Source organism: Puma concolor, chromosome B1 (genome assembly GCF_028749965.1).
Source record: "Puma concolor isolate L17-30 chromosome B1, mPumCon1.1.hap2, whole genome shotgun sequence".
NCBI classification, from domain to species: Eukaryota; Metazoa; Chordata; class Mammalia; order Carnivora; family Felidae; genus Puma; species Puma concolor.
Window position 1 is genome coordinate 122,761,312 of NC_141670.1, and position 288,358 is coordinate 123,049,669.

The following is a 288,358-nucleotide window of genomic DNA, read 5'->3' on the forward strand; positions in this document are numbered from 1 at the left end:
CTCTCATTTTTCATCATCAACTACATCCCTTGACACTGAAATCTCAGTAACATTTTTCAAATGTTAAGATGCCCAGGAATTCTGTCAACTGAGGGTTCTGACTCAGGAGGTCTGGAGTGGGATCTGAGAGTCTGTACTTCTAACAAGCTCCCGGGTGACATTGAGGCTGCTAGTCCAGGAACTGCCCTTGGAGTTACAAAGTTCTAGCGCACACTGGTGTGGCTTTCTTCTCCGACTCTCACTGCCCTGTGCTGTCTCAGGCACAAATCTTCCCCAGTTTCTGGCACCTTGAATACAAACTATGACACCACCCATCAGACCACTTCCTATGCCAGGCCAGCCCCGGGTCCAACATAGGGGCATTATTTCACCACTATCTGCATGGAAAGTATCTCATTCATCTGGGAAATAAGCTTTTCCACTTCTGTTAATTTTCCAAATAACTGAAATTTACTCTAATCTATATTTAATATTATTTTTGTGCACCTAACCCTTTGTAAGTCTCGTTACACTTCCCTGAAGTCTTAAACAGAGAATACTAAAAATGATGGAATCTTTCATTATTAACTCAGGGATATTATTAGTCTGTAATGCAATGATACCCTCTGGAACCATTGAGATCTGCTTATCCCTACCTAAGGAGGTCCTAAACTGCAATTCTTTCTGCGCTCTTATGTGCTTTTGGAAATAGTTCTTGTTTTCCTAATTCCCTGACAGACTCTCAGCTGTTAGTTCTTATTATCAGACTTCAGCTTGCCTGGCTCAAGCAGGCATCATTCCTTCTTCTAATTGCTGTTTTTATTCAATTATAAAAATTTAAAATGAATAACCAGGCAACGGTATTATACATTTGTTTAAAATAAAAGTAAGAAGACTCTGAATGTGAACATAAACTTCCTCCTGTAGGAAAATGCAGCTTTAGTGTCTGACTTTCAGCAATTTGATAACTTAGAAGCTAATTGTGGGGCAGGGGGTTATTATAGGCTATGTTCTATAACAATGTTTGTTCGTGTTTGGTTTATACACAGCATACAATAGAATAGTAAGCTGGGGTGCTTATTAAACATTAAGATTCCAGGTCACAGCCTTAGAGGCGCTAACACGTTAGATCTTGAGTTGGATTCATGAGTGCACATTTAGCAAATGCCTCAGGGGCTTCCTGTGCCCAGCAAATTTGAAATACCAGCTGTTTCTGAGGAAGTGCCATTAATCAGATGAAGATCATGGTAGTTTCTTTTAATTCTCATTACAATGTCTGTTTATCTCCTGTCTTCTCCATTCCAGTTAGGTCTCACTCTGCACACTGCACTAGAAGACTGGTTCGTCACCATTAGGAAGCTTCTTATCACTTAATGACTCAATCTTTCCCATTTCTTCGGAGTGGAAAATTAGATGGGAATGTGCTAGCTTACATATCAGAACTCCAAGCCTGGTATGTGACCCTTCAAACTGAAACACTTACAGGAGAGATCATCTGAGCTGCAAATTCACAAATCTGCCAACAAATACAAGTTTTTCCTAGATGAAGAAAAACAGATGGACAACCTAAGGTTTGAACTTCAGCACCTTGCAGACATGACTTTTTTTTCTTTATTCAACAATTTTATCTATTAGTAACTTCCATCTGAATTTTAACAAGCGCCTTAAAAGTGGTTCATCTTTAATTCCCATTAAAGATTTAATGGGATTTAATGGGATTTAAGATTTTGTCTAAGATGGAAAAAAAGAGAGAAAAGACGTCTCTGAGACAAATTCTGGTGGAGGAAAGTCTCCCTCCCTACTAGTTCCTATTCCTATACCTAGCAACTTACTGGTATAGAAGAAAATCACATACCTGTGTTCACCACCCTCACCTCAGTGTCTTGTATTGTGTAGATATCTTAGTACATTTCACTAAGTGCCTGACTCTCCCACTGTCTACAACAATTCATTAAACAAATATTTATTAAGCATCTATGAGCTGAGGAAGATGCCAGCTGTTAGGGAGACAGTAGTGAAAAGGCAGACAAAAAGCTCTGCTCTTGAGGACTTTTACATTTTAGTGAGAAAGACAGACAATATACAAGACAAAAACAATATTGAAGTGTATAATGTGATAAGTAATTGTAAGTATTAAGAAGAAAAATAGCAAAGAAGGGATGGAGATATGAAGTGTTAGCAGGACAGTTGAGATCTTAGCATAATCAGGAAGGATTCTATGAGAGGCATGTTTTGAACAAACCCTAAAAGATACTAGCCACGTGGATGTCTGGACAAAGAGAATCCCAAGTAGAAGGAGTAGGTACAAAGGTCATGATCACTGGGATCATGATACGTTTTCATGGAAGGCTGGAACTGAGTGAACAAGGGAGGGAGAAGAGGAAGATCTCAGAGAGGAGACACATGGGGATAGAGTTGAATGATGTTGTGCCTTACATGTATTAATAAGAATTATTTGACTCTTTCCCTGAACCAGATGCAAAGTCATAGGTAGGTCTGAGCCGAGTGGTATGATCTTACTTGAGTTTAAATGTTTATTTATTTATTTTGAGAGGACAGGAAGGGCAGAGAGAGGGGGGAGAGAGAATCCCAAGAAGGCTCCATGCTCAGTGTGGGGCTCAACCTCATGAACCATGAGATCATGACCTGAGCTGAAATCAAGAGTCAGCTGCTTACTTAATCGACCAAGCCACCCTTAACTTGAGTTTAACAGGATCACTCTGTGGCTGTGTTGAAACTAGACTGGGGAGAAATGAGGGTATGAGTGAGTTGGAGGTTATTGCAATTACCTAGGCTACAAATGAAATTATGTCTAATTTTTCATACTCTTGTGAAATCCCCAGCATACCCTTTTCCACTCACTCTTAGCTGTGGCACAGTCCACTGGGAAATTTGGAGCAATCTAAAGGGAACTCCCTCACCTTTCCACCACAAACATCTTCATATCTGCACTGCATGAAAGCTCTTCCTTTCTTCTAATCACAATGGAGGAAATAATCTTCTTCCAGTGAAAGGTAAGTAGTAAAATGCACTGAGTGAGAAGATTAGCTCTGGAAATAGATGCTTGATATACAATTCTGTCTCCTCCACTTACACTCTGTGTGACTTGGGAAAATTCTTCCTTCCTCTGAACTATGAGGACAATGGTGAGAATTACTTCAACAGATGTGGTAAGGAATAATAATAATAATAATAATAATAATAATAATAATAAATAATATATCTCATCATTGAGAAGATAGCCTGACAAAGGTACAAAGGTACAACAAAACTTAGTTTCACCCTCCATGCATGCTATGGGGCTCATTCTGCCTCCTTACTTGAAGACTACACCCCGGTGATGATTCTCCCTTTCTCCTACATCTTCAATATTTTCTTCCTGACAAGATCCTTCTCTCCAGTAATAAATGTGCTCAGGTCTTCCCCATCTAAAACACAAACAACACAAAACAAAACAAAGAAAAAAAAACCCTAGGTCCTTTACCTTTATTAGCTCAGGTTTACTATAAACCAGAGAGATTGATACAAATATTAAAGTGCTGATGCCATATTTTAGAGGAAAAGAAAAAATGAGACAAGTTATCACATAAAGCAACATAAAATGAGATGCAAATAGCTATGCCTTCAGTATAAGCTCTAAAGTGTGTAGCAGGTTGTTCATCAGGTATGACTATGACTGCTTGACATTCGCAGTATCTCTAGACAGGAGACAAGAAGAAAATGTGCTCCTGGTAGTCCTGAGGAGAAAGAAAGGTCAGGGAATTGATTTGCCTAATTCCCTTCTAGGTCTTATTTTCAACTGAGCAAGATTGGCCCTCAAGGAGTTAACTTCTCTGCTTTTTTGAGTCTTGTGGTCTGGCACTCTTGGATACCAGAGTTCACCCTGGGATCAGTGCGGTTACAATTCATCCAAGTTCAGAAGAGATAAGAGAAGCCAGAAAATCCAGTGGTGCTAGGTCAGCCCAGACTCCTAGGACAAGTGACTGGTCAAACCCAGATGAGGAACCTGTGTTGGTGAAACAGAGTTGGTTGGCCTCCACCGACTCCAAGGATCTGAAAGGCAGGCGGTGCCAAAGGAACATGACTCGTATAGTACTTATGACTGATACAGCCTTATAACTTTGCAAATTTATCCCTGCCTCTTCAACTCTTTATGAACTTTTGAAACAGTTGTCTATACACTGTCTCTTCTTTATATCCTGTTTACTATGAAATGTAGTTCACACTAACCCTAACCTTAACATTCAACTGGCTCCCGGTCTAGCCATCAGTGACCTCCGTAGTCCTAAATCCAAATAACGTTTATCAATTCTCAACTTACTTGACTTTTCAGAGTCATTTGGTGACTCTGTATTTGTGTTCTTGTCAGATTTTTTCTTGTGGTTGATTTCTAGTTTCATAGCATTGGGGTCAGAAAAGATGTATGGTATGATTTCAATCTTTATGAATCTGTTGAGACTTGTTTTGTGGCCTAATATACATGGTGTGTTAAAGTTCCCTACTATTATTGTATTACTATCAATTACTTCCTTTATGTTTGTTGTTATTTAGCTGGTTTTGTTTTTATTTTTGTTTTTGTTTTGAATTTGAGTGCTCCCATGTTGGTTGCATAATATTTGCAATTGTTCTGTCCTCTTGTTGGCTTGCCCCCTTTATTATGTCCCCCTTATTTTTATGCATGGTCCTTCTTTGTATCTTGTTGCTGTCTTTGTTTTAAAGTCTATTTCGTTCCACACAAGCTAGTTCCTGAGCTTTCTTTTCACTTTTATTTGCATGATAAATGCTTTTCTATCCTGTCCCTATCAATCTACATGTATCTTTAGGTTTGAAATGAATCTCATAAGCAGCATATAAATGGGTATTGCTTCTTAATCTATTCTATCACCTTATCTCTTGATTGGAGCATTTAGCCCATTAACATTCAGAGTAATTATTAATAGGTATGTACTTACTACCATTTTGTTACTTGCTTTGTGATTGTTTTTGTAGTTCTTCTCTGTTCCTTTCTTCTCTTGCTCTCTTCTCTCATGATTTGCTGGCTTTCTTTAGTGATATGCTTAGATTCTTTTCTTCTTATTTTTTGCATATCTATTACCAGTTTCTGATTTTGTGGTTGTCATTAGGTTTATATATAATGTCTTACACACATAGCAGTCTATATTAAGTTGATGGTCACTTAAGTTTTAACCCATTCTAAAAGTACTACATTTTAGGTATGTAGTGTCATGCTTTACATCCCATTAGTTTGTGAATTCCTTGACTTATTTTCATAGATACGCTTAGTTTTATTGCTTTTGTGCTACTTACTTTTCTTACTCCTGCTTATGGTATTTTCTTTCCACTCAGAGTCCCCTTTAACACTTCTTGTGTGTCTGGTCCAGTGGTCATAAATTCCTTTAACTTTTGTTTGTCTGGGAAATTCTTTATTTCTCCTTCTTCTGAATGATAACCTTGTTGGGTAGTTTTCTTGATTGTAGGTTTGTTTGCTTGTTTGTTTTCTCTGTCATCCCTTTGAATATATCATGCCACTCCCTTTTGGCCTGCAAAGTTTCTGCTGAAAAATCAGATGATAGACCATGGGATTTCCCTTGTATATCACTGTTTGTTTGTTTGTTTGTTTGTTTCTTTCTTTCTCTTGATGTGTTTAAAATTCTTTCTTTATCACTACTTTTTCCAGTTTAGTTGTAATCTGTCTTGGCATGGAACTCCTTGAGTTAAGTTTGTTGGGGGAATCTCTGTGTCTCCTGGATCTGTATATCTATTTTCTTCCCCAGATTAGGGGAGTTTTCAGCTATCATTTCTTCAAATAAATTCATGCCCCCTTTCCTCTCTCTTCTCTGTCTGGGGACCCTATAATGCAAATGTTACTATGTTTGATGGTGTTGCTGAGTTCCCTTAATCTATTTTCTTTTTCTTTTTTTCTTATTCTTTTTCTCTTGCCTGTTCAGCTTGATTGTTTGCCATTACTCTGTCCTTCCTGGTAATTTATCTGTTCTCCTGCTTCCTCTAGTCTACCATTCATTCCCTCTAGATTATTTTTCATTTCAGTTCTTGAGTTCCTCATCCATGATTGGTTCTTTTTTATGTTTTCTATCTCTTTATTGAGTGTCTCACTGGTATCCTCCACTCTTTTCTCCAGTCCAGTGAGTATCTTTATTACCAATGGTTTAAATTCTCTATCAGGCACATTATTAATCTCCATTTCATTATGTTCTCTTGCTGTGATTTTGCCCTGTTCATTTCATTTGGGACATATTCCTCTGTCGTTTCACTTTGTCGTGTCTGTTTCTACGTGTGGGAAATCACCTACATCTCCTGCTCTTGAAAGCAGTGGCCTTATGAAGAAGATGTCCTATAGTGCCCTTCAGTGCAAAGTCCTCTGTTTACCAGAACCTGGTGCTTCAGGGGTGTCTCCTATGTATATTGTGTGTACCCCAATGTTGCATTCATCTTCAGTCCCGTCATCTGCAATGGTTCTCTTTGCCTGCTGTGGGCAGAGTTTGGTCCCTGTGTGGTTAGTGGGCCAGTCTCGAACTTCCTTGGGCTTAAGTTGAATCAGACCAGCATTTGCTAGAGCTGCAGTAGCACCAAACTGCAGGGTACTTTCCCTGTGATATCTTCTGAGAAGCTTACCTTGATAGGCCTGCAGTCAGACCAGATATCTGCCCCCAGCCCACTGCCGTGGCTGCAGTTGAACTGGTGTGTGTAGTAATCTTTTCCTCTCCCCAGGGCAGGAGTCACTTTGGAGTGGTGCTGGCAACCTGTGGGGGCCACTTTGCACACTGCCACATTTGTGGTGTCACTTTAGATGGACCCCTGCTGAGGATGTGCTCGAGGGACAGGTCTGCAAATCACAGGGGTGAAGCATTCATCCCACCGCTGTGGGAGGGTACCTGCTGCGGCCTGGGAAAACTCCTGCCAAGGCCAGGCTGGAGAAGACTTGTCCACAGAAGAGCATGAGGGCAGTGGCACTGTTAGCAAGCTAGGTGGAGAGTAGTTGTGCTGCACTTGTTCCCGTTGCACTGGTTCCTACAGGTGTCCCTGGATCTGGGCTGAGGAACAAGGGAAGGAAATAGCACTCACTAGCTCCTTTGCTCCTATAGAAGTCTCCTAAAGATTCCTGCCCCTCCAGCACACATTCTGAGATTAATAAATCTCCTTCCCATAGACCCCAGGCATTTTTCAAACTGTTGTTTCTATGCTGTATCCCAGCGGTGCTGTTTGTTGTGCTATCTCTTTAAAGGCATGGACTCCATTTCTTCTCACTCTCCAGCTCTCCCAGATCCATGCCTGCTGATTTTTAAAGTTCCAAGCCCCACTGATTGTAAGAACTTGCAAAATTGGTCCTTCTGGTGTTCAAAGCCAAACGTTCTGGGGATTCATCTTCCCAGTGTGGTCCTTCATGCCGGGGGTGCCTGGTGTGGGATCTGTTCCTCTCCTATTTCTGTACCTGAAGTGTCTCTCCCTCCCATGGACAGCCCTGAGGGTCTGTTTAGCTTCCAACTGTATCTCTATCCTTCCTACCCTCTTGATGAAGCCTCTTCTCTACATTTAGCTATGGAAAGTTTGTTCTGCCAGTTTTCTAGTGATTTTCTGGGTTATTTATACTGATGTGGGTGTCACCTGGGTGTATCATATAATGAGGTGAGTCTAGCAGCCTCCTACTCTCTGTCATTTTCCCTGGAAGTCTAGAATTAAGTTCTTTTATTGTATATCTTCATTACATAATTTACATTTCTCTTATACATTTCTCATCACAACCATACTTAAATTATTATTTTAATAATTAAATATTTATAAATGTTCCTATATTTTTAATTAAATAAGTATTTAATTAAATAAGCATAAAATTCATATGTTGAAGCCCTAAGCTCCAATGTGATGGTATTTAGAAATGGGGCTTTCAGAAGATAATGGGGTTTAGATGAGGTGATGAAGTAGGGCTCTCATGGTGAAATTAGTGCCCTTAGAAGAAGAGACATCAGAGAAATCACTCTTTCTGTCCCACCATGTGAAGACACAATGAGAAGGAAGTCCCCTGAATGCCAAGAAGAGTGTACTTCCTGGGAACCAAATCAACCAACACTTTGATCTCAGACTTCTAGCCTCTAGAACTATGAGAAATAAATATCTGTTATTTTTGCCACCAGTCCGTGGTATTTCGTTATGATAGGTTGAGAAACTAATACAATAAGTAGTCAAATATTAATAATTAAATACTTTTAAAGTGATGAGGATTTGCCTTCACACCATGGATACCGTTAGGGTAAGTACGACTATATCTTCTTCATTATTTTATACCTGGTCCCTACACCAGTGGTGGGCTCGTAATAGATACTTAAGAGATATTTGCTGAACAAATGATAACTTAATCTTCATAAGCTGTTGCATTTTTTTTTTTACCGCAGTTTCTCTGAGAATTTCAAAATTGTCCACAAGTCTGACCCTCATCTAGATTTTAAGCCCCTGGTTAATTTTGTGATGCTGAACCTTAATATATTGCTGTTATAGTCCTGCCATCTCTTGTTGGAGCTCTGGACAAGGTACAAGAGTGTGACCAGAAAAGCACTGGACCAAGAGCAAGGAGGATGGTTCAAATCCTGACACTGAGCTACTTAGCTTCTGAGACTTGGTATGAGTGTTAGACTAAATAAAGACTTCTCAAGTTTCCTTTAGCATAAACTCACATGACTGAATGATTTTCTTTTATTTCAAAGATTGTGTACAAAAAAATCCAGTTATTAGTTTTGTAGATTTAGTTATATGATCTATTCATCTGGTCAAGGGGTATCTCCCTTGCAGGTTTCCCAGAGAGAATAGAACCTTTTTTCTGCATGGTTTTGAGGTGTATTCCTAGTTGGCATCCAGGACATAATCAAGGACAGAAATATAAGAGGAGTTTAAAGATTGCTCTCAGAAACACAGGGCAGATAAACATCACTTAAAGACATAAAGGATTGAGAAGTGTGAACTTTCCAAGTACATTTGGAGTCAATAGAGGGGAAGTGTCATTTGGCCTTTTGTGGAAACAGGAAAACAAACTTATTGTATATTCTCTCACTGAGGCTTAGTGATCTATGCAAATTATAATGTTGAATGTAGAGAATGTCTCTGTTCTGTTGTCTGAAATATGAAAAGTCTAGACAACATGTGTGTGTGTGTGTGTGTGTGTGTGTGTGTGTGTGTGTGTTAGGGGATGTGGGGAGAGATAGAAGAGAGAGAAAGAGGCAAAATGAGAAAATGAGAGAATGAGAAACTGAAAGACAGAGACTTGGTATAGTTCCATGTTTCCCTGTACAGTTTTAGAGACATTTTTTTTTTTGAGAACCACATTATTTTAGCTGAATTTTAGGGATTTTCATATCTTCCATTTAGCTTTCCCTGGAAGGACAAGGAAAAGATTTTATGGGGCCTGAAGCTTATAAAATGTGATGGTTATTTTTGAGGAAAAGATATAAGGTCTGGTGGTAATTATTCATTTGGAATAAGAGAAAAAAAAAAGCACATTAAATTATATATTTTAAAAGCAAACAAATCTTACGAATGTCACAAAACAACCCAATTCTATAATACTTATTTTCTACATGTTTGGTTTTGTAATATCTGATCACTTTTTCATATGACAAAACTTTGTAAGACCATTTTTTACAGGGAGAAGAGAAAGATAATCAGTCTTTCTCTAGCTGGGTTGAACAAAATTTGTTTCAGATTACTTATAGTTGAGGTACCTAAACATGTGACTGTACATATATGTATACTTGTTTTTTGTAATACTAATCTGATATTTATCAGACAACTTGATAAATTCTATTTCTCACGATTCCTATCAAAAAAATTACTTTGCATTTACATTTGAATGTATGGAATCTATTAAATGTTTTCCTTATAGAAGAAAAAAAATGGAACCAGATGCTGAACATATGACTTGATAAATCTGATGATTAGGAGAATTATCCACAAACTGGCATCCAATTCTATACATTTCAAACATTGTTTTGCTTCCACATCCACAAAGTTTTAGTACCAAAAGCCATAAACACATTCAAATTATAATCACACAACAGGTCTTAGCCACTTACACACAACACAAGCCCAATCCATGCAGTGACCAGTAAAGACATTCCTAAAAGACAGTACAGTGCACTGAAACAGATAGTCATAACTTCATGGTGCAGAGAAATGCCTGTCAATCATAACAATTATATACCACCAAATCATTAAATTCCCACTCAAACTCTTCTTACTTATATCCCCATGATATCCATTGCAATGCTACCCAGCAGGGGAGGAAGGAAGACAATGGAAAGAGAGACAATAGTCTAAACTGATTTCAGTTAAAATATCTTTCTTTCACAAATTTTACAGCAAACACATAGAACTATATGAAAGCATTCCTAGGTCCTACCCAGATGACCTTGAAATTAGCATATGCAAGTGAAACACTCTGAAATGTAAACTTCATTAGCTTTGTGGTAAATCTACTCCTGCCCCCAGATCTTTGTCTGATGGAAGTCTCATCCATCAATCTATGTTTTGTTTTTTTTTTTTGTTTTTTTGTTGGTTTTTTTTTTTGCAGAATGAAGACTGGGGGTGAGGGGTGGGGGAGAGAAAGTCTGGCCTCCTGCAGGGTAGAGGCTCTGCATGGCTTCTTAAGGGGCCATTAGCCCTGAGTCTCCTATTTTGTCTTCTAAATCTTTTATCTCCTGGAACATCGAGGGGAAAATGAATTGATGTTTGCTGTGGCATATGCTTCTATTTTTCATTATTTTCATCAGGAAGAAAATCAACAAAAGGGAGAAGCTCTACTATTTCTTTTTGGAGGTTAAATAAGTTTTCTGTGCACAAAAACGATAGCTACCATAAGAAGTGCATGTCTAAAATTAGAAAACACAAAGTTTCAGTAGGTTATGAGTTCTTCTCAAATCTCTAATGATATCTTCCTAATGTTAGTGATTCTGCTCCATATATGGCTCTTGCCTCCCAAAAGTCTCATATCATTGTAATAATCAAGTAAATAACTTCATTCTCTAAAACAACTACTCATCTCAGCCTCAGCTCTACCTATAAATAAACTTCCCAAAACACATGTTTTACTATACTGCAAATCTGAGCTAAGCAAAATGTCTGAGTCTGTAGTTTATGGGGCTTTGTTTTCTATCTCATAAAATCACCAAGTAAATGGAAGCATTCCCTTTTGTTTCACTCCTCAACAACATGCCTACATTTACTAACAAGCTAAAGGCCTAGGTATTGGTGGATTCCCTTATTTGGGAGCTGATTAAGATGTCTGATATGGAAACACTTAGTAAACCCTGGGGAAAACAAATAAACAAAAATGAACACACACACAAAAATACAGACGTGCTTCTAAAACTTTAGCATGCATAAGAATTACCTACATGATACTCTCAGTAATATAATATTTAGGGTCTTAACTTTAGAGATTTTGACACTCTGGTCCAGACAAAATCTATGCTCTTTATTTTTTAGTAAGCACTCCTGGCGATTTTTATGCTTATAGTCCACTGCCACACTTAGAGAAGCCTTGTGCTACAGAATTTCCAAGCTCAGGTTGACAAACCAAGACTCTTGATGGCTAGTACTTGGGTCAACATCAAATTGGGTTAAAGCCAATAGCCAATTCTAATGTATAAGCATTTAGTATTTTCTCTTTCTTGTCTTTCCACATCTAAAACTTCTTTTTCATTTTTGTTTGCTTCTGTTATACTTTTGGTCTTACAATCCATTTAAACATTTTAAAATTCTGAATTAAGATATTTTTCAGAAATTAACATTTGGAATTGGGATAAGCAATTGGTGTGGATAAATCTTTCTATTTTCAATGATGGTGAGATATCCTTCTATATCTTTTCTTGACTTCTCAATAAAATATAAATGTCTTCCAAAAATTACACTCAAGAGACAACAAGCCATCTGGACATCTATGAGACAAAGTAGCCACTACGATCAATTGTGCCTAGCCTACTGTGGAATTTGGCATAAATTAGTTTTAAAAATTAGATTAGTTTTGGAATTCAGAGCTTCTCCATGCAAGACCAGTATCAGTTATGGAATTTCTAGGATTTTTTTCATTCTTAAAGTTCAGAAGAAAGCTATAACGAAAAATTTCTGAATGAAACACTTGATTGTAATGCAAGAAATGGTTACCCATTACATAAGGCCATGGGCATTGTGAGAATGCTATGTTTATTATTTATACTTCTCCACATCATTCAATGAGCTTCCAGCAAAAGTATTTTAGATGTTAAATAAGAGTATACAATAAAAACCATATTTCTTTAGAAATGAATTATTTTAAAAATCAGAGTTTTAATGGAATGGTACTTAAAGAAATAAGATAACTACCATCAGAGTTTATAAAAATAAGAAACCAGTTTTAAAGAAAAATGTGAATTTTTCATTTAATTTCATTAAATTAAATTTCAATTAAATTCAAGGCTTAGGGAGCCATCCTTGAAGCTTAAAATAGTTAAGGAAAATGAAAAAAAAAAAAAAAAAGCAATACGTTCTATACAATACAATGGATAATGAAACTCAGGAATTCTTGAGGTGCCCTGGGTGGCTCAGTCAATTGAGCATTGACTTCAGCTAAGGTCATGATCTTGCTGTTTGCGGGTTTGAGCCCTGTGTTGGGCTCACTGCTGTTGGCGTGGAGTCCATTTTGGATCCGTTGGTCCCCTCTGTTTCTACCCTTCCCTGGTTCATGCTTATTCTCTCAAAAATAAATTTTAAAAGAAGAAAGATAAATAAATTTAGAAATTATTTTTTGTGACAGAAGAAGAAATAACCGTAAAAATAGAGGTATCACCCAGGAACACTCAGGCAGGGTTTTCATAGAAGCATGACTTGGTTGGATCACAGTGGATCAGCATCTGGTTTTTAGTTTCATAGACCCAGAAACTGAGCATTTTCAGATCTGGAGCATTGAATTAAACTAGTCATATCCAACAGACTCTGGTTGTATAGAAACATAAAGGCTAATTAATTAATGTAAATAGAACATAATTATTGCTAAGTATCTGTGAAACTTGCTTTATTGGTCAGCATGTTTTGTTTTTTTCTAAAGGAGAATTATACTTGGCCTACAAACTTATAATCAGAAGATTGTTAGGACAGCATGAAATAAAAGGTGGTATAATTAAACACATTAGACAGAATGACATTCTAATGGAATTACACCTTGGTCACCATGCCTTAAATTTGAGTGTTCACAAAAACACCTCAGTCAAATAGAAAGAAAAAAAATCTAAAGCCACTTAGAATATAACCAATCCTTCAAAATTTGGAGATATTATATTCTTGCACTGTATAAATCGGGATGCAAATGTAATGAGATTCAAAAGCGACTTCATGAATGATTATTCAAGGCAGTTTGGAATGTTAGGGATTTTAGGGTGCAAAATCACAAAAATTAATTATGTCTTCCCATAGGCTGAACTCATTGCCACCTGAAAAGATCAAGCCAGGTTTAATTAGCTGTGAGTTTGACAATATAAATGGAATTTATATTTTAATTTAAAGCAGTAAACATTCTGTAAAAGTGAGCTTCTGAAATATTGTCACTGCTTTTTAAGACTTCATTACACGGATGTTGAGAAAGCTTGATAGGAGTCAATTAGAACCACTTATACAATCTTAAAGTGAGACTTTGGAATGAATGCTGAGAGTGAAGACCAAGAAATTCAGCTGCTTCCTTTTAAATAGTAGTAAACACACATTAAAAAAATTTTTCTAATAATGATCTAAATAAGTAATTATTAACAGGGTAACCATCAGAATCACCAGTATATATATTTTTTTCTCATATGCATGCCTGGCCCCTACCCTGGGTTTCCAAAATAAAAATTTTATGTTTAAGTCTTAAACATATATATTTTTGAAAAGCTCCATGAATTATATTTGATATTAAAATTCATGGATAAACATGGGCAAAACTGCCAGTGGTATAGGGTCAAGCCACTCCAGGGTATCAGAATCTAAAACCTCTTAAGACAGGAAATTTGAATTCTATGGTTGGAAATGTGCTCAAATGCAGCACTCAGCTGCTTGTGAAAGCCATTACTATGTCATTTCCTCTGACCAAAGTCTGGATTTGGAAGGATGGGTTGAATTGGGTCCCAGCTTTGTTGTTAATCCAAGATATTTTTATGTTTAGTTGTACAGGATGAGAAAATATTAAGTCAATGCTAGTTTAATGAAGTTGAAAACATTTTTAAACAATTCTATTTGGTGATGAAATGGAAATGATTTATTTTGAGGAGTTTGGTGCAAAGACCATTTGCATTTTGCTAAAATTGTTTGCATTCTGGCAAGACAAGGCATTTAATAATGGCCATATTCTTAATTATTAACACCCTGTTCCTAAAACTATTTGTATTACTTTACATATTCTTACTTTTCAGAAAATTGAAAATAAAGTATCTTACTTTTATGTAGAAACTAATGAGTATTAGAATAGTTTTATTCAAATCATCTTCAATTTTTGAAACAAAACTATCAGCTTGATAGTTTCAGAAATAAGAAGTGTCATTGTCATTTTATAGATGAGTAAACTAAGATTCAAAGAAAAGTTATTTCTATTCTAGTGCCACATAAAAGAACTGGAATGGAAAGTTCATCAACTATTTCAGATAATTTACATGTATGAAATGATGTATTACTTCAACAGCCCCAAGGGAAATTTTTTTTTCTCCATTTAGGATTAGAGTGACTTACTAAGTTGCTCTTAGTCACATAGAGAAAATGGCTAAGCTGAGGCTATTTGCACCCAAAGCCAATGTCCTCATGATACACCAACTTCTCTCAGTAAAATGAGGAAAGCTACATAATCTCTAAGAAACTATCTAGATCTCCTTTCTCCCCACCCACCCCCCTGACTACTCAACAAGCCTTCAGTTAAATCAGTAAAACTTTCATTGCATTTTATTGCTTAAGGAAAAATGGAGCAGGCAAATGTGGGGGAAGAAACTAGGATTCAATAGACAATCTTTCTAAAAGGTTAAGATCAGAGCTAATGGATCAACATAGTTGACATAAAACTTTAATTATTTTATGTCAGGCACTCTACTAACTATGGGGATAGATGACCAAGACAAATGCTCTGCCATTGAGAAATTTACTATCTAGTGTGGGAGGCATACAATGTCTGAAAAGTAAGAAAAAGCAAGATTTTCAAAAGAATGTAATAAATAGGATCCTCTACTGGTCAGGACAGGCTTTGGTAATGAAATAAACTTGAAGCAATCTCAGTAGCTTAATACAATAAATGTTTATGTGTTGCTGATACAAATTCAGAGCAGATCAATGGTTTAGAGGCGGAGACCTCTACTCCATACAGTCACTCTGGGACCCAGACTGTACTCTCAGGAATAGATGGTCTCAAAGGTTGCCATGGAAGGGGAATAGAAAGCATATGCCTTGTCCTGAGAGTGACATGTGTTATTCTGCTTATAGCCTCTAGCCAGAACCAACCACATAAACCTACCTAATGCAGGAAGTTGGGCATTCAGTAAGCAGTAAAAGTCTTGGCTACAGATCTCAGCCAGTTTTGACAAGAGTCAGGATTGAGAATGTAGAACATCACCATCTGGGAAATGTCTCCACAGGTTAGCAGAATATTGATCTCAGATACAGCATCCAGGGGAAAAAACAAACTAAAACAAACTCTACATCTAGGTAGTCTCTTCTGAAGAGCATATACTAGGTCAAAAACCAGAATCCTGAAAGGAAATGACCAAAGAAGATTGGGAATTAAATATAAAGAATGAGCCACAGGTTCTTAAATCCCTGACGTATAGTCCAGAAGCCATTAGTAAGGTAACCCTTTAACTGAGAAGTGGTTTATTAAGAGGAATGAGCCAGTACAGACACTCCATTTCTAACTTTAAGTTTATAGGTTTCTATGAATACCCAAAAGCTGTGCCTACAGTTGGCTTTCTTTATTTGGAAAAAGAGGGGGGAAAAAAACTCACAGTTTTTAGAGAATTAACTAACCTCCATTTGTCTGGAAGTTTGGAAAGGAGAAGTAAATAAATCACTTCATCATGCCTTTAAATTGATTCAGATCTGCTCCTGTGAAAGATCCCTTTGACTATTACTAAATAGCCACAGACATGAACAATGCAAAAAAGGATTTGGAAAATTAAGAACAAGAATTAGAATGGGTGAGAAAAAAAGGAGTAAAATTTAAATAGGTAAATTAGTAAAGCTAGATGGCTCAGATGTAAAGTGAAAAGTGAAGACACTTAGATGCCATTCACTCACATGTCACATTTTCATGAACATATCTGTGAAAAATACCTGGCATATACTACGCACTCAATAATTTTTAATAGGTGTCTTTTGACATAAGAAAAGAATATTTCTCTCAGATACTATTTCTAGCACACCAAAAATGAGACATCTGAGCAGAAATCTTGGATATGGGCTGTATGGCAACAGCTGAGCTAAATGGAAAGTCAAGTAAACTATTAAAGAACTTTCTACCTGTCTATTTTTTATTCATCTACATGTTCCAGAACTTTACAGAAGTCATCATACCTATGCTGTGTTAGATATTATCAAATGAATTATATCACATTTTATTCCCAAAAAGCTCTTGGAAAAATCTTATCTCCTTATTAATGTGATTTACATAATTAATGGAAAAAATACTCTTCAACTCAGTTTTGTACACGGAAAAGTCAATTTATGATAATGATTTCCAGAGCTTCTTAAGGCAGATAAAGATGAAGAAATGGTAATTAAGGTTTTTAACAGGACGAGTGGTCCAATAGAAGAATGGGCTGCCTCACAGAGTAATGAGTTCTGATCATTTCAACTTTTGACATGCAGGCTCATTCATCATTTGTCAAGGGGATTTCTGACAATGATATGTTAGGTAAGAATTTGCACTGAAGTAACTTTTTATATATCTCATCTCTGAGCTACCATGCTTTTATGATTCCATCATATTTGTGTCCTTATGTATCAAGAGCTTTAAGAGATTGATCCCTATCAAGTTAGGGAGTTGGTTTGAGAGGAGAGGAGTGTCTTTCTATGTTGAGGAATACAATTGTGACAAATCATTAGGAATGTGAAAGATAAACTGGAAACTTCAAGAATTAGCTTGCCATGTTTTCTATCACTTGAGCAATATGAAATAGCACTGGTTTTGATCCACTAGAAGTTGATTAAAAGAAATTTAGTAATTAAGGAAGATAGTTCACTGGCATAAGTTTGACCAAATGGTGAGGCCCACCCACTCTTCATGTTCATTGTCCATTTTGGCTCTGTAGGAGGGAGACTTTATATCTCCAGTATCATGGACCCTAAATATCTGTTTGTCCTCAGTTCTGATCCCAACACCTTCAGAAGATTCCCTGATCCCCACTTCAGATAGACAAGTAATAAAAATAAGCTTTTAGCATCTATCTCCCTTGAAGGAAGTACTTGACATTTAAAATACCTTCAAGTGGAGCATGGACTAAATTCCTGAAAATACCAGTTAGAAATGTATTTAATCTATTCTCAACAATATTTTGGGATTTGCATCATCAGAATATTTCTTAGGAAATTGGTTAATCACTCTAGAATGAGAAGGTTTATGTAAAATCCTAAAACTTGAAAATATATCACTGAATGAAGGCAATTTCTTTTAGCCTAAAGATTCTAGAAGTTTAAGGTTAGTGTAATTGTTTGGTTGTTTGTTTTAGAAAACTTTCTGAACTTTCACCTAATTCTCTAAACAACATTCATAGTTGCCATAGTGATTATCCCCATTTTTTCATGGTAGCATGAAAAAGCATATAAAGGCCAAGGGACTCAGTCAAGTCACATATAACTAAGAAAAGGAGTCAGAATTTGAACCCAGAACTCATATTCTTTGCCAGTTCATGAGAACACTTTTTGACATTCCTTCCATTTTTACGTAACTTTATTCACTGACAAGCTGGCAGAGGAAGAAAGCAAGTATAAAAAGGAAGTTTAATTTAGATGCTTAATAACGGTGCCAGTTGAATAAATTTTCTCAGCACCATATGAGTTAACATAAACTCATCAGTGTTGAAGTCTTCATTATACAATTTCTTCAGTGTCAAAGATGTCAATGACAAGCCTTGATATGTCCTTGTAAAGAATTCTGGGATGGTTCTTGCATAACCTCACAAGAGCTTATCTTTCAGATTAGACAAGAAATACAGAAAACAAATTGCATAAAAATACAAACAAAAACAACTTTTCACCTCTCAAGGTAGGACGGTTTAGTTCCTTTCAAGTATTAAGTTTCATTAAAGTGCTCTTAAATCACATACTTCCTAAAAATTCAAACATTAGAATACAAAACGTTTATATAAATATTCCCTCTAAATTAAATTTAATTAAAAATTTAAATTAAAAATTAAATTAAATTAAATTAAACAAAGTACCAGGTAGAACAAAGGCTTTATTTGTTTATTTGTTTAAAGATAGAAATAATATATGTTTACTCTGGAAAATCTTTTAGAAACACAAGCAAATATAAGATAAAAACCCTATGTGATTCACTATTAAGAAATAAGCACTGCTAACACTTTCTGTTTCTCTCTGTCTCTCTCTCTGTCTCTCTCTCTCTCTCTCTATATATATATACATACACACGTACGTACATGCAACAAAATATTGTGAAAATACATCCATCTCTAAAAAAATTTCTCTAATACTATTTTGTGGAAGAATATGGTATCTTACTCCCAAATAATGAATGTTATTGACAAATATTTGTATAACATGAACCTTAATGAGCATCTTCATTTTTAGAATAAATTCTTTTTTTTTCAATATATGAAATTTATTGTCAAATTGGTTTCCATACAACACCCAGTGCTCATCCCAAAAGATGCCCTCCTCAATACCCATCACCCACCCTCCCCTCCCTCCCACCCCCCATCAACCCTCAGTTTGTTCTCAGTTTTTAACAGTCTCTTATGCTTTGGCTCTCTCCCACTCTAACCTCTTTTGTTTTTTTCCTTCCCCTCCTCCATGGGTTTCTGTTAAGTTTCTCAAGATCCACATAAGAGTGAAAACATATGGTATCTGTCTTTCTCTGTATGGCTTATTTCACTTAGCATCACACTCTCCAGTTCCATCCACGTTGCTACAAAGGGCCATATTTCATTCTTTCTCATTGCCACATAGTACTCCATTGTGTATATAAACCACAATTTCTTTATCCATTCATCAGTTGATGGATATTTAGGCTCTTTCCATAATTTGGCTATTGTTGAGAGTGCTGCTATAAACATTGGGGTACAAGTGCCCCTATGCATCAGTACTCTTGTATCCCTTGGGTAAATTCCTAGCAGTGCTATTGCTGGGTCATAGGGTAGGTCTATTTTTAATTTTCTGAGGAAACTCTACACTGTTTTCCAGAGTGGCTGCACCAATTTGCATAGAATAAATTCTTAAGCATGTAATTTCAAAGAGTATGTTTTTATAAGAGTTTTGATGTATATTGCTGAGTCACACTCCAGAAAGCTTATACCCCTAAAAAAGATAGTAACTTCCTTTGAGCATTCATCAAAACTGGGTATTGACGGAAAATATACCCAATTTTATTTGAAAGGCAAAAATTGTTATCTCAACTGTTTAATATCCATTTCTTTGATTTCTAGTGACCTGAATATGTTTTTCCATTTCATTGGCTTTCTATTTCTTCTTTTGTGATGGTCTTTTGTCTATTTTTCAGTTGTAGAGTCATTGGTTTATTGTTGGCTAGGAAGAGGTCTTTACATATTAAGGATATCAGATCTTTTTTCTGTATTATTTTTTTACAAGGTTTTATTTGTTTTTTCATCTTAGGGTGTGTTGAGCCAAAAATATTTTATTTTTATTAAAAAATCTGTGTTAAGAAAACAGATCAAGTCTTCCTTTCATGTGCTCTGCTTTTTGTGTTGTGCATAAAATGTTCTCTCCAACCCAGCTACATGCAAATAATTGCCTATGAGTTTTCTGATTTTGTTTTTCACATTTAATTGTTTAGCATATAAAAATTTATTTTAGTATTCAAAGTAAAATAGGAACCTAACTTTAATTTCTTAAATGATTAACAACTTATCACAAACCACTTATTAAATAATATATCCTACTAATCATATGTACTATATGTTAAATTTGCTTATATCTAGTCTCTTTTAGACATACACATATCTGCAAATATATGTAAATATATAAATATACCTATTTGTATATAAACTTCTTATTTTATGTGATTGTTCTTCCCGTCTCTTCTGGCAATCACCCCCATTTGAATGAATTATTTTACTTTAAAAATACCTTCTGATATGTTAAGACAAAACTGACCCATTATATTACTCTTTATTTTTCCTTTTGCCTAAGCCATTTAAAAATGCATTTTCCTTTTTTTTTTTTTTTTTTTTTTTTTTAGTTTTTATTCAAATTCCAGTTAGTTAACATACAGTGTAATATTATTTTCAGGTGTACAATTTAGTGATTCGACACTTACTTAAAACACTTCATGCTCATTACAAGTATACTCTTTAATCCCCATCACTTTAACCCATCCTCCACCCCCCACCTCCTCTCTGGTAACTATTAGTTTGTTCTCTATAGTTAAGAGTCTGTTTCTTGGTTTGCTTCTCTCTTTTATCCCCCTATGATTATTTGTTTTGCTTATTAGATTCACTCATACATGAGTGAAATCATATGGTATTTGTCTTTGTCTGACTTATCACAGTGAACATAATATTCTCTAGCTCTATCCATATCATTGCAAAATGGCAAGATTTCATTCTTTTGATGACTGAATAATATTCCATTGTATATATACCACATCTTTTTTTAATACTTATTTATTTATTTTGAGGTTGAGAGAGACAAAGAAAGAGAGTATGTGTAGGGAATAAGCTTCGGAAACCCCTGGCTTGCACTGATGGTTTAACAAGGCATAAAGAATGAGAAAGCCATAGGATGTTCACACCCAAGTCTGGGTAAACAAGATTAGGTAAATAGGTATAGAGAGGGCGGGGCAAAGGCCCCCAGTATAGAACAAAGGTATATTAGATAAACAAGATTAGGAAATGCCCCCCAATTTAGTACTATGGCAGAAAGCTGCTTTCAAGGGAAGGAAGGATCCAAATAGGTAAACAGGTAAATAGGGCTACAGACCGCCTTGGGGTGAAGTCACCCAGAGACGAGCTAATTAGCAAAAGAAAGGTGCTTTGTTGACCCTGAGATAGCATGCTCTGTCTTTCTTATCCCCTAGACCAGTTTAGGTAGAGGTGGTGCCTCAGGTCTTCTGTAAACAACTTGCTGCCCAGCCCCAGGATTTTGTTTTGTATTTACCCAAACCCCTAGTCCTGCATATCTTCAAAACCCCCTTTACCTCACGCCCATGAGTTAATGATCACAGTTTCATTGTCATTTTGTGAAAGTCCATCACAATGTTTGTAAGCCTTCTGATCCCAATAAAAACAGAGCAAGGACCCTTAATGGGGGCTCTTGTCTTCTCCCGGACATTAGCCATCTCTTGCATTTTTAATCCTGTGTCCCACTTTCTTGCTGGACAAGAAAGAACTCCAGATCCAGAGTCTATGACAAGAGTGCAAATGGGGGAGGGACAGAGAGAGAGGAAGAGAGCAAATCCCAAGCAGTCTCCATGCTGTCAGCACAGAGTCCTGAGCAGGGCTTGATCTCACAAACCATGAGATCGTGACATGAACTGAAATCAAGAGTCAGATGCTTAACTGACTGAGCCACCTAGGAACCCCATAAACCACATCTTCTTTATCCATTCATCAGTTGATGAACATTGGGCTCTTTCTATAATTCAGCTAGGTAGATAACGCTACTATAAAAATCAGGGTGCATGTATCTCCTCAAATCAGTAGCTTTGTATCCTTTGGGTAAATACCTTATAGTGCAATTGCTGGATGGTAGGGTAGTTCTAGTTTTAACTTTTTGAGGAAGCTCCATACTGTTAAAAATGCATTTTCTTAGTTTATGTTTTAGTTTTAGTTTTTTTTTTTTTTTTTCATCTACAAGGCTTTCCTTCTAAATTGACATAATATTCTTTTATCAAATAGTCTTAAAATAGGTATCTAGTCTTTTTCATGAAAATGCCTAGCAATTAGGGCTGAGAAATCAAAAAGCTCTTGAATCCCGGTAGCAATGACTATGGTCAACTGTGTGCTGAAAACTCCACAGTCAGAGCAGAGCAAGGAGCAGGAAGTGAGGCAATGTAAGTGCTCGCCTGTGAATTCATGGCCACACCTCAATTTATTTCTGGTAAGTGCATGTGACAACTATTCACATACATTACTATCTTTATACTGTCCAGGATATGCCAAATAAAGAAACAAGTCCAAAGGCGGTCTGTTTTAGAAAATTAATTAGAAGAGAGGGTAAAACTTGGTCTTGCTTATGCACAAAATATAAACTTGGAGGCTCTTCTGAGACTTGGTATAATTTAGGAAGAAACAAGCTAGAGTTTGGGATATTTTGATCAGTTGACTTGTTCTAACCACTTTTGTAATGAGTCCTCCTCAGCAAGGTGCAGCAGTGAATTGTGTGTCTTTCTTATAACCATGTAAAAGTATAATTTTGCAGTAGTTTTCGTTGTGAAACAGATGGCTCTATACTGATTACTAACACTCTTTTTTCCATGAGGCTTCATACCTAAAGGTTTTTACAAGGATCATTGGATGAGATTAGCTGTGCAGACCGTGGTTAAGGAAAAGTGTAGAATTCCTGGGCACACATTGTAGCCAGGGCTGTGGCTATGCTATCACAACATCTTAATCAAATGCTACTAACATCAGAGAGAGCCCTAATATACAGAGAGTCTTTCCTAGTTGGCATTCTGGTCTGAAGAGTCCGTCTCTCCCGACCTCACTGACTTGCTGGGAGACCATTCTACCCCAGTGCCATTTCGATCATATTTCTTGGAGAAGAGTGCCCATGGGGGGTGTACAAGGTTTCCCTGGCTATCTGAAAATAAGGCATTCCTATGAAAACTTTCCTAAGTGGAAATGGTGTGAAGAAGCAATTATCATTAATTTATATGGAGAATTTTTGAGCACTCTCAACCCCCCCCTCCAAAAACAAAAATAATCTTTCTTAGGCTTTTCTCATAGCTTAAGACACATCTTGCTAATGGATGCACAAGTTAAATGGAGATAAATCGCAGATGCTCACAGGGTAGAGTTTAACACTGCGGTGGCTTGACGCTGAGACACTGAGTGTCATTCCAGGGAAAGAGCTTCGCGGGGCCACTCTTGTTGCTGAAGGTTGCGTGCTGACTCTAGAAGAGCTCACTGCAACACGAACACTGAACCCTACTTGCCAAAAGCAGGGTTTGCCTGTATAACTAATTTTTCCTTATTCTGCATCAAATTCCACCAATAAAAAACAGGAATGAGCAGAAGAGTCACATATCATTGTTTAATTCTATTAGAAATGTCCTAAGAAACCTCCCCAGACATCCCTAAGAAGTCTTTTTGCTTACTCAAGAGCAGAGCATGACCTATTTATTAAAGGTTTACACTTATTTCCAGAAGATGGTCTTTGCTAATCTGGCTTTCAAGTTGGAAGGAAAGAAGAAAAGTTGATTCCTTATGGATTTTGCTCTAAACTTTAACCCTCAGGCGGTTAAAGCCTCTTTATCCAAAGTGAATCTCTGTTTAATAAGGCCCCTTTTATAACCGCTCCAAAACACGCTTTCAAAACAAAAGTTAGAATGCTGTATGGTCCATTCTCAAGAAAGATCTGTTTCTGTTCAGCACCCGCCCTGACCTTTTTGTTGAAGAAGAACAAAATAATGTAGTAACAAAAACACAAGTGGCTGCCAAAGGAAGAGAAAAAAAAGTTCCTGTAAGGGACTGAAACAATAAATCTCCTCTCTGCTGAACTCCCAAAGGGAGTGTGTGTATTTCCTCCCGTTCTTTATCAGAGCCCCCGAAATAAGTAGGAATGGGCAGTGGCTGTTCACATTCAGCACACCTTTTCCATTTGCTAATAAGGCCCTGCCAGGCTGGGAGGGAGTTGTCTCCGCCTGACTCTGAAGAGAAGAGCCACGGAGCCGATCCGCGGGCACCATGAAATCCCTTCAAGTGACCATCCTTTGTCTTCTGTTCAGTCTTTATAGCAGTAAAGAGGACACAGGTACCATTTTCTCTTATTCCTCTGACAGTGTGGATCAGAAATTACTAGCAGGGGACTCAGTCTCAGTTTACCCTCAGGGACCTTGCCCTGAAACGTGGCTGCAGCAATTCATTTGCTGTGTCCAGTGTGTGGATGTTGACTGGGAATGCATTGAGAAGGCTCCACGGAGAGAATGTTTGTTTTCACTGAAAGGAAATGTTTGCTGGTGCGGTGGCCTTGCAGCGTATTTGATGGGATCGTAAAGGTCCGGGGAATACACAATAGCATTTTTTGAGAATAAAAACCTGGGAATAAAATACTGGGTAAAAATGTACTATTTCTCACCACTGTGCTCCTTTCAGGTGTTAAGTCTAGAAATAACGATTGTCAAGTATGGGTGAAAGGCTGTAGTCAGAAACATTGCGTTGCAGATGCTGGCCTATATGCGTGGCCACTATCTTTTGGCTCTGATAAATTGAGAGGTTGGATAAAGCCGCCTAGGAAAATGAATAGCAGTATCTTGAGGTGGTAGGGGAAGTAAAGAGGAGAGTCATTTTGATAAAAGTGAGCAACATTTATTTGCTCCAGAAACCAGGACAAATCCACACATATATACACACAACATTTGGCTCATCATCTCAAAAATCTTACCCATTGAAGGCAGTTTCAGAGACTCAACCAAAGGCTATATGTGAAACAATATAAGTCTTGACTATATTAATGACCAGTTGCAAGAGATTATTAACATTTATCTTCTAACTCTTTCTGAGGGATTCACTGTACGCAATTAAATTTAATCAATATTTATTAGGATCTTACCATGTAGTCATCAGTGCAAGAAATACATGAATGATTAAGCCATTGTCCTTACCAACAGTGGTAAATGTAGTGTGGGGAAAAATAAATATGTAATTCTAATACACGACAGATTTAATAAGCATGAAAACCAAAGTACAAGCTCTCATAAAAGAGCACAGTTGGGAAATATTGATTCTGAGGGGCCCTGGAAAAATATCAGTTCTAATTTTATTTTTTCATGTGCTCTTTTCAAAAGTTTGTTGCCTACAAAAATTCTAGTATAGAGTAATAATGTAGGAAAAATGACATATACTGCTTCAATAATATTTATCATTAATTTCTCAAAATACATACATAAATTTAGGACTCATTCCCAAACACTTCAAAATCACCTATGATGGCTTCCCATGCATCTTGGCATTTCCAGAGTCAAGTTGCAGCAGGTATCAAGGCCAGAAAACCTAACTTAGAAGAGTTACCAAGAATCTGAGTTTTTAAAATAAAGAGTATTTATGAGAGGCCACAGAAATCAGTATATGAGCTTTTAAGTAACTCTTCAGTATGCATGGGAAAGATTGGTAGGAATCCCAATGCCATGAAAAACACTGCTTACGAACACGGGTCAGGTCAATATAAATTTGAAAGTCTGGGTGAAGCTGCCCCCTACCCCGGGTCTGTAAGTACACTAATTTCCCTGCATTGTTAAACTCTGAATGGATTACATGTCTTTCTGAAAGCAAAATGGAATGGTATCAGTTCAAGAATTCAGTAGTGTCAAATCAAGAATCAGCCTGCAAAACCTGGCCGTAAGAAAGATGGAAAGGTACAGGATAACCCAGAGATGACCTGGCAGATTTTCTGTTTATGATCATTTGGGGAAAATACCAACTTCTTTTAACTCACCAGTAGTGAACACAACCTGTTAATGGTGTCTTCTTTCTAATGAACTATTAACCCAAGTAAGGTACTTTCTTATTTAAGCAGATATAATGATTACATAATGACTATCTCCTTCAACTTCTGCCAACAAGCCTATTTGTTAAGGAAAGTGTCTGTAAAATCTACTCCATTTTTCTTAAAAAAGGAAACTTTAGCTCATGAGCATAAACTGCCCATCCAAGTGGTGCCCAGAAGGAACTGGAAGAGGTTTTCCACCAGGTTGTATGATTTTGTTGCACCTGGCTCTGCCTGTTCTGTTTCCATCCCCAGATATGCCGCAGGAAATGAAGCATTTCCTAAGCTGATTTATTAAGTTCTTTCCCTAACCCCCTGTACCGGAAACACATTGATTTCAAAGCTTTGTACATTCCCCAAACTTAGAATGCTTAACATATTTCATCAGCAGAATTGATTATTAGGGGTGAGGAGGGAGGCATTTCATCTGCCTTAAATTCACAAGTTGTCAAGAAGATCCATGCTTTTTTGCATAGTAATTTATTCCTAAATAATGATCTTTTAGAGAAATTGACTACTTTTCTTTTTCCTTCTGACATTTTTGTCAGTCCCAGATTTAAATAAATACAATATAGTCTTTTGTGCTCATTGTGAAAATCAAGTGAATCTTTCTACACAGCAGTGAGTGACTTTCTATTACTTGGTTGGTGGTATAACATTTTACATTCTCCAATTTGGAAAGCTGTTCTGTTGAAATATGTACGTGAAGTTCCTGAAAAGGAACTGTCATTCTTTCCCAAGGTTTTCTAAATTGTATTTAAAACAGAACAGACCCCTCCTGTGGCTTTTAAACCCCTTTGGCTTTTAAGCCTAGATCTGTGAGCCTTTTCCTGTCAAGACTGAAAGAAATGAAATGAAGAGGGCCTGGAAACAAGTTACTCTTCAAGCGCCATTTGCTTTTTGGAGTTTACATTAATTTAGGAAAGATGAAAATGTTTCAAGCATTTGCAAATGGGAACAAACATCATTTTATTGGTATCTGAAGAAGAATTTAATTGCTTGGAGAGATTCATTTGATACTGATCGACTATTCAGTTTCATGGAAAAAATGGATTGAACACACTGTAAGACAGGCATTATACTAAATGCTATAGATTTATAGAGAATACTTAAGACTCAGCCAGGCCCTTGAAATGGGGAAGAGAAGAGGAGGTAAGGAATAAGGAGTTTGACTATATTGTAAGTCTTAAGTGGTGAATAAAGAATGATAGGGAGCTTAGCTTGGGGTGTAAGGGCATCAGAAAAGACTTCATATAAAAGTGGAAATTATGATGAACTTTGAAATTTGAAAAACAGGAGGTTCCAGACCGATGGAATTTCTTGAGTAGGAACATGAAAACATCAGTATATTCTAGTGTAGAAATGTAAGGAAATCACACATTGGATGTAGGTTAAGTTTTAGAAAATAAGATTGGAAATAGAGTCTCAAGATATGTGGCTACCAGGATGAAAAATATTGGCTAGTTATCAGTCAATAGTTAATACTGAATAGTTAATTCATTTAGAGCCTCTAAATGTGTTTCAGTGTGGAAATTATATGATTGGGGCTATACGTTGGGAAGATGAATCTTTCGGCAGGATATAAATTAGACTACTGCAGTCAGGAGAGATGAAAGCTAAAGAAAATAGTGCAAATGTTATTGCCAGTGTAAAAATCTGTCAATAAAGTAAAAAAAAAAAAAAAAGATTTGGGGAAGAGCCTAAAGGGAGTAGAAAGTTTGTGATCTGACATATTCTTGACTGGCAATGAGGGAGAAAGTGAATGAGATGTACAGAGAGGATTATCTGAAGACCAGAAGTAGGAACATGGTTTGGGAGCAGAGGGAGGGAAAGATAGGTGGAGAGCATTTAAGGAGAAAAATGAAGTATTTGATTTTGGTCATGGTGAGTTTGAAATCCTAATAAGATATTTAAACAGAGACATTGAGGGTAAATTAAAATCCGCAGGGAATTGTAATGCCCCTGAAGTTGAAGGTGGTGGTGAGTGTTCTTTACTCTTGAATCCCAGGAGTTCTTAGTCCTGTCCACTTTAAGATTCATAACAGAGAAAAGCAATTTATTTCTCACCTGGATGCTCATGTTTCTAGCTCTCTCATGGAACTTGTGTTTTAATTCTATCATAATTGTTTGTAGGCATATCTGATCTCCTCTTCCAGACGATAAACACCTTGAAAGTAGGGGCCATATTTAATTACCATATTTATTTTGTTTGTCCAGTAACAGTTCTAAACATATAGTAAGGACATAGTTAGCCAGATGACATGTAAATGAATGATACAGTTGCCTTCTTTTTTTGTTTTGTTTTGTTTTGTTTTCATTTTTTATTTCTTCCAATGACAAGCACTCACCAGTTTACTGCCTTGTTTGTATGAAAGATTATGGACATGTATGACTCATAGTGTATAACATGGATACAAATGGATTGCTTTGATCCTGGCAACGAAAGTGGGCACCAAATATAAGGAAAAGGGAAAAGGGCTTCTTATCAAAGGGAAGCCAGTTCCCAAAGTCTGGCCAAGAGAGAAGATGACAGCTATAGATGGACCACCTAGCACTGGGTGACAGTAATTTACAACAAATATGGAAAAAGAAACAGCCTTGACTATAATCTTTGGGAGGAAGAGCATCTAAAAAGAATTAGCTCTACTTTTCCTTTTTGGGAATAAAATACTTTATGTAATATCTTCTTATAGATAGAAATATTCAAGAAGAAACCTTATTCTCAAGCAACTTCTTAAAAATACAAAATGGATTTTTTTTAAAAAAAACAAAGTTCATAAAAAGTGAAGTTTAAGAAAGTTAATTCATGTGTTATTTTAGATAGCATAAGAGTTGCTTTAGAGCAGATCATTTTACTGATTACTTCTGTTTAGCTTAATCACTGTCAGCAAATCTTACCTAAAATGGGTGATCTATTGTAAGGAGAATGAACCAATAGGCAAACAGATCCAACGGGGAAGTATTCAGTCCCCACACCATTTGTTTCACATTCTTTTTTTTTTTTTTCCACTACTCATTTTGTTTGAAGTTTCTACCTAAAAGTAGAAGTGATCAGTCTAGAATTTCTGTTTTCAAGAGATTCATAACAGTAGTCACCAGTAAATTCTCTGGCAATTTTATCTTGCTAATTGTAATTATTCAGATAATTGAGGGAAAAAAATGATGCCCCTTTGGGATTTTCAGAAAGCTTGTATTTTACTGGATCATTGCCCGTCCTTTCCTTTTCATTGATGAAGTTCCATTTCATGCTTCAGGTAAACATTTTAACTTATGAATAATTCTAATTCAAGTAACTTCTATGTTTTGGGTTTTTTTTTTTTTTTTTTTTTTTAGTCATCACTTTCCAACTTCCTCTTCATTTTTGAGAACAATTTGAGATGCACATTTCTAAACAGTGAATGTCAAAGCAGGAATGTACTCTAAGGGACATTCAATTCCTGTTAGTAAGTGCCTCTTTTCCCGTTACTGAATTCCTGTGGGTCATTATAGGATAGGATAATAATTCCTGTTGGGTGTTAGAAGAAACTCTTTTAGTTAGCAGACAAGATCCCTTTTGTACTGTTGCAGACACAACATCAGCATCGACATGAAAACCATTAGTGATGGCAGTTACATCTAGAAAGGCCACTGTATGGTTCCCAAATTTGGAACAACCATAGGAAAAATTGTTTTAAACAAGGAAAAGAAAAGAAAAAAACAGTTTTCTAAACTTGAATACAAGCTTTATGTCTTGTAGAAATATCAGCAGAGATAATCATAACTAGTGTCTAAATAGAAGCAGCTACTGTACAAGCATTAGACCCCTGTTGTGTCTTTCCCTCTATCTTCTCCGGCTGTGTTTACTCCAGCCATCACTATGGCAACCTGCCAGGCACATGTGTAGCCTGACAGCGCCTTGCTTCACGTGAATGTATATCTTTTGCTTTCTTGTCTGTGTCACTCTGATACTGAGACAGTGTCCCTGGCAGAACTGCACACGGCACTGTTGGGCATCTGAGCTGTAAGAGCAGGAGCAGTAGCCCCTCTATGAGACAACGCCTGCGGAAAGGGGAAATGGAGCCAGTGAATAAATGCTTTCCTCTTCTGTTCCTGCTCTGTTTCACTGCTTTAGTCTTCTATTCCTTTCCCTGACTTCACTTTCCTTTACAAACTGTCTGCACACAGAGAGTTTGCACACTCTGCTTCGTCTTGGGCTCTGTTTTCCAGTGAAATCCAGGATTAATTATTTCTCTTGATGGGCTCATTTTAGTGTGAATGATAAGAATATATCGAGATGTAGACTTGTTACAGTTTCTCTGATACTCCAATCATTATTCACCACCTTTCTTCCTTTTCACTTAAAAAAAAAAAAAAGCAAGAAAAAGCTTTATCGATCTTTTGTTGAATATGTTAAATGATATTCTAAGCAGGTCCTTTTCTAAGGCAATCATTTGCCTGTTTGTATAGATTCAGGAATGAATTATATTGTAAGGTTGGTAGCCAAAAATGTTGAAGTCATTGATTTTATTCTTGGTGCACTGCTCATCTAAAATATGAACTGCTTTTTAAATCTGTCTGTTCAATCATATTCTGTCTTAAACACAAATTAGTTGTGTCAAAACCCTGACATAGTTGGATCTGGTCCAATTGAACCCATATGAGTGTCATCACAACATCTACTGACATCTACCATTTATTAAGCCAGACATTTTACACAGATTACTTGCATCATAACATTTTAAGGCCAACTTTATTATTCCCATTTTACTGATTAGGAAACGAGGCTTGAGGGACTATAAAGTTATACTAGAGCAATGTGGTTTAAAATCAAACAAGAGGAAGTTCTTCAAAATCTTCCTTGTAGCTTGTTGCCTTCCAGCGTGGTGAAATTGCAATACGCTGAATTTTTCTAACGGAAAAGAGAAAGCATACAGACTTTACCACTTGGGTAATTCAGAAGCCACTGCTGCCTCTCATAGCATCTTCCACACCTTAAAAACCACAAACTAAGTGCCATGAATGAGTTTCCACTTAGTGATAATGATCTTCTTGCTGTGCTGGATTCAATTACTAAGGGGATGCATTGAAAAGAGGTGTAGGCATTTGCCTACCTACCGATTGTTAAGTTAGTTGGGAAAAAACAACGTGGTTGTCTGCAATATAAATGTCAGTGCAGCTAATATGAGACTTGGAGAAGGAAAGAAGCTAAGGAAATAACTAACAGTGAATTAATCACTTAGTGTCACATTTATAATTCTTTTGGAGCCAGACTGTCTGGGTTCAAATTCCAGCTCTGCCACTTACTATCTGTGTGAACTTGGGCAAGTTATGTAACCTTCAGCTTTCCCAGCTGTGCAGTGGGACCAGCGCAGTCCCTACCTCACGGGAGTATTAGGGGGATCACGTGAGGGCATGCACACAAAGAAAACACCCGCAATAGTGCCCTGCATGTGAGAACTCTGTAAGGTTTGCCGAGTTTAGGGACTTAGAGTTCTCTAGTTTATTATATCCCATTCCTTAGACAAACTGCCTTATTTCCAAATCGATTCTAATGCAAACTCAGCAAATATTTAAATAATTATGATGTTAATTCTCAAAAAGTGAAAAACCAGCGCGTGAAAATTTTCACTGAAGAATTGATGTGAGATGCTAGAAAGATGATTGCCATGTTTTTAATCACCATACATGTAGGCACAATTTGATATGTGCAGATCATATTCTCTAGAATGTCTTTCAGATTTGTAAGTTATTTAACTCACTGTGTAAACTAACCACTCAAACTAATAAGTAAAAATATGTTTGTGTTTTTTTGTTTGTTTTAATTTTTTTGATGTTTATTTATTTCTGAGAGAGACAGACAGAGCGTGAGTGGGGGATGGGGAGAGAGAGAGAGGGAGGCACAGAATCTGAAGCAGGCTCCGGGCTCTGAGCTGTCAGCACAGACCCCTACACGGGAGTGGAACCCTCAAACCGTGAGATCATGACCTGAGGCGAAGACGGATGCTTCACCGACTGAGCTACCCAGGTGCCCCAAAATGTGTTTGTTTTTAATGAAAATGCTAACTTTTTAGCCTAAGAATTGTCAACCTCCTTACATATTCTCACCTTCCTTAAGGTATTGAGCACTGCTTAATCTGAGAGGTGGATATGTGAGGGGAAGACACCTTGATTTTAACGTGAGCACCAAGTTTGGGTCTAGCTTCTTAGTATGCTGAAATTAACCAAGACATTAAATACTTCTTAGCCTCAGTTTCTTCATCTGAATATGAGAAAAATGATATTTGCTGACACAGTATTAGTGTTACATGAAAATCAGAAAACCTATTTGAAGTGCTCTGGAACTCATAGCTTACTATTTAAATATTGGTTATTAATGTGCAAACTAACATTTAACTCACAGTATCAAGGAATAAGCAGGAAGGCATTTCATACATTTGGGAATTTGTCCTTACTGACTGGCACTCCACGATTGCTCTTTGAGCTACAATACTTTTATATGTTGGGGTGCTGGGTGCCTCAGTCGGTTAAGTTTTGAACTCTTGATGTCGGCTCAGGTTATGATCTCACTGTTCGTGGGTTAGAGCCCAGCCATCAGGCTCTGCGCTGACAGCACAGAGCCTGCTTGGGACTCTCTGTCTCCCATTCTCTTTGCCCTGCCCCTGCTCATACACAGGTGCATACTTTCTCTCAAAATAAAGAAAGAAAGAAATACCTTTATATATTTTTCTACGGCTGCTACACATTCAAGTAGCCATGTGTTGAACTACTGTTTGAGTTCTAAAAACCACACACATGAAACGCAGAACCATTTGTATCAGGCATTGAATTTCTTTTTAGCTCAAATGGGGAAAGAAATTATGTTTTGTGGTATGAACTGTGAAATCGTCCTCCGAGAGCATTTGGCAAGCGTGAGGACATAAACGGCGAGCTCTGGGACGCTGTCTTTAGGGAAGAGAGGTCACTCCTGCATTCGTCAGCTCGTGGCCATGGTGACAACTCTCTCCAACAATGAAACATCTCTCAAGTATCTCTCCCTGTGGACCCAGTTTTTGAAAACGAGATCCTCCATTTTAAATACACAAAATTAACAGCAATTGCGTTATTGGGATTAAGATAATGAAATGATGTGAATCCTAAAGCTTTTCTTTTTCTTTTTTTTCTTTTCTTTTTTTTTTTTTTTTTTATGAATCCATAAGCTTTTTGCTATTTTTCTTTTTATCTTTTTCTGACAGCCTCATTTGTTGGGAACCACTTTTATATTAACCAAAGTTGACAACTCCCTAGATTTGCAAAGTAGAAGAAAGAAAAATGACAATCCTGCCAGCCATTTAAAATCCTTTTATTATGGTCCATTGTAACCTAACTGAATGTAAATCTCTTGAGAACGAAGAGAATATCGAATTGATCTTTTTTTCCCCCAGGACCTATCTCTGGACACATAGGTGGTGATCACTAGCTCGTGCTTCAATTTGGAAAACTGTATTTCTTCAAAAGTCAGCAGAGTTGAAAAAAGTCAGAGTTGAAAATATACAAAACATGCCTGGATTTGTTTTCAGTGACTTGAGGACAATATTTATTTTTATCCTTGGCCTGCGTAGTGGAGAAGTTGTGAGTGTCATTTTGGTCAGCTGAACTGATTTGGTTTGCTTTATGAAATTGACCTGCAGTCCTATTGCTGTATAAATAGCAGAAAATGCCCACCTCTGCTTTATATTAACTGTTCCAATCACATAGGAGTGGTAGGATTATCAGAACGCAAGTGTTGAATCATTCCTGTGTCTTGCTCAGAAGAAAAAAAAAAAAAAGGTATCCTACAATTCATTGGGTAATTCTGAAACACTTAGATCTCACTAGTCCTCATTCCTGCTAAAATGTAAAATTGGGGAGTTCAGCTGTAGAGATACATTGGTTACAGACTTTACCTCTCCAACTCTGAGGCCTTCATTACGTGTGTTGAGTTAATAACTTTATTCTAGTCTTTTCCAGAAGCAAAGGCATTAAATAATTGAGTTATTCCCAGGTTTTAACATTTTCGTTGATCAGTAAATAATAAAATTCCCCTCGGGCAGTTGATAGGCAATTAACCGGTTTTTACTTTGTCAAATTAAGACACAAACTACCTACAATGTACATACCATTTACCAGTAGGTTACATAAAATAAAGTCTGCTTTAGCTGTATGTATATATCCAGCATAAGAACAACTTTTTTTGCACTAAGTTCCGACTAATGTCACAAGCTGGCACTGTGCGAAGGTGAAGTGTACTGGTTGGTCTTGAAGCCAAGAGGCCCTCAGTGTTAGTTACCAGGGGCCACAAGCCTGCTGTGGCTGGGCCAAGCAAATGTTTTAGCCTCTCGAGTCTTTAATTTCCCAATCAACAATGAGTACAGTCCTACGAAATCATATTCAAGTTTTCTTCCAGATCTATCATTGTGTGATCTGTAACAAGCAATTTCTGTGTATTTTGCCTCAAGTTATCGTGCTTCACTTTCATCCTGTTATTTCTAGATGTGTTCATTTTGGATCAAGATGTTCAATTCTATTTCCTCATGTTGTTTCCTTTGGGAATTTTCAGACAGGGCTGTAGGAAAGTATCTGCTTCACAGGTAAAGGGTCATTTCTCTGCCATGAGGGACATTTCTCTGCCATGAGAGACATTTCTCAGAGGACGCACCCACGAAAGACAGTTTTTTCCCATTTGCCCTGTGGTATTATTTGTATATAATTTGGACACATGTGATGGTGGGAGGGATAGAAGAACAGAGAGAAAAAGAGAGAGAGAAACATAAATTCCCTGACATCCAGAAAAAGATTGAGAGTAAAGATGAGGTTAAAAGAGTCAGAGAAGGTGCTGGAGGCTGGGAGAAAGAGAGAAAGCCTCTCTGAGAGGGTTGGGATGGGGGAAATATGAAGAATAAGAAGGGGAGGAAGAAAGATATGTAACAAAAGCTCTGATAATTTGGGAGGAGCACTCCCCAATGGCCTTCCAGCCACTCTTCTGGACCTGATATGCAATAGGGTTCTTTCTTCTTATCATTATATCTACTGCTAGTCCTTCATTCTTCCATCCATTTCATTTGCAACATGCTACACATTTTACAAAGCACTTTATGGATCAATTATCTCATTTAATTCTTGCCGTTGCCTGGGTGATTGTGCAGGCTGGCGTTACTGGGTTCACTGTCAGAGGAGAAAAGCCCAAGGACACACACACTGTAATTCAGATCAGTAGGTTTTAACATTTATTACTCATAAGAATCACTTAAGTTATCTGTGAAAAATGGATTTTCCTAGGGCTCATCCCCAGTGCTTCCAGTAAAATCCAGACAACTCTGCTTCAGCAATTACTATGGATAATTTGTATACACTGGCACATGGACTTACGTTCTGAGAAATCCTGGACTAGATTTCAATTTCCTGAGCAATCATCTGAACTCTTTTTATTGCCCTTCAGACCCACAAGATTCCCAGAGGTGTTAACCTTTAAAAAAAAGGTGCTAGGGTCGAGTGCTTTCAGAGGGAGACTTAGTATGAATTCAGAGCGATTTTTAGTTTTTTTGTTTTTTGGGATTTGTTTTTCATTGTGTGTGTGTGTGTGTGTGTGTGTGTGTGTGTGTGTGTTTTGTGTTTTTGTGTTTTTTTTTCTTGTACTAGTTTAGTATAATAGAAATTAGATTTGGCCAAGGCAAACTAGATTTGAACCACTGAAATCTCCATAGGTGCATAGGTTTAAATTCCAGGTTTTTTATCCATCCATTGTAAGGAGATTCCCTACTCATTATGAGTTCCTATTGATTGCTTTCCATTCTACTATTAATCTCCTTCCTGTTTTCATCAACACTGCAAGACCCTGGGTCTCTGTCCTGTCGCTGCTCAAGAGGAACCCCCTTGAATAATAGTTTGGTTAGAGACACAGCTAACGGCCTTCTCGTCAAAGTTTCAGGTGGTGTCCGAATGTGTTCAATAATCCAAACACAAATGTTTCTGGTTCCTGGAGAGGTGCTGGAGCCAGAGGAGTCTGAGAAGGTATGGCGAGTTCAAGGGCCAATGTTAACAGATACCTTGTAAGCTTAAAACAAGATTGAGAAGCTGTGATGTTATGAATCTACAATAGCCATGCAGGGAAACTGGTAGTATTAGAAAATGACAAGGTGAAATTTGTCAACTGGCTTATTACCTGCCATGACTTAACACACTGGGATATGTGACAGGAGGAATTCAATACGCTCTCTTCCTGGGCTCACAAACTGGCATCCACTGACATAACCTGCACATGTGTATCGTTTGGCCCCAAAGTGTTCTATGACCACAGGAAAATATTTAAAAATAAGAAAATTTCACAAAACAGCAACAAAGAAGGACATTGATGATCTTATTTTCAGGTTTTCTGGCAACTCTGGGCCTCATATTCCTCATGGCAGCATTCATTTAAATCTAAGTAATGGGGTGCCTGGGTGGCTCAGCTGGATAAGTGCCTGACGTCAGCTCAGGTCATGATCTCGCGGTTTGTGGATTCGCGCCCTGCATTGGGCTGTCTGCTGTCAGCACAGAACCTGCTTTGGATCTTCTGTCCCTCTCTCTCTCTCTCTGCCCCTCCCCTTCTGCATGATCTCTCTCTCAAAAATAAATAGCCATTTAAAAGAAAACCCTCGAGGGGCGCCTGGGTGGCGCAGTCGGTTAAGCGTCCGACTTCAACCAGGTCACGATCTCGCGGTCCGTGAGTTCGAGCCCCGCATCGGGCTCTGGGCTGATGGCTCCGAGCCTGGAGCCTGTTTCCGATTCTGTGTCTCCCTCTCTCTCTCTGCCCCTCCCCCGTTCATGCTCTGTCTCTCTCTGTCCCAAAAATAAATAAAAAACGTTGAAAAATTATTATTTAAAAGAAAACCCTCAGTAATACATGCCCCTTTGAATTATGGAATGTTCTCTCTCTTACAAACATATGGGTACTTGTACCCTTCCTGGGTCTCTCATTCACTTCTCTGTCCAACCTCTGTGGGTATTGGGGTTAATTCCTTCACCTATTTCATAGAATTTGTAGGATTTCAAATAAGCATTAAGTGGATAATTTGCAAACTTATTCCATGTTTGTGATGGTTCAGTGGATTTGGAAAGAACAGGGTTCTGGGGCAATTTCCTGTAATTGACTAGGCTTGCTAACTCCATCTCAGAATTTTAAAGACATAATCCAGTCACCATTTTTTTCATTTTTCATAAATAAGAATGTTTTTATTGAAGTATAGTTATACATAATTAACTTAGTGCTGATGAATACTCTCTTTTTTTCATAGACTTAAGAAAGCATAAAACTTAGAAAATGATTTAAAGAATTTAGAAGCTACAAATCATAAAATGTGATTAAAATTCTACACTATTTTTGTTTCCCACCGTCTCTTAACAATTTATTTGGTGAACATAAACTTCCACCCGTGAAGAAAATATTGAAAGCCCATGGCTTTTCCGCTCACTCTTAAAAAGTGAACAATTTTATGGACAACTAAATTTGCAGAGTGCATCAATTCAAAATTAGAATATACAATCCAAAACAATGATTGAAAATTTTCTCCTATAGAACATGTCCATGTGGGATGGAATTCTATGAAGTGGTTTCTTTATAGTCTCTCTGGAATTCTACAAAGCGGTTTCTTTATAGTCTCTCTGTTTTTCTGGTTCCCTGTCCTCCCTCCAGCCCCTTTCTGACCGCTCCATGTTGGGAACAGAGTGAGCAAGGAGTAAGAAAGGTGAATGAAAGGTATTACTTGACCTAGCACCGTAAGTTGTGCCTGGAGCCTCATAGATAGTTAAAGACAACTGCTGAATGGTGCATTTTCAAAGGTGTGCTTTTGGGCCTCTTGCCCCTTGCAGCTCTTTGGTTCATAAGAATGGATCCTTATTCGGGGAGTTCTCTTCTTAGTCCTGAACAAAGAACTGGTAATCCTGTGTTAACCCAGAGCTTCACGATGCTAACGTGCCCAACTCTCTACATATACCTGAGGAACAGGACTCAAAGTAGCTCTAAATTCACTCTCTCACTCTCTCCCTGCGTTTGGTCCACAAGAAACAATCATATATCTCTTTCTCTAATAAGCTCTGCTGGGGCAGTCATTCTCAATGTAGTAATAACTCTCCTGGTCCTACACTACAGCAGCTAGGCAGCAGTCTTTCATTGTACTGATTTTCCAAGTATGAGTCACTGGCCACTATGACTTTCAACTGTAAGAACCACATATTAGGGCAGGTTTGCATTGCAGACCAGACAAGCCTTGCTCCTTGGGGGTAAAGTAAGTGAGAATGGGATTCAAAAGAAGTGTTTTGCAAAGACAACCTCCTGTCAAATAATATCTATGTGCCTCTCTCCACACTTTTATTCCTTTCATGTTACAGAGTGGATAAAGGGACTCCAGTGTCAACAGGCTTTAGGTATTTTATTTGAAAATCTGATTATGATTGTCTCACAACTTTGTGATTTCACATGCATTAATACCTGAATAAAACTTTGATGTTCACACATTGGGCCAGATATCGTGTGCCAATCTTTCCTTTGAAGCAATTAAAGCCTTGAATGTGTATTTTCTCAAAGTTTGATCTAATTATGCTATAAATCAATATTATAATTAGAACAATAAAATTATCTGTATGTTTAGAAGTTAAGGCATTCCCTTATAAGTGACCTACAGATCATAGAAAAAACGATGATAGAAATTAGAGAAAATGTGTTGAATATGAAGAGGAAATAAAATATTTTATAACAAAATGTGTAAGATGGAGCTAAACCACTGATTAGAGGAAACTCTGTAGTCTTAATTGTACACATAGGAAAGGAAAAAATAAAAGAGCAAAATAAACCCAAATAAAGTAGATGGGAGAAATAAGAAAAGTAAGAGCCAAAATTAATGAAATAGAAAAGAAATATATAATGCAAAGAATTTCCGTATATAATAAGATTGCTAAATTTCTGCCAAAATTAATCAAGAAAAAGGAGAGAAGAAACAAACAAAAATGAAAAAGCAAACATCACTCTAGATGCCACTAAAAATGTAAGTCTATATTATAAAAAGCTTTATAATTCAATAATTTTGGAAATTCATATAAAATGAATACATTCCTAAAAAATATGGCCCCTCAAAACTAACTCAAGAAAAAATACAAAATTGTAGTAGATCTTTACTCATTAAAGAATTGAATCAGCAATTAATAACCTTCCCACAAAGAAAAATCTCACAACAATTAGTGTCACCAAAATGTTATATTAAACATTCAAATAACAAATAAATTTCGTTTTGCATAAGCTCTTCCAGGGACTAAAGATAGAAGTTTTACTCCCCAACTTATTTTATGAGGCTAGCAGATGGCTAAAATCAAAACTTGACAAGAATATTATGAGAGGAATACTGTTGGTCAATCTCATTATGAAAAATAGATTTGAAAATCCAGCAAAACATAAAAAGTTACTTAAATTTGCCCAAGTTGGGGTTATATTAGCAATGTGAAGTTGGTTTAAAACTAGGAAACCAATCAGCATACCTGACTGACTCTGACAATAGAGCACACAGCTCTTGATCTGGGGACTGTGAGTTCCAGCCCCATGTTGGGCTTAGAAATTGCCCTAAAAAAAAATAATAAATAAATAAATAAATAAATAAATAAAATAATAATAAAAATAAAAAAACTAAGAAATCAACTTAATTCACTAGATTGACAAATAAGGAGTACAACATATCGTTAGAACAGATGCCAAAAAAAAAACTGTTTTAACAATTCAATATTATTGAATTAATAAAAAAATGGAAACAAGATATTTTAATCTGATAGAATAACTTGAAAAACTGTGACAATCATTGTGTAGAGTGGGGAAATATTAGCTTTCCCTCTGAGAATGAGAACAAAACAATCTTGTCCAGTAATGTTATTTTTATAAAACATTGTACCAAATATGCTACCTAGTACTATAAGACAAGAAAAATAAATATTACCATAAATGGAAAGGAAAAAGTAAAAATTTATTACTTGGACAGGATACGATATGATTGTATAAGTAGAAAATCTATAAGAATTTATTGATAAATTATTAGAATTGAAGAATTAACTGAGGTTTCTGGATATAGAATTTATATAAATTAATTGCATTTCTATCTATGCAACAGCCATTTGAACATTTAACAAAATACAGTTTACAAAAACATCAAAGAAAAAAAGAAACAACACCAAGTACCTATAAATAATTCTAATAAAAGAGATGTACAATTCTTAAGAGAATACTAAAACTTATTGAGTGAAATTAAAGAAAACCTTAAAAATTAGAAAAATATACCATGTTCATTGATTGGGCAACCCCGTATTTAAATTATGTTAATTTTCTCCAAATAGATCTGTAGACTCAAGATTAACTCCAATTAAAACCCTAATAAATTTTATTGTGGAATATAGGAATCTGATTTTAAACTTATATGGTAGTACATTAAAGTCAAGAAAATCTTAGTAATTCTTAAGAAAAACAAAAAAGGAGAACTTGTTTTACCAGTTATCAAGTGCCATAATAAAGATATAATAATTAAAACTGTCAAATTGGAGCACGGGTGGTGTATCAAGCCATAGTGGCATTAATGCTATAAGGATCAGTGGATAGAATAAGGAGCCCTTAACCAGACCTACAGATATGTGGATCTTAGATAGAAAACAAAGATGGTAAAACAGAGCAGTGGGAAAGGATTGGCTTTTTTCATAAATGCTGCTGGGACAATCCGGTAGCCACTGGGGAAAAATTAAAATCGATTCCCACGTAACACTATATACAAAAACCAATTCCAGACGAATTATATACTGATGCAAATGTGGAATTTAAAACTTTAAGAAGAAAATTCAGGAGAATATCTCTGAAACTTTATTTTGGGAAAATACACAAAAAACACTAACCATAAATTAAAAGGCATATATTCTGTTGCATTAGAATTATTCAGTTTCAAAAGAAATAACAGCGAAAACGAAAAGACAGCCACAAAATGGAACAAGGTATTTGACATGGATATAACTAACCACAACAACAACAACAACAACAACAACAACAACAACAACAAACTCATCTAGAATATATAGAAATAATTACAAATCAGTAAGGAAAATTAAAACAACTCAATCCCAAAACAAAACAAAACAAAATAATTGGCAGTCTTAAATAGGTACTTCACTTTTTCCAAAAAAAAGAAAAGCAAAAGAAATACAAGCATGCTCATAGTTGCACATTTTTTTATAATAGACAAAAATTAGTGACAGCTCAAATGTCTATGAATTACCAAATTAATAAGTAAATTATTGTTTATTCATTCAATGAACTGTATGAACCAACAATAATAAACATACTATAGCTATAATCAATAAAAAAAATCTTAAAATACGAAATTGAACAAAACACAAAACATACCTACAATATATTGCAATTTACATGAAGATAAGAAATGGTCAAATTCAAATTCTATCATATTCAGATGTATACATAGACAGTAAACCCAAAAAGAAAGGCTAGAAATTAAGTCAGATTTGCTACAAGATTTGCTCTAGAGCAGTGGGAGAGGGATATAATTCATAGAATATTCCCAAGAAGCTTCTGCACTGCTGGGAATATTCTCTCTCTTAATCTGGGTCATAATTACACTAGGTTCTGGTTAATGTCTATTCATGATATGTATATTTGTATTTTGGCACTTTTCTGTCTGTATTACCCTTTTATAATGATTACAAAATATACAGAGCCTGAACTTAAGAAACTTAAAATTAAAGATAGGATCTACTACAAGGGAAATAAGCTGTCTTATGGGGTAGATGAAAAGATTCCTCAAGTCTTAAGAGTGATTACTATGTAACAGAGGCTGAATCAATTTAATCAGAAAATATCAAGAAATAACAAGAAATTTGGTATATGAATCTCTATTGTCATTATTCATGCACTATTTGTGGATTCTCCATTTCTCCCTCCACCCCTGCATCCCTAGGACAAATCTCCTAGGAATAGGGAAGACCATATAGTTTTAAGCTTTAATTTAGATGTTACCAATTTTCTCTCAATCTCATTCTGTTTTTCTCTCGGATTTTAGGTTGTCATTCACTCTTATTTATTTAGAGTCAGAAGCTTTCCGTGTAAGACTTGCTTCTGGTTTGTTCCCTTGTATTGAGCTAGCTTTCTGTAGGATGTCACTACCTGGAATTACTTTAGCAGTCAGAGGCATTCATCCTTTTTAATTTGATATGCACTAGTCGATTCGTGCACTCTTGTTCCACGGGACTAAATGCTCGCGTGAGGACTCATGGCCAGCAATGCACCTCCGGATCTTTGGTCTTCACCAGATCCTCTTTGAGGCTGGAACCTGTCTTGTGAAGTCCAAATCGAAGCTGGGTCGCTATGCTTCTTGGTGTTCAAGACAGGTTGTATGAATTGGAACAAGGTTTAATCTTCCTGAGGACTTTAATTTCATTTAGATTTGACTTTCTCCAATTTGCATCTAAGTCATGGAAAGAGAAATACTATTTAAAAACATTTGTAGCCATTCTAAGAATTGATAAAACATTTGTTAAAAGTAGTTATGAGCAAAGCCACATGCTTTGTTTACCACTGAATCATTTCAATATGGAAGCACATCTGACTTTATGATTTAATAACAATAATGCCATATTTATGCATTAATTAGGAGTTTGCAAAGTACTTTTATATACATTATCTCTACAAAATCCTCAAAGGCAGGCAAACTGGTATATGTTAACTACTTTCAATTTATGAATAAAATTTTAAATATTTAAGGGAAATTAACCAAATATATAAATGGGATTAAATGTTAAAGGATCTCTAAAAGAATTGTTAAATTTGCCTATTAATAAATAGAATAATAGCATTTATAAATTGAGCTTAAAAGCTTAAGAGAGAAAAAGATTTTTAATTCTGTGAATTAAAAAGAAAGTTAAATATATACTTCCAAAACTGAATTAACTTCTATAAGACATTTTCTGCACACAAAAGACATACTTGGGGGCATCAAAAAAAAGCTTACATTTAGAAACTTGAAAATATACTTACAGAACTAATATATTAAATATTAGTATCATGAGTGCATAAGTAAATTCTTCGTATTGGTAAGGGAAATAAATCGTTAACTGTATGCCATCACTTATTTTTGCCCTGGTACATAGTAGGCATTCAGTTATTGTCCGTTAAATTAATGAAAAGTACTCATTAAGTGTTTAATTGTGTGGTTTAAGAACAGTATATATAGGGGCCCCTGGGTGGCTCAATCGTTTGAGTGTCCAACATTTGATTTCCACTCAGGTCATGATCCCAGGGTCATGGGACCCAGCCTCAAAGTGGGCTCTGTGTTAAGGTTGGAGCCTCCTCATGACTCTCTCTCTCAATCTCCCTTTGCCTGTCTACCCTGCTGTGCTTTCGCTCTCTAAATTATTTTTAAAATTATATATACAAATTCTAAGGAGAGGAAAGTTATTGTAGACAGAACTAATAAACAAGGCTTTAGGCAGATGGTACAACTTTAGCTGAACTTTAAAGAAAAAAAATTATCCATGTTCTCTGATATTTTTATTTAATTTTTTAAAAAGGAGAAAAAAACATGAGCAAAACTATGACGTTGGAAGTAAAAAATGTCAAGTTTAAGAGATAGCAAAGAAACCAGCTTATCTGTTGGGAAACAATGGGAAAGTTGAATGAACAGGTTCAGCCTATAAATAAAACTTCGAATTTTTTTTTTCCTAAAAGACAGCAATTTATTTTTTTAATCTACTATTCTCTGTGTTTGAAAGTAATCCAACAAATTGTAAGTATTGTGGTAGCCAATATCCAAGATGGCCTCCAATAATCCCTGCTTCTTGGTATTCAAGCATGTAGGTAGAACATTCTTACACTTAATTAAGACTGACTTGTGTGACTCATAGAATACAGTGAAAGAGATATTATGTGATTTCTAAGGCGTAGGCAGTAAAAGACATTATGGCTTCTACCTCAGTCTCTCGGATTGCTTTTTCTGGGGGGAGCCAGCCACCGCGTTGTAAGAACAATCGGGCAACCTTGTGGACAGACCCAGTGGAGTAAAACTGACAGCCAGCACCAACTTACCAGCAATGTGAGTGAATCACCTCATAAATGGATCTTCCAGACCCATCACACACTTGGAGATTGGTGCCCCACCTGCAATCTCTACAGACTGCCATCTTGTAAGAGACCCAAAGCCAGAATTGGTCAAAGCTGCTCTCAAGCTATTTCCCCACAAAAATTGTGGGAGATAGTAAGCAATTGCTTTAAGACATGAGTTTAGAGACAATTTGTTGCACAGCAGTGTATGGCTGATATAAGTGCTATTATCCAGACGTGTAATACTTTCAAATTTTTGATACAATTTTTTAAAATGTTTATTTATTATTGAGAGACAGAGAGACACAGAGCGTGAGCAGGGGAGGGGTAGAGAGAGGGGGAGACATAGAATCTGAAGTAGGCGGCTCCAGGCTCTGAGCTGTCAGCACAGAACCCGATGAGGGGCTCGAATTCACAAACTGCAAGATCGTGACCTGAGCCGAAGTCGGTCACTTACCAACTGAGCCACCCAGGCGCCCCAAGTTTTTGATACAATTTTTGATTGATATTCAGATCAGAAAGAACACCTTGCATCAAGGGAATTGTCCTGGGTTTCAAGGTAAATTATTTTCTTTCTAGCGATATCCACAGTAAGTGTTTAATTAATACTGGATGAATTTATTTAATTGATCTCTTATTTACTTGTTCCATAAGCCAAAAACATCTTTAGGATTATATGTCTTGCCTATTAAATTCTTAAAGTTCGGAGCTTTAATTTGACATTGAAGAATTGGTGCAGATAGAACTAAAATAATGCTTCATCACCTTTTTTTGTAATACTGTCATAATAATAATAGCAATAAATTTTATAAGCAGCATAGATTAACATAATTTTTAAATTACACAGTGTAATTAATGGAAGTTATAATGTTATTTTCATTGCAAATATATTTTACTAATAAATTTGGGTTAGTTATTATTTGCATTTCTTGATGTGCTTACATGAGAATTACTGTTAGCGAACTATATTTGCCCATTTATATCTCTGAATATCGGTAAAATAATCAGTAATATTTTTCATCTAGTAAAACACCAGAAATGTTAAGGTGAAATTCATTTTGCTTCCATTCGTATATTGGGAAATTAAGATATAGACACAAATGATATTACAGTTTCAGACATTGTTTTCTCAGATTAAACAGTAGATCATTCCAACTCCTTTTTCTTCTACTGGAATCCAATTTCCATCTCTATTCACATCAATTTCTCTTCTTCGACAAATTTTTCTCCTACTTGTCTAAAATGCAAAGATCAAAATTGAATTCATGTCACAATAAGAATCTAACCATTACTGAACAAAAGAGCAATGGTTACTTCATAGTTATATAACATGATCTCATCACTACAGTTCCATTTGCAAGTATGAATTTAAGATAAAGTATTATATTCATTGTTCTTTTTCTTTGGTTTTACATCTTTTCCTGATGTACTTATTTTTATACTATTCTACTAAATTTGTATACTCTTTGCTTTTACTCTTTGGTTGTTCACTTTATTCCAACTGAACTTTATCTTGTAAATAAACAATAATTTATCTAAATATTTTTATCTTGTTAACATCCTTATTCTTACCAAAGTGTTAAAAAAAAAAAAAACAGTTCAATTTACTATCCTTTAAAAACTTGACTTGGATGTTTTTTTAAGTGTAAAGCTCAGATTCATTTGAAGTACTGTGCTAAATGTTTTCATAAATTGATTCTACTGTTGACTGCTTTATAGTTTGTCTACTTCGTTGATGATAATGTCAGATGAGACAAAAATTAAAAGCTTTACTCAGGCCAAACTTGATTGTTACAGGCCTATATGTGGACCAATGGTATTTAAGACATTAAAGATTATTCATCACCCACTCAGCCTTTACTTTGTACCTATATTATCAGTCCCTAAAACAATGCTGAGCTTTAAGCCCATTTGACTTTGGTTCTTAAAAGAGGATGATAACATGGGTGCCTGAGTGGCCCAGTCAGATAAGCATCTGACTTCAGCTCAGGTCATGATCTTGTGATTCGAGAGCTTGAGCCCCATGTGGCGCTCTGTGTGACAGCTCAGAGCCTGGAGCCTGCTTCAGATTTTGTGCCTCCTCTCTCTGCCCCTCCCCTGCTCATGCTCTCTCTGTCTCTCAAAAATAAACATTAAAAAAAAGAAGAAGAAGATGATGATGATAAAAATGTACGCGAGTATGAGAAGAAAATGGAAGGAAAGAAAATAGTCAGATCTGACTTTCTGCTATATGGAAAAGCTATAATTAGGTGCATTACAAGGTACTTTATGACTAATTGGGTGGCCTTAAGAAGCTAGAGCAATATTCCTAGGGCATGTAATGAGTCCAACTGGTGGTACTTGAGATAATTTGGGGGATGAATGTCATGGAATTCAACAACCTTGACTCAAATCTCTATTATGCTTTTGGTTATCTCAGCATATTTTTGGTGTCCTTATGTCTTTGTTATGGCCTAACACTCACTAATTTCACTTTTCAACATGGAGCACACAGGATCAAGCATGGAACGACCATAGTTAATAGTATCTATATGGAACATTACTTTTTTCATGTTTTTATTTTCATGGTTACTTTAATGACCAGAGAGATCTTACTCTTCATTTGTGGTACTAATATAATATTTCTTTTTAAAAACTGGATTAAATTTTTAAAAGTGGGGGTGCCTGAGTAGCTCAGTCGGTTAACCATCCAACTCGATTTCAGCTCAAGTCATGATCTCAAGGTTTCTTGGACTCAAGCCCCACATTGGGCTCTGCTCTGACAGCACGGAGTCTGCTTGGGATTCTCTCTCCCTCTCTCTCTCTCTGCCCCTCCCTGCTCATGACTTGACTTTTAGGAAAAAGAGTAAGGACCTAAGAGCAGGCAGAGTAAAGGATATAGAGACTCAACAAAAGTGGTACAGGAGTGGATACAATTTTGGACACACTTTCCTGGAGATTAAACCTCAGGAGGCTGCTCTAGTCAACTTTGGCATTTACTTTGCCAGCTCATTTTTCCTTGCTAGTAGGCTGTTAAAATGAACAAGAGTTCTGAGGACACTTTGATAGTTGGTAAGTAACTCTTCTGAACTTAGCAAATACGTTCTACCTCAACCTTTGTCCAGGGAGAATATGAAGAATCATGCTTCTAAATGTTACAGAAGTCTCACTAGAGATAAGAAAGATGCCAAGAACACAGAAAGTGCCCTACAAATTATTCCCAGATTTTAAAGCGACCCTCTATCAGAAAAAAATATCATAAGTCCAAATTGATCCAGTCTTCAATGCTACGGAGGTCACAAAAGAGCAGAGATATGCTTACAAATAGTAATGAAGTGTAAGGAATAAGGATTTACCATTACACAGGGAAAGTTTATTTCAATATGAGGCTTCAACAGTGAGTCATATGTTCAATATAAATTCAACCTGTTTTTACTTTCTGTTTTTAGCCAGTGGCAATTCTATTTAAAATGATAGAAGAACTGCAATATTTTGAAAAGTCTGGCTATTCAGGAAAATTTACTGATGTTTATCTTTTAATTAACATTTAATAAGGGCCTGTTCTCAAGTACTATACTAGTAGTTGAAGATACACAGATAAATGCTAAAGCTACTTACTAGAATTGCTTGAAAATCCATTATTCTGGTACATTTTGCCTAAGGATTTTAAACTAATAGCAATGTTTATACAGAGCATCATACTTCTTCAATATCTATTTCAATAGAAGACACTAATTATATAATGGTAACAATGTGATATTACATCTATTTTGTTTTCTCTTGTTAACATCTCTGTTACTTTGTCAGGAAAGTAGATTTAATTGTTCTGGCATGAATTTGTCACCGAAACCAGAAAAAAAAATCAGTTTGCAGATTAATGTCAACTGTGATGTAATGGTGGCCTTCACACTTAGGAAATACTTTATTGCTCAACAATGGTGATATCTCTGATTTAAGTAATTACTGATGCTGCATTGAAATTCTTGTTCTGTAGAGTCTATTTGTTCTGATAATCTCTCCCTCCATATTTGCGAAGCAAACAGTTTATAACCCACTCTGTCTGGAACAATTTTCTACAGAACAAATTTATGGTTTATCCTCTGCTCAGTAAACGCATTGTCATCATTGTGACTTAGCAAATCTGATTCTTAGACTAGTAAGCAGCATTCAATAAAATAAAAAAATCATTATATATACCTCAGATGTCACACGGGTGTCTCCAGCCTTTAATATAAAACCATGTTCAGATTCAACTTACTCTCCGTTCTGGGTAAAAGCCCAATTCCCCCAGGGGTGCCTGGGTGGCTCAGTGGGTTGAGCGTTGGTCATGATCTCACAGTTTGTGGGATCTCACAGTTTATTGGGCTCTGTGCTAACAGCTGAGAGCCTGGAGCCTGCTTTGGATTCTGTGTCTCCCTCTCTCTCTGCCCTTTCCCCCCGCCTCAAATAAATAAACATTGGGGCGCCTGGGTGGCGCAGTCGGTTAAGCGTCCGACTTCAGCCAGGTCACGATCTCGCGGTCCGTGAGTTCGAGCCCCATGTCGGGCTCTGGGCTGATGGCTCAGAGCCTGGAGCCTGTTTCCGATTCTGTGTCTCCCTCTCTCTCTGCCCCTCCCCCGTTCATGCTCTGTCTCTCTCTGTCCCAAAAATAAATAAAACGTTGGAAAAAAAATTAAAAATAAATAAACATTAAAAAATATATAAAAAATTTTGGGGCACCTGGGTGGCTCAGTTGGTTAAGCGTCCGACTTTGGCTCAGGTCATGATCTCACCGTTGGTGGGTTCGAGCTCCACATGGGGCTCTGTGCTGACAGCTCAGAGCCTGGAGCCTCCTTCTTATCCTGTATCTCCCTCTCTCTCTCTGCCCCTCCCCCATTCACACCCTGTCTCTCTCTCTCTCAAAAAAATAAACATTAAAAATTTATAAATATTTTATATATAAAATATATATATGTACACATGTATTTATATATATAAAATATATATATGTACACACACATATATGTAAATTTTTTAAAGCCCAATGCTGGATGTTTCTGCAAATCCTTTGTCGTAGAGGGAGGATTAAGTCCTCATTCTCACCTTTCTTTCCTCCTTCCTGTATCCATCAGATCATGTACTCCTTTTGGTTTCTTGTGACATTTTCTTTAACTTCACTTTGGCCACAACCAACGCACAGCTCCCTTTTCCTTCATGCAATTCCCTTGAAAGATCCACTTAACTAAAATCTTGGTGGGTATTTGTACACTTTGTGTGTAGCAGCCGATGTTACTGAAAAGGGAGGTTTCACATAAGAGCGATGCAACGAGTGCTTTATTATTTATTTATTTATGTATTTATGTGTTTATTTATTTATTTAATTTTGAGACAGAGAGAGCATGAGTGGGGTAGAGGGGCAGAAGGAGAGACACAGAGAGGGAGAGAATCTTAAGCAAGCTCCACATTCAGCTCAGCATGAAGCCTGATGCTGGGCTGGATTTCATGACCATGAGATTATAACCTGAGCCAAAGTCATGAATCCAACACTTAATTGACTGAGCCACCCAGGTACCTAAAGAGTGAGTTTTAGATGTCCTTGGTCTGAAAAGTCCTTTGGATGCTTTACCTTCTTTCTCGGCCTTTTCTTTCTCCTCTTTCCCCACATCTTTCTCTCGTTCTTATGGGTAAAACATTGAGTCCATTTTTTTTTTGTTTGTTTTTGGACAAAGCAATTCAGCTCTCTCTAGACCTTTCTCTTACATCTCATATAGCTCTGAACATCCTTTTTATTTTCCAAAATTATTTCTCATGAGGCTATAACTGACAATGTGTTTTTAGATAAGAACAAATTTGCCATCCTACTTTTTGTCTTGACATTTGGGAAGGGTTCTTGGAGTGGTTCATTCTTCTGGTTAAAATTGGACAATATCATGCAGTGGGGCACTACTTTTAAATAATGAAGCAAATTTGAGTTGATTGAGAGGTGAAAGTATATAATTTACTTCTTGTTCTCCTTTACTTTATATATGGATTTTTTTTCTCCTGCTGCGAGCAGAGCAGACACTTCCCAACCAGGCTTTGAGAGCATATTCTGGAAACGTGTCTGTTGCCTACTATTAAATACAAAAATCTGTTGCAATGTTCAGTGTAGGCTCCTTCTTTTTCCAAAGGCTGCATCTGGCCCACAACATGCAGAGTTATTTTTAAATGTGTTAGATTTAATTAACGCACCACAAATGACTCCTTTGATGATGTCCTAATGGAATGTTCGAAATCTTTTTAATTTGGAAAATATACCCTATAAAAGCTAGAGTCTGAAATCGGAAAGTAGACACTATGCCTACTTTCCTGTTCTTGTGTAAACACATAATGGGTCACTACTGGATGTGTGGTTCAGGCAGTTTGTCCATCTCAAAAGTGGAGGACCTCTGGGGAAAGAGAATCAGAGGAAGAAAAGACATGCTATTGTTCTAACACCCAGAACTGGCATATACTAGAAACAAAGGGGCTCTAAATTGGGGCCTCTGTCAGTCTTTGCTTGTTTGTTTCTAATTAAAAAGTATGAGTCACAGGTGTTTGAAGAGTGGCCCTAATTTTGCGTTGCAATGGATCAGACAAGGTTTCAAATTCTGGTGGTTTTGTGATGCTATACGATGCCTTCAGCCAAACTAACTAAATTATACTGTTATTGATGTACTTAGATCCACAAGTCAGTGGTCCTCAAACTTTTTTGAAGAGAAATACCTCATTTACGTAGAAAGATTGCGAACTCCCCTTCCAGTGGGATAATATCTGCACCCGCTAATTGAGGAAACAGAATGCTACTAAATATTAAGCAATTCTTTAAAAGTGGTAGTAATCACAATAGAACCTCTATCTCTTTTAAAATATTAGCATATATGCGTGGATCATTTTTTTCACAATAGAACCTACATCTATTTTAAAATATTAGCGTATATGCGTGGATCATTTTTTTTTTCAATACACACACAATATTTAGTGTGAATACAGATTTTTTAAATTTGTATTTTATTTTAATTCCAGTGTAGTTAACATACAATGTTATGTTAGTTTCAGGTGTACAATATAGTGATTCGATACCTCCGTATGTCACCTGGTGCTCACGTGTGAATACAGACCGTGACCCTCGGTAGAAACTCCCCAGGTTCCATTGGTGCAGTGTCTACAGCACATTGGCAACCATGGGCCTAAGGACTACAACTGGAAAAACTCCTTTCTTCTACTATATGCACCCAACTCCCAAGTTTTCTTTTCTCTGTCCTTTTCTATCCTTTTTTTCAATCTTTCTGTTCTGCTACCCTAATCTGTTCCTTGAAATAAATGATATAAGGAAATTAGAAAAAGAGAATAATGAAAAAATAATTTAAGAAATCCAGCAAAGTGGTTGTCAACGTTAAGGCATAACTGGGAGAATTAGGTTATGATCTCAGGAGGAGTTTAAGTTCTTTCAGAAAGACTTTCCTAGCTCGAACCTACTGACTGTATTAGACATGGCCCCGTAAGTAGTTACGCCAGTATTTAGAGGCGGTATAAGTCAGAAACATAAATTGATCTGACCTAATGATAGAACTGACAAAGGTAATGAGTGATTTTGCTATCAAAGTGAGACCAAACAATAAGGTATTTACCTTAACACCGTTGCTTTACCCCAAAACAAGAAAAGAAACAGTCCTTTTTACAACATTGTCCTAAATCTAAGACAAGTAACAAATAAAGGGAAGAAGACACTTAAAAAGTCGTACCTTCAAACACCCTTCATAAATTTTCTGAGTCATTTGATATTACAATAGAAGTTGACTTTCTTACTTTTTTAATTTTTTGGTAAAATTGTTTCACTTGAATGTTCTACTCATGGACAAGAGAAGATAAAACTTTGAGCTAAGAGATTTTGTTTTAATTTGATTTATTTAATAATCTCTGATAGATGAGTGATTGGTCAGCCACAAACTGATGAAGTACTACCGATGATCACTGTTTTTTTTTTACTTTTAATATTTTACCTACCTTAATTAGCTACATTTATTTTTATAACAATTAGCAATAATATAAGAGGAAAATACCGTACATTAAAGTCATTAAACTACTCAAGTATTGGCATAACAATACTGCAATCACAAAGATGATCTTGTAGTTCTAAAACTCTAGCCAATGTGGAGGGAAAAAACACAGAAGAGGGATTAGAACATTTGGGTTTAAACAAGCTCTAAGACCTTCTAACTCTGCATCCTGACAAGTCACAGTCAGTTACCAGGACCTCCATTTCTTCATCTGTATAATGTAGATAACATTTGTGTCTGTTCAGCTGTTTCACAAAATTGTTGTTAAAATCAATAAATGTAATAGAAAGTAATTATTGTTAGATGAGTTTGTGTCCTTGGAATATCTATCCTTTAAAGTCTTTTTGTCCCTTCAAATAACTCTTTTCAGGGCAAGAAAAGATTATCTTTGACTTTTCAGAAAGTAGAAATAACTCTTTCATTCTTTTATTTGATGCCTTTACAACTAACAGTATAGTCTCTCAGCTGATAATAAATTAAAAAACATTTTAAAATAGCTAGAGAGTGTTTCTTTACATTTAGAAAAGACAAAAATAAAAGTAGATGAAATGATAAACAAGATATCTCAAATTTAGCCAAATATTATTTTCTAGCTCCAAATGCAATACTGTAGACTATTTTTGGAAATGCATTTGTCACTAATTAAATATAGACATGAGCACACACCCCCACACACATTGCTGAGAAGGAATTGACTACTTTATTTGATCTGGGCTCTAATCTTTCATGTAGTAATGAATTCACCTATAAAAAATATTTCATCTTCTTACACTCGCTCTTCTACGTTGAAAAGAAAATTCTGAAACCAAGTATTCCCAACGTCTGTTTCAAAGTTTGTCTTTCACATTTTTCTTGAGTTCTGAGTAGACCAACACCCTAAAGGGAAATACATTTAATCCAGGTAACATTATCAAACTGCAAATGAATGCAGTCATTTTTGCCCCTTGAAATACGGAATTCCCTTCTGGGCTCAAATTTCTCCAAGGCAGCACTAATAACCCCATAAATCCATTGTATATAACTGCTGAAGTGCAAGCCTTCATTTGGTATGTGGAAGTGCAACTTGTACTTTATTATTTGCCATCATGGATGTTTCCATTGCAATTTAATCCTAGCGGTAATAACAATTTTATTGTTGACGAGAAGTTGTTCAATGGACGCTTTTTATAGAGAGAAAACTGAGGCCCGGAGAGGAAGAGTGGCTCATACCACGTTGCACAGTTAGCCGGTGGCACAATTGCCAAGTCTGGGTCTTGCTTCCATCTCTCATCATGTCATTTCATGTGTATAAGTCGTGACTCTAAACAAATGTAACCTGCTGGTAGAAAGTGTCTAGTGAGCCTGTCCCGGTTTCTGAAGAAACACTCAGGAGAGCCTATAGTTAAGACCCAAGGTCTCAAGTGGCTACATCCTAAGCTCAGAGGAAAGCTGGAGGTGCCATTAGAGAGAGAATAGGACTCCACTGTCTTCTAGTATCACTGCCCCTACGTGAAGCCCCGAGAAGGGACAGAGCAGTGCTGTTCCTCGCAGGACTGAGAGGGCACCCAAGTTGGTCTCCTTCCTGAAGTCATGAGATGGGTCCAAGAGTCTTGCTTTTGAAACTTGCTGGTGCCTATAAGAATGTGTGAAGCCTAAGCCCCTTGTTTCCTTGGAAGATGTTTTTTCTGGGCTGCCAAAACCACAGTTCCTCTCCGGCCTCAGAGTACGGCCTGGGGGGGAGGGACCGTGGGATGATTGTCTAAGAGCCGGAGAGTATGGCCAGATTGTTCCTTTTTCCTCCAACTCCCACCCCTATAAATATTAAATCCAACCTTTGCCTTTTCATGCCTCAGGAAATCGAAACTCTTAAAATCTCGAACAGAATACAAAAAGTCCCCTGATAATAGGGTTCACAATCTCAAATATCTCATTATTATGGAATCTGATTTTGTTGTTAAGTCACGGTTATTTTTGTGGAAGGAAATAACTGTGCCGCCCCATCATTTCCAACCTGACATCTGGGTGAGTGGAGGAAATTTGCCTGTACGCTTCCATCCACTTGTCGGCCAAAACCCCTTGAATTCTCAGGTCCATTTCGCCGACATCGCTGTTTTCTGTTGAAGAAACTCACCAAGGCAATGCTGCCTTCCTGTTCTCCCCAGAGGGGCCAGGTGGCTGAGACACCTGTCCACGCTCGGAGCCGGCCAGGCTTGGCGCTCCCTCCCCACCTCACAGATGGCTGGTAACCTGAGGAGATTTCCTCTTTCGGGCACAGCTTTCTGCCACTTATCTGATTTTTTTTTTTTTTTTTTTTTGTCTCCTCTCTGTGAGAGATGAGGTTTTTTTTTTTTCTTCTTACTTACCTTCCCAATTCATTCCGCCTAGGAAATTGAAGCATTTTCAAAACTTGTGTGCTTGCTACGGTATTTTGTTAGTCTTAATTGAAAATGCAGTGGAAATTTAAAACCCTTTTTTCAAGAGTTGCTACTAGCTCTGATGTTTTCGTTGAAAGTGGGATTTTCCTACTTTCCTCTCCCAAAAGATTCTGCTTATAAGTGTCTAATATTATCCCCTCCCAGACCTTCTGTTATATGGCCTCTCTTTTACTTGGCTCCCTTCACTTTCTTCTTCTGATTGTGTATACTTGCTTTCTTTTCTCCCATGAAATAATTTTTTTCTTTCTTTAATGTCTCAGCTAATTCTTTTTGTTTTTTCAAAATTTTTTTAACGTTTATTTATTTTTGAGACAGAGAGAGACAGAGCATGAATGGGGGAGGGTCAGAGAGAGAGAGGGAGACACAGAATCTGAAACAGGCTCCAGGCTCTGAGCGGTCAGCACAGAGCCCGACGCGGGGCTTGAACTCATGAACCACGAGATCATGGCCTCAGCCGAAATCGGACGCTTAACCGACTGAGCCACCCAGGCGCCCCAAGCTAATTCTTTTTGAAATCTCTCCCTCCGAGAAAGTGATTCTGATTGTCCCTGACACAAAGAGAAACGTCACCTTACTTTGATTTCACTTAACATTGTACAGAAACAGCTATGCATAGTATTAATTACATAGCACCATTTTATAGAGCATCTTAGCATAATCTGATAGTTGGTTCACATATGTATAGCTTGAGTATTCAAATAAACTCTAAGGTCCCCTTGGAAAAACATGTTTTTCTATTTTTGCTTAGCTCTTCATGAAATAGATGCTTAACAAATGTTTATTGCGGTAAACAATTCATTGGCTAGTGGGCTACTCATACATTTAAAATAGGACATTATAAAATTGGGGGTCAGTGCAAACAGAAGAAATCATCAAAGACACATCATCACTGAATAATTGTTATTTTATTTTAATTGATAAAGATTTAACTGTATTTAATTCAGTTGGCAATGAACCAAAATGAATTTTGCTATGTCAAAAGAGAAGGATTACTGTTAGTGTAAGAATGTGTTGATAAGACACTGATAATGGAAAGGAGTTGGTGTCTTGACTTTTATGAAGGTGCTGGGTTATTTGTGTTTTAGGTTTTTTTTTTTATGTTTATTTATTTATTTTGAGAGAGAGAGAAAGAGAGTGTGAGCAGGAGAGGGCAGAGAGAGAGGGAGAGACAGAAAGAATCCCAACCAGGCTCTGCCCTCCTAGCACAGAGGCTGATGCGGGGCTCGAACTCACAAACTGTGAGATCATGATGTGATCCAAAATCCAGAGACAGAAGCCTAACTGACTGAGCAACCCAGGTGCCCCATTTCATGAATTTTGATATTCCATTTTGATAGGAATAGAGAAAGTGGTATTGTATTTTATTTATGCCTTTGTTTATTTCATTATATTCATGTGTAAATATATTTTACTTTCATATATCAACTTACAGTGTATTATATTATATATTTATAGTTTTTCATATACTTCAATATCTATATTTTTTGATGTGTGAGGGAAAATTAAAATTTTCAGCTTAACTTCAAAAATGATTATTTACTAACAAAGAAGATAATAGGGTATCAGTTGAACAAGGTTGGAATATTAGCAATTACTGGCAAGTTACTATGAAAAATGCCCTCCCGCTATTTACAACACCCCAATTCATGCACTGCCATCCCATGTAAATTTAAGAAGTGAATCCATATTAATTATAAGCTGTGATGCATAGGAGATGATAACTGAACACAAGTGAAAACTGAACAAATGACAGTTACTTTATTTCAATATAAAATGTGTGTAAAGTTTTAAAAGCTTGAGGAAGTGGGGATGTACAGGAGGGGGTATTGTATGAAAACAACATGAATTAGTGGGAATAACAAATTATATGCTATTGAAATATAAAACTATCCACTTTACTTTGAATTCCATAGATGAGTTGATCTAGGTTATGAAATTATTACGTAACAATTGTACTTTGAGGATTATTAGACCATTAAGTAATTAGTATTTTGTATACACTGTAACTATATATATATATTTTTTAAATAATCACTCTTTTGTTTCCTTAAAGAGCTTAAAACTTTATTCTGAAATTTTGTTTATGGATAAAACTCGCAAAGTAAATCTTTTCTCCTGTAGTTCAAAGGGAAACTTTGACATTGTCTCCATCAGAAATGTATTCCATTTAGTAGAATGGGGGGAAAAAAGGCTTTCTCTGTTACATAATACAGAGTGCTCAACTGGGAATTAAGGGAACTTTTTTAGTAATTATTGCTATGATCTTTTGAAACTATCTTAAACTCATACATTTCCTAAGCTATGAAATGTAGCGTTTCTGTTACAATAGGATATTTTTAGAAGTTCTTTTGAGGACACAAGTCTTAGAATTCTAAGGTACTGTCATTCAATGTTTGTGTTCATCTAGAGGAAGTAAGATCTACCTTCTCTAGTAGCGGTTTTCCAGTGGACTTTGCTTATAGACTTGGTAGGGGAAAAGATAACTAGAGAGATACCTGCTCATTATGAGGATGGATGACACTCTAACTTTTATGTTCTTTTTTTTTAAGTTTTTATTTATTTCAAAAGCGAGAGAGAGCAAGCAGGGAGGGGCAGAGAGAGAGAGAGAGAGAGAGAGAATCCCAAGCAGGCTCCGTGCTGTCAATGCAGAGCCTGACATGGGGCTCAATCCCATGAATCATGAGATCATGACCTGAGCCGAAATCAAGAGTCAGTAGCTTAACTGACTGAACCACCCAGGTACCCCTAAAATGTTAACTTTTAGAGACTACTTGTGAATACTTAGAAACGTAATAACAAAGTACATCTAAGAAGACTGGAGTAGATGACCAGATCATTTGAAAATAGGAAAAAATACAATACCTGGTTTTCATCTGTAAGCTAAATTTTCCAAGTTCTCATGATTTCTGTAATTAAAATAGTTACTTTTGTAAAAATCCCAATCCTGCTTCATCCTTTAATAGTATGGGAAACTAGTGTCATTGTATCTATTGTACTCTCTCAGTCTAGGGTGGAATCAGGATAAAATGCCATCTGTTTTCCTTATAGCATCCTAAGAACAGCACTATTTGGTTAGACATAAGCAAAGATGCGAAGCACAGGTCTTCTTGTTAAATTTGTCTTTAATTACTTTGGAGATAAAGAAAAATGAAATGCTACCTCATCATGTCTTGTGAAGAGAAAATATTTCAGAATGAGCCATTATCCTCAATAGTTTATTAGGAGACCAGATCGACCTAAGAGAAATTTATAGAAAATGCTGTAAAAGCATAACTGGTGGTTACTTGCATCGTGGTCAATAAAACCTTCAACAGTGGTACTTAGAATAATTCTTTCCCACCATATAATAGAAGAACATTTCTATTTGCGGAATTTTCCAACTGAGTAAATCTCTATTTTTATTTTTCAAACATAAATAGCTTTAGTAGATTGGAAATTTCCTTCGGAGCTCTAAGTCTATTTTATGGATGTTTATGGAGGGACACATTTTGTATGTGTATGTATGTAATGTATATGACAAAATGATATTTTTTAAAGAAAAAAAACAGTGAGGTATTTTGTCTGCTTCCTCATCTTAGATACATAAGGGCAAAACATCTGTGCATCTAAGTCACTTCTACCCCTGTAATATCACACCCTGTGAAAGGCAGAGCAGAAGTATGTGGCTTTGCATGGAACCACCTTCCCATGGCAAGATCTGTGGTGGGTAAGAGTAAAGATTCAAGGGGTTCCGGGTTAAAATTGCAACTGTGTTACTTCCCACTGTGTAGTGTGGGCAAGTTGCTCATCTTTTTTGAACCTCACTGTCTTCATCTGTAAAGTGCTGATCATACAAGTATGGGCACCACAGTATCTTTTTAGGATTAAAGGAAACAATCCACAGAAAGTGCTCACATGGCACCTGGCACATAGAGACACTCAATACTTTCACAGGCTGTTTGTCAGTCTTTGCCAAAGGAGGGCATTCTCTTTGATGGACAGTCTGAAGAACTAATAACAAAGACATGAATGAGTGCTACTGGATTAAGAGTTTACTCAGGGAACTCAGTAGCCAAATGGGTTGAAGTATGGTAAGGAGGAAAAGCCTCCCAGTACCTCCCAATCTTACCACACAGTGGTTAAAATTTTGCCTGCTTTTAGTTTGCCTCAAGTCATTTTATGGATATGAACTCACTAATCTCACATGATGACTTCAAAAGGTCATGGACATTGGTAAACATAAAAATGGGACTTGCAGATCAGTTCGGTTAGCGCTGTCTCATTCTCTGCCCCACCCACTTCCCCACTGTTTTTCCTACAGTGGAATTTCTATTTGGTCACTTTCCATGGCTCCTTACTTAATAAAGATTCAAGTCCCTGGCTTGGTGTTCAAGGTCCTTTATGATCTAGCTGCCAGCATTGTACCAGACAAGGCCAACTATGCTCTTTCAGAGCATACAGCAATCCAACCAGATACAACTGTTTGTAAGGTGCTCAATCACCTCTGACTTCCCTTCCAGACGTTTGTCCATACCCCTTCTTCTAGTTATGTGGATGTGTTACTTACTCTTCAAGCCCTAGCTCCTATGATAGCTCATTCATAACGGAGTCCTTGCTCATGTCAACATGGTGGTCATCCTTTATCTTATAAACTCTTGCCCAATTTCTTGTCCGGTAGCTTTCAAATTTTTAGCTGGAATCACAGCAGGAAACATATTGTGCACTGACAAATGTTTTATTCAAACACACACACACACACACACACACACACACACACGTGCACAAACTTCATGAAACAATACTTACTCTCATTATCTGCAATATCACTCTAATGTTTTTTCCTCTTTTATTTGGCAAAAGCTCTGACTGTAATCTACTAACTAGATTTTAATTACTCTTTAATTATTTCATAACTACAGTTTGAAAAACACTGGTCTACACAACCCATACAGAATATCCTTGATTATTTATTGTGTGTAGGCATTATGTTCCTTAACAGACTGAGAGCTACTCATGGGTGATACCATGTGGTACAACATAGAGTCTTTTATTAGATCTTATCATGCTTTCCATATTAGTTATGCAGTAACTGTTTATAGAAGCAAAAAATAAAGGGAAGAAGGAAAGGGGGAACGGAGGGAGGGAGGAAAGAAATAGGAAAAAGTCTCCAGGGATGTTGATTATACTCAGAAATTGAGATTGCTACTATTTAGCAAGTTGACAGGTAGGGATCATTTAAGTTATTTACAGGTGAATTTTCCAGTCAAAGTGGAATGTGCTTCTTTGAATAACTTTCTTCAACTTCAGTTTCAACTTAGAAATGAGTGTTATATCAAAGATTCTGGGATGAAAAGAAAGATAGAACAAAATGACTGACAGAGAAGAGATAACCTCACGCATGCTATGTTCCTTCTCCCTACTGGGGGAAGGGGTTGAGACCGAGGGTGTGAAGTGCACCCAGAGGTGAAAAAAGCTTTTGACTTGACTTCTGTAAAGCCTGTGAAAAGGCAGTTCTGTCATTCCTGAATGTGCTGAACAAATCTGTATGTATTGAATACATCAAGCAATTTCTGTGTACTGCCTATAAACAAAGTCAGTGCCAAGTGCTAACACTTCCAAGCACCTCAAGTCTATAAAATGAAACAGGAAGCGTATTCTATCTCATGACACCTGAAATATTGCTCACAACTGTGCAAGATTATTGGTTTTTCCCAAATTCAAAGAGGAAAATCTTGGATGAAATTTAAATTTGAGAAGTCAATGTATTTACTGCAATGACATACCCAATTTGACTGGCATTGAAACTTGTCTTTGTCACTCGAAGTCCATACTCTTAACTAACATGCTATACTATATATACTCTATACAGATGAAGTAACAGCACAGAAACAATGCCTTCCATGGACGTGAATACTTTGTCCAAGACCTTTATACATTTTTGTTTGCTATTTTCTGATCTTTAACACGACAGTGACTGTATAGAGACAAGACCAACAAATTCAAGATTAAAAGGATTCTATAAATGCTAACAAATTCAATAATATTGTGTAAAACAAATATTTCCATAAATCACTGAGAATTAAGTTCTATATACTTCACTTCGAATAAATATTTCAATGAAAATTTAAAACTTACTATTAAATATTGACTTCTACTGCCAAAAAGGAATTATTAAAACTAAATATGTAATATACCTAATAATTATCATCTTCATCTTTGTGCCTTTGCTTGTTCCAATTTAGAGAACTAAATCATTTAATAAATAAAAATAAATAATAAAATGTATGGTCTTTCTTTAAAAATTTTTTAAAAATTAAAAATGAAATATATTTTATTCCTTTGGAATGTTTTAGAAAAAGAGAGTGGAGGGAATGCTTTATATCAAGAAGAGATGTATGAATACGGACATTTTACTACTTAATAATTCCAGTGTTCTATGAAAATATTTAGTAAAACATCCACTGCCCAGAGAAAATCCATTTAATTAGTTCATCTCACAACGTTAGTGAAGTGGGCTTAAAAATATTGTCTGATTTAGTGGTATCTGGGTGGCTCAGTCGGTTAAACAGCCGACTTTGGCTTAGGTCACAATCTCACAGTTCATGGGTTCAAGCCCCACATCGGGCTCTGTGCTGACAGCTCAGATCCCGGAGCCTTCTTCAGATTCTGTGTCTCCCTTTCTCTCTGCCCCTCCCCTGCTCATGCTCTGTCTCTCTCTCTCTCAAAAATAAATAAAAGTTAAAAAAATTTTTTAAATAAAAAAAATTGTCAAATTTCAATGTATACAGTTATTCCTCCTAAGTGTTTCAGGAATCATTTTGTTTCAGAGCTATAGACTGCTCCTGCCGGCTCTCTTGAAAATTCACATCGTTGGTGAGAGGCAGGCGGAGTTAGTGAATGAATATTGAACTGAAGGCTGAATTCATTACAATTAGAAAATTAATTTCAAATCCATACCCTGCTTACTGGGTTAGCAGCCGTATACATACAGTTTACTTTGCTTAAATATACTAGTGTTATTTGGCAAAATAAATTGTAAATTTCAATGCAGCTGCTTTAACATAAGCTATTTTTTTCAGGTGTTAACAACACAATCACTGGTGTATCACCATCAACTCGTGCAACAGAAATATCTGTATCAACATCAAGCATAACACCAAATCCTGTTTTGGAATCAACATCGGGAGCGTCTCCTAAAGGTAGGATTAGCAATTAGTGAAATTTATTCTAACTGTAACAAATAAAATTAGTAGCATCTACATAATCTGGTCACAGAAAAATAATTTGATGTGCTGTATCTATTATTATGAAGGTCTGTGCTGCTTCACTCTTTTGAAACTTACGTGTTATTTTGGGTTGCATACAAAGCCCTGAGATGGCAGTGGGCTTCTTTGATGATATTCTTTTGGATCATTTCCTGTTTGAAAATAATCCTATTGTGAATGTTGCATACACAAAGTTTATTTTTAGAAAATAAAAAAATTACCATTTCCTTCGTCATAAAAATATGTTTCTAAACATTCCAGTTGTCCACTTAAGCAGCACAGTTAACAAGGTAAAACTGTATTAATAACAGATTGATCTGTTAGTTGCATAGGGCTGATGATAGATTTAATTTGTAAGGTTCGATAGCAATGCTATCACTATTTTTTTTTTAGTTTATTTATTTATTTTGGGAGTGAGGCGCAGGGAGAGAGAGAGAATTCCAGGCTCCACACTTGCAGCACGGAGCCTGACCTGGTACTCAAACCCACGAACTGTGAGATCATGACCTGAGTCGAAATCAAGAGTCTGCTGCTTAACCAACTGAGCCACCCATGCGACCCATGTCATCATTATTGTTAATGGACTGAATGACACCTGGGCAGCAGGTGTCATTTATCATTTATCATTTATCATTTATCATTTATCATTTATGGGCAGAAATTCCAGTTAGAATGCTAAGGTCAGAGGAAGATCTGAATCACACACCCTAATGAGGAGATGAATGAATTTCTTTCTCACCTCTTTTTCTCACCTCTCTACTTACTCTTCATTTTTCATTCCAACACCAAATTCAAGTACATGTAGAGGACACGAGGGCTAGTTCACTGGACTTAAAACGGATGGTGATCCTCAAAGAAAAAGAGTATGATGAATATAGTCCACTATTTCTGAAATGTGCAATTCTAAGATGAAACCAAACCAATTCTTCTACAACGTCTCTACCAAACCAGGAGAAAGCATTGCACAAAGAGGAAAAGCACAGTGGATTTTATCCCCAGAATGTGGTACAACCTTTATTGCCAACCAAGGGAAACTCCAAATGACACAGTCAAAAAAACTAGGGTTCATGAAGCCTGCAGCCAACTCCTGCACAATAGATTTTTTATTTTATTTTTAAAAATTATTTCAGTCCTATGTTCTCGAGGCTTAAGCAGAGGCATTCTAGAACTTTGACAAAGTGTAAGTATTTGCTGCTTCTCTCTGTCTTTTTCTGTCACTCTTTCTGTGAGTTGTCAGCTGAGTTCTTGACATAAAATTGCACCAATGCGGTAAAAGCGTGTTATTTTTGTTATCAATAACATCCCCCAAAAAGTACCAATAAAGAGAAGGTAGGTGCTGACATTGCATGCGGACTCAAAAGGTTGAAGTTTTACAATTTTTACATGAACTCCTTGGAACTCACACCTTCCCAGTGAGAGGATTCCTAGCCCATTCCTCAGTGACCTGTGGTGGTTAACAATGTCCAAATAACACAACGACTATGTTAAAAGGCCATGAAAGGTCAGAGGTGAAGGGTTCAGTGAAGGAATTCAGGCAGAATTGTCATTTGTGACCCCAGAAATGCATCTTTCCTTTCAGGCTGGGAAGGGAAACTCTATACCTACTCATATACTTAGGAGACTATCCTAATAACTTCATCACTGGAGGATCCTGTAGGGGACCCTGAAGCCCCTTGTCTGAAACAATCACTTGGTAAAGCACTTGAAATCAGATACACACACACATACACACACATACATATCTTTCTCTATTTCTCTTCTTTGGACACTTTGATTGCTGTATATTACTCAGTTAACAAAAACTAAACTTTAATCTGTGTTCTTCAAAAGTTCTCCCACATGACCTTTAAATTATTCACATTCAATTGTACAAATTGTAATAGGCCAGTGAAGCTTTTCTTTTTATTACTTTTTATTATAAAAATGTTTAGATGTACCACAAATGAAGAATACTATAATTAATACCCATTTACCCATCTACCAGAATCAATAATTATCAAGATTTTATCATATTTGCTTCATTTTTTTCTTTCTCCTCCCTCCCTCCCTTGTTCCCTTCTATCTTCCTTTCTTTCCTTCCTTTTCCTTTTTTTCTTTCTTCCTGTTTATTTGTTTTTTGCTATTATCTAGTGTTTTTAAGGAAATTCAGACTTTTTGCCATTTTCTTCACACACTAAATGTCCATCTCAAAAAATATGGATGTTTTATTGTGAAACTACAATATCACTACCAAATCCACCAGATTAATAATGCTAATGCCTCAGTTGAATCTAATGTCTCTTTAGAGGGGTTATAAGGGTTAAAATCTAGTAAGCGTGGATATGGCAGTGGGAGAGAGATTAAGGGAAGGAATGAAGTCCATCGTGGAGTCTCTCCAGAAATCAGCTGAGAAGGTGCTGGCGCAGAAGAGAAAAAGAAAGAAAGGCAGGCTAGGATGTCTATAATCTACTCTCTAATTTGGTATAAGAAGCAGAAAGTCCAGCATGGTAGTAGGGACCAGTGGAGACATCGGTCAGAGGATGGTCCATTGTGCTTATAGGAAAATGAGGGAACATGGACAAGGAAGACAGATAAAGGAGCTCCTGTTTGTCTGGCTTATTTGATCACCACTTTTGTATTAAAAACATGGGTGGGTTGGGCTGTGTGCCAATATACATATTTGGATGGAGATATATATATATATACACACATATATATGTATACACACACACACACACACACACACACACACACACAGACTGGATATTGCCCATGCTGTTAAAGGTAATGTAATTAATACAAAGATAATGTAAAAGTTGCTTCAAATTCTCATATTCTAAGTAGTGTATCAGTATACGTGGCTTCCTGACTTCAGGCTTGGGAGGAGTTTAAATCTGGGGGAGTTTTATACATTGTTTCATCCTCCACAACAACCATAATAATATTGGAAAAGTGTATCTATGATAAAATGATTCTAGTCTACTTTCCTCATGGGCACCATGGGCATTTTAGACACGATAAAAGTATTTACCAAAAAAAAAAAAAAAAAAAAAGCAACATAGAGAAGCTTCTTTTTTTTTTTTTTCCTTTTAAGGCCTCCCAAGTCAGATTTTCTTGCTTAAAGGTCAAAAGGTACCTGATTTAATAGTGCTTATATCTATCTAAAGCACGTAAATTTTCTTTCCCTTGACCATGGCAGAAATTTTACCATTAGAGAAGTGGAATATGTGCTAGTGAGATAGGCACTCTTGCAACGACATGGCCACAGTGGCAGAGGTGACTAATGGAGCTTTGCTTGGAGGAGGGCTTGCTTTCAGAGGCTTCCTGAGTTAGAAGGATGGGACATGATCTCTTCCTAGATATGTACCAAGTGCACTGCCCATTTTGCTCGAAGGCCAAGTGGCCAGAGTTAGAATCAACATTTGGCAGACATTGAATGCCATCATCATAAAATCAACTTCTAAGGTACAAAAATAAACCTGAAATTTTATTCTTAAAACATAACTTATTCAGCTTGATTTTTTTTTTAATTTTTTTTAACGTTTATTTATTTTTGAGACAGAGAGAGACAGAGCATGAACGGGAGAGGGTCAGAGAGAGGGAGACACAGAGTCTGAAACAGGCTCCGGGCTCTGAGCTGTCAGCACAGAGCCCGACGCGGGGCTCGAACTCACGGACCATGAGATCATGACCTGAGCCGAAGTCGGCCGCTTAACCGACCGAGCCACCCAGGCGCCCCTCAGCTTGATTTTTAAAGCACTTAAGAGTCAAACATTCTTTAATTAGCTGAATTAATTTGTCAGCACTAATATTTCACATTTCTGATACTCAATAGATGTTCAGTTCCAACTGAGGTCAGTAGAGGGGCCAGGTAATTTTGGCCATCTCTTCCGTATAGCGTGCCAGTTATGGTGACGTTTATGATGGACGTCCTCTCTGGAACCTGACTACCGTAAAACTGGAAAGAACAGACTGTATGAAAGACAGTCTTCTAAGCTTTCTTATAATATTGGGGGCAAAAAAAGGTTTGGGTACCACGTTTTTCTCCATATCTTCCTTCTGTTCTCCATTGTCTTTACATTCCTTATTGAGTTTGAAGTGGAAATGACTTACCTGGGATATCTTTGTACAAATTTTTTTGTTGTTTCCTTGTCATGGAATTTTGTGGTGGCCAAACTGACATTTGCTTTTAGTTTATACTCACGAGATATAAAATGCTTATAAATTAGACATTTTCTTTAAACCCTGATGATTTTTACAATAATAAGGATGCATTTATACTTCAGAATTTCAACATATTTAACACATAAGAAGAATTTTATTGTAAGTTATATGTAGATTGCTTATCCATATTTGAAAGTGAATATTCATACATTAACAATAAAGCTAAAATAAATTGTGCTCTGTTTTGCTATAGATAGAGTTATATTGATTAGTTACAATGATCATGGGCATGATCACAAGATCACTGTTCACACACAAGCTCAGGAACACCAGAAATGGATAGCCATTTACCTCTTGCTTTTCCAAAGACCAAGGCTGAAACTGAAGCCAAACAGATTTGGGCTGAATGTGTGGGCCAAAGCTCAAATTTGTTACACATCTTCCCTCTATCAAACATGAAGTCAGGATAGGTATTAAAAAAGGGGGGGGGCAAGGTCCTCAGAAACCCAAGAATTATGCACAGTTGATACTTTTTCTGTTTATATTCATGATTATTGTTATATGTGTCCTAATTATTTCCTGTAATCTTCCCCATTCTTGAATTTCCAAGCGATATATGAGACATATACCAGTGAAACACAGGAAACAAGGTGACTGTAAAAATTCAAGTCAGCCTCTTATTAGTACCAAGATTCCAAGACTGGTAGTGATGAAGTGAAAACCAAGGCGCCACACCTGGCTGGAAGGGACACTTCATTTGTATCATTACATCTTTACTTTAAGATGGCATTGTGTGAGTGGGCAATGCAAAATCCCAAACCTAGCTTTTAGGAATAACGTTTCCTTTGTTGGTTTCTTCTTTTAAAATATAACCACATATTGGGTGTAGAAGACTTTGAGAAACTCTTAAGTGCTTCACCAATCTCCATGTTATAATTCACAGAATCCACCTGTTACAGCCACTTTCCATTTCTATAATAACCAAGGTCCTCTAATAAGTGGTGAGGACAGAGGGGCAGAAGACAAATCCTTCACCCCCTGCTTGGAGGCGTGTGTCCACAGTGTTCCTCCAAAGGTCTTAACTTCCTTGTCATTCCTTAGTATTTTCCGATATACAGCTCCAGCCAACTTAACCTTGACAACTCTCTTCTGGATGGGTTTTAAAGTGTTAAACTGTCCAGAGCCAAATTTTTCCTCCCCTCCCCCACCAAAACAGTGCGCATTCTGGGATTTTATATATGCCACATAGTAAAAATGGAACATTATGTCCTAATCACAAAAGGGTATCCTAATGTGTTTTAAGAAGGGAATGTTGACAATTACAGGTGTCAAACTGTTAAGTCGTATTCACTACTTAAAGAGGATCTTCGTCTTTTTGTTGGTCCCCATGTCCTGTATGAGTAGCACCTTATCTGAAACATTTACTACTTGCCTACCATATGCCAGGAATTAACCTTGATACTACTCAGATTAAAGAGATGACTAAGAGTTAACTACTGCCTTCAAGAATCTAGAAATGGGTCTTGCACCCATTTGACTGGGAACTCAATGAATGTTTCATAAATGGACAAATTAATTACAATAGTTTGCAAACTCCTTTATGATTTATGTAATTTGGGAAGTTCCAATGTCATAACTAAATCAGCAAAATGAAATGTAATTCTGGGTGGGATGTGAAAGTTCTATTGACTAGGTTATTTTTCTCTTTAGGAAAAACAAAATAATTTTAAAATATTTGTTTTTAATATATATATTTAAAGATACCCAAGTAACTATCTGCAGTGAAAATTTGCTTTAGGGGCCTATCACAGAAAAAATGTGTGTGTGTGTGTGTGTGTGTGTGTGTGTGTGTGTGTGTGTGTGCTTTCACTGGGTCATCCCAAGTTTTCAGTACTTATATTCCTTATTTCAGACAAAAGGAGATAGAAAGTAGAAAATTAAAGTTAGGCAAAGGCTGACCCAGTACCTCTGCAGAGGGATTGTAGTTCACCTCCAGATTTGACTGACTTTTATTTGTTCCTTGGCAGGTGAGATGAAATTGTGATTAATAATAATGTCATCTATCTTATCAAACTAGGAACAGCAAATAAGGAATCCTTAAATTCATCTTTGCTGCCCACACTTTCTTCATTAACTTCAACAATTAAAGATGAAGGTAAGTAGTCATCATTTTCAATCACTTTTCTTCCATTAGTATAATTCATATACCATAATAGTCACTCTTTTGAAGTGTACAATTCAATGGTTTTTAGGATACTCACAAGATTCTGCAACCATCACCAGTATCAAATTCTGGAACATTTTTTATCACCCCATAAAGAAACCCTATATCTCTTACCAATCACTTCCCACTTCCCCCTACTCCCACCCTCCCCAGCAACCACTAAACTACTGTCTGTCTCTTTGCATATTTTAGAAATTTCATATAAATGGAGTCGTATTGTATACGATCTTCCGTGTCTGACTTTCTTCCGTGTCTGACTTTCACTTAGCATAATGTTCGTAGGTTCATCCATGCTATAGCATTTATCTGTAGTTCATTCTTTTTTGTGAGTGAATAATATTTTATGGTATGGATATACCACATTTTATTTATTAGTTAATGGACATTTCAGTTGCTTCTACTTTTTGGCTATTATAAATAATGCTGCTATGAATATTCTTATACAAGTTTTTATGACCATATCTTTTCATTTCTCTTGGGGGTATGTATCTTAAAGTGAAATTACCAAGTCACATGGTAACTCTACGTTTTAACTTTTTGAGGAACTGATTTCCCGAGGAGCTCTACAATATGACAGTACCACCAGAAATGTATGAAGGCACCAATTCTCCACTTTCTAATCAATACTCGTTGTCGGTCTTTCTCATCATAGCTATTCTAGTGCATGTCATTGTGGTTTTGATTTACATTTCACTAATGACTAGTGACCTTTTTATCTACTTGCCAACCATTTGTATATCTTCTTTGGGAAAATGTCTATTTAGTTCTTCCTTATTTTTTAAAAATTGGGTTATTTTTTATTGTTGAGTTGTAAGCATTTTTTAATATATTTTAAAGACCAGAGCCTTATTGGGTAGATAGTTTACACATATTTTCTCCTACTCTGCAGGTTGTCTTTTCATTTTCTTGATGTAACTTTTGAAGCACTATAATCTTTAATTTTAAGGAAGGAAAATTTACCTATATTTTTTTCTGTCATGTAGGGAAGGTAAATCTGTACCTCTACCCATTTTAGGTTTTCAGCTGGGACTCTTTAACAAGAAGACAGATTAACAAGATAAAAAACAAGATAAAAAATAAATGTGGACAGCACACATCACATGAGAGGCCTCAAACAAAGAGTAACTCAAAGCAGTTGCTTAGAATTTTGGCTTATATAGCATCTTTAACAAAGAACAACAAGTTCGCAGCTAAATGATTGTACCAAAGAAAGTAGTTTAGGCTTCCAAGGGTGGAAAACTAAGGGAGGGTAAATATATAGAAGGAAATTGATGGACTTTTTTTGAGACTTTTTTTTTGAGAGAGAGAGAGAGAGAGAGAGAGAGAGAGAGAGAGGGAAAGAGAGAGAGAAAGTGTACACCATGCAAGCATGCTCAATTTGCAGGGGTCGGGGTGGAGAAGGAAAGGGAAAGAGCAAGCACCATGCCTAGAACAGCCAGCAACACAGGGCTCTATCTCTCCACCCTGAGATCATGACCTGAGCCAAAATCAAGAGTGACACTTAAGCAACTGAGCCACCCAGACACCCCAGTAAGGTTTATTTGCAGATTCCCTTAGTGCCTTTTCTGGGCTGATAAAAGTCTGTCTCCAGTAAAAGGAAAATATGTATCCTGCCCTTAGCAGAAAAGCTTTTTCTGCATTGGCTGCCTCTTAATTGGCTGCAGTTTAAAATAATTTTTATGCCAAAGAGGCATATTTCAAGGTGACATATTCTGGTTTCCTTCCACCAGTGAGGTCAAATCTAAGAAACCATTGCTCAACTCAAGGTCACAAAGATTTATACCAATCGTCTCTTCTAAGAATTTTGTAATGTTAGCTTTTCCATTTAAGTCTTTAATTTTGTATATGGTGTGAGGTAGGTGTCCAGCTTCATTCTTTTGCACACAATTAACCAGTTGTCCTAACACCTTTTGTTGAAAGGACTATTCTTTCCCTATTTGAATTGTCTTGGCACTCTCAATGAAAATCAGTTGGCCATAAATGTATGAGGTTTCTTTCTGGACTCAAATCTGTATCTGTTTCTATGCCAGAATCATACACTTTTGATTCCCATTTGCATTAAGTTTTGAAATCAGAAAATGTGAGTCCTCCAACTTTTTCCTTCTTTTTCAGCGTTATTTTCACTATTCTGATTCACTCGAGTTTTCATATGAAACTTAGGATTAACTAGTCAATTTCTGCAAAATGTCAGCTGGGATTGTGATGGGGTGGCATCAAATCTTCAGATCAAGTTGCGAAGTATTGCCATTTTAACAATCTTAAATCTTATAATCTACAAATATAGGACAACTTTCTGTTTATTTTAGGCTGTCTTTAATTTTTTTATGATGTTTGTAGTTTTCAACATAGAAGCCTTGCATTTCTTTTGTCAAATTTATTCTTAATATTTTATTCATTTTCATGCTATTGTAAATGGAATCATTTGCTTAATTTTGTTTTTGGATTGTTCATTACTACTGTATAGAAATACAATGTATTTTCATATACTGATATTGTATCTTGCCATCTTGCTTAATCCATTTTTTGGTCCTAAATTGTGCATGTGTGTATTCCTTTGGATTTTCTATACACAAGATTTTACAAATATAGTTTTACTTCTCCTTTTTCAATCTAGATGCTTTTTATTTTTTAATTTTTAGATGCTTTTTATTTTATTTTCTTATCAATTTGCCCTGGCTAGAACCTCCAATACAACACTGAATAGAAGTAGTGAGAGGAAACGTTCTCGTTTTGCTCCTAATTATAGGGAATGCTTTCACCATTAAGTATGATGTTATAGTGCATTTTTCATATATGCCCCTTATCAGGATGAGGAAGCCCACTTCTAGTACGAGTTTGTTGAATGTTTTTATCGTGCAAAGGTGTTTGATTTTGCCATATGCCTTTTCTTGGCATATTGAGATTATTGTGTGATTTTTATCTCTTATTTTCTTAAGATGCCATATGACATTGATTTCTACATGTTGAACCAACCTTGCATTTCTTAGATAAATTCCAGTTCACCATGGCATAAAATCCTTTCTATATATTGCTGGATTTTATTTTTATCATTTTGTTAAGAATTTCTGTGTCTAGGGGGTGTCTGGGTAGCTCTGTGGGTTAAGCACCTGACTCTTGATTTCAGCTCAGATCATGATCTCACTGTGTATGGGTTTGAGCACTGTCAGTGTGGAGCGTGGTTGGGATCCTCTCTCTCTCTCTCTCTCTCTCTCTCTCTGCCCCTCCCTAGCTCACACTCTCACTCTCTCTCAAAAATAAATAAATAAACTAAAAAAAAAAAAGAATTTTTGGGTCTATATTCATAAGAAAGAAAAGTTTGTGATGTCTCTGCATAATTTTGCATCAAGTTAACACTAGCCTCATAAGATGAATTAAGAAGTGCTCCTTCCTCTACTAACTTTTGGAAGAGTTTATGAGGAATTGATGGTAATTATTGTTTAAACATGTGGTAGAATTGACCAGTGAAGCCATCTAGTCCTGGGTTTTTCTTTGTGAAAGTTTTTTGATTACTAACTCAGTCTCTTTTTTCATTACAGGTTTATTCAGATTTTCTTTTCTTAACTCAGTTTTTGTCATAGTTGGTTATTTCCTGGGAAATCAGATTTTTCCCATTTCACTTAGTTTATATAATTTGTTAGCATACAATTGCTTATTGCATTGCCTTATAACTCTTCTTATTTCTGTAAGGATAAGAGCAATATGTTCACTTTCATTCATGATTTAGTAATTTGAGTCCTCTCTCTTTTCTCTTTGTCAGTCTAAGGCTTTGTCAACTCTGTCAGTCTTCCCAAAGAACCAACTTCTTATTTTATTAATTTCTCTATTTCTTTCCTATTATCTATTTTATTTCTCTTCTCTCTAATCCTTATTATTTCTTTCCTTTTATTGGCTTTGGGGTTAGTTCAATCCTCTTTTACCAAATTTTTAAGTTGGTAGAATGGAATATTAATATGAGATCTTTCTTCCTTTATAAAATAGATGTTTACATCCATAAGATTCCCTCAGTGCTACTTTCACTACATCCCATAAATTTTGGTAGGTTGCATCTCCATGTTTGTTTATCTCAAAGTATTTTCTAATATCCTTTGTTATTTATTCCTTGGCCCATTGGTTATTTAGTTTATTCTTAAGTTTCTACATGTTTATAAATTTCTTCCTATTACATTTAAAAGAAATTTTTCCTCTTCGGTTTTGTTTTGTTTTGTTTTGTTTTGTTTTGTTTTGTTTTGGAGAGAGAGAGAGAAAGAGGGAGAGAGAGTATGCATGAGTGGTGGAGGGGCAGAGGATAAAAAAGAGAGAATCTTAAGCAGGCTCCACACACAGTAAGGAGCCTGGCCCAGGGCTCAATTTCATGACCTTGAGATCATGACCTGAGTCAAAATCAAGAGTCAGACGCTTAACCAACTGAGCCACTTGGGCTCCCCAAATTCTTTTTTTTTTCTTTAAAAAGTAAATTTTTTAGTAATCTCTACACCCAACATGGGGATCGAATTCATGACCCTGAAACCAAGAGTTGCATGCTCTACCGACTGAGCCAGGCAGGTGTCCCCCTCTTCAGTGTGTATAATACCTATCAGAAATTACTTCCCTTAAGCATTCAATTTTAAAATTTAATTTAATGTAATTTTAAAAATGAAGCATATGTAAACTATCCTAAAGTATATTATAGATATCCTTGTCTCTATTAGGCAGAGGATAACAAGCATAACTTGAAAATGCTTTGCAATTTGTTTTCAAAGTACCATTTTTATAGTTGGTAGTGCATTTGGCTCTTGTTTTTAAGAAATGTATTATCATTTTTTAGTTTATTTTTAAATTATTATTTAATTTTTATTATTTGAAGATGGAAAACTTGGGTTTCCGAGATATTAAATGACTTAACAAAAGAAGCACAAAATTATAGTAACAATTTGCAATTTGAAACCTGATACTTTAGTTTCAAGTTTTTCTTTCCATTTAATTCAAAATTCATAATCAATTATTTCTTAATGAATTGGTATTATTATTTTAATCTCAGTTATGATACTTGGCTTTTAAACAGTAAGTGCCTCAGGTATTAGTAAGGTTTATGTGGTTTTTTTGTTTTGTTTTGTTTTGTTTTTTTCTCTCTGCACATAGTCACCAAATTCTATAACTTTAACTTTTCTCTTAAGGTTTTGGTAAATGTTCTTGTTCTTTCCCTGCTTTCAGACTATCCTTTTGATGATATTGCCAGCCTGCTATGGATGTTTATTTCCTTTAAGTGGCAAACACACATATACACATGCACACACACCTATATAAACACACACAGCAAAATTGTTAGAATTGTGTTAAAAAAAAAAAAAAAAGGAAATACATCCAGGTGAAAGGCCATGTTCTTGCATAGAGTGTAGGTTCATGACCACCTGAATTTCACAATAACGGTGGATCTTGTTATTCCTGCCTACTCTGAAATTCCTCATCTTGCTTTTAGTGTGGCTAGGCAAGGTTACCATTTTACGACCCTCATTATTAAGTAAGACAATTGTTAATTAAGGCTTTTTTTTTCATTGGCAGAGATATTTCCATGTAAAATTTTATGAGGAAGCCCAACATGCCAATATACTGAATAGTAGTTGAACTGCTTGTTTGAAGCAATGTGGTGGTGGTATATGTGGGCAGGAGGGATTTCTACCCATTTTTCTCTCTTACTGCTAATGGGAGTCTGTGAGGCTTCCGCACTGAGCCCTTAGGGCTTCAGCAGTACGGTCAAAAAAATTACTGCAACAAGGCATTATTATGTTATTTAAATGCCATTCACAGTAAAATTAAAAAAAAATCTATATGCATTCTAAAACCAGAAAGCAAACAAAGCAACTCTTTTTCTCCCACCATTTGACACGGAGTCATGCCATTGGTAATTGTTGTGGGCTATAGTTTTCAAAAGGGCAGCTCAAATATCCCGAAAGCTTTTAAGAGTCCCATAAACACTGTTGCCAATTATTCACTTATGTGTAAAATCAATAGATCTGAGAAATGAAGGAGACGCCTCTACCAATATTTGGTCTGGCTCCAGGCAACACTATTAAAATAGACTTTTTTTAAGTGGAAAGTCAATATCTACTTATTAATGAAGTCTCTAAGGAAGAGCAGGGGCTCAAAAAGAATCCCAAATGACTGGATCCCTCCGAGGTCACGAAACCACTGCAAACCACGTGATTTCTGGGGTATATAAGCAAAGAGCCACTGTCAATACACGTAAAACTTTGTACCTGGCCTGGGATCAGCCCCAAATTCCCATATGAACTTCACTTGATAACTGAGTTAGAAAATGAATAGATCTGAAGACGTCTAAACATTCTCTTAGCCAAGGCCTGAGTGTCAGAGAGCTCTCGGTAGTACACTCTGGTCCACTTTCCCTGGGGTTGTACCCAGGTCCCGGTTGGTCTAGCAAGAGGGAAAGTATTGGTAAACGCGCACTTTCAAGGGGCCCTTCACACATACCCTTACCCACAGAACAGGAAACACAAAATTCACATAAAAATAAAATTCTCTCCTCGTCTTGTCTCCCATTGAAAGCTCTAGTCCTACTTTGCCTACACATTCCTCTACCATCACCATTTTGTTCTCTTCAGAATCTTTGGAATTCCCTTGTAGCCTGGTTCCATCCTGAAGCACTGAAGGAGATACAGTCCTGCGTTCTCTTTGAATTGCTCAGGTGTTTGGCCTACACCCCTTCACGTTTTTTTTCTCATGACATCTAAATTTATTTACATTCTGAGGTATTCCTTTTCATTCCAAAGAAAGTATCAGAAGATCTGAGCAAACTCTTAAGAAACCTTTTCTTCAGTCTTTGACACTGCTTTGATGCATCTCCATAGGACTATTGGTATAAATATTTAGGCCTTTCACAGTCTTTACATGAATGGCTCTTTCATATTACCCCTAGAAGTCACGTAAATTAATCAAGACATTACTTTGATTAAGTTTATCCAAGACTACCCATGTTGCCATGGTTACAGAATTTCTATGGAGTGCTAGTCCATAGCACATCCCTGGAAATGGAGATCCTTGGGCAATTGCTTTAGAAAAGACTACCCTCCTAGGGTTTTGCAATGCACAGTAACATTTCTTTTAATCTTAGTAATCCTATCAAAAAGACATCCATTTGGCTTTTTTACAATCTAGGCAGCTCCAGTTAATTTGACTACAAATGTTTTTTCTTAAACATAAAACCAAATTAACATACCACGGTACTAATATATTTAGCATATGTTTTAATAAATGCTAACTTTGTCAAAAAGCCCCTTATCTTATATTCTATTTCTGAAGACAAAGCGACCACACAAGAAGCTTTTGCTATGTGCATTAGAAAAAACAATACTGTAATTCAAATAGATAATTCCAAAGGAATAACGCTGCTTAATCCCATGCCTTGCACAATTTAACTCCATAAACTCTCTCTTTCAAGTCGGTCTGTTGTAAACACACCCTAAATTCCTAATATAATTAATACTCGTATTTGTTGCCTTCTTCCCAAAAGTTAATCTCACAAAATATACAAAACGAATCTCACATTAATATTTCAAGGTAATTATAAAATAACCCCAATCCTTCACATTGATTCTGCTCATTTCTAGCCAATGGTTTTCACTTAATGGTATGGTTGCAGTGAAGGTGTCTTCCCTACTCTTACACTATGGTATTGATGCAACTTTCTCAAGCTTCTAGTGTGTCAGACTCTTCTTATTCCAAGTCAAATACAGTTGTAAAATTCTTATAGTTTGTCTTTCATTCATCCTACCTATACCAAAGTTTTAAGACTTAAAAGGGCATGAATTTCAAAACAAGTCCTAAGAGTAAAGTCAATACTATTTTGATATCACAATTTAAATTAGTATTACTCAAAGGGAATGCAAACTGGTGCAGCCACTCTGGAAAACAGTATGGAGGTTCCTCAGAAAACTAAGAATAGAACTACCCTATGACCCAGCAATTGCACTACTAGGCATTTATCCACAGGACACAGGTGTGCTGTTTCAAAGGGACACATGCACCCCCAAGTTTATAGCAGCACTATCAACAATAACCAAAGTATGGAAAGAGCCCAAATGTCCATCGATGGATGAATGGATAAAGAAGATGTGGTGTGTGTATATATATATATATATATATATATATATATACACACACACACACACACACAATGGAGTATTACTTGGCAATCAAAAAGAATGAAATCTTGCCATTTGCAACTACGTGGATGGAACTGGAGGGTATTATGCTAAGTGAAATTAGTCAGTCAGAGAAAGACCAAAATCATATGACTTCACTCATATGAGGACTTTAAGAGACAAAACAGATGAACATAAGGGAAGGGAAACAAAAATAATATAAAAATAGGGAGGAGGACAAAACAGAAGAGACTCATAAATATGGAGAACAAACTGAGGGTTACTGGAGGGGTTGTGGGAGGGGGGATGGGGTAAATGGGTAAGGGGCACTAAGGAATCTACTCCTGAAATCATTGTTGCACTATATGCTAACTAATTTGGATGTAAATTTTAAAAAATAAAAAATAAAATTAAAAAAATTAGTATTACTCAAGCTAAATAAGGTTTGTCAAACCGAATACATATAATATCACCTAGGTTTACAGTACAATTTGCACCTGTAGATCAAAGATACATAGTGTTATCTGGGGGAAATGACCAGACAGAAAAACTAGAGGACAGCAAGCCATATGGGTTAAAAGAACAGCCTTAAGATTAGTTTCATTTTTCTGAGATGGCAATCACTTTCTGGCAGGAGTCCAGAATCTACTATGTGAGAACTCCAAGTGCAATTGGGAAAATTTTCCGAACAAGATGTTAATACACGACTGTGATTCTCATATCTTTTTTTTTTTAATTTATTTTTAATTTTTTTTATTTCTTTTAAAGATTTATTTTTTTAATTTATTTTTTTCAGTATATGAAGTTTATTGTCAAATTGGTTTCCATACAACACCCAGTGCTCATCCCAAAAGGTGCCCTCCTCAATACCCATCACCCACCCTCCCCTCCCTCCCACCCCCCATCAACCCTCAGTTTGTTCTCAGTTTTTAAGAGTCTCATATCTTAATAAATGTAGGTCACCCATTTTCTTCTCTCTTGAGACTAGAATTTGAAACATCTCAGTATACTAGGAAAATTTCAAAATTTATGGCTGTGGCATTTGCAGCATTTGTCTCTGCATCTTTCCTTCTATTTGTTTTAGGTCCACCATGTATGTTTAAAAACATTGGTTACCTTTAAAGCATTCAAGATTCCTTCCATGGCCTACATGACACTGTGTAATTGACAACCTGTCCTGTGTTAAGTATGGGCTCTCATTCTACCCTCATTTGTGATGTATATTCCACATCAATAATAGGCAATTCTCAAAGCAATCTCTTTGGCATTGTATCCCCAGATATTCCATTATTCTCCTTTTTTCTTTGTATTTTGCTAATCGGCCAGCCTCCCATATCTTTCTTAAATATATATTCTCTTTACCATGTCCAAGACTTTTGAGTCTGTCTTATGCTAGGGAATTCTTTAGGCCATCAGGATAGCTGTTTCATGGTTTTCTATTTTTAACTCGGAAGAAGAATTCTTCACCAAATATTTCTAAAGAGGAAATCCTGTTCCAATGCTTTTCAAGAATATGTTCTTGGAGTTCCAGCGAGGAGCAAAATCTTCACCCCACATATTCCTTCTTCATTCTCGAGTGTGGAGTTCCTGTATTCAGGGTGATCTTTTGTACTTCCATGCTATCACAAACATCAATTTCTGCTACAAGCTATCTCTTTACTTTCTCAAATATTTATCTGTCAGTTTAATACTTTAAGATTCCTCTGAAGTTTTGCCCATTTCAAATCTTTCTTTACCATATGCAGTGTTAATGCTATGGCCTATATTTGAATTTATATTTATATTTTGCTGGCATACCAATTCCTGAAGCCTTTTTGTGTGAAAACATATTTGCCCAATGTCTATGAGGGCTTCTTGCAAACTATCAATTTCTCCAGCATGAATCTCTCCACTGCATTAAAAATTTGCATTACACTATAGATGCTTGCTGCCACAGAATGGAAGCTGATTGGCAATTGAAAACAGCAATTCAGCCTACGTTGTGAAAGAAATCTATTAAACTGATTTCTCCCACCTCCAGCTACCATCATATCTAGTTAACTCTAAGCACGCACTAATCATCATGTCTGTCGTTTCTTCACTAACCCAGTGTTCTCCACATTAGACTTTGAAAAGACTGAGGGGCATTCATCATTTTGTTTTTATAATATTTGTGTAAATATAAATTTTTTCAAGTAGTCCTATTCCAGTGTTATTTTTGTAAGTTCAGATTACCCTTCCTTTGTTGTTAATTCTCCTTCCCCTTCTGCCAAAAAAATGTAAAGTGTATTCTCTGTACTTCCTGTTATCCCTTTCCTGCTGTCTATTCCACCCACCTAAAAATTCTTTCCCAGACAGCATGGGAACTACCATCTTCAACTACTACCCCTTTCTTACCGCCCCCTTTCTAGGGTAGCTGAGTGATTAACTTTTGCATCAGAAAGGCTTGGATTCAGATCCTGCCTCTCTTCTGTTACAAGTTACATGAAAATGGGGAAGTTAACTTTTCTGAATCTCATATGTTAAAGAGTGATGATAATTATTAATTAATAGGATTACTGTTCTGTGCAGATGAGATAACCTATAGCAGACATAGAGAAGAGTCTAATATTCCTCCATTTTCTTGATGTAATTAACTGATCACCAAAAGGTACTCACCAAAATGTTGAATTTCTAAATCTTGATCAGAAGACTTTCAGTAACTAAAGTTCAAGTTGTAACTGGATTTTAATATCAATGCTAATGCGACTATTTATTGGTTATACCCCTGATGGCTGCTTATCCTTTTACATCATTAGGAAACACAACCAGGGATGTCAAGAAGAATGAGTTCACCACTGCAAATGCAACAGTGACAAATCCTCCACTTTCCAACGCTGCTTCAACATCACAGAGTTCCCAACACAAGAGTAAGTGTAAAAATTCATGCTGAAATGTTAAATTTGTATGTTGGATAGCATTAAATTCAGAACATTTTCCAGCCCACAGCTACCGAAGAACCATGCCCCCACCTGTCTTATCTGGTCTCTACCAAATTGGACAACCATTTGGCAACTTGGCTTTGTACCGTGATACTTTATCCCTCCATAACCACAAATGCGTGGGTGCCAGGAAAGATCACTTTAAAGCCAAACAGTAATCTATGATATCCCCTGACACAAAGCACAAAAAGTGACCTTGGCAACAAATTAGAAAACTTTGATGAAATGGGAAAATTCTTAGAAAGAAACAAATTGCTAAAAATGACTCAATAAATAGGTAGTCTGAGAAGATATAAAAACAATTAAAGATATTGCATTAGAAATTTTAAATGGTCCCATGAAGAAAACTTCAAGCAGGATGGCTTCAATTCTGAATTCTATATTCAAAAGAAATGATACCATTCTTCCCAAATCCTTTCAGGAAGAGGAGGAAAGAACACTACAGAAGTAATTGTTTGAGGCCAGCTTTATCCTCGTACCAAAGCTAGAAAAGAATGAAAAGAAAACAAAATCAAGTAAAGAAAACCAATATCCTTCATGAACATCGATGCAACTATCCTTAATAAAATATTAACAAACCAACTTTAGCAACATACAGAAAGGGATAGAAAACATAAATAAGTGATTTTCATCCAGGAATGTATGACTGGCTTATTACATGAAAATCAAGTAGAGCAACGCACTATATTGGTGGAGTCAGTAGATGCAGAAAAAGCATTTGACGAAATTTAGTACCCACTTTTAATTAGAAAATTCAGTAAACTAGAAATAAAGTGTAATTTCCCCCTACTGAAAAGGGTATCTATGAAAACATCATCCTTAATAGTGAAATATTTCATGGTTTCCTCTTAAGATCTTGAACACAGCAAAGAGTCCATTCTTTTCAAAATTATAACCAAGGGTCCTAGATAGGACAATAAGGTGATGACAGGTAGGTAGGTAGGTAGGTAGGTAGGTAGGTAGAATAGACAGATAGATAGATCCATTCATACAGATTTGAAAGGAAGAAATAAAACAGATTTTCATAGCATACTATATCATAATTTATGTAGAAAACCAAAAAACTCAGAAACTACTAAAGCTAATAGAGTATTTCCTATCACAAGATATAAGAGATACAAAAATAAACCATATTTCTGCATGTTAACAATGACAATTCAAAAATAAAATGAAGGGAATAGTGACATTAACAAAAGCACCAGAAAGAATAAAATATTTAGGAATATATTTAATAGTAGAAGTGTAAGATTTGCACAATGAACTATTGTTCTGCGAGATATTAAATATCTAAGTAAATGGAAAGATATTACATATTCATGGATGGAAAGACTCAATATTTTAAGTTGGCATTCCCCCCCATTGATAAATATTTGACTAATTTATTCAATTCAATTTCTATCAGAATCACAGAATCACAGCAAATCATTAGAAATTGATAAGATGATCCTAAATAATATTTGGAAATGAAAAATACCTAGAATAGCTAAAACTATTTGGTCAAGGAAGAGCAAAGTTGGAGGACTTACATAAGCTAACTTCGAACCTTACTCTAAAGCTATAGTAATCAAGACAGGTGTTTTTGAGACATTATTAATAGTAACAATATTCATAATAGTCACACTGGAAACAATCCAAATGCCCACTAACTGGTGTGATGGAATATTCCATTGGTTTTTCCATTTGAAATGGGTTTGGATTATTCTAAAACAGGATATCCATACAATGGGCTACTATTCAGCAATTTAAAGGAACAAATTACTGATGCATGTGGTAATACCATGAACCTCAAAACCATTATGCTCAGTGAAAAAAGCCTTTTAAAAAACACCACATATTGTATAATTCTATTTATATGAAACATCCAGAATAGACATTCTTATAGGGTCAGAAACCACATAAGTAGTTGCCTAAAGCTGGAGGTGGAACTGGGGATTGACTGCAGAAAGTCCCAAGGGAGTTTTTTATGTTGAAAATAGTCTAAATCTGGATTACAGTCTTGGTTGTACAGCTCTATAAATTTACTGAAAATTATTGACTTGTACACTTAAAATAAGTGAATTTGGTTGTGAATTTCTTTATAAAACTTTATCTAAAAATAAAAGGAGGGGCACCTGAGTAGCTCAGTTGGTTAAGTGCCTGACTCTTGATATCTGCTCAGGTCATGATCTCATGGTTCATGAGTTCAAGCTTTACGTCAAGGCTCTGCTTAGACAGTGAGAAGTCTGCTTGGGATTCTCTCTCTCTCTCCCTCTCTCTCTGCCCCTCTCCTGCTTTCTCTCTCTCTCTCTCTCTGTCTCTCAAAATAAACATTAAAAAATAAAATAAAATAATAAAATAAAATAAAAACAAAACAAAAGGAAAGAAAATGTTGAGCTAGTCTAATCAAATTTACTTTCTGTGTAACCTTAACTAGAAAACTCAAACAAATGAAAAAGTGATTAGCTGTGAAAACTGAAGCAGAAAGGTTTCAACAGAGTGAGTCTGAGACAACCATGACGACTCCTGTGCATACCTATGGCATAAGCAAACAGATGGTATGAATAATAAAAATTAATAGGGAAGAATGGAGAGAAGGGATGTGGGAGATGAACAGACCCCATGAGCAAGATTAAGTTGTTCGTGAGAGACAGAGAGAGTGGCAAGACCTAGAGCTCCCTTGAGCTTAGACAACTTTCTAGCTCCAGCCACATATATCGTCACTACAAGCACTTCCCAAATCCTGGCCTCCATGGTGTGAAGTAATTTGTATTTTTATTCAAAATATCCTGACTGGAAAAGCTAGTAATCTGCCATAACAGCCTTATCACACACCATCCATTATAAACAATAAAGGCATTCTTGGCATATCCATAGTCCTTAATAAGAAACAGCTATAGATGACTTACAGTCTCCAAGTCTCTTCTTGGGAGATCTCTATGGTAGAAGGAGATGGCAAGTGGGATGTGTAAGGCCCAGTACATCAGGAACAGGGGCGCCTGGGTGGCTCAGTGGGTTAAGCATCCGACTTCGGCTCAGGTCATGATCTCACCGTTCGTGGGTTCAAGCCCCGCGTTGGACTCTGTGCTGACAGCTCAGAGCCTGGAGCCTGCTTCGGATTTTGTGTCTCCCTCTCTCTCTCTCTGCCCCTCCCCTGCTCACACTCTGTCTCTCTCAAAAATAAACATTAAAAAAAAAAATAGGAACACATCAGGAACATCCATTTTCCCATTATATTGAATTTTCTTTAGCATAACATAAAGAAGGTTATATAGAAGGAGCCTAATTTCATACCATAACTGTGAACTAATGGTTTTATTTAATGAGACAATTTCCACATAGAGGAATTTGAAGAGAGGGGCCATTGCTCCTTCATATGTAGAACATTTCCTTGTGGTAGTGTTTTGGCTTCTGTTAAATAGAATCTATTTTGCAGGCAATATATGTCTGTAAGGTACCTTTAGCAGACCAAAACCCCATCCATTTCATAATATGATTGTCCTGAATATAAACAAGAATAAAAGTAAATATGCATCTGCAAAATGTATAGCAATTGAAGACTAAGCTCAAATAATCTGAATTCTGCACTAATACTCATTCAGTCGCTGATTAGGAAAATGTCATTCAGGGACCATGGTTTATTAAAATTAGCACTTATACAGAAGTGTGTGGTCAGCCCCATGAGTCCATTAAGACTCCTAATTTTACTTTGATTTATGCAGTAAAATGCCCTATGCATCTCTGTTCTGGGGACTATTGTATTTATTTAGCTTCTAAACACAGTTTGAAGTGGCTTTCTTCCAAGTAGTTTAAAAAAAATACACCCACAAAGCTATTTCTTGAAAAATAAGGCACCCTGGAAAGCAAGATAATTAAATAAAGGTATTTACTGCTACTCTTTGCATTTGCCATTTGATTAACCAGTTCCATACTAAATCCTTTAGATATTTTTTTTTATAAAACTCATTTTTGGGGTAGTCATTTCTCCTCAGGCCTCTCTTGTTTCTCAAGGTGCTTCCTGCTTAGTACGGAATCCATTTGCTATAATGAGTTTGCACACATTTCCATTTGCGCCTGATGAAACCAGGAGCTAGCCCAGATTCCCAGTTAGCAGAGCAATGTTCCCTTTCCATCTCAACCCATCACACACATAAATATTCAAAATTAGCAAACCCAAGAGCCAGAGACAGGAGGAGAACCAAACAATCTACTGGTAAGAGAAGGTTGAACAGCTGAAGCTTTATCTTCCTCTTAAACATAGGGTAATGGATCCTTGGATGGTAACTATCAGGTAAAAGCACTGTGGGTACCTCATCTGAAGTGTAGATTTGATTTCAAGTAAAGAAGAATTAGTGAAATTTATTGCTTTACTCCCTAGAAAGGATGTAGATCAAAAAGAAGCAAGTCCTCAAACCGTTTATCTCTAATCATTTCCCATTCTCTTAAAGTTCTGTGTATTTCTCCTGTGCTACTCTTTTATTCAACCTGGAGAAGACATGTTCCTGGAATTCCAGAATTTTTAAGATAGAAAGTATCACTAATTTAGTGTTCTGAATTTACAGTTAAATAAATGAGAGCCTGTTGAATTAATTAATACGTTAGTTTATTCACTACAAGTCTATTAAAAGGCTTCTGTGCCTGGCATGCCTCTTAGCTTCTAGGGATGGCCTCCAGAAGGCCTTTGCATTCCTTGGCTTGTAGATGCACCCCTTTAATCTCTGCCTCTGTCTTCACATGGTCTTTTTCTCTGTGTATTCACATGCCTTCTCTTCCCTCTGTGTCTCCTCTTTCTGTCTGTGCATTTTCTTCTTTTTTATTTTCTGAGTGTTTAATGTTTTTATTATTTATTTTTGGGAGAGAGAGCAAGACAGAGTGTAAGCAGGAAAAGGAACAGAGAGAGAAGGAGACACAGAATCTGAAGCAGGGTCCAGGCTCTGAGCTCTCAGCACAGAGCCTGACGTGGACTCGAACTCATGAACCGCGAGATTGTGACCTGAGCCGAAGTCGGACCCTTAGTCGACTGAGCCACCCAGGCACCCCTGTGCATTCTCTTATACAGATGCCTGAAGTTATGAAGTTCCTTAACTTAATTACAACTGCAAAGACCTGTTCCAATAAGGTCCTATTCCCAGGTACTGGGTGCACATTCAGTTGGTTTCTGAGGAGAGAAGAGTAAAGGAAGAGGAAGATGGAGAGGAGACAGCAAAATAGGTGCTTTTCTTGCTGGTCATTTAATCACGTAGGTATCTGTAACCAGATTTAAAAGCAAGCACGGTATACACTGCAAGAGATTGGCAAGGAAGGGAAAACTATTACTCTTTCTCTTGCTGGTGAATTCTCACTTGGCTGAGGAAAGAATGTGGATAAGATTATACGTAGAAGGCAGATCGAGATGGACAATATGCCAATACTTAACTCAACGAAGGCAAGGACTTGGTCCAAATACCTACAAGGGTTTTGCCAAGCCAGATTTTCTGCTACCACAGCATATACAATATTACAGACTTAAAATCTGGCTTCTGTCAAGTAGAAATGAATAACATTTATAAGTCATCAGTAGGTTATTAAGGAAGAGTAATAACATTTACAAATAGTAACTAGTTTATCAAATATGTATCTTTCTTCTATAATTTATTCCAGCTTAGTATGGAGTTTATGTCTGCACAAAAACCAGAGATAATTGTACAATAACCAAATAGACATTTTAGATATACTGGTAGCTAACCATGAGAACGACCTACGCTTAAGCCCAGGCACCACACCCGTCTTAAAATAAAAATTAAGCTCTTTAATCATGCCAAGAGGAAGTTAGCTTATTGGTTATGAAGCATGATTCTGAAGTGAGATTGCTCAGGCTCAAATAATAGCACAATCATTTATTTGTACTATGGCCTTTGATAAGCCACTTAACTTCTCTGTGCCTCAGTTTCCTCATCTGTAAAAGAGCTAGAAGATCATAACCTTGTAGGATTCTTGTGAAGATTAAAAGAGATAAAATACACAAAGCTTAAAACAATTTCTGGCAAGTAAACATAATAAATGTTAGCTATTATTTTATTAATAATAATCCTTATAAAGGCCAGGCAAAGTTGGTATTTATCACACCAGTTTCAAATATGGAAATAGGTTCAGAAAGACTAAATGACTTGGCCATGGTTAAATTAAAAGAATTAAATTCAAACACTGTTTTTCTTGCCTCAAAACTCATAAACTCTTCACTATACCCTATTTGTTCTCATAATGACTATTTTATATGAAGTATATAAAGGTAGTAGAAAACAAGTAAGTTTATTTATTTATTTTGAGAGAGAGACCACATGCTAGTGGGAGAGGGGCATGGAGAGAGGGCGAGAGAGAATCCCAAGCAGGCTCTGTGCTGTCGGTGCAGAGCCTGACACGGGGCTCAATCTCATGAACTGTGAGATCATGACCTGAGCTGAAATCAAGAGTTGGACGCTTCACCGACTGAGCCACCCAGGCACCCCACAATTTGCTTTTAATTGTGTGAATCATATGCTTGACAAGTAAGTGTTCACCAATGACAACACAAATCGGCTGATTGGCTGGCCCAGAATATAAGCCTGTGATTCTAAGAAAGGTGGTTCTCCGGCTGTCACCCATCAGGCCAGATTTATTCTTGACCGGCTTTTTCATCCTGAGCTCCTCATTTGCATGTTCCTATTTCTTCTTCCTCTCTTCTTTCCTCCAATTGCTTATCCCGATTCTACACATCCATCAAGGGCCTCTACAAGATTTTAGCTCAGTATTTCCCACAATTTAATGAGTGTTACGAGATATGTAAACCATTTGCACTATTATTTATTAGCTTCCTTTAAACTGATGCACTTTTTGTTCTTAAATTTGCTTGAAAAGAAAACCATTGTAAATGAAAAATGTGTTTCATGAGGCATCAACAGTAGCTATAAAATCACTATAAAAACAATGTAAAGGGGCACCTGGGTGGCTCACTGGGTTAAGCATCTGACTTTGGCTCAGGTAATGATCTCACGGTTCATGAGTTCATGTCCCACGTCAGGCTCTGTGCTGACAGCTCAGAGCCTGGAGCCTGCTTCAGATTCTGTGTCCCTCTCCTGCTCTGCCCCTCCCCTCTGGCACTCTGTCTCTCTCTCTCTTAAAAATAAGTATTAAAACAAATTAAAAAACAAAACAAAATATAATTAAGTTGTAGCTAGGTTTTGTTGCTTGCCAAAGGCTCTTTGTTTAAGGCTTGGTCATTCTTTTTTTTTTTTTTTTTTTTTTTTTTTTTATTTATTTATTTATTTTTTTTTAATTTTTTTTTCAACGTTTTTATTTATTTTTGGGACAGAGAGAGACAGAGCATGAACGGGGGAGGGGCAGAGAGAGAGGGAGACACAGAATCGGAAACAGGCTCCAGGCTCCGAGCCACCAGCCCAGAGCCCGACGCGGGGCTCGAACTCACGGACCGCGAGATCGTGACCTGGCTGAAGTCGGACGCTTAACCGACTGCGCCACCCAGGCGCCCCTTGGCTTGGTCATTCTTGTTTAAAAAAATAAATCAAGATAAGCACATGTTAGGTATTAATCACACACATTTACATTAAATTGTAATTTTGAAAGTTCCTCATTGAAATAACCAAGTAAACTGAAAGAAAGCTGAAAAGCTAATAACATTCTCATTGAATGTTTCAATCTTATTTAATGTCACTTTCCAGTACTGCCTTATGGAATCTCATAAACGCTATGCATCTCATCCTTTGGAAACTATTAATTTATCAGATCGTCCAGGCTCATTATTTCCTTAAGGAACTGCACCATTTACCTATGCCACTTATCTGGGAACTTAATCATAACATCTCTTACATGATATTTAATTAGTTTGTATTATTTCACATGCGCAGATACAAGAGGAATTCTTAGGACAACAAAGTCTGAGTCATACACAAGTCATGGTTTAGCCAAACCAGAAATAAAAGTTAACACTTGACCAACATGGGGGTTGGGAGGGCTGACCTTCTGGGCAGTAGAAAACCCACGTATAACTTTGACTCCCCAAAAACTTAATTACTAATAGCCTACCGCTGACCTTACAAATAACATAAGTAGTCAATTAACACATGTATGTAATATGTATCATATACTGTATTCTTATAATAAAGTAACCTAAAGAAGAGAAGATGTTATTAAGAAAGTCATAAGGAAGGGCTCCTGGATGGCTCAGTCCGTTAAGCGTCTAACTTTGGCTCAGGTCATGATTTCGCAGTTCGTGAGTTTGAACCCCGCATTGGGCTGTGCTGACAGCTCAGAGCCTGGAGTCTGCTTTGGAGTCTGTGTCTCCCTCTTGCTCTCTGCCCCTCCCCTGTTCTAGTTCTGTCTCTCTCTCTCTCTCTCTCAAAAATAAATAAATTTTAAAAAATCATTAGGAAAAGAAAATACATTTATAGTCCTACACTGTACCAAAAAAAAAAAAAAAATCCGTGTATAAGTAGACCCACATATTTCAAACCTGTGTTGATCTGGGGTCAACTCTAATGTCACATTTAATGACTCAGCCAACACTGTGCATAAGAAAATGATAAGGAAAACATGAATTGGGCATAGCAAATTATTTTTAAGCATATCAGTAAAGAATTATATATGGAATATATATGGGAATGTATCTTTTCTCCTTTCCTGTTAGTGACATTTTCTATGCATAACTATATACAGTTATATATGCATATATAGTTAGGAGCACAATATTCTTTATAAGACGATATTTAGCAAAGTTGTTTGTTGTTTTGCTGTTTAAGCTTTCTGTTTTAAAAGCTAACTGAGTATAGTTTTCGATTAATGTGGATTTAAGTTTGAAAATTTAGAAGTTCTCTTGCATTTCATAATACTTCCATCTCATAGAATAAAACTCAACAAACAGATTTTAAGTTGCCAACCACTTTGACTAAGATTTTGGTCTTTACTAAATAGTTAAATTTGAGAGTAGCTTAATAGCATGCACTACACTCATTTACTATCTGACTTTACTCACTTCACTATAGATCAGTCTAGATTTTTCTAAAAAACATGTATTATGAAACTTACAAGTAAAACTCAGGAACAATTGTAAATGTCTTCACATTTCATGAATTCCCACTTTATCCGTGTTCTATAACATTCATCTTTAATAAACTTTTATGCCCACAGAACTGAATCCAAATTTGAAGTGCTGTATGAAAACACTTCATTACTTTCAAAATAATCTCTCTTTGATTTCATACAAAAAAGGTATCTATTTTAGTTTTGATTAAATATTTAAGATCTGCAGAATTTGTTCCTCAAAAAAACAGCATATGCATTCATATATAAAAGTCTGAAAAAAAAAAAAGAAAGTCTGGACCTCTTCGTACACTCAATATAAGGGTTTTGCACTGACATACGTTATTATTTTGATTCAGCTAAGCCTTAAGACATAGTTCATTTTTTTATAAATGACACGTCCTTCTAAAATTATTATGCATTTCTGAAGGCTAATAAAAAAACTAAATACAGAACAATCAGGTTTTGTCTGATACAAGTTTAAATTTTTTTCATTCTTAATGAAGTCTATCAGCAAGAAAGGTTATGACCTGATATTCATAGCAATAGGAACAAAGGGTTTTAATTGTCTTTGCATCCTAATCCTCTAGCAGCTGATAAATATTTTAACTGCATCTTCCAAATACAGCATTATGCCATGTTCAAAAGTATTTTAACTAGTTATCAAAAGCAAAAATTAATTACATAAATTTTCCATTCAGGGTGGGTTAGTGGACAGAAAAACTGTCTACTTTAGTAGAAGAGGATAGACATTAGAATGAACACACCTAATTTATAAGCGTTGTCCCTACCTTGAGAAAGGAGTTTCACTTTTCTCAGCTAATATTTGTAGATCTGCAGAATGGTAATTGTCTGTCCCTTGCAGACATCAGCAAATAATATGTGGAACTAATCATAAGAGTATGCTTAATGGTAGCTATAGTTATCCAACTAGCAATTTTATTTTATTTTATTTTTCTGTATATGAAGTTTATTGTCAAATTGGTTTCCATACAACACCCAGTGCTCATCCCAAAAGGTGCCCTCCTCAATACCCATCACCCACCCACCCCTCCCTCCCGCCCCCCATCAGCCCTCAGTTTGTTCTCAGTTTTTAACAGTCTCTTATGCTTTGGCTCTCTCCCACTCTAACCTCTTTCTTTTTTTTTTTCCTTCCCCTCCCCCATGGGCTTCTGTTAAGTTTCTCTGGATCCACATAAGAGTGAAACCATATGGTATCTGTCTTTCTCTGTATGGCTTATTTCACTTAGCATCACACTCTCTAGTTCCATCCACGTTGCTACAAAGGGCCATATTTCATTCTTTCTCATTGCCACGTAGCACTCCATTGTGTATAAAAACCACAATTTCTTGATCCATTCATCAGTTGATGGACATGTAGGCTCTTTCCATAATTTGGCTATTGTTGAGAGTGCTGTCCAACTGGCAATTTTAAATAACACATTCTTTTCCCTGAAAAATCGAATTCAGGTAAGTAGAGTTTGTCTTATTTATTACTATTGTTATTTCCTATTCTCACTCACTCATTCCACATTTTTACTAGAGACCTGGTGATAGGTACTGAAATTGTGGCTCTGAATAAAACATGCCATCTTTGTCCTCCTGGAGTCATATTCAACTGACAGCAAGCACATTTTAAAAATGTCACTGTGGTAATAAAAGGACTGTTGAGCAAACGAAGCCGAGTGGCGGAGTTTGAAGAGAAATAAGGAGTCTGCTTTAGGTGAGGTGGTTGGAGAAGGCTTCTCTAAGTGGTGACATCTGAGCAGAGTCACGACAGATAGAAGGAAGCCAGAGCGTAGCCTGAGAGAACACCAAGGCACAGGGAAGAGTCAGCAGAGAAACCCAAGGTAGGAAGAGCTCCATGATGTTATCTACCAATCAGGGTGAAACAGGGGGTCATGTCCTGTAAAGACTTACCATCCATAGTGAAAGGCATAGGAAGCCATTAGAGTAGTGAAGCTTAAATTTAAATAGATTTTTCTAGGTGGCTATTGCAGGTACTAGGGAGAGAGATCAGTGCTAGATGAACAGTAGCCAATTAACTAATGAATATATTTGGAATATGTTTTGAAGCCAAAGCCCATAGGGGTGAGAAAAAGAGGAGAATCACGGAAGGCTACTACTTTTTGGCATGTGCAGCTGGGGGACAATGTTACCATGCACTGAACCAAGAAAGTGGGGGAAGAGGAAGATATAAGGATACCAGTCAAGAGTTCTATTTTAAGCATGTTAAATTCGAGATGCTGATAGGCGGTCAAGTGAACACACAAAGGGGTCAAATGGATATTTTAAACTATCGCTATTGGGCTTCTGGTTATTTTAAAATCATTTTCTCTGTTTTTCTCTATTTTTCACATGACAGATTTTGTTCATGGTACATACACTCAAAGTTGTTGAAGTGATCTTTGATTGTAATTTTTTCAAGTAATTTTATTGTAGAAAGCTCATCTGAACTATGTTTATGTTAAAGGAATTCCCTGAGTTTGAGAGGTATCTGTCCAAACCTTCCTGAGTCTCTCTCAGGTCAGGAAATGCATCATCTCTTAGTGGGAATATGACACATGGCCATGTCACTCATTAAGCCCTGCCCAAAGGATTTGTAGTTGTCTGCATTTTCTTGGCTTATTGAGGATATGGAGTTGTACCAGATGCTCTAAAACAGGATTCAGCAAACTGTGGCCCACAGACGGGGTCTAGCACCCCACCTGTTTTTGTAAGTAAAGTTTCATTGGAACACAGCCATACCTACTCTTTAGGTGTTATGCATGACTGCATTCACACTACAACGGCAAGTTGAATAGTTGCTACAGAGACTTATGACCCACAAAGCCTAAAATATTTACTATTTGGCCTCTTAAGAAAAAAAAAATGGCTGACTTTCGCTCTAAAGTCTTTCTAACCAGGAACACCTTGTGATTTTATGATTCAAAGAAAAGTGCATCAGAAATGAAGTAGGATCTATAACCATTTACGACCTGTAAAAATTGGGACAGTCAACATTTCCTTGTAGTGATTTTCTTTTCTTTTCTTTTCTCTAAAGCTGAGAATCAGAGTTCAATCAAAACAACAGAAACACCAGGTAAGTTCATTTTCTCCTCTCTGAGAACATTCATGAGAAAGATCCCCAAAATGAGATAAAAGGAGATCAGTCAGTGTGAGGGCAGAGGAAATAGTACAAGAGAAAACATGACATGACAACTAACATGTTTAAGAGAACTTGTATTAAAAAAATAAATAATAAATAAAATGCAGATCAGAGTATAGGATGTGCCTGAGTGCCCTGTGGCCAGAGTGAGTGGTATCAGTCCTGGTAAATGCATGAAGCCTGTGGAAGAGTCCTCTGCCCAGAATCCGCTCTTCCCCATCTGTTTCTGTGGTTGGCATGCCCTCTCCCAGAAAGATAGTATGTCTCTGTCTTCTCTGTGCTTCCCAACACAGCCTGATCCTGGCAGTCAGAGACTTGATGTTACAAACCACAGTGAAGCCTAAAATATTATCACTCCAAGAAGTGCTCCTGTTTTGTTATCCTAAGTTTTAAAATGAGTAAATCTAGGACGATGGCGCAACAGAAACCGAAAAAGATTGTTGGGAAGAGGCAGATGGTACCATTGAACCCTTCTGTTGTGTTGAAATCGTAATTATTTGGGAGACTTTATCTTCCTACATCCCACCTCGTACTTTTATAAATGATAAAGCTCTTAGGTTCTCAATCGTGCTCACCTATGGTACGTATAAAAATGAGGAATATGTGAAATACACTTAGAAGATCATGTCACTTTTTTACGAAGCCAGAAAACTAAAGCTGTGAAAATTATGAGCGACTCCATTTTCAGAGCAAATGTACTAAATAATCATCATAGTCTACCTCCTGCATCATGTGTTCAAGGAACTCAAACCTGAAAGGATTATGCTGTTAACATTTGATTATTTATCTTCTACACAATATATCTCATGAATTCAGAAGTTATTTTTATATTAATTCTCTTTATTTTCCTGTGTCACTGTATTTTTTTAAATACTTACTTCCATTTGCATAGTCTAAAATGCACTAGAAAATGCACCGGGAAAAACAAAGCAAAACAAAACATAAAAACAGTGCATCCATTGGCTGATGGTTTGCACTGTTCTGGAGAAGTCCTTCCCTTCTGCTTCATGGACTAGTTAACCAGGAGAAGTTACAGATGGAAGACAATTGAGAAGCTGCCAAAATCATCAGTTCCCTTTAAGGAGGCACTGAAGAATCCTCTGAGAGATTAATTTACAAAATGCTAGCTTTAACTATAGTTGATTTTTAACTGTAATAGAAAGCCCATTTACACCATTTATAGTTTGAGCTATAGAAACTAGTTCTAAAACAGATAATAAACACATCATTGATTTGATCAGTGTACTAAAAAGAAATGAGACTGACTTTATAAACTATAAGAAAAGTCAGTCTTTAACTTCAAAGATATATGTTACAGGTAAAGACTAAGTCCAGACTCACTGAAAAAAAAAGTCTAATGACAAGGTATTAATTATATATCTGTTGGCAACTATAATCATTTGTTTGTTCAATCATTTGTTATCAAAAGTGTTCAAATATCAAATTGTGAAACAGTTTGATCAAAAATATGGTCAAGAATAGGCATCTTACTTGAAATACTTAGTATTTCTTTTTTAGGTAAAAGTTGAGGTAGAATTCTAGCCCACAGAATTATTAGTACTGCCTCCTTTTTATAAATATGAGCTAATATGCATCATATATGGTTCTCACATTTGGCATTTCCTTTCATATTATGCATCCATCTTTCATTTTCTTAGAAAAACTATGTTTTTACCACTGATTTCAAAAAATATTATTAAGGGTATATAAATTGATGATTATTTCATATAAAGACTTTTTGAGAATTCAAAGTAAGTAAGGGAAACTATACATAGAGCATCAATTCTAAGAAATTGTATGTAGATATAATGGCTAACATAATAAAAAATATAATTATAGTTACAGGGAAATTACTGATCAAGTTTGGAAGACATGAACATTCATTCAATTTAATAGAGAAAAGGCAATATGAGGTTGATGGTTGTGCTTAATGATGATAAGCATGAAGAATTCATGCTCCATGTCTGAAGAATTCATGCTCCATGTCTAAAGTGGGAAGGTCAAACGTCAACTACCCACTGTAATATATATGGTAAGACCACAAATTTCGCATAATACTCTACTAAATACACAGAACCATATATTCAACCAACCACCACTAAGCTGGACATTTAATAAATAGTCATTCTGTTCTATTACATGTAACACTAGCTAATAGTTGTGAGTGATACATGGAGCCTGCCATTAAGGGTTACCAACAAAAACTAATCAGCATGGTAAATAACTGTAATAATTTTAGTAGCCATATAGGTCTACAATGATGTGTCATAGACAAACTTCAAACTTCTTAACTGTATGTTAAGATTGGGGAGGGAGAAATTTTTCCCCCTTTAGCTGTGGTTGTGTTATATATCAGATTTAGGAAAGCAGTTTAAGAAAGATGAGGAAAATGTTTGTGTAAGAAATGACCGCCTAGCTTCCAGATTATTCTGCGTACTCATTTTTCTAGCTCTGAGTTCAGAGCTAGCGAGGAAATGCAAAGAAAAAGTGATGCAGGGCTATCTATTCCATAGATACGTAGGAATGATGTAGCCATCACAACAATTTTAATCAATGATGGAATTCACTTTTCTTTAGCCTTATCACTTTTCCACAGACAAGCATAACTAATAACGTGTCCTTGAAAATGAAACTCTTGATTTCTTTGATAAGAGACCTTAGATTTGAAGAAAAATGGACCAATATGCCTCAGTGTATGGGGAAATAAATAAGCCAGTTGCCTTCAACTTTCTGGAAAATACAACTATATTACTCAGGGTTCTCTAGAGAAACTATATATATCTATGTGTAAAGATTTATTATATGGAATTGGTTCATACATTTTGAAAGCTGAGAAGTCCCAAGATCTGCAGTCGGCAAGCTGGAAACCTAGAGACCCAAGAGAGAGCAATGTGTACATTCAGTCCAAGGCCTGAGAACCAAGAGAGCCAATGGTTAAATTCCAGACTATAAGTCAGCGGTCTCAAGACCCAAAAAGAGCCAATATTTTAGTTTGAGTCCAAATGCAGGGAAAGACCAAGGTTCCAGCTCAAGACAGTGATGCAGGAATAATTTGTTCTTTACTCCTTCTTTTTTTTTTTTAATGCTTTTATTTATTTTTTGTGAGAGAGAGAGAGAGCATGCAAGCAGGGGAGGGGAAGAGAGAGGGGGGACAGAGGACTCAAAGCAGGCTCCAAGTTGACAGGCTGACCGCAGCAAGCCCAGTGTAGGGCTCAAACTCATGAACCACGAGATGATGACCTGAGCTAAAGTAGGACGCTCAACCGACTGAGCCACCCAGGCGCCCCACTCCTTATTTCTTACTGAGACTCAGCCAATTTATTCTATTCAGGCCTTCAACTGATTGGATGGAGAGCCATCGACATTGGAGAGCAGTCTGCTTTATTCAGTCTGCTAATCCACATGTTAATATCCTCAAAAATAATCACAAACACTTCCAGACTAGTGCTTGTCCAAATATCTGGGGACTCAGTGGCCAAGTCAACTTGACAAATAAAATTAATTGTTGCAGCAACATTCCCATAGTAGACAGTACAACTTGTGAAAGATCTCATTGTACCCATCTTCTTTACTTTCTTTTACTGTGTTTCACAACTTCAACTGTGTTGTAGATGTTAATTTTGATGGAAAATTAGAAGCCAGAACAGACATGACAAATCCCACCCAATGTGACCACTGGCCTTTGAAAAGGAGGATACTCCCTCCTGGCATATTCATTGCGCTCAACACCCTATGTAATGTTTGAGAATTGGTTGCTGATCTCTAGGAATTCATATAATGTAAGCATCGATCATTCTATACAGAAAATTAGTTATCTGAGTACTCCAACTCTGAATGACAGAATCTTGGCACTATTGTTCAGTTAGAATCCACTTGAGCTAGAAAAAATACATATAGCAAACCTAAAGGTCTATTGTTGTTGTTTTTTTTAACCTGGAAATTGTATAATGTTTAAAAGATTGGTTGAGAATAAAAGAACTCACTAATGGGGTATGTCAATATTTATGTGGTAGGGTCTGCCATAAAGTTTCACTTAAGAAATTGTATATATCTGGGTATAGCTAGGTGGTTTCTCCTCTAGTTTGGAAATCTGCTGAGTCTCCAAAAAGGGCTTGTGACTCTCTAGTCTACACAGAAGGTCAATAAGAACTCAGTCTCGACTGATTAGCTACCCAGCGTTTGCTTTAAAAACCAATACATTTCGGGGCGCCTGGGTGGCGCAGTCGGTTAAGCGTCCGACTTCAGCCAGGTCACGATCTCGCGGTTCGTGAGTTCGAGCCCCGCATCGGGCTCTGGGCTGATGGCTCGGAGCCTGGAGCCTGTTTCTGATTCTGTGTCTCCCTCTCTCTCTGCCCCTCCCCCGTTCATGCTCTGTCTCTCTCTGTCCCAAAAATAAATAAACGTTGAAAAAAAAAAATTTAAAAAAAAAAAAAATAAAAAAAAAAAAAAAACCAATACATTTCAATGTTACTACTAATGGTGTGTGCCTTATAAAATCTACAATGTGCTTTATTTAATATATTAGGAATAATTCTCTCTCCTTGTACGTATCTGCATAGTCTGGTTTGGCCCGTTGAAGGAAGGAGGTGTTTAGTTCATTTTGATGAGAAGAAGCTTGTCTTGATTGGAGTCTAAATTTAAATAAACTATATTTTATGTAACAAAAATAGGAGACACGGACTTATAACTCATTCCTGCTGAAATACTCTAGCAGGCAGCATAGACAGCACAGACTCTAGAGCCTGCATTCAAATCCCGACTCTGCCACCTACTTGCTCTGTCATCTTGGGCAAATCACTTCATGTCTCTGGGCTTCAGTTTCCACTTTGTAAAATGAAAATATTTACAACACAATGATTGAATGAGTTAACATCTGTAAAACACTTAGAATAATTCCCACAACACATAGTGTCCCGAAAGGATTGGAAAATAAAAATCCTATTTAATATTTTAATGCCTATATTTTGAAAAGCTTACCCTCACATTCTCAGAAAGCATAGCACTGACATAGTTACATATTGTAAAGCTTCTCTGTGTTTTCAAGTCATATTATCCACCTTGTAAATTTAAGGTAAGATGATGTGTCTGTGCTGGGGGAAGGGTAAGAACATTCTAAACCTTTCAGAATGCGGAGAAAAGATGTCACTGGCCTCATCGATAATGGTTCCATTAACAAGTAAGATGAACTAAACTCACTTAAAATCCGTTGGTTACATGGTATAATGAGAAGGGAGAAAGAAGTTGTGAGTCCTACTTGGTTTATTATGTCTTAGTTCTACTTACTGTCAGATGTGTTACCTTGTGTCTTAGAGCCACAGAATCTCTCATGTAGGAAGCACGAGATTAAAAATGTTTCAGAATAAGGTGCCTCATTCATTCTTTGTATATTATATAACTTTCTGGAAATTAATAACCATTCATATTCAAATCACAAAAAAATTCAGCCTCTTTCTTCAACATGTAATTCCAAAAACTTACCCGAGGTAAATAAATCTTTCACAGTTATTACTGGGTTAAAAGATTCTGTAACCTCAGGTTAGTCACACCAATGGCCCAAAGCAAAGTGAAAGAGATTTGAGATAAAACTTTTTCTGCATTGCTTTAAGAGTACGCGCCAAGGTCAGGGCGTTTGGGTGGCTTAGTCTGTTGAGCATCATCGGACTTCGGCTCAGGTCATGATCTCATGGTTCGTGAGTTCCAACCCTGCATAGGGCTTGCTGCTGTCAGTGCAGAGCCCATTTTGGGTCCTCTGTCCCCTTCTCTCTCTATCCCAGCCCTGCTCATGCTCTCTCTCTCAAAAAAAAAAAAAAAAAAAAAAAAAAAAAAAGAAAAGAAAAGAAACAAAGAAACATTAAAAAAAAAAAAAAAAAAACAGTGTGCCAAGGTTAGAAAGGTAAAGTCTGATGAGAGCAGAAAACTTCCCCTTTGATATTTTTTGCCCATTCAGTAAACAGAGGGTGCCATTATAGGCAAAAATATGTTCTAGCTATGACAAAATCTGGATTAAAAGGAACTTTGACAAGAAACCAAAATCTTAAAGCTAGAAGAGATTTCAGGGGTCATATCAGCATATTCCCCTCCCAAAACACAATGGTACCAGCCATACACGCAGCATTTATTGCCTGACCACTTATATGCCACTTACTTAAAGAATAAACCTTTTTTTTCCCCTCTGATAATGAAAGCCTAGAGTAGACTGTGCTTCCTTTTCCTGAGTTGCAGGATGCTCAGGGTCAATTCTTCTAGGAGCACCAGAAACTGTGTTATGTTTGTTATTAACTCTTAAAAGGAGCCTGTTTGTTTCACCCATTTGCGTTGGTTCTGATTTCTTATTTCTATCGTATTCACCTCGTGGTATATATCATTGCTTAAGCTCCTCAGATCGTTTTTGTTAAGAGTTAGCTCATAAGTAAAACTCAATAAGAAATAACAGGGTCTCTCTTATTTTGATCCCGGACATATTGTTCTGTCTTATGCTTTATTTCTTGTTTCACATCTATCAAGTTTGGGCTGTGCTTCTCACCTCTTCTATTAGAATGTAAGCTCCTTAAAGGCAATAAATACCTCTTGTACTCCATAGTATTTCCTTCAATATCTCCTATTAGACCCAGAGTAGCTGTCTACTTTTTTCTTATTGTAGAACAGATGAACATACTAATGACACAATTATTTTAAATAGGTACCAGTCCAAATATTAAGATTCAAAAGGTACGCTCATTAATTCATTTTATCTTTAACAGTAGTCATTTCTACAAAAAAAAATTGTTTATCCATAGAGCAAAGGCTTATGGACTGTACTTCCAGACACTGTTCTAACATTTGGGAGACACCAGTGAGCAAAATATTATCCTTGACCTCAAGGATCTCACTTAGAAGATGGTAAGTGTTATAAGAAAGAGAAAATGCACAGCACTGTAGGAAGGAGGGATCGTGAGTGCCGGAGAGGTGAAGAAAGGTGGGGACCATTTCACAGTACTGAAAAATGTGGTCAAGGTGAGCTTTCCTGAAAAGACTTAAGTATATACAAGGAAGTAAGAAAACCAATATGTAGAGGAAGAGGATCCTGGCAGATCTAGAACTTGAGGAGAGGCCCAGTGTGTTTGGGAACTTCTAGAGTTAGTGAGGTATGGGGGCAGGGGACTTGCCAGGCAGATTGCCTAGGATTTGGAGGATTATTGCAAGGGCTTTGGCTTTTTCCATAAGAGAAATGGGGAAACATTAGGGGTTCTGAGCAAAGTAGTGACATGGTCTGACTCATATTTTATAAATATAAATCTGAGAGCTAAGAAAAGACTGTCAGATGAAGCAAAAATACTTTGGTAGTTTTCCAGGAGAGAGATGGTGTTGGCTTGGACCAGCATAGTCACAGGGTAGGTGGCATGAAGTCTCCAAATTCTGCATATATTTTGGAGGTGAAACCAATAGATATATTCCTGGTGATCCTGCATGTAGGATAGGTTATAAAAGATGAGGCAAAAATAGCTGTGAGATCTTTGGCCTGAACCACTGGAAGGAATGATTGCCAGATGGGAAGGCTAAAGATAAAATAGAAGTTCAAGTTTGGACACGTGGAATTTAAGATGTTTATTATTTGCTGAATAAGCAGGTGGCTTTATGAATCTGGAGTTTAAGAATGAGGTCTGGAAATATAAATCAGGGGATCATTAGCATTGATATTGTATTTAAGCCTTGAAATTGAATGAGATCATCAAAGAAATTAGCATAGTTAGAGAGGAGAACTGCGGACTAAGCCCTGGGACCCTCCAAGATCGAGTCAGATAAAGGAGGAACCAGCCAAAGAGACCAAGAAGATTAGCCCATAAGCTGTGCTCTACCGGAGGTCACATGAGGCAAAGGTGTTCAGGAGGAATGACTCATTGTGTCAAATGCTCAAAAGTTATTTTTTAAAATGAGACATGAATCCACCAAATTGCAATTTAAACACATGTCCCAGTTATTTATAAATAATGGGAAACAATCATTCAATTCAATTAAGTTTAACCCCTTAGGTACTTCTTTAAGTGTAAAAAAGAAAGTGTTTAGAAAGAAGTAAAAAGAACTGTTTAGAAAATGTTTAGAAAGTTTAGAAAGCGTTTAGAAACATGCGCCTGCGTGGCTCAGTCGGTTAAGCGTGTGACTCTTGGTTTCGGCTTAGGTCATGATCTTACAGCTTAATGGTTTCAAGACATGCATCAGGCTCTGTGCTGGTGGTGTGGAGCCTTCTTGGGATTCTCTCTCCCTGCCCCTCCCCCACTTGCACTGTCTCTGTCTCTCCCAAAATAAATAAATACACTTAAAAAGAAATTTTTAAAAAAAGCGTCTGGAAAGTTTAGAAAGTGTTTAGAAAGTGTTCAGAAAGAAGCAAAAAGAAGTGTTTAGAAAGAAGTGTAGGCAACATACAAGAAATAAAAAAAGAATATATAGCTGTATTTTCTTTCTCATATAGAATGTTTTATCCTCTATTGCCACTCACACTTTTCTCCCATTAATACCAATGTATCACATATACCCTCCTCTAAAAAGGCCATCAGGGACTCCTGCAGCCCCAGTCTCTCCTCAGAGGAGTTTACGGCTCCCAGAAACAGGCCTGTTAGGCTCAGCCTAGGAGAGGCACGGCATCAGCAAGAACACAGCAATGAATTTCAGAAAGCAGGTGGGGAACCTTGGTCAATTACACTTCCTGTAGTTAGAGTTTTCTAAGGCTCATTCTCACTGCCACCACAGGTACGCTGAGATATCAATAAGGCCTTCTGTCTTTAAAATGCCCAATGATTCATCAGGTAATTGCTTTACAGCAAGGGCCAAATAATATGCCACTGTCTGATGCCAGTGGGGTAAATTTGGATGCACCTTGTTACAACAGACTTGGTTCTGAGGGTCTCTACCTCAAACAGCCTGTTCCAAGCATTGGCCTTGCAAACTATATTTAAATTATGACAGAACATATCTGAAATTAAATAATCGTTACAATCACCAAAAGTGAGGGTCAAACAGTAAATCTATGTCATCTAAGAGCACTATATACTTCAGTTATTCCGGTTCCTGGCTAGAGAAAAGAAGCATCTAGAAACATGGAGGTACCCATAAAGTCTATTGCATATATTTTTACACTAAGAATTTTTTGAGAAAGTTAGACAAATTGACTTTGGGTGAAAGGTACAACTCTTTAGAGGCCTAATCACAATATAATAAAAAATATATTATTATAAAATAATATAATATAATAATATAGCATAATAATATAGCATATATCATATTATATTATGATATTATAATAATAGTATATATAATATAAATATATTAGTATCAAGTACTCTTCTAAGCAATTTAAATATAATTTTACTCATTTAACTTTTATAACACTATGATATAGAACTATTATAATCACCATTTGTACATGTGGAAACTCAAGCACAAAGAGGTTAAATGACCTGGGGCACCTGTGTGGTCAGTAGAGCATCTAATTCTTGATTTCAGCTCAGATCATGATCCTGGGGTCATGGAATCAAGCCCCCACCTCGGGCTCTGTGCTGAAAGCATGGAGCCTGCTTGAGATTCTCTCCCCCTCTCTCTCTCTGCCCCTCCCCAGCTTGCACTCTCACCCTCACTCTCAAAATAAATAAATTTAAAAAGGATGAGGGGGCAGCTGGGTATCTCAGTTGGTTAAGTGTCAACTTCAGCCAAGGTCATGATCTCATGGTTCATGGGTTCGAGCCCCACATCTGGCTCTGCCTGACAGTGTGGAGTCTGCTTCAGATCCTGTCTCCCTCTCTCTCTGACTCTCCCCTGACCATGCTCTCTCTCTCTTTCAAAAATAAATAAACATTAAAAAAAAAAAAGAGGTTAAGTGACTTGCCCAACATTCTCCAGGAAACCAGTTCTATAGTCAGATTTGAACCCATGTACTCTGGCTTCAGAATCATGCTCTTAAATACTCCACTATATTTCTCTTGTACATCTTCTGCCAATGCTGCTTTAATAGTAATATAGGATGATAGAGTCTCAACAAAATCCACAGAGATTATCAGCTCTGAACACACCATGGATCCTTATATCTTAGTCACAGAAAGAATTCCATTAGGCCCACAATTTATGAATTAAGCCAAGAATAACAATTTCATCAATATGAGCATTCTAATAGGCTATCTCAAACCTGTAAGTTAATTTCCATAAGTGGGTCATGACCAATATTGTAAATATTAAATAAAAGACAAGAGAAAACAAAACACCAGAAGGCACTGCACATTATTAGAGGTAAAGTGTGTGTGTATGTGTGTGTGTGTAATTGCGTGTGTGTAGATGTACTGGTTTCAGAAATGATTTATTAACTGAACATTTCAGTTAAAAGAAAAACAAAAAATTTAAACTCTTTGTCCAAAGAGCCAATAAATTCTTCTTTCAAGAAGGGTTAACTCTTCTTGAAGGGTTAACCTATGGATCATCAGCACTAAGAATTTGCACTGGACTATCAACATGTTTGAAGTAGGAAAGTTTGGAGTTTTATATAAACCACATAGGTTATATTTAGAATTATAGCCATTTAGCTTATCTGTGAGAAGGTAGTAAGATAGGGGCACCTGGATGTCTTTATTGGTTAAGCATCCGACTCTTGATTTTGGCTCAGGTCATGATCTCCGGGTTCATGAGACTGAGCCCCACGTTGGGCTCTGTGCTGACAGTGCAAAGCCTGCTTGGGATTCTCTCTCTCTCTCTCTCCCTCTCCCTCTGCTCTCACTCACTCTCAAAATAAACATTTTTTTTTAAAAAGAGAGAAGGTAGTAAGATAAGATTTGGAGTCTTGAAAATTAAGCCTTGGGAAATCCCAGGTGAATTAATGCCATTGGTAATTTAATCAGCCATCTTGCTCTCTACCAACACAATCAAAAGAGCAATTCTCACTAAAACACTTGACGCTGGAAAAAACAACTAAAAGTACCAAGGTTTCAGCTAGTTCCCAGTCTTTCATTTAGTACTTCTTTTTCTGCCTGTTTAGTGCACTAGTCTGACATTTTTCTTTGTTCTTATGGGCATATATCTAGCTTCCTCCCACAGATCCCTTGCATGGCAAGAACGGTACAGACTCGAAACATCATTCTTCCCCCACAGATGTCAAAAATGCATGAGCATGCAATGCGCGATGGACTGTGGGTGGCAAAGAAAGAAGGATCCAAGGCAGTCATAGGCGATATCAATTTCTTTGGTGCAATTATACATGGCACCCATACTCCTAAGGGGGCCAAAATTGTAAGAGATGCCTCTTGGTGCAGCCAAGCAGTCAGCTACGTATCACTGCACACCCACTGTAGTTAGAGCTCCAGGTGGAGGATGGTGGGGGTTATGGCCTTCACACTGCCAGAACTTAAAATTTAGCAGCGAGACAAGCCAAGCAGGTGTGATAAAAAGAAATCCTTTTGAACTGCATTCTTTGAAAAATAATTCTTGGGGCGCCTGGGTGGCGCAGTCGGTTAAGCGTCCGACTTCAGCCAGGTCACGATCTCGCGGTCCGTGAGTTCGAGCCCCGCGTCGGGCTCTGGGCTGATGGCTCGGAGCCTGGAGCCTGTTTCCGATTCTGTGTCTCCCTCTCTCTCTGCCCCTCCCCCGTTCATGCTCTGTCTCTCTCTGTCCCAAAAATAAATAAACGTTGAAAAAACAATTTAAAAAAAAAAAAAAAAAAAAAAAAAAAAAAAAGAAAAATAATTCTTTTCCAAAATCATTCGAAACGCAAACTGTGCTTTATCCCAAATTCACGAGGATAGATGCTTTAAGTTTACGAAGCACTTAGGTATTTATATTTCTTTGCAACTTATTGAGATCAGTGGGTTTTGAATAATGCAACTTTATTTATAATTTTTTGTTTCAGTCCTTCTGATTGAAGGTTGCAGATGTTGACTTAAGTAAACACATTAATGAGAATAATAATAAGTTAAAATTAATATTTCCTTTGGAAGAAAAGAGCATGGACAGTGGCAGAAATGCAACCAAGCAGCAGTTCTTCTAAAGAAGGCACATAAATATAAACAACTACTGAGCTTCAAAGGTGCAAATGAAGGAATTTTCCTTGATATTTTCCCCAGCCAATCCTTCTAATCAAAGCCTCAACTGCAATCTTTTCTTCAACCACCAAGAAACACGATAAAATCTGAAGTCCTATGCATTTATGTCTATTTTAAGTACAGTGGGGAAAAAAAAAACAAACCACCATCCGCCAAAGTTGTAATATCTGAAATGTGAGTACTGTTTTTGAATAGATTCACATCCCACAAGAATTTCATGAAGCAGGTGATAAAGGCAGCAGCTTAGGAAAAGAGACTTGCTCAAGTTTTCTTGGCCAATTCTCGAAGACGTGATGCTGACGCCCAGGTTTTGTGATTCCAAATTTAATCGTCTTTACAGGAAGAATAGATGAACTTATGATTAAGTGTACGGTTGTATGTATCTTATTATTCAACAATAAACCATTTTCACGGGTCTTCAGAAATGCAAACTGTTTACAGCCACAAAGAAATTCAGTAAGAAGAACCAATACCCTCGTCTGACTGCATTTGTGATTTCCCTACAGTTAACACTCTACATCCAGAGACATCACCTTCTAATGCCAGTACATTACCCTCAATATCAATAACAATTCCAGGAAACATCTCCCAGTTTCAAGGTATGACTTCTGTGTAATATGAGTGGAAGCTTGGTTACTTGATCTCTTCTCACCAAGAAAACCCTACAGTCTTTTTAAAAAAGCTTTATTGAGGTATAATCGAAATACAAAACAAAACTGCAGGGACACAAGCAAACTTTGCAAGTGATAGATTTATCTATTACCTTGCTTGTGATGATAGTTTCACAGGTATATACCTTTGTCCAAACTCATCAAGTTGTATACATTAACTCCCTACCAAACTTGATGTACAAAACAGAGCCCTTTCAGAATGAGATAGTTTTTTTTTTGGGGGGGGGGGTTGTTGTTGTTGTTGTTTTCCGCTTGAAGCATCATACTTATAGATCACAGAGGCTTGCTTAAATGGGAGGAGAGGGTGGGTGGGGAAGGACTGGGAAAATGGCATACGTTAACCAAAGGTGATTTATTTTTTTTTTCTTTCTTAAAATAATAGATACTGAGGATGCAAAAAATGCAAGCTCTTCTTCAGCCAGCCCCTCTTATTCCAGTGAGTAACGGACATATCTTCATTCACGGCGATAAATACGCAGAACGTTTGAATGTGACTGATAAAGGAGAGGATTCAATTATAGACAGCCTTTATCAACTTTACTGAACCTGCAATCCCATTATAATTCTATCTAACTGCTGCTCGCTTAAGAATTTCCTACTATTGAGTCTGGTTTTGTTTTTTTTTTTTTTTTAATTTTTTAATGTGTTTATTTTTGAAAGAGTGAGACAGCATGAGTTGGGGAAGGGCAGAGAGAGAGGGAGACGCAGAGTCTGAAGCAGGCTCCAGGCTCCGAGCTGTCAGCACAGAGCCTGAAGCAGGGCTCCAACCCACAAACCGTGAGATCATGACCTGAGCTGAAGTCGGATGCTCAACTGACTGAGCCACCGAGGTGCCCCTTGAGTCTGGTTTTAATGAGCACACCCTTGGGATTTTTTCTTACTTTAGTGCTCAGCAATTACCACCTAGGGTCAAGGTGAATTGATGAGACTAGTCTCAGATAAGCAAAAGTGCACAGGCAGAGGGGTCTATAAAAATGAATTGTTTATCTTCAGAGAACTCTACCTTAATGTTAAAAATGGCCTTTAAAGAAATGCCCCATTTTAGCAAAAACATATATATGTCATATAACACGTGTATTCTAGGACTGAATAGAAAAAAATCCATTAATTTCTCTAGAAATTAAGGATAAAGTGAATGTATATGAAACTGGATTAGAAAAGATTGTCTAATTTTAGGTAAAGCCATTCTATTCAATAAGTCAGCATTACATTTACTGACGTGCTAATTCGTGGCATCTTCATTTTGGGAGGCACCAATGATCTCACTCAAGGTCTAATATGAAACAAGCATTTAACCATAAAATTGGAAGTGTAAGCCATCCTACAAAAGAATTGGATAAATATAAGGAGTACATATGCAAGCAGCTAAGAATAACTAATTAAATAAGAACTATAACCTCTACATCTCTGGTTGTATCCTCATGACAGCTGTCTTGGGAAATGACTGTCAGAACATAAGGCAGGTGCTAAAAACAAAGCAAAACAGCAAGACTCTCCTCTTAAAAACTCACCCTAACTTACTGTCACAACACCTCTCCCTTAAATGCATGACCACATCCACATACATCTCTCTTGGACCATGTGTTCACTTTTAGAAATCGATTCTGCTTTCCACTTATATCCACTTATGCTATTTTATGCTCTTTCTAGTTTTAAGATATCATTATGGAAAGATATTTGTGATATTTTAGGATGCCAACATTATGACTAGAGCAGTTCCAGTATGGGAGATATAGATGATGATGATAGACAGATAGAGAGATAATAGATGATAGATTAGTAACCTTATTATACAGTAGTAAAGAATATAATGTGTGAATGTGGGTCACACTATAGTCTAGAGGACATCTCCAGTCTTCCATTTGCTTCACTTCTCCAGTGTCTAAGGTGAGGAACCAGCTCCCTTAGGTTTACAATTTTATTTCAAAAGGCTGCAAGACTGACATCAAGTGGATATGTCAGAAATGACAACTAGAGCAAAACCTTTGAATCAGATAAATCTTCTTTGCCTAAAATATAATATGTCTAATAGAGTGATGTTCGAAGAAGGAAGGATGCATGCATGCTTTTGCTCAGTAAACTACTTACTGTTAAATTCAACAGCCACGCTAATTGACAATGTCTTCAATACGTTTTAGGTATTATTCTGCCAGTGGTCATTGCTTTGATTGTGGTGACCCTTTCAGCATTTATTCTTGTGGGTTTGTATCGAATGTGCTGGAAGACCGACCCAGGTAGGTGACAGGGTTTTGTCTCATTTTGTTTCCTGAAAAATGAATATATATTCAGTCTAAACTTGAATTTAAACTCTTGAGGGGAGAGGAGGATTGCTGAAAGAAAATGCCATGTTGCTTGATCACAGAAATAGAAGAGAAGGGACAGAGAAACCCATTTGAACGCTAACGAATGTAAGGAGTGAGGATTTACTAGTGGCAGAGATAATCAAATATGAACAGATTATTTTTAATGAAATAACCCCAGTTTTGTGAGTGGTCAGGGGATTATGGTAGTAAAGAAGGCATAAAATGACATCCCTTATCTGTAGTGAAGATTTTTGTCCACTTCCATGTGACAAAAAATAAAGGTAAGTATTGCTAAGGATTTAGTTGAGGGGCCCACAATCTCTAGAGGAGCGTTCTGTGACTTATTCATGCCTGGGGGAGACATCTTCCTTTCGATGAAGGTGTGTTCCATGACTGTGTGTTCTGCTAATTGACTCATCTCCTCAAGACCGAACACGATGGCAATTTTTCGCCAGACTTAAGTGTGACGGTTCTTTATTATCCTCCTTCATCTCTCCAATAACATTTAAGGTCCTTCCACTTTTCTTTAAAATGGCACTGCTATTCTTAACTGTAGAGAACAAACTGAGGATTGCCGGAAGGGAGGTGAGTGGGTGAGTAGGAGGAGGAATGGCATAGATGGGTGACAGGCATTAAGGAGGGCACTTGTTGTGATGAGCACTGGATGTTGTATGCAAGTGATGAATCACTAAACTCTACTCCTGAAGTGAAAATAAATAAATAAATAGCACTGCTCTCTTTTATGTCGTCACTCTTTGTTTTTCTTTTTTTTTTTCTTTTTGCTACTTCATCTTCTTTTCCTTCCTCTTAAATACTTCTGGTTTCCATAATTGCATTATATTTTTATTTTTTAATAATTTTTTTTATTTTAAAAGAGACTGAGATTTACAGAAAAGTCACAAAGATAGTTAAAGAGTTCCCCTACACCGCGCACCCCATTTCCCTTATTATTAATATCTGACAGTAGTATTCTATATTTGCCACAATTAATGAACCAATCAATGCATTGTTATTAACTAAATCCTTACTTCATTCAGATTTCCTAGTCTTTTTTCAGTCTGTCTCCTGTCCCAGACACTTGAGCTCTCTCGAACCCCTTTCAGTTCCCATGGCTCAGCAACCCCCTTTCTGTTGCCTTAAGCATAAACCTATCTTTCCATCCCAGACCTGAGCCCTGGTTGTCTAGTGGAGGGCCCTCATCCATGCTATTCCCTCTCCTAGAACACCTTGCTCACCACTTACCTTTTATGACATACCTGATCTGCAGTTTATCCATAAAGACCTAGCTCAGACAGCCATTGAGTGTATCTTTCTATAACATGCCATCTCTTTAAGAGGAGTAGAGTGTTTTGTTACTTCTACTTGCACAGAATTTTGTAATATTATTCATCACATTATCGTACAGTTACTTCTCTATGTGCCTGCGTCCACTGCAGGGTGGGTCTTTGTTGGGGCTGCCATAACAAAAATACCACAGTAGGGTGGTTTAAACAACAAACATTTCTCACAGTTCTAGAAGCTGAGAAGTCCGATCCAGGCATCCTCAGATTTGATGTCTGATGAGGGCACTCTCCCCGCTTTGTAGAAAGCCACCCTTTTACCGTGTCTTCACAAGGCAGAGGGGACAGGAGAGCTCTCTGGGATCTCTTTTATAAGGGCACAAATCCCCTTCATGAGGACTCCACCTTCCTGACCTAATGACCTTCCAAAGGTTCCACCTCCCAATACTATCCCATTGGGCATTAAGATTTAACAGATGAGTTTTAGGACACAGACATTCAGTCCGTGACATCGGGCAAGCCCTCCAAGTCACAAACCACATATCGTTCACATTGCACTGTGTATAATACATAGCAGAGCCTTGCTTGCTGCTTGTTGACTTAAATTTTTAATTTTCAGTAAAATGGAACCTTCCCTTACCTCACTTCAATTCTAAATATTTTACTAACACATTCGGGGTGCCTGGGTGGCGCAGTCGGTTAAGCGTCCGACTTCAGCCAGGTCACGATCTCGCGGTCCATGAGTTCGAGCCCCGCGTCAGGCTCTGGGCTGATGGCTCAGAGCCTGGAGCCTGTTTCCGATTCTGTGTCTCCCTCTCTGTCTGCCCCTCCCCCGTTCATGCTCTGTCTCTCTCTGTCCCAAAAAAAAATAAACGTTGAAAAAAAAAATTTAAATATTTTACTAACACAATGCTACCTAAGTCTCATATACTCTTAAAAAAGTAAACATCAATTATTTTTATAAGATATGCAAGCCACACTATTCTGGGTTTACCCCCTTGAACAATGTGCTCCCAGGACACTAGTGGATGCTGCTCCTGAGCCCAATCCCTGACCATGTACCTCACAGAGAGTTCGGGGCCCAAGCATGACAGCACGAGGCAAAGTTACGAAAAACAGTAGTGTTCATAATAGCTCTTATTGGAAAATAAGAAAAAAAACAAAGAAATGCCTTTCCCTTTGGGAGTTAATGAATAAACTTCTTAATAATGTCTGAAATATGTTTCCTTAGTTTCCAGAGGGGAAATAGCAATTTTATAAATCAGTTTAATTTCTCTAAGTTTCTAAAACACCAATACTATTTTATATGGGAAATCGACTATCCAAGTTGAAGCCTGTGGGTGTTGAGTAGGATAGGTAAAAAATTAATGTGCTAAATCCATTTGTAAAAATACCCGGTACTGAAAGACTGCTTTGCATAAGAAGATTTGCAACTAAGTTATTTGAAAAGTTGACATTTTCTATTAAAGAAATGAATTGGATGAATTGGATCATTCAGGGGAAAAAAATGTATAAAATACCTATAGCTATGGAGAGTTATTCTTTTTTTTTTTAACATTTATTTATTTTTGAGAGAGAGAGAGAGAGAGAGAGAGAGAGAGAGAGAGAGAGCATGAGCGGGGGAGGGGCAGAGAGAGAGAAGGAGACACAGAATCTGAAGCAGGCTGCAGGCTCTGAGCAAGCTGTCAGCACAGAGCCTGATGCGGGGCTTGAAGCCACAAACTGTGAGATCATGACCTGAGCCAAAGTCGGATGCTCAACCGACTGAGCCACCCAGGGGCCCCTGGAGAGTTATTTTGAAAGCATATAATACTTTATAACCAAGTTCGGTAATTGTACAATCAGCAAAATCTATGTGGTTATTGTTAACTTTGCTTTCCGAACAGACTTTTACAGCATTGTTATTAAATTAGCACCATTAAACACCCACAGTTCAACTCTCTTCAAGTGTGTGCCTTAGACTTCAAGTTCAGAAAATTTGTAAACATTCTCTGCTTTCTGGAAGACAACACGAATCAGAGATGTCGGTATAAAATTAAGCTTATCTGGATAATGTTGACAGTAGTCCGAGCTTTAACCTAAGTAAGAACAGCACCTATGCAGAAGGTAGTCTGTTCATTCTGCTAATGAACCTGTATTACAGTATTCTAAGGGAAAAAAAAAAGGCATAGAAAAAAATATCAACTCACTTTGAAGCAGGGCCATAAGCATCATGAGTGATATCATACATAACACTTAAAATAGGAATTTAAAAATGCTGTTAAAATCCTACTGATGTTGGGAACACAGAGTTAGACTGGTGAACAGCATATGGCGCCATGAATTATATCCTAGGGATTAAGAGTCATGATGGTGTATCTTAGCCAAGATGACAGAAATAGAAGTAGCCAAAATATTAGTGGAAATCAAACTCTTTATAAAACAATGATGGTCATTGCCAGGAGACTTAGAGTGAAAAGGCCCATCCCAATGACAAGGGCTACATTAGACGTGAAAGGAATTCCAAGCGACGAAAGCTGAGTAGCAATGAAATAAAACCACAGCACAGTCAGGAACAAAACAAGGGGGCCCTAGGCAATTACATTAAATAGTTTGCCTAATTTGCCACAAGGTTTGACCACCAACATATCCTCCCTAAAGGCCAAGGCTTTGTGCAGAATGAATCATTCTGAATTCTCACTCTACACCCAAAATGTCTTCTACCAGACTGTGGCGCAGCAGCCAGGCAAAGCAAACAAAAGATTAGCTATAGTTAGTAGCCTCAGTGACATTTTGCAGGGCACTTTTGAGAGGCTGAATCAGTGGGCTCCAGATGCAATTAGAGGCAATGTCTACGTCGTCGTTCACCACAAATACAGTGGCTTGTGTCTCCAGAAAGAGCAATGTATAAAGGAGAGCCAAAAATCCAATTCTCTGGTATAAAAAGGTAATTGGATATTTTGAGGAAAATTTTTTTCAGAGATACTAAAATAAACTGAAACATTTTCTGCTGTCTGTGGGATGTGTGACCATGGATAGTAGTTTCACATAGCAATATGAAACTATAAAATTAAAATTAGTCCAGAACTAAATTCAGGGGAGTTGTCCCACTTAGGGCTATTCCATGAATGTGTCAACCATACCTGAGGAATAGTTGTAACCATATATGAGAAAAAGTCCAGTGGGGCAGCAGGGGAGATTTTTTAAAAGTTACAAAATGGCTTTATAAACATCTCTGCACAGAAAGTAGCTGGGGTCTGGGAGTGGGTGCTTTTATTGCGGGGGGTGGGGGTTGTAGCCAGCTTCTCACAGCTGTAATAACAATTCTCTTCTCCTTTAGGCACACCAGAAAATGGAAATGACCAGTAAGTAGCCACATCTTTTTTTTCCAGAAGCTCTGACTCTATCATATCTGTATCTGTATATCTACATGAAACATTAATCTTCTACTCACACTTTTTTTGTCGTTTAGTTTTAAAACAAATTGTGCAAAAATCACTAGAAATAGACTTTGGCTATTTGTCAGAACTCTCTATCCAACAGAGAGATTCCAACAACTAAAAGGGAAGATTTGTTCTTAAACTTGGATAAAGTAGTAAAATGGGAAATCCAAACATGGAATGCAAAGAGAAAAGAATGCATAAAAATAGCCAGAAAGAAAAATCTCATAGAGATTTTTAAGATAGAGTTTTAAGATAGCTTTCCCAGTGAAAATTTCAGTATGTTCATCACAGTTAGGGAATAATCATGCTTATGCTTTGAGACAGCGTTGAGTGGCTTTATCCTAGCGGTCAATGGTTATTGTACTTTGACTTTATTAAAACAAAAAAGCAGTGCTTACCATCCAGGCAACTCTTACAGTCAAGGTTCTCCAAAGAGACAAATCGTTTTAATGTCAAAAACAAATTTTGTAGTTAAGATTTTTGTTGTTGACCTGAATTTGTAGGTTGCCTTTATGGAGCTGTTGACCTGAATTTGTAGGTTGCCTTTATGGAGTTGTGAACTTTAAAAATAACATCCCTAGATCACCTACCTTTCTTTATTAGAAACAAAGTCTCTTGAGATGTCCAAGTAAAGGAATCTGGGTTTAAAACTGTTTCAAATCTGAGAAAGGATTGAGTGGAGACTCTTGGTTAGAATAGACAGTTCAGCTGCTATAGTGCGGTACATAGGGCCTCATGAAAAGGGATATCCCCAGAACTCAACATTAGCCCAAAAGGTTTGGAAACATTCCTATGCCTTCCTTCAGGCACCAGAGACCTTTGTGATATGGACCTTGTGTCAAGTGTTTCACGTGATCTGTTTCTGTCTTATCTGATTATGATTGCTTAACGGTGTGACAGAGATTGATAGGCTTTATTTTAGAGGCAAAAAGTGCTATAAAAGTATACGTCTGTCTGTATGTAAAAAGACACAGGTTTTCCCATAGAAACACACACACACACACACACACACACACACACACATATATATGTGCTTTTGTGTCTTCTTCATTCTGTTTATATCATGTATACTTTCTTTCACAGAGACATACAATGCTAATTACTGCAGTGTTCACTTATGTTTTCTGTTCCAAATAGACCTCAATCCGATAAAGAGAGTGTGAAGCTTCTCACTGTTAAGACAATTTCTCATGAGTCTGGTAAGTATCCAGATTGTCGATTAGCTGAAAATGGTTATTTCAAATTTTTTTTAACATGTATTCATTTTTGAGAGACAGAGAGAGAAGAGCGTGAGTGGGGGACGGACAGAGAGAGGGAGGTACAGAATCCGAAGCAGGCTCCAGGCTCTGAGCTGTCAGCACAGAGCCCGACGCGGGGCTTGAACCCACGAACCGTGAGATCATGACCTGAGCCGGTCAGACGCTTAACCGACTAAGCCACTCAGGTGCCCCTGAAAATGGTTATTTCAAAATTGAACTTGGATTTTGTTCATGTGAAACACAATCAAAAAGCATAATTTATTTGGAAATAATTAGTAACTCCCCCAAAATACAAAATTCTCCTATTGGGGAAAGATGAATCCTAGATATATTATTTTTGGTAAGATTATTGGACTATGGTACTTTTAGAGGTTGCTTTTTATGATATGTATATGTGTTCTAAAGAAGGGGTGGGGACTTGAGGCATTTTCTATTCTGTAGCAGTAGCAGAAGGAACATTAAATGTACCACCCGGTTTTTTATTAATGCTGTTGTTTTATTTTTGCTAAGGGCTATCTATAGTCAGCTAGAACCAGGACTCATCAGTTAAAAATATAAATCCTATTTTGTATCATTTCATATAATTTTAATTGGGTTTCTCAATGAGGAGAAAACAATCTCCTGTTGGTAACATTTAAATTTCTTTTTTCCAATTTCCTAGGTTTTTTAATTAGATTTGAAATGTGTAAATTCTTCAAAATATAGATTGTGATTTATATTAATTATATTTGCATCAAGAGTAATGAAAAATGAAATGTCAGATAGCTTTTAAGAAATGAAGAATTACAGATTTTTTTCTTGTTTTGGGTAGACCCAATATTTAAAACATCAGTATTACAAAACAGCCATATGAATAATAGGGGCACCTGGGTGGCTCAGTTGGTTGAACATCCAACTCTTGATTTGGGCTCAGGTCATGATCCCAGGACCATGGGATCGAGCCCTGCATCAGGCTCCATGCAGAGCTTGGGATTCTTTCTTTCTTCCTCTGCCCCTCATATTCTCTCTCTCTCTCTCTCTCTCTCTCTCTCTCCCTCTAAAATACAAAATAAAAAAAATAAAAGATAATTATTCACTCAACAAAGCAATCCATGTGGATCTAATTTAAATATCAAGTTAAATGAGTACACTTACAATATGCAGTCCCCCCATTTCACCTGTACAAAATAGTTACAGAATACAGATGGTATGTAACATGAGAGCTTTAGAATGACCGGCTCCATTTTACATATGCAGCAAAAAACAATTTTGGCAAACAAAAAGCAGCCAATATTGTCCAATTCAAGAGCAAGATATCAAAGGCTGAATGTGGTCCCAACTTCAGGTAGGAAGTTCTAACTAGAACAAACTACACCAGGCAGACAGAAGACTTGAAAACTGAGGAAGGGTACCCAGAATCTGCAGACATGCCCAGACCCCTCATGTGAGTCATTTGCTCTTATGAGAGACCTTCTTCTTTCTTGCATCTAGGCTACTCTTCGATGTACACATTTCCTTTATTCCCACTGTGTCCTCTTGGAGGTAACCGTCTGAATGGGCAAAGGAATAAAATTCATTCATAGAATAATTGGAAACCACTTACAGTTTTCCCCTGGTTGTTCCCCCGCCTCAACTAAATTGCTATGCCTATTCTACCAGGTCAGGGAAGACCAGCCTACATGTGAACTAGTCTTAAATAAGGATCTTAAATGATGATCACACCATTTGCCAAGAAAAGTTCTCAGAACCTGCCTGTGTCTAGACAAGCATCACAATAATTTCATGCACTATCCTTAATCCCTTGGGGATTTAACAAAACACTCTGCAGCCTTGGGGCTCTCCGAGCTGTGGGTTAGCAGGCTAACGAGCATTTGGAAGAAGCCTCCATGTAGAGACCCTGTGGCTATCCTTGTGAGGAGAGGGCTGGGATCAGGACCACCTGCTTTAATGCCCCCCATTTCTATCAGGGAAATGACAACTGACACCAGAATTGAGGCTTGAGGATTGGAAAACTCCAGAGAAGCTTGTGTTTCTTGGTTGCAAATTTAGTACGTGATTCTTCTTTAAGGTCCAAGAAAACTCGACATAAACTGATATCTCCCACTCACATTGTCACAAGGGTAATTAATCAGTGAAATAGACTATGGTGAGGTAGTTAGGAAGACCCTTAATTCTCCAAGATTCCTTTTCATCGTAAGCAAATTTTTAGGTCACAGGTTTAAGGAGGAAGTATTACCATGGAAATAATAAAATCTATTCTCTGGTTCCTTTGTTTCTGCCAACCTTAATTTAAGAATCATACCTCTTTTAATGAAGTAACCTCTCAATGGTCAGCCCATCCTGATTTTCATGGGAAATATTTGGTGATAGGAAAAAACTGAAATTGTGCATTCAGAGTCTGTTTCAATAGCCTAGAATTAATAATCTAAAACACAATGATCTCCAAATGCTGTTTGTACTACCACAATTTCTTTTTTCAACGTTTATTTACTTTGGGGACGGAGAGAGACAGAGCATGAACGGGGGAGGGGCAGAGAGAGAGGGAGACACAGAATCGGAAACAGGCTCCAGGCTCCGAGCCATCAGCCCAGAGCCGACGCAGGGCTCGAACTCACGGACCGCGAGATCGTGACCTGGCTGAAGTCGGACGCTCAACCGACTGCGCCACCCAGGCGCCCCTGTACTACCACAATTTTTATTAAAGTCTGGCCCCTGAAACACTCATCAACAAATCTCTGTTCACTCTCTTTTAAATTCAAATATGTTTTTTAAATAAAACTATGCTCACAATACTCAACAGAAGTTACATTGTTATAACTATTTTTACCCAAATATCTTTTGCCCAACAGTAACACTTTTCCTCAAAGGTAACTAGAATAAAACCTCAAATGGTTAGGTTTGGTACAAATGCACACCTTTGGCCAAATTTTCCACTATCTCCTATATAAAAGTTTTAATAAATCTGAAAAATACAGAAAATAATTTGATAGAGCGAATATCTGACTACCCACCACTCAGAATTGATGACTGTTACGTTTCATGTTATTTGCTCTGTGGCCTAAGAAATATAGTGCTAATGTGCCTAAGTGGTAACAAAATGAAATTTGAGCTTCAATGGCCATAAGAACTCATTGGATTAGTCAGTACTTTAATTTATAAACTCTGGTATTATATCTCAGAATAAACTGTGCCATTTTAGAGGTCAATAAATCATGTTTCCAAGGAAACAGAGCTCTGCAGCAACCCATCTTCAGGGGAAATGCCAGTGAATACTAAAGTGTCTGGGTTTCCAGAAGCCTCCATGAGCCATAGTTATTGTTCTGGTCATTTTCTCCTACTAAGACAGTTCCTTGCTCCAAAGCCTCCTCTGATTAGGCCATGTTGTTTCTCCATCCACACCTCTTGCTTTCTTCAAATATGTGCTCTCTCAAGTAGGTTCTTCTGCTGAAAATGTAACCCATAAATGTTTGCAATTTGATTATTTAAATTAGGAGTTTTCTTCAATGTAAAAGAAAAAGTCTGCTAGAGTACAACAAGAATCTGCTTTCAGAAAGAAATGAGCACCAAATATAGCAGATCAGGCAACCCTTTATGAGAACATACAAGATCCCACTCAGCTTTAGTAAGAAATCTTGCCAAGTTAAACATTACCATGATTGACTGCAAAATATACATATGTGCCATAATGCATTTTAAATATGATTGCTACTTATATCACATCTCAGAAAGTTAATATACATTGCCTTTTTTTAATATTAAAGACTGCAAGGATTATGAAGAAAATTCCTTAAAGAATATATGACTTCCCAGAAGAAAGAAAGCATAGTATCTTTGAATTTCATTTTAAAGTACTACTTGAGGCATGCTTGGGTGGATCAGTCGGTTAAATGTCTGACTCTTGATTTCAGCTCAGGTCACGATCTCACAGTTCATGAGATCGAGCCCCACCTCAGGCTCTGCACTGACAGCACAGAGACTGCTTGTTCTGTTCTCTCTCTCTCTCTCTCAAAATAAATAAATAAAGGTAAAAAAATAAAGCACTACTTGATATTGAACCATGTGGAAGAAGAAAAAGCAGATCTTAACTCATAATTTTCCTCTGCTTAGAAAACTGCTAGGTTTGTATTATCTAAGATGAAGTTCAAACACTTTGGCATGTCTACAAGGCCTTTCGCGATGCACCAGACTTCCTCTTGCTTAGTTTGCGAACCACGTACTAACTCATATTCTCCAGGCACTATTCATCTCCCGTCCCTGTCTTCCTTGCTGAACTCAAGCTCTTTTGAAGGAGGAGATGGTGTCTTGCTCCCTTTTGTCAAGCCTTCTCGCCCCCACCCCCTGCCACTTCCCCATTACGGTAATGACACATTATGAGTATATTGTTAGTATACGAACACTAATTAGTATATTATGGTAATTACTCCTTAAATGTGCAGTCATTTTTTTGCTTATTTATTTTTACAAATGAAAGAAAGAAAGAAAGAATGAATGAATGAATGAAAGTGTGAAGATGAGGAAAAAGATGAACGGATTTAGAAAGGCATACATCGATCCAGCTTCTGTCTTCTCAGCCCTTCAATATCTGCCCATACCCTGCATTTCCATCAAGCCTTCCTTGATTGTCCTAGGTGTACATGGTCTTTTCCTCTTCCAAACTTGTTTTTTTTTTTTCATTTGGCAAATCAATATATATCATTGCCTTGAAATAGCTCTTCATGGCTTACACTTCCATTTTATTTATTTTTTATTAATTTTTGTTAATGTTTATTCATACTTGAGAGAGAGGAAGAGAGAGAGAGAGAGAGACGGTGAGCATGAGTGGGGGAGCAGCAGAGAGATATGGAGACAGGATCCGAAGCAGGCTCCAGGCTATGAGCTGTCAGCACAGACCCGGACACAGGGCTCGAACTCACAAGCTGTGAGCTCATGACCTGAGCCGAAGTCAGACACTTAACTGACGGAGCCACCCAAGAGCCCCTTAAACTTCCATTTTAATATTTGACCACATTTTGCATAATGGAGAATAGAGAAAACTAGAGAATAGAAAAGAATTAAAAAGTTCTCATGAAACGCAACACAATACAATCATTAATGGCTTGGTGTATCTCTTTCCAGCTGTTTCTTTTGTAGGTGCGTGTTTCATTTGCTTTTACCAAAGACATTATTATAACCTATTGGATTCATATTGTAACTGAATCTGTCTCGTATTTTCTATTCCCAGTTAGACAGAACTTGGAGGGAGATATTAAAAATTGGAATGATTTTCGGGGCACCTAGGTGGCTCAGTCAGGTGAGGGTCCGACTTTGCCTCAGGTCATGATCTCACGATTCGTGGGTTCGAGCCCCGCGTCGGGCTCTGTGCTGACAGCTCAGAGCCTGGAGCCTGCTTCGGATTCTGTGACTCCTTCTCTCTCTGCCCCTCCCCCACTCACACTTTCTCACTCTCTCTCTCTCTCTCTCTCTCTCTGTTGCTCAAAAATAAATGTAAAAAACAAATTAAAAGAAAGAATTGGAATGATTTTCATAAGCTTCGCCTGACATGACTGACAAACAGTAGGGGTTCAATACTTTTTTTTATTTTGTTCACTTCTCATTCCTGTACTTCATAGTCGCGGATTCCAGGAGGTGCTGTGCTTTTTGCAAAATAACAATAGCGAGCACAGAGTTGTGCTGGAAAGCGGCTAGGAGGGCTGTTGCTCTGTGCCCGGGATTTCTCGGAGCATGGCACCTAAGGGGTTCTTGAAAGGGAGTCCCGGGTTGTTCTCCTCGTTGGTCTCTGGCACCATTTATTACCACCATGATAGTGCCGGTGACAGGTGACATTAACGGAGTTTCCAGAAGACAGGTTTCTAAAAGACAGATAAAAGTTGGAGCAAAACAATGACATTTATTCTCAAAGCTGGAGACTTTGACCCATACCGCTTTTATATAGTGTGACTGATGTTGATACTTGAATCTACCTGAAAGATGCAGGTAGCGTGCAGTGTGTTGATCATGAATGAATTCAGGGGCATGTAAAAACACTTGGGATCCTCTGCTTCCCATTATCCTAGGTCAATATTTATATTTATATTTATATTTGTATTTATATTTATATTTGTATTCATATTTATATTTATATTTATATTGGGTGACGGAATAACACTGTTATTTTGACTAAAGCCCCCTCTACTGCTCTGTATATCACCAAAGGGTTTATGTTGGCTTCCAAATTCCTTTTCACAAAACTCTTACCCAACTCTTTAAACAGAGGACCCTAGAATGTCTTCCTGATAAAATGGCAGTTTAAATATATAATACAGTTTTGCTTAGGCTCAAGGAACAAGCAAAAAACTATAACTCATTCCCGAGAGTGCCTCTCTTATTATCACTTCCCGACTCACAACCCCTGCTCCCAGAGAATTAGTTGAGCATTGCTCCTTTAGGGTGGAAACAGATGATGGCGGAACAAAGCTCGTAAATCTTGGCGAACAATTTCCAGGCGATACCAAGAGGCAGATTGTGGCTCTAATGACATTCTTGCCGGGGAATTGGACTTTCCTTGAAAAATAAAAAACAAGCCAAGAAACCTTATTTTCATCCCTATTCACTCTCTGAGCTTAGAAATCAAAACATATCTTTTGTTTGTAGGTGAGCACTCTGCACAAGGAAAAACCAAGAACTGACAGCTTGACGAATCCTCTCCACACCTGGGCAATAAATATGTAAGTTTTTTTTTAATTTCATTCAGTGAGATGCTCATTAATATCTGCTTTGTTAGAGTGCTGTAGCTTAGATTATCTCGAAAGACTTTTACAAGCTGAAAAGTTAATGGTTTGTGTCAGGGAGACCATCATTATCTATTTGTCTAAAAACAAACTCTAAGAAGATTTGCCAGAGAACTGCATATATTGGGGGCTATAGAAGATTCTTCCAGTTGCCTTGCCTGCTACAATTCACTCTGCCTATTGGCAATGTTTTCACGTAAATGCACTTTGCCTTTACCTCGGCCAGAATATGCACACTAACAGTGGCAGTTAGACAGGGTTCTATTGTTAACAGAGACTCAAAGGACCCAGAATGGCAATGCTTACAAATTTTCAGTTTATTGCAAGAATAAGATGTGATACAGCAGCTGCGCTAAGGTAAGGAGATGCATCCCAGCCAAAGACTGGCAGAGGGCAAGGGGTTCAGAGGAGGGAGGTAGGAGGTCCATTTGTCCTCCCTCTGTAAAGACTGCACCGGGACATCCCTTCCCTGTGGGTGCAGGAACCATGGATGTGCATGCAAAGCACCTCAAGCAAGGTGATCCAAAAAGGTAGTCTCAGCTGGGGTTTCTGGTATGCAGCGGGTCACGAAGGCATAGTGTTGCTAAATAACTAGCTGAGACACAGAGCCCACCAGTGTCTCTATGAGAACAGATGCAAATGAGCAATCTCATTGCAGCAATTGTGAATCAATAAATAATTGAAACCTCTCAAAACTATGGTTACGAGCAACACTGTTACTCTGTATGTTCTGTGCTTTGACCGGGAGTCCGTGCAATGCACATACATTTCCTCTTTCAGTAAAACAGCTCAGGCCAGTTTCTTGCCTGCTAGAATCAACCCTCTTGGTTTAGCATGAGATTGTCTTTTGCTTTCCTAGAATTGAGTAAGAAGATTTTCTTCCTATTTTAGTTTAGTTTTCACAAGATGCATTGATTAAGTGCCCTCACAATTAGCGTTTGATGCTTTTTAGAACCTGCAGAAGAATTTACCCTTTGTCAACTAACAGTAAAAAAGCAAAAGAACAAATACACATATGCCCAGAATTGACCTGACCACGATGGTAGGCACTCTGGGTGGTGTCCAGAGGAAGGGATGTTATTTTCGTGTCCACTACCTATGTCTACTACCCAGCTAGTAATACAGCGCCGTCACGGACACTCAGAGAGCACTTGTAGAATAAATGATGCTTGCCACGTTTCTCCAGCCAGTAGCAGGAGATGGAGACAGAGGACTGCCATCCAGATGTGAACACCAGTGTCAGATTCTATCCCTTTCTAGCCAGCAAGGGTGGATTAGAAAGAGAAGAATCTGAGATTCTGCCTATCCTTTCGCGATGGACATTTTTAGATGCAAAGTTGGAGAAGCTGAGAAATTTAAGAAGTTTGTGGAGGCAGGTGGTCCAAACCTACCTAGTACATGGAAAACTTGCTCTCATGCCTGCTAGGGTTCCTTTGCAACCTTGTGGCTAGTCAAAAGATGCTTTCTAAATTATCAAAATGCTCAACTCTTAGTGACCAACTGTCCAATTTGGCAGAAGACAAAGTCTTCTTTTCAGTTGGAAAGAAAAGGTATACAGAGGTGAGGGATAGTGGTGACCCAAACAAGCTCAACAAAATAAACTTTTGTCCAGTTCCGATTCCTTTCCATTTTTTATACTTTAAAAAATATTCCTAGCCTTTAATTTCATGTCTTTAAGTTCTCAGAAATAAGTAGCTTTTGTCTCTCGTCTCTGTAATTTTGGAATTACATAACCATGTTCTGACGAGTAAAGATCAGAACAGGAAGAAACAAGTTTGACACATCAATTCGACTATTTGTCTAACTTTTTTTCAGTCTATTTCTCTTGGCAATCATTGTACTTTGAACGCAGTAACCAGTGAGCAATGACTTTCTAGATTATCAATTAGACATCAGATATCAACTCAAGAGAGTCAGAATAAATAGGAATGTAGTCATCAGAACCAGAAGCTTTGGGAAAAGAAGTGGGGAATTTTGGAACTGTGGGGAGTAGCAAAGTTCACAATGTTAAAATCTTTCGTCTCAAAATCAAATTCTGGGTAAACTTAATGTTTGCCGCTCCGTATATCAGTCCTCTGTTTTGTGCAGAGCATTATATTTAATGTGATTTGGCAGGGCAGAGAAGAATTCCAAAATACTTATAACTTATGATTCTTGCCCTCTCCAAACTTTGCCTAGTGGTAACATTAAATCACATACAAGAAATAAGATACTAATTAGAGAAAAAAAATTAAAAGCTGTGTGAGCATGATTGACACTGATTCATCAATTCAAAGAGATTTTAAAATCTCGGAGATTTTATACCAACAAGAGGAAAATTGGTAAGGGCTTCAGTAAAATATTATCCTTTCACTGCAGATGGATTGCTCCATTTAGGGATCATAACTTTTTAAGAATAAGAAAAGGATCACATCAGCTGAAACTTTCCCTATATAAATCACTTTGGTCCCATCTATTACCTGGTACCACCTTCAAAATAGCTATTAATGTGGAAATAATTTCTGTTAAGTTTTGAAGGCCACCAGAATCAAAGATTAGAAACATATTAATGGTATGCAATTCTAGATATATGTGGGCTCATTTATAATGTAAATGTGCTCTGTTATCTTCTTCTGAGATTAATTCTCTTACGACAGGGAGTGGTAAGGATGACATGGCTAGAGGAATGGGTTTGCTGTCGCAGAGAACTTCTGCTAAGCCCAAAATTTCTATGCAAAAACGTGGAACAGGCAAAGTACATTCTTTTTTTATTGATGCCAACAAATGGTCTGAGCAAATTGGTCAATAATGAGCATGGAGGTGGGGACATTAGCTAATAATGTCTTTATGGGGAAATATGTGTAAAAAGAACGATGCAAAAAGAGAGAGTAAAAGAATTTATGTATGTTTTATTAAGTAACTGATTAAAATTTTTTAAAACACAAAACAGTATAAGGAAAGTCAATGGAAAAGATAGGAATTCTACCACATCATGACTTAAAACTTCCAAGCACAAAAAAAATATATCATAAAGAAAATTATGAAACAAAAAACAAATTGGGAAAATGTTTGTCAAAAACATGAGACCAAATAATTAACTTCTTAAATATACCAAAGGCATTATACAGATTAGGAAATAGAAAAATGAGCAAAGGCTAGGAACAGGCAATTCATAGAGGAAGGAATAGAAATGATAATATAAAATTACAGAAGAGTTACTATAAAATCTTAAAAAATGTGAATTAAGACCAAAAAAATTATAACCTTCAATTTAATTAAACCTTTTTTTTCTAATTTTTAAAAATCATACTGGTGAAGCAAATAATATCATATGCTGCATTTGAAAATCTAAATTCGAGGGGTGCCTGGGTGGCGCAGTCGGTTAAGTGTCCGACTTCAGCCAGGTCACGATCTCGCGGTCCGTGAGTTCGAGCCCCGCGTCAGGCTCTGGGCTGATGGCTCAGAGCCTGGAGCCTGTTTCCGATTCTGTGTCTCCCTCTCTCTCTGCCCCTCCCCCGTTCATGCTCTGTCTCTCTCTGTCCCAAAAATAAATAAACGTTGGAAAAAAAAAATTAATGAAAATCTAAATTCGATTAATCTTTCTGAAGAAGAGTTTGGTAATATTTTTATTAAAGGACTTAAAAGATTCACATTGGTCACCCAGTAACTTCACTTTTAGGAAATTTTCATAAGGATATGATTTGAAATGTGACTAAAGATTAATATATAAAGAATAGTAGCAAACATTTAGAAACAGTTTAAACGTCTAATGGTATGGAAATTTCAAGTAAATTATGCTTCCTGCAATCAATGACATTATATAACTTAAGAAAAGTAATTCTCAAGATGATTTTTTAATTACATGCAAACACATCCAAGATATAGGTTAAGTGGGGGAGGGAACAAATTTAAAACTGAACAGAAAGCATTTGATTGTTCCACCACCAATTCTGTGCTAGAGGAAGAAGGCAGGCAGCTCCTGCTACATGCATGCTCCCTCACCAGCAGGCTCCCCCTCCATTCTGTTCCAAGCCTCCTGACAGTTTAAGAACTGGTGGGAGTTTCAGATCAAGAACCAAAAGTCTGGAAAGACCAGTGACTTTAGGAGAGTCTCATCCCACAGACCCTCAGCATTATGGAATGTTACTTATTTTCATTTTTCTCCCAGATACAATTCATCCTTTCTGTCATTTCTCAATGGTACCGTGAACATCTAAAAGCACCTTTGTGAACTTCCAGAAGAGCTTAGCATGTTTTTCAATTATTTTTCTTGCATTTTAAGATGAAATAGCTGGGACTAAAAAGAAAAGATCATGAAAGAGATTTATTTTCTGATCCTAGGTATGGCCCTGAACAAACTCCTTAATAATGCTTTGCACTGGGCTCCACATCTATAAAACCAGGATAGAAAGATCTTTTCTTTTAAGCCTATTTTGCTTCTTTGTTTATAAAGTATTGTCAGCGTTGGTAAAGAATCTATCATGATACTTTATTACAAAAGTGATCATTCTATTCTTTATAAGTATCATAAATTTATAAAATTTTAGGGTTGTGAGACATGAAGGACCTTAAAGTCTTGCATTATCATTATTGAAGACAACACACTAAATTTAGAGAGATTATAATGTTGGAAAGGAAGCAAATACTGATATTGGTGTAGACATTCAAATTGAAACTGCCAACTAATGGAAAAAATCATAACGAAGCAAAACCCATTTCTCGAGAAAGATTTTCAATGTGGAATATACTCTGACCAAAACTCCAGTTTGTTTTCATATTGCTTGCTGATTCTTGAAAAAAAATATGGTATTAATCGTGAGCATTATCTTACTCACGTGAATCCAGGTGTTTACCTAGATGGTCTGTGCTGCAAACTTTTGACTTTACCTGGGGACTCACCTACAGAGGAGTATGGGTCAGTTAAACAAAAAATGACAGAGACCCTGCTCTTGGCCAAGTTCAAGGACAAGTGTAAAAAGGCTCATGACATGTCGCTGTCCTCAAGGGTCTTATAGAAGTGAAGAGCAATACATGTAAGGAAGATAATTGGACTTTAATATGGTAAATAATAAGACAGTGGTGTGTAAAGTTAAACATGGTACCTTGAAATTTAATGGCCAATCGCTTAGAAAAGATGGTATCTGAGCTGAGACTTACAGGATAAGAAACTGCGTGAATATAAAAGAAATTATAAATAATTGGTTAGCGTTGTGCTGTGCTGTGCACATCTGTTGCTAGGTCAGTGAACCGCTGACACTGTTCCGTGGTGAGATTAAGTGTAGAAACTGAGAATGAGCCCTTAAAAGTCGTCATAGCAATCTGATATTGCTGCAACATTCTGTTTTGAAATATCAGTTTGAAATATCAGTTTTGAAATATCAGTTTTGAAATATCAGTTTGCAGCCGGTTAGAAATTTTTGGAAACCAATCTGGTCTTTCACCCTAGATAGCTTGAGAAGCACTGGTCCAGAAGACATAGTTCAATGCCACAAAGGCTGGGAAATGAGGCCGAAGTAGTAGAGGGCCCCAGATCATGGGAGGTCTTGTTTCCCATGGTAAGTCATCAAGGACTTCAGAAAGTGAAAATGAAATACTTTTTCTAAGGAGAATAAAATCAGATTCTTTCCTCCTTCATTACTGCCATCAAGACATTTTCTCATTTGGGGAGACCTCCCCCTCCTGCAAACTTGGATGGAAAATACCCAGGAAATGAGTTCCAAATTTGAGAGGGGAGTCTGTTCTGCAGTCATGCCTAGAATCATTGTGCTCTTTCCAGAGCTATGCTACACTCTACCGTATACTGGACCATCTACCGGTTGCAGATGCTCTAGAGGACATCAGAAATACTCTGCTCTACAATCCTTCCCATAGCCTAAGGCATGGATCCAGTGGCCACTCCCTGCTCTGCAAAGCACTCCCCACTATGGCCACCAGTGTCTAACTTGCCCCCATGCGAGGCAGCAGTGTAACTAACTAACCCTACCAAAGCCCCTGCTTCCACCAACCATGCCATGAACGAGCAGGGTGCAGGTCTCTAACCTCTGGCACCACTGCGCACCCCACCCAGACTCTCGGGAACCACCAGTACTGCCATCAGCAGCACAACAACGTCTAAGCCCTGCCGGCTCAGACCACACCCCCCTTTTCCCACTTAGGCACAGAAGCCCCCATCTCCTGCTCCTTTGGGGGCCAACACGGAAAGTTGTTTCTGCATTGCAAAGAAGAAATCCCAAAGTGATCAAATAAAGCCCTGGCTCTCCTGCTCTCCTTCTTGTGAAGGAGAATTGGAGAGTTGTCTGTTCACATTTCACCCTGATAAGCACACAGCAAGCAGCAAAGCATGAAAGTGGCCAATAAACGTCTACTCACGCTGTCACCCCAAGGAACAGACCGCCAACTGCCTCCCATTAATGATTGGGTAGAGTTAAGGACTTTCATCAGAAGAGGAATATGATGATATTTGTGCTTGAGACACATCACTGAGTGTTCAATAAAGATTAATTCAAGAGGAGTAAGAGTAAGGAGTAGGACTGGAAGCAGAGGAGTTAGAAAATTATTGCAATATTCCCTAGGAAAGGCACAAGGGCTTCGCCAGTTCTCCAGGTACAGTAGGGATGGAGCTGAAGAGGCAGAACGGGGTAGAGAAAAGTCTGGAAGGTGAACTTTTCCAGAGGTGGTGATTGATTGAATGTGGGCAGTGGGGAATGAGGAAGATTACAAGTCTAGGTGTGCCCACTTTTCCAGCGTGAGTACCTGGGTAGGTCATGGAGGTTAGAGCAGAGATTTGAATTGTACAGTGAGAGGGAACAGGTTTGGCTGGCAGTACAGTAGCCCCCCTTTACCCATGGGGGACATGTTCCAAGACCCAGGTGGATGCCTGAAACCACGGATAGGACTAAACCCTGTACATGCTGTGTTCCTTTCCTGTGCATACATACCTATGATAAAGTTTAATTTATAAATAAGTCACAGTAAGGGATTAACAACATTAACGAATAACAAAATGAAACAATTATAAAAATAAACTGTGATAAAAGTTAGGTAAATGTGGTCTCTCTCTCTCTCTCTCTCTCTCTCTCTCTCAAAATATCTTGTTGTACTATACGCTCCCTTCCTATGATGATGTGAGATGATAACATGCCTACTTGATGAGATGGAGTGAGGTGAACGACATAGGTGTGGTGATATAGCCTCGGGCTGCTATTGACCTTCTGATCAATAGGTCAGAAGGAGGACCCTCTCCTTCTGGACCGAGGCCAACTGCAAGTAGCTGAAACCAGGAGATGGGAAACCACGGCTGGGGTGGGGGTCAGGCTACTGTAGAGTGTTGTCCCTTGAGACACCTTGACTTTGAAGTGCTTGTGAGACAGTCAAGTGATTCCATCGGGTGGAAAAAAGCAAGTCACTCATATTTCTTAACAAGAAATGGTCCCTCCGGCATCTTCTTCACTTTCTTGCAGTCTGAACGTTTTTCCCCCCACAGGCTTCATCTTCAGCTTCTGTGCTCCAGGGGTAGCAAGGGAGAAAGCTTCGTGGACTCTTTCCTGATGTCCAGTCCTGCTCTCCAGTCTGCCAGTCACCTGTCCCAATAAAGTGATGTCCAGATGGCATGCAATAATTTCATTGAATCCGAAGAAGCCCGGGCCTCCCCCGTCATTTGTGACATGAAAAGCACATTGCTACATTTTATAAGAACATGCTTGGGAGTTTTAGGAAGGACCTTTGTGAGCAGCTAACCCGACAGCCAGGTAGGTGGGTTCCTTGATGACATGACCTTCCCTTGAGTTGAAAGTTTCCAGAGCCGGCAGTTCCTATCCGTGGAGACTTTCCTATTTTCTTGGTGTTCTCATATTACCTAATGTTTGTATTTATTGTTTTGTACTATGTTAATGCAGGGACAATTTGCAAGTGTATTATTAAATGTTAGGTAGAAATCATGCCATGCCACTTTGTACATAAAGGTATTTTATTCATATTTTCATGTGTTACTTTTAATAAATAATTACTATATTCAACACACTAAAATATCATAATGTGACTGTGAAAATGGCAATGGTATTGTCTTCCCATAATTTTGAATATTTGGGTGCTGATTATTTGAACATGAGAACTCACTAATGAAAGACATCTGCAATAAGTGAGAAAGGAACAAAGGATTCACATATCAGACTCCGTTAAAGGGAAATCAATTTAACATCTCTTTGGTTTTTCTATTTGTAATTCACACTATGTGACGAGGATGTAAGGGCATTTATGACACTCTGTACTGCATTCATTAAGATGATAACAGGAGTGAGACTTTTTATAATCCATTTGGTTTATAGAGTCTGTGCATTTTTAAATTTTTTTTTTTAGAAATGTAATGATTTGTTCTAGCAATCATTGTCAAACGTCCAGTGTGTAGAAACCAATACTTCATAAATACGTAACTATGATATGACTTTTCAGTATATCACTTTCCTAAAAAAAAAAAAAAAAAAACCCTACGATTATAGCTGCCCTCCATCAGGAGCCAGTTCTTCTGTTGAAAGCTGACTGATCAACCTTGACCACTTCTTGGACACAAGGGATCGAAATGTCATATTGGTTGAAGTTCTATGGAAAGCCTTGGAACTAATGCTCTGCCAGTGGCAGGAAGCTCTTTAGCTTTTATGATTACCTAAGCTGCTTTCCATGATAAATTACCTTAGTGTTGTGAGGGCAGTGTAATAGAGACAGAATTTTGTATTTAAAACTGCTTTTTAAAAATTCATTTTTTACAGTGTATTTCAACACTTCCAGCTTTAAGAATTACATAAATAATCATCTTGGTTTTAGCTTCCTGATGTCTGGATTATGTCTAATCAAGGACACCAAGCAAACATATTATTGAATGATGCCTCTTTGTGTTTCTTTGAGAAGAGACATGGAGAATAAGGGGGAGGAGGGCAGGGAAAAAGCAAGCACGAAGGTAGAGAAAAAGCCAAGGATCTCTGACATGCATCTCCCTTGAGGGATGCCTTGCCTATGGTCAACTCTAACCTACGAGCCTTTAAATGGGAACAGCAGTGAGTAGAGCAGTGTCTCCCGAAAGAAAATATCCCAACACCCATAGAACGCTCTACTGAGTCCCTCAACAGAAACCTTGTTACACAAAATGTACCACAAAGAAACAAACTTTTCTGCGATTTAAATGACTACAAGTGATATATTATTCTGGTTTCTAGAAAAACCATTTTCTTGACTTTTCATAAGTATTGTTGAAAGAGAGTTTACAAGGTGCAGAAAAGGGAAAGCTTTTTAATGGTCATAAAAGAACGAAATTCATTCTAGTTCAAGAATTTCATATAAAGAATATGCTTTATACTAACAAATATAGCATTAAATCTTCAAAACAGCCAAAGTGAAAAGAGGATTGAAGACTTTGCAGAGATAATAGTGGCATTTTACAGCATCAATCTCTTTCGTAGGTAATGTCTACATTTTTATAAATCAACTTAAGGTTCTGTTAAAGTAGGGTGTTTTGTTTTCAAGCCACAATTGCCATTAATCAGATGTTTCTTAATTATCTGATTTAGATGATCTACTTTTTATGCCTGACTTATTGTAAGCTTTTTATTCTGATATGTAGTTCAAATGTCACTGCAGCAAAGGAAAGGCTGTATTTATATCAAAGCTAAACCTTTCTATGTATTTGTTCTGCATGGCAATATGAATATAATTTAAGTCTATCAATAGTCAGAACCTAAACAAGCTCTAATTAACTGGCACTGTTGTCATCTGAGAATAAGCAGATGTTGTTGGACGACATAGGGCCGGTGATCAGCCAGCAGGGAAAGACTTCTAAATTCCCCCTTGCTGAGCTGAAATATTCCATTACACATCTGACAAATCTATGCCTTATTACTTGTCTACCTGCCATCGTGAGGATCAACTTAGGACATGGACAAACCTTCAACAATGAACATGCTGCTTTCCCTGATTTTCTCTGTTGAGCCCTACTTGTGATTATGCAAGATTTTATGGGGTTCCAAAAAGAAAAGTAGATAATGTCCTTTAAAAGTTATGTGTTGGGTGACCCTAGTCTCAATGCTACGAAACTGCTAATAATGACCCATTTTAAAGATATCCATCACTTGTGGTTAATTAAACAATAGTTACCTTGAACTAAGAATTTATGATGGATGATCCATGGATCTTTCCTTAAAAATTTCTCCACAAATACAAACCAGATTTCTCGTGTTTCATTAAATGAGTATACTTTGTCCTTGCTTCAAAGGGATTTGTCTTACAGGTGGCCCTGGATATATTTTCTTGTTCTGGATACTTTTTAAAAGCAAAACAGTTCTGACAAAGAAAATGGAAAAACATCCATCATGTCCATCGATGTTACATTCCTGAACTTGAAGTCAGAATTCTACTGAAGTGATCATGGACTAACATCATTAGTTAGCTAACACTATATCCAAGACTCCCTGTGTGTCCGGCATTATACTAAACACTTCACATTCATCATCTCAGTTAATCATCACAATAATAGTAAGAAATAACTTCTAACTTTTTATTATGTTTTGCTTATTATTGTTATTGTCATAAGCACAAACAAAAACATATCCATTTTAAAGATATGGAAGCTAAGACAGAAAGTTAAATAACTTACCTAAGGTTGTACAACTAGATAAGAGCAAAAATTTGGATTCCAACCTAAATCCCAAATCCCTGTTCCTCATCACTATACTACTTAATCTTTCTAATCTCAGTTTATTTGTCTATAAAAAGGGGTGAAAACAGGGGCGCCTGGGTGGCGCAGTCGGTTAAGCGTCCGACTTCAGCCAGGTCACGATCTCGTGGTCCGGGAGTTCGAGCCCCGCGTCGGGCTCTGGGCTGGTGGCTCGGAGCCTGGAGCCTGTTTCCGATTCTGTGTCTCCCTCTCTCTCTGCCCCTCCCCCGTTCGTGCTCTGTCTCTCTCTGTCCCAAAAATAAATAAAAACGTTGAAAAAAAAATTAAAAAAAAAAAAAGGGGTGAAAACATTATATCCCTTGCCATAGTGAAAACCAGGGACCAGATTTATCATCCCCTTATAAACAATTGAAAAAACTAAACATCTGTTTCAGACGATGGACAAAAGGCAGAACTGGACCATGATCCATAAGAATAGAGAAACAAAATTGTGAGTCCTATGAAGTCCTGACTTTGACACATTTCAGACCAGTGGCATAGAGGGGACCCCTAAGTAGAACCTGAGAGTCATACTGAGTTGAGGACACATAGATTGAAGCAAGGGGACTAAGGTAGCCAAAATTTGTGGAGGAGAGTACCAGACAGGAAGGAGCTACATAAAGGCCTCCAAAAATCTGCATTTGGTGACACTGTGTCTGTTGATAATGGGATATTAAACTGTGTATACACTTAGGGTGAAATTCCATGAAACCAGGCAAAAAAAAAAAAAAGGGGGGGGGGAGCTGTGTGCTGAAAATTCCTAGACATCATAAAAGGTAGAAAGACATACAAGGTCTGACCAATGATATTGGGAAATCCTCATTGATCACCTTGATTAATGAGCCCATGAGAGTCACACTTTAGTATAGTTGTGCTAAAACACCTATAGAGTAAAGGTGGCTTTAGATAAACCCTAGCCCAGCCTAAAAGCAATCCCAAAAGAATGAAAAAAACACAACACATTTAAAGGTCTCCCAGGACAAAGTCTGACAATCTTTTATTAAAGAGAACAAAATAGGACAAAATAACAAATCAACGTAAAGTTCCAAATATTCATCATCCGATATAAAATGATACAGATGTCCCCAAAGAAGTATGCTGTGAACCTTAACCATGAGAAAAATTAGTTAATAAAAGTGATTTTTAACAAGGGTGCTATATTAATTCAATGGAAAAAGGACAGACTTCTCAACGAATGGCTCTGGAACAATAGTTTTCTCGTGTGCATAAAAAAACAAAGTCAACACTTACCTCATACCACACACAAAACAACTTGAAATGTGTCACAACCTAAACATTACATCCAGATATATAACATTTGCTTTCTATAGAGTCAGTAAAGATTCCCTAAACAGGACATAAAAGGCCAAAACTAAAAACAACATGATAAGTTGAATTTTATCGAAACTAAAAATTCTGCATTTTGAATGAGCATTAATAAACTGAAAATGCAAACTAAAGAATAGAAGAAAACATGGGAGTTACATATGTCTGACAAATGGCTTATATCTAGAACTCAGTCATCAATAAAATGCAATTTTAAATCTACAATGAGATACTACTACATATCCACAAGAAAGGCTAAAATTATAAAGGCCAATAATACCAAGTGTTGGAGGGGATATGGAGGAACTAGAACTCTCATACACTGCTAGTGGGAATGTAAAATAATACAACCATTTGGAAAGGAAGTTAGCAGATTCTTCTTGAAAAAAGGAAAGTTTTAAAAGTTAAATGCCTACTTCTCATATGACAAAGCATTCCACTTTTATATATTTACCCAAGAGAAATGAAAACACATGTCCTGGCTGAACAAAGACCTATAACTAAAGGCTCTTTTCATAATAGCCAAAAGCTATAAACAATAAACAAATGGTGGTAGAATCATACAATGATTACCACGCAGCAATCAAATGGAACAAACTACTCATACACGTCCCCCAAAATGGATGAATCTCAAAAACACTATGCATTATGCTGTAAAAAGAAGCCAGGGACAATGGTGTGCATACTTTATGACTCCATTTACATGAAACACTAGAAAAGAAATCAAACCAATGGCAGTCTTGAGCCAGGGATGACGGGGAAATGCCAGGAAACAAGCACAAGGCAATTTTTTTTTGAGATGATAGAAATTTCTGTAGTTTGATTGTGGTGTGGGTTAGATGGTGTACAGATTTGCCCAAACTCAAGCTACACATTTAAAATGGGTATAATTTTAAGTATAAAATATGCCTTAATAAAATTGACTTTTAAAAATATTTTGTAAACTTTTTAATATTTTTTCCTTCTTACACTTTTACTTTGAGACATGATAGGAAAATTCTACAAGTACACATGGAAAAATAAGACGTGATCACAGTGAAAATTGGAGACAAACCAGAAACCTTTAACACTTGTCAGCTAATGTGGAAGCTAAAGTTCTGAGAGGGACATGCTGCAAGGCTGACAGGAATGGTAACGGTGTTCCTCTCTTTCTTCCTCACCCTCTCCTTCAACAGAATCCACACCAATCTCCTCATAATTCTTCTCCAGGGCACCTATGTCCTCAGAAGCCTCAAAAAACTCTCCTTCCTCCATGCTTTCAACCACTTACCAGTGAATAAATCATATATACATCAGGTGAAACTTGTGGTCCAGGCGAGCCCAGGACTCAGCAATGGCTGTGGTATTGCTCAGCATGTGCACAGCTCATTGTACTTTGGCCAGGTCTCCACCAGGTACCACAGTGAGAGACCTGTAATCAATACCAACTTTGAAGCCAGTGGGGTACCAGCCCACAAAGGGGATGCTTGGTCTTGTTGGTGGCAATGGCAGCACTGACGTCTTTGGGAACCACATCACCATGGTACAACAGGCAGCAAGCCATGTATTTACCATGATGAGGGTCACATTTCACCATCTGGCTTTCTGGCTCAACTCACATACTAGTGGTCTCTGCTCAGAGGACTGTTCATGGTAGGTTTTCTCAGTAGAGATGACAAGGGCATATATGGCCAGAGGGAAATGGATGTGGAGATAGGATACCAGGCGGGTCTGGAATTCTGTCAGATTGAGGGCTCCATCAAATCTGAGGAAAGCAGGGGCGCCTGGGTGGCGCAGTCGGTTAAGCGTCCGACTTCAGCCAGGTCACGATCTCGCGGTCCGTGAGTTCGAGCCCCGCGTCGGGCTCTGGGCTGATGGCTCGGAGCCTGGAGCCTGTTTCTGATCCTGTGTCTCCCTCTCTCTCTGCCCCTCCCCCGTTCATGCTCTGTCTCTCTCTGTCCCAAAAATAAATAAACGTTGAAAAAAAAAAAAAATTAAAAAAAAAAAAAAAAAAAATCTGAGGAAAGCAGTGATGGAAGACACAATCCGGCTAATGAAGCAATTAAGATTAGAGTAGTTTGGGCACTCAATATTGATATTTCTCTGACAGATGTCATAGATGGTCTCTTGTCTATCATGAAGGCACAATCAGAGTGCTCCAGGGTGACATGGGTAGTGAATAGGAGTTACAGGGCTCAACTACAGCTGTGGAAACCTGGTGGATTGGGTAAATGGAGAACTCCAGCTTGGACTTCTTGCCATAATCAATCGTTATTCCATCAGCAGGGAGGTGAACGCAGAACCAGTTCCCCCTCCAAAGCCGTGGAAAACCAAGATGTCTTGCACACCTGTGTGCTTGTTGGCCACTTTCTGAATTTAGTCCAAGATAAGGTCAATGATCTCCTTGCCAGTGGTATAATGCCCTTGGGCATAGTTATTGGCAGCATTTTCCTTGCCTGTGATGAGCTGTCCAGGGTGGAATAGCTGGCAGTGGGTACCAGTGTAAACGTCACCAATGACTGTGGGTTCCAGGTCTATAAACACTACCTTGCGCACACACTTGCCAGCACCCACCTCACTGAAGAAGATGTTGAAGGAGTCATCTTCTGTCATTTGGCATCTGGCCATTGGGTTGGATGCCCTATTGCAGGCAATAGAACTCCAGTAGACATTGCTGACCTGGACACCAGCCTGGCCAACATAGATAGTGATGCAGTTGTGCGTTGTAGTTACAGACTAGGAGGCACGGGCAACAACAGGAGCAGACACCGGGTCCCAGTTATCGTCCCTAACAAGCTGAGTTGAGGTAAGTCATGCACTGACTCTATAAAGTTTTTCTAAAAGGAGGAGTTATATCATTACCTTTCTGATATGGACTGAATTGTGGCGCCCTCAAATTTGTATATTGAAGTTCTAACCCCCAGTACCCCCAGAATGTGATTGTGTTTGGGGATAGGGCTTTTAAAGTGATCATTAAAGTGACGAGGACATTACGATGGACCCTACTCCAATGTGACCGGTGTCCTTATAAGAAGAGGCAATTAGGAGACACACACACACAAACATGTACACGCACACATACCGGGAAGACCATGTGAAGACACAGGGAGAAGACAAATGTTTACAAGCCAAGAAGAGAAGTCTCAGAATGAAATCAGCTCTGCTGACACCTTAATTTTGGATTTTTTTGCCTCCAGAATCGTGAGGAAATAAATTTCTCTCATTTGAGCCGCTCAGTCTGTGGTACTTGTTACGGTATCTCTAGTAAACTAATACAGGCCTACAGGGTTATGGAGATAATTAAATTAGATTATGATTCATGGAAACACAAGATATAATAACTTTTTTCCCTTCTTGATTTTCCTAGTAACAACCAGGGTTAGAACTACTCATATTTATATTCAAAATTAATTGGGAAGACTGAGATCCCTTTCCAACACCTGGAAGAATTCCTAAACCCTTCTGTTCTACAACTAGATTAGAACCTTCTCTTTCTAAGCATCATGATTCTAGTATTACCTTTTAATATAAATGAGCTTTTAGTGAGGTTAACATTTATCTGATAAGCTATTAAAATATTTAAATGCTTCAGTATCTTTCATAAATAGCCGCTATCCTAAGTCTACTGCCCCCCCCCCTCAATTCTCTCCCAGAGTAGCTCTTCGGGTCCCTCCCCTGGGACCTAAATCTTTCTAGGATCCAGCACCTGAAGGGATAATGTCTGACAAAAGTGAGGCCATCTGTTCTTATAAGTCAATGCCCCATGCCACACTTACGATTAGTTATTTTGACTAGCACTGGTTTTAGGGATGTGGTTTTTTTTCAATATATGAAATTTATTGTCAAATTGGTTTCCATACAACACCCAGTGCTCATCCCAAAAGGTGCCCAGGGATGTGTTTTGAGAATGGGGCAAAAGGCAATAAGGATGATTAACTTGAGAAAACTTTTTTTTTTTTTTTTAAATACAGATTTGTTCGATATGGGGTACATGTTTATTTTGTCGGCCAAATGTAAGGCTGGGCCATTTCAATTTAAGCACACTTAAACAAGATAACATCTGCAACGTTTTAAGGTACAAAACCTTACTTGTACACTCAAATTTAGGGCCCGGTCTTCATTAACCTCCTCTAGTATCAGGTGTTTGTGATGTCTGTCCACTTCCGTGCTCACAAATATAAACCAAGCCTGTGTGTGTGTGTGTGTGTGTGTGTGTGTGTGTGTGTGTGTGTGAAAGAGAGAGATGGAGATAGAGATGGAGACAGAGAGATGGAGACAGAGACAGAGCGGGCATGTACTCTCATAAAGGTCGAGCTTTTTTGGTGTGCTGGCAATCTATCAGCAGAGCTAGGGCTGTCTTCTTCTGGTGTTGCAATACAGTATAATAATGCTGCATTTAAATGATAAGTGTACGCACCGTGCAGGATTTAGAGCATTTTGCTTGGAACTAAAACTAAAGCAAATGAAAGCATTTAAAATAAAAACTGTCAGCTACGACATCGTTGTTCCCATTGCAATGCCATTGAGTTATTTCAAAGAGCTCAGGCGATTTGATAGAGGAGACGCAGATGAGGTTTTCTCTGGTTTTGCAGCAAAGCTCACTTACTCGCTGAGTGCGGTACCACTGTTGGTCATGGGAGGGCTGCAAGAGGCAGTTGGCCATAAATGCCTCTGTTACCTAAGAATTACTAATCAGTAAAGTATTGGAGGAAACTGTGGCATCCTAGAAAAATATGCTCCCTCTCCCCTCCATCCTATTATTGGGATACGACCCACTCCCCAGAAATGGCATGAATTTTTATTTCGAAAGAAGAGTTCGATAGCTGTGCCTCCCACTCTTGTGAAGTTTCAGAGTGTGAAATGTGGAAGTGAAGTCGAACTGTCTGGATTGAGAAGTGTGGGAAGATTTCAAAGGTTGAAGCTTTAAGACATGTGTGTGGGAACGGAGCAGAAATTGCAATTGGCTATTAATACCAAAGGCTAATAGTTATTACCATTGTTACCATCGATAAAGTTTTATTTCCACCTACTAGCCCGCAGTATTATTTTAGGCACAGGAGTGATGAAAAGACATCATAAGTGATCATTTTGTCCATAAATTTATTGTCTGGCATAACAGAAGACAGATAGCTTAAAGGGGAGGGCTTTTTTTTTTCCTACTGCTTAATACAGGCAGGCGGGATGAAGTGATGAAATAAATGGGCACCAAGTGTTATGTGACACTACTTGTGCTCCAAGTGGCATTCAGTGGGGACTGCGCACAGGGGTGAAATAAACGATGAGCTCTGAGTTAGACAGGAGCGTAAGTCGAGCTTCCATGAGTTAGCCTCTCAATTCTAAAATGGCCATATTAAGATTAGCAAAGTAATGCATGCAAATCATTTAACACAATGCCTAACATATAACCCAGGCATGAAAAACAATAATTTCAAAACGTCAACAACAAAAAAATTAAATGTAGCAGAGAGCTAATACAGACAAGTAATTAGGTACACAAGGTTGCAGCATAAATAGAAGCCATATCCTGGAAGAGTTTTGCCTCTTTTTTTCTATAGGTTTTGAGGAAACTCTAAATGTATTTCAGGCAAGTAGTATGCTATGGGGCCAGAAACAGTTAAGGGAAGATGCAACTGAATGTTTTTTTATTTTGCTTTTTGACTTTTTTTAATGCAAGGAGGAAGGGAAAATGCACAGTTATTTCCAAAGGAATGTATGTGAGTTTGATATTTAGAACAGCAGCCTTCAAGTGAAACAATTTAATGACACAGAATTATATTTTGACTAATGTCTTGGTCTATTTGAGAGGGTACTTTGGGTCAAAATCAAAAAAGATTTCCTTCCTTGCTGAGCCCAATTAATTAATAAGGAATTTTACTAAAGCAATAAAAGGTTCATTCCCTTAATAAACATCACTCTAAGGATTTCCAGAAAAATCCACTCATCTTTCTACTCAACTTAATATTAATTAATAATCAACTATCACCTACACTGGATTCTTAAACTCCACTCACCTGGGTCTCTTTCCTTAATTGTTTCAAAGACCTGAGATTTTTGGTAACTCATCTCACTCTGCCCCAATCTTAAAAGGGTTGGATTTTAGAAAACTAATTAATCCAGGGTCAAGGTCTACAGATCACTGGATCTGTCTTTTGAGGTAATCTTCCTGCTTCTTTTATCCCAAGGACAACAATAATAACCAATTACAGTCTGTACTTGCCTGTCATGGACATTAGGAGGCAGGTTTCCACTACTCTCTAGAAAAGTTTCAGGTAGGCAAAAATTCCCATGAATGTACAAGCTCCGATGACTTAAGTGCATCTTTGCTGTAAAGATCACCTGTTACAAGCACTGCCTGTTGGAATAGAATAGCATACGGCTTTTTCTCTCCAAGCATGGCATTTAGCTCCACAAGGAGGAAGCCTCAGCAGAATTGTCCAAAGACCCTTCCAGGGAAAGCAAACCTCACTCCTGGATCCTGCTGTGAATACACGTTATCTAATCATAATAATGTAAGATGTGTTGCGTTCATAGGTTCTCAATTTTGGAGCTACTCAGACAACATTTAAGGTTGAACCAAAACTTTGAACATACAAAATAACTAACTAATAACTAACTAATTAGAAGAAGTTACAAGACGAGGGAAAGGGGAGAGGTGAGAGATGCCGTAGGGACACTAATGCCTGTATTTTACATAGGGAGAGACCCAGAGACGCTGTCGAAATTAATGAAAAGAAGAACAATAGGTTTCATTATATTATTTAAGGTTAAAAAGAGAAGCAAGGAAAGCATCAAATAATGATATAGGTTATTTAACTTAGGAGATAGTGTTAGTGAGCTAAATTTTTATTCATAGCCCAGGCTTAATTAGCCACTGTCTACAGAAAAAAGATGCAAGTTTATTATTTACAATTGTAGTGATGAGCCCCAGAAGAACTGAAGACAGAAATAGTTGAGGTCATTATCTCTGGCTGGAATCCGGGGCAGAGAATAAGCGTTAATATCAGTTTAGGCTCTGCAAGAGCTCTAGCAAATAAATACTACTTATATTTTTTTCTCCTTCAAAAAACATATTAAAATAAATATACATATATTGGGGTACCTGGGTGGCTCAGTCAGTTAAGCTTCCGACTTCAGCTCAGGTCTTGGTCTCCCAGTTCATGAGTTCAAGCCCCACGTCAGGCTCTGCACTGACAGGTCAGAGCCTGGAGCCTGCTTCGGATTCTGTGTCTCCTTCTCTCTCTGCCCCTCCCCCACTCATTTTCTCTCTCTCTCTCTCTCTCTCTCTCTCTCAAAAATAAATAAAACATTTAAAAAATTTTTAAATAAGTATACATATGATTTTACTGTCCATATATCACAAGATAATAAAATCACACTTTATATATGTAATAACACCTTACAAAAGATTTTAGTGAACACTCTAACCATTATGATTCCATTTGCCACAATAACCTTGTGGATAGGTAGGACTGCTATTATTAATTTTTCCCTTCTTGTAGATATGGAAACACACTGTCGGCTCCCAGCAAGATAATTTATTACTGGAGATCATGTAAGTGGCCAAGTAAGCCTTGGCTTTAATCCAGGTCTTCTGACTTTAGTTCACAGCCATTTCCATCAGAGAAGCTAACATTTTTTGCTTTCCCAAGACATGAAAATTTTAGATGGCCCTACCAACCCTGCCTGGAATTACCAAAAATTATTGTTATGTTACCGAGAAGTCGGTCAGTCACCAAAAACTTAAGAACAAGTTATTTTTTCAACATCTTAACTTCATAAGAAAAAAAAAATTTAAAGAATTTAATAGGTACATATTTGGAGACACATTATCAGAATGTCTTCAGCTAATAGAATTATTAAAGCTCACATATTTACTGATATCTGAGAAAATTACATCACTAGGTCTACAATTATGACAACTTTGTCTAAAGTCTCAGCAATATGTGGGCCACATATGTAACTTAGATTTTCCTGGCAGTCATATCAAAAACGAGAAGGAAACAGACAAAAATTAATTATTTCAACATACACATAAAAAAATAAAAATAGTTTTTAAAAACTACAAAAGAATACATTCCTTTTTCCAAATGAACTTTTTAAATTTATTTACTTATTTTGAGAAACAGAGAGTGAGAGAGTGCGAGCGAGAGTAAAAGAAGGGGAAACAGAGAGAGAGAGAGAGAGAGAGAGAGAGAGAGAGAGAGAGAATCCCAAACAGTCTCTGTGCTGTCAGTACAGAGCCCAAAGCAGGGGCTTAAACTCCCGAACCATGAGATCATGACCCGAGCCAAGATTAAGAGTCGAACACTTAACCTACTGAGCCACCCAGGAGCTCCATCAAATGAAGCCTTTGCAAAGAGGTGTGCATTTTACACTTATAGCCTATCTCAGGGCAGATTCACCACCTTTCAAATGCTCGACAGTCACTGTTAAATGGATACAGACTAGGTCCAAACAGTGTAGGGATCCCAAGCCTGAGATTCAGTAACCCAAATACCCAAAACTGAAAGATAGGAAGATAGTGCAACACTATAAAATATCAATAGTTCAGAACCAGTGCTGAGTGATGAATCAAATGTTTGTCAAACTATCCAACTAATCCTTCAGAATAAAGGGTTGTCTGTGTCATCTTTATGAAGAAAAACTATCTTCAATTATAAACCAGTTGCCCTGCTAGATACTTTCATTCTAGTTTCCTTCTTGCAAAAATGTTTCAACTAGGTTTTTAAATTTAATATCCTACACATAAACTCAGCAGATATTTCTGCTTTGTATCAGTAGTGAGATAATTATTAAGAATATAGTTAAGGAAGAGGTAGGACTATTCTCAACTATCCCAACCATTAGTCATGTTGCAAATCTGGAAAGAGGAACCACCTGTGAATCTGATGAGCTCATGACTCTTGATCTCATGCTATTCATGCTTCCTTGAGGCTATTTTCAAATCAAATGAGCTGATGAAAAGAAAAAAAAAATCAATTGGTAATGATGTGAAAATCAAGCTTAGGTTTTAAAGTTCCCAATCTGCAACATACATTGAAATAGTTACCAGGTGACTGGAAGCATCTGCTAGAGCAATCATTCTTTGCTAAAGTTTTACTCTTATAACGAGGAGGTGAATTAAAGATAGCTACACATATTCGCTGAGCATTATCCATAACAGAACATATACATACTCACAAAGTTTAAAGTTGAAATAATTATATGTGTAAATACAATTTAATTCGAAAATATTGAGGAATCTCTTCCAACAGACCAATTTATTCAATGCTTTGACAAATGTTCACACATAAATTTATTTTAATAGGCCCACCAGGATATAGTTCGGTTAAGGCACCTTTACTATTATGAAATTATTATCACGTGATCTTGCAAATTTTCAAATCAAAATTGCCTCTTCTAAATCAAATGCCACAAAATTCTCTGGTTATGGGGAGCCCTGAGTGGCTCAGTCGGTTAAGCATCTGGCTTCAGCTCAGGTCATGATCTCGTGATTTATGAGTTTGAGCCCTGTATGGGGCTCTCTGCTGTCAGCACAAAGCCCACTTCAGACCTTCTCTCTGCCTCTCTCTCTCTCTCTCTCTCTCTCTCTCTCTCTCTCTCTCAAAAATAATTAAACACTTTAAAATTTTTCTCCGGTTACAACCCATTATCTGGGACAACCTGCAGGAATTCTTATGCAGATATGAACACCCTCCATCCAAATGACAATCCTGGTCACGCTCTTACCCATTCATTCATTCACTCGCTCATTTATGTATTATGTATTTAATTATTTGTATCTGCATTGAATCTGTGACTCTTTCGTCGGGGTATATGCACAATTAGACAACCAAAAACTCATTTCAAATTATATTTTTCATATCTCTTTTCTTCTACTTGTATTTCTCAACACTTGTGGAAGATTTTCTGACCACAATAACATATTCCGAAAACTCTCTTTTCTGTCGTGTCCATTTTATTCATAAAATACACTTACCTTTCTCAAATCTCCTCTAAATTTTCTCTGTGTAATTCTTCCACAAGCCCTGTCTGAAGACTTCTCTTCCCTCTCTCCTTCCTCCTATCTTAATTCCCTATTACAAAATCCCAAAGAACTCTCCTAGTAAAGGCGGAAACCTCCAAAGAAGCTGAGCAAAGAGAAATAAATGAAACGACAAAGCCTCTAACCCATTTTTTTTTTAATGGGAAAGCTAGGGACATTCATAATTCAATTACTTTTTTTTTCCCATTACGCATCGATTCAATAAATATTTAGAAACTAGAAATAAGTGCAAAGAAGCCAAAATGAGATAAAAATCCATGCTGTGAAGTGTTCCACTCTAGTGTTGTGTGTATGTGTATGGGGGGAGAAGGGGAGGTTGCTCTTAAAATAAAATTTTATTAAATTTATTAAATTTGTTAAAAATGTATTTAAATTTTATTAGTATCTGGACACAAGCAATTACTGTGAAGTAAGAAGAGTGGGGAAATTGACAACATTCTGTAACAGAAGATAGGAAAGGTGAGTAAAGGAGATACACCTTCAACGATTCTCAGATGGGTGGCTCCGTTGTATGACAGGTTAAATAGTAGTGTCCGTTGAAGAAACATAGGCGTGAGAGTGAATCTGGTAAATTTAATCTTGAAGAAGCAGAGCCGGCAATATCTATTTATAATATGTATATCCCTCCACATGAAGATGCGGTAGGACTTAGAAACTTGGATCTCAGGGGCGCCGGGGTGGCTCAGTCGGCTAAGCGTCCAACTTCAGCTCAGGTCATGATCTCGCGGTTCGTGGGTTCGAGCCCCACATCTGGCTCCGTGCCAGCTCAGAGCCTGGAGCCTGCTTCAGATTCTGTGTCTCCCTGTCTCCCTGCCCCTCCCCTGCTTGTGCTCTCTCTCTCTCTCTCTCTCAAAAAATAAATAAATAAATAAACATTAAAAAAATGTAAAAAGAAAAAAAAAGTAGCTTGAATCTCAGGGGAGATATCTCAACTGGAAATTTGGATTGAGACATCATCAGTGCACACGTGGTGGTTGAAGAGAGTGAATACACTGTTGCAGGAAGAGTTCACACAGTGAGAATAAAACAGTGAAAAACGCCAACATTTAAAGGATAGGCAGAAAGAAGATCAATATTGAATGGCAACAGGTGACATGTCAAGAGAGGGAAATGTCACAGAGGCACTTGGAGGTGAGCATCACTAGAATGCTCAACTCCAGAGTCAAGCAGAGTCAAGCATGAGAGTTCCATTTCAACCAATAAATGATATTTATTTGATAGCAGTTCTACTTTAGGCTCTCAACAGATAAAAACCAAAAGCCAGTTCTGAGCATTTGTGGATGGCTCATTTAAGCACATGTTGGATAAATAACATAATGGGCATTTTATCTAGGCATTTCCCTAGAAATTCCCTTAATGCCTGCATTAAGAAAGTTAATCCTGCATTGCTACCATTAGGAAGTAATATTCCCGAATCCAGTTCATTTCCTGCAGAAATGCCTTCCTGGATGGATTCTTTATTTTTATTTCCTCAGTCATTATGGATAATAGATACACAAAACTCCATTTTGAGCAATATAAACGTGTTCTCTGCAAAATTCTAATTGAAAACATTGGGAGATGTGTACCCCGTAGCCCTTACATAAAGACCCACACAGTGGATGCCGTTTTGATTTTGTGCCGTTGAAGTTTGTTACTGTTGATGAGCGGTTCTGTATAACAGAACAACATGAAGTCAACATATTTTTCATTTTGCCAGACTTATCAAGAAACTCAGAATTAAATCAGTGCATTAATTCATTAATTTAATGCTTGGTAACAAAAAGATTTACCTCGTTATTTTTGTTTCTTTTTAAATTACATTTAAATGTTTAAAGCAAACTTAAATACGGTACTTCTTAAATAAAAAAGCAGCTCACCCTTCACCCCCCTATTTTCTCCCACACCTCTCCCCCAACGGAATTAGGGCACCTTTCCACAGTGGCCCCTAGTGGTTGTTACATGCATTGCATGCCTTTCTCGAAAAAAGTTCAGACATGAAATCACATTAAGGAAAAATTCTGAGCATTATCATACCCTCGGTCCCCTTCACTATGTTCAGCAGCAAATAACTACTAACTGGGATAATGATGAATCCTTAGCATCCTTGAGAGAACTATCTCAGCACTATAAAAAGTCCCTTTGAGCTGGAAGGTAATTTGCATAACTAAGAGATATGGCAAAATAGTGCAATTTTCTATATCTGCACCGACAAGACAGTTGAACACCTATATAAATAAAATCTCGAGAATGTTCTTGAGTATACTACATTTCTTGATTTAAATATAAAAGTTATTTTAAAATTATCTGTGTGCATGTAGGGGGTGGTGGGGAGAATCACCATTTAAATTGTAGTAGAGGTCATGGCAATGGATGCCACTTCTGAATGAGAGTATGAAGAAATAAAGGTTTAGAAAACCTAGAATATGCCAAAGGGCACATGTAGGGGATGGAATAAATGAAGTCAACATTGGTAGGAGTGGAATCTGATTTTGAATAAAGTGGTAAAGTTTTGGTACAGTCTACGGATGATAAGCCCTGCATTTGGAATAAGAGTGAATGCCCATTCTGTATGATTTTAACACCATAATCCTCAATCTTTGTTGCCTGTACCTACTCTTCTTCTATACCCCTTACTTAATAGTTTTCCGATGTCACATATTTACTATTTAAGGTTATAAATTCCCTCAATACATCACACCTCTGACATCAACTCAGAGCCCTTGAAAATCTGTGGTGATGTTTCCCCAGTGATTTCCTTGGTAGTTCATTTTGTTCTATTCTCTCAGCATTCTTAGTTTATACTTTGTCACTTTTCCCCTTTTGGATTTGAGGCAGTGTTTTAAGCCATGACTCCAAGAGATACCAAAGAAAGGCTGGTTGAGTGAAGAAGCAACATGGCTCAAACTCTAGGTCAAATGTGCAAATGATCACATACACACACATACATTTCCTTCTATAAGTACATAATAATTCTCTCAGCACTTTCTCTTGGAACCAATACAATGCTATATTAAACCCATTTTCTCAAAGGAAGCTTTATCCATTTATGTAATTCTTTTTTTTTTTTTTTCAACGTTTATTTATTTTTGGGACAGAGAGAGACAGAGCATGAACGGGGGAGGGGCAGAGAGAGAGGGAGACACAGAATCGGAAACAGGCTCCAGGCTCCGAGCCATCAGCCCAGAGCCTGACGCGGGGCTCGAACTCACAGACCGTGAGATGGTGACCTGGCTGAAGTCGGACGCTTAACCGACTGCGCCACCCAGGCGCCCCTCCATTTATGTAATTCTTATCCACATGTACTTCTCATAGCCTCACAGTCACATATCTTACCCAGTCACTACCACCCGGACTTATGGTCCACTGCCCTTCTGAATGTAGACCATCCACGCATTCTAGGAAAAATTATTCTCAGCGATTCATAGGTAGCTGCATCTTCAAAAACCTTCCAGTTATCTTTCACCCTCTTTTTTCAATCACGTTTAACCATATGTAACTCCTTGACTGTTCTAAACTCTGGATATTACTACCTTCTCCAGAAACACTCCTCCTCTTAGATCTTCATCCTTCATAACTCTTAGCCTTCGTGATGTTCTCTAAAGACCCCATAACATAACTCAAATGTCACTCCTATACCTCATGACACATTTTACATTACTCTATTATATCTCACAATACATTGTGATCTACTTTTAATCTAAAAACTGATTTTTATATTTAACCTGTGTTCTTCCTATTTATTTAGCCACCCCCAAATCCCCATCTGAAAAGAATTCTATCATGACATAGTGATCACCTAAATAGGCACTCAATAAATACATGTTTGTGGGGGGAAAATATTTATGTTAATATAATTTCTTACATATCAAAATTTCCAAATCAAATTATTAGCTTCTCTTATACAGCCATCTTACTAGGTAGGAAGAAAATAAAATTGGCACTAGAATTTAATGAAGCCAACCTTAATAGTGAAGTTTAGTTTAAAATTTTCTTCTAGCTAATTGTCCTAATAACCCAGTAATATAACAATGGTGACATTCATCCATTTATGAAATGAATTATTTGTTCAGCACCTAGGGTATTCCAGACACTGTGAATATGTCAGAAACAAAATGACAAACCCAACTGCCACCTAGAAGTCAGATAAGGATGAAAAGTCATACAATTACCCAAAAACTAGAATTAAAATGATGTAATGGAACTGGGAAATACAACTATTATCCCACCATAATCTGTTGTTCTGAAAAAGTTAGATAATGGAAAGAAAAAAATCTTTTTTCAATATAATTTATTGTCAAATTAGCTAACATACAGTGTATACACTGTATACACTGTATGGCTTTGGGAGTAGATTCCCATGATTCATTACTTACATACAACACCCAGTGCTCATCCCAACAAGTGCCTTCCTCAATGCCCATCATCCATTTTCCTTGCCCCCCCACCCCCATCAACCCTCAGTTTTTTCTCTATATTTAAGAGTCTCTTATTATTTGCCACCCTCTCTGTTTATAACTATTTTTTTCTTCCCCTTCACCCATGGTCTTCTGTTAAGTTTCTCAACTTCCACATATGAGTGAAAACATATTATATCTGTCTCAAGACAAAAAGCTTCTGCACAGCAAAGGAAACAATCAACAAAACTAAAAGGCAACCAGTGGAATGGAAGAAGATGTTTGCAAATGACATATCAGATAAAGGGGCTAGTATCCAAAATCCATAAAGAACTTACCAAACTCAACACCCCAAAACCAAATAATCCAGTGAAGAAATGGGAAGAAGACATGAACAGACACTTTTCCAAAGAAGACATCCAAATGGCTAACAGACACATGAAAAGATGCTCAACATCACTCATCATCAAGGAAATACAAATCAAAACCACATTGAGATAGCACCTTACACTGGTCAGAGTAGCTAAAATTAACAACTCAGGAAACAACAGGTGTTGGTGAGGATGTGGAGAAGGGGAACCCTTTTGCATTGTTGGTGGGAATGCAAACTTGTGCAGCCACTCTGGAAAACAGTGTGGAGGTTCCTCAAAAAATTAAAAATAGAATTACCCTACAACCCAGCAATAGCACTCCTAGAAATTTATCCAAAGGATACAGGAGTGCTGATTCATAGGGGCACATGTACCCCAATGTTAATAGCAGCACTATCAGCAATAGCCAAATTATGGGAAGAGCCCAAATGTCCATCAACTGATGAATGGATAAAAAAGATGTGGTATAGGAGAGAAGGAAGATGGCGGCGTAGGAGGACGCTGGGCTCACCGCGCGTCCTGCTGATCACTTAGATTCCACCTACACCTGCCTAAATAACCCAGAAAACCGCCAGAGGATTAGCAGAACGGAGTCGCCGGAGCCAAGCGCAGACGAGAGGCCCACGGAAGAGGGTAGGAAGGGCGGCGAGGCGGTGCGCGCTCCACGGACTGGCGGGAGGGAGCCGGGGCGGAGGGGCGGCTCGCCGGCCAAGCAGAGCCCCCGAGTCTGGCTTGCAAAAAGCAGAGGGGCCTGACGGACTGTGTTCCGACAGCAAGCGCGACTTAGCGTCTGGGAGGTCGTAAGTTAACAGCTCTGCTCAGAAAGCGGGAAGGCTGGAGGACAACGGGAAGGAGAGCTGCTGAGCCCCCGGACGACAGAGCTCAGTTTGGTGGGGAACAAAGGCGCTCGCCAGCGCCATCTCCCCCGCCCATCCCCCAGCCAAAATCCCAAAGAGAACCAGTTCCTGCCAGGGAACTTGCTCTGCGCAAACACCCAACTCTGCGCTTCTGCGGAGCCAACCCCCCGGCAGCGGATCTGACTCACTCCTGCTGCCACAGGGCCCCTCCTGAAGTGGATCACCTAAGGAGAAGCAAGCTAAGCCTGCCCCTCCTGCCCCTGTGCACCTTGCCTACCCACCCCAGCTAAGACGCCAGATCCCCAGCATCACAAGCCTGGCAGTGTGCAAGTAGCCCAGACGGGCCACCCCACCCCACAGTGAATCCCGCCCCTAGGAGAGGGGAAGAGAAGGCACGCACCAGTCTGACTGTGGACACAGCGGTGGGCTGGAGGCAGACATCAGGTCTGACTGCGGCTCCGCCCACCAACTCCAGGTATACACCACAGCACAGGGGAAGTGCCCTGCAGGTCCTCACCACGCCAGGGACTATCCAAAATGACCAAGCGGAAGAATTCCCCTCAGAAGAATCTCCAGGAAATAACAACAGCTAATGAGCTGATCAAAAAGGATTTAAATAATATAACAGAAAGTGAATTTAGAATAATAGTCATAAAATTAATCGCTGGGCTTGAAAACAGTATAGCTGACAGCAGAGAATCTCTTGCTACAGAGATCAAGGGACTAAGGAACAGTCACGAGGAGCTGAAAAACGCTTTAAACGAAATGCATAACAAAATGGAAACCACCACGGCTCGGATTGAAGAGGCAGAGGAGAGAATAGGTGAACTAGAAGATAAAGTTATGGAAAAAGAGGAAGCTGAGAAAAAGAGAGATAAAAAAATCCAGGAGTATGAGGGGAAAATTAGAGAACTAAGTGATACACTAAAAAGAAATAATCTACGCATAATTGGTATCCCAGAGGAGGAAGAGAGAGGGAAAGGTGCTGAAGGGGTACTTGAAGAAATAATAGCTGAGAACTTCCCTGAACTGGGGAAGGAAAAAGGCATTGAAATCCAAGAGGCACAGAGAACTCCCTTCAGACGTAACTTGAATCGATCTTCTGCACGACATATCATAGTGAAACTGGCAAAATACAAGGATAAAGAGAAAATTCTGAAAGCAGCAAGGGGTAAACGTGCCCTCACATATAAAGGGAGACCTATAAGACTCGTGACTGATCTCTCTTTTGAAACTTGGCAGGCCAGAAAGAATTGGCACGAGATTTTCAGTGTGCTAGACAGAAAAAATATGCAGCCGAGAATCCTTTATCCAGCAAGTCTGTCATTTAGAATAGAAGGAGAGATAAAGGTCTTCCCAAACAAACAAAAACTGAAGGAATTTGTCACCACTAAACCAGCCCTACAAGAGATCCTAAGGGGGACCCTGTGCGACAAAGTACCAGAGACATCACTACAAGCATAAAACATACAGACATCACAATGACTCTAAACCCATATCTTTCTATAATAACACTGAATGTAAATGGATTAAATGCGCCAACCAAAAGACATAGGGTATCAGAATGGATAAAAAAACAAGACCCATCTATTTGCTGTCTACAAGAGACTCATTTTAGACCTGAGGACACCTTTAGATTGAGAGTGAAGGGATGGAGAACTATTTATCATGCTACTGGAAGCCAAAAGAAAGCTGGAGTAGCCATCCTTATATCAGACAAACTAGACTTTAAATTAAAGGCTGTAACAAGAGATGAAGAAGGACATTATATAATAGTGACAGGGTCTATCCATCAGGAAGAGCTAACAATTATAAATGTCTATGCGCCGAATACCGGAGCGCCCAAATATATAAAACAATTACTCATAAACATAAGCAACCTTATTGAGAAGAATGTGGTAATTGCAGGGGACTTTAACACCCCACTTACAGAAATGGATAGATCATCTAGACACACGGTCAATAAAGAAACAAGGGCCCTGAATGAGACATTGGATCAGATGGACTTGACAGATATATTTAGAACTCTGCATCCCAAAGCAACAGAATATACTTTCTTCTCGAGTGCACATGGAACATTCTCCAAGATAGATCATATACTGGGTCACAAAACAGCCCTTCATAAGTTTACAAGAATTGAAATCATACCATGCATACTTTCAGACCACAATGCTATGAAGCTTGAAATCAACCACAGAAAAACGTCTGGAAAACCTCCAAAAGCATGGAGGTTAAAGAACACCCTACTAACGAATGAGTGGGTCAACCAGGCAATTAGAGAAGAAATTAAAAAATATATGGAAACAAACGAAAATGAAAATACAACAATCCAAACGCTTTGGGACGCAGCGAAGGCAGTCCTGAGAGGTAAATACATTGCAATCCAGGCCTATCTCAAGAAACAAGAAAAATCCCAAATACAAAATCTAACAGCACACCTAAAGGAACTAGAAGCAGAACAGCAAAGGCAGCCTAAACCCAGCAGAAGAAGAGAAATAATAAAGATCAGAGCAGAAATAAACAATATAGAATCTAAAAAAACTGTAGAGCAGATCAACGAAACCAAGAGTTGGTTTTTTGAAAAAATAAACAAAATTGACAAACCTCTAGCCAGGCTTCTCAAAAAGAAAAGGGAGATGACCCAAATAGATAAAATCATGAATGAAAATGGAATTATTACAACCAATCCCTCAGAGATACAATTATCAGGGAATACTATGAAAAATTATATGCCAACAAATTGGACAACCTGGAAGAAATGGACAAATTCCTGAACACCCACACTCTTCCAAAACTCAATCAGGAGGAAATAGAAAGCTTGAACAGACCCATAACCAGCGAAGAAATTGAATCGGTTATCAAAAATCTCCCAACAAATAAGAGTCCAGGACCAGATGGCTTCCCAGGGGAGTTCTACCAGACGTTTAAAGCAGAGATAATACCTATCCTTCTCAAGCTCTTCCAAGAAATAGAAAGGGAAGGAAAACTTCCAGACTCATTCTATGAAGCCAGTATTACTTTGATTCCTAAACCAGACAGAGACCCAGTAAAAAAAGAGAACTACAGGCCAATATCCCTGATGAATATGGATGCAAAAATTCTCAATAAGATACTAGCAAATCGAATTCAACGGCATATAAAAGGAATTATTCACCATGATCAAGTGGGATTCATTCCTGGGATGCAGGGCTGGTTCAACATTCGCAAATCAATCAACGTGATACATCACATTAACAAAAAAAAAGAGAAAAACCATATGATCCTGTCAATCGATGCAGAAAAGGCCTTTGACAAAATCCAGCACCCTTTCTTAATAAAAACCCTTGAGAAAGTCGGGATAGAAGGAACATACTTAAAGATCATAAAAGCCATTTATGAAAAGCCCACAGCTAACATCATCCTCAACGGGGAAAAACTGAGAGCTTTTTCCCTGAGATCAGGAACACGACAGGGATGCCCACTCTCACCGCTGTTGTTTAACATAGTGCTGGAAGTTCTAGCATCAGCAATCAGACAACAAAAGGAAATCAAAGGCGTCAAAATTGGCAAAGATGAAGTCAAGCTTTCGCTCTTTGCAGATGACATGATATTATACATGGAAAATCCGATAGACTCCACCAAAAGTCTGCTAGAACTGATCCATGAATTCAGCAAAGTTGCAGGATACAAAATCAATGTACAGAAATCAGTTGCATTCTTATACACTAACAATGAAGCAACAGAAAGACAAGTAAAGAAACTGATCCCATTCACAATTGCACCAAGAAGCATAAAATACCTAGGAATAAATCTAACCAAAGATGTAAAAGATCTGTATGCTGAAAACTATAGAAAGCTTATGAAGGTAATTGAAGAAGATTTAAAGAAATGGAAAGACATTCCCTGCTCATGGATTGGAAGAATAAATATTGTCAAAATGTCAATACTACCCAAAGCTATCTACACATTCAATGCAATCCCAATCAAAATCGCACCAGCATTCTTCTCGAAACTAGAACAAGCAATCCTAAAATTCGTATGGAACCACAAAAGGCCCCGAATAGCCAAAGTAATTTTGAAGAAGAAGACCAAAGCAGGAGGCATCACAATCCCAGACTTTAGCCTCTACTACAAAGCTGTCATCATCAAGACAGCATGGTATTGGCACCAAAACAGACACATAGACCAATGGAATAGAATAGAAACCCCAGAACTAGACCCACAAACGTATGGCCAACTCATCTTTGACAAAGCAGGAAAGAACATCCAATGGAAAAAAGACAGTCTCTTTAACAAATGGTGCTGGGAGAACTGGACAGCAACATGCAGAAGGTTGAAACTAGACCACTTTCTCACACCATTCACAAAAATAAACTCAAAATGGATAAAGGACCTGAATGTGAGACAGGAAACCATCAAAACCTTAGAGGAGAAAGCAGGAAAAGACCTCTCTGACCTCAGCCGTAGCAATCTCTTCCTCGACACATCCCCAAAGGCAAGGGAATTAAAAGCAAAAGTGAATTACTGGGACCTTATGAAGATCAAAAGCTTCTGCACAGCAAAGGAAACAACCAACAAAACTAAAAGGCAACCAACGGAATGGGAAAAGATATTTGCAAATGACATATCGGACAAAGGGCTAGTATCCAAAATCTATAAAGAGCTCACCAAACTCCACACCCGAAAAGCAAATAACCCAGTGAAGAAATGGGCAGAAAACATGAATAGACACTTCTCTAAAGAAGACATCCAGATGGCCAACAGGCACATGAAAAGATGTTCAGCGTCGCTCCTTATCAGGGAAATACAAATCAAAACCACACTCAGGTATCACCTCACGCCAGTCAGAGTGGCCAAAATGAACAAATCAGGAGACTATAGATGCTGGAGAGGATGTGGAGAAACGGGAACCCTCTTGCACTGTTGGTGGGAATGCAAATTGGTGCAGCCGCTCTGGAAAGCAGTGTGGAGGTTCCTCAGAAAATTAAAAATAGACCTACCCTATGACCCAGCAATAGCACTGCTAGGAATTTATCCAAGGGACACAGGAGTACTGATGCATAGGGGCACTTGTACCCCAATGTTCATAGCAGCACTCTCAACAATAGCCAAATTATGGAAAGAGCCTAAATGTCCATCAACTGATGAATGGATAAAGAAATTGTGATTTATATACACTATGGAATACTACGTGGCAATGAGAAAAAATGAAATATGGCCTTTTGTAGCAATGTGGATGGAACTGGAGAGTGTGATGCTAAGTGAAATAAGCCATACAGAGAAAGACAGATACCATATGGTTTCACTCTTATGTGGATCCTGAGAAACTTGACAGGAACCCATGGGGGAGGGGAAGGAAAAAAAAAGAGGTTAGAGTGGGAGAGAGCCAAAGCATAAGAGACTGTTGAGAACTGAGAGCAAACTGAGGGTTGAGGGGGGTGGGAGGGAGGAGAGGGTGGGTGATGGGTATTGAGGAGGGCACCTTTTGGGATGAGCACTGGGTGTTGTATGGAAACCAATTTGACAATAAATTTCATATATAAAAAAAAAAAAAAAAAGATGTGGTATATATATACAATGGAATACTACTTGGCAACGAAAAAGAATGAAATCTTGCCATTTGCAACAATGTGGATAGAACTGGAGGGTGTTATGCTAAGGAAAATATCTTTTTGTTTTCTATTTGTCTGACTCATAAGGAAGATATGAACCAACCAAAACACTGAGCATGAATCCTGCTGCTGTGTGGATTCTATTCTTTTGAGGCAAGCAAGGTGATATTTTCTTGCTTCTCCTTCCCCCAGGACATCATATATCCATACACAGAATGCAACACTCAGAAAATAACTGGTCAGAGAGTAGGAACGGGTCTTAAGCACATGCATGAAAAGAGCCAGATGAAGTAGAATATTCTGAGTACTACTCTTTTTCATCTAGTGCACTGATTCAATTTCTTACAGAAAGAGGTTGGAGTGGGGGAGTTCAAGAAGGGCTGTCACATGTTGAACTTCAGAAGGGTTGCACTAGGTAAAAGGCTGTCCAACTCCAGGAATGGAAGTGGAGACTACATGCAACAATCTGCTCCCCTCTTGTCATGTACATAAGATGGAACAAACAGAAAAACACTCAAGTGGCTGGTGAGTGAGATCAAAGGCAACCCGTAGACTATTTGTTTATAAACACCAGGTATAGATCTATTTTGTTCAAGGAAGAGGCAACAACAAGCAAGTTGAATACATTTTTGTGGGACAGGAGAACAGAGCATGATAATAAAGACTCAGAAGAAGAGCCTAAGTCTGAAAGTGATCTGCCAAAAGAATCAGGGACAAGCTGGAAAAGAACATAATGTCTATATCACAGAGAAACCCACATGACAGCACAGGTTAAGAGGCCATGGCAGCATGTGGCAGCAAGTGTTTTGAAGATTCCAAGGGAACCAAATACAACAGAAGGATTTAAAATACCTTTTGAGTCAGTCAAGCGCGGGAAAGATAAAAGAGAGAGAACACAAACAAAACAAGAAATGAAGAGTCTATAATAACTACAAAAGATATATTATTTCAACTAGAAAAGAAAACTCTGTACAATTAGGGACTACTCAATTTAAAAATCTTGACAAAATGGGTGACTTTATAGGAAAACACAAGTAGCTCAGATTTAAGACGAAATAAAAACCTGAAACCGCCAAGACTATCATTTTTTTCCTTTGTGTGTACACTCCTCTTGGCTGAGACAGGTGTGGAGTCACTGCCAGGAAAGAAGCCCTCACCCTGCTCCCCAGCCTAGCAGACCAGAATTCTCTAATGGCATTCTACACCAAGCCGTGCTTAACCACCAAGTGTTATAGACTTGCTTTTGGCCCATTTCTTCCTCTAGAGCCTTGGGAAGAAGAGTGTGGTGGTTTGAGGGAGAATTAAGTTTCTCTTGGGATCCTAATAACCCAATCTTGCCATAAGTTATTAAGGACATTCCAGAGCACTCCTCCTCCCTCATCTGTAACTGTCTTTCGGAATCCCCTCCTCTCTTCCCTCATTAAGATGTTGTATTAGTCTGCTAGGGCTACCATACAAGATATCTCAAATAGGGATTCTTTTCTCATAGTTCTGGAAGCTGGAAATCCAAGATCAAGGTGCTGGCAGGGTTGACTTCCTCTGAGCCCTCGCTCCCTGGCTTGCAGATGGCCACCTTCTTGCCTCACCCTGTGTCTCTTTCTGTATATCCCAATATTTTCTTATAAAGATATCAGTCAGCTTGGACTAGGGTCCACCTAAAGCCTCATTTAACCATAATTACTTCTTTAAAGACCCCATCTCCAAATATAGTTACATTCTGAGGTACTAAGGATTAGAGTTTCCACATGTGAGTTTTGAGGGGACATAAAGAGCCTAATGTGTTATAGATGAACATAGCATGAGTTTAGGCTTCCCATGAGTTTGGCCTATGACCTTTCACTAGAGTGTCTACTCAATTTACTCTGCTTTGTATTTGTCTCCATGTGACTACGAAAAAGTTGCTTCTTACCTCTATGGATATCAAATTTCCTCTTTTACAACATAAAGGGATTTGACCAGAGGAAATTTATGGTGTCCTAAAGCCTTAACAGAATCAAGACCCTAAGTCATTGTGTATAAATGCAGTCGGATGTTATAGTGAGAGGGTAAGATGCTGAGGAAAAAACTGTGAAAGCTCACGAGAAAGAGATGGCCAAGTTTCCTCTACAAAAATGAAAGCCCCATCCTTCTTCTCACCCCACCCTAGGGAGGCAGGAAGCAGAAAAAGGAAAAAAAAGAGTGTGCATCATGCAACTCTACTACCTTGACCTCTAAAGCCCTCAGGGAGGCCTGTCTGTAAGCAATCAGATGTGGACTTCTCAGTTTTCACACACATACAGAGCACAAACTGTTATTGTTATTTACCTATCTACCTACATATATACATGTTTAGACCATCTTACGTGCATTTCTATAGTTTGCAGTATTTATTTGGCAAGTGTCATGTTTGTTGTTTTACTTTTCTTCACTTTGAACATCTCTGGAAGCGGGACACATCCTAAAATCACTTTGGCCAAGCTGCAGCCATGGTGGGCATGTGTACATAAATACTTGAAGGATGTTGTGAAATTTGTAAGAAATTCGCAGAGACAATAGTGAGTCACCTTTTTAAGATATGCTGTCACCAATGTTCTTGATGGCAAAGAGGATAATATTTTGTGGGAGGAATAAAAAAGAATACTTAAACTAAGTGTTAAAAAATAAATCTTACAGTGCTATGAGTGTACTTAATGCCACTGAACTGTCCACTTAATAGTTAAAACACTAAATTTTATGTCATGTATTCTGTTCTCCTTTTTTAATATTTATTTATTTTGAGAGAGAGAGAGAGATCATGCGCATGAGCAGGGAAGGGGTTCACATTTATTTATTTGTTTATTTATTTCTTGAGAGAGAGAGAGAGGGATAGAGGGACAGAGGGAGAAAGAGAATCCCAAGCAGGCTCTACACTATCAGCACAAAGCCCAAAGCAGAGCTCGATCTCTTGAACCGTGAGATCATGACCTGAGCTGATATCAAGAGTCAGATGCTTAACTGACCGAGCCACACAGGCTACTCTATACTTTTCCACAATAAAAAATACAATAAAATAGGTCAGGGGCACCTGGGTGGCTCAATCAGTTGAGCATCCAACTCTTGATTTCCGCTCAGGTCATGATACTGGGGCCATGGGATCAAGCCCTGAGTTGCACTCTATGCTGAGAGTAAAGCCTGCTTGGGGTTCTCTCTCTCTCTCTCTCTCTCTCTCTCTCTCTCTCTGCCCCTGTCCCTCACTTGTGCTCTCTCGTGCTCTCTCAAATAAAATAAAATAAAATAATTTTTAACTGTTTAAATAAATAAATCAGAAGACTCAGATTCTGAATATAAAGGAATCTATTTCACTTTTTTCTTTTCATATGTGTATAAATGTAATATGTGATAAAAACCTATATCTAAATTAGACTAAATAATATCCTCTAGTAAATATAGAATAAGAGGGCTCAATGATAAAAAAAAATGTATCATGTCATAGTTCATTGGACTTTTTGTTCTCTCTAGGGGTATATGAAATAGTGATGTGTCTTACAATGAATGCATCTTAAATTCAATTAGATGCTATTTAATGTTTTTCTATGTGTCAGGAGCTATGGTAAGAATTGAGAAGATAGAGTAAAAATGGGTCCTGCCCGTTTGAGTTTACATGATCTTAGTACCTATAGTTACTAAAAACATAGTAAGAAAAATAATTAAATGAGAGATGGTGCTATCAGAGGGGAATATATATGCTCTTGGGGCATGTCTCAGAAGGGTCTAATGTCATCTGGGAAGTCATGGAAACCCTCTTTGAAGAAATGATACTTCAGCTAAGACAGAAGGATGAGATGGGGCACCTGGCTGGCTCAGTTGGTTAAGCATCCGACTTCGGCTCAGGTCATGATCTCATGGTTTGTGGGTTCAAGCCCCACATTGGGCTCTGTACTGACAGCTCAGAGCCTGGAGCCTGCTTCAGATTCTGTGTCTCCCTCTCTCTGTGTCCTTCCCCCACTCACACCCTGTCTCTGTCTCTCTCTCTCTCTCAAAAATAAACATTAAAAAAAATTAAACATTTAAAAAAGACAGAAGGATGAGAGGCAGTTAACCAGGAGTGAGGAAAGAATGACCCCCACTGAAAGGAGTGGTTTGTGCACAGGCCCGAAAGTAAGGGTGAGCAGGGCTAACTGGTAGACCTAATAAAGATCCAGCATAAGTGAAGGAGACAAAAGGGGAGGAGACAGAGAGAAAGCTGGAGAGATGGGCGGGGGGATCATGTCACAAGTTCCTTGTCTTCCCAGGTTGCAAAGGTTGCAGGTTGATACTCACGTGGTGACTTAAGGGGAGCTGAGTGCAGCACTAGCAGCCTTGCTCGCCTTTGCTCGGAGGTTGTGGGAATTTCTGCTGGGTCTCTTTTAGCAAACCACCTGTGTCGTTTCTCAAGTCCCCCTCACACACAAAGGTGTTTTGTGTTGCAGTAACTCTGTCTTAATTTAGCAACTTACAAAGCCTGCTGTCCAGTTGATGCATTAAAATTCCAACACTGAAGGAAGGTCTTGATATGTTTACACATTGGTCTATTTTGAGGCTACTGTCTTTTCAGTCAACCTATTATTCTTACGTTGTCTAATGTCTGAACAAGGTACATCTCTATGAAAAGTATTGCCCTTAAAATATAGTTGAAATTGCCTTTTATTAATCTTTCAATACTATGTGTGTTCTAAGAAATTTTAAATATTACACAATCTTCCATATTAACCATTTACACTGACTATAGCTCAATGTTGGTCTAACTGATGTCCTTACATAGATTTTGCCTCCACATAAGAAGATAATACAACAGTGGTAAAAACAACCATAATAACATGGATGCTTAATTTTATATAACAACTTGACTGAGCCATGGAGCACCTACATATTTGGTTAAATATTGCCATTTCCATTTGGACTGCTATAACAAAAACACCATAAACTGAGGGGCTCATAAACAACAGAAATTTATTTCTTACAGCTCTGGAGGCTGGAAGTCCAAGATCAAGGCACCAGCAGATTCAACGTCTGTTAAAGATCTGCTTCATAAGTTGTGGTTTATATATACAATGGAATACTACTTGGCAATGAGAAAGAATGAAATCTGGCCTTTTGTAGCAATGTGGATGGAACTGGAGAGTGTGATGCTAAGGGAAATAAGCCATACAGAGAAAGACAGATACCATATGTTTTCACTCTTATGTGGATCCTGAGAAATTTAACAGAAGACCAGGGGGGAGGGGAATGGGGGAAAAAAGTTACAGAGAGGGAAGGAGGCAAACCACAAGAGACTCTTAAAAACTGAGAATAAACTGAAGGTTGACGGGGGTGGGAGGGAGGGGAAAGTGGGTGATGGGCATTGAGGAGGGCACCTGTTGGAATGAGCATTGGGTGTTGTATGGAAACCAATTTGACAATAAATTTCATATTTAAAAAATAATAAAATAATAAAAAAATTTTAAAAAAGATCTGCTTCCTATATATGGCCATCTTGTTGCTGTAAACTCACATGGTGGAAAGGGCAAGGGATCTCTCTCTCTGGGGTCTCTTTTCTAAGGGGACTAATTCCATCATTAAGGACTCCACTCTCATGATCTAATCACCTCCCAAAGGCCCCCACTTCCCAAACCATCATGTTGGGTGTTACAAATTTAACTAATGAATTTTGGAGGGACATGAACATTCAACCCATTACAAATATTACTTCTGTGTGTGTCTGTTGAGTGTATTTCTGGATGAAATTCACATTTGAATGGACAGACCGAGTAAAGCAGATCACCCTCCCCAAAATGGGTGGTGCTTATTAAAGCCTGAATAGAATAAAAGGCTGAATAAAAGGCTGAATAGAATAAAAGAAGGAATGTTTTCTTTTTTTTAAGTTTATTTATTCTTTTTTTTTTTTTTGAGAGAGAGAGACAGACAGACAGACAGACAGAAAGAATGTGCAAGTAGGGGAGGAGCAGAATGAGAGAGAGAGAGAATCCCAACCAGGTACTGAGCTGTCAGCACAGAGCCGCACATGGAGCTCGATCCCACCAACTGTAAGATCATGACCTGAGCCGAAATCAAGACTCAGATGCTTAACCAACTAAGCCACCCAGGTGCCCCAGTGATATTTTCTGTTTAAATGTCTTTGAGTGGGGATGTAAACCTTCTGCCTTTGGACTCAGACTCAGATTCTAATTCACACTCTCAGCTCTCTTGGTTTGCCAGCTGACTGCATATGTTGGACTTACTTCTCAGTCTCTATAGTTGCATAATGCAACTCCTTATAGTAAATATATATATGTAATATACATATATGTATATACACACACGTATATCTTATTTGATCTGTTTTCTAGGGAACCCAGACTACTTCAAAAACTACCAGGTGGTGCCATTTGCAAGCATGTGGATAGAACTGGAGGGTATTATGCTAAGCGAAATTAGTCAGAGAAAGACAAATATCATATGACTTCACTCATATGAGGACTTTAAGACACAGAATGGATGAACATAAGGGAAGGGAAGCAAAAATAATATAAAAACAGGGAGGGGGGCAAAAATAAGAGACTCTTAAATTTAGAGAACAAACAGAGGGTTACTGGAGGGACTGTGGGAGGGGGGATGAGCTAAATGGGTAAAGGGCATTAAGGAATCTACTCCTGAAATCATTGTTGCACTATATGCTAACTAATTTGTATGTAAATTTAAAAATAAATAAACAAACAAACAAAACTACCAGGGGGTGCCTGGGTAGCTCAGTTGGTTAAGCGTAAGACTTGGGATCTCACAGTTTAGTTCGAGCCCCACGTTGGGCTCTGTGCTGACAGCCCAGAGCCTGGAGCCTGCTTCGGATTCTGTGTCTCCCTCTCTCTCTGCCCCTGCCCCGTTCATGCTCTGTCTCTCTCTCTTTCCCAAAAATAAATAAACATTAAAAAAAAAAAGTTAAAAAAAAAGAGCTACCAGAATAGAGCCTTTCATAAGTCCCAGGTATTATAGTAAGGTCTTTAAATTAAGTCCAATTAGCTTTGTAAGCAGCAATGACATAAGTATTATTATTATTCCCATTTTGCAGTTACACAGAAAATGAAGCTCAGAAAGACCGGGCGCTCTTCCTAAAGTCAACTAATGTATTCAACCTCCTGAAAGCAATAGGGTATATTTATCTATTTTACAAACACTGATGTAGTATATATGCCAGACATGGTTCTACACATTATCCCAACAGTTCTCATTTAATCCTCCCCGCAACCACGTGGGGCAGACACACAGAAGCTGAGTCATTTATCAGGCAAGGCACAGAATTGAGACTCAAACCTAGATCATCTGGCTCCAGAATTCTGAGCCTAACCACTTGTCTTAGTCATTGGAAGCCGGACTAGCCAACAATGTCCATTCCATGAATTATCAGCCTTATGCCCTTAGTTAAATCATTTCATCAGAATTAAACTCTGAGAATAAATTTTCTAATCTGTAAAACGGCAACTAGAGGGATGCTGTGAGAATTGAATGAGATGATACACATTCATTATTACTGTAGTAGTCATTGAGGTCATACTCAGTCCATCACTTTATAACTATTATTGTAATTGCTAATGATTTATATTTATTACATACTATGTTACCACTAACTTGATGACTAACCCTGGCAACTCCGGACACTTGTTTAAAAGTATCATCCACTGTTGGGGCGCCTGGCTGGCTCGGTTGGTGGAGCATGCCACTCTTGATCTCAGGGTCGTGAGTTCAAGCCCCACATTGGGTGTAGAGATTACTTAAAATAAACAAATGAAACTTCTTTTACAAAGTATTGCACACTGTAATCATTTTAAGAGGCTCTGTGTAAAGGAAGGTTTATCACCCATGGCTTATTTTGCAGGCTTGACTCTGCCTTAGTCCTCGACAAGAACAAAGAAAGAGGGAAGGGCAAAAGATCGTGGTGAGATGCCAAGAAACAGAGGGATGGCTTGGAAATGCATTCTGAGTCACAGATCTCTCTCAGAAGATAGAGCCAAGGTTTATGTTGCCACCACCCCACATCCAAGAACGGAGGTCATTTTCTTACATGCCGTCTTGGAGTTTGGAACAAGTGCCAAAGGCAATCCACACAGGCCCGGTGCCCTTTTCTAAATCCTTCCTTTGAGGATGGTCCAATCTAAGTAGACCATCCAAGCAGGGATAGAAATGAAACAACAGTATGTAAACGTTATTCACAACATATCCATGTTCACCACCAATTAAGCATACTCGGGCGAAATCTTCCCATCTCACCTATAGCTGCAGAGTACTTGGCTGTTTGTTTTTTTTTTTTTTTTTTTTTTAAGTTTATTTATTTTCAGAGAGACAGAGATGGTGCAAGTCAGGGAGGGGCAGATAGAGGGAGAGGGAGAATCCCAGTCCCAAGAGACAGAATCTGTTAAGTGCAGAGCCCAATGCAGGGCTTGAACTCACAAACTGTGAGACCATGACCTAAACTGAAATCAAGAGTTGGAGGCTTAACCTACTGAGCCACCCAGGCGCCCCACTACTTGGCTGTTTGAATGACTGACTTCCTACCTAAGTTTGTTCTCATCCCCTCTAAGTTTTATCAGCTCTGCTTCCGTTTCCCCAACTCCTACATCTCTGGGAAAGCTTTGGGGTATTTTTCTAGCTAAAGCCAGGACCTCAGTTGGCTTCATGCAGCTTTTTTTTTCCTCATCAGCTCTCACTCCAAAATGCCTTAATCCAAAAAAATGTGAGTTGCCATGGTGACTCCTATTGTAGTTGCTAGAAGCTTTTATACGATGTAGTCATCCTCTTGTTATATTTCAGTTTTTTAAATCTCCAGCAACAACAACAACAAAAATAAAGCTTCATTTGCTAGAAGGGGAAGTGGAGTGCTTCGCAATTTGTAAGCAAAATGAAAAAGAGTGGGGAGTGGGAAGCACGGGGCCCTCACGAGATTCCCGAGGAGGGGAGCCTTGAATGCTGACTGCAGAGTGAGGCATTTCTAAAGAAGCAGATGCCAGTGCAGAACACAGAGCCTCCTGTTCTTTTTAGATTAAAAGATCTTCTCAATGTCCAGAGGTCTTAATAAATGACTGAATCGGTCAGCCAAAGGAAATCTCTGATGAGTACTTGAAAGACCAGGGGTCGGCAAACTATGGCCCACAGGCCAAATACGCCCTGCCACCTGTTTGTTTTTTTTTTTTTTTTAAATAAACACAGGAACATAGGCATGTCCGTGCCTTTATGTATCGCCTCCGGTGGCTTTGACACTACAGTAGCAGAATTGAGTAGTTGTGCAGAGGCCCTCTCATCTGTAAGCATAGAGCATTTACTATAATGCCCTTTACAACAAAGTTGGCTGATCCCTGCTCCAGGGCTGGGAAGTGGTAAAAGAATTAAAGGAGAGAGGGGGTGGCCAAGCCCATTTTGGAATTCCATTTGGATATCTGCCTTGGTTTTCCCTAATGCCTTATTTACATTCAGATTTAGAGCTCTAAACCGTGGGAGAAAGTCTACTCCTTATGCTTGCTCAGGCCCTCCGAGGAGCAGATGCCAAGACGGTATTAGACTAGCAAGAGATTAACCCTGTGAGGGGCAGAGGGGGCCAAGCTGGAGGAGGCAGGGGAAGGCTTCCGAGTGGCCCGCAGGCGTGGCTCCTGCAGAAGAAGAGAGAAAGGAAGGAGGGTTGGTAGGAAGAGTCTCACGCTGCAACACAGCTCTCATGGTTTCAGCCAGGCCTACAGAGCCTGCAGGCCAAAGTCATCGACGAGAGGAGTCCTGCCCTTGAAGAAATGGGCTTGCACTAGCACCAGAAGCAGGGGTTCAGGAGGGGGCAACGAGACCTCCATCACTTACGCTTCCCACGGCAGGTGCAGTGGTGCGTTTGCGTGGCCCCCACCCCGCTCCAGACCCCACTACTTCAAATTTAACATACTTCCAACCTGCTCGTGACTGTTGAGAGGCTGATGTGCATGCAGAGTGCTATGCTAAGTACTCTGTTGGGGAGGAAGAAGGCAAAGGATAAAAAAGTCGCTAAGAAGTTCAAAGTGGGGTGAAGATAACTTTGAAATTGCTGACCTAGGGGCAACGATCCCTGACTTTTTTTCCCTGTGACTGTTTGTTAGGCACTCAGAGCACATGGAAACCTGGAACACTCTCTTCCTGACTTTGTTCTGAGCCCTTTGACTAGATGGCCCACAGAAGAAGGGCTCTATGCTATGTCGGTTCTTGAGTTTCTGCATCATGGGCTTCCTCTCTCCTGGTGATCTAGATAGATTGCACACTGATTGAGAACAGATAATCTTTTTTTTTTTATTTTTTTTTTGTCTAAACATTTATTTACTCACTCTTGAGAGACAGAGAGAGACAGAGTGCAAGCGGGGGACGGACAGAGAGAGAGGGAGACACAGAATCAGAAGCAGGCTCCAGGCTCTGAGCTGTCAGCACAGAGCCCCACACAGGCCGAACCCATGAACTGTGAGATCATGACCCGAGCCAAAGTCAGACACTTAACCGACTGAGCCACCCAGGCACCCCGAGAACAGATATTCTACACGTGAAGTGGCACAGATGTTAAACCGCTTTCGAGTTTCCAACTACTGTTTCTGCTTTACAATGGGAACGGGCAGGGGTGAAAAGGGGGTTTCAAAAAGATGAATTCACGTATTATTTCACAAAGTGCAAAGGTATGCATCCTTTATTTCTTTTCCTTCTCTGTCGAACCTCCTTTTCTTAAAATCTGACTGAGGAGTCGCTATGACCACTAACTGAATAAATAATCTAACCCAGTATGACTCCAAGAGCGCTGAAATATTGTTAAATAAATATGCGAATGAGGTGGGGTTGATATCGATCATGTATGTTTTCTCTCCGTTCAAGTAACCTGAAAGGATGACGTGGAATCTCAAGAACCTGTTGGCAATTCCCTTACAAAGCAGATTTCTTGTAGAATGCACTTTCATTTCAGAATTAAGACATCTTTCTCCCATGGAGGAAAATCAGCAAGTCTGCCTTCTCCCATTTTTTCTTTTTCCCATTTTTTTCTCCCATTTTTTTTCTTTATTGTTTTCTTACTGATACCTTAAAGATCAAACCAACAGACCCAGATATTTGTTCACCTGGAACCCGTCACCCTTCTCATGGCCTCATGCCTCACCGCCATTTAACAAAGTGCTGCCACCTTGTCCTTCCCCCCTTCAATCTAATTGGTATTAGAAGGAAAATAGAAAAAAGACTAATAGCTTTCTGCTGCTCTCCAAAAGTTAAAATCTGGTAGCTTTCAGGGTCTCCTCCCATGATTTTCTTTCTTTAGTAACGACTTTCTTAATGATAGCTTGCTGGTAGAAATTCTTGCTAGTTCTACAGAAAGAAAGACACCCAAATGACCAAACTTTCATTTATCACCCATTATACAAAAAAACAGTAAGAACTATATTAATAAGCATCGTAGTTGCAGATATATTTTTAAGGTCAATCATTCACACCTTATGTAAGACCCAGAACTTACTGATGATAGTAATTTTGTAAAAATGCATTCTGAAGTTGAGCCTCCCACGATCTCACCACCCACAGCACCCATTCTAGGAAGAGCAAGGGTGTGGAACTCAAATTTACTGGAGATTAATCAAATGTGAATTATTTCAAAAGATCATAATTAAAATTAAAAAATGACTATAGCTGTCAATATATTAAGAGTTCTATCCTTAATTAGTAGATCTGTTCTTCTTTCTTCAGTCTTACCGATCATAGAACAAAGTACAAATCTGTGTATATGTGCAGGGGGAGTGGGGGGAGAGATGTATTTCTAGATGTTACTATCAATAAGAAAGCTATTGATTAAAGAGAAATCAACAGATATTTCCCCTGTGCTGAATCTTACTTCATTTGAGGTCAGTGGTTTCCCAACATTTTAGTGCCACATGCCCTTTAATTACTTTTCTTCTATATGTCCCATGTTTTGAAATAGTCTGTGAAATGACTAGACGTAATTAAATAGCAGGTCACTTTTTTCCATTCTTATTCATCAAGGAACATGTAAATGTTCATCAGAGCTTCCACATAGCTTGCAATAGTTACCTCATCACCATGACTTGATATAATTTTAGCTTGAAGACAAGAGACCAGGTTTCAGCCAGCAGCTAGAGCAGCTTCATTGTCAGTGGATATAAAGGTTCCATAAGGTTGCTTTAAAAAATAATGAACATCGCCTGCAGGTCTCCATTACTAACTTCACAGATCCTCGAAGGGCTAAGGACACTGTTGAGAAATGTTGCTCTAAGACAGCAGAGCTATTTCTCAACATTTTTCCCACTCCAGCATCCGGGAGATACAACCCACTCTTATAAGTAACTATTGATCCCAGTGGCAGTTTCTAACATGCTGCCTCACGGGCAAGAATGTGCTAGAATTTCTCTTGGGGAGACAATGGGGCCTGTTGAGAGGAGAGAAGGTGAGAGTTGAGAAAGTGTTACAGATGACTTTGATTCAACCTTCATTTCATCTCCTTAGTTAAAAATGACGGCTGGAAGGTACATAATTCCTGAATAGAAAGGGAGTTTATTCAGTTATGAAAATTAAACCCTTTTCTATGAACCTGATATGTAGCTGGATTACTAGGGAAATTCTTATGATCTGAAATATTTTCATCAGTGTCTCTGAATTTTGGAATAGGCAAGTAATACCTTTATTCACTTCTGAAGTCCAATCACTCCGAGAAGAATTCCCCAAGACTGAGTCTGGGGGGGGGGGGTAGAACATCTATCACGTTACGGACACTCAAATATTACCCTACACTCTGAAAAAATGCAGGAAGGGGGCTTTCAGGGACTGTGGCCAAATTTCACCGCAAATTCCTTCTCGTGCTCGTTTCATTCCAGCTCCTGGGTGGCCTTTTGCTTTGGAGGAAGCTACTTTGAATTTCAGATGCTAAGATAAAACAGCAAGCAGATACACACTGAATATGGGAGGCGAGGCTTATTGTCCTCTTCCCTATGATGATGAAGAATGCCTCCCACACTCCCAAACTTAACATTCCAAATGAAACAATAAACCTAAAATCCACTGATCTGTTTTGGAAATGGTAGCCTTAGATGTGCATGAAGTTGATTTTGGTTGAACTTTGATAACCTGCCAGCATCTTCATCATATTTTCCAGGGAGCTTATTATTAGCCATACTCAAGGCGCATGGACACCTTGAATACATTAGAGTAATCCCCAGAGATTTATCTTTCAAAAGATTTTGAGCTAGAGCTTTGGCTAATTTTATTTTCCAGTGGAAGTTCAACATTGCCAAGGATTCAAAATTGGAAGCAGTCCCAAAACCAAGCCTATTTATTTGCAATACATTATCTTCCTCCTTCGAGTACTGCCAAACAGAAGAATTGTGCAATTTTTAAGCTCATAGCTTATGGAGTTAGTTTCAGGTAGTTGATAATTTGTATTTACGGAGATAAGAAAGATGCAGCGCAGAAGAAGCTAAAGACATAAACGAAGGTAGTGTGAACAACTGATTTCCAAACTGAACAAGTAGGTAGGTTGTATCTAAATAACGAAAAGGCTATAGCCTGTATCCAATGGACTTTTTTTTTTTTTACGTTGGAATTCCCTACATAGACAACATAATTATACAGAAATATACTAGTGTAATAGACTCACTAAACAAAATGCATAGAAAATTGTAGCTTCATGACTGTGAGACTCTCACACATGAGGAAACTAAGGCACTGAATGGTGAAATGCATATTGCAGGTCACCCAATGGCAGACCCAGGCCTTTGGGGTTTAATTTCTTTCCATTACAATAACTAATTCCATCTGAAGATCCAAAAATGTGTCTGATTCTTTATCAAAAAGCACAAGGGTGGAATTAGGGGTAGTAATTCTGGGCTGTGGCAGGCACTGAAGAACATAGCAAGTAATGATACAAGAAAGACAAAGCATTGATTGTATATGCTGTGGTTGTGCTGTTATGTGGCACGTCAAACTCCTCTGTGCTATGGAAAACTTCTTGACCTAGAGCTCAGTAAGACCAAATATCAATTATTAGTTGTCAGAAGACTGACTGCATGTGGTGTATTACAAAATAAAAATCACATTGGCTTGTCCGAGTCTGCGGCTCCTCCACTTTGGAAAGACAGAACTGAGAAGAGTTTTCTTCAAAATCAGACATTTTCTGGGCGCCTGGGTGGCTCAGTCAGTAAGCGGCCAACTTCGGCTCAGGTCATGATCTCGCGGTCCGTGAGTTCGAGCCCCGCGTCGGGCTCTGTGCTGACAGCTCAGAGCCTGGAGCCTGTTTCAGATTCTGTGTCTCCCTCTCTCTGTGACCCTCCCCCGTTCATGCTCTGTCTCTGCCTCAAAAATAAATAAACGTTAAAAAAATTTTTTCAAAGTCATTTTCAATGCAATATAAAATTCTCTACATGGTTACATGTTAGAACCATACTAATTTTTTTTTTAATTTTTGTTTATTTTGTTTAAATCCAAGTTAGTTTACACATAGAGTAATAATGGTTTCAGGAGGAGAATTTAGTGATTCATCACTTACATGTAACACCCAGTTCTCAGCCCAACAAGTGCCCTCCTTACTGCCCATCGCCCATCTAGCCCATCCCTGCACCCAAAGCCCTCTAGCAACCTTCAGTTTGTTCTCTGTATTTAAGAGTCTTTTATGGTTTGCCTCCCTCTCTGTTTTTATCTTATTTTTCCTTCCCTTCCCCTATGGTCTGTTGCGTTTCTTAAATTCCACATACGAGTGAAATCATATGATATTTGTCTTTCTCTGACTGACTTATTTTGCTTAGCATAATACAGTCTAGTTCCATCCACATCGTTGCAAATGGCAAGGTGTCATTCTTTTTGATCATCAAGTAATATTCCACTGTGTGTGTGTGTGTGTGTGTGTGTGTGTGTGATATACTAAAATCTTATCAAGTTTGTTTCATTTGACACATGACACCAAAAAACTTTATTCAAATGTCAGTACAATTGTATCTGAGCTGACAATCCTCTAATGAATGATTCCTTATTTCAACCATAGGAAGAATAAACATCTAGCACTCTTAAAAAAAACTAGCACTTACTACATTTTATTGAAGTTGAGTTTTATTAGAATATATTCTCTAAGAGTTCCCTGAAGACCCTAATAATATCTTATTCACAGAATCTAACACTGAACCTCAACAACATCAGATCCCCCATAATATTTAATACAACGATTTTTATTCAATTGAACTGAACATAATCATTTTTTTCCTAAATGCAGAGGATTACATATAGATTAGATGTTTGCATATCAATGCAGGAATTATCAGAAAAACCAATCAAAAGAGATCTGTTGCAATTTTCTGAGGACAGTGATGGCTCATGTGGAAGAGAGTTAACTGACCCCAAAGTTACCAGAGTATACAGAGGTGACATTGCAAAGTGGGTTCCCAGTCACAGATTACACCTCCCAGCCTCCACTACAGGTATGTGGGAACATATGACCAGTCCTCACTGGATTACTACATGGGCAAGAAATGGCTTCCCTGTGTCGAGCTACACCGCAAAATATCACTGTGCCTACCAATTGTTTTGATGAAACTCCATACACAAACATTGTTTTCTCCTGGATACACTGAACTGGTAAGGTTAACAACCTGTCATTCAGGAGTTGCAATACTGCTTTTGAAGTCCTGTATTTATGCAACAGGGTTTGCTACTTTCAGCTGGATCCATTATCAAAGGGACTCTATTGACCTTTCTTGCTGGTGGCAGATCTTTGAAGTGTTTATTCAAATCTTTATAAAAACATCATTATTTTTCTCTCCAGTCCAGTAAAGGTAGATATTCTTTTACTTTCCTCACCCCCTCCCCTTCCGTTCTCCCTCTGCCACCTACTTCTACGTGGATTCTCTGAATACTTAAAGAGGTTTTTTTCCTAGCCAAAAAGCTTAATTTTTTTACTGCGTTTTTATAATAATAAAAAATCAGTGCTTTTTCCATAGCTGATAAATTATTAACAATTGAAGAAATAGGTATTAGCTTGAATTTTCTATAGGATCATGTTGCATTCTCCAGTGCATTTATTTTTTTTTTTTAACGTTTATTTATTTTTGAGACAGAGAGAGACAGAGCATGAACGGGGGAGGGCCACAGAGAGAGGGAGACACAGAACCTGAAACAGGCTCCAGGCTCTGAGCTGTCAGCACAGAGCCCGACGCGGGGCTCGAACTCACAGACCGTGAGATCATGACCTGAGCCGAAGTCGGACGCTTAACCGACCAAGCCACCCAGGCGCCCCTCTCCAGTGCATTTAAAACCTAGGGAACGCCAAGCTGTCGGTGACACCACCTATTGGAAAACATTACTGTGGTGCTGATCCTTTAATGAGACAGTAAATAGGCTGCCTTTGGAACTGGAGTAACTCTTTGATGTTATAAAGATGAACAAATCAAATTTCCTTTGTACATATTCAGCACAAGTTCAGATCTATGCCTTTAATAAAGCACAGCAGCGAGCTGGTTGCATATCTGAGAACTGACAATGTGCAGAATTTTCCCTGTGGGTGCCATTTGCCTGCAAGCCATAAGAATAGAAGGCTACATGTTCCCAACAGAGTAAAAACATTTTCCAAAATCCTGCTGGGTAAGTCAACAGTGAAATGGCCTTCTAATGAGGAAGTGGATAGTTAAAGACTCTGGAATCACTTAGCGATCATTTCTATCTGCAAACATGTGTGGTTGGCTAAGTGCTATCATGCTTCAAGAAATGGTAATATCTTTACTATTTGAACGAAATTTGGCTCCACGTATATTCTTGAATTCTATCTGGCAAAGAGTTCCCACCTAGCCCTTCTAATCAATGAACCATGCCCAGGACCTACAACTGTAGGACTTCCAATGGGATGGAAGGCCCAAAACTTCTCAAGGGAGACTTTAAACTCCTCCGTGGTTTAGGTAAGCATGCTTTTCTAGCTCTTTCTCTCATACGGCCATGCTTCCCCACCACCACTCCACTTTAGCACACCTACACATGCACATGCCTCTCCTCCCCACCCAGTGAGCTGCCTGTTGGTACTTACCACACCTATCTTCTAGACAGCTACTTTAGTTCTCAGCTTGAATATCATTTCTCCCAGAAAGTCTTCTCTCAAAGGTCTAATTCCCTGAGAGAAAGAATGATACAGAGATTACCCCTCCAGGGGATTTTTAGAAAACTCTTGGGATCAATACCTGTGGGAATAAAGAGAAGAAAACAATATTGGACTGAAGAAGTATACCTGGGAAATTTCAACAGAGACCTGAGCAGACTCTAGGGGGGGGTTTGAAGCTGACCTGTAAGTGTTGTCCCAAACTGGGGAGTGTCAGGAATGTATCTATTTATTTTTATTATTCTTTTAACATATTCTTAAGTTAGTTAACATACAGTGTAGTCTTGGCTTCAGGAGTGGAATCCAGTGGTTCATCTCTTACATATAACACCCAGTGCTCATCTGCAAAAGTGCCCTCCTTAATGCCCATCACCCACTTTCCCCACCCTCCCACGCTCTCTTCCCTGTCAACCTTCAGTTTGCTGTCTGTATATTTAAGAGTCTCTTATGGTTTGTCTCCCTCTCTGTTTTTATCTTATTTTTCCTTCCCTTCCCCTATAATCATCTGTTAAGTTTCTCAAATTCCACATATGAGTGAAATCATGTGATATCCGTCTTTCTCTGACTGGCTTATTTCGCTTAGCATAGCACCCTCCAACTCCATCCACACTGTTGCAAATGGCAAGATTTCATTCTTTTTCATCACCAAGTAGCATTGTGTATATATGTGTGTGTGTGTGTGTGTATATATATATATATATATATATATATATATATATACCACCTCTTAATCCATTCATCAGTTGATGGACATTTGGGCTCTTCCCATAACTTGGCTACTGTTGTTAGAGTGGCTATAAACATGGAGGGTCAGGAATTTCTAACCTACCTCAGTCAGGTACTAGGTGCAGAGTGCCCAAAGAAGGAAGCATAACCCTGAGTGAGGCACGCTCACCAGGAAAGGCAGTACAGGAAAGGGGTCTTAAGCTTTAGGCCTTCTGCCAGAGGACTCTCAGCAAATGAGGGGATCAACGATTTCTTCTTGAAGGGTGATCAGGAAATAGGTCATAGCATCTCCAGTCCACCTCTTGCTTCATGATCAATTTCTTTGTAAAATCTGAAAATACTTCCTGACAAAATTCACAGGTTGCAGCGAAATCACTATGTAGAGTGAAGTGCACAGCCTTAAATAAAGGAGCTAGGAGTCCCTCACAAGAAGTTAGAGGAAAATCAGTTCAAAGAAAGAGATGATATTCATACGAAATAGAAAACAAATACATAATACAGAGGGTCACAAAGTCAAAAGTAACTGATAAAACTATTAACATTAACAGGCTGATGAAGAAAGAGAGGGAGGCACAGTTCAGTCCTAAAAATGCATAACATCATTACAGATTCTAGGGACAAAATTTTTTAATTTGTATGAAATAAATTCTTAAAACATTTTAATGTTGAATTAATCAGGTCGGTAATATAAAACTTTCTACCACAAAACTCGAGGTCCAAATTGTTTCGCTGCTGAGTTTTATTGAACATTTAAGGAAGGACAATGCTAATTGTACACGAGCTCCTCCAAAGAACTGTAAAAAATGTTTGACTTCTCAACTGATTCAACTGATGTTAAGAATTAGTATTGCCTGGGTGGCAATTCCCGACAATGTCAGTAAAAGGGAAGAGTAGTAGAGGCCAATCTTACTCGTCAATACAGATAGAAAACTTTCCGGAGTATTAGCAACTCGGAAACAGCAATGTATGAAAAGAATACTATATCATGACAAAATTGGGTTTATAGGCAAATTAAAATTTCGGTTTGACATTTAAAGTTTTTTTTAATGTTTACTTATATTTGAGAGACAGAGAGAGACAGAGCATGGGGTGGGGGGGGGAGGCAGACAGCGAGGGAGACACAGAATCCGAAGGAGGCTCCAGGCTCTAAGCTGTCAGCACAGCTGACACGAACCCAAACCGGGAGATCATGACCTGAGCCGAAGTTGGACGCTTAACTGACTGAGCCACCCAGGCGCTCCTTCACATTTAAAAATCGATCAATTTAAGTTAGTTAAGTCAAGGGGCGCCTGGGTGGCGCAGTCGGTTAAGCGTCCGACTTCAGCCAGGTCACGATCTCGCGGTCCGTGAGTTCGAGCCCCGCGTCAGGCTCTGGGCTGATGGCTCAGAGCCTGGAGCCTGTTTCCGATTCTGTGTCTCCCTCTCTCTCTGCTCCTTCCCCGTTCATGCTCTGTCTCTCTCTGTCCCAAAAATAAATAAACGTTGAAAAAAAAAAATTTTTTGTTAGTTAAGTCAAATTCCCAGCAGACATATACTTAATAACTTCTAAACTAACTAAAGCAAATAAGAGAATTTTAAAAATCTTGATAAATCCAAAAAGACAGAAACTGATGGAGGGAGGGGAAAGCATGGAGAAAGAGAACACAAAATAAGATTGTGCAATTCATTTCAAATATACAAGCAGTCATCACACAGACGAATGCACTAACTTGCCAGGTAAAACAGTTTGTCAGATTAGAAAAAAATCAAGACCTAGAAGTACCAGCACATTATTTAAGTATATGGAAGTAATAACAGTGAGAAGTGAAAAAAAAATTGTCACCTGTGAGGAGCTGTATTAGGGACAAAGTAGTCGTGGACCTAGGAACTTTCTTCCACTTTAAAATATTTAACTAAGGGGTGTCTGGGTGGCTCAGTCGGTTAAGCCTTCGACTTCAGCTCAGGTCATGATCTCACAGTTTGTGGGTTCTAGCCCGACGTTGGGCTCTGTGCTAACAGCTCAGAGATCCTGCTTCGGATCCTGTGTCTCCTCTCCCTCTCTCTGCTCCTCCCTTGCTCACACTCTGTCTCTCTCTCTCTCTCAAAAATAAATAAACATTTAAAAAAGTTAAAAATTTTAACTAAATATTTAGGAATATCTACATGTCACTACTAATATTTATCAATATCTAGGTCTCATCCACTTCCAAATATTCCAACTATTTTCTCATTTTAAAAGTTTACTTAAAAGTTTTTTGCTTATCTGATTTTTAATGAGTTTGAGTTTTGGTTCTTCTGTATTGCCTCATAACTATGGAAACAAATTCCGTGCCAAGGAGTCTTAGAAAAAGTAAAGTCAGATTCTAGCTCCCAACAATTTCTGAAATAAAATTGCTTATAACAGACTGTTGTTTAAAAACCTAAGTTTTCCTTATTTGCTGACAAGGATCATAGCATCTTTGGGTGCTATGAACTCTGGTGATTTCAGAGACTCAAGCAAAAAGAAGTCATAGATCTTATTTCAACTTCGGTGGTAATCACTGATCCTCATATTTATGTGAGTACCTGTAAATCGATTGGTGTATCTAAGTGTACTGTAAGAAACTTTCCAAGAAATAAGATAGAAAATGAGAGTCTGAGTGGAGAGGGATTATGTATAAAATACATAAACTTACCAGTAATTTTTCCTGCATTGTGGGGGATTGGTGTTTATGTGTCAGAGGGGCCAAGTGATTTGAGGAAGAAACTTTTATATTCTCTTTATTTAAAAAAAAAAAAAGCGCAATATTTCTATCAATAGAAAAGACATTATAGATGAAATAAGATAAATTATTTTAAACAATAATAAAGAGCAAACACATAATATTTGCCACATGTCCTATCCTCTGATCTAAGTGATTTTTATACAAATTCATTAAATCTTCACAACCTATGAGGGAGTTGCTAGAATTATCCTCATTTCCGAAACGAGGAAACTGAGAGGACAGGTTAATAATTTTACGAATTCACCCAGGTGGTAAGAAGCCGAGCCAGGTTTGAACACAGGCATATGGCGGCAACATTTGTGCTCCGAACCACTGTGATGTAAAGGTAACCCAGAAACATTATGGAAAGTTGGGAAAGTAGAGAGAAAAGTCACCCATAACCTCTTGATTCTTATGTAACTATTGCATAATGTTACCACCTTTTCACTATTCACGATTCTGTATCATGATTACTACGGTACATAGATCTGTCCTTGGGTTTTATCAGTTAACATATTATAACTATTTTTTCCATGTTTTTGTATAATTATATTTCAAGTTTATGTCTTCATATTATTCAAACCCTGTGGATGGAGTAATTCATTTAACTACTCCATTAGTGGATATTGGCTGCTCCAATATTTTTCTATTGTATATTTATATAACCCTACCCTCAGCATCTTCGTGAACACAGCTTTTACCACATTTCTAATTATTTCCTTGGGAAATATGTCCAGAAGTGGAATTATTGAGTAATCAAAAGTTAGTTTTATAATCTACATTTTTTCTTTAAAACACCTATAATACTTTTAATTTTCCCAAGCTTTCTGTGTTACGAGGTTGTTAGCCCTTAAAAGTAGTCATATGCTAAATCCCTCCCATGCAAGAGCTTTGCTGTCAATGACCTACCAGCTCCACATCGGGCTAACAGATTAGAAGCTCCAATTTGTAACCTTATTAAAAATCACTGATCTTTCTTTTTTAATCCCGCAATAATGTTATCAAGTTTCTTTATTTGGCACGCAGGATTTTATACAGAAGAATACAATTTCTGCCAGCATAACGGAGTCCTTTTGTTTTGCCAAAGGAAGATTGAAACTGGTGATTTTCATCATTGAGGTGATTCTCTGGAGAGGTTTCCTAGCCCCAGCAGGATGAAGCAAAGCCACCATGAAAGTATACCCATTTTAATTGTATTCGTTCTGCCCTAAAGGCTGACAAGTAAAGCTCCGGAGAGCTAAGCATTTGAACCACCTTTGATTTTAATGTACAGAATTACCGAATCAACACAAACTCACACAGTAGCCTTTTTGCTCTAGGCCTGGTAGTTTGTAAAATTACAGAGAAGACAACTTTGGAACTGAAGAAGAACTTAAAAATATTCACCTGTCCAACTCCTTATTTTATAGGTGAAGAACATGAGGCCCAGATAGTTGAACATGTCTTTTTTAGACATACACAGAGAATTTAATGGCAAAGTCAGACTGGAACTGAGCGTCCTCACGCCTATTTCCTCTGTCTCTACTTTTGAGATTTGAGAATTGGTACCCAAGAACTCCAGGAAGACCTAATTCTGGAAAGAGGAAGGACCTTCTGTCGTAGGAATCAGGATCGAGACTATATGATATTACCATTTTCAGTAAAGGAGAAAAGGTAGCTCAATAAACTTGTCGACATGTCGGTCATCACATGGCCAAGATAATACGACCATATTAATTCATTTAGGTCACAGCATTTATGATCGGGATATGGCAGTACACAGTGAGTGATAATTGGTCTTTCTCAAATACGTAAGATAGAGCTAAGGATGAAACCAGTTTTAAGGAGTTATTATATTCCCAAAGGAATGATTCATTAATATAGGCATAGGCTGAATCTAAATTTTTAACCAGTAAAAGGCAAAACAGGCGAAGAGCTGGCAGGAAGTTTGGAGAGGCTCCACCATCACTGTAATGCGGTGCTACTGAGACTAAGTGGTCTGTAAACCAGTAACATCAGCTTCACCTGGGAGCTGGTTAGAAACACGAAATCAGCACCACCACCACCAGCACCCCTGACCTATCTGCAAATAGAGCCCAAGAATCTGTGTTTTAACAAGCTCTCCAGGTGATTCTGATGCACGTTCAAGTTTAAGAAGCGTTGTTCCCATAGCAACATTCTCAACCTTTTTGCACATTGAGATGGTACGGGGAACTTTTAAAAATACTCAAGCCTGAGTCCCATCCCAGATTCATATTTAATTGGTCTGGGGTGTAGCCTGGGTATTATCATGGTTGAAAGACAATACTCCCAATAATTCATTTGAAGCATTTGTGTTGGTTCCCTTTTATAAAATTATTGAAAATAAACCTCAGCCTAGCCAGCTCCCCTAAGGTTTAGAACAGGAAAATCGAGGGTCACCTGGGTGGCTCTGTTGGTTAAGCATCCAACTCTTGGTTTCAGTACAGGTCGTGATCTCACAGTTTGTGGGTTTGAGCCCTCTGTCCAGCTTTGCACTGACAGCACAGAGCCTGCTCGGGATTCTCTCTCTCTCTCTCTCTCTCTCTCTCTCTCTGCCCCTCCCTCTGATGCTCTGCATCTCTCTTTCAAAATAAATAAAAATAAACTTAAGAAAAAAGAACGGGTGAATCCAAAGTGAGTAAATACAATACAACCATTAGAATATAGACATAAATATAGACATGTAGCAGAACTTCCATTTTTATTCATTCTAAATGTCAATGTTTTAATATTTATTTTTGCCTGTGTATATGCTTTCTATAGCATTAATACACAACGCGTGTGTAAAATTTAGAACTCTTACAATAAATACAGAGGATGCATTTCTCTCATTATCAGAGCTCATAATATTGAATGATGGCTTTTAAAATGGCATGTGCATGAAAATCACCTGGGAAGCTTGTTCAACTACAGATTCCTGGGGCTTCCTGCCAGAGATAAATTCAATTAGCCTGAGTTTGTGGCCCAGAATCTACACTACAAGACACAGCCCAGATGATTCTTATGTAAATACTCCGTAGACCACTGTTTAAGAAACACTCATTTAGAACCAGGTCCTGTTTTAGTTACGGCAAAGATAGAGCTGTCTGGGAAGGCAGAACACCCATTCAGGACCTCCAAGGGAGGTAGGCCTTCCAGGGGATAATCACAGTCAAAGGTACAAACCTCAGCTCTGAAGAAGAGCGGCACACTCCCAAGGGATTCGCTTCCCGAGGCTAACGCTGGTTACAAAGACACTGTGTCATCAGGAATATCAATCGATAGCTCTATGAGGAGAAATGTAACTTTTAGTCAGACTGTTGTGGATCGTATTGTTGCCAGTACACCTGCAGAAAGCCAGTGGAATGCAAACTTATAATAATAAATTTGCTTCTTTAGCCTAGAATCAGAGCAAGGAGAAATAGTTTTAACAGAAACTTGTAATCGTTGCTGCCCTCAAAATATGATAGAAGATATACTGCCAAGAGGAGAGGAAGAATCAGACCAAATATAAATATAAATGAAATAAACACACCAAGTTAATGCTTATTTATTTATTTTGAGATAGAGAAGTCGCGCACGCACATAGGAGGAGGTGGAGGGGCAGAGAGAGAGGGAGGGAGAATCCCAAGATATGGCAAGAAAGAAAACTATTAACTAATATCTCTTATTAGTAAAAATTTTAGCAAATCAAATTCAGTGCAGAGCTTGACCCGGGGCTCTATCTCCCAAACCATGAGACCGTGACCTGAGCTGAAATCAAGAGTTGGATGCTTAACCTACTGAGCCACCTAAGCACCCAAACATACCAATTTAAAGATAAAGATTGTCGGGGCGCCTGGGTGGCGCAGTCGGTTAAGCGTCCGACTTCAGCCAGGTCACGATCTCGCGGTCCGTGAGTTCGAGCCCCGCGTCGGGCTCTGGGCTGATGGCTCGGAGCCTGGAGCCTGTTTCCGATTCTGTGTCTCCCTCTCTCTCTGCCCCTCCCCTGTTCATGCTCTGTCTCTCTCTGTCCCAAAAATAAATAAACGTTGAAAAAAAAAAAATTTAAAAAAAAAAAAAAAAAGAGAGACAGACAGACAGAGACAGAGACAGAGAGTATGGCAAAAACTTAAATATCTAGAATTGAAAAGGAGATACCACAACAGAAGTTAGAGAAATTAAAAAGATAATCTGGGAATGTTATAAACAACTATGCACCAATAAATTTGCAACTTAAGTGAAATAAACAAATACCTTGAAAATTACCAACTGCCAAGTCCTACTCAAAAAGAAATAGAAAATAATTTTCTACTTGCAAATCTTCCCACAAAGAAATCTCAGGACTTAGGTGGCTTCACTGGTGAATACTACCAACATTTAAGAAAAAAAAAAAAAAAAATCCCAGTTCTACACAAATTGCTCCAGAAAATAGAGAAGAAAACACTTCACAAAACATTTCATGAGGCCATCATTGTCCTATAGCCAAAATAGACAAAGACGTGGCAAGAAGAAAAACAATAAAAACAAGAAAAACAAGAAAAAACAAGAAGAAAAACAATGAGCCTGGGTGGCTCAGTCGGTTGAGCATCCAACTTCAGCTCAGGTCATGATCTCACGGTTTGTGGGTTCGAGCCCCACGTCAGGCTCTGTGCTGACAGCTCAGAGCCTGGAGCCTGCTTTGGATTCCGTGTCTCCTTCTCTCTCTGCCCCTCCCTCGCTTGTGCTCTGTCTCTCAAAAATAAATAAATGTAAAAATAAAAATTCAAAAATTTATTATAGTTCTATTTCTTAGCAATGAACAACTAGAAATTAAAATTTTTAATGTATCATTTATAATAATATCAAAAATTTGAAATATTAAGGATATAGCCAGTGACATATCTATAAGACCGATACTCTGAGAAATGCTGAGAGAAATTTGAGAACGCTAAAATAAATGGGAGAAATAAACCATGCTCACGAATCAGAAGTTTGTATTTTTAAGATGTCATTTCTCCAAATCCATCTGTAGCTTCCCTGCAGTCTTTGGCTAAATCCCAACAGACTTTAGCTGATATTATCAAACTGATTCTGGAATTTATATGTAAATTCAAAGGGCCAAAAATAGCTAAAACAATAAGATAAAGAAGAATAAGGGTGGAGGACTTACACCATCTGATTACAAAACTTAATATAAACCTATAATTAATCGTGAGAGCTTGGTATTGACACAGAAAAAAATGAACAATTTTAACATAATAGGGAATCAAGATATAAATATACACATGTATACAGTTAACTGATTTTCAAGGTAGAGGTTAGGGTAATTTGGTAGAGAATAATTCTATTTCAACAAATGATGTTGGGACCCTGGATTATTGTATGCAATAAAATGAACCTGTATCTTTCTCTCACACCATATGCATATAACTCAAAATAGATTAGAGATGTAAAGATAGATAAAATTTTAAAACTTCTAAAATAAGATACAGGAGAAAATCTGTGTGACCCTGAAGAAGGAACAGATTTGTTTGGTAAAGTATAAAAAAATATGAAGTATTTTTAAATGATAGCTAATATTAAATGAAATATATTTACTCTTCAAGAAACACCTTCAAGAATATAAAAAGACAGAGTAGGAGAAAACACTTGCAAAACCTGTATCTGATAAAGAGCTTGTACTCTGAATATATGTAAAATACTTAAAAGGTGATACTAGAAGGATAGACAACCCGATTTTTAAAAAATCAAAAATGTAAACAGAAAACTCCATCCAATAAGTACATTATAGGATGCTTAGCCCCATTAGTCATTAGGGAAATGCAAATGAAAACCACAGTTACATATCACTACACACCCAAAATACCTAAAATTCCAAAAACTGACAATATCAAGCATGGGCAAGGATGAGCAGTCACTGACTCTCATATATCACTAGTCAGAAGGAAAAATGGTGTAACTACTTTGGAAAACAGTCCGACAGTTTTATATTAAATTAAATACATATTTACTACATGACCCAGAAATCTCACTCCTGGGTATATACCGAACTCTACCCCTGCCCCCGCCCCCCGCCGACACACACACTAAAAAAAAAAGAAACCCATACATCTATATCAAGACTTGTGATGAATCTTCATACTAGTTTTATTCATAACAGCCAAACACTGGAAACAACCCAAATTCATCAGATGGTGGTGGAAAAGCAAACTGTGCTGTGTGTCTATACAATCGATTACTACTCAGAACTAGAAAGAATTACTTATATAGGCAGCAGCATGGATTAATCTGAAAAGCACTTAGCATGCTAAATAAAAGAAGGGAGACATAAAAGACCCTTTGATTCAATTCGTATAAACTTCTATTAAATGATAAAACTGTAGTGACAAGAAGTATATGATTGGTTGCCAGGGGCTGGGACCAGGGAAGAGAGGGACTAAGAGGCACAGAGGAATTTGTTGAGGTGATGGAAATGTTTTATACCTTGATCTGGTGGTAGTTCCACATTAGCATACATTCATCAAAACTCATCAAATGATACACATAAACTGGGTGAACTTTATCACAGGTAGATTATAGTTCAGTGCGGCTTAAGGGAAAAAAATCTTTAAAAAAAAATAGTAGGCATGAGACCCTGGCCATTTCATGTGTTCCTTCCTTCTGGCCACAGGGATTGTTTTGTGAACCGGGCTAGCTCTCTTTCTCATAGTTATTTAACCAGGCAGATGGAAGTCTGGAGCTGCTTCTGGCCATCTTGCCATCATGATGGGGAGCTAGCCCGAGAAGGAAACCATATTCTGTGCTTTCACATTTAATCCTCATAATCACCCCCTTGTAATCAGACATAGGCATCATGACTCCACTTTGTAAATAACAAAACTGAGGGTTGGAGTGGTTCATTTTCCCAAAGTCCCACGACTAGCAAATGGTAAAGCGGTGGCCTGGATCTATAGGATGCCAAATCCCATGCTCATAACTATTATTCAAGAGAAAAAAGAACCCAACAAAGACCTATAGCTTTAGGTTTTTCCATATGTCACTGAACAACACGACATTGTGGCAGCCAAAGACAATTGCTATATCCTCAGGATATCTAATTTAAGAGAACATTTTGAAAGCACATGACACTCTAAAATCATAGTATCTGTTTACACAAATTGCTAACGTTACTTTTCATATGTACATATTTACTAGGCTTTTAAAAATTATTTAAATTGCATCGATAAGAATAGAAGTTGAGAGAATAATTTCAATAGGAGTCAAGACAAATCAGGAAAACAGATTCTTTTGTTTTAAACAAGACTCTCATATACACAAGCAGGCTCACACACACATAATCATGTGAGATGTCCTATTGGATTCTGACACGAAAAAATTGGAGAAACAAGAGCGTCATTAGGTATGTTCAGGGAGAAAAGGACCACAGTATGTTATATTAAACTGGGACACCTGACTGGGTTAGTTTACTGCTATATTTTGAGCAGCATAATAATTTGAATGTCATTGTTATGCAAAGGAAAATGCTATAAGTTTAGCTGTACTGTGGCCATTATGCAAATGTGATCCTTCTGTGTCTAGCCTGGTCTGGTTTGCAAAATTAGATATGCCCCACCATGTTTCAGAAGCTCACTAAATCATTCTACAATAAACACAAACGCAGAGTAACTGAGAGAGGATAGTTAGAAAAAATCTAATGACTGGGCCTGAGAAAGCAAAGTATCTAATGTGGAACTATATTTTCTTTTAGTGGTGAAATTGAAAATTACAAGCAAAAAATGCCGCTAACTTAACAGATCATAATATATGGATTTATATATGGCTGCATCTGAACTAAAGAAGCCAACCTATTACGTTCCCAAGGCAAAGAACGTTTGTTCTTTCACATTTAGCACATTAGGACTTTCTATTAGAAATTCCTCATTTCAGGGGTACCTGGGTGGCCCAGTCAGTTAAGTGCCTGACTTCAGTTCAGGTCATGATCTCACAGCTCATGAGTTCGAGCCCCTGCATTGGGCACTGTGCTGACAGCTCAGAGCCTGGAGCCTGCTTCAGATTGTGTCTCCCTCTCTCTCTTTCCCCTCCCCTGCTAGCACTCTGTCTCTGTCTCTCTTTCAAAAATGAATACACCCTAAAAAAATTTTTTTAAGAAATTCCTGATCTCAGATGTAAAAGAAGACGCACCTACCAAAGTCACTCGGATATATTCAATTCATTTAGGGAAAAAAAAAAATCACATTTTATGCATAGTCAGGTTGTAAGAGCAGCTGCCATTTGTTGAGCGCTTGGTATGTTGCAGACATTATTCTAAATGCTGTATTAACTCATGTAATCCTCACAACAACCTTTATGGGGTAAATAGTGTGCAAGGGCTCTAATTTCTCCACGTCTTCGCCAACACTTGCTATTTTCTTGGTTTCTTTTTTAATATCAGTCATCTGGATGGTTGTGGAATAAGGTGTGTGTTTTAAGCTCCTGGAAGGTAATAGATTCTGTATTTTGAGTTTGTGACATATACTGTAGAGAACTGTATCTTGCTTTGAAAGTTTGCCACGACCATGTCCTCCACTAAGAAAAGAGGGAATAGGCATAAGACACCATAATTTATACCAGATGGCCCCTCAGGCATGTAATCTCATGCTTTATGACCCTGCTCTTCTGGCCAACAGCTAATTAGGCCAAAGGACAGTACCTGAGCCACAGGCTGACCAGGTGTTTTGATGCAGAGATTTTCATAAAGGGCATCAAACCATATCTCCTCTCTCAGTTTCTCTCCCATAGTCTGTCTCTGTGGTTGCCTCCCTTTAGAGGATAAAACTCACAAACAGGGTCAGGTGGTCCTTAATGGAAGGAGAAGTAGAAGCAGTTGAAACAGAGATGAAGGGTCTGAATTACGGCAGTGATGGAGCATTTGCTGTTGAAATGCCGTTTCAGCATCTGTTGAAACTTGATGAACAATCAGAGCTACCTGTCTTCGCCAATGATGTTCTAGCGATCGTATGCGCTTTCTACAGATGCTCCCCATAAACACTGATCTTTGGTGCCTTAAGCATGCCTCTGTTTTTGGCAACCTGAAAATGTCTAGTGTGGAGGTTTTACATAAAGAAATAGACTTACTGCGGCACCTGGGTGGCTCAGTGGTTAAGCGTCCAGCTTCGGCTCAGGTCATGATGTCATGGCTCATGAGTTTGAGCCCGGCGTCAGGCTCTGTGCTGATGGCTCAGAGCCTGGAGCCTACTTTGGATTCTGTGTCTCCTTCTTTCTCTGCCCCTCCCCCGCTCGTGCTCTGTGTCTCTGTCTCTCAAAATTGAAAAAACGTTAAAAAAATTTTTAAACAAATGCACTTACTAATTAAAACTAGTATTTTTAGTTGTATGCCGTTATAAAATAAGTCATTGATTTTTAAAAGTAACTTTTAAAAAGATAAATTTAATGAGGTACTTCTGCTTTGCACAACTGTGTCCCTGTTTGCTGTTGTTGTTGTTGTTGTTGTTTTTTAAGTTTTTTTTTAAGTTCATTTATTTATTGGGGGGGAGGGGCAGAGAGAGGGAGAGAGAGAATCCCAAGCAAGTTCTGTGTTGTCAGCACAGACCCTGATGCGGGGGGATCAGTCCCATGAACCATGACATCATGACCTGAGCTGAAACCAAGAATCGGACGCTTAACTGATTGAGCCACCCAGGCCCCCCTGTTCGCTGTTGTGTTGATGTACATCTCAAGATACCTCTTTTACATACATAGGAAAATCAGAAAGAAGTTATAAATACAAGATAACTGAGAAGAAAATGAGAACAGGATACTTAGCTCTGAATTAGAATTAGCAGAAAGCCAACAGAAAATTTCCAAAATGAATATATCCACAGACAACAGTTACCATATGTTGTCTCTGATTTTAAAATGTCAAGAAAAGTGTTTACTTATATTGAATTCTAATCCCAACTTTTGAAATATTGTTTCCACAAGTCAAATTTTAAACTGAGGGAGAATCCAAAGGCATCCATAGTAATGAGAAAGATATAATTTGCTGTATTCATTTCTTAAATAACGTGCATACACGTTAAAAAAAGAGACACTTGCCCTTAATTCACACATGCCCCCTGCTCGCACACTTGTTGTAGCACTTCCCGCCACCCCACCCCACCCCCAAGTTAATTCATTCCATTAAAACAAAAGAACAAATATGTCATTTAAGTGTACCTCTCTCATCTGCTAATGTAGAAACAATAACAAGGTCTGCACCCGTAGCTTTGAGTGGTGGCAAAATGAGGGGAGATCCAGAGGTCAAGCTCCGTTGACATTTAAATACACAATGAATATTGAGCTATTGAGATGTACAGGAACAAGCCCATGGTGTAGATCAGAAATTTCAAACTACGTCTCGATTTCTAAATCTCAGCAGAGGTAAGCTATATCTTCTCCAGGGCAGTCTGTGAGCCAGGCTGACACGCAAAGCATATACCACCTTTTGATCCCCGTGGGGGATGAAACCAGACCACAGAAAAACCCCTTGGACAAACCCCTTTCCCGAGTAGGCTAAAAAGTGAAAGATGGTGAACCTTAACATGCTCGATTAGTTTAAACAATTAAAAGTGGGAAGGTGGGTAGGCGTAAATGTTGATATACATGTCAACTAACCAGAGCTATGATGCCATCCTGCTTTGAATGGCTCTCTTCTAATTAAGGGTTTGGTAGTAATATCAGCAACCATTTGTTCGTATAACAACCATTGTGCCAGCCGCTTAGTCCACATTACCTGATTCAATATCTACAGCAATCCTAGCAGGTGGGAGCTGTGTGCTGCGTTTTATGCACGAAGTTCAGAAATTTGGCCAAAAGCACAAAGCTAGTTAAGTGACAGAAAAGGTATCTAAAACCCACCTTGCCAGACACAAAACCCATATTTTTCCATTATATCACACTAATTTTCAGAGTAGGTACTAAGTACATAATGATAAAGAATTTAACCAATATCTATTGAATAAAACATGCCAAAATCTCCAGTCACAAAATGTTATCTGCTCTGTGAAAGATGCAATTTGTATTTTTACACTACTTTGGTTCCTGGCTCGATGTGCGCAAACAAGAATTTAAAAGGCAAATGAATTCTATCTACCACTTCTTAGCATATATTATTCTGTTTTCAGCACAGAGCGGTTTCTTTATCTCTTTGTCTTACTTTCTCTCCAGTAAACTGTGAATTCCCTTGTCTAGACCCCAGGCATTTCTTTCATAAACAGCTATAACACCAATCTACTAACGCCATAGCCAAAGCTGTCTTTCAGGCCTGCCACTCTCACATTGTGCTTGAATAAGAAAACCCAAAGGTTTTCCATGGCTCTACCAATTATGACAATGGGGGCCGTTCCCTTCAGGAGCTCACTCCACCTTACCTGTCTGTTCCCTCTGCTGCTATAATCCAGCTGAATTATGCATTTCATATCACAGAAGGTGCAATACATCCTCTATCCCAGACAAGTTTGTTTCCTTACATCCATTGTCACCCCAAAGATTCATACAAACTGCTCCAAGTTATATTTGCAGCAAGGTTACCAAAAAGAGAGACACGCAAGGTTGGCAAAGGGCTTTTGTGCCTTTCATGAAGTCTTTTGAACAGTTCCATTTCACTGTTCACCCAAGAGAATCCCTCTTCACAATATTATTGAGTTTGGTGATCTGATTGAGGCTGAGAGGCCATTCCAAATGGATTTACCAAAACAGTTTTTCTTCTGAGGCAGACAAGTGACACTATTCTAGCAAGAGGAGTGTTCCAGTTAAAAGAGAAGCTGGCCTTTGGCTTGCCCTATACCCTCTATTATCAACATTCTTCCTTGATTTCAAGTATATACTTCAAAGAGAATCAGCTCCAGTGGAGAGCTGGGAGATGGCCCTCCTCTGATCCAGGCAATGTTCTTTTCTATTCACAGCCACTCCTCTGCCAGACTGAAGAGTTTGTTCATTTATTCTGCATGAGTGCCAACATGACAGCCAGGAAAGCCACCTCAACTACACCCAACAGTTCACCATTGGAATCACATCACAATGTGTGTTAGGATGTTTGCAGTATCTCTCACACTATTTTTCCTAGGATTGTAATCTGTAAAGCCACCATAAGCCAGAACAGCCAGTGTCCATATTTGTCACTTTGTGGAAAGGACTTGCCTAAAAAAGGAAAGCAACACAAACTAAAGCCAAGAGGAGAGAACCCTGCCAACATCATGTGAGCTCTTGGAATCAACCATGCCTGGTGACAGAATTATCCCTTGGACTTTCTAGTGATGCAATAAATCCCTATGCTTTTTCAGCTTAAGCAAGGTTAGTTGGAATATTTTTGTCACTTGAAAATGCATGAGCTCTAAATAATGAACAGAGTGGAGTTAAGAGGGAAGAAGACTGCCCGAGGTGTATTTCCCAGTAGGAAACAGATGGCACTCTCAAATTGGAAATTTTTAGAGGATTTTTTTAAATTAAGGTCCCACTTACAAAGGTGTAGGTAGGGTGGTTCTGAACCAGAAGGGTTGTGCAGTAACTCAGAACTGGTTAGAACAATGCTATCATTACCCATAGGCCTAAAAGGACAAGGGAAAGGACCAGTTATCAGGACATAAAAGAAAAGAGTCATATAGAAAAAAGTTAAATTACCTTGAAATAAAGTGATGTTGAGTCAAATTTAAATTAATTTGCAATGATTTCACAAGAAAAGAGCCATGGGAATAAATGCTCGCTCTCGTTCTGATCACCTACCTGGGATCTCTACTGGCCAGCCTCAGCTGAAAGCCAGAGAAGCCTGGGATGTAGCCCACACAAACCATTCTTCCAGGGTAGAGATCAAAATTTAGAAGGGTGAAAGTTGATCTGTAATTTCACATGGAATATATTCAACAAAACCTACATGTTTTGCCCCTCACCATTCATTTTTTTTCCTTCATCCAGTTGAAAACTACATGTTCTCATCTTGGGAGACCTATGAAATCCCATCAGCTGTTAACGTTATCATGGAGTAATAATGACTCCATCACACATGTCTTTCAAGGTCACCACTGAGTGTGATTGTTGTGTAATGTTTGTCCTTCTTCATCTGGTGCCAGCAAAGCATGGAGATCTATCCATAAATCAGGCCCATGCTTTGCTTCCACAATTAAGTAGTCATTTTGAACTCTCCATGCAGTCATAAGTGTGGATGAGGAAAAGATGACAAAACAAGAGAAGCAAATACAATATGAATCTGCTCCTAAAGATTGATGAATATGCTCAAGACTGGATGTGCGGATACTATTTCAATTTTATTGTTTATGTCCAACTTTAAATTCTGTTGGTCAAATAATACTTTATATATAATGTGAAGTTCAGATTGTATAGTCATTTTATATCCCATGGTCAAATGGTTAGTGTCTATCAGAACCAGCTAGCAAGCCAGGAGTTATTTTTCAAATGGAAAATATTTGTCAGTAAAGAAGGACATGGCCTCATTCCAGAACCCTGTGCTGTGATTTTCGTACTGAATTTGCCAGAGGCTCAAAGAGCCTCTCTCTGCCACAAATACTTCCTTTATTTATAGTGTCCCATATTATTAGGTCCAGATAGCAGAGTAACCTGCATTGCAACTTAGACCTGCCACAGAGCCCTTTCTTCCTAGAGGTCCCACTCAAAAATTGTAACCTTATGATTTGCCAATAAATGAGTGAGAGGACCATCCCCAAATATATGCATTGGCTGCAGAATCCTAACTGGTTTTAGATGCATACCATTTTCTAAGTGGTGAGTGTCGTGTAAGGTGTGGTAGCTTTTCAGAAAAGAGATCACATTATGCCTACCAGACAACACATATTTTAGACCCTGAAACATAACAGATTTTAATCGCTAGAATGCATACATCTTATTAAGATATCTTGAGTGCTTTATACTTCCTACTTACCAGACCCAGCTAACAGTGTCACCATTATGTAGTATAGTAGATAAGTGAGATGTTCAGTAAAATAACAAGATGATGAAGGCCCATCTAGATTATAACATAGAGTAAGAGAGTGGCACAGCCCTTGGGCAAAATACTGAAGGTATACTGTAGTCTCTGCCATGTAAATGCAAACTGCTTCTGATCTCCCTCACTTATTAAAATAGAATCCCAGCACAGCTGCAAATATAATCACTACATGATTAAGTTTGCTTATAGGCTACTATTATTCTCCATAATACATCTGGCTTTTGTATCAGTCAAATAGGCTAATGTTAAGTAATATATGGCAAGCGTAACCATTTTATTTCTCAAAATTTGTATACTGATACTAATCTCTACAATATCTCCAGGAATTGAATATCACTTTTGATCTTATGGAAAGAGGGAGGGAAGGGTTGGAGGCAGTTTCAGGGATTTCTATTCAATCTTTTCTACCATCATATCTCCCCACTTCATAGGTCAAAATGTCAATATGGGTATTTTGCCTCTTCCTGAAAATTAATTCCCCTAAACTTTCTGAATGAGGAAATAATCGTAGTATTTATCCCCAGACCTTCTGCTTCTGAAAACAAAAAGCTATTTGGGGTCTTGACAGATTAGCTTCAGTTCATGGACGATAGCTAATAACTTCCAGAAAATCTGGGCATTTACCTTTGGCTCAATGCACAGTCACCATAATAAATGGCTTCAGATCTCCCAGGGGAGTCTTGGGAAAAGATTTATAGGATTGGTAGTTCCATATTATAATGTCTTTCTACAAAGAGACCTGGACTTCTCCTTCGTTAAGAGACTTGAGGTATTTGAACCAATTTAGATTTGAACAAATTTAGAAATTGTAAAGAAGGCATGAAATCCACTTCAAAATGTGAATTAGGTTTCTTTACTGTGGGCCAAAACTTTTTCCTCTTCTATATGTCAAACAGTCCATTAGTAGGCTGCCATATATTTTATTACTAGGGACTCCCTCATCAATTAAACATTGTCACAGATTCCTCAAATCCAAATTCCATGATTACCATTCAAGTCCTATGGCTTATTATAGCAATAGCATCCACCACTTCTTCTACAATTAATTGCTAGTAATGTCCTCTATAATTCTGCGATTCCTACTAGTCACATTAAGATCAGTGTACCCAATTACATTGCATCATCCCCTTCATTACCTCTGATCCAAGAGGAGCCATCATAGATCTTTCCATACTGTTATCCCTCACACCAATGCATTTCTTTTTTTATTATCATTTTTTTAATGTTTATTTTTGAAAGATAGAGAGACAGAGCATGGGCAGGGGAGGGGCAGAGAGAGAGAGAGAGACACAGAATCTGAAGCAGGCTCCAGGCTCTGAGCTGTCAGCATAGAGCCCAATGCGGGGCTCGAACTCACAAACTATAAGATCATGACCTGAGATGAAGTCAGATGCTCAATCGACTGAGCCACCCAGGCACCCCTGATGCATTTCTTAATGCTTTGGTGAATGATGGGTCCTCTGGGTCCTCCCAAAGGGTAAGACAAGGTAGTGGCTAAGCAGTTTTATTTATAATATATTTATTCCAATATTTCCATCTTCCTAAGCCTTTAGACTCTGTCCTCTGCAATATGCCGAGTGAGTTCTATGTATGAGTATAGAATTCAATTAAGAAACCTAGTAGACTATTAGTGTATTTCCAGGTCCTGGAGATAACATTGACATCTAACTTCCAGGTAAGTAGACCCACATAAATGACTTCGACCTGGTCCACCATATAGTTTTTTCCCTTGCTACAGAACCTTTGGAATTCCACACAATTGCATCTGCTGATACAGATTAGTCAATTCTTCTGTCCTTTTCTATATGCACTTTCTTCCTGGAGGCAGGTCTTGAGCTTCTCAAACTGTGCTATGTTGTAAAAAAAAACAAAACAAAACAAAAACAAAACAAAACAAAACAAAACAAAAAAAAAAAACCTCTCATTTTAGGTCTAGAAGGAATGACAAGGCCTGAGGTTGGGTTGTGAGAAAAATTAACATTAGGTTATGAGGCAACCACCTTAGGTTCAATAACTATAGAGTTTTTATGCAGAGGAGCATTACTTAGAGGAAAGGTATGAGGCAGACACTACCTCCCTAGGCAAGAAAATTTCAGGAGAATTTTGAGGGTCAAAATCCTCAGCCCAGTATGTGTTCAAATGTCCCAATCCCCTGCTTCAGGGTATAGGTCCCTTTCTACCAGTTGCCATAGAAGAGAAACCTGGCAGACTTCAGTATTTAACTCTGCAATCCCTCAACCCTTACAACCGGATCCTGGGCTTGTGCCTTAGCCAAATATATCCTGCAACAGTAGGAGATAAGGAATTCCTTCAAATCTTTCATAGAGGCCATCTGGTTCTCCACGTGTGTTATATAAGTTTATATCTCTTATTTTCCCCCCTAATAAGTAAGCTATCGAGGGAGAGAAGAAACCAGCTCACTCGCAATCTTTATAGTCCCTATTGTTGCCACAGTGATCTCCCACTGCCGTGTCCCCCATCTGCATATCATTTATATCACCATCAGTGATAATCTGGGTAATAGAAATATCTTTTCATTACATGGAGTGCCTATGTCCCACCTTCTCCTGGCAAGATGATTCTCCATGTGCTCTATTAATTTAAGAGAAACTCATTGTCAGAATCCCATTTTGCAGGTCTATTACCCTACAGTACCAATAAATGCTAAATATAATGGTAATTATTGTGTCACTCAGGGTCATTGCAGGATGGCATATTCAAATTAGGACAATTCAAGCCTAATTACAAAAGGACAGTTTGCTAAGATGAGACAGAGAGGGAATCACAACTAACAGTGCATTATTCCAAGTTTTGTTACCATCCATAGTCCAATGATGTCAATGAAGGGAGTAATCAGAATCTAAATGTTGACAGACAAGTGTAAAAGGTCACCTCCAGAGGATCTGGCGAAAGAGCATTACAGGAAAAAGAAACAAAAAGTGCAGAGAACCAAGACTACAGCATGCCTGGCATTATGGAGGAAGAGCAAGCAGGCTAGTATCTTGAACAGAATACAAGAGAGACTGTTAGGAAGTGAGGACAGAGAGGTGAGGGAGGCCGTAGGCACTCCAAAATTTGTAGGTCATTTTAAGGGCTTTGTTTTACTGTCCATATTTTCAGAAAGTCCCAGAAGGTTTGAGCAGAGGGGTGCCACACCCTGATTTACATTTTAGAAGAACCATGGCGGAAACTCTATGCTGTAAACAAACAGGGGGACCAGTTAGAATATTATTATAATAATTAAGATGAAAGGTGACGGTGGCTGGGACCAGTGGCACAAAGTGGCCACACAGAGGGGTCCGATTTCAGGTACATTTTGAAAAGTAAATCTGATAGGAATTGCTGAGAGAGATGAATATGGGCTGTGAGATAGGAAGGAAGAAAGAATTGCGCCAAGTTTTTGGACTGAGTACCTCAAGAATGAAGTTGCCATTCAGAGTTGGAGAAGCCTTTGGAAGTATCAGGTTTAGTGGGGGTTAACAAGAATTCCATTTTGGACATGTTAGGCTCAAGAAGATTTTAGACACCAAGTGGAGGTGTGAATCAGGCAACTGGGTATATAACCTGGAGTTCAGAGGAAAGGTCTCAGCCAGAGATATAAAAATGGGACTGTCAGCACATCGATGGTATTTGAAGCCATGATACCAGACGAGATCACCCAGGGAGTGAAAATCAATAGGGAAGAGCACCATAAATTTGAAATATGAATCAATCCCCGAGCAAATTTTATCCCAATATGATTATTCTGAGGATCTTTAAAATTGTGGAAGGTGGGAGACTACTCTGTTTCTCAACGGAATTATATAAAACCCTTATTTAAGGGTGTTAGGTAGGCATCATGACCAGGTTGATAAAGAAATACACGGATAGGAGAGAAATACTATCTCTTTGGACTTACGTTTCTTTATTCCTTCAGGTTTCACATACTTAAAATATGCCAGAAATACCTCATTGAGTAAAGGTATCATCAAGTCACAGCCAGTGCTTACCTGTAGGTCTTTTGTAGGAAAATCTTTTGTCTGAGTTAAACCCAAAGTAGTTTCTCAATATTTTCTTCAGCAATCCCTTGGAGGCCACAGGAGGAGAGAATTCATCTGTATCCATCACAGACAGTGGCTATGCTCATAATATGTCCCCTCCTAAAATCCCCAAGACCCGAAAGCAGACAGTGCATAAGAATTTAGGTACAACACCCCGAACCAATGCCTTCAATGGTATTGTCCCGAGGGGATCTGAACTGTGAGCCTGTTAATCTAACATTCTGATATGTATATGGAAAAGTCGCTCCTGCACAGATTGTTCCAATACATGTTTTGATAGCCGGTAATCACAATGTTCCATGCCATTCCTGTCCTGGTGCTTGCCCTAGTTTGCATTTAGGAGATAACAAGGCATGGATATTAAACGACTTGTCAAGAGTCAGACAGCAAGCCAGAAATTGGCTGTCCTGATTCTACTCCTGGATTTACCGCCTTGCCTTTTCACTGCAACAGGGGATAACTTCGAAACCACACACAAGCACCACCAAATATCAGTTTTACACACCCTAATAAAACTGGGAGCAGTTTTGAAGCCAGTTTTATTTTGAACCCTTGTTCCCAGTGGCCCTTTAGCCTTACAATTTTGAGTATTACTTTCCCAATGTTGAAAGATAATGGAGAAAGAGCACAGAAATAAGCCCCAGCTGAAACTAAAAAATTTTAAAGTATATCAAGCAATATACAGCTACACAGAGTCATTTACTGGAGGGTTGTCAGGGCATACCGTATGTTATTTTGTGGCCATTTAGAAAGGATATAGAAATAATCATTTTTCTTCGGCCGGTCTAAGGGGTTGTAGCTCCTAAGAGTACAAAGAGCACTCCACTAGGCAGCTGAGGACTTCTGGGGCCCCTTGGGTATCTGCATCACCTGAGCCAAACTCTGCTTCCCCAGGAGTATAACAAGGCTCGAATGCCTGCACTGTCAGCCCTACGAGCACCTGTGAAGATCAGGCCAGAGATTGCATGTTGAAATGTAAGCACAAAAGCAATAACAATACAAATAAAAGCATAGTAGATGACATCGGATGCTTTGTGCGAGTTACTGCTGTAAGGGCATGTCCTTCATTCCTCCCGGCAGCCTCATGTTGCATGCAAGTATTACTTTACTTGCATTGATCTATTTCATACCTAACATGCGAGGGTGCTGGGAATGAATGACTCTTGATGCTGCTCTTACTTGGCCGTCAAAACTGCATCGTGACCACATTTCTCAGTCATCTAGACACTGTTCAGTGATGAGCCAGTTCTAAACGGGCCAGGGAGTGCATCAGCAGCCTCTAACCTACAAGTTGGTTGTGACTGAGGCAGACTCAGAACTGCACACAGGAGTTAAAGCTTATTGGTCACAGTGTGGTGAAGCTAGAAGCAGCTGGTATAGTTAGTTAGAAAATCAGTTTCAAAGCTGTGTTTGTATAGCAATCACACCACATTTGTGCCCAATGAGGAATACGTGTACAATATATGCAACGTACACTTAATGAAAATAATGTACACACAGTGGAGAAGGTATATAGAATGCAAATTAAATGCAGCCAAATTTTCTTGAAAGCTTTTATTCACGCTCTACAAAAAAAAAAAAAAGAGAGAGAGAGAAAAACGGCAGTGGTCCACATCCAAGTCGCTATTTGGGAGGTAAAGGTTGATAGTGATTTTACAGAGATGGAATGCAACTTGACCCACCCTCTTAGCATGACTGTTGGGTTGGACTGTATTCAGGCAGGTGGTGTGCAGGGATAAGCCTCCCCATTTCCTTCTCTTCTCTTAGCTTCTCCTTTTCTAATCTTGTTTCTCTTCTTCCCTCTTTCCTCTCTTTTACCTTTATTTGCCTTTTCTTCTCTTTCTCTTCTCTCCTCTTCAACTAGTTCTCCTTTCTCTTCTCTCACACCGCTAGCCTCTCTTCATACTCCTCATTTCCCCTTCCTTATGTCCCTTCCTCCTCTTCTCTCCCTTGCTCCCCCTCCTCCCACCATTTCCTCACCTCCATCATGTTGTTTGGGCTTCTGTCTCAACTTACTAGACCAACCCCGTTTCCTACTGATCTGGGAGTCTTTCTTCCCACTCTATCTAGATTTTGCCAGAGTCTTCCCTGCTCCAACAGCCTGACTGGCTTCCTAACAGGAGAGCATTGTTTAACTGAGGCCTCAATAAAATCCCGCTGCCCAGGGTCCCTCACATTGCCCCACTCCACACAGCAGATTGAACTCCTAGATCCCAACATTGGCACGAACCATCCCTGACCTCCCCATATCTCTGGGACTTAGAGCACTGGCCAACCCCAAGGCCCCTGAGAGCCCAACCTCTGTGGACAGGTCAACTTCTCCCCCCACTATATCTGACCTGATTCTGCCATTCCCAACCCCTGCCCTCTTGTGGTCTGTCACTGAGGTTCCCACATGTTCTAAATTTAGGCATTCTCAAGTTAAAACACTCACCTTGGAGAAGGTGATAATCCTATTGAGAAGACAGCACAGGTATGTAGAAACCGACAACACAAAGGAAAGATGAGAACAAGTTTGGGATTCTAGAAACCAAAAGGAGTACAAAGGAGAGGGGATTAATATAAGCTTAAAGATACTTCAGAAAGGAGATAGAGCCTGAAATAAAATTTGGATTTGTAGGGTTTGGTTAAACAGAGAAGTTGGTGGAGAGCATGCCAGAAAGATATAATATAAAAGGGGGTATAAAGATCAGAACATGTATGGCCTCTGGAGGGAACAGTTTATCTTATAATTTACGTGTCTCTGACATCAGGATCTGCTGGGTACCCAAAAATGGGCCCATGAAGAGGGGAAGTCATACAGAAATGAGTGGATACAGACCACAGAGACAAGCCAAAGGAAACTCTCTCCTAGCAACCCCAACCCCCCTCTTCAAAGGTCCTGGCATACCATAACATTCATGAGGAAATGGTGAAGCTGGATCTTCTCTAATGTGGCCCCATTCTGCATTGTCTGATTTGAGGGGAGAGTCCACGGTAAAGACTCATAGCCAATGAGCAAGAGTCATGATTCCAGAAAACACTTTCCAGGCTGATAAAGACCCCAGCTAGTGACTAGGAATCCAAGGAGCATTCAGTCATCCAGGGGACATTTACTGAAAGTCTAACAATATCTTAGAGTATTAGTCATACAAAGATAAATGCTTTGGCCCTTATCTTGAGGCATTTCACAGGCTAGTAGGGTGGGAATGGGATGGGACTGAAACAGAATCTTATTAGAAGTATATAGGGGCACCTGGGTGGCTCAGTCGGTTAAGCATCCAACCTCGGCTCAGGTCGATCTCACAGTTCATGAGTTCGAGGCCCACGTTGGGCTCTGTGCTGACAGCTCGGAGCCTGAAGCCTGCTTCCGATTCCGTGGCTCCTCTCTCTCTTCTTCTTTCCTACTTGCTCTCTTTTTCTCTCTCTCTCTCTCAAAAATAAATACACATTAAAACAATTTTTTAAAAAGAAATCTATATGCAAACAGGAAATTACGGTAGGAGTGAAGGGGTAGCTGGACTGCTCTTGGATCCCTTGCTGCTTTGGATTCCTTGCCAGAATTCCTAGCAGCAGCCTAGTGGAAAAATACGATGTTGTACCCAAATAATATATTCAGGTAACCGAAGATGAGAATGATGAGCCTGTTGAAATACCATCAGAAGACGATGAGACATTGCTGCTTTCCATGGTTACAGCCTAGTTTCCAGGGGCATGTGGACCACGCTACAGCAATCCAGCGTCTCAGTGGATGAGAGGTGTCCAGCTGGTAGAAGGAATTCTGCATGCCCCGATCCTGGCTGGGGGAATCTGGTGTATTTTGTCAACTATCCCAAAGATAACAAGAGAAAAATGGATGAGACAGATGCTTTATCAGCAGGGCAAGTGAAAAGAGCTGTCCAGAAAAGGTCTAACTTAATAATGTTGGGCCTCCCATGAAAAACAACTGAACAGGATCTAAAAGAATATTTTAGTGCCTTTGGAGAAGTTCTTATGGTTCAGGTCAAGAAAGACATTAAAACTAGCCATTCAAAGGGGTTTGGCTTTGTTCATTTTCCGGAATATAAAACCTAGGTGAAAATAATGCCACAGAGACACGTGATGGATGGATGAAGGTGTCACTCTAAACTTCCTCATTCTAAGGAAAGCCCACGGAAGGCTTTGAGAAGCAGGAAGGTGTCTGATGGGCGTCGTGAGGGGACGTGACTGCTGAGGAGCTGCGGCAGTTCTTCAGCCAGTACGGGGAGGTGGTCGGTGTCTTCAGTCCCAAACCGTTCAGGGCTTTTGCCTTTGCCACATTGGCAGATGATCAGGTGGCCCAGTCTCTTTGTGGACGGGACTTGATCATTAAAGGACCCGGTGTCCACATAGCCGATGCTGAACTTAAGCACAACAGCAACGGACAGTTAAAAGTGGAAGAGCTGGTGGCAATCCAGGGGGCTTTGGGAATCAGGGTGGATTTGGTAACAGGAGAGGGGGTGGAGCTGGTTTGGGAAACGATGAAGGTAGGAATATGGGTGGAAGGATGAACCCTGGCGCTTCTAGCATTAATCCAGCAGTGACGCTGCAGCGCCAGCAGCACCGTAGAGCTGCTAGGGTATGATGGGCACGTTCGTCCCCAGTTCAGGCCCATCGGGTGAGAACCGAATCCAGGGTAACATGCAGAGGGAGCCAAGTCAGGCCTTTGGTTCTGAAAATAACTCCTCTAAGCAATTCTCATTCAGGTGCAGCAATTGGCTGGGGCTCTGCATTACATGCAAAGCCAGGCAGCGGTTTCAGTGGACGCTTTGGCTCAAGTGTGGATTCTAAATCTTCTGGCTGAGGAATGTAGACAGTGGGGTTGGTATAGGCTGGCGGGAATTCAAATGTTTCCAAACATATGTTAAGCATAATGTAAAATACAGATGTACTAAGACTTCTCAAAATTGGTTTGTTCAGTGTGGAGTATATTCTGGAGTATTTGTTTTTGTTTTTTTTACCTTTTTCTGTAGAAAAAGAGGAAAAGCTAAAGGACTTTTAGAAGTGTTGTTACAAAAGGTAGAAATATTGAATGTTTACAAGTGAATTGCTATTTGCCCGATTGGTAAGAACCAACACGCTGTAATCGATATCAAAAGGTTTCTCCTCTAGGGGCCCCTGGGTGGGTCAGTCAGTTAAGTGTCTGACTCTGGCTCATGATCTCCTGGTTTGTGAGTTCGAGGCCTGTGTCTGACTCTGTGCTGACAGCTCAGAGCCTGGAGCCTGCTTAGGATTCTGTGTCTCCCTCTCCCTCTGCCTGCCTCTCTCTCTCTCTCTCTCTCTCTCTCTCTCTCTCTCTCTCTCTCAAAAAATAAAATATTAAGAAAAAACTTTTTTTAATTTGTTTAAAAAAAAAGGTTTCTCCTATAATATTTTATCCCTGTGCTTGTTAAGTGAATTCTTCGCATGTTCAAAATGGAAACCATTGATTAGAACTACACGATTTTCAAAAATAAATAAATAATAAATAAATAAGAACTACATTATTTTCTCCTTGTTTTAGTTTGAACCCCACCATATAGACTTTTTCCTTAAGAAAATCTTTTCTGGCCATCACGCTGTCACCGTGTTTAGTTCTTTTGTTTTTTTCACACTTGTCTCCCTTCATATGCAAAAGTACGATATGAAGCCTTCATTTAATCTTTGCAGTTCATCGCATTTCAAATGTTTGTGGAGGAAGCACTTCATTGCAAATAGTGCTGTAAATACTCTGCCACGGGAATATCTCTGTCTACTTGCTTTCTGAATCAAGAATCTGTCACTGCCCTGCACAGGCTGTGTCTTTGACAGGAGCCGTCCCATTTTTATCCGCTACTCTTTATTTCACGGAGTCGTATCAATGCTATGAACACAGGGCTGTGCTATGGAACCAGAAGGCTGTAGGAACTTCTGAAACTTTGTGTGGAATTGATGGCGGTGCCAAGGCTTCAAAGGCCAATATGAGCAAGAACAGGAGAGAGCCATGCAGCCCATGCATAACGGATATTTTTCAACTTGGTGAGATGTTATCTCTCAATCCTATGGCTTTGGTGACAGAGTGTGCAGATGGCAATGATAGCAAATAACGTACGAATGTTTTTTGCATTCAAAGGACGTCCGCATCTGTTGGAGACCTTCGGTGAGTTTTGTTCTTAGATACCCCGTGTTGGTTGAATGTCTTAAGTGAAATAATACTGGTATCTCCCCCACCCCTTTGTCAACTGCTGTGAAGGCTGAGCGGTAGGGGGTCTTTTCTGTTACTGATCTGTAAGTGTGGTCACGGAAACTGAAGCTGGCGGGCTGAGAACTTGAACTGAGCTTGTGGTGTGCTTTGCAGGAGTACTTGTTAGTAGAGTTCACCAGGGAGCTTAAGGGTGTCACAAAGAAGGGTTGAAGTCCTAATGTCTGCTACCGACCCATAAGAATGCTGTTGGATGCAGTTCTGTGTTCTGTGCTCGCATGCTTTTTATAAGAATTGTTAATGTTGGGGATGCCTGGGTGGCTCAATCGGTTAAGCGTCTCTCAATTTTGGCTCAGGTCACGGTCTTGTGGTTCGCGAGTTTGAGCTCCACATCAGGCTCTGTGCTGACAGTGCGGAGTCTGCTTAGGATTCTCTCTCTCCCCCTCTCTCTCTGCCCCTACCCTGCTCTTATGCTCTCTCACTCTCTCTCTAAATTAATTAATTAATTACAAAAGAGTTGTTAATGTTGGAAATTCTTACATAAAGCTGATTTAAATAACTAAAAAAACAAGAAATTATCATTCAGTTTACCTTGGAAGAATAAAAGAAGAAAATTTACCTAGGCTATGGACTGAGGAAGTGATTCTAGAAGAATTGACATCTGACTTGGGTCTTCAAAGATGCGGAAGTTTGATTGACTAAGACATTGTAGGCAAAAGCACAATACCAACAAAGTCCTAAAGACAAGAAAAATGTATAAACAAGAGGCTGTATGTTGCTAGGATGCATTTAGAGGCAGAAAATTGAGAAAGATTATCAGGGCAAATCAGAAACAGAAGAAGAAAGAACCAAAGACCAGGGAGACGAGATTGGCTGGAAAGGGATGGGTTCTAAGTTGGCTCGAGTGCAACAGGAAAATACAGGGCAGATTCTCAAGGGGCATGAAAAGACAGATGTTTGTGAACACCTGGGCACTCAAGGGCTCACACCAGGCAGTTAATGCTTAGAGAAATGGAATAATTCCTATTCCAGAAGAACGATGTTCCATATATGCATGCCAAACTTCATACTTATAGATGGAGAGCCAGAGGAGTGCAGGGATCACAGCTTTTCAATACTACCTGCCAATCTGCTGAATTGGGGCCTGCAGAACTAACAATGTATATATTTTATATATTTATTTATATAAAAATAGTCAGTACCCGAAAAATACGATTGGAGGTATAGGTGATGCCCTGATCTTGAAAAATCTTGTTGGCCAGAATAAGAAGCTTTTATTTTTTTTTTTTTCCTACAGACAAATGCCACTGACATCTCAACAAAATCCTGGACAAGGAGCCTCAGACTGAAGCTTCTACTAACAACTCTAGTCCAAGAAATGTAGTTTAGACACGTCTTATTTCCTTAGGCCAAATGCACATAAAGCTGAATTTCTAAGTAAAAATTAAATAGAGGGATAGTATGTTTTATTAGCATTTTCACTATATAATCTCTTTACCTTGCAACCTCTATCACCACTTTCCCCTGCTTGATTTGCAAGCATCCAGCTTAGGTATCATTTTTCAGCAACAGAGCCATAGCATGAAGTAAGGTACCCTGTGCTCAGGTACCTTCTCCACTTCGTAGACACGAAAACTACCTCTTCCATCTTAAAGTTCAGAGTTATTTTAAATTAAAAGGAATAAAAATCCAGAATGCCTTGAATTCCTCAGTAGAAATATGCTACATGGGTGTGAAGTCCACAAATTGTATGTGTCTCCTCTTCTGTAGCCTAACAGCTGGCACAGAAATGGAAAAGGATTGACTTAGATCCAAATTAGGGTTGCTATGGACAGTAGGCTGGTCATCTGAGCGGAGATTTACAAAATTTTTGTTTGAAGGGTAAGAATACAGAACTGTCACCGTTAATGCAGATATAACCATAATAATAAAAAGCAGCCACCATGCACGTTTTGTTGGACTCCTGCACGAATGCTGACTGAAAATCAGGTGATGCTACAAAGCCTCCTAAGACCTGGAACATGGGCAGGAACCGGTTACTAGCTCACAGGATTGTTACAACACATGCAAATATAACATAAGTACTTTTATTATTTTCCTACTTACGTAAATAATTCTGTGTTTAGAAGCTTCATCTTGGCAAGATGAAGCCAGAATGCAATCTACAAGAGAGCAAGAATGCAATCTACAAGAGAGCAAGAATCAAATGCAGGATGTTCACCATAACATCCTACTTTCCGGTTTCAGTGATGTCTGGGTATCCTGTAATATCATCACATCCTCATTCAAGAATGAATAAAAAAGCGGTATCTGGGTGGCTCAGTAGGTTAAGCGACCTACTCTCGATTTCAGCTCAGGTCGTGATCTCACGGTTGGTGGGACCGAGCCCTGCGTGGCTGGTGGGAGTGAGCCCTGTGTTGGACACTACACAGACAGTGTGGAGCCTGCTTAGGATTCTCTCTCTCCTTTTCTCTCTGCCCCTCCCCCACTTGAGGGTGCAGGCATGTTCCCATGCTTTCTTTCTCTCAAATTAAATGAACATTTTTTAAAAAAGGATGAATAAACAAAATCATTGATTTGAAATACATGTAATAAATCCTATTGTTAGACGCTATCCTGCCTGGGCCTTGATAATGCCTGGAACACAACAGGCACCAGAACAGCTCTCATGGTTTGTCTTAAACTCCATGAGACCAGGGATCATCGTTTGCTTGCAACACTTAGCACGGCTCCCTGAATATGATAAATACTCACTACCTCCCCTACCAACTCAGGCAAACTTAGTGGACCTCTGAAAGATTAATGCAGGGTAGTTTGATCGAAATAACAACAAAATAAGATACTGATTTAAATTTTAACCCTGGATCCATGAATCCAGGCATGCATTAAGACTTTCTAGGCCTCATTTTTTCTCATCAGCTCAGGACATAACCTCTAAACTCCCCCTCTTTCCATGGCCTCTTGAAATGCCCCTATTAATCAGAATTTGTTTAGGTCTCTAGGCAGAGAAAGAGAGAGGCAGAAATATGATATATGTGTATATATGTATATTCCATGTACATACATGTGTGTATATATCATACTGTAGACCTTATGTTTCAGAAAAATGGTTAGCATCAGTAGAAATGTATGCCCTTCAACCAAAATCAATTTTCCTCTCCTGACATCTATATACCAGTCCTGGCAAAAGATTTTCATTGGCCTTCCTTCAGTCATGACTCCACTCTTCAGAGGCACCAAGTAGCCTGGGATATAAGAGTAGGTCACATTTTCATCACTGTGGCAGGAAGGGAGCTGGGGGTGCTGGCACCTGGATGCCAAGTGAGTTGATTGAAAATATGTCCAGAACCACATGGGGAGTAAGGCAATTTCCTGAAAGAACAGATGCAGAGCAAACAAAAATAACATATGGCTCCTGCCATTGCTTTATAATCCCCTTTTTATGTTAATGAAGTTTTACTATTTAAAGTTTGTTCACATTCATTTTTTCATGATTACTTGATTCAACTTCATCTTTCAGTTGAATGGGAGCTCTGGCTAAACGTACAAGGTCTCAGGTAGCTAGAAAAGAAGCATTGCCAATCATCTCAGTTACGGCATCTGAAGCAATAGTCGTGCTCTCTAAAACAAGTGTTATAATATAAATGGTAATGTGGAACAGTGGAAAGAACATGGGCATTGAAATCAGGCTTTGCCTCTTATTAGCTGATGACCTTGAGCAACTTACTTAATGTCTCTGACCTTGTTTCCACATCTATAAATTATAGTAATACCCATTTCGTAGGATTTTCTCAGCTTGTGAAGGCATAGGATGTAAGGTACCAGAATTTTCCAAGTCTGGGCCGTATTTCCATCATGGTGGCAAGAAGGGAACTGGTAATATATACATCACACATACACACACACACACGTATGAGAGAGAGAGAAAAAAAATTCGCTCACACATTTATGGAGGCTGAGAAGTCCTATGATCTGCTCTACAAGCTGAAGGTCCAGGAAAGTCAGTGATATAGTTTCAGTTCAAATCCAAAGGCCTGAGAAGAGGAGAACCAATGATGTAAGTTCCAGTCTGAAGATAGAAAATGAATATGCATGCTCAAGCAGTCAGGCAGAGAGTAAATTCTCCCTTCCTCTATCTTTTTGTTCTATTCAGGCCTTCAGTGGCTTGGATGATGCCCACCCATGTTATGAAGACCAATCTGCTTTCTCAGTCTACAGATTCAAATGCTAATCCCAAATGAACAACACAGGAAACAACAGGTGTTGGTAAGGATGTGGAGAAAAAGGAACTCTCTTACACTGTTGGTAGAAATACAAACTGGTATAGCCATAGTATGAAGGTTCCTCAAAAAGCTAAAAATAGAACTACCCTATGACCCAGCAATTACACTACTAGGTATTTGCACAAAAGATACAAAAATACTGATTTAAAGGGGCAGATGCACCCCAATGTTTATAGTGGCATTACAAACAATAGCCAAATTATGGAAAGAGCCCAAATGTCCATTGACTGATGAATGAATAATGAAGAACTGGTATATGTGTGTGTATATATATATACACACACACACACACACACACACACACACACATACACACACACAATGAATATTACTCAGCCCCAAAAAGAATGAAATCTTGCCATTTGCAACAATGTGAATGGAGCTAGAGTGTGTTATGCTAAGTGAAACAAGTCGGTCAGAGAAAGACAAATGATATCACTCATCTGTGTAATTTAAGAAACAAAACAGGTGAACATAGGGGAAGGAAAGAAAAAAAAAGAGAAAGGGTGGCAAACCATAAGAGACTTTCTTAACTACAGTAAACAAATGAAGGGTTGCTGGAAGGGAGGTGAATGGAGGGGAAGGGCTAAATGGGTGACGGGTATTAAGGAGGGCACTTGTGATGAGCACTTGGTGTTGTATGTAAGTGATGAATCACTAAATTCTACCCTTGAAACTGATGTTACACTATATGTTAACTAACTAGAATTTAAATAAAACCTTGGAAAAGAAAACAAAAACAAACACTAATCTCATCCAGAAACACTCTCACAGACATACACAGAAAATAATGGTTACCTAAGTATCTGGGGATTCCATGCCCAGTATTAACACATAAAATTAACCATCACATCCACCCACTAATGGCTTCTCGGTCCATGTTGAAAAGTTCAACTGGAAGGGTTTATAGGAAAAAGTGGGTAGAGCCACCCTTGGCATATGTGACCTCCCAAGCAGTTTTGAAAAGCAACCAAATGGAATTTGTGATGAGGTTAAGACAAAGCCAGGTGGCCATATATGTCTAGAAAATGTAGCCTCAAAATTGAGACATGGCTTGAGAACCAGGAGCATTTCAGAAGCTTCTGGGTAAAGGTAACAGAATAATAGAACCAATGTCATATAAAAAATGTTCATCAAATGTTGGCCTTCTCAGAACATCTCATTTAAAACAGACCTCTTAGTTTGTTTTTCACTTTTTCCCTAGGACCTGGAACAATGTTGGGCCCGTAACGGACCCTCAGTAAATACATGTTGAATGAAAGGAAGAAAGAAAAGCATAGAGGAAGGAGGGAGAGAGAAGGAGAGAAATGTTCATGATTCAAATCAGAAAACCAGTAGAGAAGCAAACTGAGTTATATAATGGAGAATTCAACTGAAGCATTGTTCAGCTAAAAACAAACAAACAAATCTAATAAATCACTAACTCACTTTGCTGACAGTTAATTTTTAAGGCTAGGGATATGATGAAAGGCAGGTTTTAGGTATGAAGGAAACCATTAGCAGGTTGTACCTAGTGAATTCTTACTTCAAGTCCAAAAGAAAAACAAATGTATGGTACCCTGAGGCTAAAGAACTGAAATCTCCCTCATATCTTAATAGAAACTCATCCCCAAACCATTTGCTTGGTGCCTCCTGTGGGCTAGATGGTGTTTGGCTCTAATCTTGGGAAGTAATTATTACTGCCCTCACCCTATAGGAGAAACGTTAAGGTAAAATGACTTATCCAATGGCGCTGAGCTAAGGGGTAGCATGAGGTTAAAGTCCAAAGCTACCTAATTTAAGGCCTAGACATCTTCCTTTATGAAATACAGCAGATATGCTGCCTCTGTGGGATAGAAGAGTGTTCTCTCAAACCTCTAAACATTAAGAGCCTAAAAACTCTATCAGGGCCTTATACACAGTATTGTTGAAAAGTTGCTTTCAAAATAAAGTGCTTTTATTTTAATCCTATTTGCCAATAGACTTTTATTATAACACTGAGCACACATTTCCATAGAAAAGCGAGGCCTAGGGCATAATAAAAACATTCTTACTCAAACAGAACTCTTTAAAAAATCATGTTCCAGATAAAGTTAATGTATAATGATAAAATATTCATGTAAACCGAGTTACCCAACTCAAACAAAGCACAGAAATCGCATTTATGTCTGACAGTGGTTCCGTGGGCTAAAAAAGAAAACAAAGGCCAGAAGCTCACTGCCTTCAAAGTTATTCTTCCATGAAATTCTCTTTCTGATAATGCCACGTATAGCTCTCAGTGGCTGATACAGCTTTGTTTTTTTTTTTTTTCAACGTTTTTTATTTATTTTTGGGACAGAGAGAGACAGAGCATGAACGAGGGGAGGGGCAGAGAGAGAGGGAGACACAGAATCGGAAACAGGCTCCAGGCTCCGAGCCATCAGCCCAGAGCCTGACGCGGGGCTCGAACTCACGGACCGCGAGATCATGACCTGGCTGAAGTCGGACGCTTATCCGACTGCGCCACCCAGGCGCCCATGATACAGCTTTGTTTTAAAGCACCTATAGAAGCTGCTGGTTTCTAGAAATAAATGTGGGGAACTGGGCTGCAGGGGGGAATAAGCCAGAAAAAAATTCAGAGGCTAAATTTCAAAATAAGTTGAAAGAGGACTAATGAGGAAATTGATTTCTAGAAACACACAGCCAAGAGCATCTGAAATGTGAGTCCTAGCAGTCCTCAGGCAGCATGCCAGACTTGCTCTTTATTTTATAAATTCAAAGAATTGTTGCATTTTAATGCCCAGAGGCAAGTGGAATCTTCCACTCCTTATTTCTGATGCAGAATAGAGGCCTGGAAAGGCCTAGCAATTTGTGCAGTGTAACACAGCTAGTTTGGAGAGTCTTTTAAGCCATTCTGTTCGGGTAAGTATCTCTTGATAAGATTTACTTTTTCAAACTAAAACCTGTATCTCAACTAGCCTTTACACAGTAGGCAACATTAACACATTAGCCTAAATTCTTGATGGTTACCTTTTTTTTTTTAATTTTTTTAATGTTTTATTTTATTTTTGAAAGAGAGAGAGACAGAGAGACAGAGCACAAGTGGGGGAGGGGCAGAGAGAGAGGGAGACACAGAATCGGAAGCAGGCTCCAGGCTCCTAGCTGTCAGCACAGAGCCGGATGCGGGGCTCGAACCCACCAACTGTGAGATCACGACCTAAGCCGAAGTCGGGTGCTTAACCAACTGAGCCACTCCGATGCCCCTTAATGGTTACCTTTTTGTCAAACTGTTAAAACAAAATGTCATCTGATAAAAACATTTTTTTTTTTTCGAAAAAATTTGAACTCTTTGGAACAAAGATGTTTGGTAAATCTATAGATAACGTAAAGAATGTAAAGTTAGGCAGTCAAGCTTGTATCAGCAAGATTCAACAGCAGGATTTAGAGTAACCAACAGTATATCGCGATAGGATGGACGAGACAGTGTAGGAGAAGTCAGAACAGCTAGGATACTATTAGCAAAATCCTTCTTTAACAGAAGCATGCCAATTGGCCCAGGATACGCAGGGACCAATGTGGCGTGGAAAACAAGAAAAGATCAAAGTGCCGTGGAAAATAGGAGTGAATGAGGAGTGAGAGATGAATCCATGCAACATAACACATTTCCCTGCTTTGGCAGCTTCGCAGGACCTACAGAAGACGGTCTGTCAATGGTCATGGACGGCGAGGGTTTCAGAAATAAAACACTTAGCAGCTCTGCTACATTTTTTTTTTTTTTAATTTAAAAACCACTCTGACAATCCTCTTGGGGATGTGAGTCTCCAAGAGTTAAGAGAGCACAGAGCTGAGGTTTCTGCTTCATATCTCCTTCCCTTTGCTGTGTTTCCTACACTGACCAGACACGCAGAGCCGAGAGATCATCAAGTAAACCAATATGCTCTGCACTATGTTCCTTAAATTTCGAAAGTTTTTTAGCATACCATTGGCAGCACTTTTTATTATTATTTTAGTTGTTTGCAATTTCATGTTGGACTTTAACATAGGCCATTTTCCATCCGTGTTGCCAGCAATAGAACTTGGTCAGCTGCCACCGTGAACTAGTTCCACACTATCTCTCCCCACTATCTGTAAAGTGACCCAGTTTTGGTGAGAGAAAAGAGCTCCTGATCCTTAAGCATAGCAGCTTGAGGGAAGTTCTTTGCCAGACAAGGGAAGTGTCTGACCCTCCTGGAAGCTCACGATGTGTAGGTCAAGTGCCACGTCCTTAGAGTGAGTAGTAGATTGTTGGACATAGGGAAAGGTCTCCTAGAAGGTCAAATTAAAAGACGGAGATGGGGCGCCTGGGTGGCGCAGTCAGTTAAGCGTCCGACTTCAACCAGGTCACGATCTCGCGGTCCGTGAGTTCGAGCCCCGCATCAGGCTCTGGGCTGATGGCTCAGAGCCTGGAGCCTGTTTCCGATTCTGTGTCTCCCTCTCTCTCTGCCCCTCCCCCGTTCATGCTCTGTCTCTCTCTGTCCCAAAAATAAATAAACGTTGGAAAAAAAAAAAAAAAAAAAGACGGAGAGCAGTGCGTGTACTGATTAGTGCACCAGACTGGGATTCCACACACTGATGTGGCTTCCTGTGCCACTGGAGGGTAATTAGCGAGATGAAGGGACGTGGGACCAACACAATGGGACTGTGCTCAGGACCTGGCAACACCACGTAACTTACCTTGGGAATGTAAGGGAGTGAATCTCAATGAGCTTGTACTGTAGCATCTAAACATGGGAATGAACGTTAACCTTTTCAAGGCTGCTGTTTCATAGGAAGGGGTCCATGAAAATGTCCTTTGTAAACTATAATATTGCGTATGGAGATTAGTTATTAATGCTACCAGGCAAAATCCTTTCCTTTATGAGGATACACACACATAAACGTGCACACACACACTCAAGATGCAGACAGAACAATTTCAGTTAATAATTATTTCAATATGTTTTTATATCCTTGGCTCAAAGAGCTTAAAAGTATTCTCATATGAGTGTGATATATTCTATCAGTCTGATACTGTGTGAAATGAATTTGTCTTTGACAAAGTTAATTGAAGCATCACCTCACTGGGGCTAATGGGGAAGCCCTCATGAATCTCCCACCTTATTCTGCTGACCGGAAACCGAAGGAAAGTGAAGGAGCAATTTTAAGGGTCCAAGTCATCTGCTGGATGCTGCAATATCCTTTCAAAAAGGGAAAACTTACATAAAAGAACAAACATTGCATGATTCCACTTATATGAAGTATGTACGCTAGGGACAGAAAGTGAAATAGTGGTGGCCAGGGGCGAGGCAGGGAAAGTGGGGAGTTATGGCTTAACTAGGTTCAGAGTTTCAGTTCGGGATGATGAAAAGTTCTCGAGATGGACGGTGGTCATGGTTGCACACAATGTGAATGTTCTAATGCCACTGAAATGTACACTTAAAAATGGTTAAGATAGGGGCGCCTGGGTGACTCAGTCGGTTGTGGATCCAACTTAGGCTCAAGCCATGATCTCGCGGTTCGTGTGTTCGAGACCTGCCTGGGGCTCTGTGCTGACAGCTCAGAGCCTGGAGCCTGCTTCAGATTCTGTGTCTCCCTCTCTCTCTCTGCCCCTCCCCCACTCATGTGTGTGCGCGCTCTCTCTCTCTCTTTCTCTCTCTCTCAAAAAATGAATAAACATTTAAAAAAATTAAAAGTGGTTAAGATAGTAAATTCTATGTTGCATACATTTTACCACAATAAATGAAACAGACAAATTTATTTTAAATGTTTGGGCCACTTCATATGGAATAACTGATTTGATTGAGGTCTTTGAGGAATTGTCAAATGCACAGAACTAAAAGATATAGATCATGTTTTATCACATCTCATTAAGAAAAGAAAAACAGTTACTGGTGAAGACTTTTTTATTCCATGGTCACTTCTAGATTGGCATGAAGCCAAAGCAAAGTTTAAAAAGAGAGAAAGAGATTCACGCGAATCGAATAGTCCATATTTTACTAAAACATGGCATTGCTACATCTAAGTATACCCTGTTCCCTGAAAGACAATGGATACAATTTTATCAGCTAGAAGCGAACTCCATAATACTGGAAAATTTACAGAAAAAAAATCATGAGTAGGACTAATAAAACAATATGGTACCCAGAGCATAAAGGACACTTATGTTACACTGCTTGTAGCCAAGATAAATGTATGCACAAGAAACAGCAGGGCTGAACCCATTGTGGAAAATTTTGATATTCGCACTACAGAGGAAAGCAAGGGGAATTTTTAGTTAGATAAAAGGACAATAAATGTAAAGCAAACTTCAAAACCATATGAAGAAAATTATTAACTTTGTATCATCATCACTAGAAATCACTAGATGATAGAGGGGTGTCTGGGTTCCTCAGTCGGTTAAGTGTTCTGCTCTTAATCTCAGCTCAGGTCTTGAGCTCAGGGTCATGAGTTCAAGCCTCACACTTGACTCCACACTAGACATGAAGCCTACTTAAAAAAAAAAAAAAAAAATAGATGATAGGGGCACCTGGGTGGCTCAGTCAGTTAAGCGTCCAACTTCAGCTCAGGTCATGATTTTGCGGGTCTGTGAGTTCGAGCCCCACATCAGGCTCTCTGCTGTCAGCTCAGAGCCCACTTCAGATCCTCTATCTCCCTCTCTCTGACCTCTCTGCTATTGTAGGTGCACTTGCTTGTAGGTGCACCCACACACACACACACACACACACACACTTGCTTATGTAGGTGCACACACACACACACACACACGTGTGCTCTCTCTCTCTCAAAAATAAATAACCATCAAAACTTTTAAAAAGTAAACGATAGAGAAAACAAGACATTCTTTCTATTATTCAAAGAGCTGTGGCATCTGAACTGAGTTAGTACAGTCTATTTCAAAACAGGATATTGGTGAAACCATAGGTATGATGTTCTAACTGGAAGGGGAAAAAAGGACAAAATTAATTCAGATCAAGTCAATTCCTTGAAAAGGAGTCACTCATTATGTTCATAAAAACAAGCCTATTCCCAATCTAAGAGTCATCCCAGTAGATTTTGTGCAATAGTGGAAACTCCAATGCCCTCACTAAATAAATGGAAGGGTCAGATTGTTTCCTTCCGTAAAACAGAGGCATACTTTTGATATAAGCGGTTTATTTATTTCAGTCACTGCCTTGAAGGCTTTTCTTTTTAATAAACAATACCTGCTCCAAATATCTCCATGTTTTTTATCTGCAAAAAGTTGTAAGTTGTTTTACCCGAGTGCCTAAGAACCCTTGCTAAACTCTGAATGTGGCAACAGAGAAGAAAGAAATTGTATCTTTGAGCCCTTGGGGGCCTGAAAGCGCCTCGCCTCGCCTCGGGGCACCAAGAATAACTAAGATACACCTTGCCCACAGGACGTGAGTGCTTCAGGGCCAATCTCCCGGGGAGCAGGTAGATTTCTTCCAATTCTTCACAACATATAAGTCTCTGCCATCCGAATTTTGTTTCCCTTGTTCTCTTTTTCCTTTGCTCTACCAACATGGTAGTTTGGTCCCAGAGGAGCAAGATTTCATTTCTTTCCTAATCTTTGTTCCCCCGCTGTTTACACCTTTTTCTGCTTTGCTATTGAGGTAGCTATGCCAATTCTAGTTCTTTGGTGGTTTTCTTGTTTGTTATTTTACTCTGGGAATTGGATTTATTGATTCAGTGACTATCCAAAAGCCAGACCAAAAAAAAAAAACAAAAAAACAAAAAACAAAAAACAAAAAACAAAAAAGAACATAGTTCTATTGGTTTTCTTTTTTCTTCTAATATAAATAGAGATTACAGTTTCTTCCTTCAAGAATCTAAAATTCAAAAATCAATCTGTCTTATCTACTGTCTTACCAGAATGGCGGTAAGTCCAAAATACTTGCTATGTACTAAATAATTTTTGTCTTCACAATTTTGTTTTTCATTTGGTCAAAATTAGATGCGCGTTGTTAGGTGCTGAGATGCCTACCCTCATGCTCATAGGCAGACACACATGTCCATGTGCAATACTACGCATCCATCTTGGTTTGAGTCCTTAACATGCTCTCCGGAAATTCTAACAAGACTTTCTCATAAATATAACTCCAGTAACTAATGCCTTAGAAAAGACAATGTGTGGATGTAAATACACATCTACAAAGTGTTATGAACTCACTTATGGGGCATTCTCAATCATAAACAACCATATTCTTTGTCGCGTTTGTTGCTGAAATGCACAATAGTAGCAGACACAACACACAAAGCCGAAAGGAATGAGAACATTTGGCTCATGTAAAGCGTAAACAGATTTTTCAAATATATTATTTCTCAAGGAAATAACCTGGAATGTGAGAAATGAATGGAAAGAAGCACAGTTATTAATGCATTTTCTTTTTCAAAATCCTGAAAGCCAGCCATATGTTCCACGTTATGAATATGCAGATGGTCTCAATGCAGTTATTTTTCTCTAATTAAAACCATCAGGGTAAAATAATGCAGTAGTTTAGGAAGCTGAGTCGGCTGGGTCTCTTTCTTCCCTGCTCCAGAAGTGCACCAAAGCCTCTACATGTCTATATAATTTGGGGATCCTTGCTGGTAAATGAAAAAGAGAGGCAAGGAAAGCGGCAGGAAGAATAGCTGCTTTACTCTTGCACACTTTGCGGTAAATCGTGCACTTGGCGAAGAAAATGCATCTCACAAATAGAGATCTCTTAGATACTTTTGTGTAGAGCCCACCTTTGGCATTTCATAAGCAATAACTTCTCTGAATCCAGCACTCTTTCCAGGTCCGCCCTTGATCCAACACAATGTTGTCGAAATCAAGTGTATCAAGTTAACCCGTCAGCTTTGCCTACGTGTCTCCTCGGTGGCAGCTCAAGCTGAGCTGGGCCTGGCTGAATTGCTCAAGGCCAACGTTTGACATTCTATTGTAAGGTACCTTGCACTCCTCTTTGATTGGGATGGACGATGGATGACATGTGTATGAACTATCACTGCGCTTGTTTTTCATCTGCAAACAACTCTAACAAAAGGATTCTGTCCCAGCTTTTTCTCTCTCCCCTATACCATTTTCATAACTGTGGTCCTGCAGCTACTACCATAGTCCTATCTGATTTTTAAAGCCATTGTTAGGAAGGCAGACCTAGGAGTGGAGAAACGAGCCTTATGAAGGTAAGCTTAAGTTTAAATTCATATAGGTACCTTGGCTGACATCATTATTCTGATGAAACCCTTTTCTTTTAACACATACAAATGTTGGGAAACGTGGGGCTCAATCTTCATCAAAGGACTAGTTCCAAAAAAAAAAAAGAAAAGAAAAAATGTGTTGATATATACACAATATCCAGAATAAGAAAATATATAAACAGAAGGTACAATATCCAGAATAAGAAAATATATAAACAGAAGGTAGATGAGTGGTTACTAAGGCCTGGGATGAGGGGTGGTGAAAAGTTTGGGGGAGGGGGGGTGATATCAGAAGGGAAGGGGCTTTTTGAGGTGATGAAAATGTACTCAAATTGTGGGGGTGGTTGTACAACTCTGTGAATATACTATCAACCAATGAATTGTATACATTAAAAACAAAAACAAAAACAGGTGTAGGAAAAAGAATGTGTGGGAGGAGGCCACTCTTATAAAGCACCATCACCGAACCAAAATTTTCATGAACTCTCCAAACCTATCTAGCTGAGCTGCTCATTACAACCTGGGCTGCCAGAGAAGGACGGGAGCCTCAAAACAGCACAGTGAGATGGAATCATGCACACCCACTCACTTGGAGGGTGGCCTTCTCTGTAGGAACTCTGAATCCTGAAATGCAAACGATTTCATTTAAAATGAAATAATAAGGGGCGCCTAGGTGGCTCAGTCGGTTAAGCATCCGACTTCGGCTCAGGTCATGATCTCGCAGTCCGTGAGTTCAAGCCCCACATTGGGCTCTGTGCTGACAGCTCAGAGCCTGGAGCCTGTTTCAAATTCTGTGTCTCCCTCTCTCTCTGACCCTCCCCCATTCATGCTGTCTCTCCCTGTCTCAAAAATAAATAAACGTTAAAAAAAAATTTTTTTTTAATGAAATGAAATAATAATCCTTACCTTAACTGAGTCATGTGAAAAAACAATCACCACCACTGCAAGACCATAATAGATGTAAACTTCATGCTCATCAAATTTCACACAGGCACTGGAACAAACACAGCTCTGAACTTGAGAAAAGGCAAAGGGAGGAGCCTGAAGTCTGACGCTTATTTAAAATGTTTCTTCCAGGAAGCACTCAGAGGGAAGGTCAATATTCTGCACAGTGGAGTATTACCTACCTTTTAACACATGTGCGTCTATCTGAAGACTTCACCAGTCTGAACCAGAATTACGTGTTGCATAATTTATCAGAAAGTTTTCGGGGCAAAGTGGAACTACAAATACTTAAGGTCTATTTGCAAAAGGCATGTTGGCTGAATCTTCCAAAGGTTCACTGAGACGTCAGAAGATCTGCCTAAATAGGTCCAAGCGGACTACTGCAAAAGCAGCTTGGGAGGACAGAGATTTGGGACATTTTGTACATCTCTCCTAGTGTCTTACTGCTCCTGAAAGTTACTAAGCTCTCCCTTCACACTCACCTTTCTGTACTTTGTTTGTGACTCTGGGGCTAAGACTCTGCAGCCCAAGGTGATGCTTTGCCAGTTAAACTCTGCCATTAGGGGGCAAGGGGAAGATGGGAAGGTTGGAACAGAGAGAGGGCATTGGCTCCTCTTGTCTGCTTCCCGAATCTCTTTTGTCCTCTGCCCTTGTTGGACTTTGACTTTATTAGCATCCTTGAGCAATACTTCTTCAGCCCAGCAGTGCCCATCCCTTCCAGTAGTAGAAATCTAAGGCTCTAAAACTCAGGGAAGTAGCCTCATGGTTCCACTTCAGGAATTCTAAAGCCAGTCTTGGCATGCCCTTTCCAAGACTCCAACCCCAGCTGACCAATACCCATTCTTAGTGCCCCAGCCACAGAGGGTCCCTTCTCTGAACTCAAAGATATCAGTATGGAGGTACCGTCACACCTCTGAGGCCACCTTCTCTAAGACTTTCTGTTCAATAATCTCAACCTCTTCCTTTGTTTTTCTACCCCTAAAAGTGGTAGCTGCTTCCTCCAGGGTGGTCCATCTGCATAATTTGCAGAGTCCAGTGAAAATTGAAAATGTGGACTACTTGTTCAAAAATTACTAAGAATTTTAAGATGGCAACAACACAGCATGAAATCATTCATGGGTCCTTCTAAATTTGAGGGTGCGAACACAGGAGTCACACACACATAAAGAGAGCCCTACCGATAAGAGACTACCTCTGGACCAGAATAATGTTCATTTTTGGCATTTTCAGTTCATTAAGTCCAAATTAACAATTGTTCACATTAAATTCTCTGTTAAAATAATTAGTGTAGTTTCAGCCCTGAGACTGGATCCTTGCCAAGACCCTATATTTCTGTGTTTCCTGGTGAAGGAGTGATGAAAGGGTATCTCCAGAGTGACAGTGGGACTTTTTTTCTGCACCATCTCTTAACAGAAAAGAGAACTCAGACTTCAAGTTCCACCCTTCATCTTGGGGTTCTTAGGATCAAAGTCCAGGAATCCATGGTTTAAACCATCCTGACACATTTCATTCATGTCTATATCCTAGCAATATGGCCACCAACATTCTAAACGTTCATGGTCCCTGAAACATAGCAGTACAGGATCCTGAGTTAATACAGACACAAGTAAACTAACTATATGTGTGTTTACTCCCTCAATAATTACTTAGATTTAAAAATCTAATAAGTGGAAACTACTTAGAAAGAAGTTTAGGTTCCTCAAAGCCTTTGGCAAGTTGAAAATCAAATCATGCAGTAGTAAGCATTACCTTCAATAATCATTTCTCAAACTGATAAAACATTGCATCCGTCTCTTTTACCTCATTTAGGGGCAGAGAGAAATTCCTTTGGGCAGCAGAGACTAACAGAAAGGCTATCAACTATTAACTTGAGTTCTGTCAAGGAGGGAAGCTCTTTAGTCAAGCATTCTCAACTGAAGACTCTGCAGAATGGAGCACCCTCAAGTCCCGGTTATTAAAAATAAAACTTACTTTACTCAGTAGTAATAGGAGTGAAAAGCACCAAATACTCATGCCACAGTCACTGTGCGATTGAATGCAGTTATACTACATTATTCCAAAGCTCTGTCAATAAATCCAAGCATCTGATACCACCGTAGAGCTACCAATTATTAAACACTTATTATTATGCGTCATCCTGGGTCAGCATTTCAGCACAGATTTTCTTATTTATCATCATAACAACTCCAAAACTGGTATAATTATGCTCCCATTACTTGGGAACCAAAGATCAGATTAGTTAAGAAACACTCAGGTGGCCATGATTAGTAGTAACTCCAGGTAATACATCACAAAATTTTTCTCAATTTCTTTAATTTATTTATTTTTTTAGTTTACCTGTTTATTTTGAGAGAGTGTGTGTGTGATGGGAGAGGGGCTAAGGGAAAAGGAAAGAAAGACAATCCCAGGCAGGCTCCTCGCTGTCAGCACGGAGTCCCTTGTGAGGCTTGAACCCACGAACCATGAGATCATGACCCGAGCCGAAATCAAGTGTTGGATGTTCAACCGACTGAGCCACCCAGGAGCCCCCTTCTCAATGTCTTTTAGAAACAAAACCAAATTTCCCCAGATATTTTTATATCATTTCAAGTTATTCAAATTATTATCAAGTTATTCTCTGAGAGCGGTGGTTTACCTTTCATGATGAATTAACTTAGTAGATCACTACGATCCAGTCTTCAAGGTGGTATCTTTCCAAGATAAGTCAATAAGCAGAGACCACCTAGTGCATTATGCTCTCAGGTAAGCTTCTAATTCTCCAATAGCCTTCAGGTCACATACACAGAAGACAGCCCTAGAGACCTCCAAGAATGAATTGTAAACCTTTAGAGTCAGGTCTACCTCTAAATGACATCAATGTCAGATAAAATCTAGAAAACTCAGTCCATTATGCAGATGTATATATATTATACGTATATACACGTATACATATACTTATATACGTGTATATAAGTCTGATCTCCTGTTACCCTTGTCTTGCCTACTCAGTTTCTATGAATGAAGAATTCACAATATTGTTTCTGTAATCAATAATATTAAAAATAATGGTAAACGTATGGTTTGGAATTTGCATCTATGAATAAACATGGAAAACACTACTGGAAAGTTTGGTGGGTGCTGAATTATCTGGCTAAAGGAGGCGGTAGGTAGTCCATGCAGAAAGGCATAGAGCAGCTTTACCTCTGCAGATTCCTAAATCCGCAAGTCTCTTTAAAACCCAAAGTGGAAAAACTGTGTGTCCAATCAAGCACGGTGAGCACAATTTGGAGCCTTTCTTTACTAAACATGTACGTTTTAGAAATGTAAAGAGGGTAAGGGAAAAACCTGCAGAGTCTCAAAACTCCGGGAAAGTGCCTATGAAGGTTAGTCTTATTATGCAGAGTGATGGCAAGCAATGGGATCATTAAAACCATCTTGATGCATGCAGGAGGACTTTTCCCCAAAGAGCTGTAAATAATACCAATCAAATGGACGGGGATATTGGGCTGAGTCAGCAAACACTTCTCCCCCATGCCTCACCCATTAATTGCATATATTTGCACTTCTTTAACATCAGCAAATTTCTCAGTCTAGAATGGCTTTTTGAGATACAGAGCTCTGCTCATACTTGAATAATACACTCAAGCTGCCTATGGTAAGGCCCGAACTGTATTACCTGAAAATGTATTTAATGCAGGGACTGCATTTCTAATCACCCCTCCATATATCCTACTTTCCATTTGAGCAAGGCCATTAACACTCTCATAAAACCTTTGGTGTAAGAACTTTCTCATGCCATTAACCACCCCTACTCTACAGAAGTGTGTATACGGTGTTCTTTAAGCTGTATATGCCTGTATTTACTCATGCTCATCTCAACCATATAACTAATCCTCAAAAACATATCAAAGAACACATAGGGGGTAGGGATAGGAATAGGCAGAAGAAAATGAAAAGAGAGTTCTAGAACAGGAACAACTAGTATTTACAAAACTGGTACTTACGTTACTTCACTTAGTCTCTACAGCACCTCTAAGGTGTAAGTACTATCGTTATCCCCATTTTACAGCCAAGGAAATAGAGAGTTACAACTTGCCCTCACTCACACGACTGAGAGGTTTGAATTGTGACTCAAACCCAGGTAGCCTAACTCCAAAGTTCATGCTCTTAACTATAATGTCACAAAGCCTTTTGTTACAAGTAAAAGTGTTTTGAAAGATTATTCTAACAGGCCCCAAAACATAAGTGACTATTTTTCTACTAAAGTCTATAATCAAGCAGGAACCAAAATGACAGGCTTTTCAAACCTGCTCCTGACTATCTTATAGAGACAGACAGATAGATAAATAGATGGAATATATAATGTATATATTTATGTATATAAAATAAATTAGTTCTCAGTACCTTCATAGTTTCTAGAAAAAAGTAAGTCAGAAAAATAGTGTGAGAATTTTTTTAAATAAAATAATGTTTTCTTCCAATCATGCCATTATATATCAACTGAGATGCACTATTGGGAATAAAGAATAAGAGTTAAAAAAGAATAAAAGAATAAAAAGAACAAAAAAAAAAACTGGAAAGAATTTAACAGAACTGCAGAAGCAGGCTGAACAACTCAAGTCCTACATACTCAGAATCAAGGTAACACTTTCTGTGGTGTTCCAATCCTTGAACATTGGAATAGCCGTATATTTACCTGTAAATATAAAATTCCAAAGCTTTATTTTCTGGGTTTTTTTTTAAGTTTATTTATTTATTTTGGGAGAAAGAGAGAGAGTGGGAAGGACAGAGAGAGGGAGAGAAGGAGTCCCAGGCAGGCTCTGAGCTGTCAGCACAGAGCACGTGCAGAGCTCGAGGCGGGGCTCAAACTCACGAACCACGCACGAGATCATGACCTGAGCCAAGATCAAGAGTTGGATGCTTAACCAACTGAGCCACCCAGGCGCCCCACACAGCCTTATTTTTTAACAGCATTCTCATAGCAGGGGTTATCTCTACTGACCATCTTGGACTTTCACTATCACAAGTAATCAAAACTGGGAAGTAAGACTATTTCAATACATTTTATGCAATCCTAATGGAGTAACAGTTTGGGGGCCTTGGGTATGGGCAGGGATTTAACAGAAGCTAAAAATATGAATATGTTTCCAGATCTCTCTTAGCAATTCACAAATGAGAGGGAAAGAGATAGACACACACTAAATAACATGAATAACAGGCAATCTCAGACATGCGCTGGTCTGGAGAAATAGCAGAAGGAAGACAGGAGCAGAAGGGTTTCTGAAATGGGGAAAGTTGAGACGCTTGGATATCAATGGCAAGAGACATGGGAAGAGGGCATCTGGAGAACAGTCCGTACCAGCCAAGATGTGGGGGTCCAGAGAGAGGAAAGAGGTCAGCATAGGACCCTGAGAAGCTGGTGTGTCGGGTGGGTGGATTGTGGAGTTGTCGATAACCTGAAAAGAACTCACCAGCAGACTGGAGGAAGTCATGTCCTTAGCTAAGAAAGCTGAACTTTTCCCAACAATCAGATAGAAAAGGCCAAGTTATAAAAGCATGTGGTTAACTTCTAACTATCCAACTCTGTTTTGAAAGCGAGGAAGATCTAAATAAAAACAGTAGCAGTAACTAACTAGACAGTCCTTTATTCACTGATTCCACAGAATTTTTGAGTGTGAAAATTGATTCCTAATGTGTGATACAATGGATCCAGAGTCAGTAGAAACAAGTTCTAGCTGTAATTACTTAAATTATTTATGAAGTGACCTTGGACAATCACCCTGGGGCTCCTCTGGGCCACAGTTACCTTAGCAATAAAGTCAGGTAGCTAGATTTGCAGAATGATCCTGTCTAATCTCTCCAGTTCTGGGAAAGTGACTCAGGGGAGGTTAAGGAAGTCAAAGCCCTCACCCCACCTGTTTATACATGAAACTTTATACATTGGGCTTCCACATTAACTTTCAGTTGAAGAAAGTGTTCTAAGTTTTAAAAACCATTTGAGACACACATGACTGTATCATTCTTTGATATCTCTTTATTTGATTTAAGTGTGCATTGCTTGTTAATATCTAAACACGACCCTTATATATGTCCACATGCTTTCACGAATGCGTTTGATAAGGTCTGGCATGAGTTCCAGTTTTGTTTCTTTGTCAAATGAGCTTTATGATACCTTTTCTCATATTTGTTCATGGACATATAGGTCGACAAAGAAACACTATAAATACAGGGCATGATTAATGGTACAAAAAACCAGAAACCAAGTAGAACTCTATGGAAGATGAGTTTCTGGCTTAGTCATTGTCCCAGCAGTTCTCAACTCCCTGGAGAATAACCACGGGGTGCCAAATTTGCCAAATCCCCTGTCTTGCTCCATTAATCCTCAGTGTCCCAGGGAGCATGGTTCACAGTGAGTTGCCTAGTCAGTAAAATGGCCAGCATACGGGGAATGAGTCGTAAACATTAACTGACAAGGGTGAATAACTCTGCTTGACTTCCTGAGCAATTTAGTGACTTGGGCAAGGTCTAAAGGGGGAATGGCTGGGTCTGTAATTACAGAGAATATATTGATTCGAGTCCAGGGGTAGAGGTGGAGATATCCTCTCCCAGCAGCTAACACAGCCCACCTGGGTCATTTTTCTTTAGAAGTGCTGATTGCTCCATAGCTTTGCACATCCCTGCTAACCAGTGCAAAATCATCCTAGGCTAGGTCCCACTTGCTTAGGACTCTTTGCTAACTTTCAGACAGGAAATATGGCCAGTTTGTGCTCATGTTTTAAGGTGTTACTTGAAACTTGTATAATATCCAGGAAGGAATTAGCCTGGCTAAGACAGCATCATGTGGGAGGTTCTGCTAACTGGTTCTGCCCATCCTGCAGATACCAGAAACTTAACTGTGATAGCCAGCAGGGCACTGATCAAATCTGGGGGTTCTCTTTATCTCAGACTTAATAACAAATCACAATGGATCAGTTTACAAAGATAAAGCCAAAACCAGGATTAGATATTTATTTTATTCTGCAGTTAACTTAGGCAGTCAACAAATTATAAAGGAAATTCTGATATACAGTGGAAATTCTGGAAATAGAGTGGAAATACAGTGGCAATTCTGATATAAATTTCTAGTTCCTCACCATGACAAGATGGTAAAAATCCTTTGCTAGATAGGGCTGATAATACGGTTTCTGTTCTAACCTGGTGTGAATCCGGCTTCACCTCGTATTGTCACATCCTGCTACCCTCTGCAACATCACCTATTCCTGTGCTCCACCACTCTGCTATGAAATAAGGCTCATTTTTATATTTGTGTTACTAGGCACAGTCTCTGTTATTTGCTCCAAGTTCCGATTTTAACGGCAATATCTTTAGCAGGCTCATTGTTGAGAAGCTTTGTTGACTTCCGATAGACAATCCTTGTTACTACTTTGCCAGGAACAGTGTTAAGTTTGCCTACAGCGCATGCACACACATCGGCAATTTGTATCTCTCAAATGAGCACAGCCTGTTCCTCTGTGTTTTTCTTAATTACCATTAGGGCCACTCTGATGGTGCAAATTATAGCCTACTTGTTTGGATAAGAATTGAAACTTTTGGGGCGCCTGGGTGGCGCAGTCGGTTAAGCGTCCGACTTCAGCCAGGTCACCATCTCGCGGTCCGTGAGTTCGAGCCCCGCGTCGGGCTCTGGGCTGATGGCTCAGAGCCTGGAGCCTGTTTCCGATTCTGTGTCTCCCTCTCTCTCTGCCCCTCCCCCATTCATGCTCTGTCTCTCTCTGTCCCAAAAAATAAATAAACGTTGAAAAAAAAAATTTAAAAAAAAAAAAAGAACTGAAACTTTCAATGTCAAGGCATACTTTTGAAACAGTGGATTCTCCTCTGGAGCAGAAATGTTGAAACCACAAAAGTTCTATTGTGATGTTGTCAAATCTGGTTGTCTAGAGGCTTCTGTTTAACATGGACAACCCCTGAGCGCCTGAGTCTATATACAGTTGCTTCTTGAATTCTCCAGATAGATATCTCTAAAGGAAAGTCCAAATCCGATTTTGAACAAAAATTCTTGAATTCTAGCTCACTTCTCAAAACTAGTTCCTCCCTCGGTCCTTCCCCAACTCAGTAAAATGACACGAGGATTCAAACAGCAACCAAAGTAAAAAAAAAAAAAAAAAAATGTAGGAGTCATCCTACCTTCCTTCCTTTCCTGTTTTTCTCAGCCCAAACCACCAACAGGAGTTCCGGGCTTGACCTCCAACGTATTTTCCATGCTCCCCCCCTTCTCTCCACCTGTGCAGCCACCATTCTCCATTCAACAGCCATCACCTCTAGCCAGCGCTGTGCTGTGGCCTCCTGACTGCTCTCCATACTCCCAAATCCACACCAACTGCAGATTGCCCTTATCAAACACGGCCAAGGCTGGAACCCATATCTCCTGTAAGGTAACTTCCAATTAGGTTGGCTAGTCATATGTCATTATCTTTTCAATTCACAGGGCTGTGTGTCAGAGGTTCGAGAAAAGAAAGTTAGGATAGTAGTAGTCGTAGTAAACATATACTGCTCTCTTACCATGTGCCAGGCACCATTCTAAGCTTTATGCGTGCATTCCCTCACTTAATCTTCACAATAAACCTATAAAGTAGGTATTTTATTATGCCCCTATTATATGATGAGCATCTGTTACGCGGTTGGCTTGGGTTCTGTATCATGCGGGATACAAATAAAAGATACTGTACATTTCCTGACCTCAAAGGGAAGTTTTTCTTTTGTGGAAAGGCATTTAGAAATAAAACAAATAAGAGCATTTAAAAAGCCCGCAGCGACGGGTGTAAACCATAGTTCAGATCACTTGGCTCCCCCACGGAAAACTTTTCCCACTGCACTCCGAATAAGTTCAAACTTGTACCATGGTCTTGCCCCCCTCTTTCCCCTGCACAGCTTTCAACCAAGCTCCAGTCACAAGAAGAAAGCTTTTCCCATTCCCTTCCCATAGAACTTTGTTTTTAATATTCAATTTTATTTTTTTAATGTTTATTTATTTTGACAGAGAGAGAGTTGGGGAGGGGCAGAGAGAGAGAGAGAAAGAGGGAGAATCCCAAGCAGGTTCCGTGCTGTCAGCATAGAGACCAACACAGGGCTCTATCTCACAAAACGTGAGATCATGACCTGAGCCGAAATCAAAAGTCGGATGCTTAACCAAATGAGCCACCCAGGTGCCCCACCATGGAACTTGGGATAGGCAGCACCTTCTCACTCCTCAAGTCTCGCTTCAACTGTCACCTCCTTCCCTGCCATAGTGTGTATAGTAGCCACACTCCTCTAACCTGGTGACACTTTATCACATGGCCCTAGCTATTTGCTACATTGCTTTTATCATTGTCTGATTTATCATATTTATTTATTGGTAATAGCCTGTCATCCACTCGTAGAATAAGAGCTCTGAGGTGATAGAAATGCGTCTGTTTCATGCATCACTCGCTCTCCCAGCACAAGGCGGTAGGAGTTATAGCGAAGATCCATAAATATTTGATGACCGTGGGTGGCTACTGGGAAACTGACTCTGCCACTTACTGTGTCATCTTTGTAAAGTTATTTAGTCTATGTTTGCCTCAGTTTCCTCATCTATAAAATGACAACAACAGTATCTATCTCCTTTGGTTGTGGTGAGGGCTAATTAAAATAAAATGTATAAAGCACTTAGGAAAGCACTAATCAAGTGTTTATTATTATTATTATTATTGGAAAAATGACCCGCATCATGTAAACTCTATTATCAAGGAATCATTACCAGAAAACATATGAAATGTAAAAGGAATCTTGTGAAGATCATGCTTTAGCCAACAATAAAATTCTAAAAGGGGCATTTCTGAATTTACAGAAAGCAGTGGGGAACATGGATGTAATTAGGGTTTTGTGAGTCTCATCAAACTTTTTGTCAGAAGTTACTCCTCTTTCTCAACATAGATCTGAAACTAAACTCTCCAAGGCAAAGCACAGTACTTGCTACCAAAACAAACAAACAAAAAAGATTGGATTCAAGTCTGGAGGATGCACTTACGAACCATGCAAGCTGATCATTTACTCGCTCGGCCTCCATTCTTCCATCTGCCAAATAGTAATAGACAAATATCTAAAAAGGTACAGCATAGGGAAGATAGTCAATGAGAGTGTAATGGTGTCACGTGGTGACAGATGGTAGCTATACTTGTGCTGAGTATAGTATGACGTGTAGAGAAGTTGAATCGCCATGTTTGTACAGCTGAAACTAATTTAACACGGTGTGTCAACACTTAAATAACTTTTTTAAGGAATATCTGATTCGTGAAGCTAGATGAGATTCATAACAACCTATATAAAAACACATTGCTTCTCTAAAGACTAGCAGGGAGTTGAGGTTGGCAGTGATGTCTCTTCATTTCCACTAAATTAATTGAGCCCCTCCTAGGCTAAGTGCTAGGGAAGTATTAGATGCTGAAGACACCCAGGACCACTGAGAATAAACCAGAGCCTTGCCGTCAAGGAGTTCAGAGCAGGGAGGCAAGACGGCCCTAAAAACAAAGTGAGCAATGTGATGACTGCGGCCAGGGAGGCAAGCAGAGGTTTCTGGGGCTGAGAAATTAACTCCATCTGGAGTGGGTGGGAGGCATGCTGGGGAGGACTTCCTGATCTCCTCATCTGCTCTGATCCAAAGACTGATCTTGTGGTCAGGATCATTTCCAGGAGATCAGGAGAGTTCGGAAACTAATCTAGAGTTCTGGCTCTGTTTGAGGAACACCTAAGCTGGCCTTGACACACTCAAACCTCAAAGAAACTAAAACCCCACGTGTTATATTCCAACTTGTAAGCTGACACGAGGGCCGCCTGGGCTTCTCGGAAGTTCTCTAAATTGGAGATCTAGAGCCAGAATAAACCACTTGGCTTTCTTGGAATGTCCATTATCCCTGCAATCACCTATTTGTCTGCAGAAATTCTATGCTTTACACAAGGCCCAGCCCAAATCTCCTCATCCCCAAGAATCCTTCTAGTGCTCTATCTGTGTTGATCTCCCTCAACTCTTTGCCCCGATACATTTTTTTAAGCCCCCAAATCCATCAGACCTTTCTTGTACTAGTTATCTGTGTTGTCACATGTTTCTTACATTTGACAGAAGTTACTATAATAGAAATGTGCTCCTTTTGTGTTGCTTGTATTCTTCTCTGTTCTAATGTTTTGCAGAGTAGATGCTCTGACCCCAATCCCAAACTCATATGCTGAAGACAAGGCCCTAAAAATGGACTGAATGCAGTATTTGAAATGAAATGGGTCTAGTATTTAGGAGAAAGGAAGGCAACAAGCAGAACACAGGTACATGTGTATGTAAATAACTGGGGGGAGGATTTCCGACCAACTATGTCACCATGATCTGCCTAAAACTCTTTCTGCAAAGCACTCACCTGACTAGAGACCCACTCCGCTCAGAAAGAAAAAAAAAAAAAAAGCAAATAGCACTTGGTAAGGTATCAATTATTAGTAGAAGTTTTGAAGTTATTTTCAAAGACAAGCCAGATGCTAAGGATAGCACATGCTACATGGGGAATCAGCAAAGCATTTGCCTTTTTTTAGTTATTAACTGAATAATATTGGAAATAACCTTCCTCAGTCTTGGACCCTCAGAAACCTTACTACATCATAGGGGTAATGAAGATCTTTTTCAGAGGCCTGAGGTGAGAGTACAGATAAGGTTTACATGCAAGTGCCTGGAATACTAGGAACACAAATTTGGGCCTCCGTTGCCCTCTCCTCAACATCTAGCTGGTTTGCCATTCATTCATTCATTGGCTAATAAATATTTAACACCTACTTGCTAGATGCCAAGTGCTGTGGGCACAGCAGTGAATAAGAAAGAATGGTTCCTATCTTCGTGGGGGGCAAGATAAATATTTAGCAAATAATAGTATGATTAAATAATCGCTGCTATGAAAGAGGAACTGTAGGGCACAAGAAGAGTGAATGGTAGGGGGAGCCCACTCTTGCCCTTGGGGACCGGTTAGCAAGGCCTTCAAGAATGGGAAAACATGCGTGTGGAAAGAAACTTTAGAGGATGAATTGGTTGTCCAGCCAAAGAATTACTTAAGATCAATAAAGTGTAAGGGTGGGGCAAGTATGTTTAGAGGCATGAACAGCAGAACAGACAAGGAAAGTCTCCAAGTTATAAGTGGAAGATAAGATATGGTTGACAGGCACTTTTCCCAGGGCAGTCTCCTATGACCTCTGAGATATCAACAGGAAGCTAGAAAGGTCCGATCAGATTTTTGAAATGTTAGTCAACACTATTTTTTCCTAAAAATTTCCTCATTGTCCCTTCTCTGCTTCTTACCTCCCTCACCCTCAACCCCAATTCCTACAAACCCTGCACTTCTTGCCCAAGGGGAAGGATATATCATAACAAAAGAGCAAAGAAGAAGAAATATCTTCCTAGGTATTTTTTCCAAAGACAAAGTCTTTAGATGCAGAAAGAACTGGTGATGTAGAGAAATGTGTGAGAGCAAGACAAGTGAGAAATGTTGGGTCGCCTGACCCAGGGATGGGAGAGTTCTTCACAATGCTTCACCTCTACATCAAATGTAGGAAATGTCCCCTTGGCTGGGGGCAGAGAAAGAGAGTTGGTGGCAAAACAACAAGAATATAAACATTGGAGAGTCTAGCAGGGGCACTTTGCTCTGTCCCTGGAATGTGGCCAAACCCAAAGAGGTATGAAAACTCCAGAAGCAGAAGAACCAATGCTCACCTTGTACTGCCTCAAGGAAGTGGAAAGACCCTGAGGAGGTACTGGCTGAATAGCTGGTCCAGACCCATGGTGAGCCTCTCATGCCCTGTGTCGAGTGTCCTAATGATTCTCGTGTCCCAGACTTCATGATGGAAGTAATAAACAGAGCTGCTGGAGCCAATGGGGTGGAGACAGAAGCGTCAAGATGACAAGTCATTTAGGCACATGGCCAAGTCCTGACAGGACAATGGATATCCCAAAACTTCCATTTCAGAGATGTGAGCAGATGACCTTGAGCAACCACTAGGACTTTAAGACACTAAATAGACTGAGATCAAGTTACTCTGTCTTCATGGAATGGGGTGTCGAGATAAAAATTGGTTGTTATGGAAATGTACAGGGGCATCTAGGTGGCTCAGTCAATGAAGCACCTGACTCAGGATTTCAGCTCAGGTTACGATCTCACCGCTGGTGAGATTGAGCCCCACGTCAAGCTTGCACGGACAGCACAGAGCCTACTGGGAATTCTCTTTCTCCCTCTCTCTCTGCCCCTCCCATGCTCATGCTCACTCGCTGTCTCTCTCTCTCAAAATAAATAAATAAACTTAAAAAAAAAATAAATGTACAAAATTATATGTATGTACACCTCAGTTTGTAAACTGACATCCACAGCTATTATCCCTGGACCACTACCAGTTCTTAGATGCCAGAATTACTCTCCCAACATCTGAGCTACCCTGAACTCCTTTATTCCGATTTAAATACCTACACTTGTGTTAAGCCCCAGATTCCCTGAAAAGATTTCTTTAAAGGAAATCAAATCATTATAAACTTTGCTCTTATTATTGTGAACCTATGTGTCCTGCTGTGAAGTGGCCTCCATTTGACAGGCTGCAAAGAAGATTAAAAAGACGGCAATTATGATCCTCCTCAGATGCAGGGACTGAGTTCAGGCCCCAGTGACTAGAAATCTGTACGTCCTGGTGCCGGCAGGGCTTTTAGCAGTTGGGCCTGGAGTCCCTCTTTGAAGTGAGTCCAAACGGGACTTTGAATCTCAAACACTCGGCACTCCATACTCTTCAACTCCAGGACTGAGAAACACACTTTTGTTTGATGGTGTTTCATCTAAGGTGGTTGTTAGCTTTTAAATAAAAGAGATTACTCAAACTTCAAAGCTAGCTGTTCCTTGGCAGAGGGTAATACAAATTCTTGGGGAAAGAAAGGATGAAAATTCAGTCTTTCTGGTTCCTTTCTGGAGTTCCCTTTTTAGGTCACTTTCACCAATTAGCTCCTAAAGATTCTTACTGAAAGCAATTTATAGATAAAAATCCAAACCAAATGAGCCCCAGCTGTGGGACAAAGGCTTCTGTGGCAAAGCAAGGAACAGATTAGAAGCTGGCTCAACAAAGTACACTAAGTGTGGGAATTTAGCTAAGGAGCCTCAAGGAGATTTGGGCTCCAGGGAATAAGCTCTGAGTCACTCCAGCTCTTTTGAATCTCTATCCTTTTATTTATTTATGCATTTATTTATATATTTATGTATGTACATATTTATTTGTTTATCTATCTATGTATTTAAAATACTGCATGGACCCTATCTTCATCTCTCTGTATGCTACACCGAGTCACCTTGTCCTTGAAGATTGAACACGGGTTTAAGAATTAAGGGTTCTAAGGTCCGTTTCTACCAACCTCCCACCATCTGGAAGAGAACACTTTTATTTTGTCCTCATAAAAAGGAGATAGAGAATGTCACAGGCAGAACTTGGAAGGAAAAATCAAGCAAATAAAACATTAAACTTCATATTAAATGAAAAGTGCTCTCAGAGTATGTCCTAGGTAAGGTTATTCGTTGTTTTGGAAGAAGAGTTTTTTAATAGACCAAATGTTGTACTCTACATGTGTTTAAAAATGACTGGCCCCATGATGACCAGTGCTTTGGTTAGCAAAGTCATGTTTTTTATGTGAGTTTGCCAGTACTTAGTATTCGTAAAAATGATACTGTGCTAGGGTACCTGAGAGTGGACCAGAAGAATTTTTCTAAATAGCAAAGGGACCACAAGGTACTTAGAGTACCTACAGAACACAAGGAGAAGGGAACATTGAAAAACAAAACAAACCCAAAGCTCATACACCATCTATATGAATTTGCTAGGGTTGCCATAACACAACACCACAGACTGACTGCCTTACACAACAGATGTGTATTTCTTACAACTGTGGAGACTGAAGTCCACAATCAAGGTGTCGACAACCTTGGTTTCTCTTGAGGCCTCTCTCTTTGACTTGCAGAAGGTCCTCTTGTCCCTGTGTCGTCACTCAGTCTTTCCTCTTTGAGCACATCTCTGGTGTCTCTTTTTGCATCCTAAAATCCTCTTCCTACTAGGACACCAACCAGGTTGGATTAGGACCCACTCTAATGACCCAATTTTAACTTAATCACCTCTTTAAGGTCCCTGTCTCCAAATATAGTCACATTCTGAGGTACTAGAAGGTTTTGGAGAGGAGACACAATTCAGCTCATAATACTCAAACTAATATTTAATATTGCTGAATATCATGTCTTGAAAGAAAGTCTTGATGCATGTCTTGAAAGATATGCATGTCTTGAAAGAAAGTGGGCCACACAGGTAATAATATTCAAATAATGAATACTTATAATTTTTATTAATTTATTAAATCAAGATATTTTCCTCTATACTGTGGGATATACTTTTGTTCACCTCCCCAAGCCCCTCTCCATGCAAAAAAAAAAAAATTTTTTAAACAAATAAATTGTGATAAAAGTCTGTAGCTCTCAGTCAACAGGCTCTATCTTCCTCTGGGCAACTACCCTTACTATTAGTATTCTTACCCTTATGACCTCATTTGCCTTTATTTCTTTATTTCATTAGGCCTCTCTCCAAATTCAGCCATACTGATGGGTAGAGCTTCAACATATTAATTTGGGGAGAACGAACACATTCAGTCCATTAAAGAAGTCTTCTAAGCAGAAGAAACTTTTTCCCCCACTCAGAGGCCAAAGAAAAAACAGAGAGGTGGACTAAACACATTAAACACAGCACCTTGACAAGGTTGGGAGTTCCTGCACAACTTAGCACAGTGCCTAGTGTATGGGAGAAGCCCTCAGCAAAACGTACTGAACAAAAGGACAAATGAATTATTCTATTACTTTTAGGTTGGGGTCCCAAGTATAAAACAGATGCTTCAAAGATAGTTTTATAGGTAATATCATCCGTCAGGGAAGTTATGTACAAACTGCTTCTCTTTGAAATAGACTACCTGAAAGTTCATAAAAGTCATCTATGATTATATAAGTGTGCTAAATACGTGGCAAAATGCATTGTGTATACTAGATATTAATATAGAATCGACTATGTGAATAGAGAAGGAGGAATAAGGAGAGAAGAGGGGCGCCTAGGTGGCTCACTCAGTTAAATGTCAAAATCTTGATCTCGGCTCAGGTCATGATTTCATCATTAGCGCAATGGAGCCCCGAGTCGCTGACAGCACAGGGTCTGCTTGGGATTCTCTCTCTCCCTCTCTCTTTGCCTCTCCCCCTACCTGCTCTCTTTCTCTCTCTCTCTCAAAATAAATAAAATTAAAATTTTTTAAAAAAGGAGAGGAGGAGCCAAGATGGCAGAACAGCATGGAGGTTTTTGGTGTGTCTCACATCCATGAAAAACAGCCAAACCAACACTAAACCATCCTACACACCTACTACAGTATATTCACTTTTTCAAATTCTGAAATGATTTCTTTTTTTTTCCTTTTTCTCTTTCTCATTTCTTTTCTTTTTCTTGAATATAGAAAAAGAAAAAATTCATTTTTATTTCTAATTTTTATTAAAAATATTTTTCGTTAATTTTTTTCGACTATATTCTCTACTTTTGGGTAAATTTTTTCAAATTCTATTTTACTCCCCTCATCTTATTTTAGTCTACTTTAGTGTATTCATTTTTTCAAATTCTTAAACAATTTCCTTCCCCCCCCCTTTTTCCCTCTAATCTGTCAAACCACTTTCAACACCCAGACCAAAACATGTCTAGGATCTAGCATCATTTATTCAATTTGTGTTTGTGTGTCTGTGTTTAATTTTTTAATTTTAATTTTTTTTAATTTTAATTTTTTTAATTTTAATTTTTTTAATTTTAATTTTTCTACCTCATGAATTCCTCTTCTCCCTTAAAAATGACAAAACGAAGAAATTAACCCCAAAAGAAAGAGCAAGAAGAAATGACAGCCAGGGATTTAACCAACATAGATACAAGCAAGATGTCTGAACCAGAATTTAGAATCACGATAATAAGAACACTAGCTGGAGTCAAAAATAGATTAGAATCCCTTTCTGCAGAGATAAAAGAAGTAAAAAATAGCCAGAATGAAATAAAAAATGTTGTAACGGAACTGCAATCACGGATGAATGCAGTGGCGGCAAGGATGGATGAAGCATAACAGAGAATCAGCGATATAGAGGACACACTTATAGAGAATAATGAAGCAGAAAAAAAGTGGTAGATGAAGGCAAAAGAGCACGATTTAAAAATCAAAGAAATCAGTGACTCATTAAAAAGGAAGAACATCAGAATCATAGGGGTACCAGAAGAGGAAGAGAGAGAAATAGGAGTAGAAGGGTTATGTGAGCAAATCATAGCAGAAAACTTTCCTAACCTGGGGAAAGACACAGACATCAAAATCCAGGAAGTACAGAGGACCCCAATTAGATTCAACAAAATCCTACCATCAACAAGGCATATCATAGTCAAATTCACAAAATACTCAGGCAAGGAGAGAATCATGAAAGCAGCAAGGGGAAAAAAGTCCCTAACCTACAAGGGAAGGCAGATCAGGTTTGCAGCAGACCTATTCAACGGAAACTTGGCAGGCCAGAATGGAGTGGCAGGATATATTCAATGTGCTGAATCAGAAAAATATGCAGCCAACAATTCTTAATACAGCAAAGCTGTCATTCAAAATAGAAGGAGAGATAAAAAGTTTCCCAGACAAACAAAAATTAAAGGAGTTTGTGACCACTAAACCAGCCCTGCAAGAAATTTTAAGGGAGACTCTCTTAGGGGAGAAAAGATGAAAAAAATAAAATAAATTTAAAAAAATATACATATATATACATATATATGTATGTATATACACATACATATGTGTATGTGTATGTATATATGTGTATATACATACATATATATGTATATATATAGAGAGAGAGACAGAGAGAGAGAGAGAGAGAAATAAATAAATAAATAAATACCAAAAGCAACAAAGCTTAGAAAGGACCAGAGAACACCACCAGAAACTCCAACTCTACAAGCATCATAATGGCAATGAATTCATATCTTTCAGTACTCACTCTAAACATCAATGGACTCAATGCTCCAATCAAAAGACATAGGGTAACAGAATGGATAAGAAAACAAGATCCATGTATATGCTGTTTACAAGACACCCAGTTTAGACCTAAAGACACCTTCAGATTGAAAATAAGGAGATGGAGAACCATCTATCATGATAATGGTCAACAAAAGAAAGCTGGAGTAGCCATACTTATATCAGACAATCTAGACTTTAAAATAAAGACTGTATCAAAAGATGCAGAAGGGCATTGTATCCTAATCAAGGAGTCTATCCACCAAGAAGACCTAACAATTGTAAACATTTATGTGCCAAATGTGGCAGCACCCAAATATATAAATCAATTAATCACAAACATAAATAAACTCATCGATAGTAATACCATAATAGTAGGAGACTTCAACACCCCACTCACAGTAATGGACAGATCATCTAATCAAAAAATCAACAAGGAAACAACGACTTTGAATGACACACTGGACCAGATGGACTTAACAGATATATTCAGAACATTTCATCCTAAAGCAGCAGAATATACATTCTTCTCCAGTGCACATGGAACATTCTCCACAATAGACCATATACTGGGACACAAATCAGCCCTAAGTAGGTACAAAAAGATCAAGATCATACCGTGCATATTTTCACACCACAACGCTATGAAACTCAAAATCAACTACAAGAAAAAATTTGGAAAGGTAACAAATACTTGGAGACTGAAGAACATCCTACTAAAGAATGAATGGGTTAACTGAGCAGTTAAAGAGGAAATTAAAAAATATATGGAAGTCAATGAAAATGATAACACCACAACCCAAAACCTCTGGGATGCAGCAAAGGCGGTCATAAGAAGAAAGTATATAGCAATCCAGGCCTTCCTAAAGAAGGAGGAAAGGTCTCAGATACACAACCTAACCTTACACCTTAAGGAGGAGCTGGAAAAAGAATGGCAAATAAAACCTAAAACCGGCAGAAGACAGGAAATAATAAAGATTAGAGCAGAAATTAATGCTACCGAAACCAAGAAAACAGTAGAACAGATCAATGAAACCAGAAGCTGGATCTTTGAAAGAATCAATAAAATTGATAAACCACTAGCCAGTTTGATCAAAAAGAAAAAGGAAAGGACCCAAATAAATAAAATCGAGAATGAAAGAGGAGAGATCACAAACAACACAGCAGAAATAAAAACAATAATAAGAGACTATTATGAGCAATTATGTGCCAATAAAATGGGCAATCTGGAAGAAATGGGCAAATTCCTAGAAACATATACACTACCAAAACTGAAACAGGAAGAAATGGAAAAATTGAACAGACCCATAACCAGTAAGGAAATCGTATTACTAATCAAAAATCTCCCAAAAAACAAGAGTCCAGGGCCAGGTGGCTTTCCAGGGGAATTCTACCAAACATTTAAGGAAGAGTTAACACCTATTCTCTTGAAACTGTTCCGAAAAATAGAAATGGAAGGAAAACTTCCAAACTCTTTCTATGAAGCCAGCATTACCTTGATTCCAAAACCAGACAGAGACCCCACTAAAAAGGAGAACTATAGACCAATTTCCCTGATGAACATGGATGCAAAAATCCTCAACAAGGTATTAGTCAACCGGATCCAACAATACATTAAAAAAATTATTCACCCCACGACCAAGTGGGATTTATACCTGGGATGCAGGGCTGATTCAACACCCGCAAAACAATTAACGTGACTCATCACATCAATAAAGGAAAGGACAAGAACCATATGATCCTCTCAATAGATGCAGAGAAAGCATTTGACAAAATACAGCATCCTTTCTTGATAAAAACCCTCAAAAAAGTAGGGATAGAAGGAGCATACCTCGAGATCATAAAAGCCATATATAAACGACCCAATGCTAATATCATCCTCAATGGCGAAAAACTGACAGCTTTCCCCCAAGGTCACGAATGAGACAGGGATGTCCACTCTCGCCACTGTTATTCAACATAGTATTGGAAGTCTTAGCCTCTGCAATCAGACAACACAAAGAAATGAAAGGCATCCAAGTGTCAAATTTTCACTCTTTGCAGATGACATGATACTGTATATGGAAAACCCAAAAGATTCCACCAAAAAACTGCTAGAACTGATTCATGAATTCAGCAAAGTTGCAGGATATAAAATCAATGCACAGAAATTGGTTGCATTCCTATACACCAACAATGAAGCAACAGAAAGAGAAATCAAGGAATCGATACCATTTACATTTGCACAAAAAAAAAAAACCATAAAATACCTAGGAATAAATCTAACCAAAGAGGTGAAAAATCTATATACTGAAAACTATAGAAAGCTTATGAAAGAAATTGAAGAAGACCAAAAAAAAAAAAAAAAAAAAAAAAAAAAAAAAAAAAAAAAACCGGAAAAAGATTCCATGCTCCTGAAATGAGGAGCATTGTGTGGAAGAACAAATATTGTTAAAATGTCGATACTACCCAAAGCAGTCTACATATTCAATGTAATCCTTATCAAAATAACACCAGCATTCTTCACAGAGCTAGAACAAATAATCCTAAAATTTGTATGGAACCAGAAAAGACCCCGAATAGCCAAAGCAATCTTGAAAAAGAAAACCAAAGCTGGAGGCATCACAATCCTGGACTTTAAGATGTATTAGAAAGTTGTAATCATCAAGACAGTATGGTACTGGCACAAGAACAGACACACAGATCAATGGAACAGTATAGAGAACCCAGAAATGGACCCACAAATGTATGGACAACTAATCTTTGACAAAGCAGGGAAGAATATCCAATGGAATAAAGACAGTCTCTTCAGCAAGTGGTGCCGGGAAAACTGGACAGCGACATGCAGAAGAATGAACTTGGACCACTTTCTTACACCATACACAAAAATAAGCTCAAAATTTATGAAAGACCTAAATGTAAGATGGAAGCCATCAAAATCCTTGAGGAGAAGACAGGCAAAAACCTCTTTGACTTTGGCCGCAGCAACTTCTTGGTCAACACGTCTCCGGAGGCAAGGGAAACAAAAGCAAAAATGAATTATAGGAACCTCATCAAAATAAAAAGCTTCTGCACAGCAAAGGAAATAATCAGCAAAACTAAAAGGCAACCAACAGAATGGGAGAAGATATTTGCAAATGACAAATCAGATAAAGAGTTAGTATCCAAAATCTATCAAGATCTTATCAAAATCAACACCCAAAAAAACAAATAATCCAGTTAAGAAATGGGCAAAAGACATGAATAGACACTTCTCCAAAGAAGACATCCAGATGGCCAACCGACACATGAAAAAATGCTCAACATCACTCATCATCAGGGAAATACAAATCATGAGATACCACCTTACACCTGTCAGAATGGCTAACATTAACAACTCAAGCAACAACAGATGTTGGCGAGGATACGGGGAAAGAGGATCTCTTTTGCATTGTTGGTGGAAATGCAAGCTGGTGCAGCCACTCTGGAAAACAGTATGGAGGTTCTTCAAAATACTAAATATAGAACTACCCTATGACCCAGCAATTGCACTACTAGGCACTTATCCACAGGATACAGGTGTGCTGTTTAAAAGGGACACATGCGGGGCGCCTGGGTGGAGCAGTCGGTTAAGCGTCCGACTTCAGCCAGGTCACGATCTCGCGGTCCGTGAGTTCGAGCCCCGCGTCGGGCTCTGGGCTGATGGCTCGGAGCCTGGAGCCTGTTTCCGATTCTGTGTCTCCCTCTCTCTCTGCCCCTCCCCCGTTCATGCTCTGTCTCTCTCTGTCCCAAAAATAAATAAACATTGAAAAAAAAAATTTAAAAGGGACACATGCACCCCCATGTTTATAGCAGGACTATCAACAATAGCCAAAGTATGGAAAGAGCCCAAATGTCCATCGATGGATGAATGGATAAAGAAGAAGTGGTATATATACATATACAATGGAGTATTACTCGTCAATCAAAAAGAATGAAATCTTGCCATTTGCAACTACGTGGATGGAACTGGAGGGTATTATGCTAAGTGAAATTAGTCAGTGATAGAAAGACAAAAAACCATATGACTTCACTCATATGAGGACTTTACAAGACAAAACAGATGAACACAAGGGAAACAAAAATAATATAAAAACAGGGAGGGAGACAAAACAGAAGAGACTCATAAATATGGAGAACAAACTGAGGCTCACGGGAGGGGTTGGGGGGGGGGGATGGGCCAAATGAGTAAGGGGCACTAAGGAATCTACCCCTGATAATATTGTTGCACTATATGCTAACTAATTTGGATGTAAATTTAAAAAAATAAAAAATAAAACAAGTTATAATTTAAAAAAAAGGAGAGAAGAGAGCCAAGAAAAATAGGAAAAGAAAGATGTCAGTCAAATTTGTATGATAATATTTCATATATACATTTATATAAAATAATATATTGCAATTTTTCATATTTTTAAATGACAAGGACCACCCATCTAGAAGGAATATATTAATGGTTCCTTACAAATATAAGTCACAACATAAATACAGACAAGGCGTCACTGTGATGGAGAAGATTAAACCTTCAAATCACAAATACTAAGCCTGACCTCAAGACACAATTCATAAAAGATGGGTTTGTGAGTTCATATAATGGGCTCATGAAGAGCCAACACAGGCTTATCTAATAAAATTATGCCAAAATGGCCTCACTTTCTCCTTTGGTCAAAATGCTAGACTGGAAAATCAGCAGGCATAGGACATTTGGATTTCAGCAAGCATCTGAAAAATTATTCAGCAATAATTTTGTGGGCAAGACTAAGAAATATCCAGCTTAAACCTATATATCCTGAGTATTAAGCAGATACTGTTTTATGGAAATAAAGGTTCATAATGGTTTGCACAGATTTTGCCATGGACCCTGTCAAGAACATTTTATCAATACCTTGACAATCTTTTTTTTTTTTCAATTGTCATATTTCTAGAAAATGAGAGGTTGTGAGGATATACTAAAGTTCTTAATTGAGATCTTGGCAGGTCAGAATAATGGATCTAAACTGAAAAGATAAATTTCATAGAAAAAAATATAAAAGTCATACACATAGGTTAAAAGGATAGAAGCGAGCAAATTGTGTGTGTGTAGTTTATGTGAAAAATAAATAAATAAACGCAACTTGGGGTTTGGCTGACAGCAGGCTCAATCTGAGCCCTAGGTCACTTAACCCCGGAAGTGAATGATCTCTTTGGCTATGTTGCTGAACGTGTAGGTTCAGACAAAGGGAGACAATAGTCCACTACATTAATGGGATGCTGGTTTGAGTGTATCTGCAATATCGTGTTCAGTTTTGAGCACCATATTTCTTAAAGGGATTCCAACAAACTAAAACGTATGCAAAGGAGAAAATCAAGGCAGTAGAGTCTGGAAGCCACATCATCTGCAGAATTGTGAACAAACTAGGTTTTCAGTGCTTCGTGGTAACTGACATCTGTTAAACCTACCTCCACAACATAAAACAAAACTGCCATCTTGCGTTGGTCTGTGGTCCCTCGTCCTGGATCCATTGCTCCACTTTGGCCCCTCCACTTTCTGATTTTTCTAGCTTCCAACCTCATGATAACCTTCTCCCTGGCAAAGGAAATTATTTATATTCATTCATTTAGCACATTGATCACTACCATATATCAGGCAATTTTTCTAAACATTTTAAGCATCAGTGAACAAAACACAAAAATCTATGCCTCTGTGGGGCTAACGTTCTAGAAAGTGACAGACAATAAACATTAGATATTATAAGTGAGTAAATTATATGGTATGTTGAAAGGTGATGGGGGTACCTGGATGGCTCAGTTGGTTGAGCGTCCAGCTTCAGCTCAGATCATGGACTTGTGGTTCGTGAGTTCGAGCCCCACGTTAGGCTCTGTGCTGACAGCTAGGAGCCTGGAGCCTGCTTCGGATTCTGTGTTTCCCTCTCTCTCTGTTCCTCCCATGCTCGCATTCTCTCTCGCTCTCTCAAAATTAAATGTAGATTTTAAAAAAAAAGAAAGTTGATGAATACTATGGGGGATAAAAAGGAATGAATAGAATAGCATGAAGGGATTCTAGTGCTGGGGAAAAGAAGGAGTGTGTTGCAATTTTAAGTGGTACTATCAGAGCAGGCCTCACTGCGAAGGTAACATTTGAATACTTTGTGAAGGAGTGAAGAAGTTAGCCACATGGCTGTACAGAAGAAAGGTATTTCCGCGCAAAAGTCCTAAGGACTGTGTGTCTAGAAGGGAATAGGAGAGGAAAGGATTGGGGTGCCTGGGTGGCTCAGTAGGTTAAGCGTCCAACTTCAGCTCAGGTCATGATCTCACAGTTCATTAGTTCGAGTCCCCCGTCAGTCTCTGTGCTGACAGCTCAGAGCCTGGAGCCTGCTTCCGATTCGGTGTCTCCCTTTCTCTCTGTCCGTCCTCTGCTCGTGCTCTGTCTCTCTCTCTCAAAAACAAATAAACATTAAAAAAGATTTTTTTTTTTTAAGAGAAGAAAGGATAGCAGGAAATGAGCTCTGAGAGGTAATGGTGCCGGGTATGGATTTCAGCCTTTACATAGGGTGGGAATCCGCTGGAGGATTTTAAGCAGAGGAACGACATGATCTGGATTACCGACACAAATGCCAAAGTCTTTCAAATGTGTGTGGCAGTGTGAGTCATGAGACTGAATTGCAGCATCAAGAGAGTCAGTGCAGACAGTAGAGAAGAGGATCCAGGTCGAATGCTCATAGAGAGGCAGCCAGACATAGGGAGTCACCCAGGGCTCCTGTGTCCAGCCCCTGCTCTTGGTATTTGCTGGATGCCTTCACCATAACCCTTTTCCCACTCCATGACTTCCTCTATTCCCCAACCCAAGACCAATTCTTGAATGATTTCTGGAGGGGTACATCCCTCTACTGACTGAGAGATAGCCCCCTCATTTTTCTCTTCCTCGTCTCCCCACCCTCATTCACCCTGATTCCGTTGGAGCATAATAGCAGCACATCACCCACCACCACTCACAGGGTGGCACGCCATATCATCCCTATCATGCTGCCAGTGTGGACAAGCGGTGACGATCACTAAGAAAATCGCAAGATGAGAGAGACTCCACCCTCTTCAGCAGGGCCTCCCCTGATGCTTCACCTTGTCTGTCTTAATTGAGTCTTGCGGATTATTCAGTTTCTTCAGGTTTCTGCCCTATGAATTATAACAAAAGAGTTTGAATCTAGAAAACTGCTTCAAGCTAAATCATCTGATTACCCCTAATCATTAATTGAAATGCAACAATACTAAAAACGGTCCATGGCTTTATCTCTGCTGAACCCACATCAAAATGGCATTCAGTTATTATTCTGCACACATACAGAGCGGAGACGCAAAGTTGCCGATCAGTAAAGTGGTATAATTAGAAGGAGGTCTAAAGACTTCTCAAAAATCTCTCCTTCACCTTCCTGAACACTATTCTGTTAATGACAGCTGTTTGGCTTAATGCTTCGTGTCTCTGGAAGGCCTGCCTTAACAGGAAAATGTACAACCCTGGGAAAAAGCCATGAAGACAGCCACTCCCTGTAATATATTCCAGTGAGTAGCTGATCAGATTAGTAATCTGTCACTAATGCCAGTGAGCTGCAGTGCACATGACAATGTGCACCACACTTCCAAAGAGATGGAAAGGAAAGGTCATGAAGCAAAAGGCGGGTTGCTGCAGAGAGCACGTGAGGATGCTGGGACCCTGATAAAGGAAGTGAGGTAGAAGCTTGTGAATTCAGGACCCAGAGACATGAGGTTCCATAACTGAATTCCCCAGCTCCAATTTACTGTGCCATCAGAGGAGATGTTTTACCAATGGTGATAACATTGCTTAGGCACAGAAACTAAAAGATTAAACAGGCTTCTCCGGTGTAAATCGTAAGATCTCCAAAGGACTGGCTTTATGTAGTAATATGCTAACTACCCTGAAAGAGGACAGTGTCCTAAACTCTCCAAATCTGGGAAAGGCCTTCATGTCTTTAGTCGCAATAAATACAAACTGGCAGATGGGTTCGGCTGAGAAATGAAAGGAAATTCTTATTCCGGATGAAATCACTCACGTTAGTGTTGCTTTCGAAAGAGTGGTAAGTTCCATTTTCAAGAGGTGAATGGTATTTAATACCCGGGTGTTTAATGTTGTCTCTCCCTAAGACAATCTCATGCACCCCTGTGACTTCTCTCGGGCGCTGTCCTCCGTAACTCCTGCAGCCACCAGCAGGTTGACGGTGGGTCATTAGCATTTCTCTGCCATGATGTCCCCGGATCCTAACATACTGAAGGGTGAAGCCAGAGGAAAAGAAACAGGTGGTGTTCTGACTTATGCTTAGGGAATACGGCGTATCACCGGCCTATTTTATCCATCAAGCTGCCTCGCCAAAACTTCAAAACCAATGTGTGTCTTGCCTGTGAACCTGGGAGGAGGTAGAAACAGCACGGACCAGAAGTTCAGACCTTCTTAAGTGAACATCTGCTAGTTAGGTTTCCCTGAGGTGCAGAAACCGAGAAGCAACATAATTGATCATGACCTAATCAAGAACAGCTTTCCTTCAAAATATAACCAATAAATAAAGAATATAGGAAAATCGCTTCTGACAGGCATAGCACAGAGTTAATAAAGTTTAGCACTATAAATTATAAGTATAAATTAAGAATTTTTTTCAAGTAAGTGCTACTGTGATTATGGTTTTCGTTTTGACAGTAGGGAAAACTTCAAACTTAAACTTTCATTTAGAGTGTTTACAAATTCCTGACCTTGTAAACATGTACTACCTTTTTTTTTTTTTTTAACCAAAGCTTAACTGCTTCAGGATAACAGCAAAGACATTTAAGCACCTATTTGCAGTTAACCAAGAAGTAGGCATTAATTTGCCTCCTTACACTCTTAATTACCTCTGAAATATCCAAACAAAGCTCTTTCCCAGCCGACATGGCAGCATTATCCACTTAAATGCCAAACATTCCTCCCATCAGGTTCGTTCTTTGCCCAAACTCCAACCTCCTTTTCCTTGAGTGTTTCTTTCGGTTCCAGCGGCTATCCCTAGATAATTTGGCCCAAATTGCACTCTTACGCAGATGATGCCCAAATCTGTAAATCACACCAGGATTCCCACTGTCCAGACCTTCATAGCCAATTGCCTCTGAATATTTCCCACTGGATAGCCCATCTTTAGCCCAAGCTCAATAAACTCCCAAAGGAAATCATCATATCTATTCCAAAATATGTTCTTGTGTGACATCATTTTCCAAGATAATCACTCTCAAAATCTTGATATCACCTTTGCATCATCTTCTTCTTGTCCTTACCAAGTGAATTTTCAGGGCCAATAGTTGTTTTATCTTTTCAAGTCACTCTTGCATAAGCGTCCAATTTTTCACTTAAATAGACTCTGCCATGATCACGCTCTTGCTTCTCTCATTGGGACTACTGTTCTCATAGCCTAACTGATTTCTGGCCTCCTGTGTCTGTTTCTTTCTGAATAATCATTCCCTCTGCTCTCTCGGAATTAATTTTCTTTCTCACCCCTACTAAAATTCCCACACATAAAGTTAAAATCCACTCTTTGCCATCTGGAGTGCACGGGCTCCAGTCTTTCCTTCCAGGTTTTCCTCTTACTACAGTCCCATCTCAGCCTCATCTGTTGAAGTTACAACCACATCTGTATTAGCCAGCATGGACTAAGTTCTGCCGCAGAAAAAAAAAAAAAATGCAAAATCTCACTGGCTTTCAAAAGAAGTTTATTTGTTGCTCATGGCACCAATTCTTCAGAGCAGCCTTTATATTTACTCTATATTGTCTTCATCCGAGTACCCAGGTGAAGGAGTCCCTGCCTGGAACTTGAGTCTTGTGACAGAGGGGAAAGAAATCTACAGAATGGCTCTGTAAGCTTCTATGTTTATTTCATTGGTCAACAAGGCAAATGGCCACGCCTGCTACTTAACAGGGTAGAACGTATAATTCTCCCACATGGATGATCCCAATAGGAAACATCAGCAAGTATTTTGAACACATAATATAATCTACCACACTGTCCTCAAAACTGCAGCATAAATCCCACCATGTTTCAGTGGCTCACTTCTTCGAGATCACAGTATCTCGACCTCACCACTACTGACACATTAGGGCAGGTAATTCCTTGTTGCAGGGTTTGTCTGTGTATTGTAGGATGTCGAACAACATCCCTGGCCTGAAGTCACTGGACACCGCACACACTCACCCTCCCTGCCAATTCAAAATGGCCCCAGACCTTGGGAAATGTCCCCTGGAGGGGTGAAATCACTCCAGGTCAACAAGCACTGCTCTAGTCTGTGAGTCCTTAAAGAATGACTAAGACGATGTATTAGTCACAACTGGTGGCACCGACGACTACAAATCGGATGCATTTACTAATTGTTATAAAATAGAATGGAAACAACAGGACAAAAAATTTTCTTTATTAAAAAACCAAGAGCAACATTTCTCTCCCAGATTTCTTTGGGGGGAAAAAGCCCAAAACTGTTGACATAGAAAGACTGGAGTTTTTAAATCCTGGCTTTACCACTCCATAAGACTCTAGGAAAGTTGCTTAACCTCAGTTTCTTCATCTTCAGAATGGGTACAATAGCGTTTCCCTTGCGGTTATGTGGTGGTGAATCAGTTGCGAATTGCTTGGTATACGCAACGGGTTTGAATAAACGGTGCCACCGCCGGAAGCGGCGGTGACGGCGGCGTTACCTCCCCCGTCACACCCATAAAATTGGAGACGCTTAAAAACTATTTGCCCTTTTGCATAGAAATGCCAAATGTTACTCCCAGAAAGAACAGCCTGGTCCCACAAACTACTGCCTACGTCTGTTTCTCCATAAATAAGACTTGTCGTCAAGAAACTTGAGCTCAGCGCTAGTGGATTTGCCATGAAACACACAAGCTTGGATGTGAGCAACAGGTTTTTGCAGCACTTTCCTGGATGTCAGCAGAATCTCACAAATTAGGCAAGAAAAGTCTAAAACATATGCCCTCAGCCACTTGCCAAAAACCAATAAAAGGAACCGATAGTAGAGCCAAAATCAAGGAGGCGGGCAGGAGAGGCATAGGGCTGCAAACCCCAATAAATTCACATGGAAATGCATTTCACTTTAGTAAGAGCCTGACCAAACAAAACCATTTCAAATGATGAAAAGGGCCTTCACAAAGCTACACAGCATACAGTCAGAAACATCAAAATGACAAACTTCGTCTAGGTTTGTTGTTGTTGTTGTTGTTGTTGTTGTTTTTCCTAATCCAGCCATTTGGAACTAGATTTGTTGACAATCAGTGGTTTTGCAGATTGGAAGTGTAACTCGACATGGCAGAACTGGCCTTTTGTAAGACAGCAGCATACTGCCTCATTATCGAGACTTGCAGCGTTTTATATCCAGGTGCAAAATACCTCTTCTGTTTTCAGGGGAAGAAATTCAGGCCATGGCAATCACAGGTTTAAAATACAGGGGGGAAAGAACAAAAGTCTCAGTTTATAAAACAGGCTGTGCGGTCTGTTTTCCAATTAGCATGATTCCCTGTCCAGCAAAACTAAATGCGAAGGGCCTGTGGCTCTGTGTGTTTGATTTTTTTTTTTTTTTCTTTTAACAACTCCGTGAGACTTTCAAGCTGGTAGAAAGATTTAGACCCGAAGGCCCTGGAGACCGAAACGCTGGAATCCCCAACATTCGCAGCCAACAGGACAGCAGCAGCAACAGTGAAGGGTTCCTGTTGCGCTGGGGCTAGGATTTCAATCCAAAGACCGTTGTGATTCAAACTGTTTCTTCAGTGAAGCCGGGGTCAGCCAGCTCAAAAGATTAAGCTTGTTTGAGCCGGCACATCCACGCTCAGAAGCCCGCCGCCTTCCCTGCCCGCCGCCGCAGGGCGCTGCGCCCCAGAGCGCTGCGCCCCAGACCCGTAAGCCGATCTGCACCGCTCAACTGCTCACCGCCTCGTGCTCCCGGGATCCCCGCCTGCCATCTGGCCCCGAGGCTGATCCCTCTTCCCAAGCAGTGTTGTAGTAACCAAGTGACTTTTCGGCAACAACAGGCTTGACTCAAAAACGGATTTTCTTCACTTGCAACACTCCTAACCCTGCTGGCTTAATGAGCCCCAAAGGGCAGCCTCTACATAGCTTACTGAATTCTAATTATCTAATTAAACCGGATAGCAAAAAAAAAAAAAAAAAAAAAAACTTTATTTCTGTAGCTATTATATTATGTAAAACTCAAATTCCACAGGCAAAGCATTCCCACTTTTCAAAATAAAGTTTCAAAATAAATAGTCCAAACTCAGAAATTCCTCCTTGCTTTGGTCAAGGTTCTGGGAGTGTCATATGATATTTTTTTTAAAGACTGGGAGAGAAGGAATACAGAGATCCTCATTCATGCATGCAGTTGGCCAGTAAATATTGATTCAGCACCCACTTTGGGCCAGCCCCTGTTCTGGACACCCAGTAATAAAAAGGTTCTAAGGCCTACTTGAAGTTGTGATTTAAGTATTTGAGACAAACAAATGATAACGACAACAAATATATATGTCTATAGTTTAGACTAAAAAATAGAAACCCATTAGCCTTTATTTTTCGTATCTATGCCCCCTAACCTCACCATTCCATCATGGATAACCAGCCAGACACATCCGCTTCCTTGTGTATTCTTTATCTGATGCACTGTATGACTCGTTCGACTGTGAATAGATTTGCAAAGTAGAACAAAAATTATTTTTCAGGAAGTGGCTTTGACATACAAAGCAAAAGCAGAGACCTATGGATATGGCTGTTTCTTCAGTGGTAATGCACTTGAGTGAAGAAAAACTATTTTAACTGAAGGTAAAAATCATAGGAACCCATTTCATTGCTATTCTGGGAGATTTTTAGGGACAATGGGATGATTTTCAAAAAAGACAAAAAGACTTAAAACACTTTCAAGGGAGGAAAGCTGGTTTATTTGTTTTTCTCCTTTCTTCCATGCACCCTAAAAAAATACAGAACTTTCTTACTTACTCAGTTTTTCCATTACTTCTGTATAGAGATTTAAAAGATGGCTCAAATTACCCTATGTGTTTTTAATTTGCCCTTATTTTCTTTCTTAGTTGCCAAATCTGTGTCACTCATTGTCTTTGGAAAGAAGACTAACAATATTTTAGATGAGAAACTAAGTCAGGATCAGATACTATCTTTTCTTCTTCTCTTCCTTCTTCATTCCTAAGTGATTTCTTCAGGGCATCAGTGGATCTTAATGACATTCCCAAAGCAAAATTTTGGCAAGTCAGCGCTAACCAAAAGTATCACAGAACAGTCTGACACTTCTATACACATTGGCAAACAGCAGATGAAAAAGTGAAATCTGGAAATTTCCCAGATAATCATTTCCCCTGAATAAATTCTATGAATTATTAGAAATGAAGTGTTTGCTTTTCACCTGCATGTGTCTGTGTATAACAGCTGTAGGGCTAGAAGTAAAATTTTGGTGCTCCAACAACTCCTTCAGTTTAGCTTTCTCTAAAAGGGAAGCATTTTTAATCAAGGTTGACTGGGATAATAACATTATAACATTGACTATTTTGATATCTTTCATTGCAGCCGGCTGAAAAAAGAACTGAGATTCTAGGGTGAACATAATAAAGGCCCCTCCTTCGGTCATTCTGCCTTGTATCCTTTTCCCTACATATCATTAGCAATTTTAGAGGAACACATAAACATGCACACTTCTAGAGATAAGCTTCAGTCAAATGTCAAGAGTAGAACATTATCTTCTTATGGTTACTGAATTTACCAAAGTCTCTTTTGAACTGTATGTCAGTCTAAATGGAGCAAATTTTGCTTTAGAATATAAGCAGTCACTATACTTCAGGTTTAACTTTATTGACATCAGAACTTACTCTAATGATGATGAGAATGCAAATTTGGCAGCTCTCCATGAATGACCCTGTATCCAACTTTTGGGGTCAGAGGGGCAGCGAGGATTCAACACAGGCCGGAGGCCGGCCCGGGCTGAAATCCGAGCCCTGAGTCACAGATCTGTAGCTGATTGGAGTCAGTGTAAGTGACATAGGAAGCCAGGTGCAGTCCCAGGGAAAGGGGGCTGATAGAAACAAGAAAAGGAAAGCAGATTGCTAATTAGGGCTAGAATTTAGGGCCAGCAGGGAAATGTGATGAAAATGAGAAACCCAGGCAAAGGCAAGCCAGAGGAGGATTGTAGGTTTCGGAAACCTACCGGAAACGTAGGTTTCAAACTGTTTCCAGGCCCCACCACTGGTGGGAACACAACCACCCAGGTCCTGCAGGCCCAGCTCCTCAATGGTTTGAACCTCAATGGTCCAAAGAGCAGGCGGGGCTCTGTCGGTGGCCACAGATCTTCAGTGCAGCTCTACAACCTTTCATCCAAAACCTTTGAGCTAGATGCATTTTGGAGTTCAGAATTTTCAGACATTAAAAGGCATGCAACAACCTGTGTGAATTTCCAAAGGCATCGTCCTGAGTGAATAATGCCAATCACAGAAGGTTACGTCAGGGTTCCATTTATCTAGCCTTGTTGGAGTGACAAAGTTACAAAGAGAGAGTAGGTTGGTGGTGGTGGCCACAGTGGTTAGGCGGATAGGCAGTGCAGGAGGGGGCTGTGGCTGCAACAGGGTAGCACCCGGAGATCCTTGGGATGGACTCTTTTGCATCTGACTGTGGTGGTGGTCACACAAATCTACATGTAACAAGATTGCAAGGAACTAAATACACACACAGAGGCAAAAACGAGAGTGCGTGTAAAACAGCAAAAACCAAATAAGATCAATGGCTTGTATCAATGTCAGTTTCCTAGTTGTGATACAACACTACAGACATGGCAAATGTTACCATGGGGGATATACGACGTCGTCTATTATTTCTAACAACTGCCTCTGAATTGACAAGTCTCAATAAAATTTTTTAAGGGAAACATTTTAAAAGGCAGTAAGTGCATATTCATTATATTATGTAACCTGACAAGCAGTGTCAAACATATGAATCCTTTTTAGCAAAGTGTGTGATCCTTCACACCGAGTAAAATGCAGATTATAAAATAAATTTTCATCAGCTTGGGTCAGGTTTATAATCAGGTATTACTGCCAAATCAGCCGTGAGAACACTTCGGTCTTTCAGAGCTTTTTGGATGTGGAGTTACAGTTAAAAAACTATAAACCCAAGTCCCACTCTGGCCACATAGAGGAAGGCACGGATGGATACTGCTGACTGATCTGTTTGATGGCTCCTGTTTCTCTTCCTCATTTCATATTCTGCAGAGAAAAATTGGGAGATTGCAATTGTTTAACATAATACTTCCATCACAGAAGGGTTGAGAAAAAGCTATTTGTGTGCATCCTTTTGAGAAGTTGGCCAGCAATGCCCAGCACGGAATATAATGGAGGGAGGCTAGGGACAGAAAGGCAAGATCAGCATGGGACAATAGGACACTTGTTCAGCCTCTCCCAGCGGTTCTCCATAGCACCATTTGTTGTTTGAGAATACATCTTTGGGATATTAGAAATTCCTAAATTCAAAAATAGAATTAACTAGTTGAAGTTATCTACCATTTTGTATTATACACTCCTCTGTTTCTTCTCACTGGAGCAGAAAATAGAAGTTTGACCCTATTTGAAATACTCAACCATAGTGCAGATTCTCCATGGGCATACAGCTTTTCAGAATTAAATGAGGATAGGCATTCAAAATTTGCAAGAGATCTCATTTCAATTAAATTTGAATTCAAACAATACAGTAGGACCCTAATGCATTCACCTTCACCCGAGTCTTCGGGTTTTGCTAGTCTCCACGTTGCAGTCAGTTATTCTACTGCAATATAAAAGTAACTACGGCACTGTTTTTTGGTCCCCTTGGTACATATAGGATAGTATGTGAGCTCTCTCGAGGGAAGGAAGCCCTCAGTGACCTGGCCACAGTTGATCACAGTTGAAAGTCACATATCTCTCTATTTTGCCCATTCCAGGCTGTGCCTCTGCTACATTCATTACTCTTCGTTTTCTGGAATAAGCCATGCTTCCTCACCTTCATGCTTTTACACACCTTCCTCCCTTAGTATGAAACTCCATTCTCCCCGTTCTTTATCTGGGCCAAATCTGAATTTCTTGTAGTTTTCTAGAATTGCCATTTTCTCTGGGTAGTCTCTGAGATCTCTCCTTTCCTCTATTCAAACTCGTCTGGATGGAAAGCCCAGGTGTACCTCTCTATCAAAACATCATTGGGGTGCCTGAGTGGCTCAGTTGGTTAAGCGTCCAGCTCTTGGTTTCGGCTCAGGTCATGATCTCATCGTTTGTGAGATCGAGCCCCGCATCGGGCTCTGTGCTGACAGTGTGGGGCCTGCTTGGGATTCTCTCTCCTCCTCTCTCTCTCTCTCTCTGCCCCTCTGCCGATTGCATGCTCTGTCTCTCTCTCAAAATAAATAAACTTAAAAAAAAAATGTGTCATGCTACATTGTACTGTATATACCCTAATGTGGGGAACTGAGTATTTCTACTTCCCCAGAGCTTAGCACCATGCCTGACAGTGAGTAACCATTCAAAAAACAAACAGACAATAATTTGTGTTTGAAGAATGAATAAACGTATAAGTGAATGTACACATACGCATCCCTAAAAAATATCAAATAAAATATCATATAGCTTGTTAGCTTTAAGACTAGCAAGTTACTTAAGTTTTCTGTAATTTGGTTTCCTCAACTATAGTGCAGGAATAACATGGTTCTTACTTCATCAGTTGGATTACATCTACTAGTGCCTGCAAAACAATTTTAATTTAGCTGAATATGTAGGAAGCACTCAGCAAACATTAGTGCTATAAAGTACAGGCGTATATCCTGGAAAGTCTTAATCATAGTTTCTATTCTGTAAGCTGTGGAGAGCGTGGACTATTCTTAGACAAAGACATGTTAAGTTTATAAATATTAAATTCAATTTTCTTACAAATTATCAAATCTCAAAATAAATTTGTATTTTAATGTGAAACATCATTTTCCCCCTTATTGCACAAAACCTACAGAACCAAAAGTGTTTATTGATCTTTAGGTAAGTAGAATATTCAATTAAACATTGAGAGATTGACTCTGTGATAATTTTATGATTGCTAATTCTTTTTATTTTTTTAATGCTTTATTTATTTATTTTTGAGAGAGAGAAAGAGAGAGAGCATGAGCAGGGGAGGGGCGGAGAGAGAAAAGGAGACAGGGAATCCCAAGTAGGCACCATGCTGTTGGAGCAGAGCCCGACCCGGGGCTCAAACCCACGAACTGTGAGATCATGACCTGAGCCAAAATCAAGAGTTGGACGTTTAACTGGCTAAGCCAGACAGGCACCCTGGTAATGCTTTTTTTTTTTTTAATGTTTTTATTTATTTTTGAGAGAGAGAGAAGCAAAGCACGAGCAGGGGAGGAGCAGAGAGAGAAGAAGACACAGAACCCGAAGCAGGCTCCAGGCTCTGAGTTACCAGCACAGAGCCCAATGCGGGGCTTGAACTCACAAACCGTGAGATCATGACCTGAGCTAAAGTCAGATGCTTAAATGACTGAGCCACTCAGGCACCCCCTCCCCACTAGTTCTTTTTAATATAATATAACTTGCATTTGAAGAAAGGATGTGTTATTATTAATTCACTCAGACATCAACTCTTTATGTACCCAACTACTACCTGTCAGGTAACGGGCTAGACACAGGAAACACTAGCGAGTAGAAGAGTCGCGTTCCTTGCCTTCACGGAACTCACAGTCTTAGAGGAACATGGATGGAAGAGTCCTTCCTGGATGAAGAGACAGTATCACATGAACAAGCATATTATTATAATAAAAGAATCCAGGGGAAACCAGAGCTGAATAACCAACCTATTGCTAGGAATTGCATTCAGCTTCAAAAAATAGAAACCAGACTAGAGTGCTTAACCGTATTAGGGTTTATATAAAATGATGTCCAAAAGTACGCAGTCCAGAGCTTGAAGCGTAGCTCTACTAGGGTCAACAGGGATCCAGACTCCATCTATCTTTCTGCTCTACCTTCGTGTCTTCTAACCTCAAAGTCACAAAATGATTCCTGAAATTCCAGCCATCACACCCACTTTCCTGCAAGAAGGAGAAAAGTGCCAAATGTGCAAAACTCCTTGCCCAATGACCTATAAGTGGCCATTAAGAAAGAATGAGAAGTGGATGTTGGATAAATAGCTAACAGTCTCCACCACAGCTCAAGAATTAAGGGCCAGACTATTCACTGAGGCTCAAGAGACGTCATAGACCCTTCAGTACTAATTATATGGGAGCAAAGTATGTTTCTCAAAAGAGAAAGCAGAAGCAAGCAAGGGAGTGAGAGGGAGGGAAGGAGTGTGGGAGGAAGGAAGGGAGGGAAGATGGAAAGAAGTAAGGAAGGAGGGAAGGAAAGAAGGGAGGGAGGCTAAGAGGGAGGGGAGAGGGTGGAAGGAAAGAAGGAAGGAAAGAATGATGGATATGGGAAGGTTTAAGTCAGGAAAACTGGGGGGTTTTAGTGAGGGAAGAGCTTTTGATTCCAGTCCGATGACAAAACAAAATTCTCTGTTAGACTTGCTTCTGACATCAAGAAGTCCAGATGGTGGCCAAAAGTCATGTAAGTGAGGGATAAGCTTTGAGTAGGGGGAGGAATAAAATAAGCAAGATGCTTATAAAATTGTATCAGCCCTTTGTGCATGGAGAAGGACGAGCCAGGTTGCTGAGTCTCTCTACTCCCACGCCCCTGGCCAGCCTGCTAATTATATAACACACGCTCAATAAGTATGTGTTGAATGAATTAGTCACAGTGCACTTTCCCACCAAGACTGGCCATGCCCTCAGATTCCCTCTCACACATGTCTCCAGGCAGCCACTACCAATGGATTAGAGATGTGGTGGGAGGGGAAACAAATCTTCACATGGAGTGAGCCTATGCTCAGCAACTTGTCTTTTCCTAGAGAGCTTCAATATTCACCTCAGTCCTTCCATATTACCGAGAAAATACTTTTCAGGGGAAAAATATCAACAGGGCTAAGAATAAATAAAGGAAGGAAATGTTTTCCTCTTGGCGCAGAATATAAAGAGGGATGGTGGCAGTTAGTGCCTCAGAACCGAGTATGGTAGAGGAAACACATTCCTCCTGTGAGAAAATCCCAAATGAAATTAAAACTTCAATGAAAACATCTGCCTTCCCCACATGGACTTTCTTATTTGCAGTGTGTGTGTGTGCGTGTGTGTGTGTGTGTGTGTGTGTGTGTTGCATGTTTTAAGCAAGATCAAGATTTCTTTACAATCAGAAAATCCCATTTGCCATTTATTCTAGACAAATGGTCTATTGAAGATAAATCTCAGAGGAAAAAAAAAAGAAGGAGGTCCCCTACAACAATGAGCATCCATTTAGTTAACATTTATTAAGTGCCTACTATATGCACAGTACTTATGCAGGGTTGCCATGATAAACAAAGTTGACATTGTTTTTGCCAAACAGGAAATAAGAAAGATAGCCACTAATCAAACTACCCCATATTTCTGATTATCTAATTACAAACTGAATGAAGTAGTCTGAAGGAAAGGGACACAGTTCTGTGAGATCCTAGAAAAAATTGCAATAATAAAATTTCATTTTATTTTCATTTAAAGATGTATGTATATCAGGGTAGGGAGTTGTGGCAATGAGGGTGTAACACATACAAGGGACCTGAGGCAGGAAGCTATATAGCAGGTCACATAAACTGTAAGGCCTATGTCAAGGACAAGATGGCAAGTGGTTCCAAATGAGGCTGAGAAACAAGCAGAGGGCACCAGCAGGTGCTTGAAGGCCATAAAGGATTTAAATTTTCATCTTAACTGCTGTACGAATCCTTTAGAGGGTCTTAGGAAGTGATACAATCATCCTTGTACTGTAGGGTACCTATATGGCTTGGTTCTAAGAGAGCACTCCAGCATCGGTGTGTTAAATTGGGGTTACTAAACACATTATATAAATAAATGAAGCAAATAAAGGAGTGAAGAGTTTTCTCAGGTAAATTATTCTGGCCACAGCATGAATGATAGGTTTGCTAAGGGCAAAACCAGGCACTATGGGAATGAAAGTGAACGATACACACATAGAGAATGGGATGAATGTAAGGTGCATTTAGGGAGTGAAATATAATGGATGGTGAAGGGAAGGATCTAGGCTGACTCCAGGTTTCCAGTCCGTATAAACAAGTAAAGGGTGCTGCTGTTTGCTGTGACCAGGAACCCAGGAGGAAGACTAGGCGGTAATTGTTCATCTTAAAGTGTTCGAGAAACATACCAACGTATATATCCAGAAAGGAATTGGCATGAATCTGTTGCTTTGGAAGAAATAACAGTTAAAATGGTAAACATGAATGGATCGCATAGGGAGGGTGTTTATCATGAACGACGAGAGAACACTTGACCACCACCTACAGGAGAAGCTTGAGGTAAAAGAAGACCAAAGAAAAATTGTGTCAAGGAAACCATGTGATTAGAGCATTCTCAAAAAAGCATGAAGGGTCATAGGAGCATATAAGGAAAGGGCAGAAGTATCCATTGGGTTTAGCCATTGGGCACCTTGGCCAAAGCAGTTTAAGCATGGTGGTGAGCACCAGAGTGCCGTGGGAAAGGAAGGTACCGATAAAGTGACTGCAGTCTGTCCTTCAAACAAGCCTAACTAGTAAAAAAGTCATGAGAAAGGGTGAAAGCAAAAGAAGGACGTAATGTCAAGACGCAAGAGTTTTCACAATGAGATATGGCCTCACCCCTGTGAGGACGGCTGTTGACAGAAAGAGACAAAATAACAAGGCTGGCAAGGACGTGGAGAAGAGAAAACCTTTGTGCACGGCTTGCAGAGATGGAAATCGGTACAGCCACTGTGGAAAACAGTGTGCAGATTCCCAAAAAAAATGTAAAATAAATCTACAGGATGATCCAGCAATTCCACTTCTGGGCATTGACATCAAGAAAACAAAAACGCTAATGTGAAAAGATACACGCACTCCCATGTTCATTGCTGTATTATTTACAATAGGCAAGATATGGAAACAATCTAAATGTCCATTGATGGATGAACGGATAAAGAAGATGTGATACACACACACACACACACACACACACACACACACACACACACGTGCGCGCATGCGCACTGCAGTATCATTCAGCCATAAAAAAGAATACAATTTTGCCACTTGTGATAACATGGATAAACTCTGAGGGCATTATGCTCAGTAAAATATGTCAGGTAGGAAAAGGCAAATACCAGATGTTCTCACTGATATGTGCGATCCAAAAAACAACAAAAAACATGCCTAGCTGAGCTAATGGTTACTGAGAACAGATTGGTGGTTGCCTGAGGTAAGGGGTGGAGGTTGCATGAAATGGATAAAGGGGGTTAAAAGGTACACATTTTCACCTATAAAAGGAATAAGTCATAGCGATGTAGTGTATAGCATGCTGATTACAGTGAATTTTACTTTACTGAAGATTTGAAAGTAGCTAGGAGATTACATAATTAAAGTTCTCATCACGAGAAAAAAAAACTATAGCTATACGATGACCGATGTTAACTGGATTTATTGTAGTGGACATTTTGTGATATATACAAATTTCAAATCATGTTGTACACCTAATACTCGTATCATGTTATATGTGATTATGCCCCAACAAAAAAAAAGAATGCAGGAGCCTCAAGCATGTTTATAGTCTGCAAGAAAAAGTAAAGAAGAGACAGTATCATCCGATAGCTAGATTGCCAGTGAATCACATGGTATCTGTATCCAGATATCATTTCCAACTCCACCTGAATAGCCGTGCCTTCTTGAACAAATCAGTGATCCTTAATAAGCCTCACTCCCCTCACATATAAAATAGAAATCATAATGGAAGCTATCTTGTATAGCTGTTATGAGGTTTAGATAAGATAAAGAGTGTAATGTCTGCCATGGAGTAAGCACGACACTCGACCAATGATCTCTGTGATCGCCGTTATGCATAAAAGTAAAGGACAGAGTAAAAAAGCATGCGAGTTTTGGCAGCAGTAACGACAAAAGACGTAAAGATAAGACCATGGCAACAGAAAAAAAATAGATATACCTTAGAAGATACGTATGTATTTGTCAATATACCTTGTCCCAAATCACACAATGAGAAACAAATGAAATTGGATAAATAACAATTTGATGACGATTACCAAAGTTAGCAGACAACCTGCAAAATCAGATATTAGTATCATCATTGCCATAGGAATTTGATAACTGTATCACCAGGAACGATGCCAGGCCCGGAGCAAGCACTGTTAACTGCTAACGGCTCCGTTGTTGTTAGTATTAATTCGAATAAGAGAACTAGCGTTTCAAAGTAAACTTTGCTGCTATGTTTAAGGCAGTGTGGTCACATCTGTGCCCGTACCTTCGAATATCGCCTTCATGCTAGATAAAGTCCAAATCCACGTGAGAACCCCAACTTCTCTCTTAATGTATATGCTCACATCGTAACTTCCTGATACCTCACTAACATCTCAAGCCCTAGTAAGTTAAATCAAAATCACATTTTTAATTTTTTTTTCAACGGTTTTTTTATTTATTTTTGGGACAGAGAGAGACAGAGCATGAATGGGGGAGGGGCAGAGAGAGAGGGAGACACAGAATCGGAAACAGGCTCCAGGCTCTGAGCCATCAGCCCAGAGCCTGACGCGGGGCTCGAACTCACGGACTGCGAGATCGTGACCTGGCTGAAGTCGGACGCTTAACCGACTGCGCCACCCAGGCGCCCCAAAATCACATTTTTAAAATTCAATTCTTTTCCTCATAAACACAGGTATCTATCTGGTTAGGGATCATGGAGATATTCATAGTAGTTGGAGAAGGATGGGGAGGAGTGAAAAGTAGGGAAAGAGAAAAAAGATCGAGAGAAGAAAAGGAGGAAAAGGAAGACAAATGTGAAGTAGGGAAAAGAGAAATGATAAATTCCTTGACAATGTCTAAAATCTTCAAATCAAACCAGTGTCCTAACCCAGTAAAATATAACGTCTTTTGCTACTTTTCACTGGGAATAGTCAAACTTTCTCAACTGACTGACCGATCCACTTATTCATCCATTCAGCAAATATTTTTGACAAACGCTTATGAAGATAGTCATGGAGGTATCACCAGAAAGCAAGTCACTACTAGCTTCTCTAAGAAGAAGAGAGAAGTTCACCAAAGTTCAAACTACAGAGTGACATTCCCGGATTTCTTGGTGGTTCACAAGGTAAGTGGAGATACTATTCAGCAACTTACATTATGAGTTTCTTCTTGAAGAACTCTGAACAGACGGGCACCCAACGAATGTTTATTGAAAACAGCAATGACTGCAGTACGGTGGCTCGGTCCTTCCACAAACTCTCCTCTTGTCCACTTCTTTGTATTCACGATGTAGATTGAATGTACATCCTGTCCTTCTGAGAGCACTTTTGAGCTCCGCTAAATAAATTACATCTCTTAGGAAAACAAACTCAGAGTAACACCTTCATTTTCCCTTCCCTCTCCTCAGTCTAACATCAACGGAACCTGTTCGAAGTTTGAGATTATCACAACAGTTTACAGCTTACATTGTTTGATTACTTAATTAATGGCATTTCACACTTTTCCTCAGTTGGGAAAAAATGTAATCCAAAATGTAAGGCAATAACCTTCCTTTAAAATAAACCCTGGAAACCAAACAAAAACAGAGTAAAATCAAGTTATGTTTCATACGCATAGTTTATGTATTGGATTTTGAAAGAATCTGACCACTAACAGTGCAAGGAACTGAACTATCTTACTATGTTAGGTGCAGGGTAGCATAATGTATTAGATTATGTAAGAGTGAAGATTTGGGAATCAGGATCGTCTACTTTCAAATCCCAGCTCTACCTCTCTCTTGCCATGTGACCTTGACAATACGTAACCTTCTTTGCTTTGGCTTTATCATCTTTAAAATGAGAACAAAATTGGGGCGCCTGGGTGGCTCAGTTGGTTGAGCTTCCAACTTCAGCTCAGGTCATGATCTCACGGTTTGTGAGTTCGAGCCCCACATCAGGCTCTGTGCTGACAGCTCAGAGCCTGGAGCCTGCTTCGGATTCTGTCTCCTTCTCTCTCTCTGCCCCTCCCCACTTGTGCTCTGTCTCTCAAAAATAAATAAATGTTAAAAAAAATTTTCAATGGGAACAAAATAGTTATCTTGTAGGAGTATTTAAAGTGGTCTGCGCATCACAAGTTCTCATTAAATATTAGTTATATGGACAGAATTCCTCTTCCCACAAAGCTCACAGCCAGTGAGCTTTCGATCCAGTAGGATTGAAAAGTGTGCCATGTATGGTCCTAAGCAGCACTGTCGGTGAATGTGTGCTGTACTCTGGGAGCCAACAAGAGCAAATGAGTAATTCTACACAGAGCACTCGAAAACAGTTTCAGAGAAGAGGTGATATTTGATTCTTCTACTCAGGCTGTGTCCATTATTCAGATGGAATGACCCAGACACATGATTTCATATGAATAATACTTATTTAATGTTCACACAATGTCTTATAATATTTAGTTACTGTCTGATTGTAAACATATGATCAATTCCATCAAAATGGCTACAACTTCTGGTTTTAAGGACAGAAATCTGATGTGCCTTGGATAGTTTCTCGTCCCTCTAGTGGGTCTTACTCCTCCCCGCCCCCTCTTTCCCTCTTCTCTCTGTTCTTGTGTCCCTTTTTTCCCTCCTACCCTTTTCCTCCTCCACAGGAAACTTACCAGCCTAGAACCTTCAGCATGGCTCTAGGGTTGTATTCAAGATGTTCCTCACAAGACAAGTATGATAAGCTATTGCAGTAGATAGTTGTCATTGCTTGTCTGGCTTCTGTGTTTCTTCCTGGAAAGACAGGAGATAGAATGGGAAGTGAAATATTTTCAATGGGCCAAGTTTTATGAAAGTCTTTCCTACCACCGTGCCAGTCAAATCTGGCCTTTCTCATCACTTGAGAATTCTAGGGGTGGTAGGCTGAAAATATGCCCCCCAAAAGATATCCATGCCTAATCCTCAAATCTGTGGCCCCGAAACATATTACCTTATGTGATACTTAATGTAGTTTTAAGGGGGCGGTGTCCTTGCCGATGACTAAATCAAGGATTTTGAAATGGGGAGATTATCCTGGATTATCTGGGTAGGCCCTAAATGTAATCACATGTATCTTTGTAAAAGGGAGCTAAAGGGAGACTTTACACACACAGAGGAGTGTGACCCCAGCAGAGATTAGTGATAGAGCCAAAGCCAAAGAGAGACAGCAACCACCAGAAGCCACCCTGAGCCTCCACAAGAAGTATGGCCCGACTGAAACCTTCATTTCAGCCCAGTGAAACTGATTTCAATTTGTGGCATTCAGAGTTGTGAGAGAATAAAGTTCTGTTTCAAGCCACCCACCAGGTTTATGCTAATTTGTTAGAGCAGCCACAGGAAACTAATACACTGCGTTTGCAAGTGGCTCTTGCCCTGTCCCATAACATGTTTTTAAACCTCCAGGCTTTCACCTTTGGAGGTTGCCAGTGCTCATAAAAAAATGGGCATTTAGCAAAAATGTTTTTGCTGACTTTTAATCCTGAATTGCTTGCCCTTACCAACTTTATGTGGTGCAGATATTCCTACTTCTAACATTACCATTCCTTCTCCTATTTGCAGCACCCCATTTGTACATCTGTATAATCCCTGTTGGGTGTCATTTGGGTTTCCCCTCGCCTATTTTGACTTTGGCCTTAGTATGTAGTTAGCCCAGCCCCTCATGCCCAACACATGCGGGGTGCATACAACCCTAGGAGCAGGACCAGGCTTCTTTTGGATACTTTTGAATGATCTCCTGTCACCTGCTTTTTCTGATCTGGCTTAAAATCGAAACATGTTTAGATGTCAGTGTCTCTAGATCTTAACTTCCGAATCATTTTCAATTCTTCTGAAAATTTCCTTGGGCTTCAGTATCTCCAAATAGAATCATGGCTTGTGCATTTCCAAATTAAATAAGGCCTATGGCCCGTCAAAAGTTTATATGGCATATTTTCTTAACCTTCTAACTTGAAACAAAGTGAATGAAAAACTGAAGCCTTTGTGCAATCTGTAAAGCACCTATGGTAAGCTATCCAGAATAACAATCAGCGAACCCAGCTGCAAGAATTGTATGGAATTGGGGTGCCTGGGTGGCTCAGTCCGTTAAGCGACCGACTTCGGCTCAGGTCACGATCTCACAGTTCATGGGTTCGAGCCCTGTGTCAGGCTCTGTGCTGACAGCTCAGAGTCTGGAGCCTGCTTCGGATTCTGTGACTCCCCCTCTCTCTCTGCCCCTCCCCCACTCTCTCTCTCTCTCTCTCTCTCTCTCTCTCAAAAATAAATAAACATTAATTTTTTTAATTGTATGGAATTACCTGGTTCTTTAAGGACTAGGTGGGCTCAGAGTAGCCACTTCGTTAACTTGTTGAATGAAGGGATCGACCAATGAGTAACTAAATTTTAACCAAATTATTTACGTCACTGGAGTAAGTTTTTATCATCCATATTGGGTTTTTATTAAAATTTACCGTGAGAAATGACCCTTGTGATTTCTGCAAGGGACCACTTGAGTTCTTCAAAGATCAATATCAAGAATGAAAGGAGACCTTTTAGCTCTCACTAAAATTCTAAAGGCAGGTGTTAAAAGCAGAGAGGAAAAACGCTTTGTGCTAGAAAAGGTGAGACTGCTCTGAAAGGTTCAAACCATCTAATCCCATCCCCCTCTCCCCTTTACCCTACCACACATAAGTACAGTGTAGCTAAGAGGTGCTGTTGGCCTTTAATAGTCTGAGTCCCAGTAACAAATAGACCACACTGAAGAAATAACCACCTGGTTCTGTCTATATTCAGTGAATTGAAGATAACTATTCTGCCGGTTTGGAATTTGCAGAACAACCAGCTGTTTGATTATACTTTTCATTAGCAGACAGGGAATCTAGAGTCGTAGAAACACATCCTGAGGCCACATCCAATGAGGTAATTACCTAAGGCAAGATGGCCGTCCAGAGGTGAAAACAGTAATAAATCAGGCTTAGGATTTGGATAGAATTTCCGAATTAATTTTTTTATTGAAATTGAATAACTCCATACAGATGAGAAAACACCAGAGGGAAAAAAGTGTTCTAGCTATTAAAATTATTTTGGAAAACAAAGGTGAGGAATTAAATAGGCAGGAGGAAAATTCCTTACTTAGTGGACAGTTACTCCACATTTCACTGTAAATCAAGATGGAAAAGCATGGTAGGTTACCCACAGCAATAAATGCTAGCTAATTGCCATTTCCCCCAACAGTAAGGTCCTCTCAGTAAATACCAACTGTCCAAAGTTAAGTTCTTTTATTTTTTTTTTTAACGTTTATTTTTGAGACAGACAGAGAGAGAGAGAGAGAGAGAGAGAGACGGGGAGAGGCAGAGGGAGAGGCGGACAGAAGACCAAAGCAGGTCTGTGCCAATAGCTGAGAGCTCACTGCAGGGCTCAAACTCACGAACCATGAGATCATGACCTGAGCCAAAGCCGGACCCTTAACCAACTGAGCCACCCAGACACCCCAAAAGTTAAGTTCTTTTAAACGAGCATTTGTTTTGCTACCAACGGCACACTAATTATAAAGAACCCAAAGTGTAGTGGCTCAGTACAGCCCTCCATACAGACAGGTCCTTATACGTGTTCGACACTAGAATTATGAAGCTCTAGGCCAGGGTGACAGGCTCGCAGCCTCCAAACGTAAATTCTGTGGTCTTCACGATCCCAGCTTCTAAGAAGAAATAGTCACCTACTTCTTATCTCCCTTGCATTCTAAGTGCAAATTCTGGCCTTCCTTAAAGTGAATTTCCAAAGCTGATAGTGGTATTGGAAGGACGCAAAGCCCGGCAATGGACATGTTGTCAACCGGCTTCTAACACAGCAAGACTTCAGAGCAAAGAAAAAACCCTCCGTCTGGTGTTTTCCTTCACATTCCAAAGCCTGCAGATCTGAGGGTCATATGTGCAAATATTGCCTTTGACTACTTTCCATCAAAGTCCCTGATTTTTCTCTCCAGTCACAGTGGTTCTGTGTCGTTCCCTTAACAGAATTAATATTAACAACATCCAAAATGCCTGAGGACGTCTTCAGTGATCATTTTAATTGGACTCCCTCCTCTTAGAGATGAATTACTAGTTTCCGGTCACCTAGTGAGTTTGTTGGTGGCACAGTCATAACCAGAGCTGGGATGCCCTTGAGTGATTCTGACCATCTCTCCCAGGTCTTTTAAAAAGCATAATTTGTCCTTGCCCATGTGCCAGAAGCATAAGAGCCACTGAGGGAATGAACACTCCATCTCCGGAATCCGTCCAGCCCAGGTCAGCTGGCAGTCTCCCTCAGCCTCTTTAACATGGCATTTCTCCTTCCCTCGCCTCCCCTGTTTCCTAAAAATGCTCTCTTCAGATCTTTTGCATCTCTTCCAGAATGTGATTCCTCAATTTTTCCCTTTCTGGTCCATCACATATAGTGCCTCAGTGTTCTGCAGCCACCCCCCCCACCAGCACCTCAACAGGCTCTGAACCCAAAGAAAGAGCTTCTCCAACACAGGAGCCTTCCCCTGCGACCTCCATCTTGTCTTACTTTCTCTTGGTTTTTTGTGAAAATATTTGCAACTGAACACAGCCAAGTATGAGGCCTTAGTTTTACTATACAGTTTCAACAAAAATATTGGGCACACTTGAGATGTTGATATCAGAAATTTCAAACTACTAGCCACTGTGTTCAATACCCTAGACTTTGCAGATACTTCACCTGTAAAAGAGGAATGTTGTTCGCTTCTTGCTTCTTGCGTTTAAATTAAATGCCAATGAGGTCACGATATAAGTCAGAGAGGGCTTCTAGAAACGAACACCACTGCATCAATGATACCATTGCTGAAGGGAGCGGGGGAAATTACACAAAATCCAATAAAAAATAACACAGAAGGGCTGTCATGTCTCTAAAGAAGAATTCCTCAGGGGAAGAATAACCACACAAACAACCCAGGTTTAATTAAAGTTCGTTCTTTGTCAGCATTGCGTCTGTAAAGTTTTCACTTCAAATACAGCAGAATGACCCAAAATGTCTTTTCTCATTTTCATGTAATTTTCTCTCAGCTATTCTGTCGATAAGCAAACTGGGTCTTCAATCTGTTTACCCTCCCACAGTCTGACCAAGTGAAGGCTAAAAAAAAAAAACCCACAGCATGTTTTTATCACTTCCACCCCTACCATTTTACTGCTTTGTGCAATGAACCTCATACTGGTTCTTGTCTTGATAAATGTCCCTCTCCATCCTACACATCAACCTTTAAAACAATTTAGTCATTCTGTTCTGTAGGTGTCCTAAATTATCCGCACTCTGTTCATTTCTAAGTGATTCCCAAGCACATCTCTGCTCTTCGCCAAACTAACAACTCAAGCTATTTCTTTTACAAATATACACAAATGGTTTTGCCATATGTGACAGGCCACTCTGCCTGGCCCTGGAAGGAACAACCATGTTGATCTAGAGATCTAGAATAGAAAATTATAATGTGTGAGTTAGATAGCCTTTATTTAGTGACTAGAGTAAATATTATTAATAACAGAATAAATGGCTCTAGGAATTTTTTTATCTATAAAGGTTATTATAAATTACAATATGCTTTTAGTTGTACTCAGTTAAAACACCATCTATTATAGAGGATTCCTCAAACAAAGTATTAAAACCACATTAAAAACACAGAACAGTGTGGTAAATGAACAGTTGCCATTTATTTCGCCTCTGCTACGAATAAAAACCAACCAATGTAAATGTCGACTTTTTCCTGGACATTCATCCTGTAAAGCAAGTGTTATTGGCTGCATTTTATAAGATTTAAGTAGATTAAGAGGTGGCCAAAGGCCACAAAGCTGGTAAATGACAGGGTGGAGATGTGAATTATATACTCTCAGATGCTAAACCTCAGACTCTTTTAACCAAGCTCCTTACTTCCTAAAGGTGCCTAGCATCTTTGAATGAAAGAGAAGGAAGTTTGGGCAAAGAAATGGCATTAGAATGTCTACTTCTTCCTAGTAAACAGCATGTAACCCTATGTCAAAACCCTGCAAACTTAAATCTCACACATTTTACAAATCCAAACATGATGTACTCTATGTGTTCGATCCTGCTTTCTTAATTCAAAGATGCGTAAATATTTAGTGGGTATTTCTGCCAAACTCAAATGTAGGTTGTTGCATGGCTTAAAAAAGTCATTCTCCTTCGACTACAGTAACTATAAACGATCGATACGGATCTCAAGCCATTTAGTCTAGTGGAGGAAATTAGTGTATCTCAACTAAAGCCCAAGATGTTTCAATTCTACAGAGCCCGTTTTCTTGACTGTATGTAGGTATTTTGGGCTGAGAAAGATGTACATATTTATCAAGTTTATAGAACAAATGCTTGTTCTATAAAACACGCATGGGGCATTTTGGGGGATGTGCTGGATGAATGGATGGAAGGAAAATCAGGCAATGAAAATGTGAAGCTAACTAGTGTGGAGAGTTGACACTTTATGTATAATACCAATTTCTATGAGGTAGACCGAAGAAAGTCTTGTCTAATAGACAGTTTCTAACCTAATAGACCATGAAGAAGAGCTGAATTGTTTCTCTTGGGAGTTCGGTGCTTTTCGTTGACTTATCTGGCACTCTGAGCAGTTAGACCACTGAATTTAAAAGACTAATTTTGTCTTCGGTCTCAGAGAGATAAGTATGGTGGCATTTTTTTTTTTCTCCTCAAATTCCCACTCTGCATTTAGAAGCATAAATGTTACCATAAATGTTCTTACAATAATGCCTCATCCAGAGAAAACAAAAACACAATTATGCAGCCACTTTCTCTGGATCTTAAAAAACAAAAGGTGGTTTGACACCAAAGGGACACTGAACATCTTTAGTAAGAATTGGAATTTCTCTCATGAAATTACTTACCATTTTCTTAATTGGCTGCATTTACCCTAATACGTCAAGCCCTGTATTTGAATGTTTCCTGTGACTCTTCAGAGGGACACTCTAGTAACGAGACCTATGTGTGTTGCTTTATATTTGGTGAGAGGATTGTTCTTGCTCTAATTATATTGTAAAGGCAACGGCTTCATTAACCAAAGTGGCAGAAATAACAAAAGCATCTAATACTTATTCCACCTGGACATTCCACAAAGCTGAATGACTGTTTTCTATTCAAAAATGCCTCTCTGGTGCATTTATTAAAATGAGCTTTCAACAGAACCATTGACTAAAGAGAGAAGGTAGCTTCAGTGGTGCTAAAGCCTGATTTTCTCTGAGCGCCGAATAGCCTCGTAAGTATTTCAGTACAGAGAGAGCAGGGGAAGAGCATTTTGAAATTAGGAAGTATAGCAGTGTCTATGGATTTAGTAATAGCCACAAATGACTCACATCAGTTCAGACACAGAGAGCACTTACCGTGTGCTAGGCTATTGTCAATGCTATGGTACAAACAAGGGGAAGGAAAAAATCTTGGAAGAGTCCATGAGGCTCCTGGATGCGATAAACATGAATAACACTTTAAGGATACAGTGGTAACAAATAAATAAACTAGGGATGGTTATAGCTTCACCATGGTTATATGGCTTTAATTCCTCATTTGACTGACAAAGAAACTAGAATCCAAATTCATACCTTTAATGAGAAGAACAGGTAAAATCTTCTGTTCATTGTAAGGCAAAGTCAAGCAAGTAGAGATGGACAATCGCTGGTTGCTAGCCTATTCTTGAGGAACCACCCACTAGTCCCCACATAGGCATAAATAGGAGAGGAGAGTTAAATAGCTAGCCATGAATTTGAGTTCTTAGCATCAGAATCCATTTTGCACCCTTTTTCAGCTCCATCATTGGAAAAACTAGCCATAAGGCATGGTTCTTTCTTTTCTTTTTTTCTCTTTCTCTCTCTCTTTCTTTCTCTTTTTTTTACCTTTCTTTCTTTCCTTCCTTCCTTCCTTCCTTCCTTCCTTCCTTCCTTCCTTCCTTCCTTCCTTCTTTCTGATAGAAATATTTGCTAACATTTATTGATTTCTAGATGCTTGCGTGCGTATAGTTCTGAGCACTTCATGGATATTTAATATTTAAGCCTCATAGAAATTCTATAAATACTTTTTCTTTTTTTCAACTTTATTGATGTCTAATTGACAAATAAAAGTGTATGCAACATGATGCATTGTGAAAGGATTCTCTCCATTGAGTTCATCCACATCCATCACCTCCCATATTTACTTTTTTTCTTTTTTCTTTTGTGTGTGTATGTGTGTGTGTGTGTGTGTGTGTGTGAGAGAGAGAGAGAGAGAGAATACTTAGTTCCTACTCTCAACAAATTTCAAGTATACAATATTATCAACTAGAGTCACCAAGTTATAATGGGATCCTCAGATCTTATGCATCTTACAACTGAAAGTTTGTATCTCTTTACCAACCTCTCTCCATTTTCCCCACCCACCCCAATCTCTGGCACTCATCCTTCTATTCTGTTTCTATGAGTTCAACTTTTTAAACTTTTTTGGATTCCACATATAAATGATACCATGCGGTGTTTGTCCTTCTCTGTCTGGCTCATTTCACTCAGCATAATACTCTCCAGTTTCTTCCGTGTTGTTGCAAATGACAAGATTTCCTTCTTTTTAAGGGCTGAGTTATAGTCCATTGTATACATATGCCCTATTTTCTTTATCCATTCATCCATCAACTGATACTTGATGTTTCCATCGCTTCTCGGCCTTTTGGCTAAGATCAAGTGCAGGTTGTTTCCATAACTTCATTATTGTAAATAATGCTGCAATAAACATGGGACTACATATATCTATCAAAATGCTGATTTTATTTCTTTTGGATTCATACTCAGAAGTAAGGTTCCTGTATCATATGTAGTTCTATTTTTAACTGCTTGAGGAAACCCCATATTTTTTTCTGTAATGGTGTACCAGTTTACATTCCCACTAACAGTATACAGGGTTCCCTTTTCTCCACATCCTCACCAGCTTTTGTTATGCCTTGGCTTTTTGATAATAGATATCCTAACAGATGTGAGGTGGCATCTCATTGTGTTTTTGTTTTTTTGTTTTCTGCTGTTGTTTTGGTGCGGTTTTTTTGATGTTTACTTATTTATTTGGAGAGAGAGCGCATGTGAGCAGGGGAGGGGTACAGAGAGAGAGAGAGAGAGAGAAGGAGAAACTCTCAAACAGGCTCCACACTATCAGCGCAGAGCCCAACTCAGGGCTAGAACCCACCAACCATGAGATCATGACCTGAGCTGAAATCAAGACTGACTGAGCCACCTAAACACCCCTCATCATGGTTTTGATTTGCATTTACCTGATAATTAACAATGTCAAACACCTTTCCCTGTACCTCTTGGCTATTTGTATGTCTTCTATGGGAAAATGTTTATGCAGGTCCTTTGCCCTTTTTTAAATTGGGTTATTTGTGAGGGAATTTGCTATTGAGCTGTATGAGATTTCATGTATTTTGGATGTTAATACCATATCAGGTATGTGATTTGCAAATATTTTCTCCCATTTCACAGGTTGGCTTTTCGTTTTGTTAATGCTTTTCTTTGCTGTGCAGAAGCTTTTTAATTTGATTTAGTCCCACTTGTTTTCCAAAAAAATCATTGCCAATACCAATGTCAAGCAGCTTACCTTCTATGTTTTCTTCTAGGACATTTGCCTTTTCAGATCTTATGTTCATGTATTTAATACATTTTAATTAGATTTTTTGTGCATGGTGTAAGACAGGGGACGGTTTCATTCTTTTTCATGTGAATAACCAATTTTTGCAACACTGTTAATTGATGACTATCCTTTCCCTATTGCATAGTCTTGACTCCTTTGCCATAAATTAATTAACCATATACACGGGGGTTTATTTCTGTGCTCTCTATTCTGTTCCACTGACCCGTGTGTCTGTTTTTATGACAACACTACACTGTTTTGATTGCTATTGTTTTGTAATATAGTTTGAAACCAAGAAGTATGATGCCTTCAGCTTTGATCTTTCTTATTATTTTGGCAATTTGGGGTCTTTTGTGGTTGTGTATGAATTTCAGATTGTTTTTGTCTATTTTGGTGAAAAAGCCATTTTGAGTTTTAATAGGGGTTGCACTGAATCTTTAAATGTATGAACATTTTAACAATGTTAATTCTTCCAGTCCATGAACACAGAATATCTTTCCATTTATTTTTGGCTTCTTCAATTTATTTCAACGATGTTTTATAGTTTTCCATGTAGAGATGTTTCACCCTCGTGATTACATTTTTCCTTTTGTATTTTATTCTTTTTGATGGCATAGAAAATGGGATTATTTTCTTAATTTCTTTTTCTACTAATTTGTTATTAGTATACAGAAATGCAACTGATTTTTAGGGTTTTCCTTGTTTGCTGTAGTCCCGTGGGACTTGTGGACACAAACTCCACTGGCTTTCAGAGCTAGGGGACCTAATATGAGGGCCTGTCCCTTAAGCAGCAGCCTTAAAAGTTGGGGCACTAAATGTATAGTCCAAGCCTTTTATACCTCAAGGAGAAGATAGGAGTTGGGGGTTGCCTCCCAACTGTATGGTGTTGTGCTGGGGGTGAGGTTTATGGCATGTCTCAGCCTTTCCTATTTCTTTTTTTTTTTTAATTTTTTTTAACATTTATTTATTTTTGAGACAGAGAGAGACAGAGCATGAACAGGGGAGGGGCAGAGAGAGAGGGAGACACAGAATCCGAAACAGGCTCCAGGCTCTGAGCCGTCAGCACAGAGCCCGACGTGGGGCTCGAACTCATGGACCACGAGATCATGACCTGAGCTGAATTCGGACGCTTAACCGACCAAGCCACCCAGGCACCCCAGCCTTTCCTATTTCAATGTGGGTCTTTCCCCAGTTGTCTGATGTGTAGGAGTGATTCAGCTGGTTTTTGGATTTCTCTCAGAAGAAGTTGCTTCATGTGTAGCTGTATATTTGGTGTGTCAGTGGGAGGAGGAAAATTCAGAAACCTCCTGTGTTGTTATCCTGACACTATGAATATCTAAGGTAGATACTATTATTATCCCCATTTTACAGAGGAGAAAACTAAGGCTCAGAAAAATTATATAAATTGCCTATGGCCACTCATACAGTAAGTAAGCCAGAATTTGAATCCAAGCATTCCAATCCAGAATCCTTCATGATAACCCCTACCCTAGTGGTTCTCAACGTGGGGTGATTTTATCCCCAAAGGATATTTGGCGATGTTGGAAGATAAATTCTCACTGTCACGACTAGAGGAAGAGAACACTACAGTAGAAGTCAGTAGAAGCCAGGGATATTGCTAAACATCGTGTCATGCATAAAACATTCCTTCACAATAAAGAATTATTCAGCCCAAAATGTCAACAGAGTGGAAGTTGAAAAACCAGAGAGATAGAGCACAAACAGGGGAAGGGGCAGAGAGAGAAGGAGACGGAATCCGAAGCAGGCTCCAGGCTCTGAGCTGTCAGCACAGAGCCCGACTCAAGGCTGGAATCCAAAAACCATGAGATCATGACCCGAGCTGAAGTCAGAGGCTTAACCAACTGAGCCACCCAGGCGCCCCAAATCTGCATTTTAATAGGAGTCTCAGGTGACTCCTCTGCACGTTGACGTTTGAGAGGCAGTGAACTATACTTTTAGCTCCACCACGCTAAGTCTTAAGTAAAACAAATCCCGTACATTTGTTTGTTCTCCATGCACAGACACAAAGAAGCAATGTGAGAAAGGTAGTGGTGGGCAGTGGGGAAGAACATGGACAGCTCCAGCAGCGATGTAATATTAGGGACTGGAATTCTCTTCAGCAGATGGTTCTTAATAGATGACTTCCCCATGATGATGAGAGCTTGCAAACAATTGTGCCAGCATACCAAAAAGATGAGTGGTCCAGAAAAAAGAAACGCATAGCTTCTGGACTGTGCTTTTCCTTGGTGTGTGCCAACGTTACAGAACGGATCTACTTAAAAACAAAAACATCCCATTAAAGTCATTAACAGCTAACTTGTTTAAAATTGTTGAAAAAAATAGAAGGAAAAGAGACTGAATTTTTTTTTTTAATTTTTAATTGCTAATTTTGGTGTCACGTAAACTTAGTTTCAAAACCAATCGAACCCTCACTGCCACTTCTGGGCATACAAAAATGCATTGACGTGTCCTACAGCCATCAAAGATCCCATTGGCATTTGATGTTACACAGAGATCTTGTCTGATTAAAGCACTGTAAGCACAGATCCAGGTGCTCTCAGATTCAAATTCCCATTCTGTGATGCATGTTAAACCGTTCACTAGAAACCACAGTCCCTTCATTTATAATAGGGATTTATTTAATATTGACTTTGTATTTCTATATTAGTTTTTATTATCCACACTTTTGCTTTATTTTTTAATTTTTTTAATGTTTATTTATTTTTGAGAGAGAGAGGGAGAGGGAGAGAGAGAGAGAGAGAGAGAGCACAAGTGGGGGAGGGCAGAGAGAGAAGGAGACAGAATCCAAAGCAGGCTCCAGGCTCCGAGCTGTCAGCACAGAGCCCGATACGGGACTGGAACCCACAAACTGCGAGATCATGACCTGAGCCTAAGTCAGACGCTTAACCAACTGAGCCACCCAGATGCCCCTCCACACTTTTGTGCCCCCCAGCTGCCCCCCAAAAGTGTGATCAGCTGATGCAGAAATGCACTCATGCTTTAAGGCTCACAAATAACCCATATCTGGAGACAAAAGATAGAAAACCATCTACGTTTTCTATACACACAATGTAAAATTAACACTTCTGATTTTAAACATCTCTTATAAAAATATCCTTAGCAAAAGAAATATATACACTTTATTTTTCTTATGCTTACACACCCTGTCTATGATAGGCATCAAAAGCAAGAAAAATATATAAACATACACACATGCACACACACACACGCCTACATTTATGGTCAATTATATTGCGGAATATATGCATCAACACCTAAAGTCAAAGAACTTCCTCTTTACCCTGAAAATATGTATCTAAACTTTGGTTTTCAGTGAAACTATTTGTTCCACGATTGTGTGTCCTCCAGGATCCACCTGAGTTTATCCCGCAATCTTCAATCTTAGTCTATCCAACACGTTTGGCCAAAAAATGCCTGTTCCACCTTTCCTCATGCAAGTGATAAGTATCTGCTTCCGTCGTGCACTGCTTGAAGCTTTGCTTCTGGAAGCAGAGCCTTGCAGCTCTCCTTTTATCTAACTCACCCTGGGGATAACCCCCTAGGAAGGGCCTGGATGGCTTGAGTGAGCTATGGAAAACTAAAATCCTATGCTCTGTTAACTGAGTGTAGCTTCAACCTTATTGTTGGAAGTGAGCCTTACCCGACATTTGATATTAATCATCGACACTAGAGAAATAGCTCAGGGAGAAGAATTGTCATCTGTGGCCAACCAAGTCTCACTGGACACAACCCACTGCTCAGTGTTACTTTAACTTGTTGTGCTGAGCTGTCACAGCTGTCAGCCAGCTCACACATCTTTCCAAAGACTTGCTAGGTCTAGTGTTCTCCCTGTCCATAAATGCAACATATGTTAGCAACATTCATTGACAGATTTCAGCAGTCTTTTTCCCCTCGTCGAGCTGTTAGTTTAGTTGTCAAACACAAGAATCTCTCTTTAGTCTTTAAAGAATTCAGAGCCACAATCAGAGCTAGGGGGAAATAGCAAAGGAGACTGACAGCATGCCCATCAAGATTTTCCAGCAGCTGCTGAGCTGTTTACATACACTGCCTGCCCTCCCTCCGTCTTTCCAGCCAGTGGAATACTGAAGAAATGTACCTGGACCTTATGGATACAGACAACTGAAAGACACCGATACAGATGAAGTAGAGGCCAAATGAAAGTTAATTTTAAGTTGTCTAGTTAATTGGGGTTAGTCATTTTTTATCGTTCATACATAGCCTCTTCAGGGACCCCCACGTTATGTCTGGGCTCTGCCCAAGAGGCCAGAAAGGTTGGGTGGTGAGCAGAGGCTCCATAAAGCACAAGGACCATGGAGCCGGAGGCATTCCCAAAAGGCCTTCGTCAAATTACTAAAGACATGTAGGAAAAATGCAAGCAATAGTAAATAAAACTATGCTGATGGGAAGGCATAAAAGAGGAAAGTTGGAGAGGTTAGTATTCTAGAAAATGGTGAGAATGGAGTGAGAAATTTGGGGCAGGGCAAAACGAGGTTGTCAAGCATTTAAAGCCAAGCGTGCTGGACCTGAAGCTGAGTATTCTTCTTAAGTGGTTCCTGAGGCATCTCTTTGAAACAATATCTTCAAACAACTTAGATATATATGGTGTTCGAAACGAATTCCAGCTTTTCAGGACTCCAGCAGGAATATATCCAAGAAGGACAATTTTTATTTTACATAGAAGATTGTAAGCTCCTTGCTAAAGAGGCATTTCTCTATTTATGAGAAAATGAGGTCATGCTTGGGGTCTGGTGAAGCCAAGGTGTGTCATGCATCCAGAGCAGTCCTGAGCTCTGTCAAACTTGACCCTCAGGCTTTGCTCCAGGCTTCCCACTGCAGTTGCATCGATTCTTACTCTTTTCTGAAAACGTCACTGATCTTGAACATGGCCATATGAGATCCCACCTGTGGGATCAAGAACAGGAGAAACATTTAAAACTTTTCTCTCCAACTCAAGCAAGCCAGAAATGCTGACTTCATTAGGAATATCAGCTCACGTCCTGGCATATGGCAGATTTATTCACAAAGTAAAAAACTGGGAGTTTTTAAATATTCTTTTCATTAAAATTTAAGTTTAAAGAAGATGAGTTTAATGAAAAGCAATTGTTTATTTTAGCTATCATTTTATTTTATTTACTTGGCAGGTAAAACCAAGGGATGAAAATCTTGACTCACCATCATTTTAAAGAAAACCGTCCTTGGGCGCCTGGGCGGCTCAGTGGGTTAAGGGGCCGACTTCAGTTCAGGTCGTGATCTCGCAGTCCGTGAGCTCGAGCCCCGCATCGGGCTCTGTGCTGACAGCTCGGAGCCTGGAGCCTATTTCAGATTCTGTGACTCCTTCTCTCTGACCCTCCCCTGTTCATGCTCTGTCTCTCCCTGTCTCAAAAATAAATAAAACGTTAAAAAAAAAAAATTTAAAGAAAACCATCCTTGATCCCCGTAGCTGACAAAAAATTGGACGTGAATTACATTATGCTAGGTCCTTCGAGGAGTATAGTAACTTAATAAATCTTTGTGGGAGCCCTTGCCTCATGTTCTTTGTATAGAATTTTGTACCCTCATCTACTATTAACACCTACCTGAAATAGAAGGAGTCAAGTTGATCTCTGGGTGAATGATTGCGTTGGTCCAAATTCCCTAGGATCCTGTATCTGGCCACTCCCCGAGGCCACATGCCCTGAGCCTGTTCATATCTGGCAGGCTAATCGAGTATGTTTCCTTCACGCAGGGCATTGCTGCAAACCCTCAAGGACAGCATGCCCATTGCGATTTCACCCTTACCTCTAAAATGTATCTATCATGGGAGTACGAAACATAGCATGACTGATGGTGATTAAGAGGCCACATGGCTTGATGGAAAAAGAACAGGACTTGGAATCAGAAGGCAAGTGTTCTTGTTCCAGTTCTAACCCTTATTAGCTACATGACTTCAGGCAAATCTCTTCAAATCCTTGTCCTCAGTTTCTCATTTGTAAATGTGGGGAAGGATCACGTTCCATGCCAGATTGTTTTTAAATAAAATAATATGTGAAAGCACTTTGTAAATAATGAAACAATATGCGCAGGTAAGAAATTAAGTGTAATTAGTGTTCAAAACTTAATATTTTGTGATCACAGAATGTCAACTAATGAGCTTACTCCCATAGAGTTACATGAACTTCTTTTCCAAAAGAGGTCAATTAAACAAAGACCCTGGTTTCCTTGGTCAAAGTGCTTGAGCAGAATGTTTATTCTTGCAGCATGGTTGTAATTGTCTTGAAACTCCAGCATACACTTGAGCCAAGTAATACTGTCAAGACTTTGCATCTACATTGATTTATCCATATTCACATGTTTCTCATGGCCTAGCTAGAAGAATGAATAATGAGAAAAATAAATGTTGCTCCCTTGACAATTTCTGGTTTCAGAAGCCTCTTTCAGCCACATTTCATCGTGAGCAATGAATCTCAGGAAAAGAAACTTCACCTCAACCTTCCCTCGGAAAACAGATGGGGAAAATTGATAGTAAGTCTCAAATATTACCTTGGCTGAAGCTTATGTGGGAAGACTCCCAGGTAAGGAGTCAGAAAACCAATGCTCTGGACCCAGCTATGGTGGAAACGCATGTTACATCAACTTGACATCTAACCTTTATGGAATCTGCTTCTCCATCTACTAAATGGAAGAAAGAGGGGATTGGAATTCAATTGTTCTCAACTTTTTTGCGTGTCATAGTTCTCTTTAAATATGAAAAATCACAGCCACCATACGAGGAACTATTAACATTGTCTCCACCTTATTATTAGGTCACTGAAGCTTAGCCTATGTAAGTAACACAAAATAAAATTTGCATGCCCGTTCAGGGAGTTCAAGGACCCACACAGATGATCCATAGAAGACTTCAGGCGAAGAGTCTCAGAATTAGAGCATATAATATTTCTGTCTGTGCTTCACTTTTCTAAAAGTGTGAGTACATACTCTATTTTGGTCACACACAAAAGCATGGTCTGGTAAGGCCCATTTCCTTCTAATAGTATATGGAAAATGAGCTGCCAGTGGGTATGCAACACTACTACCCAGTGAGATAACAACACACCATCATCTTTTCAAGTAAAGCCAATATCTCTAAGTAAACTTTGTCCTGGTACGACCCAGAGAAGCTATTGTCAGTAGGCCCTGAATTTGCCCTTAGGCCACTCTCTTCCTAAATGCAAACTAGATTGGATAGTATTGTCAGGGACCAGAGATTCTTACCATTTGAGTTCTCTGCTGTAGATAGAGAACACAACTTTTTCAAATACAAATCTAGATCAATCAAACATTAGACTTGAATAAACACATCTTCAGACATCCAACTTCTCCAAAGAGGTTGCCTCCCTGAACCTCTTTTTTTTTTTTTTTTAAGGAGATTGTTAGAGTTTGTGTTCCATCAAAACAAAGAATTAAATCCAAAAGATCATGACAGGAAATGCAATCTAGCTATAACACTAGAGTACATCTCTTTGAATGACAGCAGAGTCCCAGGACTGTAGCTTAGGAGGAAGGAAAGGTGTGTAGAAATGGACTGAAAGTTAGTTTACAGAGCTGTTAGAGGATATAGGAAACCTTAACCGGAAACTTGAAGAAAGATGAGCAAAAGACAAAAAAAAAAAAAAAAAAAAAAAAGAGCCAATAAATTCACAACAAATATTAAAGTTTGCACCAGAAGTACCCTTACCATGAATATTTACAAGGACAAAATAATGAAAACCCCGATAATGGACTTTACCATAATGCTATTTTACAAGTTTTCAGAAAGAACAAACATGTCTGTGTATGAAGGGTATAAGAAAGCAAAATCTTTATCTTCTACAGTCAACAAATAGCATCTAAAACATAAAATCGGATAAAGTAGTAGAGTAGTAGCAGAAACATGCTATTAGAAATTACAGGTCATTGCTGGAAGGAAGAGCTGAAAGAGTTGAAAATGATCACATCTTGGGAGTGGGAAATGAGATGGTGAGAAGATAAAGCAAACCTTGTAATATCACTTGACTCTTAAAGTTGTGTACAATTAATACTTTGATGAAAATAAAAAGTAAACATTGACAGAATAATAAAGGAGACTATGAAATAGACAAGTCATATCCACCCCACTCTGGGAGGAGTTACGCTGCCTCTGCTCCCCCCTTCAGATTCTGAGGACATTCCACCTCTACCAGAGATTATCATTGCATAACCCTTTTCATGACCCCATGGAACATTCCAGACAGCTTTGGAACTAAAAGTGCTTCAGGGTCTCTGATTATTTGTCTTGAGCTATGATTAAGAAGTAGCATGGGAGAAAAAAAAAAAAAAAGGAAAAAGAAGTAACATGGAAGTTTTTGGGGAAACGATACCATCGTTGTGTTTCAAGTAATTGTTTTGAGTAAATACTCTTGAGTAAAGATCAGTTGCGGGAAGCCCAGCTTTTGTCTTCTCAGGTTCAACATGGTCAGTGCTTTCAAAACCCATCATTCATTACACTGCTATGTTGCCTGCTAAGCCGTTTGAGCAACTTCTGAGTTTATGCGCTCTAAACTAAAAGCAAAATGGCATACAAATTAGGAAATACTCAAGGCTTGAATGTATTCTTTTCACCTTTGCCAGTGTGATGGGTTATTTCCACCTCAGAAAGGATAATGAAGAGCAAGCATCCAGAGTGGGTCTCTTAGAGGAAACACAGTTTTTGTCCACTCTGCCCATCTAGCCGCTACAAAATTACGAGACTTGGGCGTGTAATCAATGAAACCAGAATAACAGACTTTCTTTTAGAAGGAATCGTTCAGCTTTCTCCAACCACAGACAACAACCACGGTGGCAAACATCCCCTAAGTTCACTAAGAACACTCAGGAAACTGAAGAAGACAGTGCATATAGTTTACTCTCATTATTACCAGGAAACAACTCTAAGTACAAATCCTATTAAAATGCATGAGTTTTCAGATCAATGTTCTCTAGCCCACAAAGTGTGTTTAGACACATATTTCACCGTTGAAAGGCATTTTTAAAGATACCCCACCACACATCTAATGTACATTTCCAACTGTCTCTCTACCAATTAGGCAACACATCTAGAGACAGGAATCTCATTTTTCCAAAAGGAACCCTATTCTGTACACATCTCAGAGTTAGCAAAATCTTTCTTTGATCTATGTCTCAGTGACAAGAATCCTTTTATTTCCTGTGGAGTCATTAAAAAAAAAAAAATCTAACCTCTCTTCCACATTACAGCCCTTTAAATGCTTGATGACAGCTTCTATTCCCTCCACAAGTTTCCTTTTCTTTCCACTCTTCCCTGACATGCCCCTTAACAGTTTTTCAGTGTTTTCTCATATGTCCTGATTCCTCTCGTTGGGCAGGATGCAGTGAGGGGTAATGCCCCTTTGAGCAAGAGTATCAAAGTCAGAAAAACCAGGGTTTTAATCTTATCTCCAACCTTGATGTATGACTTTCATCAAGCAAAGTCTCTGCGCTTGTCTCCTAATCTATAAAAAATGGCAATAACAATACTTATCTCTTAATGATATAATATGGGTAAAGAATGATGGTGAAGAAAATGCTGGAGGCGCCTGGGTGGCTCAGTCAGTTAAGCGTCCAACTTCAGCTCAGGTCATGGTCTCATGGTTCACGAGTTCGAGCCTCACATCGGGCTCCATGTCGATAGCTTGGAGCCTGGAGTCTGCTTCGGATTCTGTGTGTGTGTGTGTGTGTGTGTCTCTCTGTCTCTCTCTCTCTCAAATAAATAACATTAAAAGAAAGAACATTTTTTTAAAGAAAATGCTACATTGATGCTGTGATAGCCCAGCATGAATGTGTGGTGCTTTGTCTATTCCCTGTAAAGGATGTGCTCAAGTCTCAAGATACTATTCTGAGCACGATGTGACCACCGCTGAGCAGTATCATAATCTTAGACCACTGGGCAGAGCTTTCATGATTGGCATGTCTCTGTCACTCATTTACTGACCCCTCCATCTTACAGAAGATATTAATTTCTACTAAGACAATGGAACCACATCGTCCTCTGCAACTATCCTGCTCTGACACTGGGCAAAAATACAAATAAAGGAAACACTGAAATTTACTTTTAATTCCAAAGGGTCTCTCTTTATAGCCCAAAAGAGAAGATGACAGTCTCCCTGTCATAAAAGTAGAAGGAAAAAGGAATAATGAAAACTGTCAGACTCTCTTTTCTGGTCCATTTCCAGCAATTTAGAACACATTATATGCCAAAACAACCCTGAAAATAAGAATGTGGATTTCCAAGATGGAGGACTTACCGATTACACAGCAATGTGGACAAAAACTGGACTCTACATTCATTTGATGTCAGTATTCAGATGTCAGAAGAAATCCGTTAAAGGAAGAACTCCTGCCAATCTTTGGAAAAATAACCAATTTGAATTGAATTCAGTTTAATTTTTTTAAAAAGTGTCCGTAATAGCAGGTGACCAACAACCAAATGAATGAACGTGTCCACAGGTTATTTTTTGCATTCTTTGGGTGTAACCTCTCAGGGGAGAGAAATTCACAAGGTATCTGAGTTGGTGGAATAAGAAACCACAGTAAAAGACAGCAGGCTAAAAGCATGACTATTTGATTAAGACAGATATTAGCATTACATAAATTATGTGAAATGAATGCATTGTGTTTTTTTAACGTAGAATGGAGACCACTGAATTTTAAATATAATAGTTTTTGTTTGTTTTGAGGGGATGGGGGAGAAAAATTAGAAAACAGAGAGGCAGAAAGAACACGAAAATCTCCCATAATTCTACCACCAGAGATAATCACTATTTAAAAAATTCTAAGTACATAAGGCATTTTTTACAACATTTTCAAAAGGGGTATTTTGAAAAATTGTGTTTCATAAGGCTAGCCTATTTCCAACCATCACTGACAAAGTTCAGAAATAGTAGAACGTTATCTCTGGAATCTGGTAGCCAGAACACTAAACATGCTTTCTTATACCTTTCTATTTAATTTCTCCTAATAACTGCATCATGCCAATCATCCAGAAAAAAAGGAGGAGGGGGGCGGGGGAGAAGAGGAGAAAAAGACATTTTTTTCTAGGTGTTTCCAGACACAACTATGGTAAGTATGCTTTATAGAAATCAGGCAAACCATTTTAGCCCGTGCTTTGTGTTTACACAGAAGCATCATAATGTCAACCCGAGAGTAAAATTCTAATTACTGAGTAGTGTGTGGGTTCTGGAGAAAGAAAAAAGGGATGTGTCCAATGAAACCAGTTTGTTGCAAAGGAAGCTCCCTGGTAAACAAATTTTTTACATGATGAAAGCAAAGATGTACACTCAATGAAAAATACAATTAAAACGTAATAAAAACTAAAGCAATGCCAGAAAAGCTAAACTTTTAGAGTCAAAAGAGGTAAATGTAATAAAAGATACCTTTTAAGTTACACTTAAACCAAGTAGAATTGGAAAGGTAAAATATCCCTGATTGTAGAAGGTGGTGTTAACAGATGTTTAAATAAAGATAGAAGTCTTTCTTTGGCACTCATCTTCCAAGAAAAGAGAGTGTGGTCTTTATATTAGAAAGCATAAATGATCATTCACATTCTCTCCAACTCAAACAGGAGGGATTCTAAGGATGTTTCACTTTTCAGCAGATTGCTGGCGTTTGGGGTAAATACCACCAGACGTGTGATTTCAAATCCAAAAAAAACTTCCTGGAAGTTTTGTAACTAAGAGGCAACTTTTCACAGAATGGTGTATTTGACATCAAAAGATGGAAAACATTATATTAGTGTTAACTTTAAACAGTGCAAAGAGCAATTTTATTTAAGCAGAAAAACAATGTTATTCAGGAAGAGCAGAGGGATTGCAATTTGGGACAAGCAAGCTATGGCAAACCATAGACAGGTCTGAAGAGACAAAGGGCAGGGCAGCTTTTATTAGGTTTCAGGGGGAAATTGGGGAGGGCTGTTCTGAGCAAAAGTTGATTGGAGAACAAGTTTGAGGTTGTGGCATTCCTCATTGGCTGCCAGCTGTGGTTAGTGCTTTGTTGCTGGGGCAGGCAGGGATCTTCCTTCCTTTTCTTAAAAGCAGGAGATAAAACTCGTATGTGATAAATGTTCTCCCTTACCAAAATAATTCCCACCTTCCTTCTTTCTGCCGGTTACGCAGGCTGCAGCGAGTGGTATGTGCCTGAAAGCGCCCCCTTCAGGGCTTCCAACTCCATTTTAAATAGTTTTCCTTTATTTCCAAATTAGAAGTATGAATATGTGTACCCATAATATGACAAATGTAGGCAAAGAATTACATTGCAACCTACAGCTGAAAATAATACCTTATATCAGAAGGCCAATATTAAGGAGTATAACCGTGAGCATTTCAACAGCAGTCATTTTTGTTTAAACAACGATTTTCCATATTGGCCAATGTGCCATGATCACTGCCCTACAGTTTCCTTAGCATTCAATGATGAGCAAGCATTAATTTCTGAACAATACCAGGATAAGTATCAAGATCATTTAATTAATATCAAGGGGAAACGACTCAATGTTTTAACAGAGTAATAACTTACTCTCTAACTCTTACTCTATAATTTACTCTGTTATATTTGTGTATCACAAAATTGCTTTTAAATCGATTATTTCTTACTCGATTCTCAGACCTGTAATTGTAATATGGCATCCACATTCTTTTCTCATCAATCACGTAAAAATCACCAAAAAAACCACAACTTTTAAATAAGTAAATTAAAAATAAGTAATTAAAAATAAGTAGTTAATTAAATAAGTAATTAAATATATGGTATATATCTGTCTCTGTATATATATATATATACACACTGCAGAGTTTTTTGCCATTTTGTTTGTTTTGGTTTGTTTGCTTGTTTATTTATTTATTTGTTTATTTATTTAGCGGAGGATGTTAGGTCACAGGGTTTTTTCAAAGAAATGTGCTTTTACCTTGAAAGGCTAGAAGGCTGCGCAGGAGCCCAACCCAAGTGAAACTTACACTGGCCACAAACATCAGCTGCCTATGACGGCAGGGAAGGAGCATCAGGTCAACAAGATACATCTAGACCCTGAATCTCCCCCACCCCCACAAGGCCACATAAATCACACCCCTGCTCCAAGCACCTTAAGAAACAAAGCAAGGAGAGAGAGAGGCTACTGGACAACTGGACATCCTTATCCCAGGAAGACAAACTATTTTCCAAATGCACTGCTTAAATTACTATATCTGATTAAGCCTTAAACCACAGGGGCCCTTTAGATTTTTATTTGCTAACTAGTAAACAGAGATTTTGGAGGGAGTTCAATCAGTTAGGGATGCAATAAAGAAATGGCGTTTTTGTTGTATGTTCTAATTGTAAGATGTGTAACACTTACAAATCTGCTACTCCTGGTTCTGCCCACTCCCAAAAATTCTGATTCAAGCTGTCAGCAGGTGCCATCCCGACAGTGGATCTTCATACTGAGATTTTCTGGATACATCCTAAGAACTGCTGAAAAAGAGTGAATCCATACCCTGCGAAAGGAACCACAGAGTTCACATAGGTATGAACCTATATAAATGTCCCAAAGATGCAACTTTAGACTGCCACACTTCATTCTCTCCTCCAAAGAAGCAGGGAAAACACTTAGTTCTGGCTCTTGGCCTCGTCACCATTCTGGTCGAGTCTTGCTTCGTCCTCCTGTTGCCTGGGCGTCTCCTCTGCATGTACCAAGTTTTCTTGCTTCATGTCTTAAGTGTTGCTTTCTTTTATCAGGGCCCTTTGTCACTCTCTCTGCTAACATACCTTCCACTGAAATGTATCTTAAACATTCCCTACACATTTTCCCCTGGATTTATGCTTACAATTACATTTTTGACAGTAGTAGTTTTTGCATTTATTACTTGCTGCTTTGGGTGAGTTGCTCAGTTATTTACTATTTCTCATTACTCTTCCTCTCCTAAACTTTTATAGTTACATGAGTGCATTGCCTTTGGTTAGTTAAATTAGAGTTTAGAACTTTACAAAGTTATACTTCATGAGATCATGGGAAAATTTTGCTTGGAGACATTTCACAGTCTAATAATTAAGATTTGTATTCCTCTGTGAATCAAGTGATATCTCTCAAATGCAGTCAAAATTTCATTTAAAACAAGGAGCATTGTCTTTTCTGTTCTTATATAAGCATATTTCTTCAATACCAAGAATTAAATGAAGAAAATAAATATTTCATTTCCACGAGATGGACACTGAAACCAATAAACAATTCATTATAGAGATCAAACTCATCTGTGTTTTCTTGTCTCATGACCTGGATGGGACTTCCTTTAATCAGGGCCCATAACGGCAAGCCTCTGCTGGCTGGACCTAGACGCAGGAGAGAAAGAGACCAGACCTTCCACTCCCCTGCAGTGTCTGCTCCTGCGGGATCCGAGGCGAAAGAAAGAGACACGGGCAGAAAGGATGCAATTTGCCCTCATGAGTGCGTGTTCCCAAAGATACTATTTTCATGTGCTCAAAAAAAAAAAAAAAAAATTGACCTCTTATTTTGTACAAGGTACTGGCCTGTGTACTCTAGAGTTTTCACCTTCCAGGGGTTCCCAGGCTAGTAGGGGAGATAGGATGCGCAGAAATTATCCTAGTAATAAGGAAGAGGAACAGTACCAACAATAATGCCAGAGAAGTTCAGAGGAACAAAGAGGCTCCCAGCGAGGTGTTTGAGAAAGGATTCGCATGGAAGATGGCTTTGAAGTTTAGCCCTGAAGGACGGGTATAATTTCCCAAAGTAGACATGAGGATTGTGACTTTTACAGGTGGAGAGTGATATAAAAATATATACAGAGAAGACACTAAATCTGTTCACAGCACAGAAGTTACCAAAACATCAGAAGTAGGAACAGGAGAGCAGTGGGAAGTGTGGCGACACAGCGAAGGAAGAGAGAGTGCTAGAGAAGAAGAGGAAAGGAAGGAGATTGTTGGTCTTCTGACTCAGCCCTGCTCGGGACTCCCAAGGTGCTGTCACCTTTTGAAAATGTCAGAACCATTTTCAAAAACAGCACAACTACGGAGGATAGGTTTGCTCAGCAAACAACATAGTAGGCTATTTAAGAACATAATCCCCCAGAACAGGAAAAACTGACTGTGTCAGGGAGCACTGCTTTTCTGCTTTTTTAGGTCGAGCTGGCTGATTGAAGAATTTGTGCCTTGGGGCGCCTGGGTGGCTCAGCTGGTTACGCAGCAGACTTCAGTTCAGGTCATGATTTCACAGTTCCTGGGTTCAGGCCCCACGTCGGGCTCTGTGCTGACAGCTCAGAGCCTGGAGCCTGCTTCGGATTCTGTGTGTGTGTGTGTGTGTGTGTGTGTGTGTGTGTGTGTGTCTGCCCCTCCCTTGCTCACTCGGTCTCTCAAAAAAATGAATAAATGTTAAAAAAAAATTAAAAAAAAAAAAGAATCTGTGCTTCATTAGAAGTAAAAATGTAATCAAGATCAGACAAAACTTACATGAAATGTTTGCTTCCGCTGAATTTTCCCCAAAATTCAAACTGGCTGGATAAAAACTAAAACAATGCAAGACCGTTAGCAAAGTCAAATTTTTCTAAGATCTCTGTATATTTCAGCTGTGATTTTGCAGGAAGACTGTAAGCTAGAATAAGAAGTTATTTGCTTATATCCCATCGAAACGAGAGAACAAAGATATTCTGTGACCAATTAGACTTCGGAAAAAATTATTCCAAAAAATTTTGAAATAAGGGTGTGGTTAATTACATTTAGAAATAAGTTTGTGGTTAATGTGAAAGCAAAAGAAAACCTTCTGGGGGGAAAAAAAAAGTATAGATAGTTTTTGTCTATCAAGACTGCCCGCAATACCACAATCTTATTTTATGCCTCTGAAAGGACAACTCCCATGAGACAGTTGTTGGGCTCCTATAGCCCTGCCCCAATAAGACCTCAGTGTCCAAAGACAAAGTGCAGAATCAAAGAGACCAAAGGGGAGAAAGGGGCAGCATAGCATGACTAAACTCTGCAAATTTTCTTGATTGTTCTGTGCTATGTGGCTATATGGTGAGACTGAACCACCCACTTTCCTCAATAAATGTAGTGGATTTGTTTTCATCTTGTTAATGTTTATATATTTTTGAGAGAGAGCGAGAGAGTGCACATGTGCAAGCTGGGGACGGGCAGAAAGAGAGGGGGACAGAGGGTCCAAAATGGGCTCTGCGCTAACAGAGAGAAAGCTCAACTCAGGGCCCAAACTCACAAACCGTGAGATCATGACCTGAGCCAAAGTCGGATGCTTAACCAACTGAGCCACCCAGGCGTCCCAATAAATGTAGTTTAGATGGTTGTTTAGAAAGAAAAAATCACAAGGTCAATGCACATTAAAACGATGACCTACATTTTTCTCTTAATGATTTAGTAAGTGCTTGACTAGAAACAGGGAGGAAAAAGACTTTAAGGAGAAAAGACGAGGTAGAAGCTTCTCAAACTTCAGTAAATTGGCACCGAGAGAAAATGTCCATCTTATCTTGGTCAAATGCAAACTTACTGCACAGGCACTGTAAGTACAGATAAGGAACATGAATGTTTTTAAGTAATGGTACAAAACAACGGCAACAGCAATAACAACATCAACAAAAAAGAAGAAAAGAAACTTTTACATCTCTACCTGCCTTTAGGACAACAGGAAAACAGGAAAACAAACTTATTTCATAGGTGCGGTCATCATTAGGGACACATGCTGGCCTAAACATAGCATAGGATGACATATCTAGAAGAGGAGTAAATCTTCTGTGACTTTAAGTAAGGATAGTACCATAAAATGCAGAGTCTTTTAATAATTACACTGCCCCCCCCCCAAAAAAAATCACAAATTTGGGCCCGGGAGATCTGTTCGTTTAAAAGACAACACACAGCCGATGGAGTCAGCCATCATTTTTTGAGGTGTTTATTGAATACTTACCAGTTCTCAGATATTGTTTGGACCCTTGTTTGAGTAAGACACATTCCTTCTCCCTGAAACTCTCCACCCGAAAGTAAGGGGAGGGATAGGCACAGGTAAGCCGAAAAACTAAAATACATTACAGCAAGTGTTGTTTAAAAAAAAAAAAAACAAAAGTGGAAAAAGTACTGGTAAGGTCTCGATACCAGGAAATCTCATTGTGCTTCTCCCCCGCTCCCCCTCCTCCTTAAATCAAAATCTTTAAAACTCTTCTCTCATCCATCACACCCCAAGGTAGGCTTAAATGTTCTCCTGGATACAGTGAAGAACATCAAACAACACGAGAAGTGTATCTTCTCATTCAAAGAAGGAAGCTACCCATCTGCAGGTGAGCCCAGACTACTTTTTAAACAGAAATTCCAGAACATGATTTCTTTGCTACCATTGTTTCAGCATCTCATAGGGTGAGCAAGCAGGTCCCATTTTTCCAAAGCTTCTTTTCCAAGATGCAGGTCTTCAAAGAGCTTTCGTCCTTTCCTTCACTGGACCATCGGTAGATTACCTAACCTCTCTGAACTTCAGTTTTCTATCTGTAAAATGGCCACGATAATAATCCCTACCCCACATAGTTGCTGCTAGAATTAAGTAAGGTGGCAATGCCGGAAAAAAAAAAAAAAAAAAACAAGTAGAGTGCCTGGAACCTTTAATAAATGCTCAATAACTATTCACTCTGATTAACTCAATTCCTAAAGATTGTACCTATTATAATGTGCCTGACCTCCCAAAAGGCGAAAGGCTTATTTATAGTTATGAATTCCATAATGGACTCCATTGGATTTATGAGCACATTATTTCAATTGGTATTTAGTGTTTTGAACACTACATTGCCAAAATTGGCTTTTAAATGTGCCAAATTTCAAGTAATTGTCTACTGCACCATAGTTAATTGGCCTTTTAAGTTAATACATAATTTCCTCTTTAAATGGTTATTGTAAAGCTTAACAATGAAAAGATAGACCCACAGCTGCAGGACAAAACAGTAATGTTACCGGTAACGCACGACATCCAGGAAGAATAAGAGAGACGAATTCGAAGGGAATGTTTCCCAAAGGGGAAGATTCACTGAAAATGCAGCTTTACCGACCGTGATTTTGGTAAGAGTCAGATAAGCATGAGCACATTCGAACGGGGAGGTTCAGTTTGGTGACGCCTTTCTATCGGATAAGGATCTTCAAATGAAACACTTAAGTATAGATTAGAAATATAAAGAAAATCTAGCCCTTCCAAAATAGTGCCACGAGCTTGCTGATAGACCGCCTCACAGTTTCAACTGAGAAGAGTGTGAGGAAATCTTGTTGTCCCAGGTTCTACAGCCTGAAAACATCTGGCTCTTAACAGCTTTAAGCAATTCCTTTCCAACAATGTGCTGGCGATCACAGAATGTACACTTAACCTACAGCTTCCAAAACACTTTCTTGCCAGTCTCCCATCTCTACTGCTCTGCCCTTACTCTTTCTAATCCCGGGAAGCTTCCCTCACCTCCCCTTTCTGCCACCTTCGTCCGCTAAGACTCAGACAGATGCCATCTTCTCCCTGGAGCGTCCTCAGTGCCTTCAGTTGTGACTTCTTTTTCTTGGTCCCGGGTATTTTTATGACATTGGATTTCTCTCTCGATTACACCTAAGTGCACTAGGAAGAAATTCAAAACATGTCCACCTCTTCTAGGCCTGAGCTTTTTAGGTTTCAGGACTCTGCCATATCTCTGTACATAGCGCACCGCCTTTTATAGATATTCAAAAATCTCTCGGAAGCGAGTGAATAAATGAAGTCTGCGTGGCTTAAAGTTATGATGTGCGTGATTTATGCTTGCCTAGCGAGAGGGAAAGCAGATACCCTGCAGGCCAAATAGCCATCTTTTCGGGAAAACCTCGTTCATTCACTTTCAGTAACACCGCAGAGGCCTCGAAAAATTATTGAACCACAACCCAACTCCTGAGCTTCTAGACGACCCACATTTTTCACTTAAGGCTACTGAACCAATTCACCAACCTGATTGGCAAAACCGTCCTAAAAACCTGCTCCTGGAGGCAGGCTGCCTTAGAAGAAAATTTGCTGGGTGCGCTCAGGATTATTGGATTTATCACTGCATTTGGAGCTCTCTTTACCAAAGGTTAGCATTTAGGAGGAAAACAAGAATGCATGTGACCACTGCCTCCCCGCTTCACCTCGGCACAGGGTCACTTTACCGGGGAGATCTTCCCTCCCTGCACCAGCTAACAGGGCACACCGCCTGCTCCGCCATCACTGCCTTACCTTCCTTTTCTTCTCCTTTTAAACAAAGTGCTTAAAATGTCCCAACATCTTATATCCCTTATTCATCTATGATGTTCATTGTTTCTCGTCTGCTTTCCTTGCTAGTAGGTGAGCTAGAAGTCTTTGTTTCATTCACTCACGTACTGATGTGTATGAACGCTCTATAAAATGCCTTGTACACAATAGGCCCTCAATAAATTTGTTGAAGGAATGAATAAATTCGTGATTTAAGGAGTGCTCTCTCTTTCTCTTTTTTTTTTAAATGTTTATTTTTGACAGAGAGAGACAGAGCATGAGCGGGGGAAGGGCAGAGAGAGAGGGAGACACAGAATCCGAAGCAGGCTCCAGGCTCTGAGCTGTCACCATAGAGCCCGACGCCAGGCTCGAACTCACAGACCGTGAGATCACGACCTGAGCCGAAGTCCAATGCTCAACCAAGCGAGCCACCCAGGCGCCCCTTAGGGAGTGCTCTCTTAACAAGTATTTCTCTGCTAATGAGATAGGAAAGGGCCAAAAGTACACCCGCTGAAGATGTAACATAGGAAGATTAGAGAGAGTTAACATGCCAAGAAAAAAATTATACATACTTATGTTTACACAGAAGAACCTCAGGTCAGGAATGGTGGGGGGAAGACCCGACGCAAAACCTCAGCTTTGCCCACGGTGTCGGGGAGGGCTGGCAGTGCAGTGCATTACCAGAAAAATAACAACCTATGACTCATTGACCATGCACACGTGTGCAAAGCGCTCGCTGCCCGACGTTACTTTTCCATCTAGTACTTTCCAGCTTGGTTTATAGCAGGTTCTCAGTCGCGGCATTGCGCCCATTTTGAGTTTGGTGAACCTCTGTGGTGGTGGGCTGTCCTGTACATCAGGGCACAGTCAGCAGCATTCCTGGCTTTACTCGCAGCACATCAGCACTAACGTCGAGTTGTAGCAACCAGCTATGACTCCGGGAATGGCCCGATGTCACCCACTGCCAAATGAAGGTGAGGCAAAATCTCCCCCTGTTGAAAAGCACTGGTTTAGAGCCTGTCTGGGATGAGTGTGTTGCAGTCCTAACCTCTCTGGCCTCCCTTCCTCTTCTCTCCTCCCTCCATATTTCATGTCTGTATTTGCATTTCTCTGCCCTCCCCCACAATGTCCCAGCTCCATCCTGGAGGCTTTTCTCAAGGTCACAACGGCCGCCATTCCCAGCTTTGCCTGAAAACCTGGTACATGATCTTTCCTGGCCACTGCAAAAGTAAGTTTAGGTCAATCAGATTCTTCATAACAAAAGATCTACCAGAAAAAAAAGAAAGTGAAAGAAAGAAAGAAAGAAAGAAAGAAAGAAAGAAAGAAAGAAGGAAAAGAAGGAAAAGAAGGAAAGAAAGGAGGAAAGAAAGGAACACAAGTTCATCTTGCTAATATAGAGTAATTTGTGAGTACTGTTAGACAAAGTGTGTGTCTTTATACCTGCACCTGCAAGGAGAAGAATGACAGAAGAAAAAGGAGCAGAGAACTTCCTTTGCTACAGAATGTCTCTTACATCCTGTTTACCTCAGAAGTGGGGAATCAGGGTTCCTCAATGATAAGCACCCAAAAACTACACAATCCTTTCAATAATAGATTTAAATCAGACAGATTTTCACCTCTGATATCTTTAAAAGACTAAAACCTATACCCTCAGCTATTGATAAGGGAATGAGATGCTCTATCTTACTTGTTCTAATGTTTCTCTATGGATTCTTTAGCATTGAAATCCTTGTCAGGGTCTAGCAGAGGCAAGGACAGGTAGAAAAAGGTATTAAGAAATAGTACAGTGTTCAATCTTGATTCTTGCCTAAAAGAATTTTTTTAAGGCTGCTTTAGCCTTTAAATAGTTTTGCAAGTCACATTACATGACAACACCATCTAGAAAAATACACTGTGAGCCCAAGGCACCAGCACGGAATCAAAACATCCACTATAAATATCATGGTGAATCAGATTGCACTAGGGAGAAATAAACTCCCAAGGAGCATGTTTGAGATTTTCCAGGAAGCCCTAATTCTTTCAGGGCATTATAGGGATCATTTAACGTGGAAACACTTAGGTCTCTGAGCACTCAGCCACATAGACACACACCCACGGCACAATTAAATTGGGAGCTCATTTTCCTGAATTCACAGCAAGGATATAAAAAACAGAGACAGGAGGTTGACTTAAATTGGATGCCATTCCCCTCACACTTTTAAAAATCTTGCACTTCTTTTTTTCCCCTTACAACCAGCTTTCCATACCTACAGACTACCTACTTACTTATGTTTTTTTTTTCTTTTTTTTTTTCGTGGCTTTGAACATACTATAAGTAAAAGGATACTCCTTTGGGCCACACCCTCCAGAAGACCAGATGAAGTTGCTTTTCATTGCAATCGGCCCTGAGAATGCTTGGCTGAATTCCCATTATAACTTCTGGTCTCAGACTAAGGTGGCCCGGTAGGAGGAATGTAGAGGAAACAGAATGGGAAAGAAAGATCAGAAGTACTTCAGCATCAGCGTTTCAGAGCACCCATTGGATGCTGGGGGGGTAAGAAGAATAATGCTTAATTTATGGGGAAAATAAGACAAACAAACTAGACATAGTAACTTTCCTTTTAAATAAATGAATGCATGCTAAATATAAACAGGCTGAAAATATTTTTTAAAAGGCAGATGTGAGGCCAAGTGGGTAACTTTGTAGCAACGTAGTCACACACACATTTTCTTACAGGAAGGTGAATTTGAGTTAGGTTTCAAAGGAAATTAGAGGGGTGTGTGGGTGGCTCAGTTGGCTGAGCATCAGACTTCAGCTCAGTTCATGATCTCACCGTCTGTGAGTTCGAGCCCCGCGTCGGGCTCTGTGCTGACAGCTCTGAGCCTGGAGCCTGCTTCAGATTCTGTGTCTCCCTCTCTGTCTCTCTCTGTCTCTCTCCCTCTGCTCTTCCCCCACTCATACTCTTTCTCTGTCACAAAAACAAACATAAAAAGTTTTTTTAAGGAAATGAGAGATACAGCTTAGAAGGAGGAATGGGACAGAGTGATAGTAAAAGAATTATCTGTAGCATGACATATAAAGTCCCCATGTTTATAATAATTATTTAAAACTATCAATCTTGGGGCGCCTGGGTGGCGCAGTCGGTTGAGCGTCCGACTTCGGCCAGGTCACGATCTCGCGGTCCGGGAGTTCGAGCCCCGCGTCAGGCCCTGGGCTGATGGCTCAGAGCCTGGAGCCTGCTTCCGATTCTGTGTCTCCCTCTCTCTCTGCCCCTCCCCCGTTCATGCTCTGTCTCTCTCTGTCCCAAAAATAGATAAACGTTGGAAAAAAAAATTAAAAAAAAAAAAAAAGCAAAAAAAAAAACTATCAATCTTGGGGCGCCTGGGTGGCGCAGTCGGTTAAGCGTCCGACTTCAGCCAGGTCACGATCTCACGGTCCGTGAGTTCGAGCCCGGCGTCAGGCTCTGGGCTGATGGCTCGGAGCCTGGAGCCTGTTTCCGATTCTGTGTCTCCCTCTCTCTCTGCCCCTCCCCCGTTCACGCTCTGTCTCTCTCTGTCCCAAAAATAAATAAAAAACGTTGAAAAAAAAATTTTTAAACTATCAATCTTTATTGAAATAAAATATATTAATTATATTAAAACTGTTGTGGTTCCCATTCTGCCAGTAAGCAATCTCTCTGACCTTATAAATACTTCCCTTCCCTGTATCTCTTTGTCGGCTTTTTAAGTAAGAAAATGGGAGTCGATTAAATCTTGAAGTCTACTAAAATGAATAGAAAAAATCTCTCTAGTCTCTGGGGCTCTTTCCACCTTAATGACTTATCTGGGATACATGTGAAGGCAATATTTTTTTCTTTTATTCTTTATCTTGAAAACACTCAGATTGCTTAAAGTACAGTTTCTTTAAAATGTCTCAAAGAAGAGGAGTGCCTGGGTGGCTCAGTCGGTGGAGTGTCCAGCTTCGGCCTCAAGGCATGATCTCACGGTTCATGAGTTCAAGCCCCGCGTCGGGCTCTGTGCTGGCAGCTCAGAGCCTGGAGCCTGCTTGGGATTCTGTGTCTCCCTCTGTCTCTGCTCCTCCCCTGCTCGTGCTCTGTCTCTGTCTCTGTCTCTCTCTCTCTCTCTCTCTCTCTCAAAAATAAGTAAATATTAAAATGTCTCAAAGAAGAAAAGAAACATAAACATATCCGCAAAATGAGTTCTAGATGTTTGTGGAGTAGGCAGTTATTAAAAGAATGTGAAATAAATGGCTTATAAAGGCCCTCCCTCACCATTTGTTTGTTGAAATGTTTTAATTTTCGGCCTTTTTAACTAGACCAAAACATTATGTTATCCAAGAGAGATAAAAGATATAAGCAATCTGGGGTGCCTGAGTGGCTCAACCAGTTAAGCTTCCGACTTCAGATCAGGTCATGATCTCCCAGTTCGTGAGTTCGAGCCCTGCATCAGGCTCTCTGCTGACAGCTCGGAGCCTAGAGCCTGCTTCGGATTCTGTGTCTCCCTCTCTGTCTCTGTCCCTCCCCTGCTCACACTCTGTCTCTCTCTGTCACTTAAAAATGAATAAACATTAAAAAAAATTTTACACACACACACACACACACACACACACACACACACATACATAAGCAATCTAATGTATTAACAGGAAGTACAGAATATCTGATATGTAGTACCACTCATTAATGCCTAAAAATAAGAGCACTTAGAAACTGGAACTAAGCCAGGTGGTCTTTGAAGAAGTATCGACATAAATGGGAAAAGCCTAGAATATGAGGCACTGCTAGGAGAGTAAACTTGTCCCCAGTGAGGAAGCCAGGACTTTCAGGATAAGTATCTTAAAATTCCAGAAGAAGCTGCCTTACCCACAGTGGGAACAAGTAAAAGGTGTTCAGGTTGCATAGAGAGGAAGGGTAGTCTCACTGAAAATAAAATTCACCTACTTTGGTTTACCAAGGGCTTTCCTTGTTCAGATGCAAAATATTTGTTTAAGAACATGGCCATCGGCAAAGAGACTGACTAGCCAGTTCTTTTTATCCCAAAATGAACACACACACCAACCCACAGTGTTGGCAAACTCTTCCACATCTCATGGAACTGAAGGTATGCATGAGGAGGCCAGTTGTGCTGTGTCAAACCAAAGCTACCCTGTTCAAAAAAGAGACAAAGTCCAACGGGGCCGACCTACTTTTACCACATCAACTTCTAGAAAAACTCTAATTATCAAATACTGGATTTCTTCCAGAAATGAGGCAATTGGTGACTGAGTCGCTGAGTCAGCTAGTCCTGTTAGACTGTCAATCATTGATTTTTTTTTTTCTTTTCACTTCTAATGTTTTTAAATGGCAACTCTTGTATATAAGAGAATGAATGTGTCAGCTCAATTAGTATCATGCAGTCTAGATTCTCACGGCCCCTTCACAAATTCTGGAACTAAATGAAAGCCTAACGCATAAAAGGAAGTTCCCTTCTTTTTCTCTTTGTCTACTGAATTCACTTTATAGAATTCCATAAAGTACAGTCTCTCCTTTTTTCCATATTTAAGGGGGTTGACAATAAGAGAGTACTGAAGGAGATTTTCCTTAAGCCTAAATCAGCAAGCCAAAAATTAGACTTCGTTGCATTTCTAGTACAAAGGTCAAGTCTCCTGAGCAGGGACTCAAGCCAACACAAAGACAAGAATTCCACTTCCTTCCAGAGAGAGGCCTACTGTGATAATTCTTTGAAGTAATGTAAAGAAGATTTGTCCCGCGAAAAATCTCCACCTGAGCATGTTTATTTTTCAAGGCAGATATACAAAGGCTAGTTCATTTTCTAAGATGCGTATTTTATAAGCAATGTGTAATCTAAAATGTTATTAATGAGAGGAAATAGATTCATACAACTCTAATAATCATGTAAGTCATGGAGATATGTAAAATCTCTGACCCACTGCTGCCAAAAAAAACAAAACAACAAACAAAAATAGAATTTATACCATTCCCCTGGCCATTAGGCATCCCCAGTTTCACTCACAAAAATGTTCAGCTATGGACGCAATGTTATGGGGTCT

The 288,358-nt window shown here is 38.9% G+C and overlaps 1 protein-coding gene, 3 long non-coding RNA genes, 1 other non-coding gene and 1 pseudogene across 9 annotated transcripts; 4 read left to right on the forward strand and 2 right to left on the reverse strand.

Annotated features, from left to right (window-relative positions):
* Window positions 1-23,925: 23,925 nt before the first annotated feature.
* On the forward strand, window positions 23,926-127,025 carry EMCN (endomucin). 2 transcript variants are annotated; one of them, XM_086704510.1, is made up of 12 exons: window positions 23,927-24,135; window positions 61,475-61,594; window positions 67,881-67,958; window positions 78,940-79,050; window positions 91,193-91,231; window positions 103,857-103,949; window positions 104,404-104,457; window positions 106,160-106,255; window positions 110,924-110,948; window positions 112,164-112,225; window positions 118,895-118,968; window positions 126,494-127,025. In XM_086704510.1, the coding sequence occupies exons 1-11, from the start codon at window positions 24,069-24,071 to the stop codon at window positions 118,927-118,929; spliced, it is 780 nt and encodes a 259-aa protein (XP_086560636.1). In that variant the 5' UTR covers window positions 23,927-24,068; the 3' UTR covers window positions 118,930-118,968; window positions 126,494-127,025. The 2 variants fall into 2 exon arrangements, with proteins under 2 accessions (XP_086560637.1, XP_086560636.1); XM_086704511.1 differs by lacking the exon at window positions 91,193-91,231 and having other exon boundaries at window positions 23,926-24,135.
* Window positions 127,026-136,097: 9,072 nt separating this feature from the next.
* LOC147581855 (uncharacterized) lies at window positions 136,098-211,483 on the reverse strand. Of its 3 annotated transcripts, XR_015250334.1 has the most exons (7): window positions 211,241-211,483; window positions 200,838-200,929; window positions 197,515-197,632; window positions 193,974-194,148; window positions 190,688-190,837; window positions 169,266-169,416; window positions 136,098-139,968 (listed from the first exon to the last, which is right to left on the reverse strand). It is a non-coding gene; the product is annotated as an uncharacterized LOC147581855 (long non-coding RNA). The 3 variants fall into 3 exon arrangements; XR_015250335.1 differs by lacking the exon at window positions 193,974-194,148; XR_015250333.1 differs by lacking the exons at window positions 193,974-194,148; window positions 197,515-197,632.
* On the forward strand, window positions 194,331-195,548 carry LOC112858789 (TAR DNA-binding protein 43 pseudogene; annotated as a pseudogene).
* Window positions 196,490-200,378, forward strand: LOC147581856 (uncharacterized). The gene is made up of 2 exons (XR_015250336.1): window positions 196,490-198,930; window positions 199,022-200,378. It is a non-coding gene; the product is annotated as an uncharacterized LOC147581856 (long non-coding RNA).
* A 50,634-nt stretch (window positions 211,484-262,117) lies between the features above and the next one.
* Window positions 262,118-262,312, forward strand: LOC147581857 (U2 spliceosomal RNA). Its single transcript, XR_015250686.1, has one exon. It is a non-coding gene; the product is annotated as a U2 spliceosomal RNA (small nuclear RNA).
* Window positions 262,313-264,680: 2,368 nt separating this feature from the next.
* LOC147581858 (uncharacterized) lies at window positions 264,681-268,649 on the reverse strand. Of its 2 annotated transcripts, none has more exons than XR_015250332.1 (3): window positions 268,278-268,649; window positions 267,629-268,007; window positions 264,681-265,356 (listed from the first exon to the last, which is right to left on the reverse strand). It is a non-coding gene; the product is annotated as an uncharacterized LOC147581858 (long non-coding RNA). The 2 variants fall into 2 exon arrangements; XR_015250331.1 differs by having other exon boundaries at window positions 266,746-268,007.
* Between the last annotated feature and the right edge of the window lie 19,709 nt (window positions 268,650-288,358).

Excerpts from the sequence above, each read along its gene's own strand:
- EMCN (XM_086704510.1), top strand. The coding sequence starts at position 24,069 with ATGAAATCCCTTCAAGTGACCATCCTTTGTCTTCTGTTCAGTCTTTAT. Across the intron at positions 103,950-104,403 it reads AAACATCTCCCAGTTTCAAG|ATACTGAGGATGCAAAAAAT; the intron begins GTATGACTTCTG and ends TTAAAATAATAG. Across the intron at positions 112,226-118,894 it reads GACAATTTCTCATGAGTCTG|GTGAGCACTCTGCACAAGGA; the intron begins GTAAGTATCCAG and ends TTTTGTTTGTAG.